The sequence below is a fragment of the Vipera berus genome, assembly GCF_964194415.1.
Source record: "Vipera berus genome assembly, chromosome: 2".
NCBI lineage: Eukaryota > Metazoa > Chordata > Lepidosauria > Squamata > Viperidae > Vipera > Vipera berus.
In genome coordinates this window covers 284,580,452-284,866,764 of record NC_138203.1, presented here as the reverse complement: position 1 = coordinate 284,866,764, position 286,313 = coordinate 284,580,452, and the positions used below count along the sequence as shown (strand labels likewise).

Here is a 286,313-nt window from a genome sequence, read left to right as displayed (position 1 = left end):
GAACCAACCCAGTGATGTCCTTGACGTGATGTCCCGTTGCCTGGAAGCGGTACAGATTTGGATGGGGAAGAACAGGCTCCAGCTCAACCCGGCCAAGACTGAGTGGCTTTACGTACCGGCATCTCGTTTAGTCCAAGAGGTTCCATCTTTGGTTATGGGAGGAGAGGTGTTACCTCCTGTTGATAGGGCACGCAATTTAGGCGTCCTCCTGGATTCACGACTCAGTTTTGAAGATCATATTGGAGTCGTGGCCAGGAGGGCATTTGCCCAGGTTTGCCTGGTGCGCCAGTTGCGCCCCTATCTGGACCGAGATGCCCTATGTACGGTCACTCACGCACTCATTACCTCCCGTATAGATTACTGCAATGCTCTCTACATGGGGCTGCCCTTGAAGACCACTCGGAGGCTTCAGCTGGTGCAAAATGCGGCCGCGCAGGTAGTGATGGGAGCATCCCGATACTCCCATATTACACCCTTCCTGCGTAAGCTGAATTGGTTACCGGTTGTCCTCCGGGTGAGATTTAAGGTGCTGGTACTTACCTTTAAAGCCCTACATGGCTTAGGCCCGGGATACTTGCAGGACCATCTGCTGCCGGGAACGACTTCCCATCGCACGGTGCGCTCACACAGGGAGGGCCTCCTCAGGGTGCCGTTGGCTAGACAATGTCGGCTGGCAATCCCCAGGGGGAGGGCCTTCTCTGTGGGAGTGCCAGCCCTATGGAACCAACTTCCCCTTGAGCTCCAGATGGCCCCGGATCTCTGGTCCTTTTGCCGCGGCCTTAAAACACATCAGGCTGACGTGGACTGATGACAGGGATTTTAAAATGTTTTTTTAATTTTTAACTTCAATTTTAATTTATTCTATTGGGGCTGTTAATTTAATTCTTTTTAACTTTTGTATCGTTGTATTTTATTGTTGTTAGCCGCCCTGAGCCCTTCGGGAGATAGGGCGGCATATAAGTCCCAATAATAAATAAATAAATAAAATAATATCTAGTCCAGGGGTCAGCAACCTGAAACAGCAAAAGAGCCACTTGGAACCAGTTCTGTCACACACGCACAAAAGTGGGAGCCGCAAAATGTGCGCACGCATGTGTGCACGCACGCGCATGCACAGAACAAGACAAAAAATGCACCAGCCCTGCCCCCATCCACCTCTAGCATAGACGGCTCTGCCGTCCTGGCTTTTCCTCCCTCTTAAAAAACTGCTCTCCCCCCGCCCTGCGCTCTCTCTCTCTGGGACTTTTTTCTTTCTGCCTTTTGTGAAGCTTCGGGATCAGCTCCTGCGCTGGATCACTTGCACTGCGCCGATCCTTGGCAGCCCGAATGCTCGCGCCGCATCCTTAGCCGCGCGTACCTGTCGCCGCCCGGTGCCCCCACCTTACCGGGGGGGGGGGACTCGCAGGCCAAGATGACCGTGGAAGGCTGCACAAAGATGAGGAAGGAAACGGCCTTTCAGAGGATCCCGCTCAGGCCCCCCTCGGAGGCAACGGGCCCTTCCCCAGCCGAAGGAAGCCTCGTGAGCATCTCCTGCAGTGCGGCTCACCTGAGCCAGGAGGCACCTGCGCAGCAGCGGGTCTCCCTGGCGAGGGGCACTGGGTCATGGCGCCGCCTTCAGCCCGGGTGCCACCGGAGCCACCCGAGCGCCCTGCCCCTCCCCCCGGGGCCTCCAAACCTCTGCCGCCCCATTCTCTCAAAATGGGAATGGGGTGGCGGAGGTTTGGAGAGCTGCTGCCTTCGTCCACGTTTCTTTCGGGGCCTTTCAATGGGACTTTTTTACTCCCACTTTTTTTTCAGAAGTGCACATGGCGGAGGAGGACTGGGAGCCACAAGAGATGGCTTAAAGAGCCGCATGCGTATCCGGAGCCGCAGGCTGCCAACCCGTGATCTAGTCTAATGAAAAGAAGGACTAGCGGTGACAAGATAGCACTCTTCCCAATATCTCAGGGGTTGCCCCAAAGGAGTCAAGCTATTCTCCAAAGCACCTGAAGGCAGGACAAGAAGCAATGGATGGAAACTAACCAAGGAGAGAAGCAACCTAGAACTAAGGAGAAATTTCCTGACAGTGAGAACAATCAACCACTGGAGCACTCACAACAAAGTGCAACTTGGAGGCAGTTTTGGTCACCACATTACAAAAAAGATCTTGAGACTTTGGGGAAAAGTACAAAGAAGAGCAACTAAGATGATTAAAGGCCTGGAGACCAAAATATATGAAGAACAGTTGCAGGATTGGGGTTTAGCCAGTCTAGAGAAAAGAAGGACGGGGGGGGGGACATGATAGTAGTATTCCAGTATTTGAGAGGCTACCACAAAGAGGAGGGGGGTCAACTTAATTTCCAGAGCACCAGAGGGCAGGAGAAGAAACGATGGATGGAAATTAAAGAGAGAAGCAATCTGGAATTAAGGAGAAAATTCCTAACATTGAGAACAATTAATCAGTGGAACAATTTGCCTTCAGAAGTTGTGGGTGCTCCATCACTGGAGGCATCTAAGAAGAGGCTGGACAGCCACTTGTCTGGAATGCTTGAGGAAGGGGTTGTACTAGAAGACCTCCAAGGTCCCTTCAAAATCTTGTTATTCTGTTTCTGCCATTTGTGGGACCGTCCAGAAGTTGGATGTCACCATATTCCATTTTTCAGGATGAAGTTCTGGAAGCACAAAATATATGTTTTTTGCTATTTCTGGACTGACCAAGGAAATAAAAGGGTATATTTTAGGTGATATGAACTCTTTTACTTTAAATAATAAAACGCAAACATTCAAACTTAAGAAAAAACATAACGTACAGAGTTGCCCAAATTATGACAAACTAGAACAGCCTCTAAACAGAACAAAAACTCGCTTAACAAATGTTATCATATTGTTCACCAATATTGTGTTGGTGAAGCTTTTGTTTTGTAAGCTGCTGAGGGTCACAAGATGGCAAAGGGCTGCTTTTGAGTGGAAAAGCTAAATACGAATCCAGCTGCCTTCATGCTGGGCTGGGGAGAGACGAAGGAGGACACGTCCTCTAACGGTGGTGAGCAAAGAGCCTTCATGCTGCCCTTAGAGGGACATGAAGAGGAACCCATAGAAGTTTTTAATTTTGGGAATTTCCAGCTTTCACTATTTTAGGTCTTTCCCCCAATTGGGATGAGTGAGGCTCTCCTTCAATTATCTGATTCTTCTCCCAATTCTCTTCCAGAATCCAATGTGGGGATCATCATTGGCTGTGTTGTGGCTGGTGTTCTCGTCCTGCTGGCTGTGATTGTTGTTGGGATCTGGTATTTCAGTAAGTACCTTCTTTTCTGGGTGATGGAAGGAAGATGGGGAGGTTCCTCCCAAGTCTCTCCCTTTGGGGAGCTTCTTCTGGGCTTCCTCCTCTCCTGTTTTCCCAGCCCTCTTGGGGAGCATCTGAGATCTCGGCCTCTTGCTGGGACTCCAGTCTCGATTCAGCTGAGTCTGAGGTTGGGACAGTCCCGTTGTCTTCTGAGTTGGGAAGAAGCATCCCAGTTCCGTCCCTTTCAAGGTCTTTGGTCAAAGAGCAGCAGAGAAGGATTTCCATGAAAATCTTCCTCCCCTCCCAGCTGCTGCTTCTTCCCCATCCCTCTCGGAGGCAGCACGTTTCTCTTGGGGCAAATCAGGAGGTACTTTTGTATCTTGAAGATCTTTCTGTCTTTATTAATGAGACAAAGTGAGTGCGAAATATCTCCTGAAGACATTCCTCCCAGAGAGGGAGAGATTGGATGGTCTCTGGTGGATTCTTTTGAGCTTTCACTGATTTTTGTCTTTGCAGAGAAACGTCAAGATGAATACACAAGAGCACCAAGTGAGTGACTTGTCCTCTTTACATATAATCTCCAACTTAGAGCAGTTACCAGAGACACCATTAGTTGAGGAGGGTGTGTGTCTGGGTCTGTGTGCACGTGCATGCTCTCTTCCTCCTAAGAACCAGGCTGGGGAAGATGGGCCCCCTTTTCATTCCAGCCAGGCTGTTCTTGGAAGTGGGGTCCTCAAGGAGAAATATCTGGGATGAGGAACCCTCAAGAAGAGGAGAAGACACATCTGGGACCTCAAGAAGAGGAGAAGACCCAGCTGGTGGAAGGTCCCTTTGAGTGAGAAGCTGCCCTGTTTCCCAAGTGGGCGGGAAGGAAAGGTTTGGTCAAATGAGAGTCAGAAGCTCCATAAAATTAGGGATCAAAAGGGGGCATTTTGAGAAAAAAGGAGCTTTGGGGGAATGCCAACTGGATCTCCTCTTGGTTTCCCATCACAAGGCTCTCTGAGTACAAACTGGTTAGAGAAAGAGACTTTGGAGCCATGTGGATCTTTTTAGGTCAGCTCTGCCCTCGGGCTCAAGAATTGCTGAACTTTTGCTCTCTGTTGATGTGCATATAAATTTTAGGAATTCTTTCCTATGCTTTGTAGCCCAAACAGTCTGGTTCAAACTCTCTCCAGGTATTTGTGTGTCTGTGATTGTGTGTGTGCGAGAGAGGGAGGCAGCTGGAGTCAGGAAGAGCTGAGTTTCTCCATCTATAAGCCAACAAAGCAACAGACTCACCTTTTTCTTTTCTTTCTTTCTTTCTTTTCCAGCAAGTGACAGAGGACCCAGCCAGGGTAAGTTGGAGGGCGCTGCTGCTGCTGCCCTGAGCCCTTTGGTCCCTTTGCAAGGCTTTGGGTGGGTGGGGAGAGGAAAAGAGGGAGGGCCCCCCATTTTTAAAAGCCCCCTCCCCCCATTAGTTCACCCTCCCTGTGTTCCCTCTGCGTCTGGTTCTGGTGAAATAATTAAAATAGAGTCAGTTTGGTTTAGTGGTGATGGCACCAAGTGAGACTTACTGGGAGACGGGGAGTTCTAGTCCCACCTGTAAGGTTTTTCAGCTCAGATTCCAAAGAAATCCCAGTGAAACTCTGGAGGCCTCTGAACACGGCCTTATTTTCTTTGATGAAAGAATATGTGCTGTGCACTCCACTCTCCTCTGGATAGCAGAGAAGATGGAAAGCGGAGAGGACGTAATCAGTAAAGTTTTTGCTTTTTAATAAACCAACAAACATCACAAGGTTTCTGAGCCTCTAAAAAGTTCCTTTGAACCTCCTCATCTATCCTGGCCTTGTATTTCTGCATCTCTAAGCTTGAACACACAATAGCATAATGGCTGGCAATTAGCCCATTCACTTTGTTATTTTGCAGGCAGGTAGAGAGCTGTTATACTTTAAAGCCACAGGAGAGAATCGAGAAGGGAAAGATTTAAGATCAGAGGAGAGACCAGGGAAGTGTTGCAATTCCTTAGCTAGGGTTTCCCTTGAAACAACAGAGTTTAAAGTAACAGAAACATTTTCTTTGGTCAGCACAATTTAGACTACAGTGGAGCACATACAGAAAGCAAGCAAAAATACACAGACAATAGCTGTTATACGTGAGAGATTGATTATACATAAAAGATTATATTTTGAAAGATTATACTTGGCTTGATCACTACACACCTTAGGCATGAAAGCCGGCTTGGTTGGGGGGGGTGTCACAAAATCCACTTTCCTTGCATTGCTTTGTTCCTGAGGCGGAGAAGGGAAACTCTCCCTGTTGGATTCAGGCAGCGGAGGCAGCCCAGAGTCTGCCTGGTGGAGCCTGGCCCCTTTGGAGGAGAGAGTCCTCAATTCTTTGAGAGGAAACAGGGAAACCACCGACAATGCAGTGATCTCCAGTGGTTAGAGACCCTTCTGGCATAGCTGAGACCTGGCTGACTCTGGAAGTGGGAGGAGGGGTTCCTCCTCTCAGAGATTGTCCAGAAGGGTTTATGGTTTGACCCTGTTGGAAGAAAAGTCTTCATCATGGTTCAGTCCAAGCTGGGAATAAACATGGCGACTGCTTTAGGAAGAAGGTTGTAGTTTATTGACGAAGAGAGCCAGACAGGAAGATGGCTCTGGCAGAAAAGAGCCTGAGCACATGTAGGGGGTGGGGTTTTATACCCTCTGGAGCCTTTTGTTTGGAGTTGTTTCCTGTTCCTGTTTTGAGGCTTTGTATTTCCTGTGTCATGTATCTTGACCTGTGTCCCTTTGACATCTATGAATTAACCCTATTATGTCCTGTCTTGGACTCTGGGTGGGGTATGTAGTTTTTAGGTGTCTTTGTCTTCCTAAATTTCTAGCTGGAGGGCTTCAACCTTACTGAATGGATTATCACATTTGCATTTCTACAGAGCTGGTTTCTGCATGAGGGAGGCAGACTTGGGGCTATTAAGAAAAACTGGGCATTCTTTTCTGCCTCTTCAAGATCCTTTGAGGAGATATATTTTTCTGCCCTTTTAATATTTCCTTCTCGGGGAGGGCTGACTTCCAACAACTCCAACCGATACCGCAGGGCAAGTGAGGTGGCAGTGGTCCTCTGAGAACCCCTTTGGACACTTGGGGGGCTTGATTCCCACATTTCTGGTTGTGACTCCCTGTTTCTGAATCTGGGCTCACGGGATCATTTGCTGCTGTACCAGCCTCCCTTCTGCGTGGCCACCCCCTCCCTCAGTCGCTGGGGGCCATCTTAGTGTTGGCAGGGAGTTCCCCAGGCTTCTGGTCCTGGGACACTTCCATGTGCCCTCCACAGGTTTGGCCTCGGAAGGGGCCCAGGAGTTCAGGGCTGCCATGGGCCTCTCCCAGACCATCCTGGGCCTGGGTCAGGACAGCGGTCAGACTCCAGATATCATCTTCTTGTCGGAGCAATGGCAATGTGATATGGTGGGGAAATCTGGTTTTTATTGTTTTAAATGTTCTACATGGCATTTTATTGAATTTTACTGGAAGCTGTCTAGAGTCACTTGGAGAGAGAGATGGGTGACACAGAAGATTAATAATAAAGGAATCAAAAGCTTGGTCTCCTCTGAGAGTTTCGTGAGGCTGCAGAGGTTGAATGGTGAAGAGAGAGATTTGTCATCCTCAGAGGATCCAGACAAGGCAGAGACTCACTCTGTGACTTTCTCTCCAATGCAGGGAGCAACCAGATCGTTTAGAATCCCCCTGGCCGGTAAGTGGACATGTGGGGGCTGTATGGGGGAAGTGAGGAAGGGAGATGAAGGCCTTCAGGTCCCAGGACCAATTGATGGTGCAGATACCTTGGGAAATCCCTCTTCTCTCTCCTCTTCATCTCAAACACTGGAAGGGAAGGAATTTGGGGGAAGAGGCATTGGGGCTCTGGGGAGGGGTCTGCTTGCCCCCCCAACTCTTATCCTCTGGCACCTCTCCGGCTCTGACTGTCTCGATATAACTAACCCTTGGATGCTTTTTCCCCTCTTCTTTGCAGTGCAATGGAGACTCCCAGCCTAAGGAGGGAGGAAAGAATTGGGAATAAATCTTCTTCTGAATTAGACAGTAGGGTCCCTTCAGGGCCTTCCGGCATTCTGGAACCAGGATTCAAGGTGCTGGTGATGACCTATAAAGCCCTAAATGGCATGGGTCCAGATTATCTTAGGGAGCACCTGCTGCCAGCGTCAACTTCCCATCGTCCTGTGCGCTCCCACAGGGAAGGCCGCCTCAGGGTCCCGCCGGTCAAGGAGTGCCGGCGGCTGATTCCCAGGGGGACAGCATTCTCGGTGGGTGCGCCTGCCCTATGGAATCAGCTGCCGGTGGAACTCCAGATCGCCCCGACCTTCGCTCGTTTCGCCGGGACCTAAAAACCTGGCTATTTGAGCGGGCCGGCCTGGACTGAGGGGTTTTTAAGGTTTTAAATTTAATTTTAAAGTGTTGGGGCTATTAATTTAATTGTATTTTAATCTGTATATTGTAACTCTTTTTTAATTTGCCCTGTAAACCACCCTGAGTCCTTCGGGAAAATGGCAGTATATAAATCGAATAAAATAAATAAATAAATGTATTTGGGGGGTCTTTCATCATGGCTTTTATCATAGTATCAGCAAGCTTTTTTAATTATGATTGAGGAATGGAGGAGAAAAGAATATATGTTACTAATTGTGGAATCAAGATTTTAAATTGGCTTTTGTAGATAATAGTTTTTAATAAGTAGTTTGTATAACCCTTCATGGGCTTTTGCTGATTAATCCTAATGGATTGAGATTAGAGGTTAAAGATGATGTTTCAGAGATGGGTTTATAGGGAATGGGGTGAGGGATAGGATGAAGAGTTTCTTGGTTTTACTTTAAGAGAGATGTGTAAGTTGTTAATTTTCATTATACTTGTTGGGGATAAAGGTGGGTATTTCTCTTTCTTTTTTTCCTTGTATTAGTTTTATAAGTTTAAATGTTCAATGACCCTGTTACTAAAACAAGAACTGTGCATTCTGAGAAGTTTGTCACTAAAATCGTTGATGCATTTTAATTATTGCACAGTTCATTGAGCATATATTTGTAAAATGAGGACCCAGATTGTTGGGGGCAATTAAGCTGAGTTTGTAATAATGCCGCTTGGGGTGTGTGTGAAAGCCCTAATAAGCAGGCATATACATAGAATGAAGGCTACTGCTAAGCTTGTAAGCCGCCCTGAGTCTTCGGAGAAGGGCGGGATATAAATGGAATTAAAATAAAATAAATAAAATAAATATATTTGAGAATTCAAAGTTTGAAAGGTAATCAGCGTAACGAGTGATACATTCAGACGCTGATTTTTTTTTATAGCTTGTCATTTAGGGATTTTCATGCTTTAGAAAAATGGAGCATGAGAACCATTGCACAGCCAGGCTGCTGGCTCCTTTAATAATTGCACTGATATTGTAAATTTGTCAAAATGGTTTGCTGAAAATAAACGGTTTTGTTTTCCTCTTACCTGAGTTGCTGCCTCTTTGGGGAGGTTGGAAATAGCAAAGAATTTACGCTCCTTGTTCATCGGAGACCCCAATTTCGTTCTGAGTGGCAGGAAGGGGAGGAACCAAGGCAAAACCTGGAAGGAGCAAGAATTGGGGGTGAGGGGGGCTCTCCTGTGTGCTCCTTGGGGAGGAGGCAGCCATTTTGCTCCTGGGTCCAGATCTTTCTCTAGCATCTCCAGCTGATCTTCCCCAAAATGGCCGTTTAGTCTGGGCTTGGTGGGGGCAGCAACAGAGACGGCTTTTTCCTCAGAGCCACTTTTGCCCCAGGCTGAGGGCCGAGTGGCTGGTCTCTGGGCCTCATCCAGGGGCCCTTCGGGAGACGGGAGCTCAGTGACTGGCCGGAGCCCTCCGGGTCCCCTTGCAGGAAGGCAGCTTCTCCTGCCTCTGAGAGGTCCTCTCTGGGCTCTTCAGGGGCCCAGTAGGAGGCCCTGGCCCAAGAGTGGGGAGACCCCGGATTGATGGGAAAGACTTCCCCCATATTATAGAGGAGGGTTTCTGGACGAAGAGGAGTGGAAAGCGTTGGGACTTTCCCCCCCAATTCCTTTTGGGCTTCCCGGATGCCTTCAAGAGCTGCCATCTTTAAGAGCCTAAAAAGTGGACTTCAGGTGTGCCCAACTCACGGCTCATAGACTACATCCAGCCCTGGACAGCTAGTAATGTGGCCCCCACAACTTTTTTGATGTTAGAATAAAAATATATTTGAAGAGAAGTTGGTTATTTAAATGAACTCTATGATATATTTTATACGGGACCCGAGACAATTCCTTTTCACTCAGTGCTGCCCAGGCCAGGGAAAAGATTGACGCGTCTGCTTTAAAGCATTTTGTGAGATGTCAAAATGAGCGTCTTCTACTCATTCTAGAACAGCGCCCCCCCCCAACCTTTTGGGACCCAGGAACCAGTTCTGTGGGGAGAGATTTTTCCACAGACCGGAGAAGGTGTTGTTTTGTGTGCTGCCTACATGCCTTGGATGGGGTTTCGCTTGTTTGTGCAGCCCGGTTTCTGGCATGACATGATCCAGAGCCAGTCCAGGGACCGGGGGTTGGAGACCCCTGGTCTAGAAGACCCTTCCAACTGAGTTATTCTGTAAAGAGCTAAGAACAACACAATTCTCTTGACAACACTTATACACACAGAGAGAGAGAGAGAGAGTCCTCACACTTCCACAGCTACTCCCACCTGTATTTCTCCTTGTGAGGGTTGTTAGAGAAAAACATCCCTGTCTAACTGCTTTACTTCCACATAAAAATACAGACCTTCTTTCCCCACACCCTCACTTGTGTCATGGCACAGCTATTCCAGGCAACTTTGCTGTGCTGTCCCCAGGGAGAGGCCTTGAAGAGAGCACAGGTGGTGCCAACTTTCTGGGTAGATTGCTCCTTCACACACACAACCCTTAATGGAGGCTCTTTACTTTGCCTGAATTACTGGGTGTTTCCTATTTTCGGGTGGGCAAAAACGCCCCTTTGCAAAGGGAAAAGCATCTCTCTCAAATTCAGGGCTCAATTTTCTTACCAGCTCCAGGCCAAAGTTGGGGTGTCTGATCTTGGAGGCAACAGCAGTTCCTGAATAAAGAATCTCTTAACAGGCGGTGTAGAAATACAAAAGGGGCTGCCTGCGCTCCCTAAAATGGTGGAAGGCTGCTACAGTTTAGTTAAAATGGCGGTTGGCTGACTGCCAATGGGATCCAACTCAATGTGGCAGATGGTTTTTCCTCCCCCATCTGAAGTTGGCAAGCTGCCAGTCTCTCAGTGCCTCCAGGAGTGTCCCAAAGTTGCAAGTGCGTTTGCAGCCTGTTTTCAGAGGTTCCTGAAATTGTTGTGCACCTTCTGCAGCTTGTGGGCTTCGAGGAAGGAGAAGGCCATCCGGCATGTTGAGTCCTGTCCTGTTCCCATTCTTCTCTATTTACATTGCCTCCAAAGTGAAAATTCAGAAAAAAGAAAAATGTAATCTTAAAATCAGATACACCCCTTATTAATCAGCAGTGATCTTTGGAAACTGGAAGAAAGGTGGCAGCAGATAAATATGGGGCTGGAGACAATATCCTTCCTGGCTATCAAAGCAATGCTAATTCTTTGTTAATCAGATCAAGCTTCCTGAGTCAAAAACGACTTCATACAGAAAGTTTGTTTTTGTTATTCACAATCAGTCTATGTCACTTTTTTCGCAAGATTAGTGTTACACGTCATCCGTTACATTTATCATTTTTGGTACATTTGTTGTACTTAGTACAAGATGGGGAAAACTAATCATTGTCAAGAGTTTCCTGCTGCAGGTCTGTAGTTTGTCGCAAGGAAGCCGAAAAAGTAAAGGGGAGTTTAGACAGTTTGGGAGGTGATTTAATCAGTTCTGACTGTTGCTGGCTTAGTTCAAAATAGTTCGATTAACTTCTGGCTGGTTTGGCACTTTAAACAGGATTTGCTAATTGAGAGGAGACACTGCAAAGCTGCGAACCAGCAGGGGGCACCAATCTCCAGCTCATCCTTGTTTACGGAAATTTTTCCCGCCCGCCTTGATGAGAGACTCCGGATCTGAAAGATTTTCAATGATTTATATTCTTTTATGTTCTATATTTTGTATCCCCGAGCAATCAAGCTATGCCCTCCTCTTCCCCAAAGATGGGGCCTTATTTCCACTTTGTACATGCTCAGAGGAATGGTGACTGCAGAAGCAAGCAGATGATTCAAGCCTTGAAAAGACCCTTGAACGTTTCTCATACTTTGTTCATTATAGGACAGTGATGGTGAACCTTTTAGAGACAGAGTGCCTAAATTGCAACCCCATACCCACTTATGTATCGTCGGGTGTCAGGTGGGCGTGGCCCATTGGCTGGATGTGGCCAATTGGGTGGGTGTGGCACATTGGGGGTGGCATGGCTGCGGTGGTAAAGGCAGACTGGGTGGGACTAAAAAGTTCAATCAATGTCCAACTTTGCAAGATCTTTTTTTTCCTGCGAGAAGTTGAAATTGATTGACTGATTGAACTCTTTTTTTTTGCACATGGTGGAGGCCTAAAGCGAAAAGGTTTTATAAAACCCAGCTGAAGGCCCAGGACTGACGCGCGTATGCCCACAGAGAGGACTCTGCGTGCCACCTGTGGCATGCGTGCCATAGGTTCGCCACCACAGTTAGAGGAAAAGGGAAATCAACTGAATTTCCTCAATCCTAATAAGAAACCAGGATTCATTCTTTTAGTCCAAGGATTCCACAGGCTTTCTCCTCCCCGGCCAACCCCTCTGGCCCCGTATGGGCGTGATCCGGGGGTTGAGGCCCCGTCCCAAGGCAGAGGTGACGGAAACCCTCCTCCCACCAGATCGTCGGACCGCATTTGTCCAACCAATTAAATCCCAAGATCACAGCCTCAGTCATGGAGTGTACCATGATAAAACACAAGGTCTCCCAATGCTCACCCATCTCCAGTTGGATGGGTTCCGTCACGTGAGTTACGGGTGCTCCCCCCAGAAGGGACCCATCAACCTGCTGGAACCTGAGTGGGGTGGTCAACTGCTCCATCCTGACGCCCACCTCAGACACCACTGCCTGGCTGATCAGACAACGGGTACTTCCGGAGTCAATTAATGCCCGGTACTCCCTCTTCCATCCCATCTGTGGGCTTACCAACATCACCGGGATCACAAAGGGACATACTGGCGCACTTACCATAGGGTCCTCCTCCTGCTCCTCGGCACTGTCGTAGAGCACAGGTCCGATGATTGTCGGCATCTCCATCATCCCAGGCGCTTGGCCCTGTAACTGGTGTGCAGCTCGTGAACGCTCCGCGGACCTCCTGGGTTGGTTGGGACCACTTGGGGTGCCGGGACCAGACACTCCGCCACCCAGTGGCCTGGCTGGTCACACCAGAAACACCAAATCGTGGGTCAGGACACCGGGACGGGGGCCTTCGATGTTGCCACTGGGGGTTTCTGTTCCTCTTCCCTTGGCTTCTCAATGGCTCTATGGTTTCCGGACGTTCTCCATTCTCCCCTGGAATTCCTGTAGCCCAATGTCCAGCTCAACAGCCACCCGGAACCAGTCCTGCAGCCTGTTCGGAATGCCGCGGACAACACACACCCTGCGAAGAGCCCCATCGAGCCCCTCCCTGAAATGATGCACCAGCAGATGCTCTGGCCATGAGCGTAGTTTGCCGGCCACCTGGCAGAAGTCACGGATGTACTCCACTGCAGGTCTGCTGCGCTGTCAAAGATCCAACACCTCAGCCTCGGCTCGCTGGACCCGGGAGACGTCCTTGAACTGTGCACGCAGTGCTTCCAAGAGGAGGCCAACATCTCCCAGCTCTCTGGCATGGTCACTGTACAAGTCAGCAGCCCAGGCCCTGGCCTCACCCTGCAGACTTGCTGTAACCGCTGCCACCATCGCCCACTGAGACGGGTAAACTGGGGCATAGCTGTCTAAATGGCCTATGGCATGGCCTAGGAACATTGCCAGATGATTGGGGTGGCCATCATGTCACCGGCAGTGGTGGTGGGCCCCAAACCACACCCATCCCCCAAGGACCCGTCTGTGGGTTCGGGCCTCCCATGTTGGTCCCATATCTCCGTGGACCGGCTGCCTGCCAACCCAAAGCACTGGCTGGTCATGTCTGCCAGGTGGAGCCTCTGTCCGTCGCCATCCAGGCACCCAAGCCGCTTTGTGCCATTGCTGCTGGGGGTTGCACCACAGGCCCCTTCCCCTGGGATGTGCTCTGACAAGGTGGACCCTGGAGCCGGGGGCTAGCCAGCCGAAAACGGGATGGTCCTGAGCGTACAGACTGGGTTCCAGCCTGTGACCATCGTCCTGCATCGTGTTCAAGCTCTGTTGGTCTGCCATGGCTCCTGACAACCAACCTCCCCAAATCTGTCCCTGAGTATGTCCATTGTCTGGCTACTCGGCGCTGTGGAGTAACTCCAATCCTCCCTGTCTTCTTCCGTCAGACGCCGCTCCCTCCATCAGTGGACCTCTTGGCTGGGTTGTCTGTCCCTGGCTAAGGTCCATGCGGCCCAGGGGCAGGGCTAAACCACCACTCCCCTCTCTGGGCCTGGTCTCCTGCCTCCTGGGGTTCATCCACAGTAGTCACTGGAGGGTCCCAGACCTTGGGCCTCACTGCTGGTTGGGCCTCTTCCAGCCCAACCGCCTCAAGGGTTGCTGCAGCACCAACCGGCTCCTCCTCACCAACCACCGGACCAACCCCCTGCATTCCCTCTGCCATGCCTAAGCCCAACAAGAAAAAGGACAGGCAAAGGTGAACAATTGTGAGGAAGATAATGAACGCTGACTTACTGTCATGACCACATCCGTATGAAGAAGCACACAGCAGTCAGCAGGAACGGGTGACAAACCAAAGTTGCTTTCCTCCAAGGGAAATCAAGTCAGCATTGGCAGCACAATGCTCCCAACACATATAAATAGCCAGCAAGCACACAACCCCACCCCCCTCCTCACAAGCCAACATCCGCCCATGCATCTACAAAGGCATTTCCCCTCCCCTACAGTTCCTTTTCTGCATCTCCACTTGTGTGCAGTGGTCCCTCGTTCCCCTCCTGGGCGTGTTGCTCCTGATCACATAAGTACCGCAGGTAACCCCCACCCCAAACTCCAAACACCCAACCCCACACCTCGGGCTATTCCCTGCCACCCCCAACAAACCCTGAGCTGCCCTAGCCTCACTGTGATACAACTGCCCAGCATCAGACCGGTCAGGAAGGCCTAGGCATCCAGCCACGTCAGCCTGGGTCCCAGGAAGCTGCCATCCAGTAGCAGGGAGGCCAGGCATCGACCAACAGCCGACAGGCGCAGCCGGTAAATCCGTCTGTGTATTTGCAGCTGCCAACATGCCAGAGCCCAGGGTACAGGAAGCTGAGGACGAGGAATCCAACGGGTTCAGCAGGCCCAACCAGACGCGCCGTCTGCGCGTGTGTGGTGATCAGCTGGGAAGCGGCAGGGAACGGAGCCAGCTGGGAAGCAGCAGGCCCGGTCAGAAAGCCCATCTCTGCAGGCGTGGGCACCTGAAGCAACTGGAAGCCCGGCAACAGACGAAGAAGACCGGGAGGACTCGCAGCAGCAAGGTGGTCGAGCCGGTGATGTTGAGCGGCAGCATCCAGAAGAAGCCTGGAGAATCTGAGGCTTTGCTACAATCAGAGCGAAGGTGAGTGATGGGTCGGGTCGCTCCTCCTGCCCCATAATCCCCTCCCCAGGAACCGGGGGTGGGTGGGAGAAACGGGGGTCCCTTCAAAGGGAAAGGCTGCTTCCCCACATTAAAAAAAACATTTTAAATATATTTATTCTTTTTAAAAAATCAATATAAGCCTGGTTGTTGCCCCCATAGCTGATGTTTTCTGCCAATTGCAGTTAATAAAATCGTTTTTTCAAAAGTTATCCGTCCATCTCTCTGTCTATTGCTAGGATGTGGAGAGGGATATAAACCGAGGTTCAAAGAGACCGAAATCTCCCCTCCCCCCCATGGAAGTTGGAGGGTCCTTGTGACCAGACCAGCACACAATATTCCAGATGTGGTGGCACCCTTGATTTATACAAAGGCTTTATCACATTAGCCTCTTTGTTTTCAATACATTTTAATGACCTCTGATATCCTGTTTGTCTTCTAAAAAATTTTATGTGATTTGTATTGAACCTTTTCAACAAAAGGCTCTTCTTGGGCAGAAATCCAGAACCTTTTTTTCCCTTAGGCGGAGGAGCCTCGCAAGAGCTATGAAAGAAGCGGGCATTGCGAAGGCGGTCTTCACACAACAGGCACAACCGGGTGGTTTGTGCACAAAACGTGGCTGGAGATAATCTGAAGGGGATCATCGCTTCGTGTGCTGGGCAGGGTCAGTCTTGGAGCCCCCTCCCCTCGGGCCATGCCCGGAAGAGATGGAAAGCGAAAGTGCGGTTTTCTCTTTTTCCTTCAGGATCCGCATTTTGGAAGTGGCGAAGTCTAGCGAAACTGCAAAGCTGTGGATGGCTGGAGGGCGATGTGGCTGTGCTGGACGCCCCTCTTGCTCCTGGGGGCAGCGCTGGGGGCTTTGGTATGGGGGGCTGCTGCGGTGAGTTAACGGGTGGGGGGAAGCACGAAAGGGAAGAGGAGCTCTTATTCTGGGTTTGGTCTCTCCCCCCCCTCCCCAGCTCATTGCCCAGAAGGAAACGCCTTAACCATGGATAAAATGAATCAGCGGAAAGGCTTCAGAGGTTGTGGGGGCTCCATTGGCACTGGAGGTTTTTTAGGAAGAGGTTGGATTTGTCCCAAATGGTAGAGGGTCTCCTGCTTGATCAGCGGGTTGGACTAGTCTAGTCTAGAGCGGATCGCCGCACATTCATAATTTAAAAAAGGTTGTTGATACTGTGATAAAAGCCATGATGAAAGACCCCAAATATATCCTGGTTCCAGAATTCCAGAAGGCTCTGAAGGGACCCTCCTGTTTAATTCAGAAGAAGGTTGATTCCCAATTCTTTCCTCTCTCCTTAGGCTGGGAGTCTCCATCGTGCTGCAAAGAAGAGGGGAAAAGGCATCCAAGGGTTAGTTATATCGAGAGAGTCAGAGCCGAAGAGGTGCCAGAGGATAAGAGTTGGGGGGGCAGGCAGACCCCTCCCCAGAGCCCCAATGCCTCTCCCCCAAATTCCTTCCCTTCCAGTGTTTGAGGTGAATAGGAGAGAAAAGAGGGATTTCCCAAAGTATCTGCACCATCAATTGGTCCTGGGACCTGAAGGCCTTCATCTCCCTCCCTCCGTCCCTCTCCCCCCATGCAGCCCCCACATGTCCACTTACTGGCCAGGGGGATGCTAAGCAGTCTGGTTGCTCCCTGCATTGGAGAGAAAGACACAGAGTGAGTCTCTACCTTGTCTGGATCCTCTGAGGATGACAAATCTCTCTCTTCACCATTCAACCTCTGCAGCCTCACAAAACTCTCAGAGGAGACCAAGCTTTTGATTCCTTTATTATTAATCTTCTGTGTCACCCATCTCTCTCTCCAAGTGACTCTAGGCAGCTTCCAGTAAAATTCAATAAAATGCCATGTAGAACATTTAAAACAATAAAAACCAGATTCCCCCACCAGATCACATTGCCATTGTTCCGACAAGAAGATGATATCCGGAGTGTGACCACTGTCCTGAACCAGGCCCAGGACAGTCTGGGAGAGGTCCATGGCAACATTGAACTCCTGGGACCCTTCCGAGGCCAAACCCGGGGAGGGCAGATGGAAGTGTCCCAGGACCAGAAGCCCTGGGAACTCCCTGCCAACACTAAGATGGCCCCCAGCGACTGAGGGAGGGGGGTGGCCACGCAGAAGGGAGGGAGGCTGGTACAGCAGCAAATGATCCCGTGAGCCCAGATTCAGAAACAGGGAGTCACAACCAGAAACGTGGGAATCAAGGCCCCCGAGTGTCCAAAGGGGTTCTCAGAGGACCACTGCCACCTCACTTGCCCTGCGGTATCGGTTGGAGTTGTTGGAAGTCAGCCCTCCCCGAGAAGGAAACATTAAAAGGGCAGAAAAATATATCTCCTCAAAGGATCTTGAAGAGGCAGAAAAGAATGCCCAGTTTTTCTTAATAGCCCCAAGTCTGCCTCCCCCATGCAGAAACCAGCTCTGTAGAAATGCAAATGTGATAATCCATTCAGTAAGGTTGAAGCCCTCCAGCTAGAAGCTTAGGAAGACAAATAAACCTAAAATCTACATACCCCACCCAAAATCTAAGACAGGACATAATAGGTTTAATTCACAGATGCCAAAGGGACACAGGTCAAAATACATGACACAGGAAATACAAAGCTTCAAAACAGGAACAGGAAACAACTCCAAACAAAAGGCTCCAGAGGGTATAAAAAACCACTCCCTACATGTGCTCACTCTCTTTTCTGCCAGAGCCATCTTCCTGTCTGGCTCTCCTCTTCAATAAACTACAACCTTCTTCCTAAAGCAGTCGTCATGTTTATTCCCAGCTTGGACTGAACCACGATGAAGACTTTTCTTCCAACAGGGTCAAACCATAAACCCCTCTGGACAATCTCTGAGAGGAGGAACCCCCCCCTCCCACTTCCAGAGTCAGCCAGGTCTCAGCTATGCCAGAAGGGTCTCTAACCACTGGAGATCACTGCATTGTCGGTGGTTTCCCTGTTTCCTCTCAAAGAATTGAGGGCTCTCTCCTCCAAACGGGGCCAGGCTCCACCAGGCAGACTCTGGGCTGCCTCCCCTGCCTGAATCCAACAGGGAGAGTTTCTCTTCTCCGCCTCAGGAACAAAGCAATGCAAGGAAAGTGGATTTTGTGACCCGCCCAAACCGGCTTTCATGCCTAAGGTGTGTAGAGATCAAGCCAAGCATAATCTTTCAAAATATAATCTTTTATATATAATGAATCTCTCATGTATAACAGCTATTGTCCGTTTATTTTTGCTTGCTTCCTGTATGTGCTCCACTGTGTTCTAAATTGTGCTGACCAAAGAAAATGTTTCTGTTACTTTAAACTGTGTTGTTTCAAGGGAAACCCTAGCTAAGGAATTGCAACACTTCCCTGGTCTCTCCTCTGATCTTAAATCTTTCCCTTCTCGATTCTCTCCTGTGGCTTTAAAGTATAACAGCTCTCTACCTGCCTGCAAAATAACAAAATCAATGGGCTAATTGCCAGCTATTATGCTATTGTGTGTTCAAGCTTAGAGATGCAGAAATGCAAGGCCAGGATAGATGAGGAGATTCAAAGGAACTTTTTAGAGGCTCAGAAACCTTGTGATGTTTGTTGGTTTATTAAAAAGCAAAAAACTTTACTGATTACTCTCTGCTCTCCATCTTCTCTGCTGTCCAGAGGAGAGTGGAGTGCCCAGCATATATTCTTTCATCAAAGAAAATAAGGCCGTGTTCAGAGGCCTCCAGTTCAAGAGTCTCATTGGGATTTCTTTGGGATCTCAGCTGAAAAACCTTACAGGTGGGACTAGAACTCACCGTCTCCCAGTTAGTCTCACTTGGTGCCCTCACCACTTAAAGAAACTGACTCTATTTTAATTATTTCACCAGAACCAGACGCAGAGGGAACACAGGGAGGGTGAATTAATGGGGGGAGGAGGAGGGGGCTTTTAAAAACTGGGGGCCTCTCCCTCTTTTACTCTCCCCAGGCGCCCAAAGCCTTGCAAAAGGACCGAAGGGCTCAGGGCAGCAGCAGCGCCCCCCGACTTACCCAGGCTGGAACTGCTGGATCCGCTCTCACTTGCTGGAAAAGAAGGAAAGAAAAAAAAGGTGAATCTGTCGCTTTCTTGGCTTACAGAGGGAGAAACTCAGCTCTCCCTGACTCCAGCTCCCTCCCTCTCTCGCACACACACAATCACAGACACACAAATACCCGGAGGGAGTTTGAACCAGACTGCTTGGGCTCAAAGGCATAGGAAAGAATTCCGAAAATTTATATGCACGTCAACACAGAGCAATAGTTCAGCAATTCTTGAGCCCAAGGGCAGAGCTGACCTAAAAAGATCCACCTGGCTCCAAAGTCCCTTTTTCTAACCAGACTGTAGAGCCTTGTGATGGGAGACCAAGAGGAGATCCAGTTGGCATCCCCCAAAGCTCCTTTTCTCTCACAATGCCCCCTTTTGATCCCTAATTTTATGGAGCTTCTGACTCTCATTTGACCAAGTCTTTCCTTCCCACCCACTTGGGAAACAGGGCAGCTTCTCACTCAGAGGGACCTTCCACCAGATGGGTCTTCTCCACTTCTTGAGGTCCCAGATGTTTCTCCTTGAGGACCCCACTTCCAAGAACAGCCTGGCTGGGATGAAAAGGGGACCCATCTTCCCCAGCCTGGTTTGTTAGGAGGAAGAGAGCATGCACGTGTGCGTGCACACACACACACACACACACTCCTCAACTGATGGTGTCTCTGGTAACTGCTCTAAGTTGGAGATTATATGTAAAGAGGACAAGTCACTCACTTGGTGCTTCTTTGTAGTGATGACGTCCCTCTGCAAAGACAAAAATCAGTGAAAGCTCAAAAGAGTCCACCAGAGACCATCCAATCTCTCCCTCTCTGGGAGGAATGCCTTCAGGAGATATTTTGCACTTACTTTGTCTCATTAATAAAGACAGAAAGATCTTCAAGATACAAAAGTATCTCCTGATTTGCCCCAAGAGAAACGTGCCTCTGAGAGGGATGGAGAGAAACGGGGGAAGCAGCAGCAGCAGCTGGGAGGGGAGGAAGATTTTCATGGGAATCCTTCTCTGCTCCTCTTTGACCAAAACCCTTGAAAGGGACGGAACTGGGATGCCTCTTCCCAAGTCAAAAGAAGACGGGACTGTCCCAACCTCAGACTCAGTTGAATCGAGACTGGAGTCCCAGCAAGAGGCCGAGATCTCAGATGCTCCGCAAGAGGGCTGGGAAGACAGGAGAGGAGGAAGCCCAGAAGAAGCTCCCCAAAGGGAAAGAATCGGGAGGAACCTCCCCATCATCCTTCCATCACCCAGAAGAGAAGATACTTACTGAAATACCAGATTCCAACAATCACACCCAGCAGGACAATACCAGCCACAACACAGCCGATGATGATCCCCATGTTGGATTCTGGAAGAGAATCGGGAGAAGAATCAAATAATTGAAGGAGAGCCTCACTCATCCCAATTGGGGGAGAGACCTAAAATAGTGAAAGCTGGAAGTTCCCAAAATTAAAAACTTCTATGGGTTCCTCTTCATGTCCCTCTAAGGGCAGCACAAAGGCTCCTTGCTCACCACCGTTAGAGGACGTGTCCTCCTGATGCTGCCTTCGTCTCTCCCCAGCCCAGCATGAAGGCAGCTGGATTCGTATTTAGCTTTTCCGCTCAAAAGCAGCCCTTTGCCATCTTGTGACCCTCAGCGGCTTACAAAACAAAAACTTCACCAACGCAATATTGGTGAACAATACGATAACATTTGTTAAGCAAGAGTTTTTGTTCTGTTTAGAGGCTGCCCCAGTTTGTCATAATTTGGGCAGCTCTGTACGTTATGTTTTTTCTTCAGTTTGAGTGTTTGCGTTTTATTATTTAAAGAGTTCATATCACTTAAAATATACCCTTTTATTTCCTTGGTCAGTCCAGAAATAGCAAAAAACGTATATTTTGTGCTTCCAGAACGTCATCATGAAAAATGGAATATGGTGATATGCAAATTCTGGACGGTCCCACAAATGGTAGAAACAAAATAACAGAGTTTGAAGGGACCTTGGAGGTCTTCTAGCACAACCCCCTCCTCAAGCATTCCAGACAAGTGTCTGTCCAGCCTCTTCTTAGATGCCTCCAGTGATGGAGCACCCACAACTTCTGAAGGCAAATTGTTCCACTGGTTAATTGTTCTCACTGTCAGGAAATTTCTCCTTAGTTCTAGGTTGCTTCTCTCCTTGACTAGTTTCCATCCGTTGCTTCTTGTCCTGCCTTTAGGTGCTTTGGAGAATAGCTTGACTCCCTCTTCTGTGGGGCAACCCCTGAGATATTGGGAAGACTGCTATCATGTCACCCCTAGTCCTTCTTTTCATTAGACTAGATATACCCAATTTTTGCAATTATTCTTCATATGTTTTAGCCTCCAGTCCCCTGATCATCTTTGTTGCTCTTCTCTGCACTCTTTCTAGAGTCTCAACATCTTTTTTATATCGTGGCGACCAAAACTGGATGCAGTATTCAAAGTAGGGTCTTACCAAAGCATTATAAAGTGGCATTGCTTTGGGAGTCAGGTCTGAGGAGGGGAACTTTAAATTTAATTTTCTCTTGCACAAAACTCAGGAGTCCTACTGAAGAGCTATCATGCCATTTGTGAACTGGTGCTTGCTAAAAAGAACAAAAACAAATGAATATTTTATTTTGCCCGTGGTATCGGCATAAAAGTTAAATTTGAACAGTTTTCTTGTATTGTGGTGACAAGCATCGATAAAAGATTTAAACTTGAATTCTGCAATTTTGGAAGTCCAGTGTAAAAAAAGTTGGGGGCAATTATGAACATATGCAGAGTTCTTAGAGGGCTTTTTTTTTCTCGGGTTTTATGCTGAGCCTCAGGAATTTCCATACCGTATGATAAAATAACATGCAACCTCTTTCTTAGAGCAGCAACACACAAAGACATTTCAGTCTTTACAGCAGGAAAAGTCTCTGAGGGTAAAAACTCGGATTGATGGTCCCTTTTCTGACTCCTGATGCATCAGTCCAGATACTCTGTGCATTTCCTGAAGTCAGCTGCAGTTCATCAATTTTAATTAAATTTGCCCTTTAAAAAGGGACTCAGACTCTCCTCCTGACTTTTGTACTTCAGGAATTCTAAAGACAATAAAATCTTTTTTGGGTGCTAAGTATAATTGCTGCTTTTCTGCTGGAGGCAAGTGAAAGAGGCTAAGAGAGGATCTAAGAGGATTTCATCAGGATCTGCCAGCGCTTGCGATGGGATTCTGGAGCTTCCTTTACATCCCCTGAAGCCACTTCTATGGTCTGGTCCCTGCAGCTTCACCAACCTCAAACACTAGAAAACCCAATGGCTTAAAGGTCAGGTATGGTCACATCTGGACACATCTGGGGGCGAGATTCCTCTCCCCCAACCCTCCAGCCTGCCAAAGAGCCCAGCCTTTCCCTCCCTGCAGCCTCTCACCCTCCAGGGCCACGTCCAGAGGCTCCTGCAGGCCGTCGTGCTCCACGTGGCACCGATAGTGGCCCCTCTCCTTGGGATCGATCCGGATGCTGAGCCAGGCGTGGAAGGTCCCATCCGCGTTGGGGGCCACGGAGCCACGGAAGGTGTCCTGCAGCCATTCCTCCCCGTCCCTCGTCCAGGAGGCATCGATCTCCCTGGGGTAGAAGCCGTCCAGGCGGCAGACGTGCGTCTCCATCCCATCCTCCACCTCTGTCTTTCTCCTCACTGTCACCTCTGGGGGCTCTGCAGAAACGGCACCCCCGGAATTAATCCTGAGCCCCTCCAGAACCTGGAAGGGGGGTGGGAAACTTGGGAGGGGCAGGAAAATCTCCCACTACTTCCCACTCCACACCTGCAGCATCTCCAAGAGTTTTAGGAAATGCTCCAGATCTGGAAAATGCTCAACCACAAGAACTCCTGATTTTGAGTTCTTCCCAGGGACTCAGCCTGAAAAACAGAGAGAGAGAGAGAGAGAGAGAGAGAGAGAGAGAGAGAGAGAGAGAGAGAGAGAGAGAGAGAGAGAGAGAGAGAGAGAGAGAGAGAGAGAGAGAGAGAGAGAGAGAGAGAGAGAGAGAGAGAGGGGAGACTTGACTACACTTTGACTAATGGGGGTTTCATTGAAGAACTCCAAGTCTTCCTATTGCCTCTCTGTGGGCCATGAAGAGGACACCCCCCAAGTGCTTCTCCTGCCTGATCCACCCAGACACCCGCCAGGCAGAGGCTGCGTTTCCTTCTCCATTGAATGGCGGCCTGGCAAGTGGAACCAAACAGGGCTTCCCACGTCCTGGGGAGGGGCTGGAAGGGGAGGGGGAGGATTCCCTCCTGGGCAGAACAGGAACCCAAAGGAGCTGATTGTGTCCAAAATATCCAACCATAAAGGAGGAAAGTCCAACCTGGATCCAGAGGCTCACCTGTCCTCAGCAGCGTCTCCTTCCCGTAGGACAGGTACTTCTCCAGCCACTCAATGCATTCTTCCTCCAGGTAGGATTTCTGTCCCTGATTCAATCCTGGAACAGTGTCCCATTTCCTCTGGGTGATCTGGCCCTGGGGCATGGGAGCCACCCAGGTGAGGGTCTCCTTGTCGAAGGTGAGGAAGGTCCTCCCATCGTAGCCATACTGCCAAAATCCTTTATTGCTCCCGTCAGCCTGGAGCTCACAGCCATACATCAACTGCCACGTGTGAAGGCCTGAAATAGGGACAAGATGATGGTTTGGGGACTCCTCAAGAGAGGCACAGACCCCCTTCCCTCCAGGGATTTTGACACAGGCACTGAGACCCCCGTTTCCTCCCTAGCAATCAAGGGAAAGAAATCCCCCATCACTCCCTGCCCTTCTCCCCTCCCTCGACCTCCCTCCCTCCATTCCCCCCCCCAGGATGGAGCCCCCGAACCTCCCCAGGAAAAAGGGAAGCTGGAAAAGCCAGCGGAGGATCCCGAGGGAGACCGAGAAAAGAAGGAGTCCCAGAAGAAACGGAGGGATGGAGCCTCCTCCATCTTTCTTTCTGCCCTTCCTCTCTTGGGGAGACTCTGGGGGGGGGAAAGGAAGGGATCCCAGAGAGGGAATATTTGCATGAAAATGTGGCTGCAAAGAGGGACTGAGAGTGGCCTCAAAGAGGATCTGGCTGATTTGCAAAACTGCTTGCAAGGATCCCTGTGACCATAAATCTTGGTCTGCATTCACCAATAGTCAGCTGAGATGGATCTGCAGTAGATCCCTCATTTCTATGGGTTGGAAACAGACAGAAGAAAAGGGAGCTGCTTCCCCCAGGATCTCCTTAGGATCCACCTGCTTCTTTGGGGGGAGGAAGAGACCTGGGATCCCCTCCCTCCCCCACAGCAGGGGGCCCACCAAGGCCAGGACCCCCCAACTTTCATGGGGGAGGGGGGATTTCGGTCTCTTTGAACCTCAGTTTATATCCATTTCCAGATCCTATCAATAACCAGAGAGATGGAGGGATAACTTTAAAAGAATGTTTTTATTAACTGCAATTGGCAGAACACATCAGCTATGGAGGAAACGACAAGCTTATACTCATTTTTTTAAATAGAATAAACATATTAAAAAAGATTTTTTTTAAATGTGGGGAAGCAGCCTTTCCCTTTGAAGGGACCCTCTTCCCCCCCCCGCCCCTTTTCCTGGGAAGGGGGTTATGGGGCAGGAGGAGCCACCCGACCCATCACTCACCTTCGCTCTGATTGTAGCGAAGCCTCAGAGTCTCCAGATCTTCTGTGAACGCCTCCTCACTGCCACGTGATATCTGGGTCTCTCTGTCCCAGTACTGGGGGTCCTCCTTGCCCACCTTCTCCATCCAGGAGACTCGAGGCTGCTCCCTCCGGCTGTGCCTGTCATACTGAACAAAGACCTGACCCTCCACGTACCCCACAGAGACAAAATGGGTCAGCCCCTGACTGGGCTCCGACATGGAGTAGTAGAAATACTTCAGGGAGTGTGAGACGGCGCCTGGAAGGGACCCAGAGACGCAGAGTTAGGGGGGTCCAGGCTCCAGTCTGAGGCTCTGGGGGGAAAGAAGGAGGAGGAGGAGAGCTGGGACAGAGGAGAAATTGGGGGAAGTGTTATGTTTTGGGTTCGGACGAGCAGGAAAGACGCCAGGCAGATGAGTACAGAAGAATAGTTCCTTCATTCATAACTTTAACTGTACTGAGGGTTAGGGGTAGCCATGCAGTCTTTATATACTCTCCCATAGTCTGAACAACCAATCAGATTGAACCCATCATTCCCGCCAAGTTGACTGCAGCCTGGACTGGAAAGTCCCATCTCTGTTGCTGGAGAACCGTTAGCTTTCCAGTGTACATATGATAAGGTCTTCCTAAAAGCTCAATATATAACAGGGAGAAAGGAAGGATGGATGGAAGAAGAGGCAGGAGGTGGAAGGCGGGAGCGACTGAGGGGGAAAGAAACAGCTTCTCGGGGCGCCTGAGGGGTTGGAGGGCACACTCCCCCCTTCCATCAAGGCCTTCCACAAAGCTTGGGAGGGGTTTGATCGTGGCTACCCAACTCTTTGCATGATCAGCGACCCTCAACATAAAGGCCTAAATTAGAGTTTCTCAGACTCAGCCACTTGGACTTCAACTCCCAGAATTCCCCTCACCTGGGAGAAACCCCTCTCCACCTTGGCCCCACCCCCTGCCCCCACTGCTTGGGGGTTCCTGCTGCCAACTCCCATTTTGGGTGGGGGGCGGTCTGCTGGGGTCTCCTCCCCCAAAATCAGCCTCTGTGTGGAGGCTCCTGTCACCTTTAAAGCCCCTCTGGGGAACCAAAGATAAACATACAACTTTATTTCAGTTTATATCATGCAAACTCCCAACTAAGCAACATCATAGTTTCTTCAGCCCTTCCTTGGAGGAGAGAATAAATTCACAAGACATACTGTAAAACTAACAATGACAAAAGAAAATCACATTAGGTCACTGTTTAGTTTTCATTGTCAAAACACAAACACGGAAGAGACTCTGAGGCTGCCCAAGGAACAGAAAAGCAACAGCTTGTAAGTGGGTTAAATGAATCAAAAGAAAAGTAAAATGAATAAAATGCTCCTGGAAAATCGATTAAGCTGATGAAAATCCTCCAAGGCCCCTTCTTGGTCTCCATTCCAAAATCTCTTCAGGTCAGAAATTCTTCTGGGGCACCAAAGAGTTTAAAGATCATTTTTGGGATTGTTCATGGATCTTATTTGGGCAGAACCCGGGTCTGCATGGAAATGGGCAGGACCTCCAAAGCCCCCCAGAGAAATAAATGCAGGCAGTCCTCGACTTACGACCATAACTGAGCCCACATTTTTTGCTGCTAAGTGAGACATTTCTTAAGTGAGCTTTGCTCCATTTTATGAATTTTCTTGCCACAGTTGTTAAGTGAATCATTGCAGTTGTTAAATTAATAACCCCGTTGTTAAGTGAATCTGGCTTCTCCATTGACTTTGCTTGTCAGAAGGTCACAAAATGGGATCACTGCAACCGTCATAAATACGAACCAGTTGCCAAGCATACAAATCCTGGTCACGTGACCATGAGGATGCTAAAATGGTGGTAAGTGTGAAAAATGGTGATAAGTCACTTTTTCCAATGATGTTATAACTTTGAACGGCCACTAAATGAATTGTTGTAACTCAAGGACTGCCTGTAGTCCCTCCAGTATGGTCTCCCAGTCCTTCCCAGTCTCCCAAGGCAAAGGCCTCGGCCTCCTTCTGCCTCCTCCTCCCCACAATCCCAGCGGCTTCTCAGAGCTTTTGGGGAGAGGGATCCCCAGATCTACTTCCTCCTCTGGGGAGATTTCAAAGGGATCAGAGCTTTTCTCCGACAGAAGGAGGGGGGATCGGACCCTCCCTGATCCAGAACCCGCTTCTTCCCCTCCTGGGGCTGAGCAGTGAGGGAGTCTGAATCTGCCTGACAAGAGAAACGTGTGAATGTAAGGCAGGTTGGGCATCCTCACAATCACGAATCCTCCTCAGGTCAGGAAGGGCTGGTCAGTTTGGGCCTGTCTGTGTCCAAGCAAGCCCTTCAGTTCAGGCTCTCCATCCATCCAGAGGAGCTTCTCTCCTTCCGCCTCCAGCCCAGACTATCTGATCCTTCAGATCCGGAGAGTTTTGGAAATGCCTTTGGAAAAGCTGCTGCCTTGAGAGTTTCTCTGAGGAACAACGAGGGACACCCCAAGACCTCCCATCTGGTTACTAAGGAATAAGAGTAAACTTTAAATCTTTTTGAGTCTGCAAACTCTCCCGTGCTGGGGGCTCCTGAAATGGAAGGAGGAGGATTTGGGGTGGAAAAATTCCTGCCTATCCTAGAAAGAAGCTCTGGGGATTTTGGGGTTTAGGGTGGGGTGGGGGGTGGGGATCCAGGGGAAAGTGACTGTTATGTACCGAGCTTATGTACTAACGGTTCTCCAGCAACCGAGACAGGATGTCTCCAGTCCTGTCAGCAGTTAACTTTGGCGGTAATATGGGTTCGATCTGATTGGTTGTTACCAGCTTGTAGGACTGTATACATTGTGGCTCGATACCCCAAGTTCCCAGTACAGTTCCAGCCTTACAATAAAGCAATGATTCTTCTGTACTCAACTGCCTGGCGTCTTTCCTGCTCTTCTGAACTCACGAGATAACAGTGACAATCAATCTAGGGGGATCCTCGGGAAGACAATTCAAGGAGAGCATCTCTCCAGACTCTCCTCCTGCTGCGTTCCCAGGACAGCCTTAACCCGAGGGCTCCAGCCTCCTTGTCTGCCAATACACGGAAGCGAGTGGAGAAACGAGCCGGGTCCTCCCAGCACCAGAAGCCACAAAGAGCCCCCGAGCCCCGCCAAAGGCAGGAAACAGGCGACCCAGGCGGAGGCGTTGTGCGAAGGCAGCCAGGAAGTTTCTGAACTAACACGGCCCCTGCAAAGGCCGCTTTCCCACAACCTCCACTTTGGGGTAGGGAAAGAACTGCGCTCGGGGGCGCCCAGGTAGACTTGACTGATCTCTGGAGGGGCCTCCCTTGTCCAGAGGGGCTCTCCTGGGTGGGGGGAGAGGGTGGAGAGGCAGGAAAGTCCCATCCACGCTTTTGGGGTCCCTTCTGAGAGGGGCCAGAGGACTAGAGAGAGGATTCTCTTCCTGGGAATAATCGTTGGGGAGAGGCGAGAGACAGAGAGAGATTCCCTCGATGGATCCCCACCAGGAGATAAAGGAGCCGGAGCCTCCGACGCCGCCAAAGGGACTCACCGAGGCAGCTCTTCCGCAAAGCGACCGCCACCCACAGAAGGAGCGACAGAGAGCCCAGCGCCATCCTGGCCGCGATCCTCAACCTGCGATCCGCTCTCCAGGAGTCGCAGCGAGAGAAAGACGCTCTCCGGGAAATCAACAACGCAACAATCCAGAGCAAAAAAATTTGATTGGTCAATCGTAACCAGTAGGAAAAAGGTATGCCCGTGTCGTCATTGTTGCTAGGCGGACCTCCAGGCGCAACCGGCTGGACAGGCGTGGAAAGGAAAGCGAAAGTTCCATCAGGAAATCCCCTTCCAGGCATTCCGCCTCCTGGGGGGAGGGGCAGAAACGGGGAGCTGGGAAAAGCAGGAAGGTTATGGGGGCCTGGGGGGAGGGGCGCAGGCGAGGGGGAGGGGAGACCCCGCAGAGCCCCTGGAAGTGGGAGAAGGGGATCAGATGGAGCTGCCAAAGAAGCCAGGGAAGTCTTGGGCCGCATCAAATGATCATGTCGGTTTCTCCTGCACTAGTGAGGCCACCCTTGGAATGCCGGGTCCACTTCTGGTCCCCACGACTCAAAAAAGATGCTGGGAGCCCAGAAAGAGCCAAGAGAGGAGCAACAAAGGCGATAAAGGAAGGTTAAAATGTATGAGGAACAATTGAGAGAGCGAGGTATGCCCAGCCTATCGCTCAGAAGAATTTGGTGTGTGTGTGTGTGTGTGTGTCTGTGTCTCCGTGTGTGCCATAATAACAGTCTGTCTTTACTTGAGGGGCTGTCGGAGAGAAAATGGGATTGACCTCTTCTCCAAAGCCCCAGAGGGCAGGAGAGGAAATAAGGGCTGGAGGCTTGTTAACGAGGGACCCAATCTAGAAGGAAAAACTTTCTAACAGTGAGAACAATTAACCAGTGGAATAATTTTCATCCTGGAATTGTGAGGGCTCCATCGCTGAAAGGTTTCAAGAATAGACTGGAGAACTGTTAGACTGGGATGCTGTTAAATTTCCTGCCTGGATCTGAGGGTTGGACTAGAAGACCTCTGAGGCCCTTCCTAGGCCTATGATTCTCTGTTTAGCTCATGACATCCCAAATGATCTTCCCTCTGGAGAAAAACGCTCAAAGGCTCTTGCAGCATCTTCAAGGGAAAGATCTGTCTTTCCAGGGGAAAATGTCAGAGGAATTTTCTTCTCTGGGGAAGCCACGAATCTTTAGGAAGCTTCAAAGTCTTTGGTTTCCCCCACAGTAAACTAAGATGGCTGCTCTCTCCCTTGGCGCTTCTTCTGGGGGATCCTTGGACTAGTAAAAGAAGAAATCCTGGTTTCTTGTTAGGATTGGGCAAATTCAGTTGATTTCACATTTCCTATAATGAACAAAGTATGAGAAACATTCAATGGTCTTTTCAGGGCTTGAATCATCCGCTTTCTTCTGCAGTCACCTTTCCTCTGAGCATGTACAAAGTGAAAACAAGGCCCTGTCTGTGGGGAAGAGGAGGGGATAACCTGATAGCTCAAGAATGTAAACTATAGAACAGAAAAGAACAGTGCTTTTTTTGTAAAAGAAAAAGGTGCCGGAACTCACACATGTCATACAACCCACCTTGCCTACCCTACAAGGTTCCATCCAAAAAAGGTGCCGGAACTCCGTTCTGAGCGTTCTGTGAGGAAAAAAGCCCTGGAAAAGAATATAAATCTTTGAAAATCTTTCACATCCGGAGAGTCTCAGCAAAGCGGGCGGAAAAATTTCGGGAAACATGGAGGAGCTGGAGATTGGCGCCCCCTGCTGGTTTGTGGCTTTGCAAAGTCTGCTCTCAAGTCTCAAATCCTGTTTAAGCGCCAAACCAGCCAGAAGTTAATTGAACTGTGTAGAATCAAGCCAGCAACAGAACTGATTAAATTACTTCCCAGACTGTCTAAGCTCCTCTACTTTGCCGTCTTCCCTGAGAGACTGACAAACTACGGACGTGCAGCAGGAAATTCCTGACGATGAGAGGATTAGGAAGGTTTTGCTGTCTTGAACAAATGTGATCTTGAACCAGAAAGGACAAATGCAATTGGCGGCGTGTAACACTAAAGCTGTGAAAGAAACGTCATAGTAGACTGATTGTGAATAATAAAGAAACTTTCTGTATGAATCTCTGAGCCATCTTTTACTCGGGACGCTTGATCCGAACCTCTCTCCCAAACGTGAGGCTCTCTGTTTCCGCAGAAATAAACAGCTACCGTGACTTATTGGCCACCCGTGGCGGAAAAACAGAACCCAGCTGAGGGTCCGGCTGATAGAGCGATCTTCTGTCTCTCTTTCACTCTTCTGGTTCTGTAATTCTGCCGATGAAGAAGGCTGAGGTCCTTAGAGGGACCTTCCAGTTGCTGGTGGGTCTCTGGAAATTGGCCGTCTGCAGGATGAGCCTGATTTTCAGATAATCTCTTTTCTCTCTGGGTTCACAGCAGGCTTAACCTTGGACTGCGTTAGCAAACTGGTTAATTTATGATGCAGCATCTTGTGCAAATAGGATTCACACACAATACACCCAGAAGGAAAAAAATTCACCAAGGTTGCAGGTAACCCAATGTGAGAAGGTTACGGAAAGGCACCTCCCGGGTTCATGACTGACACAGTTACATCCACTGTGTGAATTGATCCTTTGTGGGTCTGGAGAATCCCTGGCAAATGATAGGCTGGGCTGCTTCCTGAGCCAGGATTTTGGAAAGGAGCCAAATGCGAGACAGGCCGAAGGAGCTCTGTAGGGAAAAGAATTCAGACCCGGGTTGATAGAGATGCTCTGAATCAGCCAGGCAGCTTCATCTCTCTCTTAAAAAAAAAAAACCCTGAGCAGCTGCCCGCTGAACTTTTATTCACCTCCTTTTTCTGAATACCAAATACAACATTACATAAACCCAATCAATCTCAAAAAAATAGGATACATAGTGATAATTGGATAGTAGTGAGAACTACTCAGGTGCCTATGAGATCATTACAAAAACAAGATAGTAAAAGATATATGTGAAAGCTCTATCATAGTTTCCCAAACCTTCCACATGCTGTCCTGTGCGAACCAGGAGAGTGTGCTCATCACTGTAATTCACGTAGAGGCCGATAAGAAACATTTGGGAAAGCTGAAGGTTGGGAGGCCAAAAACTGGCCGTTCCCACAGAGCTCAGGATAGTCTTTGTCTCTGGAAATCGGAGGAAGGAGAGGCAGCTGCCCTGCCCAAGCATTATGGGGCCTCTTTCTCTAGTCACCCAGACACACACACACTGTCGCCAGACCCCTTCCTAAGGATGATGATGATGATGATGATGATGATGATGATGATGATTGATTATTATTATTATTATTATTATTATTATTATTATTATTATTATTATTATTATTATTATTATTATTATTATTATTATTATTATTATTATTTTATTTGTATACCACCCTTCTCCCGAAGGACTCAGGGCGGTGAACAGGGCAAACATATAAAAGTACAAGAATACAAATATTAAAAGAGATTAAACAAGGTGCCCAGAAACTAACAACAATAAGTTAAAATACATTGAAACAATATTAAAATCCAAACCCAGAGTTTATTGATATATTACTCAAATGTATACAACCATCCTGGGTGCACTACTCTAATGCAATCTACATGGGGCTGCCCTTGAAGACCATCTGGAAGGCTTCAGCTGGTACAAAATGTGGGGATGTGGGCAGTTTTATGTACCGCAAGAAGGGCAGACATGACACCTCTGCTCCACAAGCTGCATTGATTGCCAGTTTGCTTCTGGGTCCAGTTAAAGGGGCTGTTTTTGACCTTTAAAGCCCTTCTTGAAATGAGTCTCCCCTCTTCCCAATTACATCTGCCCACCCCACCAGCTCTAGCAGAAGAGGTATGTTGTGGGTTAAGGAATAACATGTAGTGGGACCCGGGAGATGGGCCTTTTTTGCAGTGACCGCCATCCTTGATATCCGTCCAGACGTCCCTTAAAATATGGTTGTGTGAATAGGCTTGGGGATCTCGTGGAACTGGTGAACTAGCAATGGGACTGCATTCCTTATCACATCAAATCCTTTCTTCTTTCAATTAATAATGATTCATTAAAAATTGCACAATGTTTTTGAAATATTGGGGTAAGATTCAAATTTTAACACAGAAGATTCTCAAAATGAATATAAAAATTAAACCAAAGAGATTTCTTTTAGGCTGAATGGAGAAAGAACTTGGGAAAAAAAACCTTTGTTGTTATCTATGTTCACAGCAGTGAGAATGGCCAGATTAAGTGCTTTAGTCAAAGAAAAAAATACATCCGACTTTATTTCTACTTGGAAACTGCTTCTGGATTTTGTGGTTGAGGTAGACAAATACGATACACTGACTTTGGGTTTTGATGATTAGAAAAGGTTTCTACTCATAGAAATGGCTAGTGCATATTAAATATGCAAAAGTAAAAAGTCGAGGCTGTAATATTTTTATTCAGCTTTGTTCAAGAGAACACACAATTTTATTAATTGAGAGGTGATAAAGAAAGAACTGCCATTATTTTCATAGCCTGGAAGGAAATATTATCTCCCCCTCCACATTTATCTTTTCAGCTAAGAAGGCACCAAGTGCTTCCATTCTCCTTCCACTTTCCAAAGACCACCGCTGATTAATAAGGGATGTAGTTGATTTTAAGATTATATTTTTATTTTTTTCTGAATTTTCACTTTGGAAGCCATGTAAGTAGAGAACGCCATTTTAAGTAGACTCTAGGCAAACTTCCACCATTTTAGGGACTGCAGGGAGGCCATTTTGTAACTCTGCATTGTCTGTCAAAGACAGGCTCTTTATTCAGGTACTGCTGTTGCCTCCAAGATCAGACACCGCCCTGACTTTATTTATTTATTTATTTATTTAATTTATATACCGCCCTTCTCCCGAAGGACTCAGGGCAGTGAACAGGGCAATACATCATAAAAACAAGATACAAAATTAAAAATAATTAAACAGCAATGCCCGTAATAAATTAATACAGATTAAAAAGTTAAGATCAATTTATAAAACCCAACCCCACCCATCAGGCCAGGCCAGCTTGTTCAAAGAGGTAGGTTTTAAGATCGCGCCGGAAGGAGCGGAGATCAGGCGCCATCCGGAGCTCGACTGGAAGATGGTTCCATAAATCCGGCACGCCCACAGAGAACGCCCTCCCCCTGGGGGCCACCAGCCGGCATTCTTTGACCGGTGGCACCCTGAGGAGGCCCTCTCTGTGGGACCGTACTGGGCGGAGGGAAGTTGACGCCGGCCGCAGGTGCTCCCCAAGGTATTCCGGACCCATGCCATGTAGGGCCTTGAGCTGGTAAAAACTCGAGCCCTGAATCTGAGAGAGGCGCTTTTCCCTTTGCAAAGGGGCTTCTTTGCCCATCTGAAAATAGGAAACACCACGTAACTCAGGCAAAGCCAAGAGCCTCCATTAAGGGCTGTGAGGGAGAGACGGCAATCCGCCCAGAAAGTGGCCAGGATCTGTGTTATTTTGGGCCAGTCTCTTCAAGGCCTCTCCCCAGGAGCACAACACAGCAAAGTTGACTGTTAAAATTATGCTGTGAAACAACTGAAGGTGAGGGGGAAGGTGTTATGTACTGGGATCATAGTAATACCAGGTGGGTTGCTGGAGCAGCTAACGGCTTTCCAGCAACCCAGACTACAAGTCTCCAGCGCTACAATTGGCTATCCCTAGGCGGCAATGCTTGTTTCAAATCTATTGGCTGCCGCCTAGGGGCTAAACTATATATTGCGGCTAGTTGCAGCCATTTGCTCAGTACAGATCCTGCACAAAATAAAGTATGAGTTTCCCTGTACTCCACTTCCTCGTCTTCATTCCTGCGCCAAAGAACCCGCTATTTAACAGAAGGCGTTACATTTCTGTGTGGAAGTAAAATAGTGGGGTTTTTTTCTCTAACAGTACTCACAAGCAATAATAAACAGAGCAGTTTATCAGTCAGAGGGACCTTCCACCCAGCTGGGTCTTCTCAACCTCTTCAAGATTACTTGTCCCAGATGTTCTCCTTGGGATCTCCACTCCCAAGAAAAGCCTGGCTGTTATGAAAATAGGCTCTCCTTCCAAATCATAGAAGCCAGGGCACTCGGACAAGCGCTGGCTCTTCGGCTTTGAAACAGAGATGAGCACCGGCCCCTAGAGTTGGAAACGACTAGCACGCATGTGCGGGGGAACTTTTACCTTTACCTTATGGGGGTCTATCAAGAAAGGCATCCTGGCCCAAAAAGAGGGTGCAATGAAGGGGTCCTTGGTGCTCCCTAAATTTGGTTGTTTTCCTGAAGAGGTTTCATTACCCAAACTAGGTAACATCATCAATGCTGGTAAGGAGTGGGATGTACTCTGTTTACATTCAAGTGCAGTGGTCTTCAAACTTGGCAGCTTTAAGTCTTGTGGACTTCAACTCCCAGAATTCCTCAGCCAGCCCAGTGGCTTGCCTGTCACTGTTAATGGGAGTGGAGTTGGGAGTTCTTTGGTGGGGCTGTTTAAAGGTAAAGGTAAAGGTTCCCCCGCACATGCGTGCTAGTCGTTTCCAACTCTAGGGGCCTGTGCTCATCTCTGTTTCAAAGCCAAAGAGCCAGCGCTTATTTATTTATTTATTTATATTTAAATTTATATACCGCCCTATTCCTGTAGGGCTCAGGGCGGTTTACAGGGAAAATTAAAAGTTAAAATACATCATATACAATTAAAAATGATTAAAACTAAGATTAAATTAATCCCTGAACTTAACTAAAACCCCATTAATTAAAAATTAAAACCCCTCAGTCTGGGCCAGACAACTCAAAAAACCAAGTTTTCAAGTCCCTACGAAATGAGCGAAGGTCAGGGACGGTCCTAAGCTCCGTGGGAAGCTGGTTCCAAAGGGCCGGCACGCCCACAGAGAACTCCCTTCCCCGGGGGATAACCCGCCGGCATTCCTTAACCGGCGGTACTCTAAGAAGGCCCTCCCTGTGGGAGCGCACAGGACGATGGGAAGTTGATGCCGGCAGCAGGTGTTCCCTTAGATAATCCGGACTCAAGCCATTTAGAGCTTTATAGGTCATTACCAGCACCTTGAATCTCACCTGGAGGGCAACTGGAAGCCAATGCAGCTCACGGAGAAGAGGTGTTACATGGGAGTATCGGGAAACTCCCATAACAACTCGCACAGCTGCATTCTGCACCAGCTGAAGCCTCCGAGTGGTCCTCAAGGGCAGCCCCATGTAGAGAGAGTTGCAGTAGTCTAGCCGGGAGGTCACAAGCACATGGGTGACTGTGCGTAGGGCATCTTGGTCCAGATAGGGCCGCAGCTGGCACACCAGACGAACCTGGGCAAAAGCCCCCCTGGTCACGGCTCCTATATGATCTTCAAAATTGAGCTGTGAATCCAAGAGGACGCCCAAGTTGCGAGTCCTATCGACAGGGAGTAACACCTCACCCCCCATCATTAGTGGTGGAACAACCTGGTTAATCTGAGATGTCGATATGCACAGCCACTCAGTCTTGGCAGGATTGAGTCGAAGCCTGTTTCTCCCCATCCAAACCCAGACCGCTTCCAGGCAACGGGACATCACGTCGAGTGCATCACTGGGTTGGTTCGGGGTGGAAAAAAAAAGTTGGGTATCATCAGCGTACTGATGATACCCCACCCCGAAACCACGAATGAGCTCACCCAGCGGTTTCATGTAGATGTTGAACAGGAGGGGAGAGAGGACTGACCCCTGAGGGACTCCACAAACGAGAGACCTCGGGGCGGACCTCTGCCCTCCCGTCAACACCGACTGCGAGCGGCCCAGGAGGTAGGAGAACCACCATAAAATGGTGCCTCCCACTCCCAACCCACTGAGACGCCGCAGTAGGATACCATGGTCAATGGTATCGAAAGCCGCTGAGATATCTAAAAGGACTAGGACAGAGGAACATCCCCTGTCCCGAGCCCGCCAGAGATCATTCACCAGTGCGACCAATGCCATCTCCGTGCTGTACCCGGGCCTGAAACCCGATTGGTACAGGTCCAGATAATCAGTTTCCTCCAGGAACAGAGGAAGCTGATGTGCCACCACACTCTCAACAACCTTTGCCAAAAAGCGAAGGTTGGAGACCGGACGATAGTTATTTAAAACAGCCGGGTCCAGGGCAGGCTTCTTGAGGAGGGGCCTCACCACCGCCTCCTTCAAGGTGGCGGGGAAGATACCCTCCTTCAAGGAAGCAGTTATTACTGCCTGGAACCAGCCTTGTGTCTCCTCCCGAGCCGCATAAACCAGCCAGGAGGGGCACAGGTCCAGTAAACAAGTGGTGGAGCTCAGTCTCCTCATAATCCTGTCCACGTCATCGGGAGAAACAGGGTCGAACTCAGTCCAGATAACATGCTCAAGACTGCTTGATTCCTCCATGCCAGACTCTGCCCAGTCAGAGTCCAAACCGGTCCGGATCTGAGCGATTTTGTCCGTCAGATGATGACTAAACTCCTCAGCCCGACCCTGTAAGGGTTCCTCCCTCACCTCCCGATTAAGGAGAGAGCGAGTCACCCTAAACAGGGCGGCTGGGTGATTATCTGCGGACGCGATGAGGGCAGCGAAGTAATTAGACTTCGCCGTCCTCATCGCAGCGAGGTAAGACCTTGTGAAGGCTCTTAGTCGCAATCAGTCAGATTCAGACCGGGTGGACCTCCAACCGCTCTCTAGACCCCGTCTCCGACGCTTCATCTCCCGGAGCTCCACAGTAAACCATGGAGCCCAACGGGATCTGTGCCGAGTCTCGGGTCGCAAGGGTACAACATGGTCGAGTGCCTCGGCAGCCGCCCTTTCCCAGGCATCAACCAAGGCATCGACCGGGCTGTGAGTGAGGGAGATAGGTAAGGACCCAAGCGCCATCTGGAACCGTTCTGGGTCCATTAGGCACCTGTGACAGAACCATCTGGTTGGTTCCACAGCCCGGCAGTGGGGGGTGGCACAATGGAAGACAAGCCGCAGGAGATAATGATCGGACCATGACAGGGGGACAACAGATGGCGAGCCCCCTCCCAAATCATCCAACCATTGTCCAGATAGAAAAATCAGGTCAAGGGTGTGACCCGCCCCATGAGTCGGGCCCTGAATTACTTGGGTCAGGTCCATGGCCGTCATGGAAGCCATGAACTCCCGAGCTAACTCTGACGACTCTCCCAGGGAAGACAGGCTGAAGTCGCCCAGAACTATAAGTCTGGGAAACTCCACCGTCAACCCTGAGAGGTTGTCAAGCAGCTCAGGCAGGGCCGTTGCCACACAGCTGGGCGCCAGGTATGTTAGCAACAGACCCAGCTGAGCCCGAGGGCCACATTTCATGAGAAGGGACTCACTCCCGTCTATTTGGACAACGGTGGTCTCCCGCGGACATAAGGTCTCCCGTATAACCACCGCCACCCCACCGCCCCTGCCCCGAGCCCGAGACTGGTGTAGCACACAGAAACCCGGAGAGCAAAGTTCAACCAGAGGGACACCGCCCTCTGGGCCCAACCAGGTCTCCGTAATGCATGCCAGATTCGCGTGTTCCTCCTCGATCAATTCCCGGACGAGGGGAGCCTTGTTCACCATGGATCTGGCATTGAAATACACCAGTCTGAGCTCAGGGTCCTGATCCCCCTCACCCTCGGATACAAGGGTACTAACCGGAGGGTCGGAACACGCCACCGCTCGAAGACAGCAGGGGCGCGGTCCCGGATATTGATACGGCCCTCCGTGTAACCGCCTGCTGCCATTCCCAATCGTCGTGGGGATTTTCAACCCCACCCCCATACCAACGGAACCAAAAGCCCACGTCCCCAACCCCATCTCACCGGGAACTATTAGAGGCCCAGACTGACAGCCGGTTGATAAAACCCTCCCTGATTCCCCCCCTCCCTCCCATTCCCACCCCTCCCTAACCCTTTAAAACAACCGGCTAAAAAACATACAAGGGGCCTCTTAATGCATTTCCACCAGAGGCCCCTATTTAAGCCCAGCCACCTCTCAGGGTCCCAACAATTGGGCCCGTCCTCAAGGGAAGTAAGGGACATGGCGACCGGCTTGTCCGAGGATGACTCTGTGGTCATGTGGCCGGCATGACTAGACGACAAAGGCGCATGGAACGCTGTTACCTTCCCATCGTAGTGGTCCCTATTTTTCTACTTGCATTTTTACGTGCTTTGAAACTGCTAGGTTGGCAGAAGCTGGGACGAGTAACAGGCGCTCACTCTGTTACACGGCACTCGGGATTCGACCCGCCAAACTGCCGACCTTCCAATCGACAAGCTTGGGCAGTTCCTTGAATGGGGAATTTTTTTACTTCTTGTTAGGAATAATAGGAGCCAAGTACGAGAAAGATTGTAGATATTTAATACTACATGTATTAACAGCAGCAAGACTTGTATTTGCCCAATATTAGAAAAATGAAAAAAATTCAACTGAAGAAGTACTAATTAAGAAAATTCTAGTGTGCGTAGAAATGGACAGATTGACTTTAGAAATTAAAGAGGAAGAAGATTCGGTATACTTTAGAACGTGGGATAATTTTTACCAATGGCTAGAAAAATGAGTCAGAGAGAAAGGAATGTGATATGTAATCTCAAATATATATTAGTAACAAAAAGCCTACTGGGTGATTAATCAACATTGCTTATGATAATTATATCTATTACTGTTAAATACATGTACCCAGATAATATGCTGTTTGCTAAATATTGAAACCCCTTCATGGATTACTGCCTTGTCGTGGCGAAAAGGCTTGCGTAATTCAATGAAGCTATGAGCTATGCCGTGCAGGGCCACCCAAGACAGAAAGGTCATAGCAGAGAGTTCTGACAAAACGTGATCCACTGGAGAAGGAAATGGCAACCCACTCCAGTATCTTTGCCATGAAAACCCTATGGACAGTACCAAAAGGCAAAACGATATGACGCTGGAAGATGAGCCCCTCAGATCGGAAGGCGTCCAGTATGCTACTGGGGAAGAGCAGAGGGCTAGTACTAGTAGCGCCAGAAAGAATGAAGCAACTGGGCCAAAGCCGAAAGGACGCTCAGCTGTGGATGTGTCTGGTGGTGAAGGGAAAGTCCGATGCTGTAAAGATTTTTTCTCCATAGGAACCTGGAATGTAAGATTCATGAATCAAGGCAAGCTGGATGTGGTCAAAGAAGAGATGACAAGACTGAACATCGACATCTTAGGAATCAGCGAACTAAAATGGACAGGAATGGGTGAATTTAATTCAGATGACCATCAGGTATACTACTGCGGGCAAGAATCCCTCAGAAGAAATGGAGTAGCCTTCATAGTCAATAAAAGAGTAGCAAAAGCAATACTGGGATACAATCCTCAAAATGACAGAATGATCTCAGTTCGAATCCAAGGCAAACCATTCAATTTCACAGGAGTCCAAGTCTATGCCCCAACTGCCAGTGCTAAAGAGGATGAAATTGACCGGTTCTATGAAGCCCTACAGCACCTTATAGAACTAACATCAAAAAATGATGTCCTTATCATCATGGGGGATTGGAATGCCAAAGTAGGAAGCCAAAAGATAACTGGAATAACAGCCAAGTTTGGCCTTGGAGTACAAACTGAAGCAGGGCACAGGCTGATAGAATTCTGTCAAGAGAATATGATGGTCATAGCAAACACTCTTTTCCAACAACCCAAGAGACAGCTCTACACATGGACATCACCAGACGGTCAACACAGAAATCAGATTGACTATATGCTCTGCAGCCAAAGATGGAGAAGCTCTATTCAGTCAGTAAAAACAAGACCAGGAGCTGACTCTGGCTCAGACCATGAGCTTCTCATTGCAAAGTTTAGGCTTAAACTGAAGAAAGTAAGGAAAAGCACTAGGCCACTCAGGTATGAATTAAATCATATCCCTGTTGAATATACAGTAGAGGTGACAAATAGATTTAAGGAATTAGATCTGATAGACAGAGTGCCTGAAGAACTATGGACAGAGGTTCGCAACATTGTACAAGAGGTAGCAACCAAAACCATCCCAAAGAAAAAGAAATGCAAGAAAGCAAAATGGCTGTGTGAGGAAGCTTTGCAAATAGCTGAGGAAAGGAGGGAAGCAAAAGGCAAGGGAGAAAAAGAAAGATACGCCCAATTGAATGCAGAATTCCAGAGAATAGCTACAAGAGATAAGAATGCCTTCTTAAATGAACAGTGCAAAGAAATAGAAGAAAACAGTAGAATAGGGAGGACCAGAGATCTTTTCAAGAAAATTGGAGAGATGAAGGGAACGTTTCATGCAAAAATCGGCATGATAAAGGACTAAAATGGCAAGAACCTAACAAAGGCAGAAGAGATTAAGAAGAGATGGCAAAATTACACAGAAGAACTATACAAGAATGAGCTTAACGTCCCTGATAATCACAATGAGCTGGTCACTGACCTCGAGCCAGACATCCTAGAATGTGAAGTGAAGTTGGCCTTAGAAAAACTGAGCAACAACAAAGCTAGTGGAGGTGACAGTATTCCAGCTGAGCTATTCAAAATCTTAAAAGATGATGCAGTAAAAGTGCTACACTCAATTTGCCAGCAAATTTGGAAAACTCAACAGTGACCACAGGATTGGAAAAGGTCAGTTTACATTCCAATTCCAAAGAAAGGCAGTGCCAAAGAATGTTCAAACTATCGCACCATTGCACTTATTTCACATGCTAGTAAAGTTATGCTTAAAATCCTACAAGCTGGACTTCAGCAGTATGTGGATCAAGAACTACCAGAAGTGCAGGCAGGATTTCGAAGAGGCAGAGGAACTAGAGATCAAATTGCCAACATACGCTGGATCATGGAGAAAGCTAGAGAGTTCCAGAAAAACATCTGCTTCATTGACTATGCTAAAGCCTTTGATTGTGTGGATCATAACAAACTGTGGCAAGTTCTTAAAGAGATGGGAGTACCAGACCAACTTATTTGTCTCTTGAGAAACCTATATGTGGACTAAGAAGCAACAGTGAGAACTGGACACGGAACCACTGATTGGTTCAAAATTGGGAAAGGAGTCCGGCAAGGCTGTATACTGTCACCCTGCCTATTTAACATATATGCAGAGCACATCATGAGAAAGGCAGGGCTAGATGAATCAAAAGTTGGAATTAAGATTGCCGGAAGAAATATCAACAACCTAAGATATGCAGATGATACCACTCTAATGGCAGAAAGTGAAGAAGAACTAAAGAGCCTCGTGTTACGTGTGAAGAAGGAGAGTGCAAAACTTGGGTTGAAACTTAACATTAAGAAAACCAAGATCATGGCATCCGGCCCTCTCAATTCCTGGCAAATAGATGGGGAAGAAATGGAGGCAGTGACAGATTTTATTTTCCTGGGCTCCAAGATTACTGCAGATGGGGACTGTAGCCAAGAAATTAAAAGACGCTTGCTCCTGGGGAGGAAAGCCATGGCAAATCTAGACAGCACACTAAAAAGCAGAAACATCACCCTGTCAAACAAAGTGCATATAGTCAAGGCTATGGTCTTCCCAGTTGCAATGTATGGCAGTGAAAGCTGGACCATAAAAAAGGCTGAGCGCCAAAGAATTGAAGCCTTTGAACTATGGTGCTGGAGAAGACTCCTGCGAGTTCCTTGGACTGCAAGGCGATCAAACCGGTCAGTCCTAGAGGAGATCCACCCTGACTGCTCTTTAGAAGGCCAGATGCTGAAGCTAAAACTCAAATACTTTGGCCACCTAATGAGGAGGAAGGACTCACTGGAGAAGAGCCTAATGCTGGGAAAGATTGAGGGCAAGAGAAGAAGGGGATGACAGAGAATGAGATGGCTGGATGGAGTCACTGAAGCAGTAGGCGTGAGCTTAAATGGACTCCAGCAGATGGTAGAGGACAGGAAGGCCTGGAGGAATGTTGTCCATAGGGTCGCGATGGGTTGGACACGACTTCGCAGCTAGCAACAACAAAAGTGCGATAGAATTTAATGTGTTTTTTTAGTTAGTTAGCATATTTTAGTTTAAGTTTGTATAAGTTAATACCCATATTCAGCTCTGGGAAGTCGGGGGGGGGGAGGGTGAGAGAGGGTAAGTGGGGGGGATGGGGAGGTAGGGAGTTTATGTTTTTAAAATGTATTTTAAAACTTTTCAATAAAAAAGGTCACTTACTCTGCCTTTTTTTCCTTAAACTTCAAGGGTATTCTCAGCTGAGATACTTAATTCATTGCCTGCTTTTGCCTTCCATTGTTGTCCGCCACTGCAGTTCCAGGAGAGGAGCAGTTTAAAAAATCTGCTCCCCTCTCCCACTTCTCCATGGCATCAAATTCTTCTTATCCCCCCCCCCCGCCCCCAGTTTCCAGCATTTAAGGATTCTCAATCTTCTCACCCAGGCAACCCTCCAAACTTACTTTCAATATCTTCCAAGTGGCCGCCCTGGCTTGTGACGGTTCATAATGGTCATCTGACAGCTGCTGGTCTGGGAAGCTTCTGTTAGCCCTCCAGGAGGTTGCGATCCCTCCTGTGCTGCCAAAACTGTGCCTCCCTTCTTCACCGTCCCTACAGGACAGCTCTGATCTGTCTGAAACTCAGACAGATCCCCCAAACAGCTGAAAACCGACAATCCTTCGGGAGCTTCCAAAGGATGTCATCCCGCCTCGGCACTGGCACTCAAAAAAATAATAATCTTGCCCAAACTTATCTATTGCCGCTGCTGCATGGGGGGGAAGTCCCTCCCTTTTCTTTTTGGGGCTCCTTTTCTCTTCTCCCTTTTTAGAAATCCTCCGGTTCACTCATACGGGGTCGTTAGCTATACACACCACCAGGTCCTTCACACCGTCACTTTGCTGATTCTCCGTTGCTTTCTGTTCAGCTGGCTGCTGTCACTTCTTCACGGCTGCCATTCTGGGCCGTCTCCTTCCCTGGTCCGGCTTCTCCGAGGCTTTCCTGCTTCTGTCAGACCCGACGTGGCATTGTTGAATTGCATTGTTGACGTTTCTGCAGAGTCTTACCCCCTCCAATGGCGAAATTGACCCACAAGGTGTTTATTGACAGCCTAGAACTCCTCATCTGCCAGGCCTTTGGCTTCGATCCCAGGAAAATCCAGGCCACCTGGAGGAGGGATGGAGAGATCCGGGAAAACGAGATCCTCCCTAGGCCCCCAACTCAGACGGGACCTATTATGTCTGGCTCAGCATTGAGGTCGACCCCAAGGAGAGGGACTGTTCAGGGTGTCACCTGGAGCATGCGTGCTTGCGGGAGCCCGTGGTGTTGACCTTGGAGGAGAAAAAAGGTAAGAGGGTGAGAGGGCAGAGGTAGGATTTTTCACCAGTGTTTGAAATGGTAGGAGGGATTTAGCAATTACAAATAATGGACTTTGGAAAGAACTTTATAAATATGATAAAAACAATATATAGCAACCAGACAGCAAAAGCGATTGTGAACGGAGACTGTACTGAGAGCTTTGAGATAAGAAAAGGCACGAGGCTAGGATGTCCACTATCCCCACTATTGTTTATTTTTACTTTGGAAGTTTTAAATAGAAGGATTAGACAAGACACAGAAATTAAAGGACTGACGATAAAAGATGAAACATATAAGTTACACGCATTTGCTGATGATTTAGTACTTAGAGATTATTCCTAAGCTATGGGTGTTATGTCCGAATCGACGACGCACACAGCGAGGTACTTGCAACAGTGATGTTTATTAGTACACGTGGAGTTAACTGGGGATCCCCGTCCGGGTGGCTCAATATATGTCCAGCAGCCGCTGGACGCTAGCCAACCCCCGGCCGGGAATCTCCCGCCAAAGAAACAATGCCCAACCCAGGCTTGTGGATTTCCCGCCGGTGGGGAAACCACTCCCCTGCTGATCTACCTATACAAAACCCCTTCCCCCCCCAGATAAGAGTTATTATCTAACATAATCTTTTAAGTAAGTAGGTGGCTTGTGAACCCTGGCAGGGTATCTCCCCGTTGGACTGTCTGCTCTGTTGTTGGTTTCCCCGTCAGGCCTTGCTGTCTGTTGGGGTGTCGCTGCTGGTGGAGGTCCTGCGGGTTGTTGTGTTACTATGAGGGCCGTTGACTGTGGAGCCGTGTTCCCCTGAGGTGATGGTTCCGACCCTCTTGGTTGTGTGTCTGGGCCCCCGCCTGATGGTGCGAAGACCCACCAGTCCAGTCTATTGTTGTTGTCTTGTGTTAGGGGGTCCCCGCCGGACGCCGCCTGCGTAAACTCAGAAGACCTTTTCCTCAACTGATCAATGTGCCTCCTGATCTGCCGTTCCCCTTCCCCCTCTATGATGTAGGATAGTGGCCCCGCTTTGTCAATGACTACCCTTTGTGTCCACTTTTCCCCCCATTCCATAGTTCCTGGCCCACACTAAATCCCCAATGTTCAAAGACCTGGTTGCACTGTCCTGTTCTGTTTCAACGGGCAGCCGGTCCGGGTGGAGTCTGTCTAATTTAGTTGTCAACCTTCTGCCCCACCTCATTTCAGCCGGACTTTTCCCCGTTGCAGTGCATGGTGTTGTGTGCTGAGCCAACAAGAACTGGGCCAGTCTCTGGTGCCAATCACCCTGGATGATCCTTTTTAATGCTTCCTTGGTAGTCCTGACGTTCCTCTCGGCCAATCCGTTGGAGGAGGGATGGAAGGGGGCCAACGTCGCGTGCCTAATCCAGTTGGCCTTGAGGAAATCCTGAAATTCATTAGATGTGAATTGTGGGCCATTGTCAGAGACCAGTACGTCAGGTAGCCCGTGGGTGGCAAAGAGTCCCCGCAAGACCTGTATTGTCTTGGCAGATGTCATGGTATTTACAGGCACTACCTCCAACCACCGGGAGTAACTGTCTACCACAACCAAGAATGTCTGGCCTTGGAAGGGCCCCGCAAAATCTATGTGTATGCGGGACCATGGGTTGCGAGCCACCTCCCACCTGTGTACTGGATTGTGAGTCTGTTCTGGCCTGGACTTCTGGCACTGGTAACACCCTGCTACTCTGTCTTCAATTGCCTTGTCCAACCCCGGCCACCATAAATGACTTCTGGCTAGGGCTTTCATGCGCACAATCCCAGGGTGTCTCTCATGCAGTTCTGTGATGACTGTGTCCCTTTGTTCCTCTGGTACTACTACCCTGTTCCCCCACAGTAGGCACCCATGATGGAATGACATTTCGTCCTTCCTTCTGTAATATGGTGTGAATTTGGGGTCTGGGTTCTCATTGGGCCACCCCCCTTGGACCCATGTCGCTATCCTGCTGAGCGTGTGATCCTTGCTAGTGGCTTTGGCAATATCCCGGGCTGTCAGTGGGCATTCCGGTAGTTCCTGGAGTGATAGGATTTGGCCTGCCGGGGCTGGGTCTGCCTCCGTGTCTGATAGGGGCAGTCTGCTAAGTGCGTCTGCGTGACCCATCTCCCTCCCCGGTCTGTGTTTAATGGTGAATGTGTATGCTTCTAAAAAGATGGACCATCTGAGCATCCTAGGGGACATGATTTGGGGTGTCTGTTTGTCTGAGGTGAACAAGCCTAAAAGGGGTTTATGGTCTGTGAATATTGTGAAGTTCCTGCCGTAAAGGTAATCATGGAACTTTTTAACACCAACCACTATGGCTAGTGCCTCCCTGTCAATTTGCGCATAATTCCTCTCTGCTTTGGTTAGGGTTCTGGAATAGTATGCGATTGGCCTTTGTTCCCCCTGGTCATCCATGTGGCTAATTACAGCCCCCACCCCATAAGGTGATGCATCACAAGCAAGGTAAATTGGTTTGCCCTCGATGAAGTGTGTAACTGTGGCTCTGCTGGACAATATGTCCTTTAACGTTTGGAAACTCTGTTTGTGTTTTTCCTGCCACTGCCAAGGGGTATTTTTATCCAAAAGCCTGTGTAGGGGTTCAGCTAAGGCTGCTTTATGTGGCAAGAAGGAGTGGTAGAAATTTATGAGACCTAAGAATGCTTGGAGTTCTGCCTTGTTTTTTGGTTCAGGTGCTAGTTTGATTGCTTTGATTTTTCCCTCAGTAGGGTGTATGCCCTGTGCATCAATTCTGTAACCTAAAAATTCAGTGGATTTTACCCCAATAACACACTTTTCCTTTTTTAATTTAAGTCCTGCATTTCTAAATTTCCCCAGTACCTTTTCAAGTCTGTCAGCTAGGATTTCTTCAGTTTTTCCAGCTATCAGGACATCATCGAAGTAAGGGCATACTCCAGGTATGCCCTTTAATGTCATCTCCATCACTTCTTGGAAGATGCCTGGAGCTGCAGCAATTCCAAATTGCAGTCTGTGGACTTGGAACGCCCCCTTGTGGGTAACTATTGTTTGAGCCTCAGCCGCTTCCTTGGAAACAGTGAGTTGCAAATACGCCTGCGCCAAGTCGAGCTTGGCAAAGATGGCACCGTCCTGGATCGTCGCGAGGACCTGCTTCACCGTCGGGACCGGGTAAGCATGTTTTTTCATTGCTAAGTTTAGGGTAGCTTTGTAATCGGCACAAATCCTCACATCCCCGTTAGGTTTAAGGGGAGTGACGATTGGTGTCTCCCAGGGGCCCCCTTCTACAGGTTCCAGCACGTCCTGGCCTACTAACTTTTCTAACTCGGCCTCGATTTTTTGTTTAAGTGCGAAGGGTACCCTCCGGGCCTTAAGCCTGATGGGTTTAATCGCTGGATCCAAATTAAAGTTAATGGGGGGGCCTTTGTATTTCCCTAATGAGCCATCAAATACATCTGCGAAATTATCGCAGACGGATTTGAGGGTTCGGCGGTGTACTGTGTTAATTCCCCCCACCCAAATGCCAAGGGTGGGGGGAATTAATTGAACCAATTGAGGCCTACTAGGCTGGTTCTCTGGCCCTCGGTGACCAGGAGATCTAAGGGGCCCTTAAATCCCTTATAGCTGACGGGGACGGTGACCTTCCCTTTGATGTTTATGGGCGATCTTTGGAAGTCTGCTAATTGGATTCGCGTTTGTTTTAAAGGGATTTTCTGCCTGCTCCTGGCTTCGATGTGTGCCAGGGTACTGCCCGAAATAATCGATACTGATGCCCCCGAGTCCACTTCCATCCTGCAGGGAATACCCTGCAACAGGACTTCAATTTTTAATTTAGGGCTCAGTATGTGGTTGACCCCCGCCCCCTTCCCGCGGTTGGAGGATCGTGCCTTTGGCCTGGGGGTCTCTCTGCCACTATGTCTGGGGGTTACCTTACCTGGGGCCCACGCGTCGATATCATGCAGTTGGTTGTCGCGGGGTCTGCTGCGGCAGATTGATTGAATGTGACCCGTTTTTCCGCAGTTCCTGCATTTTGCGTTGCGGAACCTGCATGTTGTCCAGGGGTGGCTGCCTCCGCAGCTGCCGCATCTTGCGTCGGGGTCTCTCGGTCGGGTTGAGTTCTCCCTCTGAGATCTTTGTTGTGGAGGTGGTTGTTGCCTTCTGAATCGGTCCGTGCCCTCTGGGCGGTTGGTCCTTACTGGCATTCTTCCGACCTTCTTGGTGATCTCGTCGATGTCGGCTTCCCACGTGTAGTCCTCTTCCCCACCGTCCACATGGCTCTCTAGATTGATCTCTGCGGTGGCGCCATTGCTGTTGTGGGGGGGGGGGTCGCATCTCCCTGTATTTTCATAAGTGAGAAGCTCATCCAAAACCTCCTGCAAGTTCCCTGTGGGCTTTGCGATTATCCTATTTTGTAGTTGCTTGTCTCGCAGCCCCAGGACCACCCTATCGCGGATTCGGATCTCTAGATTATCATATTTGCAGCGCAGGGCAGCTTCCCTCACAGCGGCCACGAATTGGGTAATCGATTCGCCCGGCCTCTGGTTCCTTTTTTCAAATATCCGTCTCCAGTATAGTTCCGATCGTTTTGGGGTGAAGTGCACTTTCAGCTTGGCCAGTAGATCGGCGTATGATACACTGGCCACCGGCAACGGTTGACACAGTCCCACGGCGACCCGGTAAACCGGTGTGCCGCTGATGGTGAGGAGGGCTGCCGCCTTTTTCCGGTCGTCCGTTATGCCATTCACGAGCATGAACCCTTCGACCTGGCCGACGTACTCCTCCCAGTCTTCGGGGAAGTTTGGGTCGAATTCCTTCAGGGATCCGACTTGTGCCATGTTCGCTGTTTAGTTCGCGGCAATCGGTTGCTCTCGCTTGACGGTGATTTAAATTTCCCGCTTCGCACGTTGCTTGCTTCCGCTTCTTCCTTTGCTGTTCCGCCGTACGATCCCAACTTCGTCGCCACTGTTATGTCCGAATCGATGACGCACACAGTGAGGTACTTGCAACAGTGATGTTTATTAGTACACGTGGAGTTAACTGGGGATCCCCGTCCGGGTGGCTCAATATATGTCCAGCAGCCGCTGGACGCTAGCCAACCCCCGGCCGGGAATCTCCCGCCAAAGAAACAATGCCCAACCCAGGCTCGTGGATTTCCCGCCGGTGGGGAAACCACTCCCCCGCTGATCTACCTATACAACAATGGGGAAAGATAGAACAGTATGAAGAAGTGGCGGGATTCAAAAAAAAACTAAGGTAATAGTTAAGAATCTCACAGATAGAGAGAAAAAGCAAATACTAGAGAAAACAGAGGTACAGATAGTGAAAAAAGTTAAATATATCTTTCGGCCAAATGTTTGTCAATAAAAGAAGATAACTATACAAAATGATTGAAACGAATAAAGCTGGACTTGGAAAGATGGAAGAATTTGCAATTGTCAATATTAGGAAGAATTGTTACAGTAAAAATGAATGTATTGCCGAAGATTTTATTTTTCTTTCAAACAATCCCGATAAAACTTGAGAAATTTGTTTTTCAAGATTTAAACTCATTAGTTTTAAATTTTGTTTGGCAGGGGAAGAAAGCTAGAATTAAGATGAAAACACTACAAGACGCTAAGGAAAATGGAGGATTTGGGTTGCCAGAATGGGCGTTGTATTATCAGGCATCTGTTTTAACATGGGTGAAAGAATGGATAATGCTTAGAAATAAAAGGTTGTTATATTCAGAGGGGCATGATCTACAGTTGGGACGGCACGCCTTCCTATGGTATGGAAAAAATACAGCTCATAAGTATTTCCAAAACCACTATCTAAGAAATGCCTTGTTAACAGTATGGGAAAAAGTTAAAGCTAAAATATACTTAAAAATTCCAGAGTGGCTGGCCCTTGTACATCCAAACTTGGTAGATTTTGAAAAAATCTGGGCATATAAAGATATTCTAAATATTGATGGGAATTTAAAATCTAAAGAACAGGAAAGTCGGGATCAACTTAGCAGGGTGGGCACATTTACAAATGCAAAATAGATATGAAAAAGACGCGAAAATGTGCACATTGTTCTACCTATACATTTATGAAATGTGATACAAATGGATTCTGACAAAATGTATGGATTTTATAAAGATCAAACAGCATTTGATAAGATTCTGTTAACTTCAGATGAGAAATGAATTAAGAAAATGTCTAATTTTTTGTTAATCTTGGAAATGGAAAGTGAACAAGTTATTTATTTATTTAGCGTACGGCTGGTCACACACAGAATTAAAAGCACTTCATATTTATAAGTTAGAACAGTTAAAACAATTTTTTTTTCAAAAAAGAAGCAATTATAAAACCTAAGAGGAAAACAAAAATAACATTTCAGAGTTTAATGTCGAGTTTGGAGATCCAGTCAGCAGCTGCCGTTGTTGCGCGGAGGAAGTCCTTAAAATCTCCTAGGTATCTTCTATTAGTGCAGGTATGTCAAACACAAGGCCTGGGGGGGGTGGGGCGGATCCAGCCCGCGAAGTGGTTTCATGTGGCCCGCGAAACCATCCTGGAAACAATGAGGGAACGGCCCCCACTGCCTTGGCCCTGGCCCAGAGACCCTCCTCCTGCCAGAGACCCTCAGATCTGTCCCACTCTTGCCCAGGCCCCCATAGAGACCCTCGATGCCAACGATGTAGAGCTGGCCACGCCCACCCGGTAGGCCATAGGCACTCTAGCCACGCCCACCCGGTAGGCCACGCCCACCCGGCCCCCTTGAGGGCAACCACAATGCTGATGCGGCCCTCAATGAAATTGAGTTTGACACATTAACAGAGGGATAGAATAAAGATCAAGTGAAGTACTAATACCACTCTACAATGCTTTGGTAAGGCCACACCTGGAATACTGCATCCAGTTTTGGTCACCACGATGTAAAAAAGATGTCGAGACTCTAGAAAGGGTACAGAGAAGAGCAACAAAGATGATTGGGGGACTGGAGGCTAAAACATATAGGGAACGGTTGCTGGAATTGGGTATGTGTAGTTTAATGAAGAGAAGGGTGAGGGGTGACATGATAGCAGTGTTCCAATATCTCAGGGGCTGCCCCAAAGAAGAGGGAGTCAAGCTATTCTCCAAAGCACCTGAAAGCAGGACAAGAAGCAACGGATGGAAACTAGTCAAGGAGAGAAGCAACCTAGAACTAAGGAGAAACTTCCTGACAGTTAGAACAATTAACCAGTGGAACAACCTACCTCCAGAGGTGGTGAATGCTCCAACACTGGAGGTTTTTAAGAAGAGACTGGACAGCCATTTGCCTGAAATTGTATAGGGTTTCCTGCCTGAGCAGGGGGTTGGACTAGATGACCTCCAAGGTCCCTTCCAACTTTATATTATTATTATTATTATTATTATTATTATTATTATTATTATTATTATTATTATTATTACCCCTGTATTAGTGCATTCCCTCACTATACGTTGGATAGTCTGTCGGGGAGCCCCGCCATCACATCGTGCTGAACAAGTGAAAGAAAGAACGACAAGATGGGTGAAAAACTTTGGCTACAATACAGAACTAGAAAAGCGGCAAAAGCTTTGGGAGAGAGAGGAGAGGGAAGGGAAGTAGGAAGACGCAGACTCTGCAGCTGCTATGAGGGGGGGCGGGGTCTGTGCCTCCCTGGGTGAGCTTGGAAACGAGGCGTTCAGCCCTGGAGGCTGAGGGAGCGAAGGCGAGGACAAAAGGGGCGGGGCGCTTTGGAGGCTCAGGGAGCGAAGGCGGGGACAAAAGGGGCGGGGCTTTGGAGGCTCAGGGAGCGAAAACGGGGACAAAAGGGGCGGGGCTTTACTGGCGTCGTATAAAGGTGGCGGTCGCGGTGCCGGCGGAGAAGTGCGAATGTCCGGCGCGCGATGCGGCTGCCCCTGGCGCTCCTCTTGCTCCTGGGAGCCGCCTCGCAGGGGGGCGGCTGCGGTGAGTTGGGAGTGGGAGGGGAGGAAGCAGAAAGGGGAGGGGGAGAGCCGCGTCCCGGGCTGGGTCTCTCCTCCTCTGAGCTCCTTTCCCGGCTTTCCTCCCCGGGAGATTCGTGAAGCCTCGGAGGAAACCTGTCGGGATTCCCTCGCTCATCCGCTCCCCTTCGCATCCGGCTGGAAAGGGCGGAGGAGAGAGCGACCGCCGGTTCTTTGGGCAGCGAAAACTCAGCCAGGCTCGAGTCTCGGCGTTATCCCGGGGACTGGGCTGATTTATACGTAAGGGGTGGGGGTGGGTGGGGGAGAAGCAGGGACAGCAGAAGGCAATGGGGAAAGAAGTTGCGTCCGGAGAATTTGGGGGGGGGGGCGGGCAGGAGGGGCAAAGAGAAGGGAGGGGCTCTTGGGAGAAGAGTCGGCAGCCTTGCTTTGATTTTGGTTTGTTTTCCCAGCCAGGAGGCAAAAGGGCACAATGATTCATTTCGCGTGGAAGGAGACTTCGCCTAAAAGGGGCTGGGCCAGGGGTAGGCAACCTCGGCTCTTTTATGACTCATGGACTTCAACTCCCAGAATTCCTGAGCCAGCCAAGCTGGCTCAGGAATTCTGGGAGTTGAAGTCCATGAGTCATAAAAGAGCCGAGGTTGCCTACCCCTGGGCTGGGCTAAATAACGGAGGCAGCTCGAAGGGAAGGGGAGGCAGAAAAGGAAAAAGGCCGGGACGGCTTTTGGCGTTGCGAACGGGGGTGGGGGGGGAGGGGGCGGCATTAAGAGGCAGTTGGGCTGCGCGGCACCTTCCCCCCCCCCCCCGCCCTGCCAGAAGCGGTGGCGGCCTTGCTGCTCCTCCCTCTCCCTTTTCCTTTGGACAGTTCTAAGCAGTGCTTTATTTTCTAAAAAAAAAAAGAGAGAGAGAAACTTCCTGACAGTTAGAACAAACTAACCAGTGGAACCACCTGCCTCCAGAAGCGGGGAATGCTCCAACACTGGAGGTTTTTAAGAGGAGACTGGACAGCCATTTGTCTGAAATGGGATAGGGTTTCCTGCCTTAGCAGGGGGTTGGACTAGATGACCTCTAAGGTCCCTTCCAACATTATTATTATTATTAACAACCTGCCTCCAGAGGTGGTGAATGCTCCAACACTGGAAGTTTTTAAGAAGAGACTGGACAGCCATTTGCCTGAAATGGTATAAGGTTACCTGCCTGAGCAGGGGGTTGGACTAGATGACCTCCAAGGTCCCTTCCAACTACTTCTTCTTCTTCTTTTTTCTTTTTCTTTTTTTCTTTTTTTTCTTTTCTTCTTTTTCTTTTTTTTCTTTTTCTTTTTCTTCTTTTTCTTTTTCTTTTTCTTTTTTCTTCTTTTTCCTTCTTTTTCCTTTTTCCTTCTTTTTTCTTTTTCCTCCTTTTTCCTTCTTTTTTCCTTTTCTTCTCTTTTTTTTCCTTCTTTTTCTTCTTTTTCTTTTTCTTTTTCTTTTTCTTTTTTTATTTATTTATTTTTTAATCCCATTTATATCCCGCCCTTCTCCGAAGACTCAGGGCGGCTTACAATCTAAGCACAAATCAATGTGCTTAGCAATAGCCTTCATTCTATGTATATGCCTGCTTATTAGGGCTTTCGCACCCCCCCCCCAGCGGCATTATTACAAAGTCAGCTTATTGTCCCCAACAATCTATAACTCTCATCTTGGTGGGTGCAGTAGGTGACGGTGGGATGGGGCGACACTGCTGCAGTCACGGGTGCAAGGGGTGTTGACGGCAGGCTGCCCCCCCTCCCCGGCCCGGAGTCGGCAGGGCTAGTGCTGTGGGAGCAGCAGGGCCCACTCTATATGGCGGGGCTGTGCTGGGCGGGAGGCGGTGCGGGTCAGGCAATGCAGGGCAGCCACTTAGGCACGTAGGGCGAGGCAACGGTGGCACAGGTCCAGCACTGGGTAGGCCACCAGCCTGGCTGACACGGGTGAGCACAAGGAAGGAGTGAGTGCACATGGACTCCGCAGAACCCACCTCCCACTTCTTGTCCTCTCTTACTTACCTAGTTGAGATGGTGTAGTTGGGCAGCAGGGAGGGATGCAAACTTCCCGCCTACTCGCTTTCGCTGCAGACAACTAGCCAGTGCGACGTTTGCCCGCCAGGTCTTTTGGCGCGCTCAGCAGCAATTCCTATTGGCTTTCAGGAGCCAATAGGATTTTGAAAGCTGATAGAGGGAGTAGCATAGCTTGTGCAAAAGCTTTTGTGTGTGTGTGTGTGCAAAAAAAGGTGCCAGAACGCCATTCTAAGCATTCTATGAGAAAAAAAGCCATGCTTTTATGTTTTAAATTTAATAAAATTTTAATCTTATGATTTTAAATATATATTTTTTTCTATTGTAAATTGCCCCAAACTTCGCCATGTGGATTGCATACAAATATTATATAATTGGTAAATAAAGGTAGAACATACGTTAAATATACATCAAATGATAATATGCTTCCCTACAAAGTCAGTTCTTGCTCAGTGACAGACCAAGGAGTTAACTCGGAAAGGCAAGAGGAAAATCTAGAAGAGGTCTGTGCAACTTGTAGAAGGGAAAGGCCCACACTGATAAATTAAAAATCTTTGTGGTCTGCAAAGGAATGTTGGTGGGCTAATCAATGATTTGGTGACTAGAGGAGCATCTACAGTGTTGGAGCTCGTGGTCATGGTAAGCCATGGAGGCACTAGGCAACATGACTTTCAGGGCAGTGATGGTGGTTTTATTACTTTTTTTAAAAAAAGTCTGTGCTCTGTCCAAGGGTGCTTGGTAGGCTGCATGTACAGGCCTGGTCTAGAATTTAGTTTGGAGCATTCAACTATCTAGAGCAGGCATGTCAAACTCATTTTGTTTGAGGCAACTTCTTATAAAAGAATTGCCATTAATTTGTTTTAATAAAATAATTTAAATCAATTTTTCACTTGATTTCAAATTAAATGAATTATATTGGTTGACAATGATTTTTTTTAGTACAATTGTCAAATGCAATAAACTGGTTTTAGGTATATGTTACTGGAAGGAAAAGCAATCCCTGCTGCGTTACTGATCCCAGAGAAGTGTTTGCATGTATGCAGGTATCCTTAGGGTGCCGTAGTTATGGATAAGAAATATTGGTTGCAAAGTTGGCATTTCTGGATGTAATACAGATATTTTGGACTTATTTTTGTTTCTTTGCATGTTTGATATTTTTAAAAAGGCATATGCTACTGACTACGCTTATGCACATATGTAACATCTTTTGCTAGGATATATGATCACTGCTTGTCCAAAATTTTAATAAACAGATAATACCACCAGAAATTATTTTAGCCTTTTCAATAAATGTTGTAATTGATGTTAAGCTCACCAGGGAAAACATCATATATTGTTATGTATATACTAGGTTAATTATTTAAAGACTGAAGTGCAACATAACTGGATTCTAAATAATCTATTTTTCAAAACACACAACAGTCCAAACAGTAAAAGTAAAATCCAAATTAAGAATACCGGTATTTCATTCTTAAGAATTGTTTAGATTCAAAATAGTTTTCAAGAGTGTACAAAAGATACTATTTTTTTCTAGAATCAGCTAAATTAGACATATTACATTGAGAAAAATGTTTCTCATTTCTTTCCTGTTACCTTTGATTTCATTGCAGAGATGTTAACATAAGAAATAGATTATTTTGTTATCTAATTTTACCTTCCAAAAGACAGAAGCAGATGAAAAATGTGAGGTTCTTTCCTGTTGGCTTTTTTGAATTAGTGTTTTAGATTCTAAAAGTTTAGTTCCTAAAGAAGTAATCCTGTAAATAATTTTAATGTCCTCCTCTAGTGCAGGCTCTTTTATGACTCAAGGACTTCAACTCCCAGAATTCCTGAGCTAGCATGGCTCAGCTTGGAAACCTCTCCCTTTCCCCTCAGCATGGCTGGCTCAGGATTTCTGGGAGTTGAAGTCCACGAGTCATAAAAAAGAGCCAAGATTGCTAGCCCTGCAATAGGCTTAGGAAAGCTAATAAGAGAGCTGGTTGGGTTTTTTTTTTGCAAAAAAAAAAGGTGTTGGAACGCCATTGAGCGTTGTATGAGAAAAAAAGCCCTGGTTCTCAGTAGAACTGCCAGAGTTGCAAGCCAAGCCACTTTTGCGAAACCCCTTACAGGCGCCTCTCTGGTCTAATAAGGAAGCTCCAGGTCGACCCTCCCCTGTGCCTGACTGAGTGACAGGCACTGCCTGTGGTTGGCAAGGGAGGTTCTGATCTCAGTCAGGCACAGAAGCAGCTGGCTGGGGATCCTGAGGGCCCAGAGGAGCTCTGGGGGGGAACTTAACCAGATGTGGGCCTACCCAGATGTTTTTAAGGTCAGCCAAGGGATGCTGGGGCTTCTTCCTTCGGTTTAAAGGAAAGAATCTTCCAAAACAGGGCAGGAAGAGGGTGGCCCACCTGTTGGGGGGCTGCTGGGTGACAATAAAAGGTTGGAGGGGATGAAACTGCAGTGCAGACCCCCCTCTAATTCCCCCCTGCTCCCTTCTCCCTCTCCAGGCTCTCCCTCACACTCCCTGTGCTACTTCTACCTGCATCTGTCGGAGCCCAGCCAGAGACTGTCCCAGTTCCCCATTTGGGCCTACCTGGACGACCAGCCCATCGCTCGCTTTGACAGCCTCACCAGGAAGATGGAGCCTCTGGTGTTTTGGATGGAGGACATGGACAAGGAGATGTTTCTGGCCCCTGAGTGGGTCTTCAGGGCTGACCTGGAGAAGTTATCCAAACTGGGCCACCAGACTGGAGGTGAGCAGGGGCAGTGCCACCTTTGGCCAGAAATTCCTGCGGGGGGCAAAATAGTGAGATTTTCTTTCTTGAATTCCTCCCCCCCATTTTATCCCTTACCTAGAAATTCAGCAAAAAAGGTTAATGGCAGTAGAAGTTCTTTCCTGGTGTGTTGAGGAAGAGAAGGAGAAATTGGGTTTCTCTCTCTAGGAGGAAGGGGAGGGAGGCTATAATGACGGCTTGGAGAGGAATCCTGGCCCCTTCTCACCCACCCCTCTCTGGGTCTCCTTCAGGGCTTCACACCTGGCAGGCAGTTTTGGGCTGTGAGCTCTGGGAAGACGGGAGCAAAGGAGGGTTTTTGCGCTACGGCTATGATGGGATGAACTTCACCAGCTTCGAGAACCTCAGCTGGGTGGCAGCTGAGCCCCAGGAGGAGAAGGCCAAGGAGAAGTGGAAGAAGGAAGGAATATGGTCTAACGGAACGAAAGGCTTCCTGGAGAAGACCTGCATTGAGTGGCTGGAAATATATCAGTCCTACAGGAACAAGACTTTGCAGAGGATCGGTGAGTGGCAAAGGGGGTCTCCATTGAGCATGTTTCTGTAGCCTGCCCCCTCCCCGTATTAACTTAAAACAATCAAGCTACCTTTTAAGCTGTTGACAGAAAAGGTCAGGAAATATCCCACATCCCTATTACAGAAGCAAAATAATCTTCAGTGCCCACCCCCCAAAAAATAAGGACTTCAAAGGAAAAGAAACTAATTAATGCCAAAGGCCTCGTTCTGTTTCCCTGAGAAAATCTTGCAAAGCAGAAGAAAAGAGATCTCCTGGGTTTGGGGTCAGAAGGAAAAAAATCAATCTGTTCCTGATTTCTCTCTGGAGGAACAACCTGACCAAATTCCATCTTTGAGAGTCCCACAGATTCAGGCAAGGAAAGAGGGAACAATGGGAAAGGATGGTCAAATGAGGTCTTGCGGTTTAAATTGCCTTGCCAGAAACTCTCAAAATTCTGGGAACTCTGGTGTTGTTGCTGTTTCTGCAGAGCCCCCGGTGGGGAAGGTGACCCGCAAGGAGGTGGATGACAGCCTGGAGGTCCTCATCTGCCAGGCCTTTGGCTTCTATCCCAAGGAGATCCAGGCCACCTGGATGAGGGATGGAGAGGTCTGCCAGTACAAGACCCTCCCTAGGAACGTGGCCCCCAACTCGGACGAGACCTATTATCTCTGGCTCAGCATTGAGATAGACCCCAAGGAGAGGGAACGTTTTCAGTGTCGCCTGGAGCACCAGGGCTTGCAGGAGCCCCTGGTCTTGGGCTGGAAGGAGGAAACAGGTGAGAGGCTGATGGGATTGAGATGTGTAGATTTTTCACCAATGTTTGAAACCGTGTGTGTGTGTGTGTGTGTGTGTGTGTGTCTGTGTGTCTGTGTCTGTGTTTGTGTTTGTGTTTGTGTGTGTAGGGGGGCAGTAATTTTTTTCTGCCCCATGTTTTCATGTGGAGAGCAGGGAATATAGTCCTACATTTAGCGATACAAGAGAAGTGATTCCCATCAGGGGAGTTGGATGTACTAACTTTACAGCAAAAGTATGAAGAATTGACACAGGATAATACAGGAGATGATGTGATATGATGCATAATTGGTTGCGGCTCTTCCTGATTGGTTGTGCCCTTCTAGGCCATTGGCTCTTCCCTCTGCAGCTTTGGAGGGGAGGGGCTTCCTTCAGGTGGGGGGCAATTTCTGGAGACCAAGGCAGGTTGGGAAACTCTTCCATTGTTCAGCATCTCCACTTCCAACCATCTTTCTCCTTCTTTAGCCAAAGTGGGGTGGATTTCTATGGCGATTGTGGCTGCCTCAGTCTTGGGACTTGGAATTTTCTTCCTGATCTGTAAGTGAAACAAACACACCCTCCTGTGTCTTTCTGGGTTAGCTGAGCTGGTGTGGATGGGAAAGAGTTGCAGCCAGGAGCCCCCACAAGACCCTCCCCCACAAACAGCATTTTGAACATGGATCAAGAAGGAAGGAAGAAAATATGCAGCCACTTTTTCATTCCCTGCAAATCTCTTGTCTGGGAGGAAAACTCTTTGGCCTGAATGGACTTTCTTCAGAGGAGCAAATATCAGCAGCTCAGGAGTCCAGGAAAAGTCCCTTAAAAGATCTGGGAAGTGCTGGAAATCCCATAATCCTGTCCCCGAAGGTCTATTTGCCATGTCTCTTGGCAAAGGGAAGCTCTGATGGGAGGGGAGGTCCATGGAGGGAGGGGCCCATGCCCTCTGCCCCTGCTTGCAATCACACCTGGGGACAGGCAAGAGCAGGCAGGAAGGCCCAGTGGTGAAAGCTGCTTCTGCTTCTGCTCCTACTTGGAGCAAGAGACACAAGAGGGAGGAAGGAGACAGGACGTGTCTCCTCCATTGAGTTTCACCAATTGCATCTCAGCACTTCCTTGTGATTTTCTCAGCCAGGATTTGGAAGTGCTTTGCCCCTTCCTTCTTCCAGGATGGGCCTTCTCTTCTGGCTGGTGATTCTCTGACCCAGCCAGGCCCAGTTTAGCCTTTCAAGATCAGCTAAACATTGCTGGTTCTTAGATCTGGCTAGCTTAAGATTAGGTCAGAAAAGTTGTGACAGCTGAATTAAAACCTTCTCAGCCTAGAGCATGTGAGGAAACACCATTGTGCCCACAATAAGATTCCAAGAGGTTTAGCATCATTATCATAAAGTAATTGATGGTGATCCAATGAAGGTCCCTATGGAGGTCTTCAGAATAAATCCTTCTCCATCTGAGGCAGGAGTTGCTGCTCCCCAAAAAACAAATGAACTGTCTTCTTTTGTTTTCCATCTGTCAGCTCGATGGAAGAGATGCACAAATAATCTCTGTCTGGAAGTGACAATTTGCCATGATCCGACTCCTTCAAAAAGCATTCCTTCTATCTTCGTGCACCATACAGAAGATGAGACTCAATCAATGTTGTCGCTGCCAACATCAGAAGTGAGTGTGATTGTTGCCAATTAATGCTGATATTTAAGGCACAATACTCTGGGCTTTGGGCATATCTGAGAAGACCAGGAGGATTGTTGGAGGTGGGGAATTATTCCTCAGAGCGTTTCCAAGGGAGTCAGGTGGGGATCCCGGGCTTCCTCGGATGGGTTGCTCTGCAGGGGAAGATCCGGCTCCGCTCAGCCTCTCTGGCCCATCAGCTCCGAGGCAGGAGAGAGAAACGGGGAAGGAGCCCAGAGCAGGAATTGGGGTACTTGGAGAAATGGAGGATTTCTGTCCAGGAAGGTCTGGAGGGGAGGGGGAGAAGGGCAGCTGGGGCTATCCAGGGAAAAAAGGCTCCTTGGCCAGGATGAGCTGGAGGCAGAGGGGGACCCTGGGGGAGAAGTGAGGGGGGGCACCAGCAGCTCTTTGTGTGGTGGGGGGCTTGCAATCCTCCCTTCCTCTTTGACTGCTTCTCTTCACGCCTGCTGAGCTTCCAGTGGGGAGGACGAGAGAGAAAGACACACACACAACATGCAAAAGTAGGTGTTCACTTCCCTCTTTTTTTCTCTCCCTGAAGCACAAGGCATCCAGTGGACTGCAAAGGACACAAAATGATCCAGAAATCTGTGTGTCATCATTGTGCAGGCAAGAAGTAAAGCCACTCCAGAAAAAAAAATCAGAGTTATCTACTTTAGCAGCCCTTCACAGGAGAAACAGGAAGGAGACCAGGAAAACGCATCCATGAACACCAGCTAGCTGTCAAAAGACATGATGAAAACTCCTTCATTTCACAAGACATGGATAGACTTAACCATACCTTCAACTGGGAAACTGTGAGCATCCTTAGATCAAGCCAAATCCAAAAAATGCCAGAGAATTCCTGGAGGCCTGCCACTCGGACAAAGTGACCATCGACAGGCACACAGAGATAAACAACGTAGACTTCCGGTGATGTCACGGACCAGGCAAGCGAGTGAGGAAAGTTCTCTTTCCCCCCCCCCAGCTCCATCTTTTCACCGATTTGCGGCCAAACATGGCCGTTGCCAGCCCCGGAGAGGCTGGTAAGGAATCGGACCGTTTGACCACGCTGTTGAAAGATAAGGGAAATACAGATTATTATTCATCTTGGAGACCGTGGTGTGAATGGTTGACAAAAAGGGATGGTTACGGGAAGGATTGATTATACTATGTAACAGCAACTTGTCTAAATTATTAGAATATTTATTATTATGTTTTGTATTTTTTTTCTAAAAGAATTTTAATAAGCACTGCGATGTATTGTTATGATGTAGTTATGGATGATTTCAATAAAATAAAAAAGAAGGGGGGAAAAAGAGATAAACAACGTCTACATTCCAAAAATTGTTTCTTTGAAACAATCAAAGAAATACTACAATGTGCAGAGATGGACATGAAATATAATATATAATATGTAATATAATATATAGAAGAAACTAATAAAAAACTATTTTTTAAAAAAAGAGTCAGACCATCGGCCTTCCTACCCAAGGATGCCTGTGCATTATGGGCAGGATGCTGGTACCCAAGTGGCTGAGAGATGCTTTCGGCGTAGGTAAATGTTACGGATCAGGTCAAGGTTGGGCATAGATAGGGGTGTCTGGTGGAGATATATTAAGAGGCCCCTAATATGTTTTCTAGCTGGCTGGAGCCGTGGCCAGGGGGGCTTTTGCCCAGGTTCGCCTGGTGTGCCAGTTACGGCCCTATCTGGAGCGAGATGCCCTACGCACAGTCACCCATGCGCTCGGGACCTCCCGGTGGGACTACTGCAATGCTCTCTACATGGGGCTGCCCCTGAGGACCACTCGGAGGCTTCAGCTGGTGCAGAATGCAGCCGCGGGAGTTGTGATGGGAGTCTCCCAATACTCCCATGTAACACCTCTTCTACGTGAGCTGCATTGGCTTCCAGTTGCCCTCCGGGTGAGATTCAAGGTGCTGGTGATGACCTATAAAGCCCTAAATGGCATGGGCCCGGATTATCTGAGGGAGCACCTGCTGCCAGCGTCAATTTCCCATCGTCCTGTGCGCTCCCACAGGGAGGGCCTCCTCAGGGTACCGCTGGTCAAGGACTGCTGACGGGTGATCCCCAGGGGGAGGGCGTTCTCTGTGGGCGCGCCGGCCCTTTGGAATCAACTGCCAATGGAGCTCCGGACTGCCCCCCCCCCCCCCCGACCTTCGTACATTTCGCTGGGACCTAAAAACCTGGCTCTTTGAGCTATCTGGTCTGGACGGAGGGGTTTAATGTTTTAAATTGTGATTTTAATTTTTTGCAGCTAGACTTAATTTAATTTAATTTAATTTTATATTGTGTTGTTTTTAAATTTTGCCTTGTAAACTGCCCTGAGTCCTTTGGGAGTAGGACGGTATATAAACCGAAAAAATAAATAGAATAAATAAGGTCTCCTACACCTTGTAAGCTTTAGCTGGACTTACGCCATGCTAGGACTACTGAAAATGTACATTACGTAAGATCTTGTTCTTAACGCTTGGCACACCGTGATGTGTGTTTTCGTGACAGGCAATGCGTGTTTTTCAAAAGTGTATAAAAGGGGGGTCCACTATGGAGCATGGATTTTGGAGCAAGTCCCATTTTGTGAAAATCAAAATCTTACTCCTTTCCACCTGTCAGGTGTGGTTGTTGGGCTTACACGCCTGGGATTTTGGGACCATCTACACAGCACCTCCCCGCCCCCTTTTCCCTCCTTCCCCCCTCCCCCACACACCCAGCAATCCCTGTGCTTGGAGGTTGAAAGAGCCCCCAGGAATGGAAAGTGCCAGATATCAGGGAGGATATATATTTCCCCCCTTTGGTTGATTTACTTTCCACGCAATGGGCCAAGATGGGGGAGCGGGCGTCTTCATGTCCTTTGCTTCATGCACTCTCTGGGTCACTGTAATTCTTTCCCCCTGAGTTACACACCAGCAGCACAATCTCACATCTGTTGGTGCTGCGCCAACCTCACAGCCTGAAACCACCAAGAGAGGCTCCTAAAGAGCGATGAAAGGGCAACGGTTGGAGAGACGGCGCAGGTGTTCATCTCCAGAACCTCGGAGAAGAGCCCTGTTGAGCAGCTTTGTAGAAGTTAACTGCAATGGAAAGGGGCACCACACGGTGCTGGGATTCAGCCGGTTCTCACCACTTCGGCAGAATCGTTAGCTAATTGTTTGTTCTCCAAGCCCAGAATGGACTTCCGGAAGCAGTATCCACGCAGAGAACTGGTTGTTCCCCTCTTTGAATCCCACCACTGGCACCAGATGAGGGACGTCTTCCAGGAGGTGAGGAAAGTCCCACCCTGGCCAAGGTCCCTTTCCCCTCCCCCACAAGCATCCTTCCCCAAGCAGGACATCCAGAGTCCGTTGAGGGTTTCCTGTGGAGCAGGTTGACCCAGGATGGCTCTGGAGATTCCCAATCATCCGGGTCAAAGTGGTCCCAAAGGGTTTTTTTTCCAAAAGGCAGCTGGACTTTCTTGGGGGTTTTTTTGCTTGAGAATCTTGAGCTTCTCATGCAAGAAGCGCAGAAGATGGATTGGGGGCCTGATTGGACTTGCCACCTAAGGGCAGAATCGCCTGCAGATGTTGACTTGTGTGGACAAAGAGAACGAAGTGTGAACTCATTTTTACCAGGCTGGCTGAGGAATTCTGGGAGTCGGTCCCCGAGTCCCAAAAGGGCCGAGTTCGAAGGCTCCGGTCCGAGGACCCAGAAGACGAGCTGCTGGTGCGGAGATTTCACAACTCTGGGAGCTGCAGCCCTTTTCTGATTGTGGCTGTGTGTGTGTGTGTGTGTGTGGAAGCTGACCGGAGGGAGGCTTAGTCTCTCTCCGGACAGGAATGGGCGGGGGGGGGAAGGGGGAGGGGGAGGGGGAGGCGGGCAGAGCTCTGAACGTTCTCCTGTTCACTTTCACTTTCACTCCAAATGAGAAACGCCGAAACTTCGAGGAAGCTCCGGGAAGCGCGAGGGGAAGGAAGCCGTTTTTCTTTTGCCAACGAGGCTTTTTTTTGGGGGGGGAGAGGCAGCCCCAGCACAGCGCCCCCTCCTTCCCTCCCTCCCTCCCTGCTTCTTCCCCTCCCTGGCAAGACTCACCAAGCCTCTCCCGAGGGCGCCAGAGCCCGCGACGGGAAGGGCTGGTCCTTAAGGCTGAGGATCGGCAGCGATCCAAAGGCCCAAAGCGCCCGATTCGGTTCCGTTCGGGATTCATTTCCTCTATATAAAAAATACCTAGATTTAAAGAACGGCCGATTCCAGACCGCCCTTTATATTCCTAAGCAATCCAGCGCTTTTCTTCGGGACTTCGAGGCAACCCCCATCATCCCCAGGCCGCAGGAGAGGATGGGGATTGTAGCCTCATCTCCCATCCCCCACCCCAAGGGCAGGGCTCTTGAGTAAGCAGGGGCACTGAGCTGACCCGCCTCCTCCATAAAGGCCGTTCCCACGACGCCTGGCCCACCAACTGAGGGGTTGGACTAGATGACCTCCGAATTCCTTTCCAACCTTATTTCAGTATACTACCCTATGTTCCTCTGCGCTCTCGGGGCTGGGCGGATCTTTGCCCCGAACCTCCTTTCGCTCCGGCTCCTTCCCTTTCCTGGCTCTCTCGGTGGTCTCCTTTCCTTCTCCCCAAAGGGAGCTTCGGCGCTGGGACCCCCCCGCCCCCCCCGCGGATGACCTCCGCGCCCCTTTCCCTTCCCAGCGCTCAGCCCCTCCGGCGCCCTTCGCTGACTTTCTCCTTCGCCGCCAGCTGATCGGGGCTGCCCGTCTGGCGTCTGGATCCGGCCGGGGCTTCCGAGGGCCCGGATGGAGCTTTGGTCCGCGGCGGCCCTCCTGTTGCTCTGGGGAGGGTGGGCAGGTAAGGGGCCGGCGGGGGCGGGGGGGGGAAACCTGAGACGGGCCGCCTGTTTTTCCCGTGGCAGCGAGTTCCAGAGGCTTTGACCGGTTGGGGAGGGCGTCCTATCCATCTATTTCAATCTATTTCTTTCTCTTTTTTCAAATTTTATTGTTTAAATCATTGGACACGATGTGAACGGACTGACATACCTTCTTACATTGTTTTTGAGATTTACATATTTGTATACACACAATATACACATCAGTTATATACAATTATACCATATTTAAAGCAATCAACCAATCCATGTACTCAGATGGAGACCTTCCTTTTGTTCCCACCAAAAGTAGAACTTATTCCAGATTTTATAATAGCCTGATTGTTAATTTGTCCATTTCTGCGCAGCCCCAAATTTTATTTATCACCTCGCTTTCCTCCGGTATTTCACTCCTTTTCCAATTCTGGGCGAACGACATTCTTGCTGCTGTAATGATATGGATCATCAAATAGAGTTATTTCCGTCTATTTCTAATAGCCCGTTTTAATCTTGCTGTAGAGGGATGTTTTTTTTAAATTAATACAATATGGTTTTTTTTCTTTTTCCTTTCTGTAAAAAAAAAAGTTGAAATGATTTAAACAAAGCAAACGTTTCAGTTATTTAAATGTGACGATAAGAAAAGCATAAAAATGTGTTTTGAATGAGCGTGAAAGGATTAGATGATCAGATCCACTGAATGGAATGCTTAAAGTTTAAATAGATTAAATGCATTCTCAGCTATGGTCAAACAGAATAAGAAATTGAGAGAATAAATGTATATGAAATTAGGAGGGATACATATTTTAAGTCGTATGTTATATTTTTGTATCCCCGTGCTTTTGCCTTTCTCTCTCTTTTTTTCTTTTCTCTTTTTTTCTCTCTCCTCTCTTTCTACTTTTTTACTTATTAAGAAATATAAAAGTATGAGAGGGCTTACATGGAAAAAATAGAATTAAATCCACCAATGTAAATGTAGTTAATTGTTGAGAAAATTGTCACTAGGAAGAATATTTAGAATTTGGGGGGGGGGGAGAAATAAGCACGGTAACAGGATTTACGGTAAGGCAACTAAAATGACAAATAGGATTATTGGAAAAACTATACATTTAATTGTTTACCAAAATAATGAGAATTGTTTTAATCTGATGTTTTGCAAAGAAAGATACTTTGGGGCAAGGGGAAATCAAATGAAATTAACATATGGAGTATAGATTATAGATACTTTTTATTGAAAAGTTTTAAAATACATTTTTAGAACATATACCCCAACTCCCCCACCCCCCTCCCCTTCCCTCCCTTCCCAACACCCCCGCACCCCCACTTCCCAGAGCTGAATACAGGGTATTTTCCCATACAATCTTACTCTAAAATATTCTAATTACTATAACTACTCTTTAAATCCTATCGCACTTTAACTCTCCTTAGCCATAGAAAAAATAAGTAATATATCCTCTAATTATAATAACTAATAACTATTCGAAAAATAAACGATACTTTGTAGTCCCATATTTGTTCTGAATCTAATCAATCCATCTTCTCCATTCCACTATATCTCTCTGTTGCGAGTGAACTTTCACATATGCCGAGATTTTGGCCATTCCTGCCAAGTTCGAAACTTTCAACGTCCATTCTTCTATAGATTATAGATATTGTCTTATAAATGCTACCCAGACAACATACTGTTTACAAATTACAGGATTAAGGCAACTAAAATGACAAATAGGGTTATTGGAAAAACTATGCACTTAATTGTTTACCAAAATAATGAGAATTGTTTTAATCTGATGTTTTGCAAAGAAAGATTCCTCGTGGAAAGGGGAAATCAACAGAAATTAACATATGGAAAATAGATCACAGAAATCAGTTGTTAAAGATTGTCTTATAAATGCTACCCAGACACCATACTGTTTGCAAATTACTGAAATTACTGAATGACTTATGTTAAAAACTACCAATAAAATATATACAAATACCAATAAAATATATACAAAAAAAAAAACAACCAAAGGGAGTTGGTGGCAGCTGTGAGGCTGGGGGGTGGGGGAAAGCGCGATGGGGGGGCTGTCAGGGCGGCGAGCCAAGCAACTGGCAGGGGTGGCGTACAGAAGCAATTGCAGCGGGGTGGGTCGCACACCGGACATCCGTGCCCCTTCGCCTGGAACCAGATATGTCACCTTTTTGTATGCCAAGTAAAGCCCCGCTCCTTTTGTCCCACGATTCGCCCCCGGAGCCTCCAGGGCTGAATGCCTTAGGGAGATTTTTTTTTTTCCCCGCTGCAAAGCCTGCGCGTCCGCGAAACTCCGCCGCTCCCTTTCTCTTTCTCTCTTCCACCCCCAGGAAGGGGGCGCCAGCGGGGTCCTAGCCGGACGCGACCCCCCAACGAGCGCCAAAAGGCTCTAGACTAGAGGGTGACGAGCAGCCAAGTTTAGCAAGCAGAAGAGCAGGTGAGGCGTGTTGCGTGAACGGGCATTTTAATCAAATGGTTAGAAATAGGAGAACTCCGTGTTCGTTTGTTGGATAAGACTTTCGGCAAGAGCCCCAGAAGAGAATCCCTTCCCTCCTTCCCACCCCTTCCCCTCCCCTTCTCTTTTCTCCCTTCCTCGCTCCCTTCTGCTTCCCTTTCCACCTTTCCCTTTCCTCCCTTCCCTTTCCATTTTCCTTTTCCCCTTCCCCTCCCCTTCCCTTTCCTCCATTTCTTCTTCCCATCCCTCCCCTTCCCTTCCTCTCACTTTCCCTTTCCCCCCTTCCCCCCTTCCCCTTCCCCTTCCCTTCCCCTTCCTTTCCCCCCTTCCCTTTCCCCTCTTAGAGTCTTCTGTTCTTTCCTTTTCCTCTTTGGGACATTTACTGTCGCAAAGCCACAATCTCCAGGAAAGGCTCCCCTGGGGCAAACCCCCTGAAGGTCTTGGGGGTTGTGGGGGGGCTGAGCGCAGTCTGGCCCGGACTCACCAGGAGTTTCATTTCGTTGCTCCCTTCCCCTTCGCATTCGGCAGGAAAGAGCGGAATAGAGAGCGACAGCCTGTTCTTTGGGCAGCGACAACTCAGCCAGTCTATACATTATCCCTGGGGCTGGTCTGATTTATATATAAGGGGGTGGGGAAGGCAGGGACAGCAATGGGGAAAGAAGTTGCGTCAGGAGAGTTGGAGGGCAGGCAGGAGGGGCAAAGAGAAGGGAGGGGCTCTTTGGAGAAGAGTTGGCAGCCCTGGTTTTATTTTATTTTTTATTTCCCTAGCCAGGAGGAGAAATGGCATGTTGAGACACGGAGCCTCGGTCGGTCGCGTAGGCGCGGTCGCATAGACGTAGGAGGAGGCGCCTCTAAGGCATTTCAGAAAAGTGGCTTGGTTTGCAACTCAGGAAGCTCTAAGGCAGACATGTCAAACACAAGGCCTGGGGGCCAGATCCAGCCCGCAAAGTGGTTTCATGTGGCCCGCAAAGCCATCCTGGAAACAGTGAGGGAATGGCCCCCACAGCCAGCACTGCAGTGAGAGAGAGAGTGAGTGAGCCAGGCAGGGGCAGAGAGCTGCGAGTGCGAGCGCGCCCCCCCCAGATGTTGCACCCGGTGCGGCTGGCCCCCCCTGCACCCCCCACGCTACGCCACTGCACAGAGATAAACAACGTCTACAATCCAAAAACCCGAAAGGAAACAAGAATACCAAACCATATCTTAAGCAGCAACCAACACCTACATGAGCAAACATGAACATCAAGAATAACACAATCAAGGAAACAACCTCCCAATCGAGCAATTAGCAATAGAGACAAGCTAAGAGTAAACAATCAAGGAGCCTCCAAGAACACCCCCACCAACACTGACAGGGCCAACCACTAGTATGTAAAAGGAGAGCAAGCCCAGCTTCCTTCTAGCATGGATGATGTTACAGATAAACTGCAGGGGGCTGGGGAGGCTCTCTCTTCCAATATGTTGGACTCTCAGAAGGTGCAATATTTCTGATTCTGGTGTTGATAAGTGCAGCGTTATTCTTGTTATTAGTTTACATTTAGGACGGTGAAGAGTTTTGTGATTATATTTTATTTACTAGCGATCGGGCCTCATCCTGATTCCTTCTCCTCCTGATGTCTTTTCTGTGGCCCGTTTTGCTAACTGTTTTATCAGGCTGGTGAGCCTCGTGGTTGCTTTTATTTTATTTATTTTATTTATTTATTTTATTTATTTATTTTATTTTTATTGGATTTCTATACCGCCCTTCTCCCTAGGGACTCAGGGCGGTTCACAGGGCATATATAAATAGGTATACAAAAATTAAAAGAGAATTAAACCATGCCCAATTAAAATACAGCAATAGTAAAATAATAAAACCAATTAAAAACCCATATTCCCCTTCAGGCCAGACCAGCTAACTCAAACAAGTGGGTCTTCAACCCGCGACGGAAGGATCGGAGGTCCGATGCCATCCGGAGCTCAACCGGCAGTTGGTTCCATAGTGCCGGGGCACCCACAGAGAAGGCCCTCCCCCTGGGGGCCACCAGTCGATTTATTTATTTAATTAAATTTATATACCGCCCTATTCCTGTAGGACTCAGGGCGGTTTACAGGGAGGATTAAAAGGATAACATACAAAAATTAAAATCAGTTAAAACAATTAATTAAATCAAGTCCCTGAAATTTAAAACTAAAACCCAATTAAAATTAAAACCCCTCAGTCTGGGCCAGACAGCTCAAAGAGCCAGGTTTTCAGGTCCCGGCGAAATGAACAAAGGTCGGGGGCAGTCCTAAGTTCTGTGGGAAATTGGTTTCATAGGGCCGGCGCGCAAACAAAGAATGCTCTTCCCCTGGGAATAACCCACCGCAGAATCCTGAGAAGGCCCTCCCTGTGGGAGCACACAGGACGAAGGGAGCTTGATGCCGGCAGCAGGTGTTCCCTCAAATATCCCGGACCCAAGCCATTTAGGGCTTTATAGGTCATCACCAGCACCTTGAATCTCACCCGAAGGGCAACCAAGTCCAACATTGAGATCCGTTTGTCAGGCAGGTGACCCTGAACGTCCAGGGAGATTCTCACTCGTCTCAAAGATGCTTTTCCAGGAGGCAACTGGACTTCCTTTGCTTTTCTTTGAAGACTTTGGGATGGACACCCAAACTATGAACGGATTTCCAGAAAACGTTGTGGAACTATGGGAAATGGGGCAGAAAAACATCCCGCAGCCCAGAAGGCTCCCCACCCATTTGCACTACTCTGGTGACCCTGAGGACACAGATGAGCCTCCGAATGGCTTCAAGGACCTTCTAAATAAAAGACGGCAAATGACCAGCTGGCTGCAAGGAGGATAAATCCTTCCGTTCCCCACCATCCGGTCACAGCTGAAGAAGCAAAGTCCCTGGGGAAGCCAGATTCCCTTAACCATTGTGTCACTTTGGTTGTTATTGCTCCTTCTAAATCAGCCTCCGTGTATCACCAGATCCTGTGCTAATAAATTTGCACTTGGGGTTGGGAAGCTTCTTTTCCCCCCTTTTCAATCCACCAATCAGATTCACTGGATGACCTGGCGGGGTTTTTTTTGCTAAGGGGAAGGATAAAGGGGGAACGTTTATTTCCACCAGGCTTAATTTTAATATCATTATCTTAAGTTCTCACTGCTTGTCTTTTTTTTTTAAACAAAACCTCTTCAAAGAAGAACAAGAAAGTCCAGTTGCCTCCTGTTGGCATCTTTGTGTGTGTGTGTGTGTGTGTGTGTGTGTGTGTGTGTGTGTGTGTGACCCACCTGCCCTTTCCCTTGAATACTTCCAGGATGCAGGGAAGCAGGGAAGCTGCTGTTGCTGGGATGCTGCTGCTGCTGCAGCCGGGTTGAGATGCTGGTGAAGCTGGGCAGAGGCTGCTCCTGCCCAGGGTTGGCACCCATGAAAGAAGGACACAGAGATCTCTCGGGGGAAGGGCCCCGCTGCTCCTGGGATGCACACTGAATACTGGACCCTGAACCCTGAACTCCCCGGAGCAGTGGACCTTGTTTATTTATAGCAAAAGCAACCAATCACATTTTATTGTTATTCAAATAGACCAATCATGGTTACACATGTGTTCTTCTAAACTATCCTAAATAGACATAGGTGTTAGAGGTAGATTCAAATACAGTAATGACCAATCATTTGCAGGAGGCGTCAGAATTTGCCTTAAATGGAATAGCCAATGGTGTGAAGGAATGCTGTGATTATGCCCTTATCTGGCTGTAGCCAAATGGCCTCTCCTAGGTTTCTTTGTTTTCTGGGTTTATGGCTTACTTCCTTACACATGGTTCACTGAAGACTTTCCATGGTAGAAAAGTACTAGCCAGAAAAGTACTAACCAGCTACATGTATAGGAACAGAGATCATGGTTATTCCAACATCTCCTCCGTTTTTGTTTTAAATGCAGAATTTGTATGTTCCGCTTCAAAGTTGAGGAGGGATGGGCTCTTTAGAGACGCACCTTCGGGAGAGTCAAGAGGCGAACGAGCCCAAAAGGCATTTTTATTTTCCTCTTTTAGGAGACAAAGGAGTCTCTAGTTCAAATTGAGCATTAGGCTCTTCTGAATCCTCCTGGGGAAGGGATTGATACTTACTGTGCCATAAGGAATTAATTTGTTTAACAGCTCTCTGTTCAGCTATCAAAGAAATACTGTTAGTAATACTTTTGATAAAGATAGGATACTGTTAGTAATACTTTCGATAAAGATAGGATACTGTTAGTAATACTTTCGATAAAGATAAGCAAGACACAAGGTAAAATAATACATCCTAATACAATCATACCAATTAAAGCTACAATAGCTTGTAAACCAGGTAGTTTGGGAAACCAGGAGCCAAATAATTTCTGAAAGTTGAAACCATTCCAAATTTGGACAGGAACATGAGCTACAGAGTTCACATTGTCCCTCAGTCTGAGTATTAGTGGCAACATGGATGATGATGGTAGACTCGTTGTTAACAACAGGTTGTTCCTTCTGGGTCCATGCGATGGGGCAAAAACAGTGTGAAAAGAGTCATTTTTGACTGGAAACAATGTCAAAGGTGTGAGTCATTGTAAAGAACGGGATGGGATAGCTGGTGAAGTGGAGTTGACATCTGGGGTAAGCTTTCAGATGGAATTGTGTTTTAGTGGCATCAGTCAGTGGTGTTAGAACAAAGCTGAAAAAAGTCACAAACCATGCTGTCATCTTTAATGGGTTCTGCAGTTGTGTTTGTGGAGGCATGATACGGACGAACGTGGCGACCTGGGATCCACAGCACTTTGTCTGGCAGCTGGACTGCAGCGTAGCCTCTTCCCCAAGTGAGAAGGTCTGCGGGGCCTTTCCAAGTTAGGTCTGGAAGTTGGCGATACCACACTTTGGGTTTAGGCTGATCTGCAACTGGAGATGAAAAATGCCGCTCTGCGGCTGTGGTTAAGGGATGGCCAGTCAAGTTTGAAAAATTCAGAGTGTAGAGGCAAAGGTTAAGAGTTTCTTGCACTGCTGGGAGGTTGGGGTTTCGTTTTCCCCCATTCTGATTTTTATAACGATCTAATGCATGTTTCAAGGTTTGGTTAGCCCTTTCCACCAAGGCTTGGCCTTGGCTATTATATGGAATTCCAAATGTGTGTGTTATTTGCCAATGATGACAAAATTCTGCCATGGCTTGACTGCTGTAGGCAGGGCCATTGTCTGTTTTGAGTTCTTTTGGACATCCCAGCACTGCAAAGGTCCGAATACAATGATTAATGACATGTTTGGTGGCTTCTCCCCTTTGGGGGGTGGCCATGATGAATCCTGAGAAGTTATCAATTGAAATTAATTTCAACCTCCTCTGAGGCGACTATGCGAAAGGGGGGGGGAGAATGAAAAAGAGAATCAGTGAAAAGTTCAGAGGGGTTAGAAGCATTAAGAGGAAAAGAAATGTCAGCCTTTGTTGTCGGGCTGGCTGACTGCCCCCCCTCTAGATTCCCTGCTGGGAGCCAGAAGAGGCGTGGCCAAACAGCACACGATAATCAGTGATGGTCATATGAGTGCCAAGGTAATTCAAACCTGTGATTAGGCCGATAGTGTATTTAGAATGAAGGCCATATTGAGTCACAGCAGCTTTAATGTCCTTAATAGTTTTTGGAGTCAGAGGAGTATAAACAGGTTGTGCAGGTAGAGGTGGTGGGGGGGCAGCAGCAGCTGGAGCCGCAGCAGCCGGAGGAAGTACAAAAGTGACAGGATAGGCAGCACAAGTTTCTAAATCCTCTGGATCTAATACCCCGGAGGCATGAGCTGCAAGCATAGAATGAACAAAAGGTGCCCCTTGAGTGGGGCTGGGAGGCGGAGGAGGGAGATTTGGAGAAGGAGGAGGGGGGAAGGGAGGAGGGGGGAAGGGAGGAGGAGGTTTAGAAATGACAACAAACTCAGAGGCTTTTGGAGCAGAGGCAGAAGGAAGTTTTTCCGGAGGGAGATTTGGAGAAGGAGGAGGAGGGAAAGGGGAAGGAGTGGGTTTAGGGATAGTGATGGCAACAAACTCAGAGGTTTTTTCCTCTTGGTCGGGAGCAGAGGGAGGGACAGGCACAGCAGGGCAAAGAGAAGAGGTAGGAGGAAGCTTCTCCGGAGGGAGATCTGAGGAAGGAGGAGGAGGGAAGGGGGAAGGAGTGGGTTTAGGGATAGTGATGGCAACAAACTCAGAGGTTTTTTCCTCTTGGTCGGGAGCAGAGGGAGGAGGAAGTTTTTCTGATTTTTCATAGGGTGGGGGCGGCACGGAGAAGGCCAATGTTTTGCCCGTCCCTCCTATCTGGTTAAAACATGCATAGTGGAGAGTTAAACATTCCATTATGATCCTCCACAAGTTTAAAATTTTTAATTTGGTCCATGTAGCCAATTTGAGTGATCCCTTTTCAGGATATTTTGGGCATTGTTCCCACACGTTAACAGGGGGAGGTTGCTTGCCTGTTTTAAAAGCAGCCAATTTCCTGCCATTATCAATTAATTCCCTCAACTCCTGCAGATACGCTGTCTGCTGTTGAGAGAATTTTCCACCCATACTCACGAAAATTCCTGCGTCTAGCAACGGACGAGGATGAGTCACGGCCACCGTCGGGCGAATGAGTATGGATGGCTGAAGACGTATTCCACAGAATCACGTCGGGGTCACCATTTGCAGGGAAGCAGGGAAGCTGCTGTTGCTGGGATGCTGCTGCTGCTGCAGCCGGGTTGAGAAATTAGCTGCTGGTGAAGCTGGGCAGAGGCTGCTCCTGCCCAGGGTTGGCACCCATGAAAGAAGGACACAGAGATCTCTCGGGGGAAGGGCCCCGCTGCTCCTGGGATGCACACTGAATACTGGACCCTGAACCCTGAACTCCCCGGAGCAGTGGACCTTGTTTATTTATAGCAAAAGCAACCAATCACATTTTATTGTTATTCAAATAGACCAATCATGGTTACACATGTATTCTTCTAAACTATCCTAAATAGACATAGGTGTTAGAGGTAGATTCAAATACAGTAATGACCAATCATTTGCAGGAGGCGTCAGAATTTGCCTTAAATGGAATAGCCAATGGTGTGAAGGAATACTGTGATTATGCCCTTATCTGGCTGTAGCCAAATGGCCTCTCTCCTAGGTTTCTTTGTTTTCTGGGTTTATGGCTTACTTCCTTACACATGGTTCACTGAAGACTTTCCATGGTAGAAAAGTACTAGCCAGAAAAGTACTAACCAGCAACATGTATAGGAACAGAGATCATGGTTATTCCAACACCAGGAGACACAGGGGACCAGCTTTTCTTTAAACTCCAATTTTTCAGCCGTCATGCATAGTTTTCCACTTTCTCTTTTTCCGAGTCTCTCACCTGCCTGCTACGCAACATACACTGTAAGGCCTCTAACAGCACTACGTAGATAAACAGGAAGAAGAGCAGCAGACTGTATCCCTGAATGTCAGCTAGCACTCATGATGAAGACATGATGAAACCACCTTCATTTCACAATACTTGGATATATGCAACCACACCTTCAACTGGGAAACTGTGATCATGTTTAGATCAAGCCAAATCCAAAAAATACCAGAGAATTACTGGTGGCCTACTTGGATAGATGCCACCATACCTTCAACTGGGAAACTGTGAGCATCCTTAAAAAGGTAAAGGTAAAGGTTCCCCATGTGCTAGTCGTTTCCGACTCTAGGGGGCCGGTGCTTGTCCGAGGACATCTCCTAACGCTAATGCTGTTACCTTCCCATCGTAGTGGTCCCTATTTTTCTACTTGCATTTTTACCTGCTTTCGAACTGCTAGGTTGGTAGAAGCTGGGATGAGTAACAGGCGCTCACTCTGTTACGCGACACTTGGGATTCGACCTGCTAAACTGCCGACCTTATGATCGACAAGCTCAGCGTCCTAACCCACTGAGCCACCTGCATCCCTTGTGAGCATCCTTAGGTCAAGCCAAATCCGAAAAATGCCAGAGAATTCTTGGCGGCCTGCCAGGAACTACAAGGTGACACAACTTTTTGACATAATCGCCATTCAAATTGAGGCCCTTGTCATAACATCCTACAAGGTTTGAAATTCCTTACTCATTGTCGCTTTGCGCCAAATCTGGGCTGGGGGGGCGGTGATCAAAAACCTCCCAACAGAACAGCCTCAAAAGTTCTTGGGTCCATGGAGAGCGATTAATTTAATTTTTTAATTTAATAATATTTCTATACCGCCCTTCTCCCGAAGGACTCAGGGCGGTGAACAGGGCAAGAATAAAAATACAGGATTACAAAAGTTAAAAAAATAATTAAATACATGCCCATACTAAAAATACATCTTAAAACCCCAATAAAATGACAATAACAACCCCCCCCAGTCCCCTCATCAGGCCAGGCCAGCTTGTTCAAAAAAGTATGTTTTTAGCTCGCGGCTAAAAAGTATGTTTTTAGCTCCACCGGTAGCTGATTCCATAGCTCTGGGGCGCCCACAGAGAAGGATCTCCCCCTGGGGGCCACCAATCGACATTCTCTGACCGGTGGCACCCTGAGGAGGCCCTCTCTGTGGGAACGCACAGGGCGGAGGGAAGTTGATGCCGGCAGCAGGTGTTCCCTAAGGTACTCCGGACCCCTGCCATGTAGGGCTTTGAACACCATTACTAGTACCTTGATTAGACCATCAATTCAGAAGTCGACTGTGAAACATTAAGAAAACTCAGAGGAGCCATCCAGAACAAGCCTTGGGGCCTGCTGCTTACTACCCACACACTGCTAGATGCACCCAATAACCTTTGGAACAGTTTGCAGACATTTCATTGCCTTAGGTAACACCATCAACTTAATCCCATTCAGGTGCCAAGAATTTTTTTTTCTTTTTCAGAAGTTGGAGAGAGGGATCCCCTTCTACCTGAGCGTTTCTCCTCCCCCAGAATTTCAGTCTACAAGCAGGAGACAAACCCAGTTTGGTTCAGGTTCCAGGCCCAGGCAATGCGTGGCCTGGGACAGACCCAGGCTGAAGTTCACCCTCAGCCCTACAACCTCATTTCTCAGATCAGCCTACCTCGCAGGGTTGTCCTGTGGACAAATGGAAACAAATGCTTTTATAAGGAGATCCTGAACGAAGGCTGCTATTGTGGGGCTTTGCTGAGTGGGTCCTGCGACGGGGTGTGGGGCGGTGTTTGGGGAAAGGGCCAGGTGTCAAGGAACACGGAGCCGTGCAGTGAAGGGCTTAGGAAGGAAATCCTTCTCCCGGACTCACAACCACACTTGGAGGAGTCCCGGGGTTCCTTTCCAGCTAGCGTTGTTCCGCCTTGTGATCTCTTCCACGCTTGCTGGTTTGCACACCCGCCATTCCCCCCTCCCCTCCCCCTCCCCCTCCCCCTCCCCGCTGCGAGGAGAGATTGTGGTTTCGGGCAATAAGTGGAAAGGAGCGACTTCCGGTGACTGCGCGGCGCCGGAGACAGCCTTCCTGGGCTGCCCGCGGCTCAGCTGAGTGATTTTCGCCCGAAACAGCGCCGATCAGCTGTTCGGGCGAATTTGAAGCCCCCTCCTCGGGAGAAGAGGAGGGGGTGAGGCCCCAGGTAGGGGTCGAGTTCTCCGAGGCCGCCTGAGCTTGGAGCTTGGGCGGCTGAAGGATTGAACTCCCCCGTAGCCTGGGTTACTCCCAGCTGGTCAGCGTCTCTGCTCCGGAGTTCTTGGAGCAGAGCCAGGCGTCTGCGACCACCCCTGCCTGAAGGAAGGACTATGGATTAATAAGAGCAGGCAGAGCGGTACAAGAGGAAAAGGTGAAGAGGATTATTTTATTTTACTCTCGAGCTTGATGGACTTTTTAAATCTAAAGTGAAACTGCGTCACAATTGAAAGTAAAAGATGGCGGCTAAACCTCCCCCTAAAACTCTTCGGAGCGGTGGAACTTCTCCGGTGCAACAATCATCATTGCAGGCGTTGCATCCTCCTGATGTATTGACACCGAAGGATTTACGAGATGCTCTTGAAAAACATGCCTAGGTAATTTTGGAATCAATGGGTGATAAATTTGCGCAGATGGAGGAGAAATTGGAGAAGCTGGAGGAGAGAATGGAAGAGAGGATGGAACAGAAGTTCAGTGTGATGAAGGTAGACATTTTGTCTTCAGTGCATAAAGTGGCGGAATGTGTGGAAGACTTGGATGAAAAAGTGGAAGATTTGACTCAAAAGAATGCCATATTAGAAGCAAAAGTATTGGAGAATGAAGATTTAAGAGATAAAATGGAAACAGAACTGAGTCTTGCTCAATATTACCAGATGCAGTTTGCTGTTAGAATTAGAAGCTTGAAAGAGAATACTAAGGAGGATTTAAAGCAGCTGGTTTCTGAGGCTCTTGAAGTGGTATTGAATCAGCCAGCATCTGAAATAAGAGGAGGTATGGACAAAGTGTTTCGTGTGAATTCATGGATTGCTAGACAGAGAAAGCTGCCTAGAGATGTGGTGGTTTACTTTGCAAAAAGGGAAATTAGAGATGAAGTTATACAAGCTGCCTATGATGCTAAAGTTGTGATTGCTGATCAAGAAGTCTTGGTTCTAAAAGAAATCCCTCCAAAGATTTTAAGGAAAAGGAAGGATTTTACATTTCTTGTGCAAGAGCTCAAGCAACGAGATATAAGGTTTAGATGGGAGATTCCAGTTGGGTTGATGGTGATACATGAAGGTAAAAGGTACCGGCTGATTACTGTGAAGCAAGCGCGTGACTTTTATAACAACGTTTTAAAAGCAACTCCATCAACACTCCTGGAAGCTGCAAAGGGATCTGGAGAAGGAGAACATCAAGAGGCTGAAGCAGAGGAAAAGGGTGCTGGAGGAGATCAAGCTATAACTTCTTTGGATGATCCTAGAGAGCAAAGGGTAACGCGTGCTGCTTTAAAACGATCAAAAATAATAAAAGAACAAGACCAGCAAAAGAGCCAAGCAGTGGGAGGAGCACGGCCTAAAGAGGATAGTCCTATCAAAGCAGTGCTTCAAGAGCTTTGGGAGGATATGCATGGCAACTAAATTTTTAACCTGGAACGTTAATGGACTAAACTCACCACAGAAGAGGAAGAAAGTTTTTCAATATTTAAAACAATTCAAGATAGATGTTATATGTCTGCAAGAAACGCATATTAGAGCTGTGGATCAAAAATATTTATCGAACTCAAGGTTGGGTACGCAATTTGTTGCTTCTGCAATGAATAAGAAAAATGGAGTGGTTGTTTATGTTAAAAGTGCCTTAACAGCAGACTTAATTGAAGCAGATAAGCATGGAAGATACGTTATGGTAGAGCTGCTGTTAGAAGGTAAAAAGACGCTTTTAGTTGGATTATATGCTCCTAATCAACAACAAGCTGACTTTTTTAGTTTACTTCATACAAAGCTTACCCAGTTGGATTATAAATCTTTTATTTTTTGGGGGGACTGGAACGGTGTTTTGGATGTACAGATGGACAAGGCTGGAGCTTTTAAGCGTGTCCCAAGTCATGCTAGACTGCCTAAATCCTTTTTTGAAATGAAGGATGACTTGGAACTGCGAGATATTTGGCGTGAGAGACATTTGCAGGAGAAGGATTATACTTTTTATTCTGACAGACATCAATCTTTTTCTAGGATTGACTTTATTTTGTTGACTAATGATTTTTTTAAGGACTAAAAAGGTGAAGATTTGTGCAAGAACTATCTCTGACCATAGTCCAGTTTGGCTAGAGATTGATAAGGAGAATAGAGACAGGCGCTCGTGGCGCGTAAATGAGAATTTGTTTAGAAATCAGAGAAATGTGGAAGAATGCAAACAGCGGATGAAGGATTTTTTCGAAATTAATATGAATAAGGGTACCTCTATGGATATGGTTTGGGATGCTAGCAAGGCCTACATGAGAGGGGTGTTGATACATATGAATAATAAACATAGACGTGTTGTGGAAGCTAGGAGGAAAGAACTGGAGAATGAAATAAAGGAAAAAGAAAAGGCCTTGATTTTGAATTCAGAGGATGTGAAGACTAAGGAGGCTATTAAACTGTTAAGAGGACAATTTGATAAATTAATGGCTGATCAAGTGGCAACCACTTTGCGGTTTGCCAGGCATAACACTTTTTGCAACGCTAATAAACCAGGTAGATGGTTAGCTTATAGACTGAGGAAAAAACAAAGGGCTTCTAATATAGACAAAATTGAGTATAAAGGAAGGGTTGTGTTTCAACAGGACCTTATCAAGGGTGCTTTTGTGGATTTTTACTCTAAATTATATGCTAAGGAGAAAATTAATGAAAAGGACATTAATATATATTTGGAGAATGCTAGCATCCCGGCTCTTACGCAAGTACAAAAAGAGGAGATTAATCAATTAATTACAGAAGAAGAAATTTTTACAGCAATTAAGGAATTGAAGGTGGATAAAGCACCAGGTACGGATGGTTTGTCTGCGGCTTATTACAAAAATTTACAATTAGAGATGATGAAACCGTTAAAGGAACTGTTCCAGACAATCCAGAGGGGGGGAAAGGTGCCACCGTCTTGGAGAACAGCTTTTATTTCTTTGATTCCGAAGGAGGACCAAGATGCTACTCAAGTTAAAAATTATAGACCAATATCGCTTTTAAATACAGATTATAAGATATTTGCTAAGGTTTTGGCTAATAGATTGATGAGGGTTCTGCAACAGGTGATTCATGGGGACCAAACGGGGTTTATTAGTGGCAGGCAAATGAAAAATAATGTGAGGCATATAGTTGATGTGTTAGAGTTTTTGGAAAAAAACAACCAGATCCCTGCGGCGCTAATTTTTCTAGATGCTGAAAAAGCTTTTGATCAATTGAATTGGCAATTTTTGATGAAAGTTTTAGATAAAATGGATTTTGGGGAAAATTTTCTACAACCGATTAGGGCATTATATCAAAAACAAACTGCCCGAATTATAGTTAATAATAGTCTGACAGAAGTATGTAATATTGAGAAGGGCACAAGGCAAGGGTGTCCGTTATCGCCCTTGTTATTTGTGTTAACACTAGAGATATTATTGGTTAAAATACGGAATTCGGAAAAAATTAAGGGGATACAAATTAGAGATCAGGATTATAGATTGAGAGCATTTGCAGATGATCTGGTTGTTACAGTGACCCAGTCAGAGAACTCTGTTGTGGACCTCATGGAGATAATAACACAATATGGGAAGGTTTCTGGATTTAAAGTTAATATACAGAAAACCAAAATTTTGGCCAAAAATATGACAGTTTTGCAAAAGGCTCTCTTGGAAGGATTAACTGGATTTGAGATTGTTAAAAGGGTTAAATATTTGGGGGTGCTTTTGTCACCCTCTAATACAAAGTTATATAAAAATAATTATGAAAAACTATGGGGGAATATTCAAAAAGAATTGGAGAGTTGGGTAAAATTGCAATTGTCTTTGTTGGGACGGATCGCAGCAGTGAAAATGAACGTCCTGCCTAAATTTCTATTTTTATTTCAAATGATACCGATTCTTAAGAAAGATTCTAATCTGGAGGAATGGCAGCGAGGTATCAATAAATTTGTTTGGGCAGGGAAAAGGCCACGAGTTAAACTTAAGATTATGCAGGATACTCGTGAGAGAGGTGGTCTTAAAATGCCCAATCTTAAACTATACTATGAAGCTGCTGCATTAGTAGGAATAAGTGATTGGATTAATTTGTCACAAGAGAGATTATTAAATCTTGAGGGCCACGATTTGTTGTTTGGCTGGCATGCATATTTGTTGTATGACAAGAAGGTAGACAATGTGTTTAGAGTGCATATTTTAAGACAGGCATTGTTGAGAGTATGGAAGAAGTATAGACATAAGTCAGACTGCAAGATACCATTGTGGGTAATTCCAAAACACGCAATAGAAAATATACATGCTGGCTTCAAATATGATGTGACTACGTACAAGGAGATCCTAAGTTTGGAAAGAAATGTTTGGTGTTTGAAATCATATAGCCTCTTGCGAGAAGAGAAGGTTGTTCAAAATTGGTTTCAATATACTCAGTTACGGGCCAGGTGGAAAGAAGACCAGAAAAATGGATTTACAATGACTGATGAAAACTTGATAAAGCAAATCAGAAATCAGGGACCAGCACATATTAAACGGATATATCTTGCGTTGATAGAGATTGATTCAGAAACAGAACTTGTTAAGGATTGTATGATAAAATGGGCTCAAAACATCCAGGAAGTTATTACAATGGACACGTGGGAAAAGATTTGGGTGAGGAATGTAAAATTTACACAAGCTCAAAATCTAAGAGAGAATTTTTACAAAATGTTTTATAGATGGCATTTAGATCCTAAAAAACTTGCAAGTATGTATCCGAATTATCAGCCTAAATGTTGGAGGTGCGGTGATGAAGACGCAACATATTTTCACATATGGTGGACTTGTAAAAAGGTTAAGGCCTTTTGGATAAAAGTCTGGTGGAACATGCAGAAGATTTTTAAACAGAGGATAAAGTTTTGTCCGCAACTTTTCTTGTTGGGAATAATTACAGATGCTACAGTTGTGGACACTAAGTTGATGTTGAATTTAATTACGGCAGCAAGACTTTTGATAGGTCAGTATTGGAAGAAAGAGGAACTGCCGACTATAGAATAGTGGACTTTAAAGGTTTCCGACCTGGCTGAGATGGCGAAGATTTCGGCCTATTTGAAAGATCATTCGCAAGAACGCTATATTTTGGAATGGAGAAAATGGATTGAGTTTATCCAGAACAAGTATAGGGTTAAGAAGTTTCATGTAGCATTTGAATAAGTCTTCTTTCTTTTCTTCTTTTTCTATTTTTGTTTTTCCTATATATATTTAACATATATATATATTATCCTATATAAGCTAGAGAGTGATGGATTTTAGAGTTGATGGGTGTTAGTATATGGTTGTTTATGATTGTTTTTTTTATATACCTTGTATTTAGCTCTGGGAAGTCGGGGGGGGGGAGGGGGGAGAGGTAGGGGGGGAGGGAGAAGGGTGGGGGAGGGGGGATTCTTAAAGGAAAAATTGTATGTTAAAACTTTTTAATTAAAAAAAAATAAGTGGAAAGGAGCAAATGGACGAAGAAGGAAGGGAATAAAGGAAAAGACGAAGAAAAGAAAAGAACAGAAGACTAAGAGGGGAAGGGAGGAAAGGAAGAGATCCACTCAGAAGGAAAAACGGATCCACCCCCTCAGAGGCTCTTGCCGAAAGTCATTATCATCCCATAAGCGGAGTTGTAAGGGAAGACGCCCATTGTCCCCTCGTGGAATCCCTTCCTCAAACAGAGTATTGGTTCTCCCAACTCCTCGGAGGAAACGGAAATGAAGCTGCACCTGGGGGGCTACGACCACCTTCTGGTCAAAGGTCCGCAGGAGGCGAGGGGGGGAGTTGGCGGGTGTGCAAGGAGGGAAACGCTGCGACCGCGTTCACCCAACGCGCGTAACCGGATGGTCTGCCTGCTAAGCTTGGCTGGCGGTCCCCTGAAGGGGGGATCGGCTCGGGTTGCGGGCAGCGTCCGATTCAGATCACGCTCCCCGTTCCTGGAGGTCGAAAGGGAGCGAAGGAGCGGCCCGGGTTCCCCTCTTCGCTCGAGGACCCGAAGGCTGGGTGAGAACCGGCGGACGGAGTGGAGAACTTCATCCCGGGAGTTCTCGGCTCTCTTTTTTGAGCGCCAAGGGGCGATGGGGCAGAAGCGAGGGAGCGGCGGCGGGGCGGGGTTTTAGGCAAAAGGGGCGGGGTTTTTCCTTCCCTGACTTTGGCTGCTTCGTCGGAGGACGCGGTCTTTGGTCTTCGGCTGCAGACGCGAAGGGCTGGGGGGCGATGCGGCTGTCCCGGGCGCCCCTCTTGCTCCTGGGAGCCGTGCTGGGGGCCTCCTTGATCGGGGGCGGCTGCGGTGAGTCCCTGGAGGGAGTCGCGAGCCGGAGGGAGGGAGCAGAAGGGGAGGGGGGAATATTATTATTGTTGTTTATGATGATGAAGATGGTGAATAATGATGATGATGATGATGATGATGATGATGATGATGATGATGATGATGATGATGATGGAAGGGACGTTTCAGGTCTTCTAGTCCAACTCCCTGCTCAGGCAGGAAACCCTGAACCATTTCAGACAAATGGCTGTCCAGTCTCTTCCAGTGTTGGAGCATTCACCACTTCTGGAGGCAGCTTGTTCCACTGGTTAATTGTCCTCACTGTCGGGAAATTTCTCCTTAGTTCCAGGTTGCTTTTCTCCTTGGTTAGTTTCCATCCGTTGTTTCTTGTCCTGCCTTCAGGCGCTTTGTTTGGAGAATACCTTGCCTCCCTCTTCTTTGTGTTAGCCCTCCCCCCCAGATATTGGAAGGCTGCTATCATATCACCCCTCACTCTTCTCTTCGTTAAACTAAAAAGGTAAAGGTAAAGTTTCCCCCGCACATGTGTGCTAGTCGTTTCCGACTCTAGGGACGCTTGTCCGAGGACTTCTCCATGGTCATGTGGCCGGCATGACTAGACGCCAAAGGCGCACAGAATGCTGTTACCTTCCCACCGTAGTGGTCCCTATTTTTCTACTTGCATTTTTACGTGCTTTCGAACTGCTAGGTTGGCAGAAGCTGGGACGAGTAACGGGCGCTCACTCTGTTAAGCGGCACTCGGGATTCGACCCGCCAAACTGCCGACCTTCTGATTGACAAGCTCAGCGCCCTAACCCTACATGTACCCAATTCCAGCAACCGTTCCCTATATGTTTTAGCCTCCAGTCCCCCAATCATCTTTGTTGCTCTTCTCTGTACTCTTTCTAGAGTCTCGACATCTTTTTTACATCGTGGTGACCAAAACTGGATGTAGTATTCCAGGTGTGACCTTACCAAGGCATTGTAAAGTGGTATTAGTACTTCACGTGATCTTGATTCTATCCCTCTGTTAATGCAGCCTAGCACTGTGTTGGCTTTTTTGGCAGCTGCAGCACACTGCTGGCTCATATTTAAGTGATTGTCCACTAGGACTCGAGATCCCTCTAACAGTTACTACTATCGAGCAAGGTACCACCTATACTATACCTGTGCATTTGATTTTTCCTGCCTAAATGCAGAACCTTACTTTTTTCACAATTGAATTTCATTTTGTTAGATAGTGCCCAGTGTTCGAGTCTGTCCAGGTCCTCCTTTATCTTAAGCCTATCTTCTGGAGTATTGGCTATTCCTGCCAGCTTGGTGTCATCTGCAAATTTGATGAGTTCCCCATCTATCCCCTCATCCAAATCGTTGATGAAGATGTTGAAGAGCACTGGGCCCAGAACAGAGCCCTGGGGCACCCCACTACACACTTCCCTCCATGTAGATGTGGTTCCATTGAGGACCACACGCTGAGTACGGCCTGTCAGCCAGCTACGAATCCATCTGGTGGTGATGCTATCTAACCCACATTTTTCTATCTTATCAAGTAGTAGGTTGTGATCTACTTTATCAAATGCCTTACTGAAATCCAAGTAAATTAAATCTACAGCATTCCTCTGGTCCACTAGTTTTGTCACTTGGTCAAAGAATGCAATAAGGTTTGTCTGGCACGATCTGTTTTTGACAAACCCATGTTGGCTTTTAGTGATAACTTTGTTCGCATCCAGGTGTTCGCTGATTTGTTGTTTGATTATCTTTTCCAGAATCTTCCCAGGTATTGAGGTCAGGCTGATAGGTCTGTAGTTTCCTGGATCTATTTTTTCCCCTTTTTTGAAGATGGGAACTACATCAGCTCTCTTCCAGTCCTCTGGTAGTTCCCCAGTGCTCCAGGATCTTTGAAAAATATAGTTCAGTGGTTCTGAGATCACGTCTGCCAGTTCCTTGAGAACCTTGGGATGTAATCCATCTGGTCCTGGTGATTTGAACTCGTCTAGGCTGGACAGGTGCTCACTTACCATTTTCTTGCCTATCTTAACTTGCGTTTCTATTCTGTTTTTTATGGCACTGGTTTGGGTAGGTTGGACTGTTTTTTCCCTTTGTGTAAAGACAGATGCAAAAAACGAGTTAAATAGTTCTGCTTTCTCCCTGTTGCTTGGCACCTTCTTGCCACTTTCCCCCACTAATGGACCAATCATTTCCTTAACTTTTTTCTTGTTTTTTATATGTTGAAAGAAGCATTTTTTTGTTATTTTGGACTTTGGTCGCAAGCCTTAGTTCATTTTGAGCCTTAGCTTTCCTCACTTCATCTTTGCAGGCACGGGCTGATTGCTGATATTCTGCCTTAGTTATGTGCCCCTCTTTCCACTTCTTATACTTGTCCTTTTTATCTTTCAGTTTATCAGAGAGTTCTTTATGCAGCCCTGCTGGTTTCCTTTGAAAGCCGTTATTTTTCTTCTTTGTTGGTATTGTGCTAGACTGGGCCTTTATTATCTCACTTTTCAAAATTTCCCAAGCTTCTTGAGTTGTTTTCCCCTTTAGGATTCTCATCCATGGAATTCTTCCCAAGGTCTCTCTAAGTTTATTCCAGGTTGCTTCTCTGTTTGGTTAGTTTCCATCCGTTGCTTCTTGTCCTGCCTTCAGGCACTTTGTTTGGAGAATAGCTTGACTCCCTCTTCTTTGTGGTAGCCCCCCCCCCAATGTTATGTGTCGTGTCCTGGGCTGGGTTTCCCCCTCCCCCAGCTCCTTTCCCAAAAGGGAAAGTCCACCTTCGGGGGGGGGGGGGGTTCGCCGAGCCCCCTTAAGGAACGTTGGGCGTCTCCTTGGTAACCGGTTCCCCCTTTGCACTTGGGAGAAAAGAGCAGGAGAGAGAGGGGGGGCTCATTTGGGCTGGGAGAACTCAGCCCTGTTCGAGTCCTGCCTTGCCCTGGGACTGATCTAATTTGTGGGGAGGGAGAGCAGGGACGATGGAGGGCGACGGGGAAAGGGGTGGCAGGAGAGGAGAGTTGGGGGAGAGGCCGGAGGGGCAAAGGGAAGGGAGGGGCTGATTGCAAAAGAGTTTGCAGCCTTATCTTACAGGTTCGCCCTCGACTTACAACTGTTCATTTAGTGACTCTTCAAAGCCGCAACGTCACATAGAAAAAGGGTCTTATGACGGTTTTTCATACTTAGGACCATTGCAGCCTCCCCACGGCCACACGATTTACGCTGCTGATTCGTAGTTACGACGGTTGCCGTGTCCTGGGGGAGTTGGGTGATCCCCTTTGGCGACCTTCTGACAAGCAAAGTCAGTAGGGGAAGCCAGGTTCCCTTAATAACCATGTTATCAACTTAACGACTGCAGCGATTCACTTAACAAGAGTGGGAAGAGAGGTCGTAAAATGGGGCAAAACTCAGTTAGTGAATGTTTCCGCTTAGCCACATTAACTTTGGGCTCAGTTGTGGCCGTAACTCGAGGACAACCTCTATTATTTCTGAAACAATTTCCCAAGAACAGGGGGACCTTTGGAGCTCAGCCAGTTTTTCTGTCCTGGGCTGCAAAAACAGGGCAACGCCTGCCTGGCTGCTTCTTGCAGTGATTCATGCTCTCTGTCTCCCTCTCCCTCTCCCTCCCTCCTGATGATAAAAATCTTGAGAGGACTGCAAAAGGAGGGTGGCTTCTTCTGGGTAGCTTCCTTCCATTGGAGAGGGGATTTTTCCCAATAGCACTGAAGGGGGAGCTGGAGGTGCAGACACTCCTCTCCCCCCATTCTGTCCCTCCCCCTTTTCTCCTTCCAGGCTCTTCCAGACATGCCCGGTGCTATTCCTGTCAGAAAGGATCAGAGGCCAGTTTAAGCCAAAAACTGAATTCCCTCCTCCAATTCACAGTCACAAATCACAACCCCCAATTAGCTTGAAACCTGGGCTCCTTTTCCGGCCTTCCTCCCAGGGAGATTCGTGAAGCCTCGGAGGAAACCTGTCGGGATTTCCTTGCTCATCCGCTCCCCTTCGCATCCGGCAGGAAAGAGCGGAGGAGAGAGCGACCGCCGGTTCTTTGGGCAACGAAAACTCAGCCAGGCTCGGCGTTATCCCGGGGACTGGGCTCATTTATATGTAAGGGGGGGGGGGAGAAGCAGGAGCAGCAGAGGGCAATGGGGAAAGAAGTTGCGTCAGGAGAGTTGGGGGGCGGGCAGGAGGGGCAAAGAGAAGGGATGGGCTCTTGGGAGATGAGTTGGCAGCCTTGGTTTTATTTTATTTTGTTTTTTTTTTTATTTTCCCAGCCAGGAGGCGAAATGGCACCTTCATTCATTTCGCGTGGAAGGAGACTTCGCCAAAGGGGCTGGGCTAATAACGGAGGCAGCTCGAAGGGAAGGGGAGGCGGAAAAGGAGCAAGGCCAGGACGGCTTTTGGCGTTGCGAGCGGGGGGGGGGGGCATTAAGAGGCAGTTGGGCTGCGCGCCAACTCGGTTGGGGTGCCGCGCCCTCCCCTTGCCCTGCCAGAAGCCGTGGCGGCCTCCTCTGAGCTCCTTTCCCGGCTTTCCTCCCCGGGAGATTCGTGAAGCCTCCTAGAAAATCTGTCGGGATTTCCTTGCTCATCCGCTCCCCTTCGCATCCGGCAGGAAAGGGCGGAGGAGAGAGCGACCGCCGGTTCTCTGGGCAGCGAAAACTCAGCCAGGCTCGAGTCTGCGAGCCAAGCCACCTTTGCGAAATCCCTTAACTGGCGGCGGCAGCAGCAGGGACGGCGTACAAAAGTGATGGGGGGGGGGGCTACAGAAGCGATCGCGTGGGGGGGGAGAGGGGGCACCGGGCAAGCAGCAGAAGCTTTTGACCCTTTGCACGCCATCCGGCGCCGCGGGCCCCCTCGCCCCCCCGCTGATCACTCCTGCACGCTCCCCCGCCCTCACCGCCAGTTGCCCGGCGCCCTCCCTGCCCCCCCCCGCCGCAATTGTTTCTGCACGCCACCCCTGCCAGTTTCTTGGCTCAGCGCTCTGACAGACCACCCCCCCCAATCGCGCTTACCCCCCCCCCCCACACACACACACACGCCTGCCGCCGATCGCTCGATACCACCGACTCCCTTTGGGGGGGGGATTGTTGGTCCCGTGCAGCCAAAGGCCCGGGTCAAACGCGGTCGGGGCGAATGGGCAGGGTCGAGGGACCAGCGGAGGAGGAAAGCTGGCTGTAAATGGGCTGAGAGGATGGAGTTCCAAACTGATCAGAAAGCAGGGAGATTTCTGCTTATCTGAAGGATCATTCACAAGAAAGGTACATTTCGGTTTGGAGAAGATGGATAGATTATATTCAGAATAAATATGGGAAAATTTTAGCATATGAGTAAATTTTAGATAAAAGGGACGCGGTGGCTCAGTGGGTTAGGACGCTGAGCCTGTCGATCAGAAGGTCGGCAGTTTGGCGGGTCGAATCCCGAGTGCCGCGTAGCAGAGTGAGCGCCTGTTACTCATCCCAGCTCCTGCCAACCTAGCAGTTCGAAAGCACGTCAAAATGCAAGTAGAAAAATAGGGACCACTACGGTGGGAAGGTAACAGCTTTCTGTGCGCCTTTGGCGTCTAGTCATGCCAGCCACATGACCACGGAGACGTCCTCGGACAAGCGCTGGCTCTTCGGCTTTGAAACGGAGATTAGCACCGGCCCCTAGAGTTGGGCCCCTAGAGTTGGAAATGACTAGCACGCACCTGCGGGGGAACCTTTACCTTTTACCTAAATTTTAGATTGTTATAGTTTATTTCCTTTTTTTCCTATTATTAGTTTTCATTATATGATATGATATTTAGTATTACTATTGTTTAATAATTTGGATATTTTAGTTTGTTTGTATTTATGTTATAGGGAGTTAAAGCGTATTATGTATTTGGTTATTTATATAGTTGGTTAATGTTAGTTAGATTATGATTATTATATATCTGTAACCCTGTAATCAGCTCTGGGAAGTGGGGGGGAAGGGGGTAAGGGTGGGTTGGGGGGGGGATAATATTGTAACTTTTATAAAACTTTTCAATAAAAGCCTCCAAATCAAAAGAAAGAAAGAAAGAAAGAAAGAAAGAAAGAAAGAAAGAAAGAAAGAAAGAAAGAAAGAAAGAAAGAAAGAAAGCAAGCCGGGAGAGAGAGCAGTCAGGGCTCTGACTCATAAGAAAGCTCCAGTTCATACCGGCCTGCGTCTTTCACCCATGTTAATACAGATGCTTGATAATACAAACCCCACTCAGGTAGACCAAAGCCTCCATTTTCCTTAGTATCTTGCAAGGTTTTCATCTTTATTCTAGCTTTCTTTCCTTGCCATACAAACTGTTCTTTGGGGAGTGAAAACTCAGCCAGGCATTATCCCGGGGACTGGTCTAACTTATATGTAAGGGGGGTGGGGGGAGGTGCAGGGGCAGCGGAGGGCAATGGGGAAAGAAGTTGCCTCAGGAGAGTTGGGGGGCGGGCAGGAGGGGCAAAGAGAAGGGAGGGGCTCTTGGGAGAAGAGTTGGCAGCCTTGGTTTTATTTGATTTTGTTTTTTCATTTTCCCAGCCAGGAGGCGAAATGGCACATTGATTCATTTCCCGTGCAAGGAGACTTCGCCAAAGGGGCTTGGCTAATAACGGAGGCAGCTCGAAGGGAAAAGGAGCAAGGCCAGGACGGCTTTTGGCATTGCAAACTGGGAAACGCGGTATTAAGAGGCAGGCGTGCTGCGCCCTCTCCTGCCCTGCCAGAAGCCGTGGCGCCCGTTCCTGCTCCCCCCTCTCCCCTTTCCTTACTACTGCCGGGAGTTGCAAGCCAAGCCACTTTTGGCAAACCCCTTAGAGGCATCTCGCTGTTGAGCAACCAGGTCGAACAAGGAAGCTCCAGGTCGATAATAACCTGGGCCCGACTGAGTGATTGACTGGCACTGCCTGTGGTTGGCAAGGGAGGCTCCGATCTCAGTCAGGCACAGAAGCAACTGGCTGGGAATCCTGAGGGCCCAGAGGAGCTGTGGGGGGAACTTAACCAGATGTGGGTCCGCCCAGATGTTTTTAAGATCAGCAGAGAGACGCTGGGGCTTTTTCCTTCAGTTTAAAGGAAGGAATCTTCCCAAACAGGGCAGGAAGAGGGTCGCCCACCTGTTGGGGGGCCAGTGGGTGACAATAAAAGGTTGGAGGGGATGGAACTGAAGTGAAGACCCCCCTCTAATTCCCCCCTGCTCCCTCCTCCCTCTCCAGGCTCTCCCACACACTTCCTGTGCTACTTCTACCTGCATCTGCCGGAGCCCAGCCAGGGACTGTCCCAGTTCCCCATTACGGCCTACCTGGATGACCAGCCCATCGCTCGCTTTGACAGCCTCACCTGGAAGATGGAGCCTCTGGTGCTCTGGATGGAGGAGATGGACAAGGAGATGTTTCTGCACCCTGCGCGGGTCTTCAGGGCTGACCTGGAGAAGTTATCCAAACTGGGCCACCAGACTGGAGGTGAGCAGGGGCAGTGCCACCTTTGGCCAGCACTTCCTGCAGGGGGCAAAATAGTGAGATTTTCTTTCTTGAATCCCCCCCCCCCATTTTATCCCTTACCTAGAAATTCAGCAAAAAAAGGTTAATGGCAGTAGAAGTTCTTTCCTGGTGTGTTGAGGAAGAGAAGGAGAAATGGGGTTTCTCTTCTCTAGGAGGAAGGGGAGGGAGGCTATAATGATGCCTTGGAGAGGAATTCTGGCCTCTTCTCACCCCACCCCTCTCTGGGTCTCCTTCAGGGCTTCACACCTGGCAGGCAGTTTTGGGCTGTCAGCTCAGAGAAGATGGAGGCAAAGGAGGGTTTTTGCGCTACGGCTATGATGGGATGGACTTCATCAGCTTCGACAAGGAGACCCACAGATGGGTGGCAGCTCAGCCCCAGGCCCAGAAGGTCAAGGAAGAGTGGGAGGATGACCCAGGACGGTCTGAGATAAACAAAGTCTTCCTGGAGGAGACCTGCATTGAGTGGCTGCAAATATATCAGTCCTACAGGAAGGAGGCTCTGCAGAGGATGGGTGAGTGGCAAAGGGGGTCTCCATTGAGCATGTTTCTGTAGCCTCCCCCCTCCTCCTATTAACTTATTCAAGCTATCTTTTAAACTGTTGACAGAAAAAGGGTCAGGAAATATCAGAAGCAAAATAATCTTCAATGCCCCCCCACAAAAAATAACGACTTCAAACAAAAAGAAACTAACTGAACAAGAAATTAATACCAAAGGCCTCGTTCTGTTTCCCTGAGAAAATCTTGCAAAGCAGAAGAAAAGAAATCTGTATTTTGGGTCAGAAGGAAAAAAATTAGTCTGTTCCTGATTTCTCTCTGGAGGAACACCTTGACCAAATTCCATCTTTGAGAGTCCCACAGGTTGAGGCAAGGAGAGAGGGAGCAATGGGAAAGGGTGGGCAAATGAGGTCTTGCTGTTTAAATCGCCTTGCCAGAAACTCTCAAAATCCTGGGAACTCTGGTGTTGTTGCTGTTTCTGCAGAGCCCCCAGTGGGGAAGGTGACTCACAAGGAGGTGGATGACAGCCTGGAGGTCCTCATCTGCCAGGCCTTTGGCTTCTACCCCAAGGAGATCCAGGCCACCTGGATGAGGGACGGAGAGATCTGGAAAAACAAGACCCTCCAAAGGAATGTGGCCCCCAATTCGGACGGGACCTATTATTTCTGGCTCAGCATTGAGATCGACCCCAAGGAGAGGGACCATTTTTGGTGTCGCCTGGAGCACCAGGGCTTGCAGGAGCCCCTGATCTTGGGCTGGAAGGAGGAAACAGGTGAGAGGCTGATGGGATTGAGACATGTAGATTTTTCACGAATGAATGAATGAATGAATGAACGTTTATTGTCAAAGTACAACCATGTATACATTGAGATTGGCTGAGCCTCCCTTTGTGACCCCCACCACCACAACTCACAGTGACAACAAACCCACCATCTTCTTACACCATGAGAGCTAATTGCACAACACACCAGCCTCACAAGTCAATCATACATAAAATTATAAAATTATTTTCCATTCAAGAGCCTAACAGCCCATGGATAAAAGCTGTTCTTCAGCCTGTTGGTGTGGCTCGCTATACTTCTAAATCTCCTATCCGATGGTAGGAGAGTAAAGAGATACCGACCAGGGTGTGAGTTGTCCCTGAGAATCTTCCTCACTCTTCCAAGGCAATGAGCCCTGGCGAGGTCATCCAGTGGTGTCAGGGGACAGCCCACAATGTCTTGTGCTGTGCTCACCACCCTCTGTAATGCCTTCCTATCCGCGGCTGTCAGACCAGCATACCAAACCACAATACAGCAGGAGAGGACGCTCTCTATAGTAGACTGGTAAAAGAGGGTCATTAGCCGTTGTTTTACCCTGTTCTTCCACAAGACCCTGAGGAAGTGGAGTCTCTATTGGGCCTTTGTAGCCACCTGGGTTGTATTAACTTTCCAGGAACTCAGCATCTGCCTAATCAAAACCATCTTTCTCCTTCTTTAACCACAGGCTGGTGGATTTTTCTGGCGATTGTGGCTGCCTCAATCTTGGGACTTGGAATTTGGTTCCTGATCCGTAAGTGAAACAAACACACCCTCCTGTGTCTTTCTGGGTTAGCTGAGCTGGTGTGGATGGGAAAGAGTTGCAGCCAGGAGCCCCCACAAGACCCTCCCCCACAAACAGCGTTTTGAACAGGGATCAGGAAGGAAGAAGAAGATATTAATACCACTTTACATGAAGTACTAATACCACTTTACAATGCCTTGGTAAGGCCACACTTGAAATACTGCATCCAGTTTTGGTCACCATGATGTAAGCGTTTGGTCATATAGACTCTATCTATTATAGTATAGTATAGGTGGTACCTTGCTCGATAGTAGTAACTGTGAGAGAGATCTTGGAGTCCTAGTGGACAATCACTTCAATATGAGCCAGCAGTGTGCTGCAGCTGCCAAAAAAGCCAACACAGTGCTAGGCTGCATTAACAGAGGGATAGAATCAAGATCGTGTGGAGTACTAATACCACTTTACAATGCCTTGGTAAGGCCACACCTGGAATACTGCATCGAGTTTTGGTCACCATGAAAGAGTACAGAGAAGAGCAACAAAGATGATTGGGGGACTGGAGGCTAAAACATATCGGGAACGGTTGCTGGAATTGGGTATGTCTAGTTTAATGAAGAAAAAGATGAGGGGGGACACGATAGCAGCATTCCAATATCTCAGGGGCTGCCACATAGAAGAGGGAGTCAGGCTATTCTCCAAAGTGCCTGAAGGCAGGAGAAGAAGCAACAGATGCAAACTCGTCAAGGAGAGAAGCAACCTAGAACTAAGGAGAAACTTCCTGACAGTTAGAACAATTAACCAGTGGAACAACCTGCCTCCAGAAGTGGTGAATGCTCCAACACTGGAAGTTTTTAAGGGTTTCCTGCCTGAACAGGGGTTTGGATTAGATAACCTCCAAAGTCCCTTCAAACTTTACTATTATGATTATGATATTCAGCCATTTTTCCATTTCCTGCAAATCTCAATATATTCCCCACATTCCTCTTCTCTGGGAGGAAAACTCTTTGGCCTGGATGGACTTTCTTCAGAGGAGCAAGTATCAGCAGCTCAGGAGTCCAGTCTCGGCACTTCCTTGTGATTTTCTCAGCCAGGATTTGGAAGTGCATTGCCCCTTCCTTCTTCCAGGACGGGCCTTCTCTTCCGATTGGCTGGTGATTCTCAGTTTAGCCTTTCAAGATCAGCCAAAGGTTGCTGGTTCTTAGATCTGGCTAGCTTAAGATTAGGTCAGAAAAGCTGTGACAGCTGAATTAAGAACTTCTCAGCCCAGAGAATGTGAGGAAACACCACCTTGCCCCCAATAAGATTCCAAGAGGTTTAGCATCATTATCGTAAAGTAATTGATGGCGATCCAATGAAGGTCCCTATGGAGGTCTTCAGAATAAATCCTTCTCCATCTGAGGCAGGAGTTGCTGCTCCCCAAAAAACAAAAGAACTGTCTTCTTTTGTTTTTCATCTGTCAGGTCGATGGAAGAGATGCACAAATAATCTCTGTCTGGAAGTGACAATTTGCCATGATCCGACTCCTTCAAAAAGCATTCCTTCTTTCTTCGTGCACCATATAGAAGATGAGATGCAATCAATGTTGTTGCCACAAACTTCAGAGGTGAGTGTGATTGTTGCGGATTATTGCTGCTATTTAAGGCACAATACTCTGGGCTTCGGGTATACCTGACAACCAAGACCAGGAGGATTGTTGGAGGTGGGGAATTAATCCTCAGAGCGTTTCCAAGGGAGTCAGGTGGGGATCCTGGGCTTCCTCGGATGGGTTGCTCTGCAGGGGAAGATCCGGCTCCGCTCAGCCTCTCTGGCCCATCAGCTCCGAGGCAGGAGAGAGAAACGGGGAAGGAGCCCAGAGCAGGAATTGGGGCACCCTAGAGAAATGGGGGATTTCTGTCCAGGAAGGACTGGAGGGAAGGGGGAGAAAGAAAAGGGCAACTGGGGCTATCCAGGGAAAAAAAGGCTCCTTGGCCAGGATGAGCTGGAGGCAGAGGGGAACCCTGGGGGAGAAGTGGGGGGGGCACCAGCAGCTCTTTGTGCAGGGGGGGGCTTGCAATCCTCCCTTCCTCTTTGACTGCTTCCCCTCATGCCTGATGAGCTTCCAGTGGGGGGACGAGAGAGCCCAGGGGAGGAGAGAAGAAACAAAGCCCCCCCCATGCAAAAGGAGGTGTTCACTTCCCTCATTTTTTTCTCTCTCCTTGAAGCACAAGCCATCCTGTGGGCTGCGAAGGACACAAAGTGATCCAGAAATCAGTGTGTCATCATTGCGCAGGCAAGAAGTAAAGCCGCTCCAGAAGGAAAACAAGAGTTATCTACTTCAGCAGCCCTTCACAGGAGAAACAGGAGGGAGACCAGGAAAACGCATCCATGATCACCAACTAGCAGTCAGAAGACATGATGAAAACTCCTTCATTTCACAAGAAATGGATAGACTTAACCGGACCTTCAGCTGGGAAACTGTGAGCATCCTTAGATCAAGCCAAATCCAAAAAAAATGCCAGAGAATTCCTGGAGGCCTGCCGCTTGGACAAAGTGACTATCGACAGGCACACAGAGATAAACAATGTCTACATTCCAAAAACCTAAAAGGAAACAAGAATACCAAAACATCTCTTAAGCAGCAACCAACACCTATATGAGCAAAAAATAACATCAAGGATAACACAAGACCCACAATCAAGGAAACAACCTCCCAATTGAGCAATTACCAATACAGACAAGCTAACAGTCAACAACCAAGGAGCCTCCAAGAACACCCCCACCAACACTTGAGAGGGCAAAGCACTAGAATGTAAAAGGAGAGCCAAACACTGCTTCCTTCTAGCATGGATGATGTTACCTAGTTTGGTACCGAAACACCTGCAAGAAAAGCACCAAGTCAGAGAAGACCAAGGTTCCCACAGCAGGAGGTGAGAAGCATCTGCCAATCCCCTCCAATGTCACAACAATGGCAAGAATTATATTTGTGCAACACTGGAAAAATGAAGGAATACTATCAGATGAAGAAATAATAAAAAAAGTACTAGAATGCACAGAGATGGACATGAAATATAATATATAATACGCAATATAATATATAGAAGAAGAAACTAATTAAAAACTATTTTAAAAAAAGAGTCAGACCATCAGCCTTCCTGCCCAAGGATGCCTGTCCATTATGGGCAGGATGCTGGTACCCAAGTGGCTGAGAGATGCTTTTGGCGTAGGTAAATGTTACGGATCAGGTCAAGGTCTCTCACACCTTGTAAGCTTTAGCTGGACTTATGCCATGCTAAGGCTACCGGCGCGATCTAAAAACTTATTTATTCGAGCAATCTGACCTGGTTTGATGGGTTAGGGTTGGGGTTTTAATAAGTCTTTTAATTACTGTTTTATATTCGGGCATAATATTTAATTGTTTTTTTAACTTTTGTATTTCGTTTTTATATTTATTGCCCTGTACACCGCCCTGAGTCCTTCGGGAGAAGGGCAGTATAAAAATATAATAAATAAATAAATAAATAAATAAATAAATAAATAAATAAATAAATAAATAAATAAATAAATGTATATTATGTAAGATCTTGTTCTTAACGCTTGGCACACCGTGATGTGTGTTTTTGTGACAGGCAATGCGTGTTTTTCAAAAGTGTATAAAAGGGGGGTCCACTATGGAGCATGGATTTTGGAGCAAGTCCCATTTTGTGAAAATCAAAATCTTACTCCTTTCCACCTGTCAGGTGTGGTTGTTGGGCTTACACGCCTGGGATTTTGGGACCATCTACACAGCACCTCCCTGCCCGCTTTCCCCTCCTTCCCTCCTCCCCCACACACCCAGAAATCCCTGTGCTTGGAGGTTGAAAGAGCCCCCACGAATGGAAAGTTCCAGATATCAGGGAGGATATTTTTCCCCCTTTGGTTGATTTACTTTCCAAGCAATGGGCTGTCATGGGGGAGGGGGCGTCTTTGTGTCCTCTGCTTCATGCGCTCTCTGGGTCACTGTAATTCTTTCCCCCTGAGTTACACACCAGCAGCACAATCTCACATCTGTTGGTGCTGCGCCAACCTCACAGCCTGAAACCGCCAAGAGAGGCTCCTAAAGAGCGATGAAAGGGCAACGGTTGGAGAGACAGCGCAGGTGTTCATCTCCAGAACCTCTGAGAAGAGCCCTGTTTAGCAGCTTTGTAGAAGTTAACTGCAATGGAAAGGGGCACCACACGGCGGTGGGATTCAGCCGGTTCCCACCACTTCGGCAGAACTGGTAGCTATTTTTTTGTTCTCCAAGCCCAGAATGGACTTCCGGAAGCGGCATCCACACAGAGAAGCGGTTGTTCCCCTCTTTGAATCCCACCACTGGCACCAGATGAGGGACTTCTTCCAGGAGGTGAGGAAAGTCCCACCCTGACCAAGGTCCCTTTCCCCTCCCCCACAAGCATCCTTCCCCAAGCAGGACATCCAGAGTCCGTTGAGGGTTTCCTGTGGAGCAGGTTGACCCAGGATGGCTCTGGAGATTCCCAATCATTTGGGTCAAGGTGGTCCCAAAGGTTTTTTTTTCCAAAAGGCAGCTGGACTTTCTTGGGGGGGTTTTTGCTTGAGAATCTTGAGCTTCTCATGCAAGAAGCGCAGAAGATGGATTGGGGGCCTGATTGGACTTGCCACCTAAGGGCAGAATCGCCTGCAGATGTTGACTTGTGTGGACAAAGAGAAGGAAGTGTGAACTCATTTTTACCAGGCTGGCTGAGGAATTCTGGGAGTCGGTCCCCGAGTCACAGAAGGGCCGAGTTCGAAGGCTCCGGTCCGAGGACCCAGAAGACGAGCTGCTGGTGCGGAGATTTCACAACTCTGGGAGCTGCATCCCTTTTCTGATTGTGGCGGGGTGTGTGTGTGTGTGTGTGTGTTTGTGTGTGTGTGGAAGCTGACCGGAGGGAGGCTTAGTCTCTGTCCGGACAGGAATGGGCGGGGGGGAAGAGGAGGAGGAGGCGGAGGCGGGCGGAGCTCTGAACGTTCTCCTGTTCACTTTCACTTTCACTCCAAATGAGAAACGCCGAAACTTCGAGGAAGCTCCGGGAAGCGCGAGGGGAAGGAAGCCGTTTTTCTTTTGCCAACGAGGCTTTTTTGGGGGGGGGGAGGCAGCCCCAGCACAGCGCCCCCTCCTTCCCTCCCTCCCTCCCTGCTTCTCCCCCCCCTCCTCTCCCCCCTGGCAAGACTCACTAAGCCTCTCCCGAGGGCCCCAGAGCCCGCGATGGGAAGGGCTGGCCCTTAAGGCTGAGGATCGGCAGCGATCCAAAGGCCCAAAGCGCCGGATTCGGTTCCGTTCGGGATTCATTTCCTATATATAAAAAATACCTAGATTTAAAGAACGGCCGATTCCAGACCGCCCTTATTTTCCCAAGCAATCCAGCGCTTTTGTTCGGGACTTCGAGGCAACCCCCATCATCCCCAGGCCGCAGGGGAGGATGGGGATTGTAATCCAACATCCCAACATCCCCCACCCCAAGGGCGGGGCTCTCTCTTGAGTAAGCAGGGGCACTGAGCTGACCCGCCTCCTCCATAAAGGCCGTTCCCGCGACGCCTGGCCCACCAACTGAGGGGTTGGACTAGATGACCTCCGAGGTCCTTTCCAACCTTATTAACAGTATACTACCCTATGTTCCTCTGCGCTCTCGGGGCTGGGCGGATCTTTGCCCCGAACCTCCTTTCGCTCCGGCTCCTTCCCTTTCCTGGCTCTCTCGGTGGTCTCCTTTCCTTCTCCCCAAAGGGAGCTTCGGCGCTGGGACCCCCCCGCCCCCCCCCGCGGATGACCTCCGCGCCCCTTTCCCTTCCCAGCGCTCAGCCCCTCCGGCGCCCTTCGCTGACTTTCTCCTTCGCCGCCAGCTGATCGGGGCTGCCCGTCTGGCGTCTGGATCCGGCTGGGGCTTCCGAGGGCCCGGATGGAGCTTTGGTCCGCGGCGGCCCTCCTGTTGCTCTGGGGAGGGTGGGCAGGTAAGGGGCCGGCGGGGGCGGGGCTGGGGAAACCTGAGACCGGCCGCCTGTTTTTCCCGTGGCAGCGAGTTCCAGAGGCTTTGCCCGGTTGGGGAGGGCGTCCTATCCATCTATTTCAATCTATTTATTTCTCTTTTTTTCAAATTTTATTGTTTAAAACATTGGACACGATGTGAACGGACTGACATACCTTCTTGTCTTACATTGTTTTTGAGATTTACAGATTTGTATACACATAATATACACATCAGTTATATACCATTATACCATATTTAAAGCAATCAACCAATCCATGTACTCAAATGGAGACCTTCCTTTTGTTCCCACCAAAAGTAGAACTTATTCGGGATTTTATAATAGCCTGATTGTTAATTTGTCCATTTCTGCGCACGCCCAAATTTTGATTATCGCCTCGCTTTCCTCCGGTATTTCACTCCTTTTCCAATTGTGGGCGAACGACATTCTTGCTGCTGTAATGATATGGATCATCAAATAGAGTTATTTCAATCTATTTCTAATAGCCCGTTTTAATCTTGCTGTAGACTTTTGGCCTGATTTTGCACTGCCTGTGGCAAAACTGCAAGTTACCATTCGTCATCTTCAGGCTGGTCTCTCCTACCCCATTTGGCAGTTTTGGCTCCATTTGACTGCATTGCTTGTTTTTGTTTCTGTGGGGGGGGGCGCGGGGGGGGGGAAGGTTTTGTGGGTTTCTGTGTTTGTGTCCCAACGGGCAATTGGCCGCTGCAGCGTGCAGAAATGTTTACCGGGTGACTGGCAAGCCCAGAGGGGAGATCTTAAGGCAGACTTTCCCTGTTCTTTCGGAAGAAAAAGTCATCGTTGTGCGGGCTTTTGTCCGCGTGTGTGTTTCTGTGTGTGCGCGTGCGTTTGTGTTTCATTTGTGTGTTTGTGTGTTTCTGTTTTTGTGTCGGGACGGGACGGGCAATTGGCCGCTGCAGCGTGCAGAAATTTTTGGTGTGTGTTTTTGTCTGTGTGTTTGTGCAGGTCGTCAAGCCAGTGCAGAAACGTTTGCCGTTTAAACGGTTTAAACGTACGGTTTAAACGCTTTAAACGATTTAAACGGTTTAAACGGTTAGCCGGTCGCGAATCCCATACAGAAATGTTCGCCGGTCGACCGGCAAGCCCCTAAGGGAGGAGATTTTAAGGCAGTTTTCCTGGAAAAAGGGAAAAAGTCTTCCAAGTGTGGATGTGTATCATCTGACCCACCCACTGCGATAATATTAAGTTTGCAGATGATACTACCTGGTGGGTCTTATTGCAGGTGGGGATGAGACAGCATACAGGGCGGAGGTACATAAGCTAACCATATGGTGTAGTAACAACAACTTGCACCTGGGCAAGACAAGACGAAAGAGATGGTATTGAGCCCTCACTTATACCTGGTCAGGTAACTGCCTGGCCAATGGGTATAATCCAAGCATCCTGCTGGCTGGTCAGCCAATCCCTTTAAATCCTGCTCTCCCGCTGAACATCGCACTTTAACTCTCCTTAGCCATAGAAAAAACACAACCACACTTGGAGGACTTTTTCTTCCGAAAGTCCAGGGAAAGTCTGCCTTAAGATCTCCCCTCCTTACTGATCGGCAGGATTTCTGGGGGGCGGGGCGGCGGGTGAACCGAAGTGGCGTTTCGGAGGGGGGGGGCGCAGCCAAACTGCCTCTTAGGCGTCAGGTCGGAGTGGCCAGAGCGGGGGTCCCCACCCAAACCGCCCGCCGCCTCCGTTCGCCTGCCGCGTCCCCGCCCCCGCGCACTCTCCCCCTTCGCAACGCCAAAAGGCGCGCCGGCTTTGCTCCTCCTCCCCCCTCTGCCCCCACCCCTGACTGAGAAGCCCATAACTGGCGGCGACAGCAACGGCGTGCAAAAGTGATGGGGGGGGAACGCTAGGCAATTTGGGGCCATGGCCTACAGAAGTGTATGTGTGGGGGGGGAGAAGGAGTGGGGGCACCTGGAAAGCAGCAGAGGCTTTTGAGCTTTTAATAATGATAATGATGATGATAATAATTGCACGACATCCGGCGCCACCCTCCCTGCCATCAGCCCGGCGTCCCCCCCCCCCAACCGCCGGCGATCATTTCTGCACGGTGCAGCGTCCAGTTGCCCCCCCTCCTCAAAAACCTGATCACTTCTGGACGCCGACCCTGCCCCATCCAGTTGCCCACTAGGCTCCCCCCCCGCCCCCGCGATCACTCCTGCACGCTGCCCCGCCATCCCCGGCAGCTGCCCTGCGCAACCCCCCCATCGCGCTTCCCCCCCCCCGCAGCCACGCAGCTGCCACCGACTCCCTTTGTGGGTGTTTTTTTTGGTATATATTTTATTGGTATTTTTTAACATAGCATAAGTCATTCAGTAATTTCAGTAATTTGTAAACAGTATGTTGTCTGGGTAGCATTTATAAGACAATCTTTAACAACTGATTTCTGTAATCTATTTTCCATATGTTAATTTCAGCTGATTTCCCCTTTCCACAACGAATCTTTCTTTGCAAAACATCAGATTAAAACAAGTCTCATTATTTTGGTAAACAATTAAGTGTATAGTTTTTCCAATAATCCTATTTGTCATTTTAGTTGCCTTACCGTCAATCCTGTAATTTGTAAACAGTATGTTGTCTGGGTAGCATTTATAAGACAATATCTATAATCTATAGAAGAATGGACTTTGAAAGTTTCGAACTTGGCAGAAATGGCCAAAATCTCGGCATATGTGAAAGTTCACTCGCAACAGAGAGATATAGTGGAATGGAGAAGATGGATTGATTATATTCAGAACAAATATGGGACTACAAAGTATCATTTAGAATTCGAATAGTTATTAGTTATTATAATTAGAGGATATATTACTTATTTTTTCTATGGCTAAGGAGAGTTAAAGTGCGATAGGATTTAAAGAGTAATTATAGTAATTAGAATATTTTAGAGTAAGGTTGTATGGGAAAATACCCTGTATTCAGCTCTGGGAAGTGGGGGGTGGGGGGGTGTTGGGAAGGGAGGGAAGGGGAGGGGGGTGGGGGAGTTGGGGTATATGTTCTAAAAATGTATTTTAAAACTTTTCAATAAAAAAATATCTATAATCTATACTCCATATGTTAATTTCAGTTGATTTCCCCTTGCCCCAAAGTATCTTTCTTTGCAAAACATCAGATTAAAACAATTCTCATTATTTTGGTAAACAATTAAGTGTATAGTTTTTCCAATAATCCTATCTGTCATTTTAGTTGCCTTACCGTAAATCCTGTTACCGTGCTTATTTCTCTCCCCCCCAAATTCTAAATATTCTTCCTAGTGACAATTTTCTCAACAATTAACTACATTTATATTGGTGGATTTAATTCTATTTTTTCCATGTAAGCCCTCTCATACTTTTATATTTCTTAATAAGTAAAAAAGTAGAAAGAGAGGAGAGAGAAAAAAAGAGAAAAGAAAAAAGAGAGAGAAAGGCAAAAGCACGGGGATACAAAAATATAACATACGACTTAAAATATGTATCCTTCCTAATTTAATATACATTTATTCTCTCAATTTCTAATTCTGTTTGAACATAGCTGAGAACGTATTTAATCTATTTAAACTTTAAGCATTCCATTCAGTAGATCTGATCATCTAATCCTCATTGAAAACACATTTTATGCTTTTCTTATCGTCACATTTAAATAACTGAAACGTTTGCTTTGTTTAAATCATTTCAACTTTTTTTTTACAGAAAGGAAAAAGAAAAAAAAAACTTATTGTATTAATTAAAAAAAATCATCCCTCTACAGCAAGATTAAAACGGGCTATCAGAAATAGATTGAAATAGATGGATAGGACGCCCTCCCCAACCGGTCAAAGCCTCTGGAACTCGCTGCCACGGGAAAAACAGGCGGCCGGTCTCAGGTTTCCCCATCCCCGCCCCCGCCGGCCCCTTACCTGCCCACCCTCCCCAGAGCAACAGGAGGGCCGCCGCGGACCAAAGCTCCATCCGGGCCCTCGGAAGCCCCAGCCGGATCCAGACCCCAGACGGGCAGCCCCGATCAGCTGGCGGCGAAGGAGAAAGTCAGCGAAGGGCGCCGGAGGGGCTGAGCGCTGGGAAGGGAAAGGGGCGCGGAGGTCATCCGCGGGGGGGGGCGGGGGGGTCCCAGCGCCGAAGCTCCCTTTGGGGAGAAGGAAAGGAGACCCCCGAGAGAGCCAGGAAAGGGAAGGAGCCGGAGCGAAAGGAGGTTCGGGGCAAAGATCCGCCCAGCCCCGAGAGCGCAGAGGAACATAGGGTAGTATACTGTTAATAAGGTTGGAAAGGACCTCGGAGGTCATCTAGTCCAACCCCTCAGTTGGTGGGCCAGGCGTCGTGGGAACGGCCTTTATGGAGGAGGTGGGTCAGCTCAGTGCCCCTGGTTACCCAAGAGCCCTGCCCTTGGGGTGGGGGATGAGGCTACAATTCCCATCCTCCCCTGCGGCCTGGGGATGATGGGGGTTGCCTCGAAGTCCCGAACAAAAGCGCTGGATTGCTTGGGAAAATAAGGGCGGTCTGGAATCGGCCGTTCTTTAAATCTAGGTATTTTTTATATATAGGAAATGAATCCCGAACGGAACCGAATCCGGCGCTTTGGGCCTTTGGATCGCTGCCGATCCTCAGCCTTAAGGGCCAGCCCTTCCCATCGCGGGCTCTGGGGCCCTCGGGAGAGGCTTAGTGAGTCTTGCCAGGGGGGAGAGGAGGGGGGGGAGAAGCAGGGAGGGAGGGAGGGAAGGAGGGGGCGCTGTGCTGGGGCTGCCTCCCCCCCCCCAAAAAAGCCTCGTTGGCAAAAGAAAAACGGCTTCCTTCCCCTCGCGCTTCCCGGAGCTTCCTCGAAGTTTCGGCGTTTCTGATTTGGAGTGAAAGTGAAAGTGAACAGGAGACCATTCAGAGCTCTGCCCGCCTCCTCTTCCTCCTCTTTTCCCCATGTTTCCGGACAGAGACTAAGCCTCCCTCCGGTCAGCTTCCACCTCCCACCCATCCACCCCCCCGCCGCCACAATCAGAAAAGGGATGCAGCTTCCAGAGTTGTGAAATCTCCGCACCAGCAGCTCGTCTTCTGGGTCCTCGGACCGGAGCCTTCGAACTCGGCCCTTTTGGGACTCGGGGACCGACTCCCACAATTCCTCAGCCAGACTGGTAAAAATGAGTTCACACTTCCTTCTCTTTGTCCACACAAGTCAACATCTGCAGGCGATTCTGCCCTTAGGTGGCAAGTCCAATCAGGCCCCCAATCCATCTTCTGCGCTTCTTGCATGACAAGCTCAAGATTTTCAAGCAAAAAAAAAAAATATCCCAAGAAATTCCAGTTGCCTTTTGAAAAAAAAAACCTTTGGGACCACCTTGACCCGGATGATTGGGAATCTCCAGAGATACCCTGGGTCAACCTGCTCCACAGGAAACCCTCAACGGACTCTGGATGTCCTGCTTAGGGAAGGATGCTTGTGGGGGAGGGGAAAGGGACCTTGGCCAGGGTGGGACTTTCCTCACCTCCTGGAAGAAGTCCCTCATCTGGTTCCAGTGGTGGGATTCAAAGAGGGGGACAACCGCTTCTCTGTGTGGATGCCGCTTCCGGAAGTTCATTCTGGGCTTGGAGAACAAAAAATTAGCTACCGGTTCTGCCGAAGTGGTGGGAACCGGCTGAATCCCAGCACCTTGTGGTGCCCCTTTCCATTGCAGTTAACTTCTACGCAGCTGCTAAACTGGGCTCTTCTCAGAGGTTCTGGAGATGAACACCTGCGCGTCTCTCCAACAGTTGCCCTTTCATCGCTCTTTAGGAGCCTCTCTTGGCGGTTTCCGGCTGTGAGGTTGGCGCAGCACCAACAGATGTGAGATTGTGCTGCTGGTGTGTAACTCAGGGGGAGATAATTACAATGACCCAGAGAGTGCATGAAGCAAAGGACACAAAGACGCCCCCTCCCCCATCTTGGCCCATTGCTGGGAAAGTAAATCAAAGGGGGGAAATATATCCTCCCTGATATCTGGAACTTTCCATTCCTGGGGGCTCTTTCAACCTCCAAGCACAGGGATTGCTGGGTGTGTGGGGGAGGGGGGAAGGAGGGGAAAGGGGGCAGGGAAGTACTGTGTAGATGGTCCCAAAATCCCAGGTGTGTAAGCCCAACAACCACACCTGACAGGTGGAAAGGAGTAAGATTTTGATTTTCGCAAAGTGGGACTTGCTCCAAAATCCACGCTCCATAGTGGACCCCCCTTTTATACACTTTTGAAAAACACGCATTGCCTGTCACGAAAACACACATCACGGTGTGCCAAGCGTTAAGAACAAGATCTTACGTAATGTACATTTTCAGTAGTCCTAGCATGGTGTAAGTCCAGCTAAAGCTTACAAGGTGTGGGAGACCTTGACCTGATCCGTAACGTCTACCTACGCCGAAAGCATCTCTCAGCCACTTGGGTACCAGCATCCTGCCCATAATGGACAGGCATCCTTGGGCAGGAAGGCCGATGGTCTGACTTACTTTCTTTTTTTTAAAGTTTTTTATTAGTTTCTTCTTCTATACATTATATTACATTATTTTGCATATTATATAATAATAATAATAATAAAGTCGGAAGGGACCTTGGAGGTCATCTAGTCCAACCCTCTGCTCAGGCAGGAAACCTTATACCATACCAACCTTATAAATTATATAATAATATTTCAATCAATGTGCTGTCGGAGTTTACATTTACTAATACATATTTAATTCCTAATCCTTTATTCTTTCCTTTAGCCATCGATAAATTAAGTCCCAAGTTTGATAATATTCCGTTCCTTCTTTTTCTTCCAGTCTCATTGTGAGCATATCCATTTCTGCCCACTCTAGTATTATTTTTTTTATTGCTTCCTCATCCGATAGTATTCCTTCATTTTTCCAGTGTTGCAGAAATATAATTCTTGCCACTGTTGTGATATTGGATTGCTGTGGGATCCTTGGTCTTCTCTGACTTGGTGCTTTTATTGAAGATGTTTCGGTACCAAAGTAGGTAACATCATCCATGCTAGAAGGGAGCAGGGTTTGCTCTCCTTTGACATCCTAGTGGTTTGCCCTGTCAGTGTTGGTGGGGGGAGGGGCTCTTGGAGGCTCCTTGGTTGTTGGCTGTTAGCTTGTCTGTATTGCTAATTGCTCCGTTGGGAGGTTGTTTACTTAATTGTTGCTTTTGTGTTGCTCTTTTATGACTTGTGGACTTCAATTCCTAGAATTCCTGAGCCAGCATGGGGGAACTATGCTCCCTTCATGACTCGTGGACTTCAATTCCCAGAATTCCTGCTGGTAATCTACAGGTGGTACACGTAGATAACTCCATTTTTTTCTTCTGGAGCTGTTGTGTCTTTTGGTTTTGGATGGCTTTTGATGGTTTAGATTGAATTAGGGCTGGTCTTGGCCTGGAGCTGTCTGTGCAATTCACTTTTATATTTTTGAGGTAGCTTTACTTCTTGCCTACGCAATCTCACGACACACTGACTTCTGGATCACTTTGTCTCCTTCGCAGCTCACAGAATGCTTTGTGCTTCAAGGAGAGAGAAAAAAATGAGGGAAGTGAACACCTCCTTTTGCATGGGGCGGGCTGTGTTTCTTCTCCCCTCCCCTCGACTCTCTCGTCCCCCCACTGGGAGCTCAGCAGGCATGAGGAGAAGCAGTCAAAGAGGAAGGGAGGATTGCAAGCCCCCCCCATCGCACAAAGAGCTGCTGGTGCCCCCCCACCTCTCCCCCAGGGTTCCCCTCTGCCTCCAGCTCATCCTGGCCAAGGAGCCTTTTTTCCCTGGATAGCCCCAGCTGCCCTTTTCCTTCTCCCCCTCCCCTCCAGTCCTTCCTGGACAGAAACCCCCCATTTCTCCAGAGTAACCCAATTCTTGCTCTGGGCTCCTTCCCCGTTTCTCTCTCCTGCCTCGGAGCTGATGGGCCAGAGAGGCTGAGCGGAGCGGGATCTTCCCCTGCAGAGGAACCCATCTGAGGAAGCCCGGGATCCCCACCTGACTCCCTTGGAAACACTCTGAGGATTAATTCCCGACCTCCAACAATCCTCCTGGTCTTGGTTGTCAGGTATACCTGAAGCCCAGAGTATTGTGCCTTAAATAGCAGCAATAATTGGCAACAATCACACTCACCTCTGATGTTTGCTGCGACAACATTGAGTCTCATCTTCTGTGTGGTGCACGAAGATAGAGCGAATGCTTTGTGAAGGAGTCACTTCCAGACAGATTATTTCTGCGTTTCTTCCATTGACCTGACAGATGGAAAAAAAAGAAGACAATTTGTTTATTTTGGGGGGGGACAACAACTCCTGCCTCAGATGGAGAAGGATTTATTCTGAAGACCTCCATAAGGAGCTGCACTGGACAGCCATCAAATATTTTATGATAATGATGCTAAACCTCTTGGAATCGTATTGTGGGCACGGTGGTGTTTCCCCACATAGTCTGGGCTCAGAAGTTCTTAATTCAGCTGTCACAGCTTTTCTGACCTAATCTTAAGCTAGCCAGATCTAAGAACCAGCAACGTTTGGCTGATCTTGAAAGGCTAAACTGGGTCTGGCTGGGTCAGAGATTCACCAGCCAATCGGAAGAGAAGGCCCGTCCTGGAAGAAGGAAGGGGCAAAGCACTTCCAAATCCTCGCAAAAAAATCACAAGGAAGTGCTGAGACTGGACTCCTGAGCTGCTGATACTTCCTCCTCTGAAGAAAGTCCATCCAGGCCAAAGAGTTTTCCTCCCAGACAAGAGATTTGCAGGGAATGGAAAAATGGCTGCATATCATAATCATAATAGTAAAGTTTGAAGGGACCTTGGAGGTCATCTAGTCCAACCCCCTGTTCAGGCAGGAAACCCTATACCATTTCAGACAAATGGCTGTCCAGTCCATTCTTTAAAACTTCCAGTGTTGGAGCATTCACAGCTTCTGGAGGCAGGTTGTTCCACTGGTTAATTGTTCTAACAGTCAGGAAATTTCTCCTTAGTTCCAGGTTGCTTCTCTCGAGATATTGGAACACTGCTATCGTTTCACCCCTCACCCTTCTCTTCATTAAACTACACATACCCAGTTCCAGAAGCCATCCCTTATATGTTTTAGACTCCAGTCCCCTAATCGTTTTTGTTGCTCTTCTCTGCACTCTTTCCAGAGTCTCAACATCTTTTTTTACATCGGGGTGACCAAAACTGGATGCAGTATTCCAGGTGTGGCCTTACCAAGGCACTGTAAAGTGGTATTAATATCTTCTTCTTCCTTCCTGATCCCTGTTCAAAATGCTGTTTGTGGGGGAGGGTCTTGTGGGGGCTCCTGGCTGCAACTCTTTCCCATCCACACCAGCTCAGTTAACCCAGAAAGACACAGGAGGGTGTGTTTGTTTCACTTACGGATCAGGAAGAAAATTCCAAGTCCCAAGACTGAGGCAGCCACAATCGCCATAGAAATCCACCACACTTTGGCTAAAGAAGGAGAAAGATGGTTTTGATTAGGCAGATGCTGAGTTCCTCGAGATGCTGAACAGTGGAAGCGTTTCCCAACTTGCATTGGCCTTCAAGAAGTGCCCCCAACTGAAGGAAGCGCCCGCTCCCAGGCTGCAGAGGGAAGAGCCAATGGCCTCTAAGGGCACAACCAATCAGGAAGAGCCACAACCAATTATGCATCATATGATCTCCTGTATTATCCTGTGTCATTTCTTCATACTTTTGCTGTAAAGTTACTACTTCCAACTCCCCTGATAGGAATCACTTCTCTTGCATTGCTCAATGTAGGACTGGTCCAGAAGAAAACAACCCCCCCACCCCTCGCACACACTATTTCAAACATTGGTGGAGATGAAACAGCATACAGGGGGGAGGTACAAAAACTATCCCTATGGTGTTTAGAGAACAATGTGCATCTCAACATCAGCAAGACAAAAGAGATGGTGCTAGACCTCTGGAGGAAAAAAGAGGAACCTGCCCCATTTAATATCTGGGGGGGGGAGCTGTGTAAAGAGAGTTTCCTCCTTTAAATTTCTGGGAGTCTACCTCTGTGAAGATCTTACCTGGAAAGTTAATACAACCCAGGTGGCTAGAAAGGCCCAACAGAGACTCCACTTTCTCAGGGTCTTGCAGAAGAACAGGATAAGAACAACAGCTAATGACCCTCTTTTACTGGTCTACTATAGAGAGCGTCCTCTCGTGCTGTATTGTGGTTTGGTATGCTGGTCTGACAGCCGCGGACAGGAAAGTATTACAGAGGGTGGTGAGCACAGGACAAGACATTGTGGGCTGTCCCCTGACACCACTGGATGACCTCGCCAGGGCTCACTGCCTTGGAAGAGTGAGGAAAATTCTCAGGGATGACTCACACCCTGGTCAGTATCTCTTTACTCTCCTACCATCGGGTAGGAGATATAGGACTATAGCCAGCTGTACCAACAGGCTGAAGAACAGCTTCTATCCATGCGCTGTCAGGCTCCTGAACAGGAAAATAATTTTATAACTTTATGTATGATTGACTTGTGAGGCTGGTGTGTTGTGCAATTAGCTCTCATGGTGTAACAAGATGGTGGGTTTGTTGTCACTGTGAGTTGTGGTGGTGGGGGCCACGAAGGGAGGCTCAGCCAATCTTAATGTATACATGATTGTACTTTGACAATAAACGTTCATTCATTCATTCGTGAAAAATCTACGTGTCACAATCCCATCAGCCTCTCACCTGTTTCCTCCTTCCAGCCCAAGATCAGGGGCTCCTGCAAGCCCTGGTGCTCCAGGCGACACCAGAAACGGTCCCTCTCCTTGGGGTCGATCTCAATGCTGAGCCAGAGATAATAGGTCCCATCCGAGTTGGGGGCCACGTTCCTAGGGAGGGTCTCGTACTGGCAGATCTCTCCATCCCTCGTCCAGGTGGCCTGGATCTCCTTGGGGTAAAAGCCAAAGGCCTGGCAGATGAGGACCTCCAGGCTGTCATCCACCTCCTTGCGAGTCACCTTCCCCACCGGGGGCTCTGCAGAAACAGCAACAACACAATTCCCAGGATTTCGAGAGTTTCTGGCAAGGCGATTTAAATAGCAAGACCTCCTTGGGCCATCTTGTCCCTCCACTCCCTCTCCTTGCCTCGAGATGTGGGAGCCCCTAAAATGGGGCATTGGGGTTCTTTAGATTAAGCTTTGAAAGGGATACAGAGAATTGGTGGTAATGTTCTCACACTGGCCAATTTGTTGGATTGATTCAATTTGAAGCCCCCAAATAGAATTTGTTCAAGTTGTTCAGATGGAAATCAGGAGCAGGCTGATTAAAATGGGGCATTGAGGTTATGTGCTGCCACCACGTGGCTGTGTGGAGAAATCACAGTGTGGGCAGTCAGACCCTCCTACCCTATGATGTATTTCCTTTCCCTTCCCCTTTCTGGGATGGACTTCCTCCTCCTTGGTCCCTAGAGGGCCAGGCTTCATTAGCAGAAAACATGGGGTCCCAATATGCAGACCCTGGGAGCATTATCATCTTCTAACCTTGGAGACACCTCAGGAATATCTTGGAAATGCTGTACAAATGTCATCTGAATGCATCCACCCGCTGTATTTGACCTTGCACGCAATAAAGGTATTTCTATATGATAAAAGGTGTTTTCTACGAGTTCAAAACTTTCTGGAGAGATCTGTTAAGGTTAATTATATCTGCTTACATAGACCATAGAAGTCTTACAAGAGATTAATTAAAGTACAACAGCTTCAATCCAGAATACTTTAGATTAAGCTTTGAAAGGGATACAGAGAATTGGGGGTAATGTTCTCACATTGGCCAACGTATTCCCCAATTTGTTGGACTGATTCAATTTTAAGCCCCCAAACAGAATTTGTTCAAGTTGTTCAGATGGAAATCAGGAACAGGCTGATCATTTCCTTCCCACCCAAAAGGTTTCTTCTGCTTTGCAAGATTTTCCCGGGGAAATAGAATGAGACATTCGGCATGAATTGCTTGCTCAGTTTTTTTTTTAAATTAAAAGTACTTATTTGAAGTGGCACTGAAGATTATTTTTCTTCTGTAATGTGATGTCAGATGCTTCCTGATCCTTTTCTGCCAATATTTTAAAAGGTGGCCTGGCTGTTTAGGAGAGAAACAATGTGGGGAGGGGGGGAGCACACAGAAACATGCTCAGTGGAGACCCCCTTTTGCCACTCACCGATCCTCTGCAGAGTCTTGTTCCTGTAGGACTGATATATTTGCAGCCACTCAATGCAGGTCTCCTCCAGGAAGCCTTTCATTCTGTTAGACCATATTCCTTTGTCCTCCCACTCCTCCTTGACCTTCTGGGCCAGGGGCTGAGCTGCCACCCATCTGAGGGTCTCCTTGTCGAAGCTGATGAAGTCCATCCCGTGGTAGCCATAGTGCAAAAACCCTCCTTTGTTCCCATCTTCCATGAGTTCGCAGCCCAAAACTGCCTGCCAGGGGTGAAGTCCTGAAGAAGACCCAGAGAGGGGTGGGTGTGAATGAAAAGGGCCAGGATTCCTCTTAGAGTCTTCCCCCCCCTTCCCTCCTGGGGGGAGAAATCAGATTTCTCCTTCCCCTCTTTATCACACAAGGAGAAACATCTTCGACTTCAATTAACCCTGTTTGGCTGGCTTCAGGCCATGAAGAATTTCTAGCTGAGGGAGAAAAATCAGCTCTGTGTGTGTGTGTGCGTGTGTGTGTTTCCTTTGCAGGAAGGAAAAGAGAGTCCCCTGCATCCATTGAAAGCCACACATGACACTGCATCTGCTCACCTCCAGCATGGTGGCCCAGTTTTGATAACTTCTCCAGGTCAGCCCTGAAGATCCACTCAGGGGCCAGAAACATCTCCTTGTCCATCTCCTCCACCCAGGGCGCCAGAGGCTCCATCTTCCCCTTGAGGCTGTCAAAGCGAGCGATGGGCTGGTCATCCAGGTAGGCCCTAATGGGGAACTGGGACAGTCCCTGGCTGGGCTCTGGCTGATGCAGGTAGAAGTAGCACAGGGAGTATGTGGGAGAGCCTGGAGAGGGAGGAGAGAGCAGGGGGGAATTAGAGGGGGGGTCTTCACTGCAGTTCCATCCCCTCCAACCTTTTATTGTCAACCAGCAGCCCCCCAACAGGTGGGCCACCCTCTTCCTGCCCTGTTTGGGAAGATTCTTTCCTTTAAACTGAAGGATCCCAGCATCCCTCTGCTGACCTTAAAAACATCTGGGCGGACCCACATCTGGTTAGGTTCCCCCCACAGCTCCTCTGGGCCCTCAGGATCCCCAGCCAGCTGCTTCTGTGCCTGACTGAGATCGGAACCTCCCTTGCCAACCACAGGCAGTGCCAGTCGGTCACTCAGTGGGGCACAGGGGAGGATCGACCTGGAGCTTCCTTGTTCAACCTGCTTGCTCTCCAGAGGGGTTTCCCAAAAGTGGCTTGGCTTGTAACTCCCGGCAGTTCTAAGGAAAGGGGAGAGGAAGGAGCAGCAAGGGCGCCACCTCTTCTGGCAGGGCGGGGGAGGGCGCAGCACGCCTGCCTCTTATTACCGCCTTCCCTGGTTCGCAATGCCAAAAGCCGTCCTGGCCTTGCTCCTTTTCCGCCTCCCCTTTCCTTAGAACTGCCGGAGTTGCAAGCCAAGCAACTTTGGCGAAGTCTCCTTCCACGCAAAATGAATCATTGTGCAATTTCGCCTCCTGGCTGGGAAAATAAAAAAAAAATAAAACAAGATAAAACCAAGGCTTTTGTTCTTCTCCCAAGAGCCGCTCCCTTCTCTTTGCCCCTCCTGCCCACCCCCCAACTCTCCTGAAGCAACTTCTTTCCCCATTGCCCTCTGCTGCCCCCGCACCTCCCCCCCCTTACATATAAATCAGACCAGTCCCCGGGATAATGCAGAGACTCTCAAGAGAGAGAGAGAGAGAAGCACAGAGACAATCACACACACCAAAGCAGACTGCGAGAAGCAGCCAGGGTTGCATCCCAGGACAGAAAAACTGTCTGAGCTCTGAAGGTCCCTCTGTTCTTGGGAAATTGTTTCAGAAATAATAGAGGTTGTCCTCGAGTTACGGCCACAACTGAGCCCAAAGTTAATGTGGCTAAGCGGAAACATTAAGCCCCCCCACCCGAAGGCGGACTTTCCCTTCTGGGAAAGGAGCTCAGCATGACACCTAATATTCGGGTGGGGGGGGGCTACCACAAAGAAGAGGGAGTCAAGGTATTCTCCAAACAAAGCGCCTGAAGGCAGGACAAGAAGCAAGGGATGGAAACTAACCAAGGAGAGAAGCAACCTGGAACTAAGGAGAAATTTCCTGACAGTGAGGACAATTAGCCAGTGGAACAACCTGCCACCAGAAGGGGTGAATGCTCCAACACTGGAAGAGACTGGACAGCCATTTGTCTGAAATGGTTCAGGGTTTCCTGCCTGAGCAGGGAGGGAGTTGAACTAGAAGACCTGAAATGTCCCTTCCATCATCATCACCATCACCATCATCATCATCATAAACAACAATAATAATATTCCCCCCTCCCCTTCTGCTCCCTCCCTCCGGGAACTCACCGCAGCCGCCCCCGATCAAGGAGGCCCCCAGCACGGCTCCCAGGAGCAAGAGGGGCGCCCGGGACAGCCGCATCGCCCCCCAGCCCTTCGCGTCTGCAGCCGAAGACCAAAGACCGCGTCCTCCGGAGAAGCAGCCAAAGTCAGGGAAGGAAAAACCCCGCCCCTTCTGCCCCGCCCCGCCCCTTGGCGCTCCAGAGAGCCGAGATCTCCCGGGGTGAAGTTCTCCACTCCGTCGGCCGGTTCTCCCCCAGCCTTCGAGTCCTCCAGTGAAGAGGGGAAACCGGGCCGCTCCTTTGCTCCTTTTAGATCTCCAGGAACGGGGAGCGGGATCTGAATCGGACGCTGCCCGCAACCCGAGGCGATCCCCCCTTCAGGGCACCGCCAGCCAAGCTTAGCAGGCAGACCTTCCGGTTACGCGCGTTGTGTGAACGCGGTCGCAGCGTTGCCCTCCTTGCACACCCGCCAACTCCCCCCCCCGCCTCCTGCGGACCTTTCACCAGAAGGTGGTCGTAGCCCCCCAGGTGCAGCTTCATTTCCGTTTCCTCCGAGGAGTTGGGAGAACCAATACTCTATTTGAGGAAGGGGTTCCACGAGGGGACAATGGGCGTCTTCCCTTACAACTTCGCTTATGGGATGATAATGACTTTCCGCAAGAGCCTCTGAGGGAGCGGATCCGTTTTTCCTTCTTAGTGGATCTTTTCCTTGAAGCCACAATCTCTCCTCGCAGCACGGAGGGGGAGGGGGAGGGGAGGGGGGAATGGCGGGTGTGCAAACCAGCAAGCGTGGAAGAGATCACAACGCGGAACACGCTAGCTGGAAAGAAACCCCGGGACTCCTCCAAGTGTGGTTGTGAGTCCGGGAGAAGGATTTCCTTCCTAAGCCCTTCACTATACAGCTCCTGTTCCTTGACACCTGGCCCTTTCCCTAACACCCCCCACCCCATTCGCAGAACCCACTCAGCCAAGCCCCACAATACCAGCCTTCCTTATAAAGAGCATTTCTTTCCCTTTGTCCACAGGACGACCCTGCGAGGTAGGCTGATCTGAGAAATGAGGTTCTAGGGCTGAGGGTGAACTTAAGCCTGGGTGTGTCCCAGGCCACACATTGCCTGGGCCTGGTACCTGAACCCAACCGGGTTTGTCTCCTGCTTGGAGACGGAGATTCAGGAGAAGGAGAAACGCTCAGACAGAAGCAGAACAAAAATTCTTCGCACCTGAACCAAATTAAGTTGTTACCTAAGGCAATGAAATGTCTGCAAACTGCTTTAAAGGTTTTATTTATTTATTTATTTTATTATTACATTTATATACCGCCCTTTCCCGAAGGACTCAGGGCGGTTTACAGGGTGATTAAAAAAACCAAGATACAAAAGTTAAAAACAAGTTTAAAAAAATTATATTTGTCCCTGCATAAATAAAACCCCAGTTAAAATAAAATTAATCCTCAGCCTGGGCCAGAGAGCTCGAAGAGCCAGGTCTTCAGGTCCCGGCGGAATGAACGGAAGTCGGGGGCAGTCCTAAGCTCCACTGGCAGCTGGTTCCAAAGGGCAGGCGCCCCCACTGAGAAGGCCCTATCCCTGGGTGTCGTCCGCCGGCAATCTCTTACCGGTGGCACCCTGAGAAGACCCTCCCTGTGGGCAGTGGCGTAGCGTGGGGGGTGCAGGGGGGGCTGGCCGCACCGGGCGCAACATCTGGGGGGGCGCGCTCGACGGCGCCGGGATCCGGCAGGGTGGAGGCACCGGAGCCCCAGCCGGGAAGGGCCTGACGCCCCACGGCGCGCCACACACACACACACACACACAAACACACAACCACACAGCGTGACTCCTCCTTCGGGCCGCTCCGCCTTTGCTCCGGCGCTGGACGGAAGCCTTCTCTCCCTCCTCCCCCCCCCAAAGGAGAAGGCGGCTCCTGAGCGTGCACAGAGCGCGGCCCTCCTGCAAGCCCGGGGCTCCGCTGCAGAGGCTCTCCCAAGGCGCTCCCGGGGTTGCCAAAGGCGGGGGGGGGGGCGGCGGGGCTTGAAAGAGGGTGGATTTCCCGCGGGGGGAGGATCGCTGCAGCGTCTCTCCGGGGGTCCCTGCTCCAACCGTGCATGCAGACTTTGGGGGCGAAAGGACGTGGTCGGGTGCGTGTGCGTGTGTGTGTGTGTTTGTGGGCGCGCCCGTGCTGTCTCTGTTCTGCAAAAGGCGCTTTTTTAAAAATAATAAATAAATAAATAAATAAATCCTGTCCTGCTGGAATGCAGAAAAGCAGCCCTCGCCCCCCCCCCATTAAAAGCTTGAACTCTTCTTCTGCCTTCAATCTCAGTTTCTGGAGCGCGAACAGGATTAAAAGACAAGGATGCGTTCGATTGGCTCAAGAGTGTGTGAATTTGACCAGACCCGGTGCGGGGAAAACGAGCGCTCAGATGCCGCCTTCCCCAAATTGGCCATAAACTGGGATTCGTTTAATGTCATTCAACCGGGGCTTCGTGAACGTCACAGAAACACACATTAACTGTGTCAAAACATTTCTCTCTCCAAACTCCCAAGCTACAGACTTTCCCTTTTATTTAAAGGGGGTTTGTTTGTTTGTTTTTTTAAAAAAAACTGTTTTATTTAATAAACAGCGGTTTATTTAAAGACCACATTCACACAGCACCCTAATGGCAAACCAAACGTATCATTGGGGTGACATGACAGCAAAGAATGGTGTGTGTGTGTGTGTGTGAACTTATACATCCAAAGCACCAGAAGGCAGGACAAGAAACAATAGATGGAAACTAATCAAGGAGAGAAACATCCTGGAATTAAGGAGAAACTTCCTGACAGTGAGGACAATTAATTAACCAGTGGAACAGCTTGCCACCAGAAATCGTGGCTGCTCCATCACTGGAAGTTTTTAAGAGGAGACTACTCAAATTGTATAGGGTCTCCTGCTTGAGCAGGGGGTTGGACTAGAAGACCTCCAAGGTCCCTTCCAACTCTCTTATTGTTATGGATGTGGATAAAGGTACAAAGAGAAGGAATGATAGTACCTCACTCGGAAACTCAGTTAAAGTTCCCAACTTTCTCCCTTCTGTCTGCTCCTAAGTCTTCGGCACCCAGCCTGGTCCGCTGACTTTGAATGACTGAAACTTTTGCTGGCAGGATGCTAAACCAACAGGTAAAGCTCAATTCCCTTACGTCAGACTGACTGGCAGTCAGGTAACAACTGCAGCCGCCGCACCTGCGGCTGCTTGCTGCTGCTGCTGCTCCTCCTCCTCCTGCTGTATTGACTCTCTGCGGCCACTCGGTTCCCCCTGCAGGAGGCGATCGGGACCGCCCCCCCCCCACACACGTCGCCAGCAGCGAGAGTTTCCAGCCAGGCCGGCGAATCTTTGGGGTGAGGTGCCAAAGAGAAGGAGGCGGCTTGGATTGGATAAGCAGCGTCTGGGCAGAAAATAGGTCGGGCGCCGCAGCAAGTATGAATTCCTGGGGTTCAGCCTAAGCAGGCAAAGCTGCAGGGTGGGTTGGTTGGCTTTTCCGGCTTTGGAATAACCTTGGGAAGCTGAGGCATTGTAAGTTGGAAGTCATTGTTTGTCGCCTAACATGTTGGGTCAACCCCACGCCACATGCTAAGCCATAAACCGTGGTTGGTATCCAGGGTTTAGGACAAGATGGAGAAAACTAGCCAATTGTGGGATCATAAATCTTGATGAAGCCCATCATCGCTCCATGTGATGTATGCACTCAATCTACAAACGTAGTCCAAGCCTATTCACATCTGTTGTAAGGTCATTCTCTTGTGGGGTTTATCCTGACGTCCACTAAGAGTGGAACAAACATGCCCCATTAACCATTTTCAACGCCATGTCCTCTCTTTGTCTCATCCTAAATCACAGCTGAGGCACCTTAAAGTTGCCTTGTTTCAGTTTTAAACTAGCATTTTCCCTCTTCTCCAGAGACCCTTTTTTGCCTTGAACCTAACTCAGGGGTAGGCAACCTTGGCTCTTTTATGACTCATGGACTTCAACTCCCAGAATTCCTGAGCCAGTGGAAGAGACTCGAGTGCTAAAATCCACGGGTTAGGGGGCGCAAATTACTTGCCTTGCCCCGGGTGCTGACAACCCACGCTACGCCACTGTATGGGATCCGCGACCGGCTAACCGTTTAAACCGTTTAAATTTCGTTTAAACGGCAAACGTTTCTGCACTGGCTTGACGACCTGCACAAACAAACACACAGACAAAAACACACACCAAAAATTTCTGCATGCTGCAGCGGCCAATTGCCCGTCCCGACACAAAAACAGAAACACACAAATGAAACACAAACAAACGCGCGCGCGCGCACACACACACACACACACACAAGCCCACACAACGATGACTTTTTCTTCCGAAAGAACAGGAAAAGTCTGCCTTAAGATCTCCCCTCTGGGCTTGCCAGTCACCCGGTAAACATTTCTGCACGCTGCACCGGACAATTGCGCATCCCGACACAAAAACAGAAATACACAGAGACACAAAAATAGAACAAAAACGCACACAGGCACACAAACAAACACACACACGCAAACACGCACACACAAAAACCGTTCGTTTAAGCCGTTTAACCCGTCGGTTTAACCCGTCTAAACTGCTTAAACCGTTTAAACCGCTTAAACGTGAAACATTTCTGCACTGGCTTGAGTCCTGCACAAACAAACACACAGACAAAAACACACACCAAAAGTTTCTGCACGCTGCAGCGGCCAGTTGCCCTTCCAGAGGAGGGACTAGGTGTCCTCTGCTAACTTCCAGTTCTGCCACAGGCAGTGCAAAATCAGGCCAAAAGTCTACAGCAAGATTAAAACGGGCTATTAGAAATAGATGGAAATAACTCTATTTGATGATCCATATCATTACAGCAGCAAGAATGTCGTTCGCCCAGAATTGGAAAAGGAGTGAAATACCGGAGGAAAGCGAGGCGATAAATAAAATTTGGGCGTGCGCAGAAATGGACAAATTAACCCTGGAAATCAAGAATAAAGACCAATCAGGCTATTATAAAATCTGGAATAAGTTCTACTTTGGGTGGGAACAAAAGGAAGGTCTCCATCTGAGTACATGGATTGGTTGATTGCTTTAAATATGGTATAATTGTATATAACTGATGTGTATATTGTGTGTATACAAATATGTAAATCTCAAAACCAATGTAAGACAAGAAGGTATGTCAGTCCGTTGACATCGTGTCCAATGTTTTAAACAATAAAATTTGGAAAAAAAGAGAAATAAATTGATTGAAATAGATGGATAGGACGCCCTCCCCAACCGGGCAGAGCCTCTGGAACTCGCTGCCGCGGGAAAAACAGGCGGCCCGTCTCAGGTTTCCCCATCCCCGCCCCCGCCGGCCACTTACCTGCCCACCCTCCCCAGAGCAACAGGAGGGCCGCCGCGGACCAAAGCTCCATCCGGGCCCTCGGAAGCCCCGGCCGGATCCAGAGGCCAGACAGGCAGCCCCGATCAGCTGGCGGCGAAGGAGAAAGTCAGCAAAGGGCGCCGGAGGGGCTGAGCGCTGGGAAGGGAAAGGGGCGCGGAGGTCATCCGCGGGGGGGGGCGGGGGGGTCCCAGCGCCGAAGCTCCCATTGGGGAGAAGGGAAGGAGACCCCCGAGAGAGCCAGGAAAGGGAAGGAGCCGGAGCGAAAGGAGGTTCGGGGCAAAGATCCGCCCAGCCCCGAGAGCGCAGAGGAACATAGGGTAGTATACTGTTAGTAAGGTTGGAAAGGACCTGGGAGGTCATCTAGTCCAACCCCTCAGTTGGTGGGCCAGGCGTCGTGGGAACGGCCTTTATGGAGGAGGCGGGTCAGCTCAGTGCCCCTGCTTACTCAAGAGAGAGCCCCGCCCTTGGGGTGGGGGATGTTGGGATGTTGGATTACAATCCCCATCCTCCCCTGCGGCCTGGGGATGATGGGGGTTGCCTCGAAGTCCCGAAGAAAAGCGCTGGATTGCTTGGGAAAATAAGGGCGGTCGGGAATCGGCCGTTCTTTAAATCTAGGAATTTTTAAAGTAAAATAAAATAAAATCTATTCCTTCCTCACCTGCCAGGCCGTCCCGCTTCTTTTCTCCCGCCTTGGCCGGCTTCCGACGCTGTTAGTCCGGCAGTTGCCCTCGGCGGGAAATGAATCCCGAACGGAACCGAATCCGGCGCTTTGGGCCTTTGGATCGCTGCCGATCCTCAGCCTTAAGGATTCCCATCGCGGGCTCTGGCGCCCTCGGGAGAGGCCTGGTGAGTCTTGCCAGGGGGGAGAAGGGGGGGGGAGAAGCAGGGAGGGAGGGAGGGAAGGAAGGAGGGGGCGCTGTGCTGGGGCTGCCTCCCCCCCCAAAAAAAAGCCTCGTTGCCAAAAGAAAAACGGCTTCCTTCCCCTCGCGCTTCCCGGAGCTTCCTCGAAGTTTCGGCGTTTCTGATTCGGAGTGAAAGTGAAAGTGAACAGGAGAACGCTCAGAGCTCCGCCCCCCTCCCCCTCCCCCTCCCCTTTCCCCCCCCCCGCCCATTCCTGTCCGGACAGAGACTAAGCCTCCCTCCGGTCAGCTTACACACACACACACACACACACACACACAGACACCCCGCCACAATCAGAAAAGGGATGCAGCTTCCAGAGTTGTGAAATCTCCGCACCAGCAGCTCGTCTTCTGGGTCCTCGGACCGGAGCCTTCGAACTCGGCTGCTCTGTTGCAAGAAGCAGGCGAGACAGCTGGCTAACGAAAAAACTTTATTTGGGAACCGGGCAAAGAACAGGTTAACAGCGCTTCTATTTATACTACAGCTGGCCGGCCGACAACCAATCAGGGCTGTGCCGGTTTCCCGCTAGTTTGGTTGGACCAATCGGCGTCTGGGCGCCTTGACAGCTCGGAGCTGTCAAACGGTTTGCGCCTGCGTAGTCACTTCCCGGCAGCTTTTGACAGCTGTCAAAAGCTGCCGCGGTTTTACCTCAACTCCGAACTTGTGTATTATAAATCTTTAACGAGTGTAACATTTAACATGTGAATACACAACATCGGCCCTTTTGGGACTCGGGGACCGACTCCCAGAATTCCTCAGCCAGCCTGGTAAAAATGAGTTCACCCTTCGTTCTCTTTGTCCACAAAAGTCAACATCTGCAGGCGATTCTGCCCTTAGGTGGCAAGTCCAATCAGGCCCCCAATCCATCTTCTGCGCTTCTTGCAAGAGAAGCTCAAGATTCTCAAGCAAAAAAAAAAAAAATTCCAAGAAAGTCCAGTTGCCTTTTGAAAAAAAAAAAACCTTTGGGACCACCTTGACCCGGATGATTGGGAATCTCCAGAGACACCGTGGGTCAACCTGCTCCACAGGAAACCCTCAACGGACTCTGGATGTCCTGCTTGGGGAAGGATGCTTGTGGGGGAGGGGAAAGGGACCTTGGCCAGGGTGGGACTTTCCTCACCTCCTGGAAGACGTCCCTCATCTGGTGCCAGTGGTGGGATTCAAAGAGGGGAACAACCGCTTCTCTGTGTGGATGCCGCTTCTGGAAGTCCATTCTGGGCTTGGAGAACAAAAAATTAGCTACCGGTTCTGCTGAAGTGGTGAGAACCGGCCGAATCCCACCACCGTCTGGTGCCCCTTTCCATTGTAGTTAACTTCTACAAAGCTGCTCAACAGGGCTCTTCTCAGAGGTTCTGGAGATGAACACCTGCGCGTCTCTCCAACAGTTGCCCTTTCATCGCTCTTTAGGAGCCTCTCTTGGCGGTTTCAGGCTGTGAGGTTGGCGCAGCAGCAACAGATGTGAGATTGTGCTGCTGGTGTGTAACTCAGGGGGAAAGAATTACAGTGACCCAGAGAGTGCATGAAGCAAAGGACACAAAGACGCCCCCTCCCCCATCTCGGCCCATTGCTGGGAAAGTAAATCAAAGGGGAAAAAAAAAGTCCTCACAGATATCTGGAACTTTCCATTCCTGGGGGCTCTTTCAACCTCCAAGCACAGGGATTGCTGGGTGTGTGGGGGAGGGGGGAAGGAGGGGAAAGGGGGCAGGGAGGTGCTGTGTAGATGGTTCCAAAATCCCAGGCGTGTAAGCCCAACAACCACACCTGACAGGTGGAAAGGAGGAAGATTTTGATTTTCACAAAATGGGACTTGCTCCAAAATCCATGCTCCATAGTGGATCCCCCTTTTATACACTTTTGAAGAACACGCATTGCCTGTCACGAAAACACACATCACGGTGTGCCAAGCGTTAAGAACAAGATCTTACGTAATGTACATTTTGAGTAGTCCTAGCATGGTGTAAGTCCAGCTAAAGCTTACAAGGTGTGGGAGACCTTGACCTGATCCGTAACATTTACCTACGCCAAAAGCATCTCTCAGCCACTTGGGTACCAGCATCCTGCCCATAATGGACAGGCATCCTTGGGTAGGATGGCCGATGGTCTGACTCTTTTTTTAAAAATGTTTTTTATTAGTTTCTTCTTCTATATATTATATTGCGTATTATATATTATATATTATATTTCATGTCCATCTCTGCACATTCTAGTATTTTTTTGATTGTTTCGTCATCTGATAGTATTCCTTCATTTTTCCAGTGTTACACAAATATAATTCCTGCCACTGTTGTGACATTGGAGGGGATTGGCAGATGCTTCTCACATCCTGCTGTGGGAACCTTGGTCTTCTCTGACTTGGTGCTTTTCTTGCAGGTCTTGTGGGTCTTGTGTTATTCTTGATGTTAATTTTTGCTCATATAGGTGCTGGTTGCTGCTTAAGAGATGTTTTGGTATTCTTGTTTCCTTCTGGGTTTTTGGAATGTAGACGTTGTTTATCTCTTTTTCCCCCCCTTCTTTTTTATTTTATTGAAATCATCCATAACTACATCATAACAATACATCGCAGTGCTTATTAAAATTCTTTTAGAAAAAAAATACAAAACGTAATAATAAACATTCTAATAATTTAGACAAGTTGCTGTTACACTGTATAATCAATCCTTCCCGTAACCATCCCTTTTTGTCAACCATTCATACCACGGTCTCCAAGATAAATAATAATGTGTATCCTCCTTATCTTTCAACAGCGTGGTCAAACGGTCCGATTCCTTACCAGCCTCTCCGGGGCTGGCAACGGCCATGTTTGGCCGCAAATCAGCGAAAAGATCGAGCTGGTGGGGGGGAAGAGAACTTTCCTCACCCGCTCGCCAGGTCTGCGACGTCACCGGAAGTCTACATTGTTTATCTCTGTGTGCCTGTGGATGGTCACTTTGTCAGAGTGGCAGGCCTCCAGGAATTCTCTGGCATTTTTTGGATTTGGCTTGATCTAAGGATGCTCACAGTTTCCCAGTTGAAGGTACGGTTAAGTCTATCCATGTCTTGTGAAATGAAGGAGTTTTCATCATGTCTTTTGACTGCTAGCTGGTGTTCATGGATGCGTTTTACTGGTCTCCTTCCTGTTTCTCCTGTGAAGGGCTGCTAAAGTAGATAACTCTTGTTTTCCTTCTGGAGCGGCTTTACTTCTTGCCTGTGCAATGACAACACACTGATTTCTGGATCACTTTGTGTCCTTTGCAGTCCACAGGATGCCTTCTGCTTCAGGGAGAGAGACAAAATGAGGGAAGTGAACACCTCCTTTTGCATGGGGTGTGTTAGATGTTTTGTGCCAGCCATTGGCAGTTCCCCAAAAAGGTCATCAGATGGGAGCAAAGAGGCTTCTTTGCTTCCACTGATGAGTCAGGGGTCCCAGACCCCTGCAGACCCATTGGCGAGAGAGTTTTATGGTTAGGGAGGGGCTGAGACCCCCCATAAATACCTCTGCTCAAGGGGCTGCTCTTTGTTCAGTTCAGTTCAGTTCAGTTTCTGCTTCTACTTTTTGTTCTGTTCCAGTTATGCTATGCTAGCTTTCTTTCTTTTCTTTTGTTCTCTCACATGCAGGCATGAATGCCTTCATGCCAAATAATTCTTTCTCTCTAATCTATTGTTAAATAAAGCTTCATATGATTGCATCTCTGCGTGATGCCTTTTCACTTGGAAGCACCTTAACGATCCATCGACCTCGTGAGACCATCTCACAAGTTGGAAGCAAGAGGATGGTTTAAGGCAACGCTTCCAAGCCAGCGGCTATTGCAAGATGAGCACAAACCCATTTAAAATGGATGGCAGGAGATCCCAGATTGTGACCAGGAGTCTTCAATCAAGATCAGCAGCCCTGCCTACAGCCCCTGAAGCAAACTCCGCTCCAGGTGAGAGCACAGATGACCTCCATTCCCTCAGAGGATCCAGCGGAGCATCTGGGACCCCTTCGCATGCCTCCCTATGTCTGCACGCCACAGAGGGAAGCGTGGAAGGCTTGCAGTCCGCCCAAGACTGCTCAGATGCAGCAGAAATGGACCTGGCTCAAGCCAAATGCCGCGTGAGCCAGATGACTGAACAGGAACGCGAAGAGCTGCTTCTAAAGTTCCTTACAACACAAAAGACGCCACAAGCCTCTCCACGGGGGACCCCAGCGCAGGAAGCCTCTGAACACCTGGTGAGTCTTTCCCAAGCGACCACGAGGCCCCCTAATATGGCGCCCACCACCCTGAGTGACCCCGGGACCCCAGGGATTTTGGCGCGAAATTTCCCGCCAAACTGTGACCTACAGCTTCCTGGGGCAACCGGAAACAAGATGGCGGCCCCTAGTAACCCCACATGGTCTAATAAAGATAGGCCTCAACTAAGCCTGGTGGCCCAGCAATCCCTGGCATCCAGCCGAAGCAGCATGCAAACCCCTGGGTCCTCCCCACCAGAAAGCCTCAAGTCCTATGATGCCAATAAAGCCTGTCCACCCGAAACTGCTACAGCAGGGCTTGAAGCAGCCATCCAGGTCCTGGTTGCAGCCCTGGAAGCCAAAAGGACAGCAGCTCCAACATCGGGGGTAGCCAGCCCCCCTCCAAGGCCTCCTACCCTATCCCCAGGGCCTAACTGCTGGGAGCCGCCCAGCCTGGAGCCTCCCAACTATGAACCCCCGCAGCCTCCCACCTTCTCTTCAGGTCTTCAGGACCAGCGATGGGCTTCTCAGGGCAAATCAGGCAATCCGGGCAATCCATGTGCCATCCAGCCTCCATCCTGCCAGGAGGCATCTTGCAATCCTCAGGAAGAATCTTCAAGGCTCCGCCCCCCCTATGCCTCATGGGAAGAGAAGAATCCCGAGCATGCCCAGACAGAGCTACACAATAATCAGAGAAAAATCCCACTAACGACCACCAGAGGGATCCCTTTACCTTTTACCTCAATGGATAGCTCTCAGATGTTTGAGAATGGGACCGACAAAAATTCTTTTCCACCTGCCTCTAATCTCCCGAACGACTTTAAAAAACTACAACTTGGGGGGGGAGAATTACAACAGTTGGAATAGAGATGTGCAGGTATGTCTATTAAAGGATGGGACTCTAGAGATGGTTCAGAAACCTCCTCCTCTCCCCTGGGGACCCCGAGAAGAGTGGCGTCATAGGCAAGCATATACCACTCTGCTGAGCTCACTGGATGGCAACTTGTTCTCCAGCATTCCAGAAGGACTCACAGCTGGTGAAGTTTGGCAGTTATTATACAATTTATTCAACAGCGACAGCATCGGTTCGACCACCAGACTTACAACTGAGTTTTACTCCTCCAGACTGAGATTTGGGGCCAGCATGCCTGAACATCTTGGAAGGTTGAAGGCACTCAGAGCAGAACTGGTTTCCAGAGACCACCCCGTAACTGATGCGAACATGGTCGCTGTCATTCTGGCTTCCCTGGACAGAAGTTGGAGCAGCTTCATTGTTTCACTGGAAGGGACCAGGAAGGAAGCCATGACTCTGTCCTACCTCACAGGGAGACTCATAGAAGAAGATAGGAGAAGAGATGCAGGAGAATACACCAGAGTCACCACTCAGCAAGCCAGAAGGGGGCGCCACAACTCAAAGCAAATTAATGCTCTACTTAAGTGTTTCATCTGTGGCTCTGAGGAGCACCTCAAGAAAGACTGCCCCCATCAACAACAAGCCCCCAAACGTGGTCCCAATCAAGTAAGGGGCAAAGGGCAAGGAAGGGGGCGTGGCGGGGGCAAAGGAAATACCAAGGGCAATTTTCTGCATACTTGTTCCCTCACCCCCATAACAAAGGTTGACTTATGGTTACTGGACTCTGGAGCTTCTTCTCACATTACCAATATGAGTCAAGGGTTTAAAGGGTTAAAGAAAATTAACTCATCTGTCAAAGTGGCCAACGGTGATAAAGCTTTAGTTGTTGGGGAGGGCACTGTTTCTGTACCCGGGCTAGGAAAGGTTGAAGGAGTATTACATGCTCCCTCCATTGCCAACAACCTATTAAGCATTATCAAATTATGTGACGATGACAAGGTGGAAGTTTTATTTCGCAAAGGGGGAGGTCATGTCACCCGGAACCAGAGGGTCATTGGATAATATTGCCATCATAAATGGTTTGCCATACTTCTCCCCTGAGAGCCCACCCACCTCAGAAGGGGCCCCACAGCCAGCCCCAAGGCTGTTTAAGGAGCGCAAGGCCGAAGCGGTTGCACCCAAACCCCCACTCAAAGCAACTAGAGCCAAGAGGGTGTCAGTGGGGAAGCCGCTCCACGATAAGTGTGCCCATCTCTTACACAGAAGATTAGGTCATGCAAGCTTCCCTGTAGTTAAAAAGATGGGAGAATTTGCTGAGGGAGTCCAGCTCAAGGATTGTGACGTGTTCCTGGACTGTGCCATTTGCAAAAAGACAAAGAGGAAGGCTGCCCCAATCCCTAAGATGTCACTGCGTAAGGCCCAATACCCGTACCAACTAGTACATGTTGATTTGGTTGGGCCTTTCACACCATCCCTAGGGAAAAGACAGTATTTTCTCACTGCTGTTGATGATTTTTCACGATACGGCCACGTGTATACCCTCACAGAAAAATCCGAAGCCTTTGACGCCATAAAGTCACTGTACAACTTTGTAGAGACCCAGTACAAGACCAAGATCGCACAACTGCAGAGCGATCGCGGGGCTGAGTTCATGTCCCGAAAATTCCAGGACTGGGTAAGGCGTAAGGGCATCTGCCATTTTCTTACTGCGCCATTCACCCCCTCTCAGAATGGCATAGCTGAGAAAAGAAATGGAATCCTGCAAACTATGATGCATAGTCTGATTGCAGACGCTGGGGTCGCAGAATCATACTGGGCAGAGGCGGTGCACTATGCCAATTACACCTTAAACCGCACCTGGAGCAGTGTTGTGGACCAGACCCCATATTTCCTGGTCCACGGTAGGAAACCAAGTCTGGGACATTTACGTGTGTTTGGTTCCTACGCATGGGTGCACATCCCCAAGCAGCTGCGGAAGAAGGGAAGATCTGTCTCCCAGAGACTAAGGTTCTTGGGCTATGCTCCTGGCTCCAAGGCCTATCATTTCCTGGGAGAAGGGGGCAGGCCTGTGACTTCCCAATCTGCCTCTTTCGAAGAGGACTCCAATTGGACCCAGATCCACTCGAATGATCTGAGCCCATATGTCAACCGACCCAGCAAGGACACACCGACCACGACATCACCTGAGACGACCACATACCCTGCCACCGACGAAAGTGAGGAACAAGACGAACATGTCATCCTACCTGGATCAGATGGGGAGGATGAGCCGTCCAGTCCCCCAGCGACGCTTCAGAGACCCGCGGAACAAAAGGGCGGTGAGTGGCAGAAGGTAAGGAGGTCAAAGCGGTCCAACAAAGGGATCCCGCCAAAGAGAATTGACATTGGCCACATCGCGTCTGTTAACAGCGTTGTGGTCACCCCAAAATCCTTCTCAGACATCCAGGAGCTGCCCATCGAAGAACAGGAGAAATGGCAGCTAGCGATGGAGAAGGAGATGCAGAGCTTAAAGAAACTCAAGGTCTTCACCCCCCAGCAACCACCAAAGGAGAGAAAAGTCATTGGCACAAGGTGGGTTTACAAAGCCAAACCACTTGCCAATGGCCTCTACCTGTATAAGGCCCGTTTGGTAGCTCAGGGCTTTGCTCAGTGCTACATGGAGGACTATGCGGAGACCTACTCTCCAACCGTCCGGGCAGAGAGCGTCAAGGCCGCCCTCGTAACTGCAGCCGCTCTGGGGGAGGAAGTCTTCCAATTCGACATCCAGACGGCTTACCTCCACGCCAACTTGGACCGGCAGATCTACGTGAGGGCCCCTCCTGGCTACCAGCAAGAAGGGAGAAATACATGGTTGCTCCACAAAGGGTTATATGGCCTCAAGCAGTCGGGGAAATTATGGTATGACTGCCTTAGAAAAAGTTTAGAACGAGTTGGTTTCACTGCATCCCATGCAGATGAATGTGTCTTCACACGCAACTCCAAGGGTACCACAGAACGGGTGTTAGTTTATGTGGACGACCTACTGTATGTAGGACCTGACAAGGAAGGGTGTGATGAATTTGCCAAGGCCCTGGAAGAAAAGTTTACTCTGAAGTCTTTGGGGTGGGTTGACAAGTACTTGGGTGTGCACATCTTGGCCACTAAGGGGGGGTTCGCTCTATCTCAAAAAGAAAAGATAGAGGAGTTATTAGCCAAATGCAAAATGGCAGAATCTAACCCAACGCATAGCCCGATGCAAAGTGACTATTACAATCACACTCACAAGGACGGTCCTGAGTTCACAGATAATAAGCTTTACAGATCTGTGATTGGCTCCTTGCTATACATCAGCAATTGGAGCAGGCCTGACATAGCTTTAGCTGTGAATCTATTGTCCAGGCATGTGGAACACCCAAAGGAATTCCACTGGACTGCTGTTAAAAGGGTACTTAGGTACCTCAGGGGCACGGCTGATGCTCTCCTTGTGCTAGAACCAGAGAAGGGGAAGACGGCCCAGCTCTCCGCTTACTCAGACGCAGACTGGGCTGGCAACACCAAAAGTAGACGGAGCACCTCTGGTTTCCTCATATTGCTAAATGGCTGCCCTGTCCATTGGCATGTTAGGCAGCAAAAATTTGTTTCTTGCTCCACGGCTGAGGCTGAATATGCCAGCCTGTCAGACACGGCCAATGATTTGATTTGGTTCAATGATCTGATAACGAGCATCTGGGCATCTCCTCCTCTGCCCATCCAAATTCAAGAGGACAACACAGCTGCAATTGCAATCTCGGGGGCGTATGCTGTGGGCTCTAGGTCCCGCCACATAGACATACGCTATAAAAATGTCAGGCAGCTTGCCAAAGAGGGTTTTATACATGTTGAGCATTGTAACACAACTGACCAGATAGCTGATCTGTTCACCAAACCTGTTCCCATTGACCGGCACAACCTTCTGTGTAAGCGTTTGTGTTTGGTCTTCTGAACGTGTTTATGCATGTCTATGACACCTGCTCGCCCCCTCACACACATTCACTGGTCCCTGTCATTGGCTGGCAAGAAGGGGAATTGTTAGATGTTTTGTGCCAGCCATTGGCAGTTCCCCAAAAAGGTCATCAGATGGGAGCAAAGAGGCTTCTTTGCTTCCACTGATGAATCAGGGGTCCCAGACCCCTGCAGCCCCATTGGCGAGAGTGTTTTATGGTTAGGGAGGGGCTGAGACCCCCCATAAATACCTCTGCTCAAGGGGCTGCTCTTTGTTCAGTTCAGTTCAGTTCAGTTTCTGCTTCTACTTCTTGTTCTGTTCCAGTTATGCTATGCTAGCTTGCTTTCTTTTCTTTTGTTCTCTCTCACATGCAGGCATGAATGCCTTCATGCCAAGTAATTCTTTCTCTCTAATCTATTGTTAAATAAAGCTTCATATGATTGCATCTCTGCGTGATGCCTTTTCACTTGGAAGCACCTTAACGATCCATAGACCTCGTGAGACCATCTCACAGGGTGTGTGTGTGTGTTTCTTCTCTCCTCCCTTCAGCTCTCTCCTCCCCCCACTGGAAGCTCATCAGGCATGAGGAGAAGCAGTCAAAGAGGAAGGGAGGATTGCAAGCCCCCCCCCCACTGCACAAAGAGCTGCTGGTGCCCCCCACTTCTCCCCCAGTGTCCCCCTCTGCCTCCAGCTCATGCTGGCCAAGGAGTCTTTTTTCCCTGGATAGCCCCAGCTGCCCTTTTCCTTCTCCCCCTCCCCTCCAGTCCTTCCTGGACAGAAACCCCCCATTTCTCCAGAGTACCCCAATTCCTGCTCTGGGCTCCTTCCCCGTTTCTCTCTCCTGCCTTGGAGCTGATGGGCCAGAGAGGCTGAGTGGAGCCGGATCTTCCCCTGCAGAGCAACCCATCCGAGGAAGCCCCGGATCCCCACATGACTCCCTTGGAAACACTCTGAGGATCAATTCCCCACCTCCAACAATCCTCCTGGTCCTCTCAGATATGCCCAAAGCCCAGAGTATTGTGCCTTAAATGGCAGCAATAATCGGCAACAATCACACTCACCCCTGATGTTTGCCGCGACAAGACTGATTGCGTCTCATCTTTTGTATAGTACATGCAGGTGGGAGTAGCACAGGGAGTGTGAGGGAGAGCCTGGAGCCTGGGAAAAGAAGGAATGCTTTGTGAAGGAGTCGGATCATGGCAGGTTGTCACTTCCTGATAGAGACTATTTCTGCGTCTCCTCCACCAACCTGACAGATGACAAAAAGAGAAGAGAGTTCGTTTATTTGGGGGGGGGGAGCAACTCCTGCCTCAGATGGAGAAGGGTTTATTCTGAAGACCTCCATAGGGACCTGCACTGGACCGCCATCAATGATGCTAAACCTCTTGGAATCGTATTGTGGGCACGGTGGTGTTTCCCCACATAGTCTGGGCTCAGAAGTTCTTAATTCAGCTGTCACAAATTTTGTGACCTAATCTTAAGCTAGCCAGATCTAAGAACTAGCAACTTTTGGCTGATCTTGAAAGGCAAAACTGGCCCTGGCTGGGTTAGAGAATCACCAGCCAATCGGAAGAGAAGGCCCATCCTGGAAGAAGGAAGTGGCAAAGCACTTCCAAATCCTGGCTGAGAAAATCACAAGGAAGTGCTGAGATGCACATGGTGAAACTCAACGGAAGAGACATGTCCTGCCTCCTTCCTCCCTCTTGTGTCTCTTGCTCCGAGTAGGAGCAGAAGAAGCAGCAGGAGCTTCTCCCACTGGACCTTCCTGCCTGCTGTTGCCTGTCCCCAGGTGTGATTGCAAGCGGGGGCAGAGGGCATGGGCCCCTCCCTCCATGGACCTCCCCTCCCATCAGAGCTTCCCTTTGCCAGGAGAAGTGGCAAATAGACCTCCTTTGGGGATAGGATTATGGGATTTCCAGCACTTCCCAGATCATTTCCTGGACTCCTGAGCTGCTGATATCTGCTCCTCTGAAGAAAGTCCATTCAGGCCAAAGAGTTTTCCTCCCAGACAAGAGATCTGCAGGGAATGGGAAAGTGGCTGCATATCTTCTTCCTTCCTTCCTGATCCATGTTCAAAACGCTGTTTGTGGGGGAGGGTCTTGTGGGGGCTCCTGGCTGCATCTCTTTCCCATCCACACCAGCTCAGTTAACCCAGAAAGACACAGGAGGGTGTGTTTGTTTCACTTACGGATCAGGAAGAAAATTCCAAGTCCCAAGACTGAGGCAGCCACAGTCGCCATAGAAATCCACCACACGTTGGCTAAAGAAGGAGAAAGATGGTTTTGATTAGGCAGATGTTGAGTTCCTTCAGATGCTGAACAGTGGAAGCATTTCCCAACTTGCATTGGCCTTCAAGAAGTGCCCCCCACCTGAAGGAAGCCCCTCCCCTCCAAAGCTGCAGAGGGAAGAGCCAATGGCCTTGAAGGGCATAACCAATCAGGAAGAGCCACAACCAATTATGCATCATATTATCTCCTGTATTATCCTGTGTCAGTTCTTCATACTTTTGCTGTAAAGTTACTACTTCCAACTCCCCTGATAGGAATCACTTTTCTTGCATTGCTCAATGAAGGACTGTATTCCCTGCTCTCCATCTGAAAACATGGTGCAGAAGAAAACAACCGCCCACCCCCCACATACACTATTTCAAACATTGGTGGAGATGAAACAGCATACGGGGGGAGGTACAAAAACTATCCCTATGGTGTTTAGAGAACAATGTGCATCTGAACATTGGCAAGACAAAAGAGAAGGTGCTAGACCTCTGGAGGAAAAAAGAGGAACCTGCCCCACTTAATATCTGGGGGGGGGGAGCTGTGTGAAGAGACTTTCCTCCTTTAAATTTCTGGGAGTCTTATCTCTGGGAAGATCTGACCTGGAAAGTTAATACAACCCAGGTGGCCAGAAAGGCCCAACAGACTCCACTTTCTCAGGGTCTTGCAGAACAACAGGGTAGAACAACGTCTAATGACCCTCTTTTACCTGTCTACTATAGAGAACATTCTCTTGTGCTGTATTGTGGTTTGGTATGCTGGTCTGACAGCCGAGGATAGGAAAGTATTACAGAGGGTGATGAGCAAAGCACAAAACATCGTGGGCTGTCCCCTGACACCACTAGATGACATTGCCAGGGATAGTTGCCTTGGAAGAGTGAGGAAAATTCTCAGGGATGACTCACACCCTGGTCGGTATCTCTTTACTCTCCTACCATCGGGTAGGAGATATAGCAGTATAGTCAGCCGTACCAACACACTGAAGAACAGCTTTTATCCATGGGCTGTTAGGCCCTTGAACAGAAAATAATTTTATAATTTTATATATGATTGACTTGTGAGGCTGGTGTGTTGTGCAATTATCTCTTATGGTGTAACAAGATGGTGGGTTTGTTGTCACTGTGAGTTGTGGTGGTGGGGGTAACGAAGGGAGGCTCAGCCAATCTCAATGTATACATGATTGTACTTTGACAATAAACTTTCATTCATTCCTGAAACATCTACACGTCATAATCTCATCAGCCTCTCACCTGTTTCCTCCGTCCAGCCCAAGACCAGGGGCTCCTGCAAGCCCTGGTGCTCCAGGCGACACTGAAAACGTTCCCTCTCCTTGGGGTCGATCTCAATGCTGAGCCAGAGATAATAGGTCCCATCCGAGTTGGGGGCCACGTTCCTAGGGAGGGTCTCATACTGGCAGGCCTCTCCATCTCTCGTCCAGGTGGCCTGGATCTCCTTGGGGTAGAAGCCAAAGGCCTGGCAGATGAGGACCTCCAGGCTGTCATCCACCTCCTTGCGAGTCACCTTCCCCACCGGGGGCTCTGCAGAAACAGCAACAACACAATTCCCAGGATTTCGAGAGTTTCTGGCAAGGCGCTTTAAATAGCAAGACCTCCTTGGGTCATCCTGTCCCTCCGCTCCCTCTCCTTGCCTCAAGATGTGGGAGCCCCTAAAATGGGGCATTGGGGTTCTTTAGATTAAGCTTTGAAAGGGATACAGAGAATTGGGGGTAATGTTCTCACACTGGCCAACGTATTCCCCAATTTGTTGGATTGATTCAATTTGAAGCCCCCAAATAGAATTTGTTCAAGTTGTTCAGATGGAAATCAGGAGCAGGCTGATTATTTCCTTCCCACCCAAATAGTTTCTTCTGCTTTGCAAGATTTTCCCGGGGAAATAGAATACAAGCCATGCGGACAGTAATCTTGTTACTGTCTTTCGACTGTTCTGGATCGAAACATGTGATCGTGATTTAATTCCTTGTTAAGACACTTGGTGGTCTGTTTAAGCAAATTTAGTCACATTTAACGGCCCTTTCCAGACAGTGAACTCATAAAGCAACTGGTTCATCTGAAATACCTTTATTTTGCATGTAGAAGAAGGTTACACCAGAGAAGGTGTGGTCAGGTGAAGACTGGACGGTACTTTAAGGTCGAAAGACAGTAACAAGATTACTGTCCGCATGGCTTGTGTTCAGATGTTACAATGGAGGATGGAACACAAGGGAAAAAGGAGGAGGAGGAAGTCCAACCCAGAAGGGGTGGATCCTAGTACAGCATCATGAGCAGGATAGGAATTACATCACAAAGGGGGAAGGTACTGGTAGACCCAATTAGCATATTATAATTTTCCCAAGAACAGCCACGTGGTGGCAGCACAGGGTATGAATTGCTTGCTCAGTTTTTTTTTATTAAAAGTACTTATTTGGGGTGGCACTGAAGATTATTTTTCTTCTGTAATGTGATGTCAGATGCTTCCTGATCCTTTTCTGCCAATATTTTAAAAGGTGGCCTGGCTGTTTAGGAGAGAAACAATGTGGGGAGGGGGGAGCCTAAAGAAACACGCTCAATGGAGACCCCCTTTGCCACTCACCCATCCTCTGCAAAGTCTTGTTCCTGTAAGACTGATATATTTCCAGCCACTCAATGCAGGTCTCCTCCAGGAAGGCTTTCGTTATGTTAGTCCATATTCCTTTGTCCTCCCACTCTTCCTTGACCTTCTGGGCCTGGGGCTGAGCTGCCACCCATCTGAGGGTCTCCTTGTCGAAGCTGAGGAAGTCCCTCCCGTGGTAGCCGTAGTGCAAAAACCCTCCTTTGCTCCCGTCTTCCATGAGCTTGCAGCCCAAAACTGCCTGCCAGGGGTGAAGCCCTGAAGGAGACCCAGAGGGGGTGGGTGTGAATGAAAAGGGTCTAGGATTCCTCTCCCTAGACAGCCTTAGAATCTTCCCCCCTTCCCACCTGGGGGTAGAAATCAGATTTCTCCTTCCCCTCTTTATCACCCAAGGAGAAACATCTTTGACTTCAATTAACCCTGTTTGGCTGGCTTCAGGCCATGAAGAATTTCTAGCTGAGGGAGAAAAATCAGGTATTTCTGTGTGTGTGTGTGTGTGTGTGTGTGTGTGTGTGTGTTTCCTTTGCAGGAAAGAAAATCTCAAGTCCCCTGCATCCATTGAAGGCCAAATGTGACACTGCATCTGCTCACCTGCAGGAATGTGACCCAGTTTTGATAACTTCTGCAGGTCAGGCCTGAAGACCCACTCAGGGGACAGAAACATCTCCTTGTCCATCTCCTCCATCCAGGGCACCAAAGGCTCCATCTTCCCCTTGAGGCTGCCAAACCGAGCTATGGGCTGGTCATCCAGGTAGGCCCTAATGGGGAACTGGGACAGTCCCTGGCTGGGCTCTGGCTGATGCAGGTAGAAGTAGCACAGGGAGTGTGTGGGAGAGCCTGGAGAGGGAGGAGGGAGCAGGGAGGAATTAGAGGGGGGGTCTTCACTGCAATTCCATCCCCTCCAAGCTTCTATTGTCACCCAGCAACTGTCCAACAAGTGGGCCACCCTCTTCCTGCCCTGTTTGGGAAGATTCTTTCCTTTAAACCGGAAGAAGCCCCAGCGTCTCTCTGCTGATCTTAAAAACATCTGGGCGGACCCACGTCTGGTTAAGTTCCCCCTACAGCTCCTCTGGGCCCTCAGGATCCCCAGCCAGCTGCTTCTGTGCCTGACTGAGATCGGTACCTCCCTTGCCAGCCACAGGCAGTGCCAGTCAGTCAGTCACAGGGGAGGGTCGACCTGGAGCTTCCTCCTTGTTCGACCTGCTTGCTCTCCAGAGAGACGCCTCTGAGGGATTTCCCAAAAGTGGCTTGGCTTGCAACTCCGGCAATTCTAAGAAAAGGGGAGAGGGAGGAGCAGGAAGGGGCGCCACGGCTTCTGGAAGGGCGGGGGGAGGGTGGGGGGGAGAGATACCGCGCAGCCAAACTGCCTCTTAATGCCGCCCCCGCCCCACACGCCCCCCCCCGCTCGCAACGCCAAAAGCCGTCCCGGCCTTGCTCCTTTTCCGCCTCCTCTTCTTCCCTTCGAGCTGCCTCCGTTATTAGCCAAGCCACTTTGGAAGTCTCCTTCCACGCGAAATGAATCAATGTGCCATTTCGCCTCCCGGCTGGGAAAATGAAAAAATAAAATAAAACGAAGGCTTTTGTTCTTCTACAAACAGCCCCTCCCTTCTCTTTGCCCCTCCTGCCCGCCCCCCAACTCTCCTGACGCAACTTCTTTCCCCATTGCCCTCTGCTGCTCCTGCTTCTCCCCCCCCCCCTTACATATAAATGAGCCCAGTCCCCGGGATAATACAGAGACTGGAGCCTGGCTGAGTTTTCGCTGCCCAAAGAACCGGCGGTCGCTCTCTCCTCCGCCCTTTCCTGCCGGATGCGAAGGGGAGCGGATGAGCAAGGAAATCCCGACAGGTTTCCTCCGAGGCTGAACGAATCTCCCGGGGAGGAAGGCCGGGAAAGGAGCTCAGAGGAGGAGAGACCCAGCCCGGGACGCGGCTCTCCCCCTCCCCTCTCTGCTTCCTCCCCTCCCACTCCCAGGTGCCCCCCCCCAGAACTCACCGCAGCCCCCACCATAAGGCTTTTGTCCCAGGCTTCCCTCCCGGAGATTCTAAAACACAAAGTCTGCGTCTTCCTACTTCCCATCCCAACCCTCCCCTTTCCCTTTCTCCCCCTTTCCTTTACTTCTTCCCCATCCATTTCCCTTTCCTCCCTTCCTCCTTCCCCTCCCTCTCCTCCCCTCCCCTTCCTGCTTCCCTTCCATTTCCCTTTCTCCCCTTCCCCTCTTAGAGTCTTCTCTTCTTTCCTTTTCCTCTTTGGGATATTCACTGTCGCAAAGCCACAATCGCCAGGAAAGGCTCACCTGGGACAAACCCCCAGAAGGTCTTGGGGGGCTGGGTGGGGCTGAGCCCAGTCTGGCCGGGACTCACCAGGAGGCTTAGCTGCTTCTCCTTCCATTGCAGATCCTCTCTATAACACAGTGTCTATCATAATAGAGTCTATGTGACCAAACGCTCAGGGAGCGGGAGAGGCTGAGAATCAAAGAATGTTTGTGTGGATGTAATACTCTAACCGCTGGGCACAACAAAAAAGGTAAACCATCTCAGGAATGACTGTGGCTTATTGTGCAGAGGTGAGACTTTTGAGAAAGAGAAGCTGGAAAGAGGGTTGTTGGGCTGGAAAATCCCCAAAGGTTTAGACTGCCAGGCAGGGTTCTTCCTGGGGCTACTCCTGGAGACTGTCTAGAGGTGCCCAGAAAGGCTTATCCTCCCCTATCTTCCTGGAAGCACTGGGGGGGGGAGGGGAAATGGCAGGTGTGCCCGGAAGGGAGGAGATCTTAAGGCAGAGGTTGCCTGGACTTTGGGAAGAAAAAGTCCTCCAAGTGTGGTTGTGTGTGTGTGTGAGAGAGAGATTGCCTTCTAAAGCCCTTCACAGCACAGCTCTAAATGGGGCAGAGCTTCTTCCTAGAAGCCCGGCTCTTTCCCCAAACTCACCATCAGAAGAAAGCCATTCAGCTAAGCATCTCCTGATAAAAGCATTTCTGCCCATTTGTCCACAGAAGAACCCTGTGAGGTAGGCTGAGCTGATACATGGGTTTCTAGGGATGAGGGGGATCTTTTGCCTGGGTGTGTCCCAGGCCATGTAGCAAGTGAACCTGAACCAGATCTGGCTTGTCCCCTGTTTGAAGAGTCAGATCGTGGAGGAGGAGGAGAAATACCCGAGGCAGAGTTGGTTCTGCCTCCAAATGTTCTTGGCACCTGGTTCTGCTGGGTGTCAGTGCTGCCAAAATCAGAAGTTTTTGTTTGAAAACAGATGGAAATGCAGTCACTTTTCTTTAGCTTTTAGAGCTAATTGATGCTGGGAGGAGATTGTGGATGATAGTCCAATTACTCATAACAATAACTCAGCCATGGGAATCCAAGAGACCAGAACTCATAACGATTTGGCAGGCTGGAGAGCTGTGGAGAAAGCTCACTTTCAAGCTAATTGGGGGTTGTGATTTGTGACTGTGAATTGGAGGAGGGAATTCAGTTTTTGGCTTCAACTGGCCTCAGCAGGAATAGCACCGGGCGTGTCTGGAAGAGCCTGGAAGGAGAAAAGGGGGAGGGACAGAATGGGGGGGAAGACTGTCTGCACCTCCAGCTCCTCCCTCATTGTTACTGGGAAAAAACCCTCTCCAAGGGGGGGACCCGCCAGGCTTCCTGCTCCTGGAAGCTACCCAGAAGAAGCCACCCTTCTTTTGCAGTCCTCTCAAGATTTTTCTCATCAGGAGGGAGGGAGGGAGGGAGGGGGAGAGAGAATGAATCACACACACCAGAGCAGACTGTGAGGAGCAGCCAGGCGTTGCCCTGTCTTTGCAGCGTAAGACAGAAAAACTGGCTGAGCTCCGAAGGTCCCTCTGTTCTTGGGAAATTGTTTTAGAAATAATAGAGGTTGTCCTCGAGTTACAGCCACAACTGAGCCCAAAGTTAATGTTGCTAAGCAGAAACATTCGCTAACTGAGTTTTGCCCCATTTTACGACCTCTCTTCCCACTCTTAAGTGAATCACTGCAGTCGTTAAGTTGGTAACGCAGTTGTTAAGGGAACCCGCTTCCCCCACTGACTTTGCTTGTCAGAAGGTCGTCAAAGGGGATCACCCGACTCCCCGTTGTAACTAGGAATCAGCTGTCGAGCATCCAAGGAGCGCAAATCGGCTGGCTGCAGGGAGGCTGCAATGGTCCTAAGTATGAAAAACCGTCATAAGACCCTTTTTCTCTGTTGAGACTTTGAAGAGTCGCTAAATGAACAGTTGTAAGTCGAGGGCGACCTGTAAAATAAGGCTGCAAACTCTTTTGCAATCGGCCCCTCCCTTCCCTTTGCCCCTCCGGCCTCTCCCCCAACTCTCCTCTCCTGCCACCCCTTTCCCCGTCGCCCTCCATCGTCCCTGCTCTCCCTCCTCACACGTGCTGCAAATTAGATCAGTCCCAGGACTCGAACAGGGCTGAGTTCTCGCAGCCCAAATGAGCCCCCCCCTCTCTCTTCCGCTCTTTCCTCCCAAGTGCAAAGGGGGCGCCGGTTACCAAGGAGACGCCCAACGTTCCTGAAGGGGGCTCGGCGAACCCCCCCACCCCCCAGGGAAGGCGGACTTTCCCTTCTGGGAAAGGAGTTCAGGGGGGGGACCCAGCCCAGGACACCACACCGAATATTCGGGTGGGGGGGCTACCACAAAGAATAAATAAACCTTTATTGTCAAAGTACAACATGTGTACATTGAGATTAGCTGAGCCTCCCCCTGTGCTCTCTCACCACAACACACAGTGACAACAAACCCTCCATCCCACCACACTATGTGAACTAACAACACCACACACCGGCCTCCCAAGTCAATTCTGCATAAGATTACGTCCCATTTAAAAGCCTAACAGCACACGGATAAAAGCTGTTTTTCAGCCTGTTGGTACGGCTGGCTATACTGCTATATCTCCTACCCGATTGTAGGAGAGTAAAGAGATACCCCGTCCAGGGTGTGAGTCATCCCTGAGAATCTTCCTCACTCTTCCAAGGCAATGAGCCCTGGCGAGGTCATCCAGTGGTGTCAGGGAACAGCCCACAATGTCTTGTGCTGTGCTCACCACCCTCTGTAATGCTTTCCTATCCGCGGCTGTCAGACCAGCATACCAAACCACAATACCATACGAGAGGACGATCTCTATGGTAGACCGGTAAAAGAGGGTCATTAGCTGTTGTTCTACCCTGTTCTTCTGCAAGACCCTGAGAAAGTCGAATCTCTGTTGGGCCTTTCTGGCCACCTGGGTTGTGTTGACTTTCCAGGTCAGATCTTCACAGAGGTAGACTCCCAGAAATTTAAAGGAGGAAACTGTCTCTACACAGTCCTCCCCGATGTAAAGTGGGGCAGGTTCCTCCTTTTTTCTCCGGAAGTCTAACACCATCTCTTTTGTCTTGCTGATGTTCAGGTGCAAGTTGTTGTTACTACACCATATGGATAGTTTTTGAACCTCCGCCCTATATGCTGTCTCATCCCCACCTGTAATAAGACCACAGTTGTATCATCTGCGAACTTGATTATCGCAGTGGGTGGGTCAGATGATACACAATCATAAGTGTATAAAGAGCTCAGTGGGGGGGGGACCCAGCCCAGGACACCACACCTAATATTCGGGGGGGGGGCTACCACAAAGAAGAGGGAGTCAAGGTATTCTCCAAACAAAGCGGCTGAAGGCAGGACAAGAAGCAACGGATGGAAACTAACCAAGGAGAAAAGCAACCTGGAACTAAGGAGAAATTTCCCGACAGTGAGGACAATTAGCCAGTGGAACAAGCTGCCACCAGAAGGGGTGAATGCTCCAACACTGGAAGAGACTGGACAGCCATTTGTCTGAAATGGTTCAGGGTTTCCTGCCTGAGTAGGGAGTTGGACTAGAAGACCTGAAATGACCCTTCCATCATCATCATCATCATCATCATTATTATTCACCACCACCATCATCATCATAATCAACAACAAAAGTAATAATATTCCCCCTCCCCTTCTGCTTCCTCCCTCCGGGTCGCGACTCCCTCCAGGAACTCACCGCAGCCGCCCCCGATCAAGGAGGCCCCCAGCACGGCTCCCAGGAGCAAGAGGGGCGCCCGGGACAGCCGCATCGCCCCCCAGCCCTTCGCGTCTGCAGCCGAAGACCAAAGACCGCGGTCCTCCGGCGAAGCAGCCAAAGTCAGGGAAGGAAAAGCTCCGCCCCTTTCGCCCCGCCCACTCCGTTCCTTCTGCCCCACCCGCCCCACCCACCCCCGCCCAATCCCCCCCCCCGCCGCCGCTCCCTCGCTTCTGCCCCACCGCCCCTTGGCGCTCCAAAGAGCCGAGAACTCCCGGGGTGAAGTTCTCCACTCCGTCCGCCGCTTCTCCCCCAGCCTTCGGGTCCTCGAGCGAAGAGGGGAACCCGGGCCGGTCCCTTCGCTCCCTTTCGACCTTCAGGAACGGGGAGCGGGATCTGAATCGGACGCTGCCCGCAACCCGAGGCGATCCCCCCTTCAGGGGACCGCCAGCCAAGCTTAGCAGGCAGACCCTCCGGTTACGCGCGTTGTGTGAACGCGGTCGCAGCGTTGCCCTCCTTGCTCCTTGCACACCCGCCAACTCCCCCCCCCCCGCCTCCTGCGGAGTTTCACCAGAAGGTGGTCGTAGCCCCTCAGGTGCAGCTTCATTTCCGTTTTCTCCGAGGAGTTGGAAGAACCAATACTCTCTTTGAGGAAGGGATTCCACGAGGGGACAATGGGCGTCTTCCCTTACAACTCCGCTTATGGGATGATAATGACTTTCCGCAAGAGCCTCTGAGGGAGCGGATCCGTTTTTCCTTCTTAGTGGATCTTTTCCTTTCCTCCCCTCCCTTATTAGTCTTCTGTTCTTTCCTTTTCTTCGTCTTTTCCTTTATTCCCTTCCTTCTTCGTTCAGTTGTTCCTTTCCACTTATTGCCCGAAGCCACAATCTCTCCTCGCAGCGCGGAGGGGGAGGGGGAGGGGGAGGGGAGGGGGGAATGGCGGGTGTGCAAACCAGCAAGCGTGGAAGAGATCACAAGGCAGAACACGCTAGCTGGAAAGAAACCCCGGGACTCCTCCAAGTGTGGTTGTGAGTCCGGGAGAAGGATTTCCTTCCTAAGCCCTTCACTGCACAGCTCCTGTTCCTTGACACCTGGCCCTTTCCCCAACACCGCCCCCCTCCCAGGTGGCAGAACCCACTCAGCCAAGCCCCACAATACCAGCCTTCCTTATAAAGAGCATTTCTTTCCCTTTGTCCACAGGACGACCCTGCGAGGTAGGCTGATCTGAGAAATGAGGTTCTAGGGCTGAGGGTGAACTTCAGCTTGGGTGTGTCCCGGGCCATGCATGCCCTGTGCCTGGAACCTGAACCAGACCGGGTTTGTCTCCTGCTTGGAGATGGAGATTCTGGAGGAGGAGGAGAAACGTTCAGACAGAAGTTGATCCCTTTCCAACTTCTGGGAAGGAAAACAAAAATTCTTGGCACTTGAATGGGATTAAGTTGATGGTGTTACCTAAGGCAATGAAATGTCTGCAAACTGTTCCAAAGGTTCTTGGGTGTGTCAGTATTGTTGTGAAACAACATCACACTGGAAGACAGCAGGCCCTGACGCTTGTTGTGGATGGCTCCTCTGAGTTTTCACCATAGACTTCTGAATTGATGGTCAGAATCGTGCTTCATGAACCCAAGAACTTTTGAGACTCTTCCGTTGGGAGATTATTGATCACTGCCCCTCCACCTGCCCAGATTTGGCGCCAAGTGACTAAGACTAAGGAATTTCAAACCTTGTAGGATGCTATAAGGGCCTCAATTTCAATGGCAATTATGTCAAAACGTTATGTCATCTTGTAGTTTTCTAATGTCTATAATAAAAGTTCTATAACCGCGAGTCTCTGTCACTGATAAACGGAGGTTTATTTCCGAATTGCCCTCGTATTTTGTAAAAATGACTTCACACTTCGTTCTCTTTGTCCACACAAGTCAACATGTGCAGGCAATCTGCTCCTAGGTGGCAAATCCAGTCAGGCCCCCAATCCATCTTCTGCGCTTCTTGCATGAGAAGCTAAAGACTTTCAAGCAAAAAACCCAAGAAAGTCCAGTTGCCTTTTGAAAAAAAATCCCATTGGGACCACCTTGACCCAGATGATTGGGAATCTCCAGAGACATCCTGGGTCAACCTGCTCCACAGGAAACCCTCAAAGCTGCTAAACTGGGCTCTTCTCAGAGGTCCTGGAGATGAACACCTGCGCCATCTCTCCAACCGTTGCCCTTTCATTGCTCTTTAGGAGCCTCCCTTAGCGGTTTCAGCCTCTGAGATTATTATTATTATTAATTTTATTTGTATACCGCCCTTCTCCCAAAGATTGGCGCAGCACCAACAGATGTGAGATTGTGCTGGTGTGTAAGTCAGGGGGAAAGAATTACAATGACCCAGAAAGCGCATGGAGCGAAAGAGAGGAAGACGCCCCACCCTTCCCTGAGTTTGGGAATGACAAAAACAAAGCCATCCTTAATGCCTCCGCTGACCTGATTAATGCCTCTGCTGAACTGGCCTCCCCAACCAGAGACATTAAGCCTCCTCCAGGGAGGAACAGACCAGGTTGGGGTGACCTTCAAGGAAAATCACCTGGCAATGGATCTGTTCCTTGCCTCAAAAGGGGGGGATTGGCAGATCCTTCTCATCTCCTGCTGTGGGATCCTCGGTCTTCTCTGACTTGGTCCTTTCCTTGCAGATGTTTCAGTACCAAACTAGATAATATCATCCGTGCTAGAAGGGAGAGGAGATTGCTCTCATTTTTACACACTAGTGGTTTGCCCTGTCAGTGTTGGTGGGGTGTTGTTGCTTGTTTATTGTTAGATTGTTTATACTAGTAATTGTTCAATTGGGAGGTTATTTACTCAATTGTTGCTCTCGTGTTATTCTTGATGGTAAATTTTGCTGATATAGGTGTTGGTTGCTGCTTAAGAGCCGTTTTGTTATTTTTGTTTGCTTTTAGGGTTTTGGCATTTTTTGGATCTGGCTTGATCTAAAGATGATCACAGTTTCCCAGTTGAAGGTGTGGTGGCATATATACAACTGTTGTGAAATGAAGGAGGTTTCATTCATGATTGCTAGTTGATGTTCGTGGATGCGTTTTGCTGCTCTTCTTCCTGTTTCTCCCACGTAGTGCTATTAGAGGCCTTACAGTGTATGTTGCTTAGCAGGCAGGTATGAGACTCGAAAAAGAGAAAGTGGAAAACCATGCAGGGCGGCTGAAAAATTGGGGGAGTTTAAAGAAAAGCTGGTCCCCTGTGTCTCCTGGAAGTATTCAAGGGAAAGGGCAGGTGGGTCTCACACATACACACACACACACAAACACACACACCTTGGACAGACGGAATGGAAACGTTACACCAGGGGCTCGCTGGCCCTTGGAAGGAGGCCACTGGAGGTGGAGATATGGGAGGGGGCCACGATCTCCGAGGGATCCAGAAGATCCTTGGGAGAGCAGAGAGTGGCTTGCAAAGCTTTGGGATACGAGGAAAGAGGCGGGGCAGGTGCTTCAGCTGGGGACCCCCTCAGTTCACCCCCTTGTTCCTTGAACCTTCTCCTTTGGCTGCTTCTGATTCCCATCACTATCCTGCAAGCTGGAGATGGCTTGATTCTTTTTCTCCTCTTGCTGTGGGGCCTCTTTAAAGTGACACCCCCTTCCCGCCAGTGGCAACTTTCCCTCCCCTGTTTGTTAGGTGCCTTCTTTAACCCTTTTCCCTTTTAAATAAATGATCTTTCTTTAACTGAAATGTTCCTTCCTCAGGAAACCGGTTCTCCACAGATTATTTTGTCCAGTCGCTCCATAAACAATAGTGTGTAAAGGATTTTTGCCATATTTTGTACCATAAAAATTCCCAGGCTACCCAGGCAAAACCGGGAGTTCCTTTCACTGGCATGCAAGCCCAAGAACCAGGCCCGACGGGTGGAAAGGAGAAAGACTTTTATTTAAGAAGCAAGTTCCACAATGGGACACCCTTGCTCCGCAGTGGACCCCCTCTTTTAAAAAAGCACCCATTGTCATGAACCAGTCATGAAAACACACATCACGATACCCCAATCGTTCAGGAGAAGATCCGACATTCTGTACAGTCATAACAACAGGCAACGTTTGGCTAAAGCTTACAAGATATGGGGGACCTTGAGCCTGGTCAGTAACATTCTTCCCTGAGCTATTTGATCCTGGCATCTTGTCCTTCAGAATTGCCCTCTCTATGTGCCAAATCATAAACAATAACTACATCAATATATGAATTAAGATCAGTCTCTGAATACATAAGTTAAAAAACATGAAGCTCAGCTATCCCAGGTCAACCGGTGGATAATCCTACCAATAAATGCAAGGCTTCATGTTCACAGCGACCGACCGTTGTGTGTAAAACAATAAGGAATACATCCATACATGCATAGAAAATACTCTCTCGAGGCATAGGTTAAAATAAACTAAAATATGCTCTCCCAATGCTCCCACTTAATAATAATAATAATAATAATAATAATAATAATAATAATAATAATAATAATAATAATAATAATAATAATAATAATAATAATAATAATAATATAAAGTTGGAAGGGACCTTGGAGGTCATCTAGTCCAACCCCCTGCTCAGGCAGGAAACCCTATACCATTTCAGGCAAATGGCTGTCCAGTCTCTTCTTAAAAACCTCCAGTGTTGGAGCATTCACCACCTCTGGAGGCAGGTTGTTCCACTGGTTAATTGTTCTAACTGTCAGGAAGTTTCTCCTTAGTTCTAGGTTGCTTCTCTCCTTGACTAGTTTCCATCCGTTGCTTCTTGTCCTGCTTTCAGGTGCTTTGGAGAATAGCTTGACTCCCTCTTCTTTGTGGCAGCCCCTGAGATATTGGAACACTGCTATCATGTCACCCCTCACCCTTCTCTTCAGTGTTCCTCCATTCATCTCTGTTAGTGAGAATTAAATCCAATATGGCTAATCCCCTAGTTCCCTTCTCTACTTTTTGGGAGAGAAAGTTGTCTGCTAGGTTTGACAGGAATCTGTTTGATCTTCCACTTGGTGCAGAGTTTGTCTCCCAGTTGATATCAGGGTAATTAAAGTCCCCCATTACTATTGTGATGTGCTTCTTACATACCTTAGTTAGCTGACTAGCAAAAAGTTCATCTATTTCCTCTGCTTGGTTGGGTGGCCTATAGTATACACCTATGGCAATGTCATTTTTTCCCCCTTTTATATTGACCCAAATGCTTTCAGGTTTACAGTTTTCGTCATTGTTGTGCTCTATTTCTGTAGAGATAAAGTTATTTCTTATATAGAGAGCAACTCCACCTCCTCTTTTGTTTAGTCTATTTCTTTTAAATAATTTAAATCCCTCTAGCTGTGTGTTCCATTTGTGGGTTTCGTCCCACCATGTTTCTGTAATGGCAACAATATCATATCCGCCCTCATTTACCTGAATTTCTAGTTCACCCTGCTTACTGTTCATACTCTGCGCATTGATGTACAGACATTTGAGTCCTTTATGACTGACCCTGTGTTTACTTGCTACATAACTTGTGTGGTGTCTAAGTTCCCCTATTTTCTTAGATTGCCGGGGACAGTGATGTTCTGTATCAATTAACTCACTGTCCCCTTTGTTTAGTTTAAATATTCCTCCAGAAAAGCTGTGAATTTATTGCCAAGTAACTCAGTCCCTTTCTTGGATGGATGCAGACCATCTCTTTTGTACATTTTTTCATTGGACCAGCTACAGACATCGTGACTAATATAACCAAAGCCTTCTCCTTTACACCACTCCTTTAGCCACATATTAAATTCTGCTATACGCTGGCCTTTTCCATTTTGCTCCTTATACATTGGTAAGACCTCTGAAAAAGTGAGCCTACAGCCTATTCTGCTGAGTTCCTGCCCCAAGCTCTGGAAATCATTAAAGAACTGTTTGACACATTTTTATACCCTACCCATGACGCAGATTCCCCCCTCCCCTATCGCACTCAACCCCCCTTCCCCAATCATCCGATAACTAATCCGGACCACCTAAAACCACTATCCCTTCCATGTACCAGGAAGCCCCTTTGTGCACATCCTACCTATCACCATCTAACTTTCTGTTAACAAAGCTCAGCTCTTATAGTTATTTCTGTATTTCCTCTGCTTGCGATTTCAGCTAGCGAGCAACTTCTGCTTTTCTTATTTGTATATAGTTTACTTGTCTGAGTTTATGACTTTCGGGTGTCTTCTTCTATAGATCTTTAGACTCATTAGAAATTTCTGAATAATAATCTACTTCTTTCAATGTTGTCCCAGGAAATGCCGGGTTTTGTCTTTTGTTTTGGGCATGGTGTGCTAATGCTAATTAAGCACACAAGACATGTAAATCTTTTTGAGATCTTTGCTTTGCAAAAGAAAAGTCACTTGGGATTAAAGTTTCCAAAGCAAGCACAGAGATTTGTTCTAAGGCCGTGGATTTTAAAGGGTTACAGTTGGAAAAATCATGACATTGGTTGGTCAGAAGCTGGGTACAGAAAGTGAGCAGTGTGGCCTCTAGGCAAATATGAGCTGGTTGGAAGGTACCTTATGCAGCCAGTTTCTCTAACTTTCACAGCACCACTGGAAAAGAATTTGGCAATTGAGTTATTTCAACTTAATACTCTTTGTTCTTGACAACCAGGAAGATCAGTTAATGCAAACAGAATTGGCTGTTGCAATCTGCTCCAGCCCATTTCTTATCTTCTCTGTTTGCAGGTAGACAGTATAAGTAGCCATAGGGAGAATGATCAGAGGCATTGGCTTTGCACACCACCGGCCATCCAAACACCATGGGGAATGGATGGATCTGGAAGGGACCCAGCCTCTCCATGCTGCTGCTGGTGACTCTTCTTCCTCGGACTTCATTGGCTAATTACACCGAACCGTAAGAGGCTTGTTGGACCTTCTTGTCTTCCTTTTTTCCTTACCAAATCTCCACTTCCAGCTTTGTCCTTCCTTCTTCTTCTTTGCAGGTTTGCAAGTAGGGAATTCACACACTCAACAGAGGAGTCATTGTATGGCTGGTGCCCCAGTGTAGCAACAGTTGGCTTCCTAAGGCTCAGAGGTTTAGAAAAACCAACTGGAGACCCATCCACAAACTGTTGAGGCCAGAGGAAGCAAGCCTAGCATTCTCATGAGTAGCCCGAAAGACATTTAATTAGTCTTTGTAGGCCATTGAAAGCTAGTTAGAGGCCGGATGGGTTTGCAATGCTCTATATTAAATAAATAAATAAAAATAAAAAATAAATTAAAAAATAAAAATAAATATATGCTCTAAATAAAAAAATAAAAATAAATATATTCAAAGGCAAAAAACTGGGAGTGATGGGGTATTCAAGCAGCTCATATCTGCAACTTTTTAAAGCAGCCATGTCTCTTTGCAAAATTCTGCGGTTGAAAACAGCACACTCCAAAGTTCCTTTGGGCATTTCAATCCAGAATGCTTCCTTACCTGGTAGCAATTTATTCCACAGCCCAAATGTGAGAAGGAAAATTCAGATTAGGGACTATCACTACCCCTTATTTCTAGAAAAATTTGCTGGTCCCATTTTGTTGAATGTGACCAGGCATGTACACAAGCAGTAGCGTAAAGATGATTTAATTAGGGCTCAGTAGTAATACTTTTCTGGGCTTCCAAAATTTATTGAACCATGGCTAATCAGGTAGATCCAAAATAACAACATACTTTGGTTATTCTAATGCAGGTCCAAAATCCAGTTTAGTTACATTTTGCAAAGAGTTAATGATTCAAACAAGTTTGATGGCCTTTTGCCCAGAACAGAGCAGAATGGTTTTTCTAAAGGTTTCAGGATAGACGCCAGGCTTCCCTGTTTCCCCATTTCGTTCTGTTCAGAATAAACTCATCTTTACCCCAGCTCTGTGTCCGTCTCTATGTGAAGCACGCGACTTTACAAAAAGAAACTTCTACATGAAAGCCTAAAAGCTTTTCAAGGGCAGCATAACAGGCATGGGTTTGAAGCAGACAGTTCCCGTAACAAAATGAACTCGATAATATGGACTACGTAAGACGTGGCGGAAACCTATTGTTTAAGTCTATGAATTTGTGTTGGAACCTCAGAGTTAGTTTTGCTTTGACTTTAGTTATACATCTCTACAATTTTCTTGCAAAAATCAATTTAAAAGTCCATGGCAAAAATTTAATCACAGATCCAGTCCAACTACATTTGATTTAGCATTTTTCAAAGCACCAGAAGGACAAGAAGCAATGGATAGAAACAAATCAAGGAGAGAAGCTACCTAGAACTTCCTTCCTTCCTTCCTTCCTTCCTTCCTTCCTTCCTTCCTTCCTTCCTTCCTTCCTTCCTTCCTTCCTTTCCTATCTTCCTTCCTTCCTTTCCTTTCCTTTGTTTTCTTCCTTCCCCCCTCCTTCCTTCCTTCCTTCCTTCCTTCCCTCCCTCTTTCTTTCTTTCTTTCTTTCTTTCTTTCTTTCTTTCTTTCTTTCTTTCTTTCTTTCTTTCTTTCTTTCTTTCTTTCTTCCTTCCTTCTTTCCTTCCCTCCCTCCCTTCCCTCCCCTTCCTTTCTTCCTTCCTTCCTTCCCTCTTTCTTTCTTTCTTTCTTTCTTTCTTTCTTTCTTTCTTTCTTTCTTTCTTTCTTTCTTTCTTCCTTCCTTCCTTCCTTCCTTCCTTCCTTCCTTCCTTCCCTCCCTCCCTCCCTCCCTCCCCTTCCTTTCTTCCTTCCTTCCTTCCTTCCCTCCCTCCCTCCCTCCCTCCCTCCCTCCCTCCCTCCCTCTTTCCTTCCTTCCTTCCTTCCTTCCTTCCTTCCTTCCTTCCTTCCTTCCTTCCTTCCTTCCTCTGTCACAATGACAAAACTGATAATTAATCCATCAAGGAAGTTATTTTAGCTGCAGGGGTGGTGACTTCCTATAGTGAAACCTACCCTGGTCACAGGACATCCATGTCACTCACTTGATAAATCCTTTTCCCTTTCCTGCCTTCCAGGCAATACTTGATCCTGGTGCCCTCTGTGATCCACACGCAGACCCCTGAGAAGGTTTGTGTCCAGATGCTCCATTTCAATGAGACCTTGGCTTTGAGCATCACCGTGGAATTTAAGGACAAGAACAAAAACTTGACTGAAGTGAACATGATGGTTGAGAAGGACATCTTCCAATGTATTTCCTTCCAGGTAGGAATTCCAGGGTGTTTTATTTGGGGGGGGGATGATTACTGGCAGGGGTCCAGGAAGTAAAGCAAGAGGTTATAGATGCTTTCAATAGGAACTGCAAAGAAGCCTCACACTGTTACCTTTCTTTCTTCTCCAGCTTCCCAAGTTGAAGCATTCCTCAAGCAGTCCTTCAGGATATCCCTCAAGGTTTCGTGGGGCTACAGACCATCCCAAGGTCCTTCTCAGGGTGGCACTGAAGGGAAAAATGTTGAACGTGACACAACAAGAACTGGTCATAGTCAGAAACCCGAGTGACCTACTTTTTGTTCAGACAGACAAGCCCATCTACAAGGCAGGACAGGAAGGTAAGTGAGGTCCTCCCAGTGGAAAAATTGTAGAGGTAGAGGTATGAACACAATTGGGATCAGAATTTCCATTGCTGAGCAACTTAATTGAGTCATGCCTGTGTCAATGCTGCTAACATCACATATTTTTGCATTGACAACAGATGGAAATGTAGCCATCTTTTTCCTTTTGCTTTTAGAGTTAGATGATTTATTTTTATTTATTTATTTAATTTAATTTGTATACCGCCCTTCTGCTAGGAGGGTGGGGATGTGAATGAGAGTCCAGCTAGACATAACACTACACTTAGCGTGAGAATCAAGGTTATTGAGCTCAGAGCTGATAAAGAATTGGTGGGCTGGAGAGCTGGAGAGGAAGCCTGCACTTCAAGCTAATTGGGGAAAGTGATTTATGACTGTTAATTGGGGGAGGGAATTGTGCTTTGATACTATGTCCCCAGGGGAGGAGAAATCAGTTTTTGGCTTCAATTATGTAAGTGCCAATATTATGCTACTTGAATAAAAGATCCTTTAAGGTAAACAATGCGTCGAGTTTCATCTGTTGGAACCATGACAGCCTGATTTTATTATCTTTTTTTCCATGGTTCTTAAGTGAATCACTTAATCTTTGAGTTACAAATGTAATACAGCCTGCCAATTAAATTTGTAATCCGAGGATTTGTTTGATCGAATCACGTTAAATGAATGTGATGACTCCCTTTCTCCAATGCATTCGCTAATTGAATGTGAAGGTCGCTAAATGCACATGAGGTATCTCAAGGTGAGGAAGACTATGGGGGTTTGGTGCTGGATCAGGCCACCCAAGGTCTCTCCCAGTCCACTGAGATACCTCATGCTCCCCTGGGGTCCCCACAATTGCTTCCCCCCCATCCTGCCCTGCTGGGTCTCCAGAGACTGGGCCTGGTTTGCTAGCATCCCATAATCCACTTACTCCTCCCCACCCCATTTCCCATGGCTTTACTGAAATAGGCAGGGGCCATGTTGCAGTGTCTCTACGATCAGCCGTAAGGGCAAATGACCACTGTGAGGTGGTTTGCTTTTTAAAATGGTTAATAGGCAATTTCTGACAGCAATTAGAAAGTGAGGCTTGCAAACTTAGTGTCCTTTAAAAGACTTCATTGCAATCACAAAGATAGCTGATCCCTTTGTCTCTGGGCACTCCAATTTGTGGAAAATCACTGTTCTGCCAGGAGTAGCCATCTGGAGCACATGTGGGCTGTTGTGTAGCGGGTTCTTTGGTGCAGGAATGAACACGAGGTAAATGAGTACAGGAAAACTCATGGTTTATTTCTTGCAGAATCTGAACTGGGGAAATGGCTGCAACTAGCCTCAATATATAGTCTAGCCCCTAAGTGGCAGCCAATAGGTTTGAAGCAACCATTGTCACCTAGGGATAGCCAATAGCAGCACTGGAGACTTGTAGTCTGGGTTGCTGGAGAGCCGTTAGCTGCTACAGCAACCCACGTGGTATTACTAATGAGCCCAGTACATAACACCCCTCCCCTCTTAGATCAGACAATATTAACACAAGTTAGTCTTAATGCAATTATCAAGACTCATTATCAAAACAAACTTAAATAATAGTAATAGGAAAAAAACCCATATAGGTTACAATGTTGTTAAACAACGTCTGAATGAATAGGCTTCATTGACAGCACACTAGACAGTTACATCATAGCACCTGAATGAATATGCCTTCATTGACAGTACGCCAGACAATTAATATCATCACACTAGTTTCTGTAGTACAGTGGCAAGCTGCAATGCAACAATATTATAGCTCTTTATTTTACAATGTAATCAGCAAGATATGAAGGAGGCTTGTGTGCCCTAGTGGAATGTCTTGGAGTTCCAGTCACTTTGTGGTCTACCAGCTTACCCAGTGGGTGCTCCTGAATCAAGGGGATTAGATGCTCTCTGGCTGGCCTCTCCAGGTTGGCCCACCCCAGAGTCACACTGATCAGCAGAGTAGGCACAGCGGTTGCTGAAGTCTGGTTGGCTTGCTCCTTCAGGGGATCCATATTGCATTCCTGGACTCCCCACTTCTCCCTCTGGTTCCTCCTCAAGTCCTGAGAGTCCATGTGAGGACTGGCTTGGCTGCAGGTTTGAGGACCTTGGGAGGGACTTATGATGCAGTCCTCACTTAGTGGCCATTCTGGAAACCATTTTCTGAGTTGGATCAATGTGGCATCTGACAACTCACCCTCCCTCCAACCCCAGTTCATAAGACAGGGGCCCGGATGCTTTGGTAATTTGACCAGGAACCCACAGATTCCCATACCATAGTTCCTGGCCCAAACCCAATCGCCCATTTGCAGCCCCCTAGGGGGTTTTGGTTGAGAGGATTCTGCTGCCACTCTATCTGGATGCAACCTGACCAGTTTAGTAATCAATCGCCTCCCCCAACGTAGTTCTGCAGGACTTTTGCCTATAGCAGTGCAGGGCATAGAATGCTGGCAGAGTAGAAAATCTGCCAATCTGTGATGCCAGTCACCTGTGACAATGCGCATGTCTGATGAGATTAGCTCTAAGGAAGGCCTGAAATTCAGCAGCAGTGAATTGGGCCCCATTGTCTGAAACTAAGACATCTGGCAGCCCATGTGTGGCAAAAAGTTTTCTCAGCACCTGGATAGTCCTAGCAGTAGTCATGTTAGGAACTGGAATTACTTCCAGACATTTGGAGTGGCTACCAACTATTATAAGGAAGAGCTGTCCCTGAAAGGGCCCAGCATAGTCTATGTGAATCCTAGACCAGGGAGTGTGCGTTTTCTCCCACCTGTGAACTGGAGCCTGTGGCATTTCAGGCGTCGATTGCTAGCATGTATAACAACCATGGACTTGTGCCTCAATGTCCTTATCAAGGCCAGGCCACCAAAGGTAGCTTCTAGCTAAAGCTTTCATTCTGACAATGCCTGGATGGCCTTCATGTAATGACTGTAAAACCCTGTCTCTTAGGGAAGTGGGAATTATGACTCTGTTTCCCCATAAAATGCACCCCTTGTGGGCAGATAACTCATGCCTTCTGACAAAATAGTTCTGAAATTCAGAACCTGGGATTTTATCCAACCAGCCCGTGTATACCCATGACAATACTCTACTAAGTGGCAGTTTCAGCATCAATGTCCCCTGCATGGAAGGGGAATTCAGGTAGGTCCTGTATGGACAATATTCTAGCAGCTAGAGCTGGATCTGGTTCCATTAGTGGCAGTGGTAGTCTGCTGAGGCCATCAGCATGGCCCATTTCTTTACCAGGTTTGTGAATCAATTTAAAAGTGTATGCATATAGAAAAATAGACCATCTCAGCATTCTTGGTGAAAGTATGTGGAGGGTTTGTTTGTCTGTTGTGAAAAGTCCCAACAGAGGTTTGTAGTCTGTAAAGACTGTGAAGTCCTTGCCATATAAATAGTCATGGAATTCTTTTATTCCAGCAACAATGGCTAGGTCCTCTTTGTTAATCTGAGCATAGTTGCGCTCGGCAGAGGACAATGTCCTTGAGTAAAAGGAACCTGTGTTCCATTCCTTTCTATGTAACTTATAACTACCCCCAACCCAAAGGGAGATGCATCACATGCAAGACATACTGGTTTAGACTCTTTGTAGTGAGTTACAGTGGACTTTTCTGACAAAAGTGCTTTTAAGTCCTGGAAACATTTTTATGTAAATTAGTCCATTTCCATGGAGCTTTCTTATCTAGAAGCATGTGGAGGGGCTCTGCTAGTGCAGCCTTATGAGTTAGAAAAGTGTGATAGAAGTTTAGGAGGCCCAAGAATGCTTGTAGCTCTTCTTTGGATCTAGGACTAGGAGCTATTTTAATAGCCTTCACTTTAGAATCAGCAGGCTGAATGCCGTTAGCATCAATTCACAAACCCAGGAATTCTGTTGAAGGAACCTCAATACTACACTTGCTCTTTTTTAATTTGAGGCCTGCTTCGTGAAGCCTCTGCAAAAAAGCTCTGAGCCTACTTGCTAGCACTTCTGGGAATTCCCCGGCAATAAGAACATCATCAAAATAAGGGCAGATGCCCTGAATACCCTTAAGTGTATGCTCCATGATTCCCTGGAAAATGCCAGGTGCAACACTGACTCCAAACTGTAAGTGTTTAACTTTGAAAGCCCCCCTGTGAGTCACAATCGTCTGAGCCGCAGCTGTGGCCTCATCAACCGGCAATTGCTGATAGGCCTGTGCTAAATCAAGTTTAGCAAAGATAGGACTTCCGGTGGCTCCGCGGCGCCGGAGACAGCCTTCCCGGGCTGCCCGCGGCTCAGCTGAGTGATTTTCGCCCGAAACAGCGCCGATCAGCTGTTTGGGCGAATTTGAAGCCCCCTCCTCGGGAGAAGAGGAGGGGGTGAGGCCCCAGGTAGGGGTCGAGTTCTCTGGGGCCGCCTGAGCTTGTAGCTTGGGCGGCTGAAAGATTGAACTCCCCCGTAGCCTGGGTCGCTCCCAGCTGGCCAGCGCCTCTGCTCCTGACTTTATGGAGCAGAGCCAGGCGTCTGCGACCACCCCTGCCTGAAGGAAGGACTATGGATTAAAAGAAGCAGGCAGAGCGGTACAAGAGAAAAAGGTGAAGAGGATTATTTTATTTTACTCTCAAGCTTGATGGATTTTTTTTAAACTTTAAGTGAAAGTGAAAGTGCGCCACAATTGAAAGTTAAAGATGGCGGCTAAACCTCCCCCTAAAACTCTTCGGAGTGGTGGATCTTCTCCGGTGCAACAATCATCATTACAGGCGTTGCATTCTCCTGATGTATTGACACTGAAGGATTTACGAGATGCTTTGGATAAACATGCCCAGGTACTTTTGGAATCAATTAATCAGTCAATTGGTGAGAAATTTGCACAGATGGAGGAGAAATTGAAGAAGTTGGAGGAGAGAATGGAGGAGAGGATGGAACAGAAGTTCAGGGTGATGAAGGCAGACATTTTGACTTCAGTGTATAAAGTGGCTGAATGTGTGGAAGATTTGGATGAAAAAGTGGAAGATTTGACTCAAAAGAATGCCATATTAGAAGCAAAAGTATTGGAGAATGAAGATTTAAGAGATAAAATGGATAGAGAATTGAGTCTTGCTCAATATTTCCAGATGCAGTTTGCTATTAGAATCAGAGGTTTAAAGGAGAATATTAAGGAAGATCTAAAGCAGCTGGTTTCTGAGGCTCTTGAAGTGGTATTGAATCAGCCAGCATCTGAAATAAAAGGAGGCATGGATAAAGTGTTTCGTGTGAATTCATGGATTGCTAGACAGAGAAAGTTGCCTAGAGATGTGGTGGTTTATTTTGCAAAAAGGGAAATTAGAGATGAAGTTATACAAGCTGCCTATGACACTAAAGTCGTGATTGCTGATCAAGAAGTTCTGGTTCTAAAAGAAATTCCTCCAAAGATTTTAAGGAGAAGGAAGGATTTTACATTTCTTGTGCAAGAGCTCAAGCAACGAGATATAAGGTTTAGATGGGAGATTCCAGCTGGGCTGATGGTGACGCATGAAGGTAAAAGGTATCGTCTGGTTACTGTGATGCAAGCGCGTGATTTTTATAATGATGTTTTAAAAGCAACTCCATTAACACTTCTGGAAGCTGCAAAGGGATCTGAAGAAGGAGAACATCAAGAGGCTGAAGATGGACAGACAGAGGAGAATGCTGCTGGAGGAGATCAAGTTATAACACTTTTGGATGACTTTAGAGAACAGAGGGTGACGCGTGCTGCTTTAAAACGATCAAAGAAGATAAAAGAACAAGAACAACAGAAGTCTATGGAACTTTCGCAACGTACTTACAGCCAAGTAGTGGGAGGTGGGAAAAGATTTGGGTGAGGAATGTAAAATTTAAACAAGTTTGAAATCTAACAGAGAATTTCTACAAAATGTTTTATAGATCGTATTTAGATTTTAAAAAGCTAAGTATGTATTTGAATCATTAGCCTAAATGTTGGAGGTGCGGTGATGAAGATGTAATATATTTTCATGTATGGTGGACCTGTAAAAAGGTTTTAATTACGGCAGCAAGACTTTTGATAGGTTACTACTGGAAAGAGGAACTGCCGACCATAGAAGAGTGGGCTTTAGAGGTTTCCAATTTGGTTGAAATGGCGAAGATTTTGGCCTATTTGCAAGATTACTTGCAGGAACGCTATATTATGGAAGGGAGAGAATGGTTTGAGTTTATCCAGAATAAGGATAGGGTTAAGAAGTTTTATATTTGAATAAGGCTTTTTTTTGTTTTTTTTCTATATTACTTTTTTTTTATATATATATTTAATATTATTAAGGTTTGTTTTATCCTATATAAGCTAGAGAGTGATAGATTTTAGAGTTTATGGTTGTTAATATATGGTTGTTTATGATTGTTTTTTTTTATATATACCTTGTATTTAGCTCCGGGAAGTCGGGGGGGGGAGGGGGGGAGGGGGGGAGGAAGGGGGGGAGGGAGAAGGGTGGGGGAGGGGGGATTTTTTTTTTAAAGGGAAAAATTGTATGTTAAAACTTTTCAAGATTGCTATATGTAATACCCTGTATTCTGTTTTGGGAAGTCCGGGGGAGGGGAGGGAAGGGGGGAGGGTTGATGGGGAGGGGGGGTTTATTATTAAAAATTTTGTAAAACTTTTCAATAAAAAAAAAAAAAAGTTTAGCAAAGATAGTACCCCCTTGCAAGGAGCCTAAAATGCGGTTGACCACAGGTACCGGGTAAGCGTGTTGCTTGAGGGCTCTATTTAGAGTGCATTTATAGTCAGTGCAAATGCGAATTTCCCCATTGGCTTTAAGTGGAGTGACTATAGGAGTTTCCCACTCCCCACCATCAACAGGTTGAAAAAGGCCCTGTTCTACAAGCTTATCAATTTCTGAATCAATTTTCTGTTTTGAGGCAAAGGGGACCCTATGAAGCTTAACCCTGATTGGAAATACATTGGGATCTAGCTTAAATGAGATAGGTGGGCCTGTGTATGTTCCTAGGGCTGAATCAAAAACATCTGCATAGTCCTCGCATACTGACGCAAGGTCTACAGTTTGTGTCCGGTTGATACCAGTAATCTGAATACCTAAGGCATCAAACCAATCAAGTCCAATGAGACTTGTTCTCTGCCCCCCTACTACTATGACATCCAGGTGCCCATAAAACCCCTTAAATTTTACCATCAAAATGGCTTCTCCCTTAATTTTAACTTGAGCATTTTGAAAGTCAGTTAGGATTATGTCTGAGGGCCTTAGTTTGGCCCAATTTGTTATGTATGCAGGCACCTGCATAGCAACAGCCATCAGGGGGCGTTGGCCTGGACAGTTTCGGCGGGAAACCTAGGGCCAACCCCATTGGCTGTTAGCTTACCTGGCCAGGTATATAAGGAGGCCAGGTAGCCCTCATTCTTCAGTTCACTTCCCCTTCCAATAAAGAGCTGAACTCACACACCGGCTGGCGTCTCTCTTGCGTCGGACCCACTACACAATAGTGGCGACGAAGGTGGGATTGCTGCTGACCAAGAGCTGAAGTCACTGGGGAAACGCTCCGCGAGCTGAAGGGAAAGGCATTTTCCTTCTTCCCCCCACGACCGCCAGCCGAACCGGCAACGCCAAGCGCCACATCCACGACCAACTGCCGCCATGGCTAGAGCCGGACAACCCCGTGAATTCGAGACCCGCCGCCCCGAAACCTGGACCCGTTACCTGGCTCACATTGAACTGTACATGCGGTTCAATCAGATATCGGAGGACGGTGCAAAGGCGGCCGCCCTGCTCTGCCTTGGGGGACCAGCGCTGCTGGAAGTCGCCGCGAACCTGTTCCCCCAGGAGGCCATCAACAACGTCGCGTACCGAGACCTCGTGGCCAGGCTCAACGCACACTTCAAGCCCCGGCGCTCCAAGGTGGCCGCACGGTCACAATTCGAGAAAAGGGACCAGCGGCCCGACGAGACCGGTGCCGAGTTCCTTGCCGCCCTGCGGGAAGCTGCCGTCGCTTGGAGGTTCACAAATTTGGAGGAGCGACTACGGGACCGGCTGATTTGCGGCCTACGGGACAGGCGGTTGCAGGAGCGCCTGTTCGAAAGAGAGGAGGTCTCTCTCCAGGAAGCCGAGGACGCCATCCTAGCCCATGAAGCGGCCTGCGGGGCCGTCCAAGCCTGCCAGGAAACCCGGCCCGGCAACCAGGCAACCAGCGTCCACCGGCAAGGGGCCACAGAGGAGGACGACCTGAGCATCGACCTTCTCCAGCGAAAGTCGACCCCCGACCAGCGAGCCAGATGCCCAGACAGGCCCAGGCCTTCCAGCAACACCGCCGTTCCCCAGAGGTGCGCAGGGTGTGGTGGGAACCACGTGCGCAGCCTCTGCAAGTTCCGGTCTGCCACGTGCCGGGCCTGCAAGAAAACAGGCCACATAGCCGCCGTCTGCCGTAGCCGCCGCCCCCGAGAGGAAATCCACGAGCTGCAGCCGGAGGAACCGCCATTCGAAGGTACTGGGGCCCCCACCAAAACAAAAATTGGCTATGTCGAGAGCCGGCTGGCCATTAACCACATGGGTAGCCGCCGGCTGCTCAAACCCAAAATTAGATTAGCAATCCGTTTGCAAGGCGTCCCTTGCAGCATGGAGCTTGACTCCGGATCAGCGGTCTCGATTATTTCGGACGAGACCCTTAACCACATAATTAGCCGGAGCAAGCAACGGATTAAATTACGGCCTACTAAATTAACCCTGACCGATTTTCAGAATTCGCCGGTCAAGGTGAACGGGGAGGCCACCATTTCAGTGGGGTTTAAGGGTCGTGAAGGGCACCTGGACGTTGTAGTGGTAGAAGGGCGCAGAGCCAGCCTGGTCGGGCTGGACTGGTTTGAGGCCCTGGGAATCTCAGTATCTGGGATCCATCGGATCCAGGGGGACTCTGTTGAGGCCGTTTGCCGGGAGTTCGCCGACGTCTTCGATGGGTCATTAGGCAAGTACACCGGGGCCCCCATATCGTTCAAGCTTAACTCGAACGTCTCCCCTGTTAGGGTCCGGCCGCGGCGAGTCCCGTTTGCGCTCAAACACAAAATCGAGCGCGAACTAGACAAGTTGGTGGCCCAGGGAATCTTAGAGCCCGTAGATGGAGGGGAGTGGGAAACCTCCATCGTGACCCCCCTCAAATCCAACGGGGAAATAAGGATCTGTGCCGACTATAAGTGCTCGGTGAACCGCGCCCTAAACCCGCACGCTTACCTGGTTCCCGCGGTCAGCCACGTTCTCGCTTCCCTCCAAGGCGGTGCCATCTTTGCAAGGCTCGATCTTGTGCAGGCGTACCAGCAACTCACGGTCACTAGGGAAACAGCTGACATCCAAACCATAGTAACCCATAGGGGGGCGTTCCGGGTGAACAGGCTGCAGTTTGGAGTCAGCGTTGCTCCCGGCATTTTCCAGGAGGTTATGGAAAAGACACTCAAGGGCATTCCAGGAGTCTGCCCCTATTTTGATGACATCCTGATCGCAGGAGCATCAGCAGAGGAACTGGCAGGTAGGCTTAGGGAAGTGCTGGCAAGGCTGCGCACAGCTGGCCTCAAACTCAAAAAGGAAAAATGCAGCATAGGCGTTCCTTCCACAGAATTTTTGGGGTTCAGAGTAGACGCCAGGGGAATCCACCCCACAGAATCCAAGGTGAGGGCCATCAAACTAGCACCCACACCCAAGAACAAAGCAGAGCTTCAGGCATTCCTGGGTCTGCTGAATTTCTACCATACATTCCTCCCACACAAGGCAACCATCGCTGAACCGCTCCACAGGCTGCTAGACAAACAGGCAACATGGGCCTGGACGGCCACCCATGATCAGAGCTTCAAGGCCCTGAAGGCATTGCTGTCGGACAAGTCCACAGTAACCCATTTCATCGAGTCCAAGCCCATTTGTATCACCTGCGATGCATCTCCTTATGGTGTGGGCGCTGTCCTAAGCCACCTTGAGCCCAACGGGGCACAAGTCCCCATAGCATACTATTCTAGGACACTGTCTGGAGCAGAAAGAACTACGCCCAAATAGACAAAGAAGCCCTGGCAATCGTGGCAGGAATCAAGAAATTCCACGATTACTTATATGGCAGGGAGTTCACTGTCTTCACGGACCACAAACCACTCCTGGGCCTGTTCACCACAGACAGGCAAACCCCCCAGATTCTGTCCCCCAGGATGCTCCGGTGGTCCATCTTCCTTGCAGCATACAATTGCAAGCTGGTGCACAAGCCAGGGAAGGAGATGGGCCACGCAGACGGTCTAAGTAGGCTCCCCTTAGACACACACGACCCAGACCCAGCACCAGCCACACAGATCCTAGCCCTGCAGGAACTACCCGAGTGTCCAGTTCTTGCCAAGGACATTGCCAGCCACACAGCCACAGACAACATCATGGGCAGGGTGCACGCATGGGTTTGCACAGGGTGGCAGGACAAATCCCCAGGACCAGAGTTTCAGGCCTATTTCATTAGACGCGATGAAATCTCCACACACAAGGGGTGCCTCCTTTGGGGTAGCAGGGTCATCATTCCACCCGCACTACGCGCCAGGGTATTGGACTCCTTACACGAAGGGCACCCGGGGGTGGTCAGGATGAAGGCACTGGCTAGGAGCTACCTCTGGTGGCCCGGGTTGGACAAGGAGGTTGAGGATCGGGTCAAGGCCTGTTATACGTGCCAGAGATCCAGGCCAGAAGTGCCACATGCACCAGTACACCGGTGGGAGGCCACACACACGCCATGGTCCCGCATTCACATTGACTATGCGGGGCCATTCCAGGGTCAACTATTTTTAGTAGTGGTGGACAGTCACTCCAAGTGGTTAGAGGTAGTCCCTGTTCCCAACATCACCTCGGGGAGGACAATCCAGGTGCTCAGAGCTCTCTTTGCCACACATGGCCTCCCCGACGTAATTGCGCCTGATAATGGGCCTCAGTTTACTGCTGCTGATTTCCAGGCGTTCTTGAAGGCGAACTGGATTAGGCACGCCACCTCCGCACCTTTCCATCCATCTACCAATGGGCAGGCCGAACGGATGGTAAGGACAACCAAAGACGCACTCCGGCGCATCATCAGCGGGGACTGGCACCACAGACTGGCCAAATTTTTACTAGCCCAACACACAACACCATGCGTGGCTACCGGCAAGAGCCCAGCAGAACTGCGATGGGGACGGCGCCTCATCACCAAGCTGGACCGCCTACACCCAGACCGGGTAGCAGCCGAAACCGGAAGGGCAACATCACCATCATCACCATCATCACCATCACCACCAGCATCACTACCATCACCATTGCCATCATCACCCACACACAGGGTCCTCAACCTGGGGGACCTGGTCTGGGCAAGGAACTATGGGGCTGGACATCCTTGGGTTCCGAGGACAGTGGTCGAGAAAACAGGACCCCTTTCGTACATTGTAGGGGTGGAGGGGGAAAGACGCATAAGGCGACACATCGATCAGCTCAGAGGAAGAGTCCCTGAGCACGTCACACACGCCCCTGAGCGCGTCACACATGTCCCTGAACTCAACGCACATGATCAACAGGAGGACCACACTCCAGGAGGGGTCAACCCAGCTGAGGACGTCACAGAGCAGGGACCAGAGGAGGAGGACTTCCTGATGCCGGCTCCTTGCAGCCCTGCACAAAGGCCTCAGGAACCCACGGTCCAAGCCCAGGGGCCAAGCACATCCAGACGATCCACCCGTCCACACAGGACACCAGCCTACCTGTCAGACTATGTGTGCAAGTGACCCTCACACAAGGACACCACTGTTTTTTATATATATATATACTCATAGTTATAGTAGTTGCATGTTGTTGTTGTTATATGGGTCTTCTCTAAGGGGGGAGGGGTGTTATGTATGCAGGCACCTGCATAGCAACAGCCACCAGGGGGCGTTGGCCTGGACAGTTTCGGCGGGAAACCTAGGGCCAACCCCATTGGCTGTTAGCTTACCTGGCCAGGTATATAAGGAGGCCAGGTAGCCCTCATTCTTCAGTTCACTTCCCCTTCCAATAAAGAGCTGAACTCACACACCGGCTGGCGTCCCTCTTGCGTTGGACCCACTACACAATACAATTTATACTGCGCCTACGCACAAAGTTAAAAATGTCTTGAAAAATAATTGAGACTGCAGAGCCAGAGTCCAATTCCATCTTACATGGAACTCCTTGTAGCTCTACCAAGAGTTTAGGTATGAGGGGGCATCGGGCCCTGGTGTGGCACATGCTTCTACTGCTTCTGAAAAACCCCACACTAACCAGACCCTGGGCCCCAGTACCTCTCCTAGTCGATTCTTCCGACTGGTGTTTGGGTGGCTAGTCTCTCTGGCAGGCTCTGCAAACTGCTGTGATGTGGCCTGTCCTTCCACAAGCTCTGCACTTGGCTGATCGGAATCTGCAATCGGCATGAAAATGGTTGCTGCCGCACCCTTTATATGTAGGTAAGAGAACTGCCTTGTAAGTGTTCTCTTGCTGCTGGCTGTTGCGGTGTTGCACGTTGGGTTGCTTTTGGAGTCTGTTGATTTCAGGCTCTTCTTCCTCAGAAGATTCTTTGGTGCGTTTGGCGTCCTTGTGGTGGACCGTTTTTTCATGCTTTGTCATTTTGGCGGGCTGTACTGTTTGAACTGTGCTCCTGGCAGCTTCGTCAGTCATTACTTCATCTTGTGCTTCTGAAAACGTTAAGTTCGGTCTGGCAAAGAGTCTCTTTTGAAGCGTTCAGTTCCATAGACCGCAGATGAGCTGCTCTCATAGTGTCTCTTCTAAGTTTGAGAATTTGCATAGGCGAGCAGCCTGCCTCAGGCCCACGATGAATTCTGAAGCTGATTCACCAGATTGCTGCACTCTCTGGTCGAACTTGAACCTCCAAGCCATTTCAGACATCTTGAGCTGGAAATGTTCGGTTAGCTTCTTTCTGAGGTCTGCGTAGGAGACTGATTCTATCAGCATTGGAGCAAAGAGGTTCTCGGCCAAATCAAAGGTTGCTGTGCCGCATAGGCAGAGTAGCATTGCGGCCTTCAGTCCTTCTTCTGCGATCTGATTTGCCCGGAGGTAATTTTCTACCTGGGACACATAGGATGGCCATTCCTCTGGGTGCTTCACGTCGAATTCTCAAAGTCTCCCGACCTTCGGCATCCTGTCTTTGCTGGTTCCTACATTTTATTCCGAATCCTGCTTCCCAGGCTCAGGGAATGAGTCCACTGAGTATGAGGTCACTAGCGTAGCTTGCTAGCCGACCTTGGGGGGGGGAAATGCCTTTTCCCTCCGATATGCACTGCCTTCAGCTCTTTTTCAGGGAAGCAGGATCCCACCTTCGTCGCCAGTGTTGTGTAGCGGGTTCTTTGGCACAGGAATGAAGACAAGGTAAATGAGTACAGGAAAACTCATGGTTATTTCTTGCAGAATCTGAACTGGGAAAATGGCTGCAACTAGCCACAATATATAGTCTAGCCCCTAGGCAGCAGCCAATAGGTTTGAAGCAAACATTGCTGCCTAGGGATAGCCAATAGCAGCACTGGAGACTTGTAGTCTGGGTTGCTGGAGAGCTGTTAGCTGCTCCAGCAACCCACGTGGTATTACTAATGAGCCCAGTACATAACATGGGCAATCTCCTGTCCTCTCCTTATCCAGAGCGGTTCTAAGGAACTGATAAACTTACTTGGTCTTTGTTGCTGTGATTGATTCCACTTTTGCAGAGATATTTTCAATTTGCCATACCTCCCCAAGATGTCTGCACTGGTTGCTGCTAGGTTTTGGAGGCCAATTCAAAGCCCTGAATGCCTTGGCCCCCAGTTACTGGGAGAACTGCCTCTCTGAACAAATCTGTCTGTGAGAGATGGTACACAGGTTTAAAAAGGAATGGAGAAAGCAGTCAAAAAGGATCACTACCGTATTTTCCTGAAAACAAGACTTTTTTTGCCTCCAAAAGAGGCACCAGGTCTTATTTTTTTGGGGTGTGTGTGTGTCTTTTTCACTCACCTCACACACCAACAACCCTGCCCAGCTGACCCATTTCTTCTGGGGCAGAAGGAGCAGATTCATTCTGCAGCTGAGAATGGAGCTCCAGCATGCATTTTGCAAACAAAGGCCTTCCTGGAAGGCCACTGCAATCAGTGCTCAGCTGCAGAGGCCTTGCAGAACCGAACTATGGATTCAATCCTTAGCTCAGTTCTTGGTGCAATGAGAAAGGCCTCTGATTGCAAAATGCAGGCTTGGGGACGCTGCAGAAGAAATGGGCCAGTGAGGAGAGACCTGGTTGCAAGGCTGATTTTTAGCTTGATTTTTAGATGTGTACCTTGCCTCCAAATTAGGGCTTATTTTGGGGGTAGGGATTATATTAGGGCTCACCCCCAAAAATCAAGGTAGGGTTTATTTTCGGGGTAGGTCTTTCAGGGAAACACAGTATGAGCATGACAACAGGCCCTATGGATACCACTAATGCAGCAATTGCTTGCCCCCAGAGGACCAGGTCACCTCCAATTAATTTTTAAGCCTATGTTGAAGATTATTTATTTATTTTATTCCATTTCTGGGGATCTGTGCAGGTTTTTAAAATCTAAATGCTTTAATGCAGACATGTCAAACTCGTGATGTCATGTGACATTGCGCAACATATTGGGACGGTTTTGCCATTGCCGGCAATGGGGTGGGCACGGCTTCTGGATTATGCGTCCAGCCCACAGGCCGGCAGTCTGACACCCCTGCTTTAATGGATGGTTCGTCACACCCAGTATTTCTATGCAACAGTTGCAATAATATTCAGCCAGTAGATGAAAGATACTGTACATCCACAGCTGAGCGTCCTTTCGGCTTTGGCCCAGTCACTTCATTCTTTCTGGTGCTACTAGTACTAGTCCTCTGCTCTTCCCCAGTAGCATATTGGATGCCTTCCGACCTGAGGGGTTCATCTTCCAGTGTCATATCTTTTTTCCTTTTGGTACTGTGCATGGGGTTTTCATGGCAAAGATACTGGAGTGGGTTGCCATTTCCTTCTCCAGTGGATCACATTTTGTCAGAACTCTCTGCTATGACCTGTCTGTCTTGGGTGGCCCTGCATGGCATAGCTCATAGCTTCATTGAATTACGCAAGCCCCTTTGCCACGACATGGCAGTAATCCATGAAGGGGATTTACAAGTTTGGGTATATGCTATATATACTCTGTGCCCTTTTGTTCTGAGCAGAGTTTCTTGTTTCCTGTTACAGGATATAGTTGAGCAATAAAGCACGTGGTGACTGTACTCTATTTGCTCTGTGGGGTGCTTTATATAAACAGAATTTCTGATATGAGTCAATAAATCAAATTAACTCTTCCCTTGGTGCCAGTCACCCTGCCAATTCCGCTCTGGCTTGATCTTGTACACATTCAAGGTCAGAACAGATGACTTCTCCCTTCATTCTAAGTCTATAAATGGGTGATAGAAATGCCTGGGAGGAATTGGGGGCTACTATGCTTATGAAGCCCAAGCTGGGCTCCAGATACCTATTTACATGGCCACAAACCCAATACTATTTCTTCCTTTCACAGTGAAGATTCGCATCGTTTGTCTGCATGAAGACTTTCGCCCCGCAACTAAGACGGTAGGCTGTGACAGAGTACAATGGCTGCTCACTCCCTTCCTTGGAAGGCTACAGTTTTCACTGAAGCTTCACCTTGGCATAATAAAGAAATATACCTTTCCTATGTTCATGCAAGGATAGTAAAATAAAGTCAAGATGGCATGTAGGTCCATGAGCACATCCTGGTCTACAATCGGTGCTTTTTTTGTAAAAGAAAAAGGTGCCGGAACTCACACATGTCATACAACCTGCCTTGCCTATCCTACAAGGTTCCATCCAAAAAAGGTGACGGAACTCCATTCTGAGCATTCTATGACAAAAAAAGCCTGTCTACAATAATATCATGAAATTGCATGCTCACCTTACACTCACATAAGCACAATGATCTTCCCTGTCTGTAAAAGCCACAATGGTCATCAAAGTGATATGTCTGTCACAAACATGCCATACATCTGACACAAACTGGGTCCTTCAGTTTGTAACTAAATGTGTTCCCTCTTCCATTAATTATTTGTTAGTTTTGTGCCATGCCTTTCGTCCGGGAGCTCAAGGTGGCTCCTTTCTCCCCTTTTTCCCTCAACGGCAATCCTGTAAGTATCACAGAATGACAGAGTTGGAAGGGACCTTGAAGAACATTTAATTCAATTCCCTGATCAAGCAGGAAACGCCTACACCATTACAGACAAATGGCTGTCCAGTGTCTTCTTAAAAACCTCCAGTGATGGAGTGCCCACTATTTCTGGAGGCAAGCTGTTCCACTGGTTAACTGTTCTCATTGTCATGAAATTTCCCCTTTGATCTAGGTTGCTTCTCTCTTGGATTAGTTTCCACCCACTGCTTCTTGTTCTGCCTTCAGGTGCTTTGGAGAATAGGTTACACACCCAATTCCTGCAACCGTTATTCATTTATTTAATTCTACAGTCCCCTAACCATCTTTGGAAATGATCCAAACTCTCTCAGAACTTTCCATGTCTGAGGAGGACCAGGACTTGACTTCCCCGGTCCTACTGCAGCAAATTCCCCACTGCCCCACAAAGAGCAGGGATTACCTGTAATCTCATATATCCATATTTCCTCTCTGTGTATACATGTGTATAAGATTATAATTTGTTGTAGTCTTATAATTTCTAATTTCTCTCTCTCTTCCTTTTATTTCTCTCAGATTCCTTTAATTTACATCCAGGTAAGTACTTTTTTTTCTCTTACCACAATAACAAGATGGCTGCTACACCCCCAAATTATGTTTGTTGGTATCAAAATTGTACAATTTTCAGCATAATTCAAGCTTAATTGTCATTGTCCACAACTTTTCAGATTTTATTTTCTTTTTTTTAAGAAGAAGAACCAACAACAGTTATGGAACACATTGAAGGAAGAGATGCAGTTTGGGCATGATAGAATTATAGTTAATATGAGTATTAGTTGGAACACACTGATACTGTATACCCAGTGCTTGTACTTGATTTTCTTTAAGAAATTATGGGAAATGAGCCAATTGCCAGAAATTGGAAGAGGGCAATTATCTACTTCTTCAGGAAGAAGAAAAGACAGACCAATCCCTTTGCTAGCAAAATTGACAATGAAGTTTCTGGAAATGCAGTAGTATATAAGCCAAAATAAGACATACAGTATGTATACATGCATGCCTGTGAAGATTCTACAGTAGGTGATAAAAAATGATTTCATCCCCCTTGAAAACAGTGCAATAATTTACCAGAGGTCAGCATGAATTTGTCAACAATTCTTGTCAGATTATATTTATCTTTATATTAAGTAACTTTTTCAGTAGATAGTGGTAATGCAACAGATCTAATATGACTTGATTTCAGCAACACATTTGACAAAGTGCCATATGGCATTCTGGTTTACAAGCTAATAAAACATGAGCAGTTGGATCCTCAACTGGCTTGAAAACCAGAAGCAAATTCTCATATTGTTCTTGGGTCATTGTGGATGAGGAGATAGGACGGTCCATTTCAAATATCCAAAAGAAGGAGCTGCAGAACAAGGCTATTTAAGGAGTCATAATCTTAGGTTTCCAGAAGGCTAATTCCAGTTCAATAACAGAATAACAATGTTGGGAGGACCTTGGAGCTCTTCTCGTCCAGGGATAGGGAACCTTGGCTCTTTTATGACTTGTGGACTTCAATATCCAGAATTCCTGAACCAGTCGTGCTGACACAGGAATTCTGGGAGTTGAAGTCCACAAGTCATAAAAGAGCCAAAGTTCCCTAACCTTGTTCTAGTCCAACCCCCTACTCAAGCAGGTAACCTTACACCGGGGTGTCAAACTCGCAACGTCACATGACATGTCGTGATGTATCGTGACTTTTTTTCTAGTGCTGGCAATGGGCTGGGCGCGATTTCAGCATGATGCATCTGGACCCCGGGCCAGCAGTTTAACACCCCTGCCTTGTACTATTTCAGAAAAATGGTGGTCCAATTTTTTCTTAAAGAGATGTTTCACAAAACTTTCTAACAATAAAGGAATATCTTTATTGGTAGTGGATATTCCCTGGGTATAAGTCTGTCATGCTCATCCTGGAATCCCATTCCTTCCAACTGCTCTGTGATACTTTTTGGAACTTAATAATAATAATAATGCCAAAATGATCGCTTGAGGGCACCATTATCATGGGCATAACAGACAATTTGGGAGTCCTCCTGCACTAGGTCTGTCATTAGCCACGTAGTCCCTGGCTATGATGTTATGTTAGTAAGGATAACGGATGGTATCTAAGTATTTTGGCTGGTCTTGATTTTGTTTCCCCATTATGCTATCATATCAGAGCATGAACTCTAAGTCATTGGGACTTAAGCATTGACCTTACGTCAATGGCATTTAACGAGCGAGCAAAAATACTAAGTCATTTAGCAATACCAATGCATTTTCCTGTGGAAATGAAGAAATTTGGGGAGGGGAGACAATAATCAGGGAAGACTTTTATCTGGAAGGTTGTGAACTCAGCTCAGCTCAGTGCTTTTCTTTGTTAAGACATTGAAGTTATATTATTATGATTTCAATTAAAGTTTAATTTCTAGTTTATTGTATATTTTTTTAGGGATGCTTCAGAATTTGATTTTCTTCTCCAGAATGCAATGTGATATGATCTGCTCAGGTTGCAGGCACCATTCTTCCCTTAGGTTTTCTAGAGCAAATAGATTTTTTTAATATGATTTACTACGGGTGCAGAAGTAAGGAGAAAATAGTGTTAAATATTAACCACCCTTGCAATTTTTTTAACCAAGAGATATGGGCAGAAGTACGTTTTTTTGAGGGGAGAGGCATACTTCCCTATTCTGATTGGGGTGAAACAGGATTTCCAAATCCACCCTCAATATCAGTTAATGATTGAGTGGAAGGGTTTCAAAAGAAAGAATTTAAATTTGAGTTAGGTTCTGGGAACTTGGCAACCACCGTTCATTCCTTTAGAATAGAATAGAGCTGGAAGGGACCTTGGGAATTCTGGGAGTTGAAGTCCACAAGTCATCAAAGGGCCAGGTTTGAAGACCCCTGTTCTAACTCAACTGTAATTTCAAGGCCTTCAGTTTGTGTGATGGCTTATCTACCCATGAAGCCCGAATTAGGGTTCTTTCCTTTTATCTCTGCAAGATGTCTGTCTGTGAGCTTCTGTTCACCATTCCTACCAAATTCCCTTCTCCGAGTATGGTACAATCCAAGCGAGGCACCAGCTTTTCATTTGAAAGCAGCTTAATTAGCAGAGATGGCTACACTGACTGTTTTGATAAAAGAGAAGAATATAAGTACTTTTGTTTCTACTTGGAAACCACTTCTGGACTTTGTGCTTGAGGTGGAAAAAAACATGATTTGGGCTTTTACTGATTAGATTGATTTGTTGATATAGAAACGGCTAGTTCATACTACTATAGAAATGTAAAAAGTTGAGATTCCATGTTAATGCCTTATTTTACTGCAATGGAGGGAGTCGGAAGTCAACGCCTTTTTCTCCCTTCCCTTCCACTTTCCACACTTCCTTTTCCCTTTCCCCTCCCCCTACCATTGTTCCTTACTATTTTCTTTTGTATCTTTGTTTTTTTATGTATAATAATAATAATAATAATAATAATAATAATAATAATAATAATAATAATAATAATAATAATAATAATAGTAATAATAATAATAATGAAAGCAGCTGAACAAAATTTGTAAATGTATTTGTGCAGCCAAGGAATAAAAGAGCAATCTCCATGTGAATTGGTTTAAGAATCTGGGAATTATATTTCCAAGAATCTGAAAAGTTGGGGGAACCTTGACCGGAAGATGGGATGGGGCATTAAGTCTGCTAGCTATCAACATCAAAAGCTCTCATGTTCTGAATTTGTGACTGACAGGACCCCAGGAAGAATCGTCTGTTCCAGTGGAACGATGTGAAGCTTAACATGGGCCTTAGCCAGCTGTCTTTCCCTCTGTCTTCTGAGCCCGCCTTAGGCACCTACAAATTGGTGGTAAAAAAATCTTCCAGGAAGATCTCTGAGCACTTATTTGACGTGGAAGAATATGGTAAGAAGGTTCAAGCCTACTTGTGAACCTTGAGTAGAATTGGGTAGTGATTGTACTCCTGTTAACCTCTCTCTAAGAATACTTTCATAAATGAAATAGAAGTGTCATCTATGGGTCTTCTGCGGCATTCTAGGAATGAACTTGTGACTCCAAGGGGGACTTCTACTTCAGATTCTTCTTGTGTTAAACAAGGCTCCTGGATTTCCAAGTAATGCCTTAGCACAATGTTTCTCAATATCACCCATTTTAAGATGTGTGAATTCCAGCTCCCCGAATTCCCCAGCCAGTACTTGAAGATGCACTAGACAACATGTAATTCAGTGGGTCATTGTTTCATAGATATTTCCTTATCTCAACTGAGTAACAGAATTGTCATGGGAGGGCAAAAAAAGCAGTGGGATTGGGGAGTGACTTCCAACTTCCTGCCAGCTTCCCCATTGACTTTCTTTGTGGGAAGCAGGCAGGAAGTACTGGAAATAACAAACATGTGACTGCAACTGGCTGTGATGGTGTTGGAGCTGTCACTATTTTGCCAAATTTCAATCCCACAGGATCTGGATTTTGGGTGCATTCTTTAAGTTAGTCCATATGAAGTAGGGTTGATTCAAAATTCTTTGCCCTGCGATGCACTGTTTGCCCAATTATAAACAGACAAAGAAACCGAAGAGGTTTTGTAGTATATAGAAGGGTTCAACTCTCTGAATTCCCTAGCCAACATTCTAAGATGTGTGGAGTGGGGAATCGTGGGAGTTGAAGTCCACACATCTTAAAGTTGCTGAAACTGAGAAATGTTCCTGTAATGTATTGGGCTTTGTTTTACTAAGTGTATCATGTGGGTTTAACTGCTGTAAGGTTGCTTAAGTAGGGAGCTAGCTAACGGCTCCCAGCTCCTCAGGCAACCCGTCTCCAGCACAGCCATTGGCTGTTTCTAGGGTGGCAATAAGTTGCTTTAAAACTATTGGCCACCACCTAGAGGCCAGGGTATAAATAGCTGCATTTGCAGCCCTGTTCCCCAGTTCGGTTCCTGCAAGCAAATAAGGAATGTTTCTGACTGAACTCACTCGCCTCGTCTCTTCGCTCAAGCAAAGAACCCAATACACAACAGTTCACTTAGCATCTATATCTCCATTTTCTCTAGGGCAGGGGAAGGCAACCTTGGCTCTTTTATGACTTGTGAACTTCAACCCCCAGAATTCCTGAGCATGGCTGGCTCAGGAATTCTGGGAGTTGAAGTCCATGAGCCTTGGTGGAGCAGTGGGCTAATGCCTCCTTAAGTAACACCAGCTGCCTGCAATCAGTGCAGGTTCGCATCCCACCAGGCTCAAGGTTGACTCAGCCTTCCATCCTTCCGAGGTAGGTAAAATGAGGACCCAGATTGTTGGGGGCAATAAGCTGACTTTGTAATAATGCCGCTTGAGGGGTGTATGAAAGCCCTAATAAGCAGGCATATACATAGAATGAAGGCTACTGCTAAGCTTGTAAGCCGCCCTGAGTCTTCGGAGAAGGGCAGGATATAAATGGAATTAAAATAAATAAAAATAAAATAAAAAATAATAGAGCCAAGGTTGCCTACTCCTGGTCTAGGGAGAGAAACCAAAGTTAGCCTTTGGGACCACCCAGGGCAGAAAAGACTCAATAACTTGGCATGCCAGATGTATCCTTAATTCTAATACTGGATTGGCTTTTAGAGGTGCTCAGAATTTTCAGCTAGGACTCAACTCCATATTAATATGATAGGATAGCAAAACAGGGCAAACAGTAACATGATTTGAAGAGCATATAAAGTTCTCCTTTAAAGTTGACATTTCTCTCCTCTTTTTAGTATTACCCAAATTTAACGTTTTGGTGACGGCACCGAAACAAATCTCAGTTTTGGACACAACATTTGAAATAAAAGTTTGTGGGAGGTAAGATCCAACAAGGTTTCTTTTCCTTATTTTGGGGGGAAAAGGAGAATGGAGGACTTCTCCCTGGATCTCTGTCTCATCCTAGGCACCTTTCTTTGGGGTGGGAATGTGGGGAGGGTATGAAAAGATCATGTTGATGGCCTGAAAGACATGATAACTTTTTAGAAACCATGTGTTGGAAAATTATATGGGTAAATTTCCTTTTCTTGCCCCCAGCAGATTCCTAGTCACTCCTTATATCCAGTTTAGAGTAAGCCCTTGCAATTCTATATAGCAATTCTATTCTGGCAAATATATATATATATATATATATATATATATATATATATATATATATATATATATATATATATATATATATATATATATATATATATATATATATATATATATATATATATATATATATATATATATATATATATATATATATATATATATATATATATATATATATATATATGAAGGGACGCGGTGGCTCAGTGGGTTAGGACGCTGAGCTTGTCGATCAGAAGGTCGGCAGTTTGGCGGGTCGAATCCCGAGTGCCGCGTAACAGAGTGAGCGCCTGTTACTCGTCCCAGCTTCTGCCCACCTAGCAGTTCGAAAGCACGTAAAAATGCAAGTAGAAAAATAGGGACCACTATGGTGGGAAGGTAACAGCGTTCCGTGCACCTTTGGCGTCTAGTCATGCCGGCCACATGACCACGGAGACGTCCTTGGACAAACGCTGGCTCTTCGGCTATGAAACGGAGATGAGCACCGGCCCCTAGAGTCGGAAACGACTAGCACGCATGTGCGGGGGAACCTTTACCTTTACATATATATATATATATATATATATATATATATAGGTCTAGAGTCTCGGGTTTCTTCCCGCGTTCCTTTCATCTTCAGAAAGTTGTGGCGACATTTCGACGAAATCCCATCCGTCATCATCAGGCCGGAGTGTTCCTCCTGCTGCTATCAGGAGCAATGCGTGGTCTGTCTGTTCCTTTCCTTCCAACTGCCGGTGGGGCTGTGTTCCGACTGGGTGGAGGCGTGGCTGCTTTCTGATTGGGTGGGGGTGTCCTCCGACTGGGTGGAGGCGTGGTTGTCTTCTGATTGGTTGGAGGCGTGGCTGTCTTCTGATTGGGTGGGGTGTGTTCTGAATGGGTGGGGTTTTTTGTTGTGTCGTAATATCCTGAGTGTTGTGATTTGGTGTCCTGAGGAGTGGGCTGTGTAGTGGCCTCCAGAGCTTTGGCTTGGCTCCGAGTTCGAGGACCCGCCATGCATCTCTGGTATGGGTCAGTCAGGTTCGTGTGTGCGTTCTTCTGCTTGGGTGATAGCACTTTTGCTTGACTTATTCTGTCTTCTGTGTGGGAGAGTTTTTGTTCTGGGTGTGGATGAGTCTTGCTGGGGCTGGTGGCATTTGGGGTTGTTTGTTGGTTTTTTAAATCCTTGTTTGCTGAAATTCGTTTGTCTATCAATGCTGGTTTCCAAATGGCATGTAGGCGGGAGGTGTCGTCTCGCTTGTTCATACTGTCTGGGTGTTTTTCTATTTCAATGGCTTCTCTGATTATTCTGCTATTGAGATGTTCTATTTTGGCGATTGTTTTTGTACCTTCAAAATTGATGTTGTGTCCCGTAGTGTTTATGTGTTGTACTAGTGAAGATGTGTGATCTTTCTTCTGTACTGAGTTCTTATGTTCTTCTACACGTACCTCTATTCTTCTGTTAGTCTGTCCGATGTATGTTGCTGGACAGGAGGCGCATGGGATTTGGTATATGCCCTGGTTTTCCAGTTCTATTTTGTCTTTGGGATTTCTCAGGATGGTTGATATCTTTCTGTCAGTGTTAAATGTGGTTTTGATGTTATGTTTGCGTAGTACTTTACTGATTTTGTCGGTTGTTCCTTTTATGTAGGGCAAGATGGCTCGTCCGTTGTTCTGTTCTTCTTCTTGGATGTTTTTCTGTTTCGGAGTCCCCTGCTGAATTATATTGGTGATTTTGTTTTTTTGGAACTTGTTTGCTGTCAATATGTCTGTCAGGGTGTGTAGTTCTGTTTGTATATGTGTTTCATCTGCAAGGCGTCTGGTTCTTGTTATTAGTGTTTTGGCTACTGAATTTATTTGTGCTGGGTGATGATGTGATTGCGCATTGAGGTAACGGTTGGTGTGTGTTTTCTTTCGGTAGACTGTGTGTCCTAGGGTTCCGTTTTGTTTTTTGTATATAAGTACATCCAGGAAAGGTAACTGGTTGTTTGTTTCAATCTCCATGGTGAATTTTATTTTGGGATGTAGGCTATTCAGGTGTGTTAGGAAGTTTTCTAGCTCCTTTTTTCCGTGGGGCCAGATCACGAAGGTGTCATCCACATATCTGAGCCACAGTTTTGGTTTGTTTGTAGTCTTTTCTAGAGCGTTAGTTTCAAATTCTTCCATGAAAAGGTTGGCGATAACTGGTGATAGAGGGGATCCCATTGGTGCGCCTTCTATTTGTTTGTATCTCTGGCCTCTGTGTATGAAGTATGTGTTTGATAAGCAGTGTTCTGCTAGTTCTATAATATGGTTTGGTGGTTGGTATTTGCTTCTTATTGTTGATAGAGCTTCTTGGACTGGCACCTGGGTGAATAGTGATACCACATCGAAGCTGACTAGCAAGTCTTTTTGGTCTATCTGTAGATTTTTCACTAATTCTATAAAGTGGTATGAGTTTTGGACATATGAAGCTGCCATTTCTGCTTGAGGTTGTAATTGTTTTGCTAGGTATTTAGCTAAGTTTTGTAGTGGTGAGCCTATAGAACTGACTATGGGTCTTAGTGGGATTCCATCTTTGTGTATTTTGGGGAGGCCATATAATTTTGGGCATCTGGATGACTTCTCCCTAGGAATGATTGTTTGTTGGATTTCTTGGCTTATAGAAGTTGATTTTATCTTTTTCTTGGTGGTCTTTTCTAGATAGGTTGTGGGATCTGTATATATAGGTTTGTATGTAGTTTCTTTGAGTAAGTTGGACAGTTTCTCTTCATAGTCTGATGTGTCCATTACCACTGTAGCATTGCCTTTATCTGCTGGTAGTATGATTATGCTGTTGTCTTTTCTTAGGTTTTGCAATGCTACTTGTTCTTCTTTTGTTAGGTTGCTTTTGGGTGGTTTGCTTGTGCATAGGATGTGGGTGACTTCATATATATCTTGGCGTTCGTTGATTTAAAAAAATCAGAAAACATCAGAAACTGTTAAATAGGCAAAATAGGTATAAAAGCCAAGTAAAAAACATGGAGAAATGTGAGTAGCAGGTAAGAACTCAAATTATCTACATATCTCCGGCTGTATAATGAAAGGCACATGACTTTCCAATGCCACTCAAAGCAATGCTGCACATAATTTGTATAAAGGGTCACAAAGGGAGTAGTCTTTACTTGTTCTAGTTTTAAATCTTCAACATCCACTGTAGTAGCAGAATATGGAGAGGAGGAGACTAGGTAATTCCTTCTCTGTTCTAAGCCATGTAGGAAAATGTGGGGTGGACGCCAGAAGCTGTGAATGCTCCAACACTGGAAGTTTTTAAGAAGAGACTGGACATCCATTTGGCTGAAATGGTATAGGGTTTCCTGCCTGAGCAGGGGGTTGGACTAGACGACCTCCAAGGTCCCTTCCACTTTTACTATTCCCTCCTCTTCCAAACTCTGCTTTTTCACATCAGTGATCTGCGATATTCCAGAACCCTTTCCAATGATTAATTTAGGCACAATACGTGAATAAGATGCATTGTCAGCCTCAATTCTTTCTTGAGGCACCATTCACAAGATAGGTGCTGTTATGTATTGAGCTTGTGGTATTACACCACGTGCGTTGCTGGAGAGCTAATGGCTCTCCAGCAACCCAGACAGCCCATCTCCAGTCCTGCAATTGGTCAGCCCCAGGTGGCAAGCGCGGGTTCAAACCTATTGGCTGCCTCCTTAGGGCTAGGCTGTATATTGTGGCTGGGTGAGGCCCAAGCTCAAGTACAGTTCCAGCAAGAGTAAAAGAATGAGTTTCTCTGTACTCAGCCTTGTGTCATCATTCCTGCTCACCAGAGCCCATGACATAACAGGTGCCATCACTGTGTCATGAGCCTCGTGGTCATCCAGCCCAAAGCATTACAGTAGTCAGAGAAGGGGAGCATTGCCATCAGTGTCCATAATCAATCATGCTGATGAAAGGCTGGGGGTCCCGTGTTTGGGGAATGGCTTCACAACATCACTGGCAAGGCGACTATTCGTACTGATAAAATGAGTTGCAATGATCAAAAGAACGAACAGATACAGCCTATCTTGTTTTCACAAAAGAGGCAGGCCTTCTCCCTTCTGTATCATAAAAGCACAGAAAAACATACTGCGGTAGATGGTTTGTTTGTTTTTTTAAACTCTTTAATCAGTTTGGTTCTGGATTCAGGTACACCTATGGGAAACCTGTCCCTGGCCTAGTGAAAATGACTGCCTGCCGTTGTTATGTGCGACATTCTTCATGTCCGGAGACAGAGACGAAACTGTGTGAAGAGTACAGTGGAGAGGTAGGTTCCAGACCAAGGAAAATGTTCTAGATGGGATGAGGAAGGTGTTCAGGGCTAGGCAACCTGGTCTCTTTTATGACTCGTGGACTTCAACTCCCAGAATTCCTGAGCCCAGGCAAGGTTGCCTACCCCTGGCGTAGTTCATCCAACATTCTTCAGTTCTGATTCCTGCTGGTTTGAGCCAGCATGGACAATGGGAAGATGGGAATGTTAGCCCGGCTACCAAAGGTGTTGACCATCTTTGCTCTAGAGGAGCTAAGGCTACCGTCAGACCCCAAGTGAGATTTACACGGTCTCATTAATCAGCTTCAATGCCAGGGAAAGAGGGCTAGACGGCACAAAACATGGTTATACCAGCCCCTTTTTTTTAATCAGTGAGAATTTTCTGGCAGTGTCTCCGGGAGTTGCTTGATTTTTCTTATGGATTTCGTAACAGGCAGGCTGATGCTCATCTGCCATATTTTGAAAGCTCTCCCTGGCCATGCATATTGCCATGCCCCTATTTTGGGCTTGCATTAACAGCCTTTCCCTGATGCCTTTTTAGATTTGAAACCAAAGTTATATGAATGCCAGTGGGCGTGTATGGGTGCGTAGCTAATTTACGAAAATGAGGAATCTGGGATGCCTTTTCAAACGAACACATTTTATTGGAAGACTGTGTAATTCTCGTGAGCTGCAGTTCATGACAAACTTGAACCACGGGCCCTATCCAACAAAATGAGCTTCAGTGTGCAGAAAAGCAAAGTTTTAGGCAGGAAAAATCAAAGATATAAGTACAGGTTAGGCAAGTCCTGGCTCAAAAACAGTAACTGTGAGAGGGACCTTGGAGTCCTGCGAGACGATCACTTAAATATGAGCCAGCAGTGTGCGGCAGCTGCCAAAAAAGCTAATACAGTGCTTGTCTGTATAAACAGAGGCCTAGAATCAAGATCACACAGAGTATTAGTACGGCTTTATAAAACCCTAGTGAGACCACACCTGGAATACTGGAACCAATTCTGGTCGCCATACTACGAAAAAGATGTTGGGAAGAGCAACTAAGATGATCAAAGGCCTGAAGAATAAAACATACGAAGAACGGCTGCAGGACCTGGGTTTGGCTAGTCTGAAGAAAAGAAGAAATAGGGGAGACATGCTAGCAGTATTCCAGTATTTGAGGGGCTGCCAGAAAAGAGAGGTCAAATTATTCTCTAAAGCACCAGAGGGCAGGATAAGAAACAGTGGCTGGAAACCGATCAAGGAGAGAAACAACCTGGAATTAAGGAGAAACTTCCTAACAGTGAGGGCAATTAACCAGTGGAACAGCTTGCCTTCAGAAATCGTGGGCGCTCATTCACTGGAGGTTTTTAAGAAGAGACTGGAAAGTCACTTGTCTGAAATGGTATAGGTTCTCCTGCTTGAGCAGGGGGCTGGACTAGAAGACCTCCAGGGTCCTATCTTGTCCTGTCCTATCCTATTTTTGAAAGTTTATGCCATTTAACAAAATATATGAGTCCGAAAAGGGGTTATCAGACTCCAGATATTTTTTTTTTGCCACTCTAAATTAACTCAAGGAACGTGGTGGCTCAGTGGGTTAGGACGCTGAGCTTGACAATCAGATGGTCGGTAGTTTGGTGGGTTGAATCCCGAGCACCGCATAACAGAGTGAGCACCTGTTACTCATCCCAGCTTCTGCCAACCTAGCAGTTCAAAAGAACGTAAAAATGCAAATAGAAAAATAGGGACCACTATGTTGGGAAGGAACAGCATTCCGTGCACCTTTGGCATCTAGTCATGCCAGCCACATGACCCCGGAGACGTCTTCGGACAAGCGCTGGCTCTTCGGCTTTGAAATGGAGATGAACACCGGCCCCTAGAGTTGGAAATGACTAGCACACATGTGCGGGGGAACCTTTACCTTTACTTTAAATTAACACAGTTCTCTTGCAATGCCTACAACTTTAGAAAGGTTATAATGACCCCTGCAGAGCTCTTGGGCTCACATATCTTCTCCCTGCTGCCTCCCTCCCTCTCTTGAGTCCACAACCGCTCATCCCCACAAACACAACATTCTGGTATTCCTTCCCACTGCTCTTTCCGAAGATTCTGCTTCTCGGCTCCTGTTAGCAGCAGGAAAGAGAATTTAGTTTTTTTTCTGCTGCTGAGGGTGGATGTAGGGATTGGGACAGAGTCAGATTGTGTTCCAATGGAGATCCCTGAGGCATTGGTGGGGGAATCAATGGAGCAAAATTCCTGAGCGGGGGGTTGGATTAGATGGCCTTAAGGTTCTCCCGATCTTGTACAAAACCTGGCAAGATTGAGGCGAAGCAGGCAAGTAAGTTTCCCAAGAGATCCAATTGGATTTCATCTCTTAAATGTCCTCTTCGGTAATCTGCAAAGCACCCTTGGCTGATTCGATGCCTTCTAGCTGCATTGCTCAGGCTGGCTAGGGCTGATGGGCTTTCAGTTCCAATGAATGCAGCCATTTGAGGAAGGCAACAAACCATTGGCTTCTTGGATTAGTATTTTCCGTTTTCCCTTCCAGGCGAATGGACGTGGGTGTTTCTCTCAGGTGGTAAAAACCAACACGTTTCATCTGACACAAAATGATTTGGAAATGCATATTAAGGCAGAAGGCAAGATCATTGAAGAAGGCACAGGTATCTTTCAGGAAGCAGGCAGAGGAGAGGGCTGGGCTAGATGTCAGGGGGAGCTTCCTGACTGGGTGAGCCGATGGAACGGGCTGCCACCTGAAACAATGAATTTTCCTTCACTAGAGGGCTTCAGGAAAACTATGAATGGTCATGAGGGTGAAGGTTCCTTCTCCGAGCTTGTGGGTTGGTTTCCAAACATTTCATTGCTAGGCAACATCTTCATTGGAGTTTAGGGCAGGGGTAGGCAACCTGGGCTCTTTTATGACTCATGGACTTCAACTCCCAGAATCCCTGAGTCAGTGTAGGCAACCTGGGCTCTTTTATGACTCGTGAACTTCAACTCCCAGAATCCCTGAGTCAGTGTAGGCAACCTTGGCTCTGCTGCTCTGGTGGAAGTTCTAGCTCTAAGACATCTGAACAAGGGTGTTTGTGTGTGTGTGTGTGTGTGTGTGTTGTCAATAGATCAGCATTTTTTGCTCTATGACAAGAGTGGGAGATCACTGTATCCCTCTAGGACCAGATGTGATCTAATTAATTAAATTAATTAAAAGAAGGATAAGGGGGGACATGATAGCCATGTTCCAATATCTCAGGGGCTGCCACAAAGAAGAGGGAGTCAAGCTATTCTCTGAAGCACCTGAAAGCAGGACAAGAAGCAATGGATGGAAACTAGTCAAGGAGAGAAAAACCTAGAACTAAGGAGAAATTTCCTGACAGTTAGAACAATTAACCAGTGGAACAATTTGCCTCCAGAAGTGGTGAATGCTCCAACACTGGAAGTTATTAAGAAGAGACTGGACAGCCATTTGTCCGAAATGGTATAGGGTTTCCTGCCTGAGGAGGGGATTGGACTAGAAGACCTCCAAGGTCCCTTACAACTATTTTCTATTCTATTCTCTATTCTTTATTCTATTTTGTATTCTGTATCCTGTATTCTGTATACTATATTCTGTATTCTGTATTCTATATTCTATTCTATTCTTGTAATCTGACCCAGTCCTAGACTTCAGACAGCTTAGAAGTGTACAATACAAAGACAATCATATAATTTCAACTGAACATTATCAATTTCGATAACACAAGAGCAAACACTCTCTAGAGTAAATTTTTTGTCTTAGTGACCAACCCAGATTGGATCCTGCCACATTATCCTGGAACGTACATATTTTTACTTTCATTCGCATTAGCAGGCTTTGAATGCAGCAGGGGTCCATTCCAAACTCTGGAGACCAGTTCCAAAAGAGGTGGGGGCATAATAGATAAGGCTGGCTTCTGGATCCCCATTCCACCCATCTCCTGAGCTCACCGTATACGCCCGTTGCTAATTCAGCGTCCGTGGGCTTCAAACGCATGGCAATGTCCTCAGCCTTTTCCATCTCCTTCAATGCTTCCTCTCTTTGACAGAGGTGGAAATGACGAAGGCGAGCACCATAATCATCACTTCGACAGCCAGTAAACTGAGCTTTGAAAATGCAGAGCCTTATTATAAGCCCGGGATCCCCCTTTTCCTGCAGGTAAGGCAGCGGGAGAGAGATTACTGGAGGGGGAAGAGGTGAGCCCTGATTTTTCAACCAGTTGCTCTAAGGAGATGGCATCTGAGGAATCCTTGGCGGTCTCTCAGTTTGCTTGTTTTCTTGCAGACGTTTCATTACTCAAACTAGGTAGCCTCACCAGTGCTAGTCTAATAGATGGCATTTCCCAATTGCCTCAGTGCTACCTCTCCTCCGCACCCAGAGTTCAAAAAAGAGCCTTTAAATTCTGCAGTCAATATGGCAGGGGATGAAAAAAAGGATAGGCCAAAGATCGCACATATAGCCTGCCACAATTCCTTTAGTGGCTTTCCCCGAGGGAGTAGAGGACAATAATTTGGGGGAAGATTTGGGGTGGCAGTGTTAATTTGCTTATCACAAATATTTCACCTATGAAAACATTGTTAGCAACCCCCTTCTCATAAATCCTGGCCCTGCTGAACTTGGGAGAGGGAGCCTTAAGACCCTTGAGCAATGAATATTCATGGGTGAGTCAAAAAAGTCAGGATGGTGGCTGGGCATCAAAATCTTTGCCCTTTTTAATGTGTGTCGCTTGTGCAACACACATAAAAAAACAGGCAATGCTCTGATGGCAGGGATGCCCCTAATGAGAGTTCAAATCTAAAATAATTGGATGTGGGTTGATTTTTTTTCCCCTCCACGTAGATGAAACTGGTGGATGGTATGGATGTGCCGATGGCTAACAAGACCATTGAGATTACAGGACCTTCAGTGAAATATACAGCCAGGTACACAACTAACGAGGAAGGACGAATACAGTTTTCCATAGATACATCTAAGTTCACAGAGGTCTCCATCAATTTGCAGGTGAGTGTTTTGGAGTGAAAAACAATCCCCTCTTGTGCCCTTTTCAATCCAAATTCTGCTAAGCACCATCTTGGTTTTTTGCATTTGCTCTTGTTATCCCTCCCTTTGTAACAGGGAACAATAGCAATGTTCTTCCAATTGTTTGGCACAGATGCCGTCTTCACATACATTCAACGAATTGCATAGCCATTCCATAAGCAAATTGCCTGTTTCATCCTGGAACATTTGTTCCACTATATACCATCTATGCCTGCAGCCTTACCCCTTTCCAATTTTCTCACCGCTTTGAGAACTTCCTTTTTTTTTCCTTCTAGGACACTCGCATTTATAACATGTGTTTCGGTTTGACTCTTCATCACATCCTGATCATTTTGCTGGATGTGTATTTCAGATGCACTTAACACACAAAGTTGCCACTCTTGTATACCTTGAGGCTTTGTTGCAGGCTAAAGAAACATAGCAAAGAAAAGTGTCTTTTTGATTCTACCCTGCAGCAATGTCATAATGGAGATGTGCAAAGAAGGGACTTACCCTGCCGTCTTATACTTTGCTATAGACATCCCTGCAACACTACTGATCTGAATGATCTAGTCTGTCTATAGCCGGGGCTTCCAATATGGCACTTTTATGACTTGTGGCCTTCAACTCCCAGAATTCCTCAGTCAGCCATGCTGGCTGAGGAATTCTGGGAATTGAAGGCCACAAGCTGTAAACTTGCCAAAGTTGAAGACTTCTGATCTATAGCTTAGAAACTGCATTACTAAAGAGAGAATCTTTACTGAAGGAGGAGGAGGAAGCAACAAAGATATTGAATGCTTGGGAATAGGTTTATTATGCCAAGGAAGTCTCTCTGATAAAACTCACAAGTTATCCTATAGCTCAAAACAGGTTGCCCTTGTTTAACAACAGTAATTGGGACTGCAATTTCTGCTGCTAAGTGACATGGTCATAAAATGTGATACCGCTTAGTGAGGGCAGTTTTTGCAGTCCCCAATATCATTATTATGCAAATCACCATGTGGCATTAAGTGAGAACTACATGTGACTGTAATTTGCAATGTTTGACTTCCTGTTGGTTTCCCCAATGACTTTATTTGTGGAAAGCCAGCAGGGATGGTTAAAAATTATGATTCTGTGACCTCAGGATGCTGCAACACTTGGAAATCCAGGTTGGTTGCTGTGCACCCAGATTGCAATTGTGTGACTGCAGGAATGCTGCAACAGCTGCAAAACTGAGAACTAGTCATTAGGTATTGCCACTGTTAAGTTCAAATAATCTCTGAATAAGTGGTGGAGCTTCTAAAGGTGTAGAACCATTGGGCGTACAGGGTTGGGTGTTCCAAGGATTACTAAAAGAAAAAGGTTCATTTTCCTTCCTTGTACAATGGTATGGCTGATGTCTTTATTGGACAGCCACAGCTTGACTGGCTCCTGGCTTATGTGCTGCCCATCATGATGGTGCACAAGCAAGATGAGGCAAAGGAGCATCTTGCATTCAGAATTTTGAAGACCAGAACATGCTATTGTATTTAGCAGAACCCTGAATGAATGTATAAATATAATTTATTCCTCTGATTGTTTGGCAAAATTAGTACTCAGCTATTGGCTCAAAAGAGTGAGTACTGGTTTATTGGTAGTTGCACCCGTGAGCTACCCTTCTGGTGTCTTGATCAAAATCCTATGGATTTAAAGACTATGCTGTAGTAGTAGTGTATTCCTGCTGTGGGCAGATGGTTGGACTGAATGAATCAGAATAAAGCTAGAAGGGACCTTAGAGGTCTATTCCAGCCCCCTGCTCGAGCAGGAGATCCTATACCATTTCAGACAAGTAAGTCTGAAATGTCCAGTCTTTTCTTAAAAACCTCCCGTGGTGAAGCCCCAACAATTTCTGAAGGCAAGCTGTTCCACTGGTTAATTTCCTCCACTGATAGGAAGTTTCTCCTTAATTCCAGGTTGCTTCTCTCCTTGATTAGTTTCCATCCATTGATTCTTGTCCTGCCTTCTGGTGCTTTGGAAAATAAATTGACCCCCTCCTCTTTGTAGCAGCCTCTCAAAAATAATGGAATACTGCTAGCATGTCACCCCTAGTCCTTCTTTTCTCTAGACTGGCCATACCCAAATCCTGCAACCATTCTTCACGTTTTAGTTTCCAGGTCTTTAATCATCTTAGTTGCTCTTCTTTGTACTTCTTCCAAACTCTCAACATCTTTTTTGTAATGTGGTGACCAAAACTGGATGCAATATTCCAAATGTGGCCTTACTAAGGCTTTATAAAGTGGTATCAATACTTCAAGTGATTTTGATTCTATGCTTCTCTTTATACAACCAAGGATTGTATTAGCTTTTTTGGCTGCTGCCACACACTGCTGGCTCATGTTTAAGTGATCATCCATTAGGACTACAAAGCCCTTCTCACAGTAACTGTTTTTGAGCCAGGTTTTGCCTAATCTGTACTTGTACCTTTGCTGTTTCCTGCCCAAGTGTAAAACCTTGCTTTCTTCAGATTAAAATTCATTTTGTGACTTCTGGTTTGCAGAGGTGGCCACCATGGATGTCTGGAAGGCAAGCTCTGTCTTCCGCATCCAGTTTTGCTTTGCTGGGGAACCCTGGAAAGGGTCGAAAGTTGCCCTGTAGGGGCAACTAGCAAGGAGGGCATCCCTGTTGGATTGCGGGAGGGCAGTAGCCCTTCAGCTTGATCCAGGGCAGCCCTCCAAACCAGCGGACAAAAGACCAGCATAGCAATATGACTCATCAATAGGCTGCAGACAGCTGAAGTCACACTTACAGTACCACCAGGCAACTTTAAAGCAGCATAGATGAGACTGGGTGAGATCTACTTCTCTTAAATCCTAACTATTTTCTTTACCTGCATAAGCTGCCTAAAGTACTTTTCCCCTGTGGAGAGGGAAGGGAGATTTTTATCCTTAATTGGAATCATATTTTTTAAAGTTTGTTGACTAAAAGATTTTCTATGCTTATTGAAGATTGGGGGTTTTACTTATAAGAAAAAAGCAAAACTGAAAACATTATAAAAACTTTGGATTTAAAAGAAAACTTTAAATTGTAGGGGCGACATCTTGTGGCTAAACCTGATACTACAATTTGTTATTGCTAAAAAGAGACTTGGCCAGCAGCCCAGATGATAAGACTTATCTAACCTTGACACATCAGCCAAGAGAAGCCCAGCTGTGTTCCTCAGTCAGTGACAAAATCTTTTTTTTTGCATTCTCTGATTGTAAAGTTCTTAACTTAATACTCTACCAAGAGAATATGCATGAAGACCAGGAACAGATTCTCTCTATGTTGAAAGCAATTCATCAAACTATTCTTACAGCCACTGATGAAATAAGAGGCTACAGAAAAGAACAAGATGTCAGCCCAGATACACAAACTCAAGCTTTGATTACAACTAAAAAAAAATCAACTATACAGAATATAACAGAAAAGAACAATGAAAGATTATGACAGAAGATTCAACTGATCAACAAATAGTCAATGGAAAATCCAGAAAAAGGATTGATAATATGGAAAAAGGAAAAGACTTTCTACATAAATCAGAAGGAACTTGGGGATCAAGAAGAAGAATAGATTGAAGAGAAGATAAACAGTTCAGGACAACTACATCAAGATAGAAAAATAGAGAGATGATTTGTTGGTCCTCTCAAAAAAAATGGCAACCGGATGGTTTTTTCTAAGTCAAATAATCTATACAACAATACAGTTTGATGACTTAAAAGCACCAACATGGAAGACGATTTGGCAAAGAAAGCAAGCCAGAATAAGAGTGAAGAAAATTGGAGTTTTGACTTGCTCATGAGAATTAAAATAGAATATATTCGAATAGATGTGTATTCTGAATACTAGATACTGTTATGAGATAAGATAAAGAAAACTTGGGTCATTTATAACTTAGAGGTATAAATATTAAAAGTTAAATTTGAACATTGATTTGCTTATGAAGGTTAAATGTAAAGGTAATTAAGATATATATAAGCTAAAAACTAATCGATGAATGTAATATGTTTTATATTATATTGTATGACTAACTAGTTGATGTAAGATGGTAAGAACCCAAATAGATAAGATGTGTATTTTGAAGCTTAGATCTTGTGATACATTGTGATAAAGGGAATTGGGGTTATTTAAAACTTGGAAATTATAAATATCAAATGTTAAATATAAATATTAATGGGAAACCTAAAAATTGGGAAGACTTAACCAGGACATTGATTGTCTAAAATGATTGAATGTTAAAACAACCAGGATATGTATAAATTAAAAAATATTGATAAATGTAAGAAAGCTATTTTTGATTTAATCGATATAATAAGAATTGTATTAATTTAAAGATGAGACAGTAAATACTAAGGGGAAAAGAGAGGAAACATTTAATGTAATAGTTTGAGATCTGTACTAAAGATATTTGTATGTTATTGAATTATTGACCAACTCAGCCGCCACATTGCTTTTCCAATATTCAAATGTAAAACTAGAAAACCAATATTTTTTTTTTAAAAAAACATTTTGTTGGATAGCATGAACTTCAAGGTATCTTCTAACTTCCCCCTCTAAATGGGATAATCCAGGTCAGTGTTTTTCAAATTTGGCAATTTTAAGATGTATCAGCTTCTGGGAATTGACGAGAAAAAACTACAGGTCTAGCTTTTTCCTTCATTCGGTAACTATATTTGGTGAATATATATATATATATATATATATATATATATATATATATATATATATATATATATATATATATATATATATATATATATATATATATATATATATATATATATATATATATATATATATATATATATATATATATATATATATATATATATATATATATATATATATATATATATATATATATATATATATATATATATATATATATATATATATATATATATATATATATATATATATATATATTGGTTTCTTTTCCTTTCTATAAACAGGGAGTTTACAAAGAAAATGAAAGGTATGACAATTCAGTCCCCATTTATCACCAACGTGCCTCGCACTCAGTGCAGCAATTTTACTCACCAAGTCAAAGTTACCTCCACATTGAGCCTCTGCCAAAAACATTGAGCTGTGGTGACACAGAGCAGATTCGAGTGCATTTTATCTTGGATCCAAATGCGGTGAAGGAGGAAATTACCTTTTATTATTTGGTGAGTTGGAAAAGAAAGATATTCTTTTTTCTGGAGACAGGATATACTTTAGGGGTATATAACATGAATGTAGATTGAGGAAGATTCAGTCTTAGGTAGAATAGTAACAGATTTCTGATTTCATCAGTGGCATAAACCATAACTGGAAACCTTTTGGAAACTGGAGATTGCTCTTATACCAATTTTAGGAAGCCATGGGCCCCAGTGAGTAGAATATCATTATGGCATTATGCTCCAGATCTTTAGCTTCTTCCCTTGTGATTTTAGAGTGAATTTCCGAGAGACAATTGCTTTTAAAAAAAAAATAAGTTCAAGGACTGTTTGTCTCACACAACTTTTGATGAGTTTCTTGCTGCTAAATGACTGGAAAACCTGGTGCCTGATTTCAGGGGGTATTGAAAGTATCTTAATCAAGGGTGTCCACAGAAAGCGGTAAAAAAAAGATAGGATGGTGGCTGCCACCTTGCCGCTTTTTGACCTGCATTGCAAGAATTGCTCTTTTCTTTCCAGGTGATGGCAAAGGGGGACATCATACGATCAGGGACACACACACAGCCAATGCAGGGAAAAGGTAAATGCTTCCCCACCCCCCAGCTTGCATTCCCCTCCATACTTGGCAAAAAGCTTCCTGGGAATGTCCACCCTTCCCATTTCAAGTGCTGGGCTTGAGGTGTGTCTATCTACGGGGACTCCAGTTCTCCCTTGCTGAATACTGGGTGCCCCTTACTCATCTCCAAGTCTCTCTTTCCCCCCCTTGCAATTGGTTGCTATATTCTATTTCATAGGAACATGGGTACATACAGCCAGCCTTGCCCGTGAGCAAACGAAAGGATGGTCTCAAGCAGTAGGAATGGGGGGGGGAGAAGAAACAGGCCATTTCTCCCAAATCTCTGTATCTGCTTCCTTCATCCTGAATTTTTGTTGGGCATCGCCCTGTGCAACAGTGACATCTTTTGCAATTAGTCGGCTGCCCAGTTGCCTACTACCATTTCTGTTAGGACTGGACCTTCTTGGAGAGCCACAGAGAGGCTCAGGGGTTCAGCCTCTCGGAGCTGCAGCCTGGTATGCCAGGTGTGGTTTTGCTTTTTAAGATAACAAATACATTTAAGGTAGAAGGATGAAAAAGGGAAGAGGGTGGAGTTCCCAACTGCCCAGCACGCAAAAGGATCCAAGTTCAACCTTTAATAGTTCCTCTCCAGGAGGCAAAAACCCTGGAGAGACAGTAAGAGTACTGACTCATGGATCCAAGACAGCATCTTTGGTTTCTAGGGTGGCAAAGGGCATGTGCCACGGGAGCTTTTTTTATGTTTGTTGCCCTCCTGTGCAGTGGGAGATGTTACCACCAGTGGCAGTGGGACAGCCACCTGCTGATTCATGGATAAGGCAAGCCCATACAACTGTGTAGGAGAAGAGAGCTGCTTAGGTTCTTCAGCTCCTGATTTTTCAATGATCCACTTCTGTCCCACATTCAGAACGGAGGAATAGACTAGAATAACAGAGTTAGAAGGGACCTTGGAGGTCATCTAGTCCAACCTGCTCAGGCAGGAAACCCTATACCATTTCAGACAAATGGTTGTCTGGTCTCTTCTTAAAAACCTGTAATGGAGCACCAACAACTTCTGAAGGCAAATTGTTCTACTGATTGTTCTAACTGTCATGGAATTTCTCCTTAGTTCTAGGTTGCTTCTCTCCTTGATTGCTTCTCTCCTTGATTCTTGTCCTGCCCTCAGGTGCTTTGCAGAATAGCTCTTCTTTGTGGCACTCCCTGAGATATTGGAACATTGCTTTCATGTCATCCCTAGTTCTTCTTTTCATTAAAGCAGACATACACAATTCCAGCAGCCGTTCTTTATATGTTTTAGCCTCCAGTTCCCTGATCACCTTTGTTGCTCTTCTCTGCACTCTTTATAGAGCTTCAACATCTTTTTTTTAACCTCATGTTGACCAAAACTGGATGCAGTATTCCAAGTGTGGCCTTACCAAAGTGTTATAAAGTGGGATTAACACTTCGCGTGATCTTGATTCTATCCCTCTGTTCATGCAGCCTAGAACTTTCTCAGCCTGTTGTTGGAGTTTGATGTATTCCAAATGGAACTCATTCCTTCTAACTTTCCTCTTTTTAATCTCTCTCTCTCTCTCTTTTTTCCACCTGGGTTTTTCATGCTTTAGAACCCAAAGGGGACTTCCTTTTGAATCTCTCGGTGGATGTCGACACGGCTCCCGTGACCCGCTTGCTCCTCTACACCATTTTGCCCAGCGGAGAACTTGTTGCTCACTCCAGAGACTTTACTGTGGAAAAGTGCTTCTCCAACAAGGTAAGTGGAGAAACAAAATGTCAGCTTTTAACCTAGTTTTAGAAATAGCATACTGATCATGTGGTTAATATCAGATGAGTTCCCCTTCTGACCTGGACTGAACCCACAGAAAAGACAGCACAGATTTACAGCATTACAGAATAACAAGGGACCTTGGAACAGGTGATTGATTTAGAAGACCTCCAAGTTGAATAGCCATTTGCTAGGCATATGTTTGAAAAATGTGTACATTGGACAAGTCATGCGGAAGAGAAATATGAAAAGAAGAAAATTGCAGATGCAATAGACTATTTAGTTAAACTGATAATTTTAGGGAAAGTTGAAACTTTGAAACCAAACAGGAGGACCAGATAACCACCTCTCATACCTTTATCTGCACTATATTCTTTAAAAAATTATTCTCCCTAAGCTCTTTATCTACACTATTTAAAGTCCACTGTCACTATAGCTGTCCATCTTCCTTTTCTTTATCTTCTTTATCTCCCTTCTTTTATTCCCCGCATTTCTCTTTTTTCACTTTCTAGGGCTTTATGTTTTTCTCAGAACTCGATTTTCTTTTTTTTAATTTTCTATTTCTGTTTGTGTCAAAACCCTGACTTTTTCTTCCCCTTTTCTGCTGGTGGATCCTGGCTGGGCTTTATCCTCTTCTCCTGGTCTGGCCTGACGGGGGATTATGGGTTTTAATTTGTCGTTTTAGATTTGTATTACTGTTTTTTAACTGGGCATGGGTTTAATCTTTTTTAATTTTTGTATTGTCTTTTTATATATGCCCTGTGAACCGCCCTGAGTCCCTACCAAGGAGAAGGGCGGTATACAAATTAAATAAAACTTAAACTTAAACTTAAACTTAAACTTTTTCCCTATTTTGTCTCTGTCTGAGAAAAACAACTTGAAGAATTTTTCCCTCATGCAGCTCTGAGGGAAGGAAATAAATAAATCTCCCTCCCAGTTTTCTCACCGGGCGCTTCTTTTCCTGTTGCCGTGTCCCCACAGGGCTGTCTATATTTTCATTTTCATTTTATTATTTATTTTTACTGCAGAGTTTGGCTGTTTATTCTGCCTCTGCCTCCCCAAGAATGGTAATAGCAGCCATTTTGTCTTCTCTCTTCTTTGTCTCTTATTTACTGGGTTGTCATGAGGACTGGGCCAGCAGCCATTTTGTCTTCCCTTTGTCTCTTATCCACTAATGCTTATTTGATTGGCAGCTGGATTGTCATGACAACGGGGCCCAGCAGCCATTTTGTCTTCTCTCCTCCTCTCTTTTGACTCTTTCCTAACAATACTTATTGTGACCCTCTCAATTCCTGATAAATAGATGAGGAAGAAATGGAGATAGTGACAGATTTTATTTTCTTGGGCTCCAAGATCACTGCAGCTGGGGACTGTAGCCAAGAAATTAAAAGACGCATGCTCCTGGGGAGAAAAGCCATGGCAAATCTAGGCAGCGCACTAAAAAGCAGAGATATCAGCCTGCCAACAAAAGTGCGTATAGTCAAGGCTATGGTCTTCCCAGTTGCAATGTATGGCAGTGAAAGTTGGACCATAAGAAAGGCTGAGCACCAAAAAATTGAGGCCTTTGAACTATGGTGCTGGAAAAGACTCCTGCAAGTCCCTTGGACTGCAAGGCAATCAAACTGGTCAGTCCTAGAGGAGATCAACCCTGACTGCTCTTTAGAAGGCCAGATCCTGAAGCTAAAACTCAAATACTTTGGCCACCTAATGAGAAGGAAGGACTCACGGGACTTCCGGTGGCGGCGCGGTGCCAAAGATAGCCGTTTCAGGCTATCCGCTTCACAGCTGAGTTTTTTCCACCTAAAACAGCACCGATCAGCTGTTTAGGTGGATTTGAAGCCCCCTCCTCGGGAGAAGAGGAGGGGGTGAGGCCCCAGGTAGGGGTTGAGTTCTCCGGGGCCGCCTGAGCTGAAAGCTTGGGCGGCTGAAGGATTGAACTCCCCCGTAGCCTGGGTTGCTCCCAGCTGCTTAGCGTCTCTGCTCTGGGATTTTTGGAGCAGAGCCAGGCGTTTGCGACCACCCCTGCCAGAAGGAAAGACTTTGGAGTAAAAGGAGCAGGCAGAGCGGTACAGGAGGTCGAGGTGAAGAGGATTTTTATTTTTACTCCCTAGCTTAATGGACTTTATAAACTTAAAGTGAAAGTGCGCAACAAGTGAAAGTGAGGAAAGATGGCGGCTAAATCTTCCTCTAAAGTTCTTCGGAGTGCGGGAACTTCCCCGGTGCAACAGACATCGTTGCAAGCTTTGCTTCCTCCTGCACCTCCTGTGGCATTGACGCTTAAGGACTTACAAGATGCCTTTGCAAAGCAATCCCAGGTAATGTCAGAAATGCTGGATGATAAGATGGCAAAGTTGGAGGAGAAATTGGAGAAATTGGAGGAGAGGATGGAAGAGAAGTCTAACGAGAGATTTAGTGCAATGAGGGTAGACATCTTGTCTACAGTGGAAAGCGTGGCTGAATGTGTGCAATGTTTGGAAGAAAAAATGGAGGATCTTAGTCAAAAGAACACTATATTGGAAGTAAAGGTACTGGAGAATGAAAATTTAAGGGATAAAATGGACGGAGAATTAAGCCTTGTTCAGTATCATCAGATGCAGTATGCTATTAGAATCAGGGGTTTAAAAGAGAATCCTAAAGAAGACCTAAAGCAGCTGATTTCTGAGGCTTTGGAAGCAGTATTGGGCCAGCCAGCATCTGAAATAGAGGGATGCATGGATAAAGTCTTTCGTGTAAATTCATGGATTGCAAGGCAGAGGAAGCTACCTAGAGATGTGGTGGTCTATTTTACAAAGAGAGCAACTAGAGATGAAGTTATTCAAGCTGCTTATGATACTAAAGTTGTGGTTGCTGAGCAAGAAGTTCTGGTTCTAAAAGAAATTCCTCCAAAGATTTTAAGGAGAAGGAAGGATTTTGCATTTCTCGTACAGGAACTTAAGCAACGTGATATTAAGTTTAGATGGGAGATTCCAGTTGGATTGGTGGTGATGCACGAAGGTAAAAGATACCGTCTGGTTACTGTGACTCAGGCGCGTGATTTCTACAATGATGTTTTAAAAGCAACTCCTCTATCACTCCTGGAAGCTGCAAAGGGATCTGGAGAGGGAAAACCTCAAGAGGCTGAAGATGGACAGACAGAGGAGAATGGTGCTGGAGGGGATCTAACAGCTTCATCGGCTGCTGCTGGAGAGCAGAGGTTGACGCGTGCCGCTGTAAAATGAGCAAGACAAGTACAAGAGCAAGACCAGCAGAGGTTTATGGAGCTCTCAAAGCGTACTTACAGCGAAGCTGTGGGAGGAGCGCGGCCCAAAGAAAATATAGGGGCTATTAAAGATGTGCTCCAAAAGCTTCGGGATGCCACGCATGGTGACTAAGTTTCTAACCTGGAATGTTAATGGATTAAACTCACCACAGAAGAGAAAGAAAGTTTTTCAATATTTAAAACAATTTAAGATTGATGTTATATGTTTGCAAGAAACGCATATTAGGGTTATGGACCAAAAGTATTTATCGAACTTAAGGTTGGGCACGCAATTTGTTGCTTCTGCGATGAATAAGAAAAATGGAGTGGTTGTCTACGTTAAAAGTACTCTAACAGCGGAACTAATTGAAGCAGATAAGCAAGGAAGATATGTTATGATAGATTTGTTGTTAGAAGGTAAAAAAACGCTCTTAGTTGGACTGTATGCTCCTAATCAACAACAAGCTGATTTCTTTGATTCACTTCATACAAAGCTTACTCAATTGGATTACAAATCGTTTATTTTTATGGGGGATTGGAATGGAGTTTTGGATGTACAGATGGACAAGGCTGGTTCTTTTAAGCATGCTCCGAGCCATGCCAGATTGCCTAAATCTTTTTTTGAAATGAAGGATGATTTGGAATTGCGAGATATTTGGCGTGACATACACCTACATGAAAAGGATTATACTTTTTTTTCTGACAGACATCAATCTTTTTCTAGGATTGATTTTATTTTGCTGACTAATGATTTTTTTTCTAGGATTAAGAAGGTAAAGATTTGTGCAAGAACTATTTCGGACCATAGTCCAGTTTGGTTAGAGATCAATAAGGACAATAGGGATAGGCGCTCGTGGCGCGTAAATGAGAATTTGTTTAGAAATCAGAGAAATGTGGAAGAATGTAAACAGCGGATGAAGGATTTTTTTGAAATTAATATGAATAAGGATACCTCTATGGACATGGTTTGGGATGCTAGCAAGGCCTACATGAGAGGGGTGTTGATATATATGAATAATAAATACAGACGTACTTTGGAAGCTAGAAGGAAAGAATTGGAGAATGAAATTAGGGAAAAAGAAAAGGTCTTAATTTTGAATCCATCGGATGCGAAGACTAAGGAGGTTATTAAGCTATTAAGAGGACAATTTGATAAATTGTGGCAACCAACTTGCGGTTTGCTAGGCATAATACTTTTTGCAATGCTAATAAGCCAGGTAGATGGCTAGCTTATAGACTAAGGAAAAAGCAAAGGGCTTCTAATATAGATAAAATTGAACATAAGGGAAAGGTTGTGTTTCAACAGGATCTTATTAAGGAAGCCTTTGTGGATTTTTATTCTAAATTATATGCTAAGGAGAAGATTAATGAAAAAGACATTGATGTATATTTGGAGAATGCTAGCATCCCGGTTCTTACGCAAGCACAAAAAGAGGAGATTAACCAGTTGATAACAGAAGAAGAAATTCTCATAGCAATTAAAGAATTGAAGTTGGATAAAGCGCCAGGTACGGATGGTTTGACTGCGGTTTACTACAAAAATTTACAAATGGAGTTGATAAAGCCATTAAAGGAACTGTTCCAGACAATTCAGAGAGGGGGAAAGGTGCCTCCGTCTTGGAGAACTGCTTTTATCTCTTTGATTCCGAAGGAAGATCAAGATGCTACTCAAGTTAAAAACTATAGACCGATATCACTTTTAAATACAGATTATAAGATATTTGCTAAGGTGTTGGCTAACAGATTGATGAGGGTTCTGCAACAGGTGATTCATGGGGATCAAACTGGGTTTATTAGTGGTAGGCAAATGAAAAATAATGTGAGGCATATAGTTGATGTGTTAGAGTTTTTGGAAAGGAACAACCAGATCCCTGCGGCGCTAATTTTTTTAGATGCTCAAAAAGCTTTTGATCAACTGAATTGGCAATTTTTGATGAAAGTTTTAGATAAAATGAATTTTGGGGATAAATTTTTGCAACCAATTAGGGCATTGTATCAAAAACAAACTGCCCGAATAATAGTTAACAATAGTTTGACTGAAGCATGTAATATTGAGAAGGGCACAAGGCAAGGGTGTCCGTTATCGCCTTTATTATTTGTGTTAACATTGGAGATATTACTAGTAAAAATACGGAGTTCGGAAAGAATTAAGGGTATACAAATTAGAGATCAGGATTATAGACTGAGGGCGTTTGCAGACGATCTGGTTGTTACAGTGACCCAGCCAGAAAACTCTGTTGTGGACCTGATGGAGATAATAATGCAATATGGGAGGGTTTCTGGATTTAAAGTTAATGTACAAAAAACTAAAATTCTGGCCAAAAATATGACAGTATAGCAAAAGGCCCTTTTAGAAGGATTAACTGGATTTGAGATTGCTAAAAGGGTCAAATATTTGGGGGTGTTTTTGTCACCCTCTAATACAAAGTTATATAAAAATAATTATGAAAAATTATGGGGAAAAATTCAAAAAGAAATGGAGAGTTGGGAAAAACTGCAATTGTCTTTGTTGGGAAGAATCGCAGCAGTGAAAATGAATATCCTGCCTAAGTTTTTATTCTTATTTCAAATGATACCGGTTCTTAAGAAAGATTCTAATTTGGAAGAATGGCAACGGGGTATCAATAAATTTGTTTGGGCAGGGAAAAGGCCACGAGTTAAACTTAAGATTATGCAGGATACTCGTGAAAGAGGTGGTCTTAAAATGCCCAATCTTAAATTATACTATGAAGCTGCTGCGTTAGCAGGGATAAGTGATTGGATCAATTTGACACAAGAGAGATTATTAAATCTTGAGGGCCACGACTTGTTATTTGGCTGGCATGCATATTTGTTGTATGATAAGAAGGTAGATAATGTGTTTAAAGTGCATATTTTAAGACAGGCATTGTTGAGAGTTTGGAAGAAGTATAGACACAAGTTAGACTGTAAGATGCCATTGTGGGCAATTCCAAAACATGCAATAGAAAACATAAATGTTGGTTTCAAACATGACGTGACCACGTATAAGCAGATTTTAAGCTTGGAAAGAAGTGTATGGTGTTTAAAATCGTATAATCTCTTGCGAGATGAGAAGATTGTTCAAACCTGGTTTCAATATACTCAGTTACGGGCCAGGTGGAAAGATCAGAAAACTGGTTTTGCAATGACTGATGAAAATTTGATAAAGCAAATTAGAAATCAGGGTCCAGCACATATCAAACGGATATATCTTGCATTGATAGAAATTGACTCAGAAACAGAACTTGTTAAAGATTGTATGATAAAATGGGCCCAGAACATCCAAGAAGTTATTACAATGGACACGTGGGAAAAGATCTGGGTGAGGAACGTAAAATTTACACAAGCTCAAAACTTAAGAGAGAACTTTTATAAAATGTTTTATAGATGGCATTTAGATCCTAAAAAGCTTGCAAGTATGTATCCGAACTATCAGCCAAAATGCTGGAGGTGTGGTGGTGAAGATGCAACATATTTTCACATATGGTGGACTTGTAAAAAGGTTAAGGCTTTTTGGATAAAAATTTGGTGGAATATGCAGAAGATCTTCAAGCAAAAGATAAAGTTTTGTCCGCAATTCTTTTTGTTGGGTATAATTACAGAAGCTACTGTTGTGGACACTAAGTTGATGTTGAATTTAATTACAGCAGCAAGACTTTTAATAGGTCAGTATTGGAAGAAGGAGGAACTGCCGACTATAGAGGAATGGACTTTAAAGGTTTCTGACCTGGCAGAAATGGCAAAGATCTCGGCTTATCTGAAAGATCATTCACAAGAACGCTATATTATGGAGTGGAAAAAATGGATTGAATATATCCAGAAGAAATATGGGACTAAAAAGTTTCACTTAGCATTTGAATAAGTCTTCCTTTCTATTTCCTTTTTTTTCCCTATATGAAATATTAGTATTGTTTGTAGTTACCTTATATGAGCTAGAGAGTGATAGATTTAAGAATTTATTGTTGGTAGCATATGGATGTTTATGATTGTTCTTTGTTTTTATACCCTGTACTTAGCTCTGGGAAGTCGGGGGGGGGAGGGGGGAAAGGGGGGAGGGGTAGGGAGGGATAGGGAGGGGAGGGGGAGAGGGGATTGTTAAAGATTAAATGTATTTTAAAACTTTTCAATTAAAAAAAAAAGAGAGAGAAGCAAGGACTCACTGGAGAAGAGCCTAATGCTGGGAAAGATTGAGGGCAAGAGAAGAAGGGGACGACAGAGAATGAGGTGGCTGGATGGAATCACTGAAGCAGGAGGTGTGAGCCTAAATGGACTCCAGAAGATGGTAGAGGACAGGAAGGCCTGGGTCATACAGAACTTCGCAACTAACAACAACAATCATGATGACAGGGGCATCATGAGCAGCTGGGTTATCATGACAATGGGGGCCAGCAGCCATTTTGTCTACCCTCCCCTTTGTCTCTTACCCAACAATGCTTATTTGATTGGCAGCTGGATTGTCCTGAGGAGGGAGGGAGGGCAGCAGCCATTTTGTCTTCCCTTTGTTTCTTACCCACCAATGGTTACTTGATTGGCAGCTGGGTTGTCACAACGACGGGGGCTGGCAGGCATTTTGTCTTCCCTCCCCTTTGTCTCTTACCCAACAATGCTTATTGGGTAATCATGACAATGGGGGCTTCATGGGCAGCTGGGTTGTCATGACGATGGGGGCGGGACAAGAAGCTTTGAATCTGCCTGCACAGCCTGTCTTTCTGCAGCCTCCAAGAAGGATGGCTTGGGGTGGTGGCAGGGTGTGTGTGTCATTTCTTATTGCAGAAGAAATGCCTTTTTTCAAAAACCTGGTTTATGTTTACAGGCCAGACTCTGGTTCTCTGATCAAGAAGGCCTGCCTGGCCAGAAAACCCAACTCCATCTTGCTGCTTCCTCTGGTTCCCTCTGTGCTTTCCATGCTGTTGACCAGAGCATCTTTCTCTTGAAACCTGAAGCCCAGCTCTCCCCTGAGAAGGTGAGTCATATGAAGAAGGTATGAAGTCATACAGTCATACGAAGACATGAAGAAGGGTTGCAGGAAGAGGGTATGACTAGTCTGGTGAGAAGAAGGACTAGGAGTGACATGATAGCAGTCTTCCAGTATTTGAAGAAGAAGGTCAACCTATTTTCCAAAGCACCAGAAGGCAAGATAAGAAACAATGGTTGGAAACTAATTAAGGAGAAACTTCCTAACAGTGAGGACAATTAACCTGCGGAACAGCTTGCCACCAGAAGTTATGGATGCTTCATCACTGGAGGCTTTCAAGAAGAGATAGGACAAACATTTGCCTGGAACGGTATAGAAACACCTGCTTGAGCATGGGGATGGACTAGAAGACCTCCAAAGTCCTTTCCAGCTCTATTCTGATTGATTAATTGATTGAGACCCAGCTGTATTTGAATTAACAGAATTAACAGAATAACTGAGTTGAGAGGGACCTAACAATTTTCTCCAGCTTAGTGCTGCTCATACCTTCAAGTAACTATAGTGTTCATTCTTTAGATCTCCTTAAAACTCCCACCCGCCCCAAATACAGTAGTTGTCAACTTACAGCCCTTTGTTTACCAATAGCACTTTGACTTATATACCGCTTCATAGTGCTTTTACAGCCCTCTCTAAGTGGTTTACAGAGTCAGCCTATTGCCCCCAACAATCTGGGTCCTCATTTTCCTGACCTCAGAAGCGAGGATGCTAAGTCAACCTTGAGGTGGTCAGGGTCGAACTCCTGGAGTGAGTAGTAAGTTAGCCTGCAATGTTGCATTGCAACCACTGCACTGCCACGGCTCAGGTTTAGTGACCGTTGGAAGTTCCAACAGCACTGAAAAAAAGCAACTCATGACCATTATTCACATTTATGACCACTGTAGCATTCTCATTGTCTTGTGATCAAAATTCGGGCACTTGGCAACTGGCTCATTTTTATAATGCTTGCAGAGTCTTGGGGTCACGTGGTCACTTTTTGCTACCTTCTGACAAGCAAAGTTAAGGGGGAACCCAGATTTATTTCACTGTGTTACTAACTTAGCAGCTGCAGCGATTTCCTTAACAACTGTGGCAAGAAAGGTCGTAAAAAGGGGACAAAACTCACCTAACAACTGTCTTGTTTAGCAGCGGAAATTTGGTGCTCAACTGTGGTTATGAGTCAAGGACCACTTGTCAAATTGTAAGTGTAGGGAAATGTTATTGGAAAATGGTTGGGTATTCCTTCTTATTGAGCACAAAAATGGAAAGATTCCCCTCCTCTGTTGTTGGACAAACAGGATCAGGGGCCCACATCAGATGGACAGCTTTTCTGAATTGCAATGTCTCTCTTTTCAGATCTATAACTTGCTCCCAGACTCTTCATATGGCAGACACTTTGTGGAAGAATGGGATACAAGGCCATGCATCAAAATGGAAAATATCGAATTGGATGGTATCCGTTTTCACCCTCTTTCTTTTTTTTTCATGGAAGGTGATGTTTTCAAAATTCTTAAGGTGAGCGTCTATGCTGCTTCTGGCAGGTGAAATTTCCCTTGTTCTACTGGGCAGAGATGGGTCAATGCTGCCTTGTTGAGATTTAGAAAATCTGTGGACACAAGCCCTTCACTCAGTTTTCTAATTTGAATAGTGACAGGCCAGCAATTGATAAGAATTCTTCATTGGCAAAGTGTGATTGGACACACGAGGAATTTGTCTCCTGTGCATGACCCTTTAGTGTACATACCAGCAACAAGTGATAAACCATGATTATAATCATAAAATACATTCATCATAGGTCCTAAGATACAACACTGAGTGATGGTCATAGGATACTAAATAAGCAATCAGCATAAATCAGATTAGGATACTAAATAAAACAAAATAAATTGAATATAAATTGTAAAGACACGAGCAACACAGTTATAGTCATGAGAAGATAAGGAATAGGTAATAGGTAGACCAGAGGTCCCCAACCTTTTGAGCACCAGGGACCGGAGAGAGAAGTTTTTCTGCAGACCAGAGGGGGCATGGTTTTGTGTACTGCCTGCATCCCGGAGATGGGGCTTTCCTTGTTTGCGTGGACCAGTTTCTGGTTTACTGCAGGCTGGTGCTGGTCCATGGACTGGGGGTTGGGGACCCCTGAGGTAGAGGATTTGGTGAACTGGTGTAAGAAAAACAGCCCAATTTTAAGCATTGGGAAAACTAAAGAAATGATTGTCAATTTCAGAAAAGCCAGGCACAGCCACACTTCTCTCTGTATTAATGATTCACATGTAGAGATGGTTAGCAGTATCAAATTTCTGGGTGTGCAGCTAATGAGTAGGCTGGCTTGGTCGCTCAACAGCGAGACACTGGAGAAGCGGGTACAGCAGCGCCTGCATTTTCTGTGTTGCATGAGAAAAGCACATCTTCCTTCCCCTGTCCTTACCACTTTCTATAGAGGGATGATGAAAAAGCATCCTGTCGTATTGCATGACAGTCTGTATAATGTCGTGGGCTCTTGAGTGCAGGAAGGAAGACATGAGGCTGAGTACAAGATGACACATACTTTATTCTTGCTAAAACTGTACTGGAACTAGGGCCGCAACCGGCCACAGTCTAGCCCCTAGGCGGCAGCCAATGGGTTTGAACCCACTCTTGCCACCAGGGGCTAACCAATTGTAGAACTGGAGACGGCTTGTCTGGGTTGCTGGAGAGCCATTAGCTGTTCCAGCAACGCATGTGGTATAATATCACAAGCCCAATACATAACAACCCTCCCCTCTTAGACTATTGCACCCTTCTTAATCAACTCCAAACAACTGTATTGATAATAAAATAATAATAATAATAATAAAATATTAAATCATAAATTCACTGTGGCTACAATGAGATTAAACAACGTCTGAACAGGCTTGCCAATGCAGTAATGGCTACAATAAGATTAAACAACGTCTCATGAACAGGCTTACATTACAGTAATGGCAGTTCCACAATGCACAAGTTTCTGTAGTTAGTGGTACAAGTTTCACAACACTATACATCACTTTATTTTACAATGTAGACTGAGACATATGCAGGAGGCTTGTGTGGCCTAGAGGAACATCTTGGAGTTCCCATCAATTTGTGGTCTACCAGCTTACCCAGTGGGCTGGGAAGACCCATGTCCCTTTGTGCTCCAGTGTCAAGGGGAATCAAAACGCTCTGGCTGGCCTCACCAGGTTGGCCCACCCCAGAGTCAGTCTGTTTTGCAGTATGCACAGCAGTTGCTGAGGTTTGGCTGGCTCGCTTGGTCAGGGGTTCCATGTTGCACTTCCGTGCTTCCCGGTTCTTCCTCAGACTCCACCTCTGCTGAAAATGGGAAACCCTGGTGGTTCCAGTGGGGTCTGTCTTGGCTGCAAGTTTGAGGATCTTGGGAGGGACGTATGCCGCAGTCCTCAGTGACCATTCTGGAAACCTTTTCCTGAGTTGGTCAATGTGTCTTCTGACCAATCGCCCTCCCTCCAACCCCACTTCATAAGATAGGGGTCCGGATGCCTTGGTTATTTGACCAGGAACCCATAAATTCCCTTGACAATAGTTCCTGGCTTGAGTGCCTCCTTTGCTGTCCTCACCATGCATTCGGCTTGTCCATTAGAAGATGGATGAAATGGTGCAGATGTTGCATGTCTGATGAGATTAGCTCTAAGGCAGGGGTGTCAAACTCAATTTCATTGAGGGCCGCATCAGCATTGCAGTTGCCCTCAGGGGGCCGGGTGGGTGTGGCCTGGGTGGGTGTGGCCTACTGGGTGGGCGTGGCCTACTGGGTGGGCGTGGCTAGAGTGCATATGGCCTACTGGGTGGGCATGGCCAGCTCTACATTGTTCGCCTCAAGGGTGCCTATGGGGGCCTGGGCAGGAGTGGGACAAATCTGAGGGTCTCTGGCAGGAGGAGGGTCTCTGGGCCAGGGCCAAGGCAGTGGGGGCCGTTCCCTCACTGTTTCCAGGATGGCTTCGCGGGCCGCATGAAACTACTTCGCGGGCTGGATCCGGCCCCCGGGCCTTGTGTTTGACATGTCTGCTCTAAGGAAAGCCTGAAATTCAGCAGCAGTGAATTGGGCCCCATTATCAGAAACCAAAACATCAGGCAACCCATTTGTTGCAAAGAGTTTTCTCAGCACCTGGATGGTCCTAGCAGTAGACATGTTAGGAACTGGAATTACTTCCAGCCATTTTATTTATTTATTTATTTATTTATTTATTTATTTATTTATTTATTTATTTATTTATTTATTTATTTATTTATTTATTTATTTATTTATTTATTTATTTATTTATTTATTTATTATTGGGACTTATATGCCGCCCTATCTCCCGAAGGACTCAGGGCGGCTAACAACAATAAAATACAATAATACAGAAGTTAAAAGAAAATTAAATTAATGGCCCCTGTAGAATAAATTAAAATTAAAATTAAAATAAGTTAAAAATTAAAAACATAATTAAAATCCCTGTCAGTCCAGGTCAGCCTGATGGAAAAGAAGTGTTTTGAGGCCGCGGTGAAAGGACCCGAGATCTGGGGCCATCTGTAGCTCAGGGGGGAGCTGGTTCCATAGGGCTGGCGCTCCCACAGAGAAGGCCCTCCCCCTGGGAGTCGCCAGCCGACATTGTCTAGCCGACGGTACCCTGAGGAGGCCCTCTCTGTGTGAGCGCACTGGGCGATGGAAAGTTGTTCCCGGCAGGAGATGGTCCTGCAAGTATCCTGGGCCTAAGCCATGTAGGGCTTTAAAGGTAAGTACCAGCACCTTAAATCTCACCCGGAGGACAACCGGTAACCAATGCAGCTCACGCAGAAGGGGTGTAATACGGGAGTATCGGGGTGCTCCCATCACTACCCACGCGGCTGCATTCTGCACCAGCTGAAGCCTCCGGGTGGTCTTCAAGGGCAGCCCCATGTAAAGAGCATTGCAGTAATCTATACGGGAGGTAACGAGTGCGTGGGTGACTGTACATAGGGCATCTCGGTCCAGAAAGGGGCGTAACTGGTGTACCAGGCGAACCTGGGCAAATGCCCCCCTGGCCACGACTCCAATATGATCTTCAAAACTGAGTCGTGAATCCAGGAGGATGCCTAGATTGCGTGCCCTATCAACAGGAGGTAACATCTCTCCTCCCATAACCAAAGATGGAACTTCTTGGACTAAACGAGATGCCGGTACGTAAAGCCACTCAGTCTTGGCCGGGTTGAGCCGGAGCCTGTTCTTCCCCATCCAAATCTGTACCGCTTCCAGGCAACGGGACATCACATCGAGGGCATCACTGGGTTGGTTCGGGGTGGAGATGAAAAGCTGGGTATCATCAGCATATTGATGATACCTCGCCCCGAAGCCACGGATGATCTCACCCAGCGGCTTCATATAGATGTTGAACAGGAGAGGCGAGAGTACCGACCCCTGAGGCACCCCACAACTAAGGGGCCTAGGGGTTGACCTCTGCCCCCCTGCCAACACCATCTGCGAATGGCCCGAGAGGTAAACCACCGTAAAACGGTGCCTCCCACTCCCAACCCCTCAAGACATCGCAGCAAGATACCATGGTCAATGGTATCAAAAGCTGCTGAGAGATCTAATAGGACCAGGACAGAGGAATAACCCCTATCTCGGGCCCGCCAGAGATCATTCACCAGCACGACCAATGCCATCTCCGTACTATACCCGGGCCTGAAACCCAATTGGTATGGATCCAGATACTCAGTTTCCTCCAGGACCAAAGGGAGCTGCCGTGCCACCATGCTCTCAACAACCTTCGCAAGAAAGTGAAGGTTGGAGACAGGACGAAAGTTATTTAAAATGGCTGGATCCAATGCAGTTTTCTTGAGGAGGGGCCTTACCACCGCCTCTTTCAAGGTGGCAGGGAAGCACCCCTCACTCAGTGAAGCATTGATAACTGCTAGGAGCCAGCCTTGTGTAACCTCCCGAGCCGCATAAACCAGCCAGGAGGGACACGGGTCCAACAGACATGTGGCAGCACTTAATTTCCCCATGATCCTGTCCACTTCATCCGGAGTCACAGGGTCAAACTCTTCCCAAATGTTCTCGGCCAAACTCATCGCTTTCCCCTCGTCAGACACTGTGCAGTCAGAGTCAAGACCAGCCCTAATCTGAGCAATTTTGTCCACCAGATATTTACTAAATTCCTCGGCCCGTCCCCGTAAGGGGTCCTCTCCCGTCCCTTGATTTAAAAGGGAGCGGGTCACCCTAAACAGGGCGGCCGGGTGGTTATCTGCGGACACAATGAGGGTGGAGAAGTAAGCACGCTTCGCCACCTCCATTGCCACAAGATAAGATCTAGAAAAGGATCTTAACTGTGTTCGGTCAGACTCGGACCGACTGGTTCTCCAAATGCTCTCTAGGCCCCTTCTCCGGCACTTCATCTCCCACAGGTCCATGGAAAACCAAGGAGCGAGCCGGGACCTGCGCCGGGTCAGAGGCCGCAAAGCCTGAGCTCAGGTGTCTGCCCTCCCCCTTCCCTGGGAGAGCAGGTGAGAGCCAGAGGGTCGGAGCGTGCCACAGCTCGAAAATAGCGGGGGCGCAATCCCAGATTACGATATGGCTCTCTGTTCATCCATCTGCCGCCATTCCTAATCACCGTGGGGATCGCTATCCCCACCCCATCCCCCTGGGTCCCAAGACTCTCCCCGGCCCCCTTATTGCTGTGACCATCAGCCAACCTAGACTGAGAGAGGTCCGGTAGAATCCTCCCCTCATTCTGTCGGGCCTGACCCTCCCCCCTCCCTAACCCTTTAAAATTTTTTAAAAGAAAACCCCAAAGCCTCTTTTTTGCGCCATGCCACCTCTCGGGGTCCCAAGACCCGTCATTAAGGAAATGGTGGCACAGGTTGGATGGCCACATCTGAGAGAGGGGGGAAGCTCTCAGGGCAAGCAGCTCATTTACGGTGTAAGCCATCAAAAGATAAAAAATAAAATAAGAGCAAAGGAACGAGTTGGCTGGAACAAAATGCATAGAAAATCCACAGAGCTGAAACAGTGGCTCCCGAGAACATGGTCACCCTCTCACAGTGACCAAGATCTTCCAATCTCAAGGAATACCACTGTCCAGCTCTGGGTAAGTCGCAGAAGGAGAGAGAGTCCGATGGCTAGACGATGGTAGAACAGTCTATTGGTGATGGACTTTGCAGCTCCGGTGATGAACAGATGTAGATAGGTCATCCATCTCCATGTCCTAGATATAATCGCGACCAAGGGGTTGTAGAATTTTATCTGTGGCAGTTTTAGCAGCAATATCCCCTGCATGGAGGGGAAACTCAGGTATGTCCTGTATGGGCAATATTCTAGCAGCAGGAGCTGGATCAGGATCCATTAGTGGCAGTGGTAGTCTGCTGAGGCCAGGTTTATGAATTAACTTAAAATTGTATGCAGAGAAAAAAATAGATCATCTCAACATTCTTGGAGATAGTATGTGGGGGGTTTGCTTGTCTGTTGTGAACAGTCCCAACAGAGGTTTGTGGTCAGTGTAGACAATGAAATCCCTGCCATATATATAATCATGAATTTTTTTAACTCCAGCAACTATAGCCAGGGCCTCCTTGTCAATTTGTGCATTGTTGCGTTCTGCAGAGGACAAGGTCCTAGAATAAAATGCAATAGGGACCTGTTTCCCATTTTTCTCTATATGGCTTAAGGCTGCCCCCAGCCCATAGGGAGATGCATCACATGCAAGACATACAGATTTAGACTATGTAATGAGTTACAGTGGACTTTTCTGATAGCAATGCTTTCAAATCCTGGAAACTTTTTTCATCTGTTAGTCCATTTCCAAGGGGCTTTTTTGTCAAGCAGCCTGTGGAGGGGCTCTGCTATTGCTGCCTTATGAGGTAGGAATGTGTGATAAAAATTCAGGAGATCCAAAAATGCTTGCAGCTCTCCTTTTGATTTAGGCCTAGGAGCCATTTTAATGGCCTTCACTTTAGAATCAGCGGGGTGAATACCATTTGCATCAATGCGGAACCCCAAGAATTCTGTTGATGAGACCCCAATACTACACTTGTTCTTTTTTAATTTGAGGCCTGCTTCATGAAGCCTCTGCAAAACAGCCCTGAGCCTTCTGGCCAACACTTCTGGGGATTCCCCAGCAATAAGAACATCATCAAAATAAGGGCAGATGCCCTGGATACCCTTAAGTGTATGTTCCATAATCCCTTAGAAAATACCCGGTGCAACACTGACTCCAAACTGTAATTGTTTGACTTTGAATATATTTATATATTGCCCCTCTGTGAGTCACAATTGTTTGAGCCGCAGCTGTGGCCTCATCAACCAGCAATTGCTGATAGGCCTGTGCTAAATCAAGTTTTGCAAAAATGGTTCCCCCTTGCAAGGAGGCTAAAATATGGTTGAATACAGGAACCGGGTAAGCGTGTTGCTTGAGGGCTTTATTTAATGTACATTTATAATCAGTGCAAATGCAAACTTCCCCGTTGGACTTCAGTGGGGTGACAATAGCAGTTTCCCACTCCCCACCATATACAGGCCGTAACACGCCCTGTTCTATAAGATTATTGATTTTGCAATCAATTTTATGTTTTAATGCAAAGGGGATCCTGCGAGGTTTAACCCTGATTGGAACAACGTTGGGATCCAACTTGAAAGAAATTGGCGAGCCTGTGTAAGTCCCTAGGGTTGAATCAAAAACATCTGTGTATTCCTAAGGCGTCAAACCAATCAAATCTCTGGCCTTCTACTACTATTACATCCAGGTGCCCCCAAAATCCTTTAAATTTTACCAATATGGTGGCTTCACCCTTAACTTTAATGTGAGCATTTTGAAAGTCCGTTAAGATGAAATCTGAGGGTCTTAGTTTGGCTCGATTGTTACTGCGCCTACACACAAAGTTGTATGTGTCTTGCGAAATGATTGAGACGGTCGAGCCAGAGTCCAACTCTATTTTGCATGGAACTCCTTGCAACTCTACTAAGAGCTTAAGTTTAGGCTTGAGGGGGCATCGAGCCCTGGTGCGGCAAATGCTTCTCCAGCTTCTGAAGAATCCCACACTAACTGGACCCTGGGCCCCAGTACCTCTCCTAGCCGGTTCCTCCAACTGGTGTTTGGGTGGCTGGTCTCTCTGTTGGGCTCTGCAAACCACCGCAATGTAGCCGGTTCTTCCACAAGCTCTGCACGTGGCCGAGCGAAATCTGCAATTGGTGCGTAGATGGTTGCCTCCGCACCCCTTACATCTAGGTAAGAGAACTGCCTTGTAAGTGTCCTCTCTCTGGTGGTTGTTGCGGTTTTGTGCATTGGATTGCCTTTGATGTCTGTTGATCTCAGGTTCTTCTTCTTTTGACGAATCTCTGGCAGCTTTGGCGACTTCTAGATGGACTGTTTCTTTGACTTTAGAAAGTTTGGTGGGCTGAACTGTCTGCACTGCTCCCCTGGCAGCTTCAGCGGCCATCACCTCGTACTGTGCCTCAGAGAATGTAAAGTTGGGTCTAGCAAACAGTCTCTGCTGGAGCGTACTATCCCAAAGGTCACAGATGAGCTGGTCTCTTAGTCGTTCTTCTAAGTTTGAAAACTTGTAAAGGCATGCAGCCTGTCTTAGGCACGCAGTAAATTCCGAAGCTGTCTCCCTGGGTAGCTGCACTCTTTGATCAAATTTAAATTGCCACGCCATCTCCGACATCTTGGGCTGGAAGTGCCCAGTTAGCTTCTTCTTAAGGTCTGCATATGATACTGCTTCGATGGGCGTCGGCGCAAAAAGATTCTCTGCTAGGTCAAAAGTTGCTGGCCCGCACACACAAAGCAATGTGGCAGCCTTCAGGCCTTCCTCTGCAATCTGATTTGCGAGAGGTAAGCCAGCCATTCTTCTGGATGCTTTACATCAAATTCTCTTAATTTGCCAACTTTCGGCATTCTTCCTTCAGATTCCTGCGATCTTCAGATCCTGCTTCTAGGCTCGAGGGTTGTGTCCGCTGAGCACGAGGCTGCTAGTGTTGCTTACTAGCCGGCCTAGAGGGGGGGAAAATGCCTCTTCCCTCCAGCAAGTGTTGCTGACACCTCATTGACTTCAGCTCTTAATCGGTGAAGCAGGATCCCACCCTCATCGTCACTATTATGTTGTGGGCTCTCGGGTGCAGGAAGGAAGACATGAGGCTGAGTACAAGATGACACATACTTTATTCTTCCTAGAACTGTACTGGAACTTGGGCTGCAGCCAGCCACAATATATAGTCTAGCCCCTAGGCGTTAGCCAATAGGTTTGAACCCACTCTTGCCGCTAGGGGATAACCAATTGTAGAACTGGAGATGGCTTGTCTGGGTTGCTGGAGAGCCGTTAGCTGTTCCAGCTACACACATGGTATAACACCACAAGCCCAATACATAACTGTCTGGTTTGGAAGCATCACTGCTTCAAACAGGAAGGCAGTGCAGAGAGTGGTGAGGATGGCAGAAAAGATTATTGGCAGTTCACCTCCTTCTATCTAGGACATAGCATATAAGTGTTGCTTGAGTAGGGTCCGCAGATTGTCTGGGACACTACACGGTGATTAATATTTATATGTAAGGGTGTAGGTATATACGTATAGCATGTTTATATGTGTATTGTGTATGTGTACACTTTTGAGAGCAGGCAACAGAATTTCATTTTTAATTATGCCAGTGTGGCCACAGTAAAAAATGACAATAAAGGATATCTACAGTATCTATCTATCTATCTATCTATCTATCTATCTATCTATCTATCTATCTATCTATCTATCTATCTATCTATCTCTATCTATCTATCTATCTATCTATCTATCTATCCATCCATCCATCCATCCATCCATCCATCCATCTATCTAATAGGAAGGATGAGAAGGATAATAATAATAATAATAATACAACCCTACTAGGTAGTTAAAGTGAAGAAGAACTAAAGAGCCTCTTGTTGCGGGTGAAGAAGGAGAGTGCAAAAGTTGGGTTGAAACTGAACATTAAGAAAACCAAGATCATGGCATCTGGCCCTCTCAATTCCTGGCAAATAGATGGGGAAGAAATGGAGGTAGTGACAGATTTTATTTTCTTGGGCTCCAAGATCACTGCAGATGGGGACTGTAGCCAAGAAATTAAAAGACGCTTGCTCCTGGGGAGGAAAGCCATGGCAAATCTAGACAGCACACTAAAAAGCAGAGACATCACCCTGTCAACAAAAGTGCGTATAGTCAAGGCTATGGTCTTCCCAGTTGCAATGTATGGCAGTGAAAGTTGGACCATAAGAAAGGCTGAGCGCCAAAGAATTGAGGCCTTTGAACTATGGTGCTGGAGAAGACTCCTGCAAGTCCCTTGGACTGCAAGGCAATCAAACCGGTCAGTCCTAGAGGAGATCAACCCTGACTGCTCTTTAGAAGGCCAGATCCTGAAGCTAAAACTCAAATACTTTGGCCACCTAATGAGAAGGAAGGACTCACTGGAGAAGAGCCTGATGCTGGGAAAGATCGAGGGCAATAGAAGAAGGGGACGACAGAGAATGATGTGGCTGGATGGAGTCACTGAAGCAGTAGGCGTGAGCTTAAATGGACTCCAGAAGATGGTGGAGGACAGGAAGGCCTGGAGGAATGTTGTCCATAGGGTCGCGATGGGTCGGACACGACTTCGCAGTTAACAACAACTAGGTAGTTTGACAGTGTTGTGGGAATTTATGTTCAGGATATGAGAGGTCTTTAGATATTTTCATAGCCCTCTTTCTGGCTCATGCAGGTCCTCAGTGGAAGGCAGGCTGGTAGCAGGCTGGCAACTAAACTGCTTAGCTGATGTCAAAAAGTGAAGAAAGTTTGGACTTGCTTAATAGGAGGATAGGAAACCTTCAGGAGATTCAGGATTATAATTTAGGTTGAAAAATTTACCTTGATGCAAATGATGGCAAATGATGGCAAACTCCTTCCATACAGCTCCCAAAATCACTCGATGGATGTCTCCCCAAAAAACCCACCAAGAATTGAATTTGACTTGAGTCCTTACCTTTGATTGGTTAGGTAACAGCATCAGGAGACCACCAGGAAATCCCAGGGTTATAGGCTAGTTGATTTACAGTGGTAAATGATTTCCAGACAGTTGCTGGAAACGACACAAGACATGAGTTCAGCTGTAAGAATATTGGAATTTTACCCCTAGCATTCACCTTGGACTTTTAAAAAAAATCATTTGGGTCTGTTCATACTTTTTCAAATGTTTCACTGCGACTTCTTCATTTCCTTTGACAGGACTTGGGTTTAAAAGTTTTTACTAGCACTAAAATGCGCAAGCCGAATATATGTTGGGAATTCCCGTTTTTCTCACGGTTCTCTGGTAAGCATTTGATCTGCTGAGGACTGAAACAATAGGATAAGTGCTCTGGAAATACAGTTAGTCCTCAATCTAAGGCCACAATTGACCCCATAAATTTCTGTTGTTAAGTGAAATATTTGTTAGATGACTTTTGCCCCATTTTATGAACTTTCTTGCCACAGCTATTAAGTGAACCACTGCAGTTGATGTTAGTAACATGGTTGTCAAGTGAATCTGGCTTGCCCATTGATTTTGCTCGTCAGAAGGTTGCAAAAGGGGACCATGTGACCTTGGGACACGGCAACGATCATAAGTATGAATCAGTTGCCAAGCATCGGGATTATGATCACATGATCATGGAGATGCTACAAGGGTCGTAATTGTGAAAAACAATCATAAGGCAACCTGTAAATATAGTAGCAGTGGTAAATACAGGTACTCCTTGACTTACGACCGTGGTGGCACAGTGGTTAGAGTGCAGTACTCCAGGCTACTTCAGCTAACTGCCGACTGCCAGAAGTTTGGCAGTTCAATTCTCACCAGCTCAAGGTTGATTCAGCCTTCCATCCTTCCAAGGTCGGTAAAATGAGGACCCAAATTGTTGGGGGCCATAGGCTGATTCTACTGTAAAGCTACGTGAAATGGCATATAAGTCTAAGTGTTATTGCTATTACTATTGACTCAGCCTTCCATCTTTCCAAGGTTGGTAAACTGAGGACCCAGATTGTTGCGGCAATAGGCTGACTCTGTAAACCGCTTACAGAGGGCTGTAAAGTAGTTTATAAGTCTAAGTACTATTGCTATTGCTACGACCACAATTGAAACCGAATTTTCCCACTGCTAAGCAAAACAGTTGTTTTGCCCCATTTTACCACCTTTCTTGCCGCATTTATTAAGTGAATCACTGCAGTTGTCATGGGAGTAACACAATTGTAAAGTCAGTCTGGCTTCCTGATTGACTTGGCTTGTCCGAAATTTGCAAAAAGTGATCACATGACCCTGGGACACCGCAACCCTCTTTAATATAGGCCAGTTGCCCAGTGCCCAAATTTTGATCCCGTGACCATGCTGCAACAGTTATAAGTGCGAAAAACGGTTGTACGTTTTTTCAGTGCTGTTGTAACCTCAAATGGTCACTAAACGAAAGGTTGTAAGATGAGGGCCACATCCCAAACTGATAAAAAAGGGATAAACCAGGGGTCAGCAACCCGAAACAGCAAAAGAGCCACTCGGAACCGGTTCCGTCATACACACAAAAAAGTGGGAGCCGCAAAATGTGCGCACGCATGTGGGCACGCACGCGCATGCGCAGAACAAGCAAAAACATACACCACCCCTATGCCCACACCGCATCCTGAACCGCACGCACCTGTCGCTGCCCAATGCCGCCAGCTTACGGGGGGGGAGGGACGGACTCGCAGGCCGAGGAAGGAAACGGCCTTTCAGAGGATCCCGCCCGGCCCCCCTCAGAGGCAACGGGCCCTTCCCCAGCTGAAGGAAGCCTCGCGAGCGTCTCCTGCAACACGGCTCCCTCGAGCCATGAGGCACCTGTATGATGGTGGCAATGGGTCTCCCTGGTGAGGAAGGAAATGGCCTTTTAGAGGATCCCGCCCGGCCCCCCTCGGAAGCAACGGGCCCTTCCCCGGCTGAAGGAAGCCTCGCGAGCGTCTCCTGCAGCACGGCTCCCTCGAGCCGTGAGGCACTTGTATGGCGGTGGTGATGGGTCTCCCTGGCGACGGGCACTGGGTTGCAGTGGCGCCTTCAGCCTGGGCGCTGCCGGAGCCACCCGAGTGCCCTACCCCTCTCCCGGGACCTCCAAACCTCTGCGTTTGATGAACACAGCAGCTCTCCAAACGTGGAGGCAGAGGTTTGGAGAGCTGTGCAGCTCTCCAAACCACCGCCGCCCCATTTGCAGAGCTGCTGCATTCCTCCGCGTTTGAAAGAAACACGGATGAACGCAGCAGCTGTGCAAAGAGGACAGTGGCAGTTTGGAGAGTGCGCGCACACCTCTCCAAACCTCCACCGTCCCGTTTGGAGATCTGCCGCGTTCGTCAAACACGGACAAATGCAGCAGCTGTGCATTCGTGTGTGCGCACCTCTCCAAACTGCCGCCACCCGTTTGGAGACCTGCCGCGTTCGTTCCTGTTTGATGAGCGCGGCAGACCTCCAAACAGGACGGCGGCGGTTTGGAGAGGTGCGCGCGCACTCTCCAAACCGCTGCTGCCCAATTGGAGACCTGCCGCTCTCGTCAAACATGGACGAACGCGGCAGCTGTACGAATGGGACAGTGGAGGTCTGCCGTGCTCGTGCAGCTGTACGAACCTCTCCAAACCTCCACCGTCCCGTTTGGAGGTCTGCCGCGCTCGTCCATGTTTGACGAGCATGGCAGGTCTCCAAACGGGCGGCAGCGGTTTGGAGAGGTGCGCGCGCACTCTCCAAACTGCCGCCATCCCGTTCGGAGGTCTGCCACGCTCATCAAATATGAATGAATGCGGCAGACCTCCGAACAGGACGGCGGCAGTTTGGAGAGGTGCGCGCGCACTCTCCAAACTGCCACCATCCCGTTCGGAGGTCTGCCACGCTCATCAAATATGAATGAATGCGGCAGACCTCCGAACAGGACGGCGGCAGTTTGGAGAGGTGCGTGTGCACTCTCCAAACCGCCGCCGCCTATTTGGAGACCGGCTGCACTCGTCAAACATGAACGAACGTGGCAGCTGTATGAACGGGACAGCGGCGATTTGGAGAGTGCGCGCGCACCTCTCCAAACCTCCGCCGCAGGCAGCAGTTCTGCAAACTGTTTGGAGAGCTGTTTGGAGAGCTGCTGCCTTCGTCAAACATGGACGAAGGCAGCATCTCTGCAAACGCGGCAGTGGAGGTTTGGAGAGCTGCGCGCACAGCTCCCCAAACCTCTGCCGGTGGAGGAGGACTGGGAGCCACAGGAGACGGCTCAAAGAGCCGCATGCGGCTCTGGAGCCACGGGTTGACGACCCGTGGGATAAACCATCATCAATATCAACTCCAGTTCTGAACAGAATTGCAATTAGCTCTTAAAGATCCCTTAGAAAATTGTTTTCACAACTGTTACAAAAAGTCATTGGGATATTGTTGTTGATGTGATGAGTCTGAGCCTATGCAGCTTGAATAATGGATAGATCCTGCACTGGGTAGGGAATGGATTGGAAGATTTCTATGGTCCCTTCCAACATTGAAATAACTCATGTTCTGAGCAGCACTGAATGCTCAGAAGTTTCTTTCTGTAAATTTAAGAGGCATTAGCAATAGCATTTAGCAATAGCACTTACATATCACTCCGTTGTGCTTTATTGCACTCTCTGAGCAATTTACAATGTCAACATGTTTCCTCCAACAATCTGGGTCCTCTTTTTACCAACCTCGGAAGGATGGAAGGTGGAATCATCCCCGAACCTGTCAAGATCAAACTTTAGACTGTGGGCGGAGTTAGCCTGTAATATTGCATTCTAACCACTGCACCCCCAAGGCTCTTGTTTCCAAAGAACAACAAACAGCTGTGTGTTGGATCAAACCAACTACGACTGTTGCCCATATTTTTCATATCGGACAATTAGAGTGGTGGGAGCTTGGAAGCAGGAGATGGAAACCCACTTTTCTCCCACCGGTGAGCATTTGGCGTTAATGTTTCTCCCAAACCAGAGGTAGCATGGAATCTTCAGGACAGATGACCCTCATTGCCCTGAACCTCTGTGAATTTATCTAATCTTCTTTAAAGCCACACAAGTTTGTGGTCACTGCCACATCTTGTGAAAACACAGTTCCCCAGCTTAATTGCGTGCTAGGTGAAGAAGTGCATTCTTGGAAGAGACCTTGGAGGTCTTCTAGTCCATTTCAGACAAATAGTTGTCCAATCTCTTCTTTAAAACGTTCACTGTTGGAGCTCTCACAACTTCTGGAGGCAGGTTGTTCTGCTGATTAATTGTTCTCAATTATTAGGTTGCTTCTCTCCTTGATTAGTTTCCATCTACTGCTTCAGGGGCTTTGGGGAATAGGTTGACCCCTTCTCATCTTTGGGGCAGCCCCTTACATATTGGAACACTGCTACCCGTGTTTTTCCAAAAATAAGACCGGCTTTTTTATATATACATATACAATATATTTGCCTCAGAAAGAGGCACTAGGTCTTATTTTCAGGGTAAGTCTTACTCATCTCCGGCACCGACAGTCCTGCCCAGCAGGTCCACTTCTTCTGGGGCCAAAGGAGGAGATTCGTTCTGCACAGTGCTTTTTTTGTAAAAGAAAAAGGTGCCGGAACTCACACACGTCATACAACCCTCCTTGCCTACCCTACAAGGTTCTATCCAAAAAAGGTGCCGGAACTCCGTTCTGAGCATTCTATGAGAAAAAAAGCCCTGGTTCTGCAGCTGCATTCCAGTCTGCATTTTGCAGTCAGGCTTTCTGTAAGGCCTATGCAGCCAAGTACCAAGCTATGGATTCAATCCATAGCTCAGTCCTTGGCCATATAGGTCTTGCAGAACCGAGCTATGGATTGAATCCATACCTTGGTTCTTGGCTGCAGAGGCCTTCCAGAAAGGCCTCTGACTGAGAAATGAGGCCTGGATGCAGAAGAAGTGGGCCAGTGAGGAGAGGCCTGGCTGCAAGGTAAATGAGTGCAGAGCACATGGGGCAGATCCACATCGCTATCCCTGCCCTAGTTTGATTTTTAGGTGTGTGCCTTACCCCAAAACTAGGGCTTATTTTTTGAGTAGGGCTTACATTAGGCCCACCCCCCAAAATCAAGCTAGGGCTTATTTTCTGGGTAGGCCTTTGGGAAAACATGCAATGGTGGAATTCAAATACTTGAACAACTCTTTCTCTTATTCAATGCAGGCCTGGGCCTCCGAGGCCTAGAACAGACTTCCGGAAGTGGCATCCACACACTTCTGGTGGGCCGTTCTAGGCCTGGGTGGACTCCTCCAGGCTTCCGAAGCTTAGACTGGACTTCTGGAAGCCAGCCACTTCTCCGAGCGCAGCAAAATTTAGCTACTGGTTCTCCTGAACCGGTGCAAACCGGTTGAATCCCACCACTGGAAACTTGGTATCATGTCACCCCCTAGTCCTTCTTTTCAAAAGAAGCAGTTCTCCAGCATGAATTTGTAGAACTCATCTCCAAGAAAGATGGGGTGATGGACACTCATTTGTATGGTTTTCAAGGAGAAAGCAATGAGTTCCTGCAGATCAGGTCTACAGAAGCTATTGACAAATAAGATGGAATGCATGTAAATTCTCTCATATTCTTTCCCTCTAGAATTTGGCCCTATACAATTGTCAAGTGCCCCGGGAATGAAGTTTACTTCACTTTCAAATGATGTTCCCATTATGATGACCACTGTCGCTGAAATGACACCTGTTGAGACTATCAGATTGGAGTTCCCTGAAACCTGGCTATGGGATTTGGTGATAATAGAGTAAGTGATCGTTTGGAACATGCCTCAATATCCCAAAGCAAACAAACTCACTTGGAATTCCAGTAACAAAGTTTTTATTTAAAAAGAAGCGTTTGCAAAGGAGGTGTGACTCCACACAGGAGTTCAGTCACACCTCCAAGAGCTGTTTGACATTTTTATATCCTATCCCTGATGCAGATTCCCCCCTCCCCTATCGCACTCAACGCCCCTTCCCTAATCATCCGATAAACTATCCGGACTGCTTAAAACCACTGTCCCTCCCATATTCTAGGAAGCCCCTTTGTACACATCCTATCTATCACCATCTAATTTTCTGTTAACGAAGCTCAGCTCCTATAGTTATTTCTGTATTTCCTTTGCTTGCAGTTTAGGTTAGCTAGCGTTTTCAGCTTGTCACATTTGTACTTGTCAACTTTTAGATGAGATACAGAGACAACCATTAGGATTTTCAAGTGGCTTCTTCTAATATCCTTTAGACTCATTAGAAATTTCTGAATAATATTTTATTCCTTTCATAGAGTAAGTCATGATGCCAAGCTGCAAAAAGCAGGCCACTCATTGATGAAGCTTCTCAGAAAATATTCCCCTATCTGCTGCCGCCTCTCTGTTTAAGCTATATCACCCCAACCTGAAGGTTCTTTGCAGCATGAGGTATAAGCCACACCCTTTTCTCTAGTGGGTTGTGACAACCTTGGAGATGTCAAGCAGAAGCCCTTAAGACAGTCTCAGGTGCAGATGCTTATGTTGAGTTCAGGGAGGTGGAAAATATTAGAAAGAAACTCCAACGGGTTCCCTTAGCTGTAACAAGTGTAATAATTTAATTTAATTGAAATTAAAATAGTCTATATCAGGAATGTCAAACTGCCGACCCACAGGCTGGATGCATCACAATGAAACCGCGCCCAACCCATAGCTGGCAATTTAGAAAAAGCTCCAATACATCATGTGACATCACGGGTTTGACATGTCTAGTCTATATGGTAACAGAATCTTGCAAGTCTCCTGTGTTTTCACTTCCCTCTCTTTTTATACTCCATGGGATTACAACAACAAATCTAATAAGTCTACAGAGATTCTCAGTCATCCAGGACATAGTTGTCCCAAAGATGCTTTTTTACGAGGCAACCAGACTTTCTTATTTTTCTTTGAAGACATTTCGTTTCTCATCCAAGCAGCTTCTTCAGCTTCAGCCCAGAGCTGAAGAAACCTCTTGGATGAGAAGCGAAATGTCTTCAAAGAAAAACAAGAAAGTCCAGTTGCCTCATGAAAAAACATATTGAGTTGAGTCTAATCATTTTCTAGCTACTTAATGGCTTCTGGATGGCTTCTTCCAAGGTCGTCTTTATGGTTCTTTAAAGACGTCAAGGACGCTCTGGTCATTTCGGCAAGAGTAGTGACACAAACAGGGGCCATAGACACTACTGATCCTGAGATACGATGGGCTCCCCTTATGGGATTTCTTTCAAGGGGATGTCAAGAGACATTTGAATTTGAATTCCTGCATTTTTCAAGGGGTTGGAGTCAACAGCTTAATTATGACATTGATTTCACAAAGCTTTTGAACTGGCTTTTCGTTACGGCATGTTGTTCTTCTGGCTAGAAAACCACATTGCAAACTACAGAGAACAGAAGATGTTAAATGGTAACAAACCTTTGGCTTGTGTGTTGGTTAAAAAGGCAACATGATGCTGTCATATTCAAGCCCTAACTAAATTAATTTCTCTCCCTTGCATCGTCTCTTACTTTCAGCTGCATCCATGGGAACTGAAAACCCCGCCCCTTTAAAAACATGCAATAAATGGGCGAGGGTTGGATCCCCCATAATCTTAGATATCATCTTGACTTTTTTTTTTCATTCTCTCATCGAGGTTCCCGTTGGGTGCAGTTCCATCAATCCCCTTTGCTTCAGTTCTTACATTTTTATCCTTTTGGAGAGGCCAAAGGAATAGGAGTTGCTTTAGAAAAAGAAGAGCAATTAAGAAGAGCAACTAAGTTGATTAAAGGCCTGGAGACTAAAACAGATGAAGAATGGTTGCAAGAACCATTCCAATTGATGGAAACTAATCAAGGAGAGAAGCAACCTGGAACTGAGGAGAAACTTGCTAACAGCGAGGACAATTAACCACTGGAACAGCCTGCCACCAGACGTTGTGGGTGCTTCATCACTTGAGGTTTTTAAGAAGAGACTGGACAGTCACTTGTCTGAAATAGAATAGGTTCTCCAGCTTGAGCAGGGGGCTGGACTAGAAGACCTCCAAGGTCCCTTCCAGCTCTGTTCTGATTCAAAAAGAAAATAAAAAATCCCCAGATGATTTCAGAAACTTATTTGAAAGTACAATGCAAAGGCAAGTGGTTCTTGTTTAATGATCCCTCATTCAGTGGTTGTTTAAACTTAGGACCTTGCGGAATGACTGCTCCTTATGACATGTCCTCAAAGTTTTGGCTGTTTCAGTGTCCCCCATGGACACATGATCGCAATTCAGATGCTTGGCACCTGGCTCGCAGTTCTGACATCATAGGATGCCAAAGTCATTTGTAACCTTTTTATTAACCTGGCTTCTTATAACCATAATCAATAACAGAATGACAGAGTTGGAAGGGACCCTGCTCGATAGGAGACCCTATACCCGTGCTGGCGAACCTATGGCACGTGTGCCACAGGTGGCACGCAGAGCCCTCTCTGTAGGCACGTGCGCCATCGCCCCAGTCCTAGGCCTTCAGCTGGGTATTATAAAACCTTTTTGCTTTAGGAATCCGCCACCTTGTGCAAAAAAAAAAAGGTTCAGTCAATCAATCAAACTTCTTGCGTGAAAAAAAAAAAGATCTTGCAAAGTTGGAATGGATTGATTGAACTTTTTAGTCCTACCCAGTCTGCCGTTACCACTGCAGCCACGCCCACCCAATGGGCCACACCCATCTAATTGGCCACACCCTTTCAATGGGCCACCCCCACCTGGCACCCAACGATACATAAGTGGGTTTTGGGTTGCAGTTTGGGCACTCCATCTCTAAAAGGTTCGCCATCACTGCCCTATACCATTTCAAACAGATGGTTGTCCAGCCTCTTCTTAAAAACCTTTAACTTCTGAAGAAGTTCCATTAATTAATTGTTCTAGCTGTCAGGAAATTTCTCCTTATTTCTAGATTGGTTCTGTTCTTGATTAGTTTCCAACCATTGGTTCTTGTCCTGCCTTCAGGTTCTTTGGAGAACAAGTCGTCCTCTTCTTCTTTGTGGCAGCCCCTTAGATATTGGAAAATTGTGATCCCATAGGGTATCACGTGGGATAGAGAGCACGAATACATGTTATCATGTATTCAATGGAGAAGCCAGCAGGAGGATGCAAATGGCAAGCAGGTTATATCACACTTAACAAATAGCACAGGATTCACTTAATGATGGCAGCCAGAACTGCTGTCACTGACATGACATTTTGCTTTAAAACCACGTGGCTCAGCGATGGAAATTGTGGTCCCAATGCTGTTGTTAATTATGGATTATCTGTAATTGAGATGCTAAGTATTGTTCCTCCATTGGCTTCCTCGGTGCCAGGATTTTGGAATCCCTTCTCCTCACTTGCTGATCTCTTCTGTCCTTCAGGGATTCTAAAAACGTGTCTCTTCCTGTGACCATCCCGGATACCATCACCGAATGGAAAGCTGGAGCTTTCTGTCTTTCAGCAGACACCGGCTTTGGCCTGGCCCAGCCCACTTTCCTGAAGACCTTCCAGCCATTCTTCATTGAACTCACCTTGCCCTATTCCGTGGTGCGAGGAGAAGCCTTCCCACTCAAAGCCACCGTCTTCTCCTACCAAACTCACTGCATCCAGGTAAGGAGTCCTTAACAGTGGTGGGTTGCGATGTTGTGGGCACTCCATCACTGGGAGGCTTCTAAGAAGAGATTGGACAACCACTTGCCTGAAGTTGTGGGTGCTCCAACATTGGAGGTTTCTAAGAAGAAACTGAGGAGCCATTTGTCTAGAATGGTATAGGGTCTCCTGCTTGAGTTGTATTAGAAGTTCTCCAAGATCCCTTCCAACTAAGAGCCTTGGTGGAGCAGTGGGCTAATGCCTCCTTAAGTAACACCAGCTGCCTGCAATTAGTGCAGGTTCGCATCCCACCAGGCTCAAGGTTGACTCAGCCTTCCATCCTTCCGAGGTAGGTAAAATGAGGACCCAGATTGTTGGGGGCAATAAGCTGACTTTGTAATAATGCCGCTTGGGGTGTGTGTGTGAAAGCCCTAATAAGCAGGCATATACATAGAATGAAGGCTATTGCTAAGCACATTGACTTGTGCTTAGATTGTAAGCCGCCCTGAGTCTTCGGAGAAGGGCAGGATGTAAATAGGAATAAAAAAAAGGAACTATTGTTATTCTGTAACTGGCTACAGGACCTTCCCTTCCAATGCCTGTCATTGTCCGGTTCTCTTTTTCTGCACAAGTCTCTCTGTTTCTCAGTTTCTTAGCTGTCCATTGTTTACATTCAACATCTTGAACCGCCCAAATTTTAAAGAACTGACTTGCCCTGTCCAATTTGCAAAATAGAAAACTTCTTGTAATTCATGCACTGTACGTACAAGATTCGTGTTCCGGCAAGCCTCCATACCTGCTATTTTTCTACTCTTACTTTCCCCATTGTATGCATGTGATTTCTCTTCCCTCCCTTGTGCACATTTTCTTTCCTGCTCCACGGGACACGTGGCATATTCTACCATACCGCCAGAGCGGTAATGCTCCCAGTTGTCACATTGCTGTTTTTAGTCTAGTGTAATTACTCAACCCTCCAGAAGCTGTGGATTCTCCCACACTGGAGTTTTTTTTAAAGGAGATCTAGCCTTTCTCTGTCTGAATCTCTCTGTGTCTCTTAAACTTGACTTCTTACCTACTGAAGCCCACCTTGTTCTTCCTCCTCCTTTTATGAATTCCTTCCCTGGAGGACGTTCCCTCTGTTAGGTACTGGGCTTGTGGTGGTACACCATGTGCATTGCTGGAGCAACCAACAGCTCTCCAGCAACCCAGACTGGCTGTCTCCGGTCCTGCAATTGGCTAGCCCTAGGCGGCAAGAGTGGGTTCAAACTCATTGGCTGCCGCCTAGGGGCTAGACTATATATTGTGGCTGGTTGCAGCCCAAGTTTCAGTACAGTCCTAGCAAGAATAAAGTATGAGTTACCCTGTACTCAGCCTTGTGTCATTCCTGCACCCAAGAGCCCACTACTTAACACCCTCATAGAGCTTTCTCACTGTCATCTTATTCTTGATGGCCAGGTCACAATATCTCTGGCTCCTTCTGCTGACTTTGAGGCAACCGCTATGGACAAACAGCAAGAATCTTACTGCATTTGTGCAAATGGGAGGAGAACGGTGTCCTGGATGGTGACCCCCACATCACTTGGTACGTAGTAAAAAGTTCATTGCCTTGAATTATTTGTAAAAGCAATGAAAATGAGGCATAAACAAAGTTGAAATAGTCAATTAGAGTTGGGGGCTGAGAGGAAGAGGAGTCATTTTCATCTTCATAGAATATGGTTTCCAATTTCCTGGACCCAGAGATGTTTTAAGTGATGAGAAGAAAAGGGTGGGGGGAAAAAGGGAAACTCCCCCCCACACACCCATAGAAACCAATCTCAGCACAGAATGCCTCAGGCAGGATCCTGCACTCTCCAACCAATCAACTACAACTGTGTGTTCTAGCTCATTGTACAACCCCACTGTTTTTGCTACTAAGTTTAAATATCTTAACAAACTCGCGGAAGAAGAGATCTACAAAGAGACAATATTCAAAAGGCTAGATAATAACCCTATCAGATCCTTTGGTGTATTCCTATATACAGTGGGCAATTATTTAAGGTGAAAAATCACTGTAATTTATAGGATTCCATTCTGTAAATCAATGTCTGACCCGAATTTGTGTTTAAGTTGGAGCTTGTGCTTACAAATGGACTGCCTGCTCCTAAAAATGGCAGACGGCACCATCCTTCTTCAAAAGCATTGAAGTGCTAATGTTACGTGTATTGACAGCAGCGAGAATGATGTATGCCCAATATTGGAAAAATGAAAAGTTACCGACTGAAGACGTATTAATTAAGAAAATATTGGATTGTGCAGAAATGGATAGATTAACTTTAGAGATTAAAGAGAAAGAACATTTAGTTTACTATAGGTATAGAACTTGGAATAAATTTTATCAATGGCTAGATAAGCGAGTTAGAGAGAAAGGAATGCGATGTGCAATTTTGAATTTATTTGAGTAAGAATGATATCATACATTGAAAATTTAGTATTGTTTTTGATCATTTATTATAGCTATCGGTGTTATTCTTAGCTTTATTATCTTTATTTATGTACATTTACACAGACAACATGCTGTTTGCCAAATTTTGAACGTTGTTGGGGGAAACCCCAACCCTCACCCCCAACCCTTCCTGTACCCTATCCCAAACCCCCATTTCCCTACCCTCCTTTTTAACCCTATAAAAAAATTTTCAACAAAAAAAAGCGTTGAAGTGCTGACGACTCGCAATGCTTTCTGGATCTACTGAAAATCGGCTGTTTAAGGCTGCGTACCTTCAGTGCTTAAATTAGCTCAAGAAAGGAGAAGGCTCTCCACCATTTTTAATAATAGGGAGACTGTTCAGATCTAGGGGTGGTCCTTAAGTCAGACATCCTCAACTCGAGGACTGCTTACATGACATATTTGTGAACGGGTGACTTTTTGGTCCTAGGCAAAGTGAATTTCACAGCCAGTGCCGAGGCCGTGAGCTCAGATCAGCTCTGTGGGAATGAAATAGCGGAGGTGCCCAGCATACAGCAAAAAGATGTTGTGATCAAAACGCTTTTAGTGGAGGTAAGTGAGATGATTTAATTGTGGACTGGACGTGGTGAAGAATCATGAAGAAAAAAAAGCACCCAAAACAATGTTCTTGTTCTCAAACACATTAAGTAAATTTTTAGCTGGTCCATTCTTGAACATTAACTTGGGTCACCAATCCATCTTTCCATTCAATGATTTTCGCCTTCCTAGAGTTATCACTCTCTTTCTTCTCAACCCCTAGTAATAATGAACCTACTGTCGAGACTCTAGAAAGAGTACAGAGAAGAGCAACAAAGATGATTGGGGGACTGGAGGCTAAAACATATCGGGAACGGTTGCTGGAATTGGGTATGTGTAGTTTAACGAAGAGAAGGGTGAGGGGTGACATGATAGCAGTGTTCCAATATCTCAGGGGCTGCCACAAAGAAGAGGGAGTCAAGTTATTTTCCAAAACACCTGAAAGCAGGACAAGAAGCAACGGATGGAAACTAGTCAAGGAGAGAAGCAACCTAGAACTAAGGAGAAACTTCCTGACCGTTAGAACAATTAACCAGTGGAACAACCTGCCTCCAGAAGTGGTGAATGCTCCAACACTGGAAGTTTTTAAGAAGAGACTGGACAGCCATTTGTCTGAAATGGTATAGGGTTTCCTGCCTTAGCAGGGGGTTGGACTAGATGACCTCCATGGTCCCTTCCAACTTATTATTATTATTATTATTATATTATTATACTTGATGTGTCTCAATCTTGGCAAATTTAAGATGGGGGAAGCTTCCCAGAAATCCCCAGGCAGCAGGCGGTGTAGCAAGGTTGACTGAGGAGTTCTGGGATTTGAAGTCCAAAGCGGCCAAGGTTGAGAAATGTTGGTCTACAGAATAAAAATCAAATCAATAGCCCATCTATCCTGCCAGTCCCTAGATTATTGTACAACTTACTTAGATTTCATCAACAGTGGTTTCCTTTATTGTTTAGCTCTCAGACCAAGAAAAATGATGGAAACAAAGAAGAAAGACTGAAAATGACATGGAGCTGCTCCTTCTCATTTAAATAACTTAATCTTTAGCAACAGCAGTTGCATTTACGTAGATTTATGCAACCTGGTGTTTTGTTTTGTTTTTGAGTTTCCAATATTCAACACTAACTTTTCCTTTGTTCTTCTTTTCTGTCTGTCCTGGTGAAGCCTGAAGGAATTGAGAAAGAAGTGGTCTTCAACTCACTTCTCTGTTCTCATGGTATGGCTGCTTCTTCATGGTCCTTCTTTCCCCATCACAGAATTAAATGGATGAGGATGATTTCTTTTAGAGCAGAGGAGCTGAAAATTTAGTCCCCTTTCTGGTAATGTGGAGGTATTTTTAAGTTTCTTTAAGCCAGCCGTAAACTTCGTAGTTAGTTAAGGTGTCCATTTTGCCTTTTACAGCTGGCTTAAAGGAACTGACTTCCCTAGCTGAACTAGAACAGGGGTCCCCAACCCCAACTGGGGGGTGGGAGAGGAGCTGTGACACAGTATTGCTCCACGGCCCATTTGGAATCAGGCTGTGAATGCGGCGAGCAAGTGTGTGTGCATGCATAGCTCCGTTTGTGTGAGAGGTGGGCACACCTGCCCTCCACTTGTGGAAATGGATATGGAAGAGGAAAGGTCCTTTTCCAATTCTGCTATTCTGTATTCTAAGGAATCTGCTGGCTGGGTGGGAAGCATTTGTAGGACAAAATCAAAATTTGGTGTATTTGACCACAGGAGGAAATGCTTGAAATTGAAATCGGAGGACCAAGTAATGGCTCCACTTTTAATTTATGGGTTTTAGAGGGTTTGAGGGTTGTTGTTTTTTTTTACACTCTAGAGATTCTAGAAGTTTCTGCATCTCTCTTCTCACATGCTAAAGAGACTGGCTAGAATATATATATCTGTCTACTTTGAGCAAGGGTGTTTTCCCTTCTGCCTTGAAAGAGGCAGTGGTGAGGCCCCTCCTCAAGAAGCCCACCCTGGACTCAGCGATTTTGAATAACTATCGTCCTGTCTCCAACCTTCGCTTTTTGGCGAAGGTTGTTGAGAGTGTGGTAGCGCATCAGCTTCCTCTGTTCCTGGAGGAAACTGATTATCTCGACCCGTGCCAATCGGGTTTCAGACCTGGGCATAGCACAGAGACGGCATTGGCCGCACTGGTGAATGATCTCTGGCGGGCTCGGGACAGGGGTTGTTCCTCTGTCCTAGTCCTATTAGACCTTTCAGCGGCTTTTGATACCATCGACCATAGTATCCTACTGCGGCGTCTCAGGGGGCTGGGAGTGGGAGGCACCATTTTACAGTGGTTCTCCTCCTACCTCCTGGGCCGCTCGCAGTCGGTGTTGACGGGAGGACAGAGGTCCACCCCGAGATCTCTCATTTGTGGAGTCCCTCAGGGGTCGGTCCTCTCTCCCCTCCTGTTCAACATCTACATGAAGCCGCTGGGTGAGCTCATTCGTGGTTTCGGGGTGGGGTATCACCAGTACGCTGATGATACCCAACTTTTTCTTTCCACCCTGACCCAACCCAGTGATACCCTCACTGTGATGTCCCGTTGCCTGGAGGCGGTCCAGGTTTGGATGGGGAGAAACAAACTTCGTCTCAATCCTGACAAGACTGAGTGGCTGTTCATACCGGCATCTCGGGCTGACCAGCCTTCTCCATCATTAACAATAGGGGATGAGGTATTACCCCCCGTTGATAGGGCTCGCAACTTGGGAGTCCTCCTGGATTCACGGCTCAGTTTGGAAGATCATATAGGAGCTGTGACCAGGGGGGCTTTTGCCCAGATTCGCCTGGTGCGCCAGTTGCGTCCCTATCTGGACCGAGATGCTCTACGTACAGTCATTCATGCGCTCGTGACCTCCCGGTTAGACTACTGCAACGCTCTCTACATGGGGCTGCCCTTGAGGACCACCCGAAGGATTCAACTGGTGCAGAATTCAGCCGCGCGAGTTTTGATGGGAGCTTCCCGATACTCCCATGTAACACCTCTTCTCCGTGAGCTTCATTGGCTTCCGGTTGCCCTCCGGGTGAGATTCAAGGTGCTGGTAATGACCTATAAAGCCCTAAATGGCTTGGGTCCGGACTATCTAAGGGAACACCTGCTGCCGGCATCATCTTCCCATCGTCCTGTGCGCCCCCACAGGGAGGGCCTTCTCAGGGTACCGCCAGTTAATGAATGCCGGCGGGTTATTCCCAGGGGAAGGGCGTTCTCTGTGGGTGCGCCTGCCCTATGGAACCAACTACCCACAGAACTTAGGACTGCCCCCGACCTTCGCTCATTTCGCCGGGACCTGAAAACTTGGCTCTTCGATCTGTTTGGTCCAGACTGTGGGGTTGTTAATTTAACTGGGTTTTAGATTTACTCTTGGGGCTTGAATTTAATTTGTTTTAATTGTTTTTAATTTTTTGTATTCATGGTTTTAACTGCCCTGTAAACCACCCTGAGTCCTATGGGAATAGGGCGGTATACAAATCCAATAAAATAAATAAATAAATAAATACATTATACCCAGTAAAGACAAAGGATATAATTTGATTCCCCATTTTTATAAAAAATTAAATCAGCAGATACAAAAATAAGACACTGTGTGTGTGTGTCTCTCCCTGTTTGTGTGTATCTGTGTGTGTGTGTGTGTGTGTGTATCCAGCAGAAATCAAGTCAGAAGCAGATTGCAATTGATCTGCTCTCAGCCAGTAATTGGCAGTTACCACAGAAAATATGTCAACAGAGCTGGCTGGCTTGTTTTTTTTGCTGGCAGTCAATGTCCAACTGTCCTTTTGTGGCAACCGAAGATGGCAATGATGTCACAACACATGCTCCTCTCCAGAATGGCATCACAATGCAGAAAAGTAAAAGAGGGGCTTGTGCAATGGTGTCGTTGCAGAACAGGGCTTCCTATATTGTATCCCTTTTTGTTCTGGACATCCCAGAGAAGATAGAAACCCGGGATGGCAGCCAAAACCATCTAAGTTCTGTTTTCTTCCAGGAGATGCACAGTCAGAACCTCTTTCTTTGAAGGTGCCAGAAAATGTTGTGGAAGGCTCTGCCAGGGCGACCTTTTGTGTACTTGGTAAGTATAGTGTAATGTATTGGGCCTTTTACTTGAACTGTTTTCACATGTCTTTGAATGCTGCTTGAGATAGCTTAATTAGGGTGTCTGTGTAACGGTCGCTGGCTGCCCAGACATGCAGTCTCCAGGACGATCATTGGTTGGCTCTGGGGCAGGAATAGGTTCCTTTAAACCTATTGGCCGCCGCCTAGTGGCCAACCATATAAGTAGCTGCGAAGAAGCCTCTGATTCAGTTCTGTTCCTGTTACTTGAATAAAGCAATGTTTCTGTTTGAACCCTCTCGTCTCACCTCCTGCTTCCAAGAAACCCACTACACAACATATAGGAACCCTCTTCCTAGCTCTTCAAACCCCCCTCCCTTCTCTTCTTTTTCCTCTAATCTACTTTTTGTGTTGTAGAAGTTATGCTTCTACCTCTTCTGCCTCTTCTCCTCAGTATCACCTGCCTTATTAAATCAAAAGGGATCTTACAGATCATTTAGTTGCAGGGGTGTCAAACTGCCAGCTGGTGGGCCGGTTGCATCATACAGAGGTCACGCCCAGCCCAGCTCCAGCAATGCAAAAAAAAAAAAGTCATGATACGTGGCGACACGTCACATGACGCGGTGAGTTTGACACCCATGATTTAGTGCAACTTTAGTTCAGCATTTCTGACAGCCTCTGTTTGAAGACCTTCCCCAGTGAAGGAGAACTTGCTACTTCATGTGGCAGCCTGTTCCTCTGGCTGGCAGCTAACAATGTGAAGAAATTCTCCTGAAATCAAAGCTTTTTCTTTGTGGTTTTACCAGTGGGATGGTTTGCCTCCAGAGGTTGTGGGTGCTGCATCACCAGAGATTTTTAAGAAGAGACTGGACAGCCACTGGTCTGAAATGGTATCGGGTCTCCTGCTTGAGCAGGGGGTTGGAGTAGAAGACCTCTGAGGTCTCCTCCGACTCTGATAGTCTGTTATTCTACACAGTGAAACTTTGCTGATTAAAATGTCTGGGGTTACCAAACTCTGCTTCTTTGGCCATTGTTGGACCGATTGCTGAACTGGATGGTCCTTGGCTTGATTGCCTTAAAATCTTTCTACCTGGAATTCTCAGTTTGGGTAATTGAGAGATGAGCAACACAAGCTCTCACAAGGTCAGGCTTAGATGTCTTTTGCCAACTCTCCACAAGCTACATCAGCAACATCATTTAAACCACAGTTTCCCCAACCTTTTCAGTTGGGGGGGGAGAGGGGAAGAGGGGGTGATTTCGTGTTGGGGGCACGTGAGCACCTGCACTATTCATGGCAATGCTGTAGTGGGCCAGAAGCGCCCATGATGATGCTCGCATGAGTGGGGCCACGAACGTCCATGAGACTTGCACGTGTGGGGCCACAACTGCCCTCGACACACACGCGAGTAGGCTCATGAATACGCCCGATGACGCTTGTGCAAGTGGGGCCATGAACACCCCTAAGGTGGTGCTGCTTGTGCATCGGCCAGCCACTTACAATAGCCCAGTGGCAATTAGGCCATGGCCCAGTAGGGTTCGCGACCCACAGGTTGGAGACTCCTGATTTAACTATATTCTTGGAATGGCCAGAAACACACACAGGCATCCTCCTAAAGGTCCATTCTTCTACAGTTTTGCACTGTCATTTTTCCCCCCAGAATCATCTGTCTCTTCTTCAGAGTTTCTGGATTTGAGCTTCCCAACCTGCAACACACCCATGCCAAAATCTTCTAATTACCCCTATTTTCCACCTGCCTCTTTCCCGACTGTAGGAGACATCCTCGGGGGAGCGATACAGAACCTCCACCAGCTTCTCAAGATGCCCTACGGCTGTGGGGAGCAGAACATGGCCCTCTTTGCCCCCAATATCTACATCCTGAACTATCTCAATAAGACTGGACAACTGACCAAGGAGATTAAATCCAAGGCCATCGGATACTTAGTGGCAGGTGAGAAACATCCCAGATCAGTCTCACATGAATTCTCCCCTCTTTGTTTTCTTACTGAGGTTGGGAATTTCCACAGGCTTGATCCACAGATTGGCCACTGGTATTGATTAAGAAAGGGGTGCAGTGGCCTAGTGGTTAAGCCTCTGGGCTTGTCAACCGGAAGGCTGGTAGGGTCCGCAGGATTGTCTGGGACACTACACATTCTCTTCACAACTTATTTTCCTTGTTACCTTCTGGGAGGAGGCTTCATGATATCTGAAGCAGAACATCCAGATTTGGTCACAGCTTTTTGTTCCATATGGCATCAACCTTGTGAACTCTCAAGCTTCTTCTTTCCACTATATATTCAAGATGGACAGTGATTAATATTTATAGGTATTTATATGTAAGGGAGTAGGTATATACATATGTATGAATATATAGCATGTTTATATTTATGCTATGTATATGTACACTTCTGAGAGCAGGGCAACAGAATTTCATTTTTAATGTGTTCCAGCGTGCCCACAGTAAAAAAAAATCATAATAAAGGTTATCTTATCTTATCCTGCTGACTTAGCAGTTTGAAGCATACAAATGTGTATAGATAAATAGGTAGGCAACAGTGTTCAGTGTGCCTCAGCATATAGTCATGCTAGCCACATGAGCATGGAAGTGTCTTCAGACAATGCTGGCTTCCTTGGCTAGAAAACCGTCCTCTAGAGCAGTGATGGCGAACCTTTTAGAGACCGAGTGCCCAAACTAAAACCTAAAATCCACTTATGTATCGTCGGCTGCTGGGTGGGCATGGCCCATTGGGTGGGCGTGGCCAATTGGGTAGGTGTGGCTGCAGTGGTAACGGCAGACTGGGTGGGACTACAAAGTTCAATCAATCCATTCCAACTGTGCTAGATCTTTTTTTTCCCCACGAGAAGTTGAAATTGATTGATTGAACTTTTTTTTGCACATGGCAGTGGAGGCCTATTGGAGTCGTGGCTAGGGGGGCATTCGCACAGATTTGTCTTATATACCAATTGCGCCCCTTTTTGGACCGAGATGCCCTACGTACAGTCACCCACGCACTCGTCACCTCCCGTATTGATTACTGTAATGCTCTCTACATGGGGCTGCCCTTGAAGACCACCTGGAGGCTTCAGCTGGTGCAGAATGCAGCTGCACGGGTTGTGATGGGAGCACCCCGATACTCCCATATTACACCCCTCCTGCGTGAGCTGCATTGGCTACCAGTTGCCCTCCGGGTGAGATTTAAGGTGCTGGTACTTACCTTTAAAGCCCTACATGGCTTAGGTCCGGGATACTTGCAGGACCATCTGCTGCCGGGAACGAATTCCCATCGTCCAGTACGCTCACACAGAGAAGGCCTCCTCAGGGTACCGTCAGCTAGGCAATGTCGGCTGGCGACCCCCAGGGGGAGGGCCTTCTCTGTGGGAGCGCCAGCCCTATGGAATCAGCTCCCCCCTGAGCTTCGGATGGCCCAAAACCTCCAATCCTTTTGCCGCGGCCTCAAAACACTCCTGTTCCACCAGGCTGACCTGGACTGACAGGCATTTTAATTAATTTATATTTAGAATTTTTAATTTATTTTTAATTCTTTAATTTTAATTTATTGCACAGATGATTTCAATTTTATTTTTATCTTGATTTCTGTACTTATTATATGTTTTGTTGTTAGCCGCCCTGAGTCCTTCGGGAGATAGGGCGGGATATAAATCCCATCAATAAATAAATAAATAAATAACTAAAAAGGTTTTATAAAACCCAGCTAAAGGCCTAGGACTGGAGCAACAGCACTCATGCCCACAGAGAGGGCTCTGCATGCCTCCTGTGGCACGCATGCCATAGGTTCGCCACCATGGCTCTAGAGTCAGACGTGACTGGGCAGGGGAAACCTTTCCTTTTATTGATTAAGGATATTGATAGTTGTCCCAAAGATGCTTTTTCACAAGGCAAGTGTACTTTCTTCTTTTTCTTTGAAGACATTTCACCTTATCCAAGAAGCTTCTTCAGCTCTGACTAGATGGTGGGGAATAGAAAGACTTATACTCCTTGCAGACAGCTGGTTATTTGCATTCTTTTAGAGTTGTTAAGGCCACCTGGAGGTTTATCTGTGTCCTCAGGGTCACCTTAGTGCAAATGGGTGTGGAGCCTTCTTGGAACTGTTGAAAGGACTGTGTTGTAGACTGGAGATAGACAATGTCGTATCCCTCCCCCTCTGTTGAGAGAGGGCTGTTCAATTTAGCATAGATGGCCTCTTTGATCCCTCTTTCAAACCAGCGGTCCTCTCTGTCCAAAATGTGAACTTTGCTGTTTTCAGAATCCTTCCATTCCCCACTATCCAATCAGAGCTGAAGAAGCTTCTTGGATGAGAAGAGAAACATCTTCAAAGAAAAACAAGAATGTCCAGCTACCTCATGAAAAAGCATTTTTGGGACAACTATGACCTGGATCACTTGAGAATCTCCATAGATATTTATTGATTAAGGACCTTGTAAATTAGGTCAGGTTTCATTGGCTGAGTCACACTGGAACTCTTCAACTGTTCAGAAAGAGAGGGGCAACCAAATACCTTTCCCTTGGGTCATCCTATAAAGGTAAAGGTAAATGTTCCCCCGCACATGCGTGCTTGTCGTTCCCAACTCTAGGGGGCGGTGCTCATCTCCGTTTCAAAGCCGAAGAGCCAGCGCTTGTCCGAGAATGTCTCCGTGGTCATGTGGCCGGCATGACTAGATGCCAAAGGCGCACGGAACGCTGTTACCTTCCCACCATAGTGGTCCCTATTTTTCTACTTGCATTTTTACGTGCTTTCAAACTGCTAGGCTGGCAGAAGCTGGGATGAGTAACAGGCGCTCACTGTGTTACTCACTCTGGGTTATCCTATAGCAGCTGACAAATGGCCAGAGAACAAATTATAAATATAAGGAGAAATGGATCCAGTTGGAAAGGAGTGCATCCAACAGTTATTTTGAAATTTGTACACTCTCATAGGGAAGTGCTATTTATTGGGAAAAGAAGCTGTAGGCAAGCACAACAGCTAATGGTTAAGTTGTAGTTTTTTTTGGGAGGGGATCTCTGGCCATCAACCAGCTCTGCCTGGTTTAATCCCATTTTGGAAACAAATTGGCTTAGAAAGTTGAAGAAGCTCGTTGAATTGGAGTTGAAAGGGGATTTGCGCATGCCTCTTTGCCCACCACTCATGTTCATCTTCTGCTTCAGGCTATCAAAGGCAACTGAACTACAAACATTCTGATGGTTCCTACAGCACTTTTGGAGAAAGCAGCTCGGCGGAAGGAAATACCTGGTAAGATTTCTTTGTTGTATGAAAAAATAATGCTCAGCGTGGCTGCTCCTCTCCCCTTCTCACTAACAACAAAAGCTAAAAGCACTTGGTAGCCCTTGGAATAGGAAAATCAGGAAAAAAATCAGATCTTCCAAGATGGTCCTCCAGGAATGGTTTTCCTTGTTCCATGTGAAGGAAATGATTCTTTGTGGACCAAGAAGGCCTCATTCTGAAGAAGACTTTACACTAGAAAAGTTGATACAAAGAAAAATGAAAGCTCTCTTACATTCTGGGCTATCTTGTAGGTTGACAGCTTTTGTGCTGAAGAGTTTCAGCCAGGCGGCCTCCTCCATCTACGTGAACCCAAATCACATCACTGATGCTCAGACTTCACTGGCACTGAGGCAGCAGGAAGATGGGTCCTTCCTAAAAAGAGGGTCTCTGCTGAACAACGCACTAAAGGTATGGAGGTGGGGGGGGGGAATATCTGTTGGGTGATAGTTTTGAGTGTGGTTTTGGTGGAAATGAGGTCAGTGTCAAGCTTCTTTCAGACCAGAAAACAATTCAACGGATAAACAATATTCTGGGAACTTTTTAACAACTGCTTTTTATTGTAGCAAAGATGAGAAGCCATTATGGAAGAATTCTAGAGATTGCAGTGCATCAAACCCTACATATAGTGAAAACAGTGTTCAAATTTATGTGCTCAGAGTTGTGCAACAAGCTGTGAACTGCGATTCACAGTTGAGATGGAAGACCTGGTTTCCATCTGTTTCTTGCACTTGTAATTGACAGGTCTGATATTTTATGATTATTTTACTTTTACTTTTATTATTATTATTATTATTATTATTATTATTATTATTATTATTATTATTTATTAATTATTATTATATTTATTATTGTTATTATTGTTATTATATTGTTTTATTTTTAATTTTATTATGTTAATTTTATTTAATATTTTTATTTTTATTTATTAAGAAAACTTATAAAACCACCCAACTCATGGTGATACCACCCTTCCTCCCTCCCTCCCTCCTTAATTCAGTTCCATTCTGTTCACTTTTCTATCATGCTGATCAATATAGTCCTGATTACCTTTTGATAATTTCTGCCTGATCTTCCCCTAGATTGGAATAACAGTTTTAAAATAGGATGGTAATTTGCTGGGAGACCTGTTGACAAGATTGGAGTTGCCAATCGGGCTGGAAATGATCATGTTCTCACATTGGGGATAAATTTTGCATAGTCTAATGAGCTACAACAGGGGTCTCCAAACTTAGCAACTTTAAGACTTGTGGACTTCCAACGCCAAAAATTTCCCAACCAGCCATGACGACTAGGCAATTCTGAGAAAAGTTGAAGCCCACAAGTCTTAAAGTTGACCCCTGACCCCTACCAATGTGATTGTGCAAAATGCAATATTTGCATAGAGCAGGTTTTTCTTTTCTACTTTTTTTATTGCAATGACTGGGTTAGTCCTCTCTTACTCCAAGACTATCCTTTAGTTTAGGGCCATCATATGTGGGCTGAAAAGTTCCCAATGACCACTAGGTTGGAAACAAAGGGGGTGCAATTTCTGCACCCCCTTTGCTGCCCCCTTGTGGCTTAGCAAATGGCCTTAACTCACTTAGCCACATTGCCTCTTCTTTAAGCATCAAGGTTTTGATTATGAGCAATTGGGGAAGTGGTAGAAGGCCGTACCAGAAGGCAGAAATGGAGAGTTATACTGCCTAAAATAAGATGAAGCTTCAGCAAAGGGCAAAGGAGACATGGAATGAGTAGAAATAGCATAGCACTTAGATTTATATACCACTTCGTGGCGCTTTACAGCCCTCTCACAGTGGTTTACAGAGTCAGCCTCTTGCCCCCAACAATCTGGGTCCTCATTTCCGAACCTCGGAAGGATGGAAGGCTGAGTCAACCTTGAGCCGGTCAGCATCGAACTGCAGTGGGCAGAGTCAACCTATAACACTGCATTCTAACCACAGTGCCACTTTGGCTCAATGTCAATGGAGGTTGGAAATGTTGACACATCTTCCCTTGGATGGAAGCATCCAGAATATGCATAGGCTGGGGGAGGGGGGAAACACATCCTGCTTTTGTGTGAGTGTGATGGGATACTGATTTTGTAAAGAGGGCTAGAAAGATGACAAAAGGGCTGATATCTGCCTGTCTCCCTTCTTCCAGGGTGGGGTCGATGATAAGGTTTCTCTTTCGACCTATATCACCATAGCTTTGCTGGAAATGCCTCTGCCTCACACAGTAAGTAAACACCCTCTGAATTATTTCAGGGCAAACCATTACTATCTTCTGGCCAAGGAAATTATTACTTGCTAAATTTATTTGCCATGTGTCTCGCCGGGGGTCTATTCTAGGCAGCTTCCAAGAATGAAAAGGAAGACTTGAAAAGAGTGTGAACAATAAAATAAACAAGGGGTCTCTAAACCTGGCAACTTTCAGATTTGTGGATTCCAATTCCCAGAATTCCTCAGCCAGCAATGCAACCCTTGTGATGATGCTCGCACAAGTGGGGCTGTGCATGCACGTGCATACATGCCCATACATGCCCATTTGGCCAGCCACTCACGCAGCCCAGTGGCCAAAAGGCTGCAGCCTGGTAGACGGCTGCAGCCCACAGGTCGGGGACCCCTGACCTAGGTGACTGAGAATCGACATAGTCACTGGCATTTAGCTATACCCCAGGCAGAATGTGAAATGGTCCTGCTGAACTTGTTTCCTGCAGAATTATGGGCAGGGAGTGAGAAAGGTGTGATGACCCAGGGCACAGCACAAAGGCAATGCAGTGATTTGGCAATGTAAACAGTTCTTTAATTGCTGCAAATTTCCTCCCAATGCTCCGTTTGCTGGCAAGTCTCCAACAGTAGAACACACACACATACACACGCACCTCTCAGCTGACACTGGCTGAAAGCAGTTTCAATACAGCCTGATTAGTATAGGAATGTAAAGGCCATATAGATAACAAAGAAGAAAACATAAACTTAACGAGTCCATTTGAATCCCAGCTTGCCTGAGTCGTTTTCAAAGAGAGAATCCGAAATACAGTCCGAGGTCATAAAAACGTTCAATCCACATGGTCAGCTAGTCGGGTAGTCAACGTGTCCAGGTTTTCCAAACAGAAGGCATAGAACAAGAGCAACAATACACAACCCTCCCAGGATTCAATGTTTGTTCCCAACAAATGCCCCACCCCGCAGCGTCTCCTTAAATCTCAATCCCCAGGTGTGCCTTGCGGAGTGGGGCAGGATGCTGTCCTCCCGAGCAATTGAGCCTGCCTGCGTTGTTCCCTCCTTCTTTCCACTCTCCGTGCTGTAGGATCAGGTGGGGGTGGGCCTTGCTCCTCACCTGAGCTCTTGTCTCCCCTGTCCCAAACCTGAAAGGCCCTGGCCTTACCTCGGCCTGCTCTTCCCCACAGTCCTCTGAAGCCACAGACACCTGTCCCTCGGCCTCCATAGGGTCCTGTTCCAGCTCCATTTCCTTCTCAGGTTCAGGCTCAGATGGAGGAATGACACAAGGCCTGGATCCAAATTGAACCAGACTTTGTGAACCCATCAAGTTTTTGTCAGCGGCTACAATTGCCCGCCTTATGTTTCTCACCCTCGGCAGCACATTTTGGTACGAAATGCCTTGCATTTCCTGGAGATGGCCTCTCAGGCGGAAGAGATCCACATTTACTCCCGGGCTCTGCTGGCATATGCCTTCACTTTGGCAGGGAATGAGGAGAGGAGGCAAGCGATGTTGGAGTCGCTTCAAAAGCTCGCTGTGAAGGAAGGTAAGAAGCGTGCGCTTGAGGCAAGGTGGACGCATGATGCTCAGGCTGTTGTGCAGGATGCGTTCTGTGTCGGACGTTTGTGGAGTTTGGCTTCTTCTGGTGCTCTGCTGCTTATTTATTAAATTTATATAGCCAGCCATTTCACATACAAGTAGTCCTGGACTTACAGCCGTTCATGTAGTTACCGTTCAAAATTACAACGGCAAAGAAAAAAGTGACCTATTAACCATTTCCCACGCTTGCAACTGTTGCAGCATCCCCATGGTCACGTGATCAAAATTTGGTCGCTCGGCAACTAGCTCACGTTTATGACAGTTACAAGGTCCCGGCGGGGTGTGTGTCACGTGATCCCCTTTTGCAACCTTCTGGCAAGCAAAGTCAAAACGAGAAGCCTGATTCCCTTAACAACTGGGTCACTAACTGAACAACTGCAGTGATTCAGTTAATAAGAGAGCCTTGGTGGAGCAGTGGGCTAATGCCTCCTTAAGTAACACCAGCTGCCTGCAATTATTGCAGGTTCGAGTCCCACCAGGCTCAAGGTTGACTCAGCCTTCCATCCTTCCGAGGTAGGTAAAATGAGGACCCAGATTGTTGGGGGCAATTAAGCTGACTTTGTAATAATGCCGCTTGGGTGTGTGTGTGTGAAAGCCCTAATAAGCAGGCATATACATAGAATGAAGGCTACTGCTAAGCTTGTAAGCCGCCCTGAGTCTTCGGAGAAGGGCGGGATATAAATGGAATTAAAATAAATAAAAAATAATAAAATTGTGGCAAGGAAAGTTGTTAAATGGGACCAAAAAAAAATCACTTAACAACTGTCTCTCTTTGCGATGGAAATTTTGGGCTCAGTTAGGGTCATAGGTCGAGGACTATGGGAAGGAGGTCAAAAAAAGTCAAGATGGTAGTCACATCGGTGCGATTGAAGTCCTACTCTCTTTTTTTTTACGCATGCATTTTAGCAATTTTGACCATTTCCTTGCAGGTACTTCGGTTTGCCCCAAACTTCAGCTTCAGCCAAAAGAATAAACTTATGGAATTTACGCATGAATTCCATAACATGCCCCCCTGCATGTTACATTTCTTTTTACAGGTAGTCCTCGACTTACAACTTTTTTTAGTGACTGTTCAAAGTTACAACAGCACAGAAAAAAGTAATTTCTGAGCGTTTTTCACAGTTATGACCCTTTGCAGCATCCCCGTGATCACGAGATCAAAATTCAGGTGCTTGGCAACAGGTTCCTATTTATGATCGTTGCTGTGTCGTGGGATCCTGTGATCCCCATATACGACTTTCAAATTCAGTGGGGAAGCCAGGTTCACTTAACGACCAGGTTACTAGCTTACCAACTGAAACAATTCACTTAACAACTGTGGCAAGAAAAGTCGTAAAAATGGGGCAAAACTCACTTAACAAAGGTCTCACTTAACAATGTACATTTGGGGTTCAGTGGTGGCCATACGTTGAGGGCTACCTGTATTTATCCATAATCTTCTTAATCTGCTTTTCACTAAAAGTGGCTCAGTGGGTTAGGACGCTGAGCCTGTCGATCAGAAGGTTGGCAGTTTGGTGGGTCGAATCCCGAGTGCCGCGTAACAAAGTGAGCGCCTGTTACTCGTCCCAGCTTCTGCCAACCTAGCAGTTTGAAAGCACATAAAAATGCAAGTAGAAAAATAGGGACCACTCCGGTGGGAAGGTTACAGCGTTCCGTGCACCTTTGGCGTCCAGTCATGCCGGCCACATGACCACGGAGATGTCCTCGGACAAGCGCTGGCTCTTCGGCTTTGAAACGGAGATGAGCACTGGCCCCTAGAGTTGGAAACGACTAGCACGCATGTGCGGTGGAACCTTTACCTTTACCTTATCCTAGTAACACTTGGCATTATAGCAAGACCCTCTGATCCTCTATTAAGAAGATCTAAGGTTTGGGGAAAGGGGTGGACAACGCAGAGAATAAGAAGGATAATCTTGATGGACATAGGCTAGAATCATTACTAAGGGTAAAAGGAACTGAAACATTTTTTTTTAAAGTCCAGAACCATGAGACAACAGTTTGAAGCAGTTTGAGCAAATTTATTTATTTATTTATTAATTGATGGGATTTATATCCTGCCCTATCTCCCGAAGGACTCAGGGCGGCTAACAACAAAACATATAATAAGTACAGAAATTAAGATAAAAATAAAATTAAAATCATCTGTGCAATAAATTAAAATTAAAAACTAAAAATAAATTAAAAATTCTAAATATAATTAATTAAAATGCCTGTCAGTCCAGGTCAGCCTGGTGGAAAAGGAGTGTTTTGAGGCCGCGGTGAAAGGATTGGAGATTTTGGGCCATCCGAAGCTCAGGCTGCTGACCCCCACCTGCCCATCTATTAGATCAGCGAGCTTCCCCCCCGACGGAGGTCTTTGGGATGATGGCCACTGTCCGATGGTTTGAGCGCCATTTAAAACCCTCCTGAACTGGTCTGGAGGGTGGAATCACCAGGGACCACCTGAAGCTAAAAATGGAGGTGGGATGTGCCGGATGGCCCCCGAGATAGCAGTTATCCCCTCGGGATCATACTTGAAATCTAGATGCTGCCCTGATTCACTGGATATAAGAAGGGGAGAAGGTCCAGTACAATTATGGGGGTCTTTGGTGCTCTCTGAGCTTGGTGGTTTTCTTGCTGACATTTCATGACCAAACCACCCATATTTCCCCCGAAGATAAGACTGAGTCTTGTATTAATTTTTGCTCCAAAAGATGCATTAGTGCTTATTTTCAGGTGAGGTCTTGCTTTAAGTATTAATTTCAATAATATTATTTATTTATATTTAATGATATATTAATGGTATTATTTTATCATTCAATACGCCCGTTATATGTTGCAACGGACATGCTAAATGCGTTTGTCTGGCTGACAATGAGGGTTTATTTTGGGGGTAGGGCTTATATTATGAGCATCCTGTAAAACCATGCCAGGGCTTATTTTCCGGCTGGCTCTTATTTTTCATGAAATACAGTAGTAGCATCATCAGATTATGTTATTGGAGCCAATCTCAATACAGATAGTTTTAGCCTTCCTGAGGAGTTGATTTCCTGGTCTGGTCTACATGCTGGGTTAACAAATGATAAAAAAATTGGAGAGTTACTCAATGAACAATAAACCAGTGGAACGGCTTGTGGGTGCTCCATCAGTGGAGACTTCTAAGAAGAGATTGGACAGCCGTTTGCCTGGAATGGTATAGGAGCTTCTGCTTGAGCAGGGGGTTGGACTAGAAGACCTCCAAGGTTCTTTCCAACTCTGTTATTCTGATAAATAGAACAATATGTCCTTGAGATGCCAAAGGTACTTGACCAATGGTGCTGCCTCGATGGGGCAACCCAATGCTACAACCCTTCATTCTCTTTCTGAAGAGGATGGCTCCATCCACTGGGAGAGACCTGAGAAGCAGAAGAAGACCCCCAATCTTCCATATTACCACCCCCTTGCTCCCTCTGCTGAGATAGAGATGACCGCCTACGTTCTCCTTGCTTACGTGGCCAAAGAACCATCCCCGTCCCAGGAAGAATTAACGACAGCGACTGCCATTGTCAAATGGTTGATCCACCAACAGAATCCCAATGGAGGATTCTCTTCGACGCAGGTACAGTCCCTCCCTATGGATTTTCAAAGGATACTGGAAGATGTTGCCATACTCTCTGCACCAACTTGGGGGGCCTGATGTTTTTCCTGATATGCCCTCCAGATGTGCTGAGTCTTAACTCCCAAGATTCCAGCTGAGGTGCGCAATCCAAGAGAGATGTCCTAGCTTTGTTTTCTCTTGCAGGATACGGTGGTGGCTCTCCAGGCCCTCTGCCAGTACAGGACAATTACTTATTCTAAGGATGGCGTTGACGCCAGAGTGACCTTGAGTTCAGGAGATGCTGTCCTGACAGAATTCCATGTCGACAGCACCAACTCTCTGCTGCTCCAGTGCCAGGATCTGCCCCAAGTGCCAGGGGACTATGCGGCTGAGGTCACCGGTTGCATCTTTATGCAGGTGAGTGTCCTGGGTCAGCCACTGAAGAAGGAAATTGCTTTCCATTGCCAATAAAGATTGCTTGGACAGATTGAAATGGTATACAGATAGTCCTTGACTTACCACCATTCATTTGTATGTAAAGAATGGTTGCTTGAATTGCGTATGTCTAGTTTAACAAAGAGAAGGTCTTGGGGTGACATGATAGCAGTCTTCCAGTATCTCAGGGGCTGCCATGAAGAAGAGGGAGTCAAGCTATTCTCCAAAGCACCAGAAGGCAGGACAAGAAGCAACGGATGGAAATTAACCAAAGAGAGAAGCAACCTAGAACTAAGGAGGAATTTCCTGACAGTGAGAACAATTAATTAGTGGAACAACCTGCCTCCAGAAGTTGTGAATGATCCAACACTGAAGTTTTTAAGAAGAGATTGGACAGCCATTTGTTTGAAATGGTGTAGGGTTTCCTGCCTAAGCAGGGAGTTGGACTAGAAGACCTCCAAGGTTCCTTCCAACTCTGTTATTCTATTGTATCCAATTTAGTTTCAGGATCCAATCTGGGTCGGTCACTGGGACCAGAGGTTTTGTCTTCTGAGCTTTCGGACTCGTGCTGGAGCCCATCTTCAGGCAACTTCTCTCCAGCAGAGTGTGTGGTATTTATAGTGCCTGTTGTAAGTGGCTTTTTAGATGTTGATTGGGGTGTGTTGATGGCTGGCTTTTAAGTCTTTGGCTGTTGTTTGCTTCTGCTGCCCAGCCATCACCTTCTAAGTACTTGGTAGGCTGGTGGTAAATCAGCACTCCTGTTAACTGACGGGTCCCAGGCTTCAATCACTTTCCTGGCTGTTTTTGTGCCTGCTCATACAACAATCTTAGTAGCTGCAAAATTGAATGTGTTTCCTTGTTCAGTGCAAAGTGAGCTATCATTGCAGTGTGAGGCTTTCTCAGGCTTCAATCACAGTGATTGAGCAAACAAGCTAACGACTTAAAAGCCAGCCATCAACACACCCCAATCAACATCTAAAAAAGTCACATACATCAGGCACTATAGATACCACACAGTGAAGAGCAAACACTCTGCTAGAGAGAGTCCAAAAGCTTGGAATACAAAGCCTCTGGTCCCGGGAAACGACCAAGATTGGATCCTGCAACATTACCCTGGGACGCATATATTCACCTTCATTTATTCATTTAGTGACCATTTGAAGTTACAACAGCACTGAAAAGTGTACCCATGGCCGTTTTTCACACTTATGATCATCACAGCATCCCCTGTGGTCGTGTGATCAAAATTCAGCTGCTTGGCAACTGGCTCATATTTATGACAGTTTATTTTATTTAGTTACATTTATATACCGCCCTATTCCCTGAGGACTCAGGGCGGTTTACAGGAAATTAAAAAATCCACCATACAAAAGTTAAAAAAAACCAAATTAAAAAATATTAAATTGACCCTGTATACTTAAAACCCCAATTAAAAATTTCTCCTCAGCCTGGGCCCGAGAGCTCAAAGAGCCAGGTCTTCAGGCCCCGGCGGAATGATCGGAGGTCGGGGGCAGTCCTCAGCTCCACCGGCAGCTGGTTCCAGAGGGCAGGCGCTCCCACTGAGAAGGCCCTATCCCTGGGTGTCACCCGCCGGCAATCTCTCACCGGCGGCACCCTGAGCAGACCCTCCCTGTGGGAGCGCACTGGGCGAAGGGCGTTTGATGCCGGCAGCAGGTGTTCCCTCAAATAGCCCGGACCCAGGCCATGTAGGGCTTTATAGGTAATAACCAGCACCTTGAATTTCACCCGGAGGGCAACCGGAAGCCAATGCAGCTCGCGGAGTAGAGGTGTTACATGGGAGTATCGGGAGACCCCCATTACAACTCGCGCGGCTGCATTCTGCACCAGTTGAAGCCTCCGAGTGGTCTTCAAGGGCAGCCCCATGTTGTGGTGTCCTGGGGTCACGTGATGCCCCTTTGCGACAAGCGAGGTCAATGGGGAAGCCAGATTCACTTAACAGCCATGTTGCTAACTTAACAACTGCAGCAAGAAAGGTTGTGAAATGGGGCAAAATTCACTGAACGACTGTCTTGCTTAGCAACAGAAATTTTGGGCTTTTTTGTGGCCATAGCCCATGCAATATTACGTGTATTGCACGAGCTCCTCCTTTACTTTTCTGGGTTTTGATGCCATTATGTGGCGGAGCCTGTGTTGTGACAACACCGCCATCCTCGGTTGCCACAGAAGCATAAGAGCACCTGTTTGCGATGGTGGCGAACATACGTGAATAAGGTACCAGTAAAGAGAATTTTGGACTGGAAGGAGATAGAAATGTTCTTTGATAGCTTTCAGGTTTCCCACAATCCTCCTTGGAGAATGGAGCTCCATGTTTGTTAATCTCCAAGTCTTTTGTGAGCACCACGTTTGTGGTCACAAACTGTGTCACCTGAAATCCTTGAGGGTAAAGAACCTCTGTCTGGCAGGGACTAAATTTAGAGGCATCGCTTCGGACAAATTCTGAAGGTATTTGCGGTAGGTTGAATAGTTCCCGGACTGTGTTCCCTGCCTTTGCGAAGTGACGGATTCTCCCACTCTGTGGGCCCTTCTGCGTTCAAATCGTAACCATGCCTCTCGCTTACCACTGGTCGTTTGGAGAGAGACACAAGTGTGCTGCTTCTTTTTCAGACCAACCTGAGGTATAACATCCACCCACCCCAGGAGGAGGCGCCATTCAAGTTGCTTGTGCAAACAATTCCTCAAGATTCCACTGAACCTAAAGCCCACCAGACCTTTGACATTGCTATCAACGTCAGGTAACGGGTCAACCCTGAGCACGTGGGCATATGCATGGGGGCAAAGGGAACCTATCCTTGCTGTTTAGCCAGTGCTTCTCCTCCAGGGATGGGCAACTTCTAAGGGTTCGAGGGCCGCAACGTGGCTCCTCCACCTTTTGAAAAGCCATTGTTCTGCACTCCAGGAGGGAGTGGATGGAAGCCCTGAGGGCACACCCGAGCTTTTATGAATCTGCATGCAGCGTTTCGCCCTTAAGCTGTGCATTTTTACTTTTTAAAAAAATGTGACGTGGCTTCTTTCTTTTCTTGGTTTCCCAGTTACACTGGCCAACGCGGGGTTTCTAACATGTTAATTGTCCAGATTAAGATGCTATCCGGATACATCCCAGTGAAATCGACCGTAAAGTTGGTAAAGACTTTTTTTCTCCCCTCCAAAGAATTTTTGCTCTTGGCAACAAAGCTGGGTCTGGAGAAGTTAAGAACTACCCTTTAACGTTCAATCAGGGGGCTTTCGCTCAGGTTCGCCTGGTGCGTCAGTTGTGGCCCTATCTGGACCGGGATGCCCTGTGTACGGTCACTCATGCGCTCGTGACCTCTCGTCTGGACTACTGCAATGCTCTTTACATGGGGCTGCCCTTGAAGACCACTCGGAGGCTCCAACTGGTACAGAATGCGGCCGCGAGAGTTGTCTTGGGAGTTTCCCGATACTCCCATGTTACACCTTTGCTCCGCGAGCTGCATTGGTTACCAGTTGTCTTCCAGGTGAGGTTCAAGGTCTTGGTGATGGTTTTTAAGTCCTTACATGGCATGGGTCCAGAATACCTCGGGGACCACCTGCTGCCGGCGTCGACTTCCCTCCGCCCTGTACGTTCCCACAGAGAGGGCCTCCTCAGGGTGCCTCCGGTCAGAGAATGCCAGCTGGTGGCCCCCAGGGGGAGGGCCTTCTCTGTGGGCGCCCCGGCTTTATGGAACCAACTGCCGGTTGAGCTCCGGACGGCACCGGATCTTCGCTCCTTCCGGCACGGGCTAAAGACCCATTTATTTGAACAAGCTGGCCTGGCCTGATGGGGGAACGTTAGGGTTTTAATGGGTTTTATATTGTGATTGTTTTAATTGGGCAATTATTTAATCCTTTTTTAACTTTTGTATTTCTATTTATATGCCCTGTTCACCGCCCTGAGTCCTCCGGGAGAAGGGCGGTATATAAATTTAATAAATAATAATAATAATAATAATAATAATAATAATAATAATAATAATAATAATAATAATAATAATAATAATAATAATAATAATAATAATAATAATAAGAATCAGAATCAGAATCAGAATCAGAATCAGAATCAGAATCAGAATCAGAATAGAGCTGGCAGAGACCTTGGAGGTCTTCTAGTCCAGCCCCTTGCTCAAGCAGAAGATCCTACACCATTTCAGACAAGTGACTGTCCAGTCTCTACTTAAAAACCTCCAATAATGAACCACCATTGCGCTTCAGACATTGTGGGTCTTCATCACTGAAGTTTTTTAAGAAAAGACTGGACAGTCACTTATCTAAAATGATATAGTGTGTCCTGCTTTTGCTAGGGGTTGGACTAGAAGATCTCCAAGGTCCCTTCCAGCCGTATTCTGATTGACTGAAATACCAAAAGAGGAAGGGAGGCAAGCCCTCTGTGTAGAATTTTGCAATTATTTACAATACGTATTTAATCAAGATAGCATTTAGTTGATCAGGCTGTAGCACATGTGAGTTGATGAGGTCAGAAGGGTGAGGTAATTGGGATGAATACGAAGCTTTCTTGAGTTAAAATGGGAAGCCCTTTCTTTTAAGGGTTCTTTCTCCCTGGCACTTTATTATAGTTTATTTTCTGAATTAATAATATTCCTGTAAGTCTCTTAAGAGTGTTGACATTTTATTTTCCCTGGGAGAATGTATTTGAGCTGGGGGATAACGCCAACATCTACTTTACTGCTTCTGAGTCTTCCTGCAGTTCACCTCCAGGGATCATCTCAAGTTCTCCATTTTGAGAGAAATCCCCTTCCCCTTCTACATAGATAATGCCAGGAGTGGTTTGGTGGTTCTCCATGAGGGCCTTCCCTTCCTTCCCTTCCTTCCAAGCCAAAGAGTTTGGATTATGACACCAGCTTTTCCCTTTCTTCACCAGCTGGAAGAACGTCATTTGATCCAGCAGGCTGAAATTTCAGCCACCCAGGTCCTCCTGTACTTGGAACAGGTAAGTGGGGCTGGTGAACGAGAGTTGTGGTGGGCGAACTCTTCCTCCCTACAAGAAGATAGGGCTCATGTCATGTGATAAAATTAGCTCTGGTCACCAAGATATTAAAAAAAGTGATTGAGACTCTTGAAATGGTGCAGAGAGTAGCAACAACGATGATTAGGGGACCGGAGGCTAAAATTACGAAGAACAGTTGCAGGAATTAGACATGTTTGTCTAGTGAAAAGAAGAACTAAGGGTGATATGATAGCAGTCTTCCAAGATTTAAGAGGCTGCCCCAAAGAAGAGGGGGTCAAGCTGTTCTCCAAAGCAGCTGAAGGCAGGACAAGAAGCAACAGATGCAAACTAATCAATGAGAGAAGCAACCTAGAACTAAGGAGAAACTTCCTGACAGCTAGAAGAATTAATCAGTGGAACGATTTGCCTCTAGTCTAGAAGTTGTGGGTGCTCCAATACTTTAAGAAGAGACTGGACAGCCATTTGTTTGAAATGTGTTATAGGGTTTCTTGCCTGAGCAAGGTCTGTTCCGATTCTGTTATTCTGTTGTACAGGTTGCCTTCAGAAGTGGTGGATGCTACATCACTGGAGGTTTTTAAGAAAGACTGGACAGCCACCTATCTGAAAGGGCATAGGAGCTCCTCCTTGAGCAGGGGGTTGGACTAGAAGACCTCCAAGGTCCCTTCCAGCTCTATTCTGATTGGTTGTTCTGTTCCTCTCTGGTGGGAGGGAGTCAGCTAATCCTCAGAGGTCCTCTATGGATAGGGCCAAAATATGTCCTTGGTCTTAAGAAGTTCAGGTAACTAGGGAACTTGGAAATAGCCTTGCAAGAACAAGGTCCCCATTACTTCCCTGTGGATAGTTGCATACTTCAGAGAAGACACTTCTCTAGCCTCTTGAATAATCCCATCATTTCTCTTGGTCTGCAGCTCAGCAATGTAAGCCAGAGTTATTCCTTCAAAGTCGAGCTTGAAACTCCGGTCCAGGACCTGAAACCTTCCTGGGTGAAAGTCTACGATTATTATGAAACCGGTGAGAAGGGGATCCCAGTGGGGAGAGGCCTGATCGGCGTACTTAATTATTTTTCAAAATCCATATCCTTCTTCCAAGTTTACCCCAAACTTCAAAGGTGTTGTCAAAGTGATAAGGGCTTTGACACCAGTTCTTGGAAACAATCTAATGCAGCATGAGGACTAGCGAAATTATGCACTCTGACAGTTGCTCCTCTTTTGTTTGCGTTTCCAGATGAGTTTGCCATCTCGGAGTACACCGCCCCCTGCAGCACAGGTGGAGTATAAACAGCAACCGATTTTTGCCAAAATTCTCAATTTCAGACATTTCTTTTCTCAGAGAACATCACAGGATTGTTTTATTTTAACAAGAACTTCCAAATATTTCGATATTGCTCTGTTTCTGCAGAGTTAAGAACAATCCTTTCCAAAGAGCAGTTAGATATTGCTATTGAGAACTTTTTAATGTGAATTTTGTTATAATGGTGTGGAACCCCAGTTTGCAATCTGTATATGGACAGAATCTTCCTGAAGCCCATTTGGGACACTACACTGCAGAAACCAGCCTCTTTTGTGGCTGCGATAGCCCCATGGAACAATCTGGTTTTCCTACAAATATGCCATGTTGACCCCACCCACCCCCTGCAAACGCCGTGATAGGAGCATGCTTACATATAGTTTTACATCCAGTTTTGATTGTCATGATATAAAAAAGACATTGAGACTCTAGAAAGAGTGCAGAGAAGAGCAACAAAATTGATTAGGCGACAGAAAGTTAAAACATATGAAAAACGGTTGCTGGAATTGGTATGTCTAGTTTAATGAAAAGAAGGAATGACATGATAGCAGTCTTCCAATATTTCAGGGGCCAAAAAGAAGAGTGTGTGTGTGTGGGGGGGGGGTTTCAACCTATTCTCCAAAGCACCTGAGGGCAGGGCAAGAAGCAATGGATGGAAACTAATCAAGGAGAGAAGCAACCAAGAACTAAGGGGAAATTTCTTGACAGTGTGAACAATTAATCAGTGAAAGAGCTTGTCTTCAGAATTTGTGAATGCCCCAACACTGGAAGTTTTTAAGAAGAGACTGGACAGCCATTTGTCTGAAATAGTATAGGGTTTCCTGCCTGAGCAGGAGGGTGGCCTAGAAGATCTCCAAGGTCCCTTCCAACACTATTCTGATTCAAAATACTTAGATGTCATAAAAGACATAACAAAATACCACCATTTATCCTTACTAACATAACATTATAGCCAGTGCCTACATTGTTAATGATAGGTCTAGTGCAGGAGAAAAGCATTTATTCTGTAAAGCACTGATTATCAGAGCAAGAGAGAGCAATGTCTCTCAAGACCACATGTACACATTATTCTGTTCTCTATAAGAAGAACACTTGTGCTGGATCCAAACAAAGCCCACTTTAATCCAGCATTTTGCTTCTTACGGGACCAACCAGTTGCTTCTTCTTCCAGATGACCAGCTTCTTCTGCTTCCATCTGGAAATCTGGAGCCCAGATACATGTTCAAGGCAGATTTTGTAGGACCAGTTAGACCTGATCCTCTCCTGCATTTTTTTAAATAATTGTTTATATGGTTAATTGGTTGATTTATTAGTCTCATCAGGTCCATGTAAGCTCGTAACAACCACATAGATTTTCTCCATCACAGTCTTTCCATAATCTGCTCTTTCAGGTCACCCAATGATGCCCTCATCACCACTGACACTAAGTCCCTTGTTGCTAATTGTCCTCTTGTCTTACCCTCCACCTTTCCCAACATCAAAGCCTTTTCCAGGGAACTAAGTCTTCACAAAGTAGGATAATTTCATGGTCAAAGAGTAACTCTCAGGTGGGAAAGACCAGATTCTCATGTGAAGTTCCAATTAGACTAATTTATAGTTTATCCCTATGCTCAGGAACCTACTCAAGTAATGATTACCACTATTTGGTGCTAATAAAGGTAAATGAAATTCAAGGGGAGTCTGTTGGATTTAGTCCATTTGTGGCTATGAAGAGATTCTAAGCTAAGTCCTCTTTTGACTTCACCCCCCGTTTGTGCCATTCTTTCTCCTACAGTACCACAAACGAACCTCCCAGGCTAGGCTGGACTTTTCTTTTGTTTTGTTTGATATTTATCATGTATATATTTATTTGTTGAAGCTTTTCAACTGCCCCAAAGCTGAAATTCTCTGGGTGGTTGGTTGGCAATAAGACACACTAAGAAAACCGTAATTTTAATAAAGACATATGCAATCAAATCAAGTGCGAAATGAAAACACCATATAAACTAGACAGTGACACAACAACCATTCAAAAACTAAAATAATCTTGAGTTAAAGGCCAACTTAAAAGGAGGGGAACATGGAAAAGTTCTTCACCTGGTGCCAGAGTGAGACTCATGTGAGCATCTGTCGAGCTTCTCCAATGAATAATTGCACAGGTAGGGTGCTGCTACCATAGAAAAATCTTTCCCGCTTTTAAAGGCCATCTCACCTCTCTTGATTTTGTGTGAGTGTGTGGGACAATATAAAGGTCAAATCTGAGGAATATCTTCACAAAAACACTTTAATTGACTTACCTTAGCTTTTGTATTGACAACAACATCTACAAAACCATGGGATTATCTTGGGATTCAACGGAACATACTGACTAGGGAAAATGCTTGGCAAAAAAAGGGCCAAAGCCGGAATTAAGAAATTAGTTGAAGGGATTCATTTGATGGAATATTTAAAGATTAAACACTTGTTTGAATACGGTTAAAGAAATAAATTTTTGAATACAAATGAATCTTAGCTTAGGAGGGATAGGCTCCTTAAGCAATACAGTATTTTTATTTTTATTTTGCCTATGATACGAGAAATATAAAAATGTGTGGGAAGATTCATATGAGGGAAATGTATTAAATATTCAAATATAATAGATTTTGAAGATTTGAATAAGTTTTTCAAAAATGAAACATTGATTATTAAGTTATTTAGTTTAAGAGGGATATGCTTTTTTAGATAGTATATTATTTTTCTCCTTTCTTTGTTCTATTTCAAGATACGAAAAATGTATAGGTTGGGATGGTTCATATGAGGAAAAAGATTTCAATATATGTGTAATTAACTAAGAAAATTTTAACAAGTAAAAATGCTTTCTTTTGAATATTGTGGGGAAAATAAATTTAAATGAAAACTCTAAAAACAGGATCTACGACAAGGTGATCTAGATGATTAATTAGAAAAGAAGTTTAATAATGAAGTGGAAGATATTCACAGACATTTAACTGTTATTTTTCAAAAAAAATACCAAGAAATGTTTTGATTTAAGGTTGATAAAAGAGAATATTATTGGAAGTAGAGAAAATCAAGGAAAATTACTATGTGGAATGTGGAACTATAAAAATTAAATGTTATTAATTATTTGTAAATACAAACACTGTTTACCAAATATTAATGGTGATATGTAAAAAACCCCAAATATGTATGTATACACACATACACACACATATATAACACACACACACACACACACACAAACAAACACACAGACACACACACACACACACACACAGACACACGCAGACACGCAGACACACACACACACACACATATATATATATATATATACGTAGATCTAGAGTCTATATATATATATACGTAGATCTAGAGTCTCGGGTTTCTTCCCGCGTTCCTTTCATCTTTAGAAAGTTGTGGCGACGTTTCGACGAAATCCCATCTGTCATCATCAGGCCGGAGTGTTCCTCCTGCTGCTACCAGGAGCAATGCGTGGTCTGGCTGTTCCTTTCCTTCCAACTGCCGGTGGGGCTGTGTTCTGACTGGGAGGAGGCGTGGCTGCTTTCTGATTGGGTGGGGGTGTCCTCCGACTGGGTGGAGGCGTGGTTGTCTTCTGATTGAGTGGAAGCGTGGCTGTCTTCTGATTGGGTGGATGCGTGGCTGTCCCCTGATTGGTTGGAGGCGTGGCCGTCCTCCGACTGGGTGGGGTGTGTTCCGAATGGGTGGGGTTCTTTGTTGTGTTGTAATATCCTGAGTGTTGTGATTTGGTGTCCTGAGGAGTGGGCTGTGTAGTGGCCTCCAGAGCTTTGGTTTGGCTCCGAGTTCGAGGACCTGCTATGTATCTCTGGTATGGGTCAGTCAGGTTCGTGTGTGCGTTCTTCTGCTTGGGTGATGGCCCTTTTGCTTGACTTGTTCTGTCTTCTGTGTGGGAGAGTTTTTGTTCTGGGTGTGGATGATGACGGATGGGATTTCGTCGAAACGTTGCCACAACTTTCTGAAGATGAAAGGAACGCGGGAAGAAACCCGAGACTCTAGATCTATACATACAGACACCCGCGAGAATCTACGAAAACAAATATATATATATATATATGTGTGTGTGTGTGTGTGTGTGTGTGTTATATGTGTGTGTATGTATATATATATATGTGTGTGTGTGTGTGTGTGTAAATTACTAACAAAGAATTAAGGGAGACTGAAATGCATTTCAGTGAACCGCCCTGAGTCCCTAGGGAGAAGGGCGGTATAGAAATCAAATAAAACTAAAACTAAAAAATTTCTAACTTATTAGTTTTCATCAGTCAGCCATACCCTTCTGAGATTCGAACCTGATCCACATACAAACACCTGCAAAAACCTCAGAAAACATATATATATCCAGTTTTTCTTTGCCGTGTGGCCAGATTACGAAGGTGTCATCTACGTATCTGAGCCAGAGTTTGGGTTTGTGGTTGGATTTTTCTAGAGCGAGGGTTTCAAAGTGTTCCATGTAGAGGTTTGCGATGACAGGTGAAAGGGGTGATCCCATGGGTGCTCCTTCCATTTGTTTGTATCTTTGTCCATTGTAGATGAAGTATGTGTTAGATAGGCAGTGGTTGGTCAGATCTAGGATGTGTTTTGGGGGGTTGTATTTATTTAGGATAGCTGTCAAGCCTTCTTTGATTGGCACTTGGGTGAAGAGGGATACTACATCGAAGCTCACAAGTAGGTCACAGGGCTATAAGTTTAGTTTACTTATGATCTCTATGAATTGGAATGAGTTTTGTACATGTGAGGTGATGGAATTTGCGTAAGGCTGTAGTTGTTTGGCAAGAAATTTGGCTAGATTTTGTAGAGGTGAGCCTATGGAGCTGACTATGGGTCTGAGTGGGGTTCCTTCTTTGTGTATCTTGGGCAGACCATAGAGCTTAGGACATCTGGATGATTTTTCTCTGGGAATGATTGTTTGCTGGATCTCTTCACTGATGGGGGTGGCTTTTATTTTGGATTTTGTGGTTTTTTCCAGGTAGGTGGTGGGATCTGTCTTGAGGAGTTTGTATGTGGAGTCTCGGAGTAGGTTGGATAATTTGGTATGGTAGTCAGATGAGTTCATTACCACTGTGGCGTTGCCTTTGTCTGCTGGCAGAATGATTATACTGGTGTCTTTTTTTAGGTTAAGTAGTGCTGTCTCTTTGGGTAAGTTGCTTTTGGGTGGTTTGCTGGTGCAGAGGATGTTGGTAACTTCGAGTCTGATTTTGTTGGCGTCATCAGGGTTAATTTTGGTCAGGCTGGATTCGACTCCGCATATAATGGTTTCCGTGGGAATGTGTTTGGGAGCGACTGCAAAATTAAATCCTTTAGACAGGACGTTGGTTTTGGCTTTGGTGAGAATCCTATCTGAGATGTTGTGCACAGTTTGTTTCATGTGTTGCTGTGAGAGAGGAGGGGTTTGTTTCTGGCGTTCCTTTAGTCTTCGGAGTTTATTGGTGTGTGTGTCTGTTTTGTAGGCAGTCTCTGTTTCAGCTCTCCAGACAGCGATTTGTTTGAATTTGTCCCAAAGTGTGGGGTGGATCTTGTTGCTGAGTTTAAGGTTAAGTGTGAGGAGGTCTCTGTTGATTCGGTCCAGGAGGAATCTTTTTGTGTGGAGTTCATTTCTGATTAGGGCCAATTCAGTTCTTATCAGGATGCGTTTGATGGCTGCAGAGTTGGAGTGGAATTTCAATTGGAAGGATGTGGGGATTAAATTTTGATCTCGGCAGTTGCGTAGGAATGTGAGGTCACACAGAATGGAAGCTCTTCGTACTTCGAGTTTTTCGTAGGTCCTAGTTAGCTGGTGGATTTCCTCCCCGTAGAGGTAAGATATTTGTTTTCTGAGGTTTTCGCGGGTGTTTGTATGTGGATCTTTGGTCATTCGGGTGTATATATGTATATATATATGTGTGTAAATGTGTAAAATTTCATGCTTTTTCTTCAACAGACGAAGAGGTCAAAAAAATCCGTTAAGCAAGAAAAGCTCCAGCCAAGCAAAACAAGGAAGAATCAATCATATTTGCTCACCCCCTTTTTTCTGTACAAAAACCCACTGCATGTATGTGCCCAATTTACTGTCAACTTCTGAAACGAACCTGGCTGAAGTCATATTTGTCAATCTACGTTGCCACATAGGTTTGGGGGCAAGAGGGGAAGGAAAAAAAAAGAATTGCTAGACAAAACATGGAGCGGTCCCTTGGGAACCAAGGTCATTCTCCAAAGGAATGGAGATGTGTCCCAGAGCCTGCCAATTGCTTTCATTGGGTAGCATAATCAATAGCATAATGCAGGGGAGGGAAATGTTATATGTAGTTACACTGAAGCCCTAGGCCTAGGGGAAAGTTTAGAGTTGGTTTCACTTTTGACCTTACCAATATTATGTATCTAATAAACATGTGCTTTGAGGAAACTTCAAGCCTCAGAGTTCTGCTTTATTTGGTTGGAACCGTCACATTTACACTGACTTCCAGGAGACTGACTACTTACATTTTCACCAGTTATGGTGTCAGAAAACGGGTACAGATCGCCACTGGAGATCCAGAGCAGAAATTGTTTTACTTTCTCCAATCATTGGATGAAATAAAACAAGTTTTTTTCCTATTCCATCAGAGTTTCTCAAGTGAATCTTGTAACGAGGATATGTCTAAAGGTGTCTGTAGGGAGTGGTGGGGTACGGGGGGCAGTTTTGCTAAGAGCTGCTCTCAAAATTGGAGAGAACCAGGAAAATCATTGAGGCGGGATGGGAAACCAAAGTGCGGATTGAAGGAAGCCAAAGTAAACCAAGAGGAAAAAAAATCAGATACGGATTAACATTTAATGCAGTAAATGAATCAATGTATAAAATTAATATTTGGCCGGTTGAAGATATGGAACAGCAGATATGTTTACACATACATATTCAAGATCGGTCATTCTCAAGCATATAGGAGAAGCATTGAAAATTATGGTTCGAAAAGTCAATGGGTGAGCTCCACATTTCTCTCAAACTTTAACGTTTGAGATATGTTTTCTTAATTTTGACCACTTGAAGATGTGTAAACCCAACTCCCATAATTCCCCAGCCACCTGGGGAAACTAAAAATGAACTGTGATGAGACTGTTTCTTAAGGTAACCATTTTTACAAATTCAATCCCGTTTTTTAGAATCTCTTGTAATGAAAAAAATATTTCCTTTCCTTCTCTCTCCTCTCCTCCTCTCCTCCCATCCCACCCCACCCCACCCCATCCCATCCCATTGTGATCTCTTACAATATTGCTTAGAATATTTTTCCAGAAATCAAATCTTCGGCTTCTTTTTTATACACTGACCTGTATATCCTTTTATCATTTTTCTCTGATTGTCTTGGCTGAAATAAAAGAACAGATTTGTACAGATTATCCCAGCCAGTGTCAATTTTTTCTTGTCCTAAACTAACTTTTGGAACCGCACAATTTACTATTGTGGAGAATGCTGGAATTGTTAAGTCTAGAAAAAAAAACTGAAGGGAGTCATGATATCAAGGTTTAAGTACATAAATAGTGTCATATCTGAAAGATGTTCATAGATTGTAGCTATCACAATTTGGTTTCACTATCAGAAAAAAAAATGTCCAGGTGGAAAAATTGAGGCTAGAAAAGAAACTGGAACAAATTCAGATAGACGCACAGTATTCTTCTGTCAAACTAAACAGATTTTTATTGTTAGCACTGCAGAAGAAATATTTCATGCTTATGTTTCCCACATGCAGGGACCTTCGATTAACAACCAAGTATACATTTGTTTACAGAGCTTCCTGCAGTTCCTTCATTGTTTGCATGGCTGTCCCTATAATCCACACATTTATTAAACTCAGTGACTGAGCTGTGTTATGTTAACTCCCTCTTTAAAAAAACAACAACAAAACACCTTTGCTTCATTTTTGCCTTCTTCTTCCATCTTGGAAGAAATGGAATTAAAAAAAATCTTGGTCCTGCTATGTCCCTCGGTTACACCTGGATGCCTTTTTCTAATGCAGGCCTTTTTCTCCAGCAAACAAGTCCTTGGTGCAGCCAATCTGCTGCCTTGGGCGATCCTTACTTCTTTCTTCAGCATTTTCGCATCCCAGTCTTGAGACAGTTGCAGCAATGTCAGTTCACTCACAAAAATAATGCTCTCACTGTCACGGAAGAATTAAGCTTCCTATCAGAGGAGGATGGACCGTGGCTCATCTGATGCATGGTGAATATCAAAGAAAGAAAATCCGAGGCATATTCTACAGTAAAACTTTTAACGAGCAAAACAAAGCAAGACCTAAACTGACTACATCTCTCGTCAGGCAGAAGAGAAAAAAAAACGTAATAGAGTAACTGTGAGAAACTTTTTCTAGACATGCACACAAAACAGTTTGAAACCATAACATGGCTGGATATGTGAGATTCACTATGGTTACATGATAAGATAATAACACAGGTGCAGAGAGCAGGGGAAAATGTACAGATAGAAATGAGCTGCTGGCAAAATTTAAAAAAACGGCAGTGACACTCACAAGCACAGAAGTCTTCTTTGGCCTGACAAATCTGCCCCTCAGAAATCTTGACTTTGCAGCTGTTCTCATTAACCTAGAATATTCTACATATGAGGGCAAAGGTTCGTTCTCTGAGCTTGTGGGTGGTTTCTGAACGTTTCATTACCAGGCTAGGTAACATCTTCAGTGGAGTTTTGGGGAATGTCAGTGTCAGTGTCCTTCTATTTATAAGGGCTTCAGGTGTGGTTGTGTCAAGTGAGGGTCTTGTGATGGGTGTTTTAATGGGTCTGTGAGTCATCAATGAGAGGTTTGTGATGGATCTTGTGATGGGAAGATGTTGCCTAGCCTGGTAACGAAACATTCAGAAACCAACCCACAAGCTGTGAGACCGAACCTTCACGCTCATCCTTCACCCGAGCTACAGATATTCAACACTATTCTATATATCCAGTTTGGGTACCACAGTACAGAAAGGACAATTACATGATAAGCAAGACACTGAAGGCCTGGAAACCAAGCTCAAGAAGGAACAGTTAAAGGAACTGGGTTTGTTTAACCTACAATAGCAATAGCACTTAGACTTATATAGTGCTTCACGGTGCTTTACAGCCCTTTTTAAGTGGTTTACAGAGTCAGCTTATTGCGCCAACAATCTGGGTCCTCTCTTTACCGACGTTGGAAGGATGGAAAGCTGGGTCAACCTTGAGCTGGTCAGGATCAAACTCCTGACAATGGGCAGAATCAGCCTGCAATACTGCATTCTAACCACTGCATCACCACAGCGCTTCAAAAAACACAGTGGAAAGCAAAGACAATAACTGCCTTCAAATATTTCAAGGGTTGTCACACTTCAGTAATAATCTTAATTGTTATGCCAAAGGGCTGGACAATGGATTCAAATGTTCAAGATGAACATTCAGATTAAACATTAAGAGAAAATAAATGGTTGATAACCAGCTCAGTGCTAAATGATGATTTCTTCTTTAGAGGTCTATAATAAAAATAAAAGGGAATTGTTTATTTTACCAACATCTGATATGCTAATTTGAAGGAGCATTGCCCCCCCAAAATTTTTTTTTCAGAAAACAAAGAGGATCTATGTAATGTGTCAAAAGGTTGAATCATGGCAAGTGGACCAGTCTTAATCTGAGACATTTTGTTGCTCATCCAAGCAACTTCATCAATCTGAGCAAAATTAGTTGAGCAGAGAGTCAGAGATTTGTTAGAATGTACCAACTTTTGCCACACCAGTGTCAAGGTTTCTCTTCCAAAATGGCTTGCAATCTGTCAATGACAACACAATCAACCAGACCAAAGGTGTTTAAAGATTAGATCAGGGCAACTGGACCAAACTGAGCAATGACACATCTCAGATTAAAAGTGTTTGGTCCAGTTGCCATGATTTAATGTATAAATGTTTGCTGGCCAGTGCAGCATGAAGTGAGGACTTCGTCTCTAAAGCCCTATGATAGGAAAAAACAAAATTGCTTATTTTAGCAGCATCTAATATACCAATTGGAAGGAGTATTGCTTCTTCAGAATAAATGAACCAGCCCATAAATATTTCAGATTCAGATGCCATCTTTCCTTTTTGTGGTCAGGTGATCTTTTGTATTCAGATCAGGCCTTAGGATGATAATGTAGCACTTGGGGAAGAAGATGCAGACCAGAAGACCAGTGCTGGAAGCTAAGATGGAGAAGACTTGCACGACCACCATGGACTTCCCCTTGGTGCTCTGATAGGCAGGCACAAAGGATACCCAGACGCTGCAGAAGACCAGCATGCTGAAGGTGATCAGCTTGGCTTCATTGAAGGCCCCGGGGAGATTCCTGGCCAAGAAAGCCACCGTGAAGCAGATGGCGGCCAAGAAGCCCATGTAGCCCAGAGCAACATAAAACATGGCAACAGAGCCTTCATTGCATTGCAGGGTGATCTCTCTGGGTTGGGAGTGCATGTCGGAATCAGGAAAAGGAGGAGAGATACTGAGCCAGATGGAACAAATGGCTATCTGAACAGTAGAACAAGAAAGGATAATGGAGTTGGCAAAACTCTTCCCAAGCCATCTGTTCATCTTGTTCCCTGGCTTTGTGGCTAGGAAAGCCAGCACTACTGTGATCGTTTTGGCCAGGATGGAAGAGACAGCCACTGAGAAGATGATGCTGAAGGCTGTTTGTTGGAGGAGGCAATTGTATTTGCTTGGCCGTCCAATGAATAGAAGAGTGGACAAGAAGGAAAGCAGGAGGGAAGTGAGGATGATGTAAGAAACATCCCGGTTATTGGCTTTGACTATTGGAGTCTCCAAATATTTAATAAAGATTCCTAAGATGAAGCCACTGATTAAGGATAAGGATAAAGCCAAGGAAACCATGATAATGCCCAAAGTTTCTCTGTAACGGAGGAACACAGTAATCTTAGGGATACATTGATCTTGATCTTCATTTGGGTGATGATCATTGGGGCATTTGATGCACTGATCTGCATCTGCAAAGAACAAGAGTAAATATTTAAATTATTCCACCATTTTCCATCCGTTCATTCTTCAATCACTAAATACTTTTTGACTAGAATCTATATTTACTCCCAGCATGTTATACTTTTTTAGGAAATTGCAAATTGAGAGGGAGCGTGATCATGAGGGAGGGAGAGAGAGAGAGAGAGAGAGAGGAAAGAGCAGTGGCGTAGCGTGGGGGGTGCAGGGGGGCCCGGCCGCAACGGGCGCAACATCTGGGGGGGCGCCCAGTAAGCTCACCAGAGGGGGATGATTCTGCTTCACCAAGGGTCGGAGGAGCGAGCGAGTGGGCGGAGCATAGAAAGCAACCGCATTCGCTGCGCCCAGCCAGAGCGGGATCCCGTCCTCTCGCGGCTGCGGATCACCTCCTTTCTCGGGTGGGGGTGGGGAGGCTTGGCAGCGTCTTGCCTCCCTCTCTTTCTCCCGCCACGGCTCTCCTCCGCTTGGCTCTCAACCTGCAAGCCCGCCCCCCCGACCCAGCTCCCGCCCCTGTCTCCTCCTTTCCCGGAGGTAAAGGTAACAACTGCAGCCGCCGCACCTGCGGCTGCTTGCTGCTCCTCCTCCTCCTCCTCCTGCCGTATTGACTCTCTGTGGCCACTCGGTTCCCCCTGCAGGAGGCGATCAGGACGCCCCCCCCCCCGACACACGTCGCCAGCAGCGAGAGTTTCCAGCCAGTCCGGCGAATCTTTGCCAAAGAGAAGGAGGCGGCTTGGCCTGGATAAGCAGCGTCTGGGCAGAAAATAGGTCAGGCGCCACAGCAAGTATGAACTCCTGGGGTTCAGCCTAAGCAGGCAAAGCTGCAGGGTGGGTTGGTTGGCTTTTCCGGCTTTGGAATAACCTTGGGAAGCTGAGGCATTGTAAGTTGGAAGTCATTGTTTGTTGCCTAACATGTTGGGTCACCCCACACCACATGCTAAGCCATAAACCGTGGTTGGTATCCAGGGTTTAGGACAAGATGGAGAAAACTAGCCAATTGTGGGATCATAAATCTTGATGAAGCCCATCATCGCTCCATGTGATGTATGCACTCAATCTACAAACGTAGTCCAAGCCTATTCACATCTGTTGTAAGGTCATTCTCTCGTGGGGTTTATCTTGACATCCACTAAGAGTGGAACAAACATGCCCCATTAACCATTTTCAACGCCATGTCCTCTCTTTGTCTCATCCTAAATCACAGCTGAGGCACCTTAAAGTTGCCTTGTTTCAGTTTTAAACTAGCATTTTCCCTCTTCTCCAGAGACCCTTTTTTGCCTTGAACCTAACTCAAGGGTAGGCAACCTTGGCTCTTTTATGACTCATGGACTTCAACTCCCAGAATTCCTGAGCTAGTGGAAGAGACTCAAGTGCTAAAATCCACGGGTTAGGGGGCGCAAATTACTTGCCTTGCCCCGGGTGCTGACAACCCACGCTACGCCACTGGGAAAGAGAGAGAGAGAGGCTGAGCAGAGTATACAAACTATTGTACAATAATCTGAATTTCACATGCAAGTAAAACAATGCTTAGGATCATTCAATGCAGAGTAGAGCCCTACGTGGAAAAAGAGATGCCCGATGACTAAGCTAGCTTTAGAAAAAAAGAGGGAACGTGACACATTATAGCTGATGCACACTGGATAATTGAGAAAATCGTGGTCACAATATGCTCAGAAAAATGGGAATCCTAGAATCTCTCATTGTCCTCATGAGAAACATATATATAGGTCAGGAAGATGAAGTAAAGACAGACAAATGCAGTGAAACAAACTGATTTCAGATGAGGAATGGAGTTTAACAACACTGAATATTTTTTTTCTTATTTAGTCTATCTATATGCTGAATATACATAAAAATCAAGGACCACAAAGGTGCTTAACTGGACTTTCTTGTTTTTCTTTCTTGTTTTTCTTATGTGTGGCCTCTTGTTGTTTTTCAGGCCTCCTGCGGTGATATTCTGCCGTTCCCACCCCTGGAGAGACTTGGAGAAGTGGGGGGGGCATCTTTGGAGGTGAGGTGTGATGCAATCACCTCGCTGGAAAAAGGAAAGCACCCCGAGGATCCGGAGGCTTGAAAGAGGGCCGCAGTTTGGCAGCCCCGAAGCCAATGACTCGGCAGTTTGAGAAGAAGCAGGGAAGTGAGAAAGAGTGGAAGTGAGTTCAAAGACTTTCTGAGCAAGTGTGCCGGCGGGGTGCTAAGCAGAAGTGAAAGGAGCGGCAGCCAGTTCGAGCGCGCAAGCGGGGTGCTAAGCAGAAGTGAAAGGAGCGGCAGCCAGTTCGAGCGAGCAGGCGGGGTGCTAAGCAGAAGTGAAAGAAGCGGCAGCCAGTTCGAGCACGCAGGCAGGGTGCTAAGCAGAAGTGAAAGGAGCGGCAGCCAGTTCGAGCGCGCAGGCGGGGTGCTAAGCAGAAGTGAAAGGAGCGGCAGCCAGTTCGAGCGCGCAGGCGGGGTGCTAAGCAGAAGTGAAAGGAGCGGCAGCCAGTTCGAGCGAGCAGGCGGGGTGCTAAGCAGAAGTGAAAGAAGCGGCAGCCAGTTCGAGCACGCAGGCGGGGTGCTAAGCAGAAGTGAAAGGAGCGGCAGCCAGTTATCGGGGGGGGGGGGTTGGCAACAAATATTTTTCTTTCCTTCTTCTCTTTTCTTTTTTTTCTTTTTTCTTTTTTTCTTTTTTGTTACGCCTTTTGTCTTTTGCTGCCTTGAATGATGATTAGAGGCTTAAATGGACTTGTCTACGAATATGACATGATTGGTGGAAGCTTTCTCTTTCCCTGAAAAAGTTAGTGTATTGCTTTGCGGACTTATAGAAACTGATGGATATTGATGTGACTCCTTCTTTCTTTTTTTTTTCTACCTAAAGAGCAGAAGTGAAATTGTTAGAAGGAAGTACGGGGTTGGTGATAAAGTATCTGGGAAGGAGTTAACCTGTGGTGTACAGTAGTGTGGAGAAACCTCCTGGGACAAACTTGTTTTTCTTTGAAGACATCTCGCTTCTCATCCGAGAAGCTTCTTCAGCTCTGACTGGATGGTGGGGAATGGAAAGATTTGTATTCCTTGCAGAAAGCTGATTATTTGCATTCTTTTAGAGAACTATTGAGGCCACTTGGAGGTTTATGTGTGTCCTCAGGGTCACTGAGTATTGACTCATTTGTTGCTGGAGAACATTCTGTAGACCACTATAGACAGCCAGATAAATGGATTTTTGTATAAATTACTTAAGAGTTCTCACTTAAGGCACAAATCATCAGTCAATCACAAATGCCACGTACCTTGAATAGAGAACGAAATTATATTTTTTCTTTCCTAACTTTGCACAAGTGATGTGATCCATTTATGCTGGTGGAAAGTCCTTCCCTCAGTAGAAGTGGAGGGCTCGGGCACAACCTGTCCCCCCTTTTTGATGCTGTCCCCAGGAAGATTAAGAACACTTTATAGGTTCACCAAGGAGACCACTCTTAATGACCCCTAGGATGTTTAGGAATTGGAACATTTACATCCCAAATACTCTTTGATTACTTGTTAAGCAGGAGTACTAGGCCTGGTCTGGCACAAACAAAGAGGCAGAATCCAATTCTCTCTGAGTCACACGTTTATTCAGATCTGGACAAAGGTGGGTCCTAATGAGCCTATTGTCAAGAACAAACTGGTATCTGGGAACCTCAGAATTAGTTTTGCCTCGACATTCCTATGCAGTGTATTCAATAAACAGTAAGAGTTTCAGAAACTAAATGAACCTGGACTTTTATTTGAATCCTCGAGCTGGATGTTGACACCCATTCAAATTAGGTGATAAATGAAACTACCCTAGAGGACATTATATATGTCCTAGAGGCCCCCTAACAAACTTGCTCACCCTGAAGATAAGCAATGAAATGTTTCAAATCAACAAGAAAAGAAGTCCGGTTGCCATGATTCAACCTGCAGACAACTCTAACTGGACGATGGAGAATCTTCATCAACAACTTTGCACAAGATTTCCCACAGTGACTTCATCTCCACACTCCATGTTCTCATGATGTTATGCTTGGGGCCATCTTGGGCCACACTTTCATGTGGCCATGAATGAGGCATAAAAATGAGATGAATAATAGGAGTGACTAAAACCCCAGCCCTCTAGAATTCCCACCTTCCTGAGTAGAGATGGTCCCCTCTGCACAAAGAACACACTTGTAGCAGCAGACTGGATCTCCTTCTGGAACAAGCTTGACCCATCCGGGATAACAACTTTCAACACACCTGGAAGCGGGCATGGACTACACAGATAAAGAGAGATATTAATGAACAGGTCTTAGGAGTTCTGCATTTAAGGAACAGGATAGGATAGGATAGGATAGGATAGGATAGGATAGGATAGGATAGGATAGGATAGGATAGGATAGGATAGGATAGGATAGGATAGGATAGGTGTCAACGCTGCTAACATCAAATGTTATTGCTTGACATGAGATGAAGAAGTAGCTATTTCATATGTTAAACTTGTGTATTGCTTTAAGACTTGTGTATTGTTTTAGTTTAAAATTGGTGGGAGGGAAGAGTAGGAATGCACTTTGAAGGCCATTTGTCTCTCTAAAGAAGATAAGACTTTGGCGGTTCTTCTAACGGAAGGGAAGCTGATTCTTTAAATTAATTGGAGAATATCATTAATGACAAAATTAGAAAGGTGGAGAATTGTGTTTAATTATATTGTGCAAGGGGTGGAATTTTCAGATTCCAGCTTCCTTCAAGCAAGCATTTGCCGGTGTATTAGGCTAATAAAGGACTTTTAAGGTAAACAATGCCTCAGAGTCACTTGAAAAGCCCATACGTCACAGCCCAAATGTTGGAGGTGTGGTTGTGAGGATGCAACATATTTTCATATATGGTGGACTTGTAAAAAGGTTAAAGCCTTTTGGATTAAAATTTGGTGGAATATGCAAAAGATATTTAAGAAAAGGATAAAGTTTTCTCCGCAATTGTTTTTATTGGGTATTATTTATTTATTTATTTATTTATTTATTAGTTTTTATAAACCGCCCTTCTCCCGAGGGACTCGGGGCGGTGTACAGAGGAAGGAAGGTATACAGATGAACAATAAAAATAATAAAAACAATAGTGAAAACAAACTGGGACCCCAATTAACGTATCATGCCAGGCCGGACTGCTGGAACAGGAAAGTTTTTAAGTCGCGTCGGAAGGTACGGAGGTCGGGGGCCATCCGGATTTCGGTTGGTAAGCTGTTCCAGAGGGCTGGCGCACCCACTGAGAATGCCCTCCCCCTGGGGGCCACCAGCCGACATTCCTTGAGCGGTGGCACCCTGAGGAGGCCCTCTCTGTGGGAGCGCACAGGACGGTGGGGTGCTGACATTGGCAGAAGGTGCTCCCGTAGGTAGTCCGGACCCATGCCATGTAGGGCTTTGTATGTCATTGTTAGCACCTTGAACTTCACACGGAAGGCAACCGGAAGCCAGTGCAGCGCACAGAGGAGAGGTGTGATATGGGAGTATCGGGAGGCTCCCAAGAGTGTCCGTGCCGCTGCACTTTGCACCAGTTGAAGCTTCCGAGTGGATCTCAAGGGCAGCCCCATGTAGAGAGCGTTACAATAGTCTAGGCGAGAGGTCACAAGGGCATGGGTGACTGTACGTAAGGAATCCAGGTCCAGATAAGGCCGTAGTTGGCGAACTAGTCGAACCCGGGAGAAGGCCCCCTTGGTCACAGCTCCTATGTGGTCTTCTAGGGAGAGCTGCGAGTCTAGGAGGACACTCAGGTTGCGGGCCCTATCAACAGGGGCTAGTAACTTGTCCCCGATGTTAAGCAGTGGGACGTTCTGAATATCCTGGCTTGCCGGAACGTACAGCCATTCAGTCTTGTCCGGGTTCAGTTGAAGCCTGTTCCTCCCCATCCATTCCCGGACCGCTTTCAGGCAGCGGGACATCACGTCTAGGGCATCACTGATATTGTTTGGAGTTGAGATAAAAAGCTGGGTGTCATCAGCATACTGATGGTACCCTACTCCAAAACTGCGAATGATCTCACCCAGCGGTTTCATGTAGATGTTGAACAGGAGAGGCGAGAGGACCGACCCCTGAGGGACTCCGCAAGCGAGAGGCCTCGGGGTCGACCTCTGTCCCCCTGTCAGCACCGACTGCGAGCGACCCTGGAGAAAGGAGGAGAACCAACGCAGAACCGTGCCTCCCACTCCCAGTCCCCTGAGGCATCGCAGCAAGATACCATGGTCGATGGTATCGAAAGCCGCCGAGAGGTCTAATAAGACAAGGACAGAGGAATGGCCCCTGTCCCGGGCTCTCCAGAGATCATTCATCAGAGCGACCAATGCCGTCTCCGTGCTGTAGCCCGGCCTGAAACCCGATTGGTATGGGTCTAGATAAACCGCTTCATCCAGGATCTGAGGAAGTTGGTGCGCCACCACGCTCTCAACAACCTTCGCAAGGAAGCGAAGATTGGAGACTGGACGAAAGTTATTCAAAGAGGATGGGTCCAAGGTGGGCTTCTTGAGGAGAGGTCTCACCACCGCCTCCTTCAAGGCGGTGGGGAAGTGACCCTCACTCAGAGAAGCAGAGATGACCGCTAGGAACCAGCCTCGTGTCCCCTCTCGAGCTGCATAGGCCAGCCAGGAAGGGCACGGGTCCAGTAAGCATGTGGAGGAGCTCAACCTTCTCATAATCCTGTCCACTTCCTTAGGAGTTACAGGATCAAATTCTTCCCAGATGACGTCGACAAGACTGTCCATGTCTTGTTCTTCCATCTCAGCCCAGTTGGAGTCCAGACCAGTTCGAATCCGAGCGATTTTATCCAGCAGATATTGACCAAATTCCTCGGCTCGACCCTGCAAGGGTTCCTCCCTCACCTCTTGGTTTAATAGGGAGCGAGTCACCCTGAACAAGGCAGCCGGGCGATTATCTGCGGACGCGATGAGGGTGGAAAAATAGTTGGATTTTGCCACCCTTATCGCAGCGAGATAAGACCTGGTGAGGATTCTTAGTCGCAATCGGTCGGATTCGGATCGACTGGATCTCCAACGGCTCTCTAGGCCCCGTCTCCGACGCTTCATCTCCCGGAGCTCCTCGGTGAACCATGGGGCTCGCTGGGATCTGCGCCGGGTCAGAGGCCGCAAGGGTACAACTCGGTCCAGAGCCTCCGTGGCTGCCTTTTCCCAGGCTTCCACTAAGGCATCCGCCGAGCTGTGAGCAGGGAGTGCATGCGTGTCCCTAAGCGCTGCCTGGAACTTATCAGGGTCCATTAGGCGCCTAGGGCGGTACCATCTGACTGGCACCGTGCACCCACGGTGGGGGGTGGCAAGGGGGAAGTCTAGCCGCAGGAGGTGGTGATCGGTCCATGACAGGGGCGTAACAGTTGTGGTACCCCCACCGATATCATCACGCCACCGTCCAGACAAGAACACCAAGTCTGGGGTGTGGCCTCTCTCATGAGTCGGTCCAGAAATTATTTGCGACAGGTCCATGGCCGCCATGGAAGCCATGAACTCCCGAGCCAGTTCGGACGATCCTCCCAGGGACGGTAGATTAAAGTCGCCCAAGACCATGAGTCTTGGGAATTCAACCACCAACCCTGAGAGGGCATCGAGTAGCTCGGGCAGGGCCGCCGCTGCACGATTAGGTGGTAGGTACGCCAGCAGCAGGCCCAACTGCGCCCCTGGGCCGTATCTCAGTAGGAGAGACTCACACCCGACCATCTGAGGGACGGTGGTCTCTCGCGGGCTAAGGGATTCCCTGATGATAACTGCCACTCCCCCGCCCCTCCCATGAGCCCGAGGCTGGTGCAGCACCTGGAAACCTGGCGGGCAGAGGTCAACCAGAGGAACACCACCCTCTGGGCCCAGCCAGGTTTCCGTGATGCAAGCCAGGTCCGCATGCTCGCTCTCCACTAGGTCACGAACAAGGTGAGCCTTGTTAGCAACGGACCTGGCATTTAGGTAGACCAGCCTGAGCTTAGGTGGCTGCACATCTTCGCTCCCGGGTCCTCGGGGGAAGTACAGAGGGTCGGAGCGTCTCACCGCTTGTACAGAGCGGAGATGACCCTCCCGGTGTCGATACGGCCCTCTGCTTGTGCACCTTCTGCCGTTCCCCACCATCCTGGGAATTGGTTGTTCGTCAGCTCGCCACTGGGCTTTGTCGGCGACTGGCTCACGTTCCTCACCTTCGTGAACGGTCGTAGGCCCGGCCTGCGCTATGGTAGTTGGAAGGCCCCCCTTCACCGAACAACCATAGTCTTTTCCCGCCCCCCTCCCTAACCCGACAAAGAACTTAACTAGGAACTTAACCAGGGGCCTCTTGTTGGACTTATGCTGGAGGCCCCTGACCCTGCCCGGCCATCTCTCAGAGGCCCAATGGTCTGGCCCGTCATCGAGATTGGATGTAGTATAGGCGGGTCGCACCCAGGAGAGGGGGGAACCCCTGAGGGCGTGTAGGTCTGTGCTGGAATATTGGAGTAGCATAGAGTTACAAGGGTTTTTGGGAAGGCAGCCCCCTGGATGGAGAATTGGCAGGAGGGTCGAGTCGGGTGGGTGGGTATCTGACCGTCACCCAGCCACTGCCACTTGGCTGGGTGAACCCCAGAAGCAGGCCACTCCCCATCCTCTCACGATGGGTTGTGACTCTGTTTCCGGGGGTGGTCCAGAACCCACTCTGGGTGAAGCATACCCCATAGAGCTCTCACCTCTATGGGGCTGCAGGTGTAAGGTCAAGCCACTCTGCCACCGTGGCTTGCACCCAGGCCCATCATGTCCTGTGGGGAGAGGGTGGGCAGGGAGGTTGAGAGTTGGTAGAGGCAAGGTGATGACGGCTTCGGTGGTCCAGTCGCCGCTGTCTCCACTGATCAGCTGGATCGTGGCGTCTTTTTGGTTGAGGATCGGCACGGAGACACCGTCGGCTCCCAGGGTGCGGGCCGGAGAGGCCACGCCGCGTCTATTAATGCTACCGTCGAAGGTTCGTGGTAAAAAGTGGTCGACCGGGGCCGCAGCTCCATAGGCCCCTGTTGGTTGGGGACCGTCCAGAGCTCGGCCTCCCAGAGGTACGGGAGTCCCATGTCGCTGCCTCCGTTCCACGCGCCTCGAAGAAGGCGGACCATGCCGCGTCCCAGGAGCTCGGGGATGCTGTTGTCGATGTTGCCGCCGTCGCCATCATCGTCGATGGTGTCTTCACTGATCAGCTGGCCCGCGGCTCGATCGGGGGCCGGAGAAGCTGTCACCGACGCCGTTGCCCTCGCTGCCGCCGTTTCCGCCATACAGCTGATCCGCGCCGATTCCGCCGCACAGCTGATCTGCGGTGAATTGTTAGGGCCGATTCCCAGCTGATCTGCGGCGATTTGTTAAGGGCCGCTTCCTCCGCGCAGCTGATCCGCGGCAATATGTTCAAGATCGATTCCGCCGCACAGCTGATCTGCGGCGAATTGTTAAGGGCCGATTCTGCTGCACAGCTGATCTGCGGCGATACGTTCAAGGGCCGATTCCACTGCACAGCTGATCGGCGCTTTGTTCAGGGGCCGATTCCGCCGCACAGCTGATCGGCGCTTTGTTCAGGGGGCCGATTCCGCCGCACAGCTGATCTGCGGCGATCTGTTCAAGGGCCGATTCCGCCGCACAGCTGATCGGCGCTTTGTTCAGGGGCCGATTCCGCTGCGGCGATTCTTCAAGGGCAGGCCGAGGGGACGCTGGTACCCACTCACAACGGCCGCCAACGGCCCAGGGGGCGGGCCGGAGATGGCCCGGCGCCCCTACAGCTACATACTACTGTTATAGACACTAAGTTGATGTTGCATCTAATTACGGCGGCAAGACTTTTAGTTGCGCAATATTGGAAGAAGGAGGAATTGCCGACTATAGAAGAGTGGACTTTGAAAGTTTCCAACTTGGCGGAAATGGCAAAGATTTCAGCATATTTGAAAGACCAATCGCAACAGAGATATATTGTGGAATGGAGAAGATGGATTGAATATATTCAGAATAAATATGGGACTAAAAAGTTTCATTTAGCATTTGAATAAGTAGTGGATTTTTATGATGTATGATTAGTTATTTGTTACTTTAATAATATTATGACTATGGAGAGTTAAAGTCCGATAGAACTTAATGTTTTATTTTTGCTGTTAGCATATTTTAGTTTATGTTTGTATTATTATACCCTGTATTCAGCTCTGGGAAGTCGGGGAGGGGGGAGGGGATGGGAGGGTTGGGGAGAGGGGAGGGGGAGGAGGGATTTCATTGTATTTAAAAATTGAAAAACTTTTCAATAAAAAAAAAGAAAAGCCCATACGTCGGAAATTTGACAATAGGATAGGATAGGAGAAAAAAGAGAAGAGTTGGAAGGGACCTTGGAGGTCATCTAGTCCAACCCCCTGCTAAGGCAGGAAACCCTATACCATTTCAGACAAATGGCTGTCCAGTCTCTTCTTAAAAACTTCCAGTGTTGGAGCATTCTGGAGGCAGGTTTTTCCACTGGTTAATTGTTCTAACTGTCAGGAAATTTCTCCTTAGTTCTAGGTTGTTTCTCTCTTTGATTAGTTTCCATCCATTGCTTCTTGTCCTGCCTTCAGATGCTTTGGAGAATAGCTTGACTCCCTCTTCTTTGTGGCAACTCCTGAGATACTGCAAGACTACTATCATGTCACCCCTAGTCCTCCTTTTCATTAAACTAGATATACCCAATTCCAGCAACCGTTCTTTATATGTTTTAGCTTCCAGTCCTCTAATCATCTTTGTTGCTCTTCTCTGCACTCTTTACAGAGTCTCAACATCTTTTTTACATCGTGGTGACCAAAACTAGATGCAGTATTCCAAGTGTGGCCTTACCAAGGCACTAAAGGAATCTAAACTTTGTTTAAATAAAAATTGGTATTCAAGGCTAACTTTCTTCAACTGGGATAAATGCAGTTGGCTTCTCAATAAATCTCCAAAGCACCTGAAAGCAGGACAAGAAGCAACGGATGGAAACTAGTCAAGGAGAGAAGCAACCTAGAACTAAGGAGAAACTTCCTGACTGTTAGAACAATTAACCAGTGGAACAACCTGCCTCCAGAGGTGGTGAATGCTCCAACACTGGAGGTTTTTAAGAAGAGACTGGACAGCCATTTGCCTGAAATGGTATAGGGTTTCCTGCCTGAGCAGGGGGTTGGACTAGATGACCTCCAAGGTCCCTTCCAACTACTACTACTACTACTACTTATTATTATTATTATTATTATTATTATTATTATTATTATTATTATTATTATTATTATTATTATTATTATTATTATTATTATTATTATTATTATCTCCTCTTCCTTTTTTTCTCTTCATTGATTTTTAAGCTGTAAGTGTCTTACAGCAAGAAACAATGTGGGGTAGTGGTTAAAGCATCTGCCTTTAAACCAGGCAACCATGATATCCACGATCCCTCCTTAGGCACAAATCGAGTTGGGTGACCTTAGGTCAGTTGCTCTCTCTCAGCCCTAGGAAGAAGGGAATGGCAAGCCACTTTTGAAAGTCTGGACAAGAAAACTGCAGGAACTTCTCCCGGTAGTCACCAGGAGTCAGTACTGACCGGTAAGCACAAAACAAACCAACCAACCAAAAACATGGACAAAACTTCTAAAAGGAATCTCAAAAGGTTCTGAATGACTAATGCTAGCAGAACATGAGACCTTATTTCTAATGTTCAGTGAATATTTGAAAAAGCAAGAAGGAAGGAAGGATAGAAGGAAGGAAGGAAGGAAGGAAGGAAGGAAGGAAGGAAGGAAGGAAGGAAGGAAGGAAGGAAGGAGTAAAGAAAAGAAAAGAAGATTATATGTGCCTCACTGATCATAGTAGAGTAAGTAAGGAACATGGTAACAACAGGACAAACATTAAAGGTGACTAAACTAATGATGATAATACAATAAACAGCCTTAGGAATAAGAATAAAGATTGTAAAATGTTGAATAGATTAAAGAAACCAGCAGTGAAGAAATATACCACAGTTGATGAGATATCAAAGAAGGAATTGGAAAAGATATTCAGATGCTGTGCTGTGTCCTACAATCCATTGCCAGAATGCTGCTGGCAATGATGGGATACATGTGGAAGTGATGTTCTCACCTGATTAAGCCATTTTGGCCACAGGATGGCATCCTCCTTGATAATCATCGTGGACTCCAAGGATCCCTGTTTTTCTATGCTCCCAAAGATGACTTGATTGACAGAATTATTGGGAAACTTCACCCAGTAGACAATGTCCAGGTCAGCTACCAGCACTCCATCCTTATTTAGGTATACACTGTCTATGGAACTGTTGTAAAATTGAGAATTTTGTAGAAAAGGATGTAGCTAGAATGACAAATTTCAGAAAGTACACTTGAGGGGAAGGAAATAAAAGTCCTTTACTTCAATTCTGCTCATTTACAGCTTTGAGCCTCAAAAGAGGGATCTGGTGTAGATAACTCCCCACCCAACAAGGGTACCCTCAACCTTAAATTTCAATTCAGAATAGAGCTGGAAGGGACCTTGGAGGCCTTCTAGTCCAACCCCCTACTCAAGTAGGAGACCATTTTATTATTACAGACAAGTGTCTATTCAGTCTCTTCTTAAAAGCCTCCTGTGATAAAGCACCACAAATTATGAAGGCAGGTTGTTCCACTGGTTAATTGTCCTCACTGTTAGGAAGTTTCTCTTTAATTCTAGGTCACTTCTCTCCTTGATTAGTTTCCATCCATTGTTTCTTGTCTTGCCCTCTGGTGCTTTGGAAAATAAGTTGACTCTTCTTTGTGGCAGCCTCTCTGGAATATTGCTATCATGTCACTCCTAGTCCTTCTGTTTTCTAGACTAGCCATAACCAATTCCTGCAACCGTTCTTTGTATGTTTTAGTCTTCAGTGCTTAATCATCTTAGTTGCTCTTCTCTGCACTCTTTCCAAAGCCTCAACATCTTTTTTGTAATGTGTTGACCAAAACTTTTGATACCATCGACCATGGTATCCTGCTGCAGCGTCTCAGGGGATTGGGTGTGGGAGGCACGGTTCTTCAGTGGTTCTCCTCCTACCTCCTGGGACGTTCGCAGTCGGTGTTGGCAGGGGGACAGAGATTGACCTCGAGGCCTCTCGTTTGTGGAGTTCCTCAGGGGTCGGTCCTCTTGCCTCTCCTGTTTAACATCTATATGAAGCCTCTGGGTGAGATCATTCGTGGTTTTGGAGTTGGTTATCATCAGATGATACCCAGCTTTTTATTTCAACCCCAAAACACCCCAGTGATGCCCTCGACGTGATGTCCCGTTGCCTGGAGGCGGTCCGGGTCTGGATGGGGAGGAACAGGCTTCGGCTCAACCCTGACAAGACGGAGTGGCTGTACGTACCAGCATCTCAGGAAACTCAGATCATTCCATCTCTCACTATGGGGGGTGAGTTATTAACCCCTGTAGATAGGGCTCGCAACTTGGGAGTTCTCCTAGATTCACAGCTTTCTTTAGAAGATCATATGGTAACTGTGACTAGGGGGGGCCTTTGCCCAGGTGTGCCTGGTGCGCCAGTTACGGGCCTATCTAGACCGTGATGCCTTGCGTACAGTCACTCATGCACTCGTGACCTCTCGGTTAGACTACTGCAACGCCCTCTACATGGGGCTGCCCTTGAGGACCACTCGGAGGCTCCAACTGGTGCAGAATGCAGCCGCGCGAGTGGTGTTGGGGGTCTCCCGATACTCCCATATTACACCTCTGCTCCGTGAGCTGCATTGGCTTCCGGTTGCCTTCCGGGTGAGATTCAAGGTACTGGTTATGACCTACAAAGCCCTACATGGCATGGGTCCGGAGTACCTTAGGGAGCACCTGCGGCTGGCATCAACTTCCCTCCGCCCAGTGCGCTCCCACAGAGAGGGCCTCCTCAGGGTGCCGCCGTTCGGAGAATGCCGTCTGGTGACCCCCAGGGGGAGGGCGTTCTCTGTGGGTGCGCCTGACCTGTGGAACCGTTTACCGGTTGAGCTCCGGATCGCTCCCGACCTTCGCTCCTTCTGACGCGACCTAAAAACCTATTTGTTTGAACTAGCCGGCCTGGTCTGATGGGTTTTGTTTTAATTATTGTTTTAATGTAATTTATTTTCTGCATTTGGGCACTAGGGTTTAATTTGTTTTTAATTTCTTTATTTTGGGTATTTTGGTATTTATGTCCCTGTTCACCGCCCTGAGTCCTTCGGGAGAAGGGCGGTATACAAATCAAATAAAATAAATAAATAAAACTGGTTGCCATATTTCAGGTATAGTCTTGCTAAGGTCTTATTTAAAAAAAGGTAAAGTTTCCCCCGCACATGCGTGCTAGTCGTTTCCAACTCTAGGGGCTGGTGCTCATCTCCGTTTCAAAGCCGAAGAGCCAGCGCTTGTCCAAGGACGTCTCCGTGGTCATGTGGCTGGCATGACTAGACACCAAAGGCACACGGAACGCTGTTACTTTCCCACCGCAGTGGTCCCTATTTTTCTACTTGCATTTTTATGTGCTTTCGAACTGCTAGGTTGGCAGAAGCTGGGACGAGTAACAGGCGCTCACTCTGTTATGCGGCACTCAGGATTCGACCCGCCAAACTGCCGACCTTCTGATTGACAAGCTCAGCGTCCTAACCCACTGAGCCACCGCGTCCCTAACGTTTTATAAAGTAGTACTAATATTTCATGTCAGTTTGATTCTATGCCTCCGTTTATACAACCAAGGATTGCATTAGCTATTTTGGCTCCTGCCGCACACTGCTGGCTCATATTTAAGTGATCATCCACTAGGACTCCAAGGTCTCTCTCACAGTTACTGATTTTGAGCCACATTTCACCTAATCGGAACCTGAACCTGGTTTTTCCTGCATAAGTGTAAAACCTTCCTTTTCTTCACATTGAATTTCATTTTATGGGATAGATAAGATAGATAAGATAAGATCTCCATTTCCTAGCCAAGGAAGTTAGCATTGTCTGAGGACGCTTCCATGCTCATGTGGCCAGCATGAGAATATGCTGAGGTGCACTGAACACTGCTACCTCCCCAGTGAAATACTACCTATTTATCTACTCGCATTTGCATGTTTTCAAACTGATAAGTTGGCAGGATAAGATAAGATTACTTTTATTGTCATTTTTTACTGTTGGCACACTGGCAGACATTAAAAATGAAATTTTGTTGCTTACTGTCTAAAGTGTACACGTACATAACATGCATTTAAACATGCTACATACAACATATGTATAAACTTACACTCTTGCATATAACTAACATATAAATATTAATGACTGTTCATTTTGAATACATAGCAGAAAGAGGAAGCTTCAGAGTTCACAAGGTTAATACCGTATGAAACAAAACTATAACTGAATCTGCAAGTTCCGCTTAGGATAGCACAAAGCCTTCTCCCAGAAGGTAATAAAGGAAACGGGTCATGAACAGGGTGTGTAGAGTCCCAGACAATCCTGCAGACCCTGCTCAAGCAACGCTTATATGCTATGTCCTGGATGGAAGGGAGTGAACTGCCAATAATCCTTTGTGCTATCCTTACCACTCTCTGCACTGCCTTCCTGTCTGAAGCAGTGATGCTTCCAAACCAGACTGTCATGCAATATGACAGGATGCTCTCGATCGTCCCTTTATAGAAAGTGGTAAGGACAGGGGAAGGAAGATGTACTTTTCTCACGAGATGCAGAAAATGGAGGCCCTGCTGTGCCCACTTTACCAGTGTCTCACTGTGGAGTGACCAAGCCAGCCGACTTGTTAACTGCACAACCAGGAATTTGATGCTGGCAACCACCTCCACAGGTGAATCATTAATACATAGAGGAGTGTGGCTGTGCCTGCATTTTCTTAAATCAACAATGATCTGTTTGGTTTTTCCAATGTTTAAAACTAGAGTGTTTTTCTTAAACCAGTTCACCAAACTCTCAACCTCCTTGCAGTAAGCATCCTCACTGTCACCCGCATTGTCATAGTGCCCATTGTTCAAGTCTGTCAAGTTTTTTTGGATCCTGAGCTTGTCTTCTGGGGCATTGGCTATTGCTACTAGTTTAGTGTCATCTGCAAATTTAATGAGTTCCCCATATATTCCCTTATCTAAGTCATTTATGAAGATATTGAAGAGTACTGGGCCTAAGACAGAACCTTGTGGCACCCCACTATTTCCTTCCTTCCATGTAGATGTAGTACCATTAAGGACTACTCATTGAGTATGGTTTGTCAGTCAGCTCCAAATCCATCTGGTGGTGATGTTGTCTATTCCACATTTTTCTAGTTTATCAAGAGAGTAAGTTGTCTACTTTGTTGAATACCTTACTGAAATCCAAGTATACTATGTCCATATCATTTTACATTAGACAGAAAAATCAGAAACGAAAACAAAATTACCTGCCAAGGCTGCAGCCTCTGAATTCCTGAATACTCCCTCCTTTTCCTCCTCTTCCACGTGGATCCGTAAGAGTAAGCAGCATTTAAGGCCCGGGCCACAGCCCAGATGGTGTTGTAGAGGCGGTAGCCACCGAGGGAAAGCACCCTTTCAATCTGCTCCTGGGGCAAAGTCCTCAGCTTCTCTCTCTCTCTGCATCTTATCCAGCCATTGACAGACAAGGCATGTTTTGAATACAAACATCGAAATGCTTGATAAACATACCGCTGCATTGAAGCAAAGAAGAGAACCAGATCATCGTATTTTATCTTCTTTTTGGTCTGGATGGAGAAGGAAAAAAAGCCATAGGTGTACTGGAAAGACAGAGAAGAATACCTCAAGTCAAGGACGATATTCCTCATTGCTGTAATGATCCAGATTTTCCCTTGTTTGGGTTTTATTTCCTCCTCAAAGACTCCTTCTATAAGATACATTCTAAAGAAGTCAGAATGTGTCTCCATCAAGGAAAGATATACATTGATTTGCCTCCATTTGAGAAAGGTATCAGAAGGGATATCCACTTGGTACCGATTTAGCCCTGAGACAGTTAGCGAGAAAAGGACACAAATGCCATTTGTTTCCAAGAGTGGCGTCAATGTTTTCAGAAACACCTCTCCTTTGTCTGTGTCTGGAGCAATGAGGCCGATGGACGTCCATCTGAAATAAAGGAGGAGTTTGACCATCCCTAAATATTGGATTCCCTCTTCAGGCACCATCCGGTAGAAAAACGGGAACAGGGCTTTATTGTTCAACACTTGAGAAACAAAAGCATAAGATATCTGGAATGAAAAGAAGGGATTGAATGAAAAGAAGGGATTGCTGATGAGTCGAGTTAAACCTGTAAAAAAACACTCCGAGGACATAAATTCATACAAATGACAAAATACAGCCAATCTTCAACTTACAACCTTAATGGAGCGTCTTGTCTATGGAGATCCTCAGTCATCCAGGTCATGGTGTCGCAAAGGTGCTTTTTCAGGAGGCAGCTGGACTTTCTTGTTTTTCTTTGAAGGATGACTGAGAACCTCCATAGACATTTAGCTATGCACTTTGGGATGAACAGCCATCAAATGGTGTGGTAGCATGAATGGATTTCCAGAACACATTGCAGACTACAGGACCCATCTGCCTTTCAGTCTGAGATGCAGACAACACGGACTCATTGCCAACAGCCTGTGCCTGTCTTCAACAAGGAAGGGACCCAGGACAAAAGACATCCTCCAGCCAAGAAGGTTCCATACACATTTGCACCGCCCAGGTGACCCTAAGGACACAGATAAACGGGGCCTCAACGATTCTCTAAAAAGAAGGCAAATGAACAGCTGTCTTCAAGGAATGTAAATCCTTCCATTCCCCACCATCTATTCAGAACTGAAGAAGCTTCTTGGATGAGAAGCGAAATGTCCTCAAAGAAAAACAAGGAAGTCCATTTGCCTCCTGAAAAAGCACCTTAATGAAGCCTCCCCGTTATGGCTGTAAACTGCGGGGGTCATGATGTGACTGGATCCAATTTTATGATCTTTCTTACAACAATCCTCAAGCAAATGCCCTGGTCATAAAGTGACTGCTGCAGTCATTCAATGAACACCACAATTATTAATTGAACCCATTGTTCACTATGGGCTTATGTCAACATCCAACTCAAGAATCCAAATAAATCACCAGGACCATTCCATTTCCAAAATCCTTACTATTTATTAAATACTTCCACACCTACTTCAGTGTCCTCTGAAATGGCTCAGGCTCTCATGGTCTTCAGCAGAATCAATGTAAACACTTTTAAAGCAACACCTTCTCCCTCACTCTAATGAACAAGTTGAAACGAAGAGGCACGTAGCTGCCAAACTTTCATTCTTGACAGTCTATTTATCTGTTGATTGATTGATTGATTGATTGATTGAAGAATATGTGTAGCTCAGGGTTGAAATGAGGGGTGATGAACAGTGGTCCTGATGATGTTACCTAGTATGGGTAATGAAATGTCTGCAAGAAAACAACCATGCTCAGAGACCTCCAAGGACTCCTCATTTATTTATATACTTATTTATTATTCATATTCTATATTTCTTAACTACACCTCTCTCTTGGAGAAGGATTTTTGCTGAAAACTAGTTATAAACACTGTTGTTGTTGTTGGTTGCAAAGTCATGTCCAGACCATCGCGACCCCATGGACAATGTTCCTCCAGGCCTTCCTGTCTTCTACCATTTTCTGGAGTCCATTTAAGCTCATGCCTACTGCTTCAGTGACTCCATCCAGCCACTTCATTCTCTGTTGTCCCCTTCCTTCTCATTTGGTGGCCAAAGTATTTGAGTTTCAACTTCAGGATCTGGCCTTCTAAAGAGCAGTCAGGGTTGATCTCCTCTAGGACTGACCGGTTTGATCATCTTGCAGTCCAAGGGACTCGCAGGAGTCTTCTCCAGCCCCATAGTTCAAAAGCCTCAATTCTTTGGTGCTCATCCTTTCTTACGGTTCAACTTTCACAGCCATACATTGCAACTGGGAAACCATGGCCTTGAGTATGCACACATTTGTTGACAGGGTGATGTCTCTGCTTTTTAGTGTGCTGTCTAGATTTGCCATTGCTTTCCTCCCCAGGAGCAAGCGTCTTTTAATTTCTTGGCTGCAGTCCCCGTCTGTGGTGATCTTGGAGCCCAGGAAAATAACATCTGTCACTACCTCCATTTCTTCCCCATCTATTTGCCAGGAATTGAGAGGGCTGGATGCCATGATCTTGCTTTTCTTAATGTTGAGTTTCAAGCCCACTTTTGTATCCCCTTCTTCACCCGCATCAAGAGGTTCTTTAGTTCCTCTTCACAGTTGTAAACACTGGCTTTCAACAAAACATCCCAATCAGAAGGGCCTAATTGGTATACTGCCAAGGGCCATTAATCCCCTCTTCAAGGAACATCCAGTAGAAAAGGGGGAACAAAGTCCTATTGCTCAACACTTGGAAAACAAAACAATGAGATATTTGGAATGAAAGGAAGGGATTGGTTAGCCTTCCCCAAACTTTCTGGGTTGGTGGCATGGTGTGTGGGGGTGGGGGAGGGGAGGAAGAGGAGATGGTTTTGTGTGAGGGGCAGCTTCATTTGTGTCATGTGAGGACCTACCACTGATATGGCCCATTTGCGAATAGACCACAGCCCGATAATCAGCTCCAGCCCACAGGTTGGGGACCCCTGCTTTCACTAGCTCGTTCTTTGAAAAATAAATTAGGATCAGCTAGCTGCATGATTTCATTATGTATATCAAAGGTTACTCCAAGGATAAAAACCAATGCATTTCTCCAGAAGATAGGCTTAAGATACAGAAGGATCTGGACAGACTCGAACACTGGGCACTATCTAACAAAATGAAATTCAATGGTGAAAAAAGTAAGGTTCTACATTTAGGCAGGAAAAATCAAATGCATAGGTATAGTATAGGTGGTACCTTGCTCAATAGTAGTAACCGTGAGAGGGATCTCAGAGTCTTAGTAGACAATCACTTCAATATGAGCCAGCAGTGTGCTGCAGCTGCCAAAAAAGCCAACACAGTGCTAGGCTGCATTAACAGAGGGATAGAATCAAGATCAAGTGAAGTACTAATACCACTTTACAATGCTTTGGTAAGGCCACACCTGGAATACTGCATCCAGTTTTGGTGACCACAATGTAAAAAAGATGTCGAGACTCTAGAAAGGGTACAGAGAAGAGCAACAAAGATGATTAGGGGGCTGGAGGCTAAAACATATAGGGAACGGTTGCTGGAATTGGGTATGTGTAGTTTAATGAAGAGAAGGGTGAGGGGTGACATGATAGCAGTGTTCCAATATCTCAGGGGCTACCACAAAGAAGAGGGAGTCAAGCTATTCTCCAAAGCACCTGAAGGCAGGACAAAAAGCAACGGATGGAAACTAGTCAAGGAGAGAAGCAAACTAGAACTAAGGAGAAACTTCCTGACAGTTAGAACAATTAACCAGTGGAACAACCTGCCTCCAGAGGTGGTGAATGCTCCAACACTGGAGGTTTTTAAGAAGAGACTGGACAGCCATTTGCCTGAAATGGTATAAGGTTTCCTGCCTGAGCAGGGGGTTGGACTAGATGACCTCCAAGGTCCCTTCCAACTTATTATTATTATTATTATTATTATTATTATTATTATTATTATTATTATTATTATTATTATTATTATTATTATTATTATTATTTGACTTAGAAAAAACTATCCAGTTGCCATTTTTTTGAGAGGACCAACAAATTATCTCTCTATTTTTCTATCTTGATGTAGTTGTCCTGAACTGTTTATCTTCTCTTCAATCTATTCTTCTTGTTGATCCCCAAGTTCCTTCTGATTTATGTAGAAAGTATTTTCCTTTTTCCATATTATTATTATTATTATTATTATTATTATTATTATTATTATTATTATTATTATTATTATTATTATTATTATTATTTATACCACAGATCCTCGTCACTTTCGAACTGCACCCTATTACACTGTTTGCTCTGCATTGAGTTTTCAGGTGGAATTTTAAGGGAGAAATTGATAGTTTTCAGCTTTTCCAGCTTTACCTGTGGAATTTTGTAGATGCCCAAGAGGGCCGAAATCTGAATGGAGAGGTCAGAGTCTGTCTCATCAAGAACAACCAGCAAGTTCTCCTCTCCTCCACACATATAATTTGGAATATTGGCTTGTCCAAAAGAAAGAAGGTCTAGCAAGGCTGCAGAAGCCATTTCTTCACTGCCATAGGTATCATGGAGGCTGTAGCCCAGAGTGATGTTCGATAAGATACTCGGACTCTGATTGATCTCTTGAATGGTGAACAAGAAAGAAAGGAGATGCCATATTTTTCTTGCTTCTACCCTGCAAAAAGAAATAGGATCACACCATCATCCTCCATTTAGCTTCTGGGTCATAACATATTCTGTGCTTCAGGGAGTTTCTGGTGAAATCTATGATAGATTAGACATTTTTGAAGGAAGGGGGACATCACTGCAATGGAGATGGGAGGCTGAGTGCTAGTATTAGCCCATGAAATCTCTCCAAATAAAGCAGCTGCTCCCTATAAATAAATGACAGGAATCAACGAATGTTGCGTGGCTGGGAGGTGTAGGATATGTTCACACGGATATAATGTAGACTACATGGACATTAAGTCCTGCTAAACTTCATTTCCAATGCAAATAATTTTAACAAGTATTTATTCATGAAGACCAGTGTCTGTTGTTACCTAAAAGACAGTTAAAGCACAATATTAGAATTGGTGTTGGACATTTTAGGATATTTGAAACAAAATAAGGAAAAACAAGCTGCATGGCTAAATGTCTATGGAGATTCTCTTGGTTTCAAACAGGGGTCAAAGAGACCATCTATGTCAAAACTGAACAGCCCTCTCTCAACAGAGCGGGAGGGATACAACATCATCTATCTCCAGTCTACAACACAGTCCTTTCAGCAGTTCCAAGAAGGCTCCAAACCCATTTGCACCACTCAGGCGACCCTGAGGACACAGACGAATGTCCAACTGGCCTCAACAACTCTCGAAAAGAATGTAAATGACCAGTGGTTTGCAAGGAGTAGAAATCCTTCCATTCCCCACCATCCAGTCATTGCTGAAGAAGCTTCTTGGATGAGAAGCGAGATGTCTTCCAAGAAAAACAAGAAAGTCCACTTGCCTCATGAAAAGCCATCTTTGGGACAAGCTGCATAGATTTTTTTTTAGATGCAGAGAAGGCTTTTGATATTTTGTCTGGGGTTACTTGATTTGAAATTATACCTTTGCAGCTTGTTTAATTTGAATGCAAGAGTGGTTGTTCATGAGAAATAAAAGGACATGACTGAAGATTTAGGTGGCGTGGATATACAATAACAATAATAATAGAGTTGGAAGCGACCTTGGAGGTCTTCTAGTCCAACCCCCTGCTCAGGCAGGAAACCTTATACCATTTCAGGCAAATGGCTGTCCAGGCTCTTCTTAAGAACTTCTAGTGTTGGAGCATTCACAGCTTCTGGAGGCAGGTTGTTCCACTGGTTAATTGTTCCAAGTGTCAGGAAATTTCTCCTTAGTTCTAGGTTGCTTCTCTCCTTGACTAGTTTCCATCCGTTGCTTCTTGTCCTGCTTTCAGGTGCTTTGGAGAATAGCTTGACTCCCTCTTCTTTGGGGCAACCCCTGAGATATTGGAAGACTGTTATCATGTCCCCCTTGTCCTTCTCTTCATTAAACTAGGCATACCCAATTCCAGCAACCGTTCCTTATATGTTTTAGCCTCCAGGCTCCTGATCATCTTTGTTGCTCTTCTCTGCACTCTTCCGAGAGGCCCAACATCTTTTTTTACATCGTGGTGACCCAAACTGGATGCAGTATTCCAAGTGAGGCCTTACCAAGGTGTTATAAAGTGATATTAACACTTCGTGTGATCATTAGCACTTCATGTGATCAATTTATGTACATCAAAGATAAGATCAATGCAAATTTTAAAATCCATTTTGTTAGATATGCCATACCAAAAATATGGAATCGATAGAAACCTAGGCTGTGACAGAAAATACATTTAGGGTTCTTTGGACAAGATGTATTGTACAGAAGAGAAATGATAAGCAGAGACAAATGGCTAACTAATGGTGACATACTAGAATTTTGTCAAGGAGAAGATTTTCAAGATTAATATACAGTTGGAACCAACTCCCTCTGCCTTCAGCCCTTCTATTAACTCCTTCCTTCGTGAGTGTCTAAGCACTACTTAGCTGTATTGATTAAAGCTAAAAAGAGAAGAGAATTTACATTGCAAACTACTCTCATTACCATAATGAGCCATGTTGCTCTTTGTTTGGTCAGATTAGGTGGATATATGGTTGAGGTTGTCATGGAAATTATTTAGCAATCTTAGCAGCAGAGAGGTTCTCCTCATTACAAAGGAACTGTGATGCAAACTGAAGAGTGGGAGAAAGCATGAACTCATTGGACCTCATACCAGAAAAAATGGTCACTTCCAGGAAATAAGAACATTGAGAAACTGACAAACAGAACTCAAATACAGGCTACAAGAGAGCAGAGAAGATTTAAACATGCTTTCAGAATTGGCTATGTGCTGCATTCTGGACATGGCGTTCCCACTCAGAGTTGATTCAGAGTTAAGGAAGAAGTACACCTATATTGAAAAAAATCTAGATAAATAGATCATCAAAGCCTTCCCCAGATAAGACAGAGATTTAAGAAGCAGCCATTAATGCAGGGAGTCCCTAGTAGAAGTTGGACAACTGATGTTGGTTAAATCAGGAGAGAATTAACTAGAGGCAATTCCACCCCCTCCTTTGGACTCACTGGATGTATTCTTTGGTAGAGGGAGACACGTTGAAATGGTAAAATGGGCGCATAACCTTATTTTCAGAAGCAATCCCACCAAGGACATAGTCTGCTGGCTTGAAATCATCCACTCGCTGTGCTATAATCCCTTCCAGAGTCAAAGAGCATTTGGTCTTCCACACTGCACAGGTTCGATGTAGAAGCAGCATCAGAAGCAGGAAAAATACCAGCAACATTTTGGTGACCATTAGAGGAATTTTTTTGTGCTTCACGGCTGATTAGGAACACGAGGAGAAGCTTTCCAAGTCCTCTTGAAAGTCGAGCCTCTGATTCCTTTCCCAGAGAGGATAGGAATGGAGAAACCTCACGTGTTCTTCCCCTCAGCTGGACCTTGGTCAAAGCTCTCAGAGACATTCATGAGTCAGTCTGTGCAGCCTTGGATGGAAAACATCACCCACTCTTGTTCATGCTCAACTCAAAGACAATCTTTGCGAAGGTCCCTGGGGTGGTTTTTAAGAAGAGAAAGTGACTGTGATTTTGATAATCATAAAGCAATGAACCCCAGTCCTGGCAACAGGATTGATGCTCTCTGTGTCTCCAATGCAAGGGCAGAGAAAACATGTTGACCAAAAGGTCCAGCTGCAGTTCCTCCACCTGGGATGATTCACTGTCAAAACTTGGATAAAACTTTTTAATGTGGAAAAATCATGATATCTTTTAGAAGTGTCTTTCTCAACCTTGATGACTAAGATTAGATAGATGATGGATGGATGGATGGATGGATGGATGGATGGATGGATGGATGGATGGATTAACAGACAGACATACAGACAGGCAGACAGACAGACAGACAGATAGATGAGATAGATAGATGATAGATAGATAGATAGATAGATAGATAGATAGATAGATAGATAGATAGATATAGAGAGATAGATAGATATATAGAGATGATAGAGAGAGAAAGATGGTTGATAGGGACTATATGCACTTTTGTTGGCAGGGTGATGTCTCTGCTTTTTAGTGTGCTGTCTAGATTTGCCATAGCTTTCCTCCCTAGGAGCAAGCGTCTTTTAATTTTTTTGCTGCAGTCCCCATCTGCGATGATCTTGGAGTCCAGGAAAATAAACTTTGTCACTACCTCCATTTCTTCCCCATCTATTTGCCAGAAATTGAGAGGGCCGGATGCCATGATTTTGGTTTTCTTAATGTTGAGTTTCAAGCCAACTTTTGCACTCTCCTTCTTCACTTCCATCAAGAACCTCTTTAGTTCACTTTCTGCCATTAGAGTGGTATCATCTGCATATCTTAGGTTGTTGATTACTGCCTTGTCATGGCGAAGGGTCTTGCGTAATTCAATGAAGCTATGAGCTATGCCATGCAGGGCCACCCAAGACGGAAAGGTCATAGCAGAGAGTTCTGACAAAATGTGATCCACTGGAGAAGGAAATGGCAACCCACTCCAGTATCTTTGCCATGAAAACCCTATGGACAGTACCAAAACGCAGAACGATATGATGCTGGAAGATGAGCCCCTCAGGTCGGAAGGCGTCCAATATGCTACTGGGGAAGAGCAGAGGGCTAGTACTAGTAGCACCAGAAAGAATGAAGCGACTGGGCCAAAGCCGAAAGGACACTCAGCTGTGGATGTGTCTGGTGGTGAAAGGAAAGTCCGATGCTGTAAAGATTCTTTCTCCATAGGAACCTGGAATGTAAGATCCATGAATCAAGAAAAGCTGGATGTGGTCAAACAAGAGATGACAAGACTGAACATCGACATCTTAGGTATCAGCAAACTAAAATGGACAGGAATGGGTGAATTTAATTCAGATGACCATCAGGTATACTACTGCAGACAAGAATCCCTCAGAAGAAATGGAGTAGCCTTCATAGTCAATAAAAGAGTAGGAAAAGCAATACTGGGATACAATCCCCAAAATGACAGAATGATCTCAGTTCAAATCCAAGGCAAACCATTCAATATCACAGTAGTCCAAGTCTATGCCCCAACCACCAGTGCTGAAGAGGATGAAATTGACACATTGCAAAGTTTAGGCTTAAACTGAAGAAAGTAGGGAAAAGCGCTAGGCCAGTCAGGTATGAATTAAATCATATCCCTGTTGAATATACAGTAGAGGTGACAAATAGATTTAAGGAATTAGATCTGATAGACAGGGTGCCTGAAGAACTATGGACAGAGGTTCGCAACATTGTACAACAGGTAGCAACCAAAACCATCCCAAAGAAAAAGAAATGAAAGAAAGCAAAATGGCTGTCTGAGGAAGCTTTGCAAATAGCTGAGGAAAGGAGGGAAGCGAAAGGCAAGGGAGAAAAAGAAAGATACGCCCAATTGAATGCAGAATTCCAGAGAATAGCTAGAAGAGATAAGAATGCCTTCTTAAATGAACAGTGCAAAGAAATAGAAGAAAACAATAGAATAGGGAGGACCAGAGATCTTTTCGAGAAAATTGGAGAGATGAAGGGAACGTTTAATGCAAAAATGGGCATGATAAAGGACCAAAATGGCATGGACCTAACAGAGGCAGAAGAGATTAAGAAGAGGTGGCAAAATTACACAGAAGAACTATACAAGAATGAGCTTAACGTCCCTGATAATCACAATGAGGTGGTCACTGACCTCGAGCCAGACATCCTAGAATGTGAAGTGGGCCTTAGAAAAGCTGAGCAACAACAAAGATAGTGGAGGTGACAGTATTCCAGCTGAGCTATTCAAAATCTTAAAAGACAATGCAGTAAAAGTGCTACACTCAATTTGCCAGCAAATTTGGAAAACTCAACAGTGGCCACAGGATTGGAAAAGATCAGTTTACATTCCAATTCCAAAGAAAGGCAGTGCCAAAGAATGTTCAAACTATCGCACCATTGCACTCATTTCTCATGCTAGTAAAGTCATGCTTAAAATCCTACAAGCTAGACTTCAGCAGTATGTGGATTGAGAACTACCAGAAGTACAGGCAGGATTTCAAAGAGGCAGAGGAACTAGAGATCAAATTGCTAACATACACTGGATCATGGAGAAAGCTAGAGAGTTCCAGAAAAACATCTACTTCTGCTTCATTGACTATGCTAAAGCCTTTGATTGTGTAGATCACAACAAACTGTGGCAAGTTCTTAAAGAGATGGGAGTACCAGACCATCTTATTTGTCTCTTGAGAAACCTATATGTGGGTCAAGAAGCAACAGTGAGAACTGGACACAGAACCACTGATTGGTTCAAAATTGGGAAAGGAATCCAGCAAAGCTGTATAATGTTGCCCTGCCTATTTAACTTATATGCAGAGCACATCATGAGAAAGGCAGGGTTAGATGAATCAAAAGTTGGAATTAAGATTGCCGGAAGAAATATCAACAACCTAAGATATGCAGATGATACCACTCTAATGGCAGAAAGTGAAGAAGAACTAAAGAGCCTCTTCTTGCGGGTGAAGAAGGAGAGTGCAAAACTTGGGTTGAAAGTTAGCATTAAGAAATCCAAGATCATGGCATCCGGCCCTCTCAATTCCTGGCAAATAGATGGGAAAGAAATGGAGGTAGTGACAGATTTTATTTTCCTGGGCTCCAAGATCACTGCAGATGGGGACTGTAGCCAAGAAATTAAAAGACGCTTGCTCCTCGGGAGGTGTCACTGCGTGTTTTTTTAGTTTTGCCAGGTTCGCTCATTCCTAAGTGTACATCTCTTTCTGCTCTGCAACTGTGTATTATCTTAACTGTGTATTATCTTATCTTGTAACCATAGTGACTCCAGCAATGTCCAGCCAATGTTTTGGTTTTAAACTGTTTTGTGTGCAGGCTTAAAAGTCCTCACAGTTTCAGTTTTTACTTTCTTCTTCTGCCTGACGAGAGAATGTGGTCAGTCTAGGTCTTTTGTTTCCTCATTAAAAGTTTTACTATAGAATATGCCTTGGATTTCTTTTCTTTGATATTGACCATGCAAATGAACCACGGTCCATCCACCTCTGGTCGGACTGTTAATTGTTCCGCGACATTTGGTCCCCGAGGATGGTTTATTTTTATTTTCAAGATTTATTGATAGGCAATTAGCTAGGCAGTTAGTCCGGCACTGAGGAGGCTGTGATTAATTGCAAATATGCCAAGTAAAAGGAGAAAGAAGAAGGCCGGTTATCTGTCTGCTAAGGAGGAGGCAGCCGTTCCACAGAGAGATCTTCCTTCAAGTTTACAGACTCCGTTGGTAGTTGGTATCAGCTACACGTCTTGGAGAAGCAGCCTCTGAGCCAAGGTCAGTTTCACCATTTTCTGTTTTTACAGACTCTCAGGCTGATGCCCCAGTTGTAACTTCTGCTCATGGGGATCAGGCTGATTATGAGAGGTTTGGTGCTAGACCTAAGGCTTCACTAGGGAAGGAGGTGAGCCATTATCCTTCAAGCCCTGGGCAAACTGTGCAGGAGAAGACTTTGCAAAGTTATTATGAACAAATTGAAATTTTAGAGAAGGATCTGCTAAACGCAAAGTTGTGTGCAGCATGGTATGAAAAGCATGGGAGAACCTCTGCTGGCATTCAGGTTTCAGAATCGGCCATTTTGCCTCCCTCTTCACAAGCAAAGCCACACCCACAAGGGATCGCCATTTTGCCTTCTCCCTCAAAGACAGAGGCACGCCCACAGTGGAATCTTGTGTCAGACGAATGGGAGCCTGACTGTTTTCTGTTTCAAAGAATGCAGAATGCAGTTTCACAGATATCCCTTCAGCAGGCATCACTCCAAGCTGCCACACCTCCTCATTCATTGGGAGCTTCAGCTAGAATGCCTATTAATACTGCTACTATTAAAGTTCCTGTCTCAGATGGAGCACAGCAGCCTTCACCCCAAGTGCAGCCTCCACTGGTTCCTCAAATACAAAGGCCAGTGCTAACTGCAGGCCAACTTAATGTAGCAGCTCAAGCACCAGCACCTTCTGCTGGCCAGGGTGGCATTGCAGTTCAAGTACAGCCACCCCCAGCACCAGTACCTGTAGCAGCTTCAATGCAACTGCCGCAGGCCCTTGCACAGGAGCCACAGGTGCCCCCTGCTGGCTATGTCCGGATGGCACAGCCTGCACAACCTGCACCTCCTGCAGGCCAAGTCCCAATTGCACAACCTGCACAGCCAGTACCCCAATTGCATGTTCCTCAACAGGCACCCTCTATTGTACCACTGGCTGGTGATTCAAAACTAAAGCGGTCAGGACAGAATTACAGGGCATGGGTCAGTGAAGTTGGACTTTTGCTTCGTAGAGAAGGTACCCATGTGATGGTGTTTAATCCTCCTGCCCAGCCATGGCCTCCTGACATAAGGGACTTGAATAATAGAGCATGCACAACGTTATTGATGTCCATGGACACTGAATTGCAGCTCACTTTTTCACAAGATGCAACTGCCCAACAAATTTGGGCTCAATTAGAAGCATGTTACTGGCCTACGTCCATTGAGTCTACATGTTTACTTTTGTCCGAGTTCCATGGTTCTAGATTAAAACCTGGTGAACATATTGGAGAATACTTAACTAAAATGAAAGGAATAAGAAAAGAACTGGGTGAAAGAGGCTATCCTATTGATGACTTTCAAATGATCAGCATTATCATTAACTCTTTGAATTATGACTGGAAAGATGCTATTTCTAAGATTAATCAAGTGCCCATTGCTCAACGCACAGTGGATCATGTATGCAGACTTTTAACCGAAGAAGAGGCACTTATGCAAGCCGCATCATATTTAAGGGAACCACCTGCATCAAAAGCTTCAGCGAGGCGTTCCTTCCGTGGAAGGGTCTACGTTCCAAGGATGCCAAGATGCTACATCTGCAATTATGTGGGACATGCCACCCGGGATTGTCCCCAACGGTTTCCAGCACCCGCCATGTACCAGCTCAGAGGAACAGATTCCAGAGGAGGCAGAGGTAGAGGCGGACAACAAGGTCGTGGTCGTGGTCGTGGTCCCAGGCGTGATCCTCAAGCTCCACTTGCCACATTGGTTGTAACCAACGATCCACAGCCTCAACCAGAGTATGACAGACGCCTACTTTGGACTTTGGACAGTGGAGCAGCGTTACATGTTACCTACAGAAAAGAGCTTTACACAGAGATGCACGAGCCTGAACCTGAACTTCGTGAACTGTACTCTTTTTCAAATCATCCTGTTCAGGTCATGGGAAAAGGAACTGTTTATATTGAAGAGCTCTGTGCATTCATTTACTACGTTCCTTCTGCCAGTAGTAATTTGCTTAGTCAGAGTCACTTGTCTAGGGTGTCAAAATTCCAGGTACACCATCTTGAAAAAGCAAGTTATGTAGTTAAAGATGGAGATATTGTTGCTGAAACCATGTTGATTGGTGGTGTTTATTACTTAAAACCAAAGTCTAAGCCGCAAGAGCAGGCAAGTATACAAGTTCCAAAAAGGGAGAGCACAGGCCCAGTGAGAGATGTCCCAGAGAGAGATCCTGTTACTAATTCAAAGGCTCCTAAAGCCAATAAAAGGACAAATAAGACACAGGTTGCTCACAGCAAGCCTGAGGTTCCTAATAAAAATGTTAATGTTGAGAATTCACTAACAGGTAAACCTTTGCATTCTAGGTGTATCCATAAGTGGCATAGAAGATTGGGTCATGCCAGTTTCCGTGTTCTGAAGAAGATGCCAGAGTTCGCAAGAGGTTTGGATCTAAAGGGGTGTAAGGTGTTCTTGGACTGTGCTGTCTGCAAGAAAGCCAAATCTAAAGCAGCAGCAATTCCAAAACGCGCTACACACCTGTCAACACGCATTTTTGATTTGGTACACACTGACATAGTGGGTCCTTTTGCACCAACAATTGGTGGTAAAAGATATTTCTTGACAATTGTTGATAATTACTCTAGATATGGATATGTATTTCCTATGAGAGAAAAATCTGAGACCTTTCAGATCTTTAAAGACTTTGCCAATCTTGTCTATACCCAATTCGAAGTCAGCATTGCCAGAATTCAGAGTGATCGTGGTGCTGAATTCATGTCTCAGCGTTTCCAGGACTGGATGTGTAAGAATGGGATACTACACCAGACCTCAGCTCCTTACACTCCAGCTCAGAATGGAGTGGCAGAACGCAGAAATGGAGTTCTGCAAACCATGATGTGTTGCCTTCTTGAAGATGCTAACCTCAGTCTTCCATACTGGGGTGAAGCTATCAAATATGCTAATCATATCATCAACCGCACTTGGAGTAGTGTGATAAATCAGACCCCTTATTTCATGTTATATGGACACAAGCCTGACCTCTCACATCTCCATATTTTTGGTTCCTATGCTATGGTCAATATTCCTTTAGCCCAAAGAAAGAAAGGGGGTCCTGCAGCAAAAAGGATGAGATATATGGGCATTGATGATAATTCAAAATGGAGCAAATATATTGACTCTCATCATGTCATAGTCATTTCACAATCTGCTGTTTTTGAGGAAGATGCTGACTGGTCCAGGATTCATTCTAACGATCCTGGAGTTTATTTTCCTAGAGATGATGCTGCTGATGCCACGCAGCCTGATGGTCAAGATGCACAGGCGAATGTTCCTTCCACGAGTTCTACTCAACCCATTGTTCCGTCTTCGCAAGCCACCGATGCTGCCGCTGGTGACGATGATGAAGACGAGGATGAAACGGAAGAAGAATGGACGGTTGTTCCGAGACGTTCCAAGAGGACCACAAAGGGAATTCCTCCAAAGCGATATTCGTGGCAAGTAACGAAAACACCTTTACCTTTGATATGTAATGTTACACTTCCTCCTGAGACGTTCACACAAATCAAACATCTTCCTGAAGCAGAGCAAGATAAATGGTTTGAGGCAATGCAGGCTGAAATGGACAGTCTAAAGAAACTTCAGGTGTTTACGCCTGCAAGCCCTCCAGCAAACAAGAAAGTTATTGGCACTCGGTGGGTCTACAGAATTAAAAAGAAGCCAAATGACAAGTCGTTGTACAAGGCCAGACTTGTAGCCCAGGGTTTCGCTCAACGTTATCCTGAGGACTATACAAATACCTATTCACCCACAGTGCGGACGGAGAGTGTGAAAATCGCCTTAGCCACTGCAACTATCCTTGGCCTAGAAGTTTTCCAGTTTGATGTTGAAACAGCTTATCTACACGCTGATCTTGATGAAGAAATTTATGTCAAAGGTCCTCCAGGTTTCTGACAGCAAGAAGGGGATACTTGGTTTTTACACAAAAGTCTTTATGGTCTGAAACAGTCTGGTTTAATGTGGTATTTATGTCTTTCTGACAAACTAAATTCAATGGGCTTTATTAAGTCCAAAACAGATGAATGCGTGTTTACAAAAAGATCTGATAATAGGTATGAGATAATTCTTGTTTATGTTGATGATATTGTTTATATTGGTCCAAATAAGCAGATGAGTGAATGTTTTGCTAAAGCTTTACAACAGTTTTTCACATTGAGGTCTTTAGGACATATTAACACTTATTTAGGTGTTCAAGTTACCAAAACTCAGAAGGGGTTCAGTCTTACACAGGAAGATAAGATTGAACAACTATTGCATCACTGCAACATGAAGGATGCTAAACCTGTGAGTATACCCATGCAAACTGACTTTCACAACTTGACACATGAAACGAGTCCTGAGTTCGAGGATCAAACACTTTATCGCTCAGTCATTGGGTCGCTGCTATATATTAGTAGTTGGACTAGACCTGACATTGCACTTAGTGTTAATCTCCTATCACGACATGTAGGAAAGGCAAAACAGTTTCATTGGACATGTGTTAAGAAATTATTGAGATATCTAAAACACACCAAAGACATGAAGTTGTTGTTAGAACCCACACATACTGACTATGCAGAGTTATGTTGTTATGCAGATTCCGATTGGGCAAGTGATAAGAAATCACGTAAAAGCACTTCAGGTTATATGATGTTTTTGAATGGATGTCCTGTTTACTGGCATGTGCGTAAACAGAATTTTGTTTCTTGTTCTTCTACAGAAGCTGAGTA

The 286,313-nt window shown here is 46.6% G+C and overlaps 7 protein-coding genes across 13 annotated transcripts in view; 4 read left to right on the top strand and 3 right to left on the bottom strand.

Moving 5' to 3' along the window:
- Window positions 1–7,312, top strand: part of LOC308661365 (major histocompatibility complex class I-related gene protein-like) — a gene marked incomplete at its 3' end in the record, with an annotated part of 33,877 nt that extends 26,565 nt beyond the window's left edge. Inside the window, exons 5-9 of the mRNA XM_081316286.1 lie at window positions 3,188–3,274; window positions 3,779–3,811; window positions 4,573–4,596; window positions 6,572–6,702; window positions 7,265–7,312. Coding sequence (XP_081172412.1) covers window positions 3,188–3,274; window positions 3,779–3,811; window positions 4,573–4,596; window positions 6,572–6,702; window positions 7,265–7,312 — 323 coding nt within the window. The remainder of the gene's footprint in view (window positions 1–3,187; window positions 3,275–3,778; window positions 3,812–4,572; window positions 4,597–6,571; window positions 6,703–7,264) is intronic.
- Window positions 7,313–15,330: 8,018 nt separating this feature from the next.
- Window positions 15,331–28,205, bottom strand: LOC308661230 (major histocompatibility complex class I-related gene protein-like). 6 transcript variants are annotated; one of them, XR_014024917.1, is made up of 10 exons: window positions 28,103–28,205; window positions 24,577–24,852; window positions 23,304–23,579; window positions 22,354–22,635; window positions 20,230–20,310; window positions 19,817–19,934; window positions 19,685–19,714; window positions 18,937–18,969; window positions 16,538–16,571; window positions 15,331–16,256 (listed from the first exon to the last, which is right to left on the bottom strand). XR_014024917.1 is itself a non-coding variant. In XM_081316132.1 (9 exons), the coding sequence occupies exons 1-8, from the start codon at window positions 28,164–28,166 to the stop codon at window positions 18,963–18,965; spliced, it is 1,134 nt and encodes a 377-aa protein (XP_081172258.1). In that variant the 5' UTR covers window positions 28,167–28,205; the 3' UTR covers window positions 15,331–16,256; window positions 18,937–18,962. The 6 variants fall into 6 exon arrangements, 4 of the variants coding, with proteins under 4 accessions (XP_081172258.1, XP_081172260.1, XP_081172259.1 ...); XR_014024918.1 differs by having other exon boundaries at window positions 24,577–24,742; window positions 28,103–28,204; XM_081316132.1 differs by lacking the exon at window positions 16,538–16,571.
- A 22,892-nt stretch (window positions 28,206–51,097) lies between these two features.
- LOC308661363 (major histocompatibility complex class I-related gene protein-like) lies at window positions 51,098–94,195 on the top strand (the record flags this gene model as incomplete). Its single annotated transcript, XM_081316284.1, has 7 exons — window positions 51,098–51,216; window positions 55,728–55,973; window positions 56,246–56,515; window positions 56,993–57,280; window positions 57,763–57,834; window positions 58,790–58,932; window positions 93,761–94,195. Exons 1-7 carry the CDS (start codon window positions 51,156–51,158, stop codon window positions 94,193–94,195), a joined length of 1,515 nt encoding a protein of 504 aa, XP_081172410.1. The 5' UTR covers window positions 51,098–51,155.
- On the top strand, window positions 82,003–91,576 carry LOC308661364 (major histocompatibility complex class I-related gene protein-like; the record flags this gene model as incomplete). Its single annotated transcript, XM_081316285.1, has 5 exons — window positions 82,003–82,086; window positions 89,238–89,483; window positions 89,759–90,034; window positions 90,502–90,789; window positions 91,503–91,576. Exons 1-5 carry the CDS (start codon window positions 82,014–82,016, stop codon window positions 91,574–91,576), a joined length of 957 nt encoding a protein of 318 aa, XP_081172411.1. The 5' UTR covers window positions 82,003–82,013.
- A 12,668-nt stretch (window positions 94,196–106,863) lies between the features above and the next one.
- On the bottom strand, window positions 106,864–112,097 carry LOC308661361 (major histocompatibility complex class I-related gene protein-like; the record flags this gene model as incomplete). The annotated part of the gene is made up of 5 exons (XM_081316282.1): window positions 111,992–112,097; window positions 110,228–110,473; window positions 109,648–109,923; window positions 108,184–108,471; window positions 106,864–106,943 (listed from the first exon to the last, which is right to left on the bottom strand). The coding sequence occupies exons 1-5, from the start codon at window positions 112,062–112,064 to the stop codon at window positions 106,864–106,866; spliced, it is 963 nt and encodes a 320-aa protein (XP_081172408.1). The 5' UTR covers window positions 112,065–112,097.
- Window positions 112,098–120,586: 8,489 nt separating this feature from the next.
- Window positions 120,587–138,269, bottom strand: LOC308661216 (major histocompatibility complex class I-related gene protein-like). Of its 2 annotated transcripts, none has more exons than XM_081316103.1 (7): window positions 138,164–138,269; window positions 132,752–132,997; window positions 132,143–132,418; window positions 130,804–131,091; window positions 129,469–129,540; window positions 128,361–128,529; window positions 120,587–121,179 (listed from the first exon to the last, which is right to left on the bottom strand). In XM_081316103.1, exons 1-7 carry the CDS (start codon window positions 138,234–138,236, stop codon window positions 121,176–121,178), a joined length of 1,128 nt encoding a protein of 375 aa, XP_081172229.1. In that variant the 5' UTR covers window positions 138,237–138,269; the 3' UTR covers window positions 120,587–121,175. The 2 variants fall into 2 exon arrangements, with proteins under 2 accessions (XP_081172229.1, XP_081172228.1); XM_081316102.1 differs by lacking the exon at window positions 120,587–121,179 and adding an exon at window positions 121,205–121,529 and having other exon boundaries at window positions 128,342–128,529.
- Window positions 138,270–144,896: 6,627 nt separating this feature from the next.
- On the top strand, window positions 144,897–249,249 carry LOC308661144 (alpha-2-macroglobulin-like). Its single transcript, XM_081315935.1, has 36 exons — window positions 144,897–145,037; window positions 147,112–147,298; window positions 147,435–147,642; window positions 163,122–163,174; window positions 164,316–164,336; window positions 167,510–167,678; window positions 169,501–169,585; window positions 173,996–174,113; window positions 176,638–176,752; window positions 178,151–178,260; window positions 178,942–179,103; window positions 184,071–184,286; window positions 184,797–184,857; window positions 186,456–186,601; window positions 194,665–194,814; window positions 196,159–196,317; window positions 207,017–207,101; window positions 212,365–212,524; window positions 216,123–216,351; window positions 217,786–217,912; window positions 219,243–219,364; window positions 220,512–220,563; window positions 223,325–223,408; window positions 225,162–225,338; window positions 228,552–228,636; window positions 228,921–229,077; window positions 230,809–230,883; window positions 232,249–232,414; window positions 235,815–236,044; window positions 236,228–236,440; window positions 239,084–239,211; window positions 239,509–239,599; window positions 241,353–241,421; window positions 242,348–242,450; window positions 242,664–242,705; window positions 248,659–249,249. Exons 1-36 carry the CDS (start codon window positions 144,943–144,945, stop codon window positions 248,682–248,684), a joined length of 4,476 nt encoding a protein of 1,491 aa, XP_081172061.1. The 5' UTR covers window positions 144,897–144,942; the 3' UTR covers window positions 248,685–249,249.
- Window positions 249,250–286,313: the final 37,064 nt, after the last annotated feature.

Bases quoted from the DNA above. Each gene is read 5' to 3' on its own strand.
- LOC308661230 (XM_081316132.1), bottom strand. From the start codon at position 28,166: ATGGCGCTGGGCTCTCTGTCGCTCCTTCTGTGGGTGGCGGTCGCTTTG. The intron at 22,636-23,303 runs GTGAGCCTCTGG...CCGTTTCTGCAG, and splicing joins GGAGACGCTGCTGAGGACAG to AGCCCCCAGAGGTGACAGTG. The intron at 20,311-22,353 runs GTGAGAGGCTGC...ATTCTCTTCCAG, and splicing joins TCTGGACGTGGCCCTGGAGG to AATCCAACATGGGGATCATC.
- LOC308661216 (XM_081316102.1), bottom strand. From the start codon at position 138,236: ATGCGGCTGTCCCGGGCGCCCCTCTTGCTCCTGGGAGCCGTGCTGGGG. The intron at 129,541-130,803 runs GTGAGAGGCTGA...CTCCTTCTTTAG, and splicing joins GGGCTGGACGGAGGAAACAG to CCAACGTGTGGTGGATTTCT. The intron at 121,530-128,341 runs GTGAGTGTGATT...CTCTCCCTGAAG, and splicing joins TGTCGCGGCAAACATCAGGG to CAGAAGGCATCCTGTGGACT.
- LOC308661144 (XM_081315935.1), top strand. From the start codon at position 144,943: ATGGGGAATGGATGGATCTGGAAGGGACCCAGCCTCTCCATGCTGCTG. The intron at 179,104-184,070 runs GTGAGTGTTTTG...TTCTATAAACAG, and splicing joins AGGTCTCCATCAATTTGCAG to GGAGTTTACAAAGAAAATGA. The intron at 216,352-217,785 runs GTAAGGAGTCCT...CTTGATGGCCAG, and splicing joins ACCAAACTCACTGCATCCAG to GTCACAATATCTCTGGCTCC.